This window comes from Spodoptera frugiperda, chromosome 11, assembly GCF_023101765.2.
Source record: "Spodoptera frugiperda isolate SF20-4 chromosome 11, AGI-APGP_CSIRO_Sfru_2.0, whole genome shotgun sequence".
Classification (NCBI taxonomy): domain Eukaryota; kingdom Metazoa; phylum Arthropoda; class Insecta; order Lepidoptera; family Noctuidae; genus Spodoptera; species Spodoptera frugiperda.
The window spans coordinates 9,778,971-9,991,195 of NC_064222.1; the positions used below are offsets into that span (position 1 = coordinate 9,778,971).

Genomic DNA, 212,225 nt, shown 5'->3' on the forward strand with positions numbered 1-212,225 from the left:
CAGGTGTCAACGTAGCTGATAATATGACGATGATGAAGTAAGTACCTATGTCAAATAGGACCTATTGTTAGGTAACCTTTTCAAACTCCGCACTTATGAAGACGCTACTCGTATAATTAGTGTATCTAAACGTAAAAACAAGGTACTAGAAAGTATTCTAGAATAGAATAGCCTCACCTCAAAGTTGTTGAGACACAAAATAGGTACCTACAACAGGTACTTTCGAAATACCAGTCACTATTAATGTTACCTACTGTCCATTCCTCGATCCTAAGGATACTTCTCTTTGTTCTACGCCCGAAAAACATCAAAGAATTACCTTATTTGCGTAGCTATATACATTTGTGAATTTTCTGAACCAATTCAATGACCAATGTACAAAATTATGCCTTTTTCGCTTCAATTGACTGATTGAAAATATACCTACAGATGTAATTTATTTTAGAAATGAGTATCCGGTTGACCCAACAGACATCAATAATATATATTTTTAACATTAAAGAAATAATATACATGTAGAATAGAATCCGGCGTTACTTTGCGGAAATCCATGCAACAATAAATGCCGTACTCGGAGTCATTTAATAGTTACTTAACCCAGTCCTTAACAATTGTTTTCGATACAAAATCGCTACTAAGGAATCGTTCAAGTAATCATTAAATTTAATGTCTCTGAATGCGACAGTAAGGATACAATATTTTTTAGTTTTTATTCCGCTTGCTAGATGTAGTTCCGTAGTTTCGAGCTGTGGGAAACGCCGCGCCGAGTCGACAACTCCTGAAGATGCTCCGTGGAGGAGCGAAGCATATGTCGAGTGTTTTGTTGCGTGTCGTGTGTGTTTTTGTGTTGCACCTCTACTGCGTGAGCATTTAATTGCGGGCGGGAAGATGGTGCTACCCACCCCACGCTGAAAATACAGACTGCCTCGTTGGTCGAGTGGTCGCAATTGCGATGGCTGGGCTAGGCGTCTAAGGTTCGATTCGCATGTCGAGCAAAGTGCTGGGCTTGTGGGCTTTTTTCGGTTATTCGAAAATTTCTCGAGTCTGAGATTGTGTCCAGTATATGGCAATAGGCTCACGTGGGATATTACATAGGATTTATAAACCAATTGGTGAAAAGTGGGTGTAAATTGTACATTGGAATTATGTGCCGTTATGTGCAGCTCTGCCTACCCTTCGAGAATAAAAGGCGTAACGTTGCATATTGTTAGTAATTAAAGAAATAAGTTAAGGTAGGTATAATTTATTGCCTTGGAGCCTTGCCAGGGACCAAATATTAAGTAGACAGATCTCTGACCATCCTTTCACCATCACACCATCTCTCCATCTTATTACATGCAAATAAAAAAGGTTAAAATAAAAATGTCTTAAAATAAAGTTACACAATTTTATTTTATAATGACGTACTCGTATTTTCTTACATTCCAATAATACTTTGTCCGATCCGGATATAAAACCTTGCCCGGAATAACCTAAATTTTTATCACTTGAATGAGAACAAGGAAGCTCTTATTTCTTACATATCTAACTATAAAAGCAAAATCATCCAATTTATTAAATGGATTTTCAACTTTTTTGGTTAATAACTATCGTTATAACAAATTAAATATGTTCTGTTAGGCGTTAAGAAGATGACCCGCTAACCGCGCGACTTTGTCGCGAACTTTAGGGTCCCGATGTGGCTCGAAAATAATTGAGCATCCACATAACAGAACACCCAAACCTTACGAACATTATTTAATTTATATTGTTTATGTTGTTTTTTCAGAAAGCTGAAAAACTATGGAAAGAGACAATATGTATGTACATAATAATATATGTACGAGGCAACAGGAACCTCATATCTTTCATCGATCCTAAACTAAGTTTATGAGAATAGTATAAAGCTGACTTAATACTAAGTACCGTATAATAGGGTTTCTTTGACCCTAAGGGGTAACTTCGACCCATTTTTTGACCAATGAAAAACTAATATTATAGCAGATATTAGTTATATTATATAATATAGTGTATATTAGTCTTTCATTGGTCTGTTGTTTGTTCTGGATTTCTATCAGTTAAAGAATTTCAAAGTTACCCCTTAGAGTCAAAGGCAACCGATCTTACCATTACTACAATCCTTAATCCTTAATATCTATTACTCTCTACATATGAGAGTTTGTGACTATCCAAAGAGAATAAAAAATACAGAATTAAGTTAAGTTAAACCTCCGGTAACCTCACTCACACAATGCAAACATTGTTTCACATCAATTCTCTCTGAGGCTGTGGTATCACTCCCGTCGGGCCAGCCCAGCCAACCCATTCATGCTGAAACATGGCTCTCCCATGCTTAAAATTTTACAAATTATGTAAATTATTGTCAGACAGAACTACAGGCAGAAGGATACAATTGTAAACCATTTTTAACTCTTTAATCCAAATAAAAAAGAAAAACATTTCATAGCCAAAATTTTTAATCTTAAATCCTATGTTATAAACTAATAACACATTTTATTGTATGGTTACCTAACTAATATGATCTCTTATTTAATAACACATACCGCCATACTCAGAGTCATTTAATGGTTACTTAACCCAGTCCTTAGCAATCTTTTCTATACAAAATCATTACTAAGGAATAGTTTCAGTAATCATTCAATGTCTCTGAGTGCCGCAGTTAGACTTTTTAGCCTTGAGTATCTTAACATAATTATCTTATACTTTAAAACATCAAGCATGATAAAGCATGAGTTTGCTACTCAGTCCACACAAACACCAAAAATACCATATGCAACTTGGCACAAACATAGATACACTAAAGTTCATAAAATCGTTGTTCTACAACCGTACACCCTCTCACAATGCTATATACCGAATTGGTAAATCCAAGCTCATATTCCTATAGAATAATCCGTTCATTCCTGTCCTTGGGGAGTAATATCTTCGCAGCACCTCCCTGACTTCCGCTACAGTTATAGCTGGAACTCCTTCGTACCCAGATTTGATATATACAGCATTACTCAAGCTGACCGGATTACAGAAGTAGCCACCTTCGAATTTGCTAAAAGGATCTCCGCTTCTCTTCTTCGCATCTTGGCGGACTAGGAAGACTCCGTCTACAATCTCTGCAACTGTTTCGTAAGCCACAAAGCCTAAAACTTCTAAAGCTGATTGTGTCAGCTTGAATTCTTTTACTGGATTCAACCAGCGCTCCAGTTTAACAAAACCTCTTCCGATTCCGTAACCAGAACGGAAAGACAAGCATCTAGCTTTATGGTAGGCCTCATACTTCTCGAAAGTCATAGACTCTGTGATTTTAGCAGCACGAACTTTTCGTATGTAATCTATGGAATCAAATTTAATCTGGCTTACTTCGTCAGCCTCATCAAATTCTCTGATGTAGTCTATGTGTGTCCTGCGTTTCTTCACAGTTGGGTCTTTTTCGTCATCCAGCAAGCCTGTGATTAGGGACTCAGCTTGGGTAGTGATGTTCAGGATACATTTTTTGTCAATTTGGTCCAATTTTAACTGATAGTCATGCAGGCGTTTTAGTTTTTTGATATTCTTTCTCATTAGGTAGATAATATCGTAGTTAGTAATTGCCTTACCGCAGCGCAGGTTGCAGTGCTGATGGGCTTCTTGAATCATAAACTTGAGTTGCTGTTGAACAATGCTTTCAACTAAGACAACGGTGGCTGCGTTAGGATTCGGATTGTCGCCAAACCCATGCATCATACCCGATATTTCCTTCTGGAAATTCGTGGAATCCGTCCCGTCCATCGTAAAGTAGTTCGTCATGATGATTGAAACTCTTTGTTCTTACAAAATTAACACAAAAAACCACACTCTAATATTTTCCCAGCAATGGAGAGTGTTTACTATACCAACTGTCACTTTGACAACTGACATTGATAATTTGAAGCTTGAGCTTTTCGTATAGCTTTTAAACGTTTTAGTTTTAACATATATTTGTTCACTCAAAAATATTGAATACACCAGTGTGTTAATTTCCAAAGTAAATTTATGATGTTTAACGAAAATTATGTTTATAAGTTGGCGAAATATCCTTTGAAATCCTTTCCTACAGTCAGTTTTTATAAATAACTAAACGTCAGCCAATCAGCTGCTTGTTATCAACATTATCACGTCACTGTCAAATGAAAGGTATTAAAACGTCAGTGAAACGATAGATTGACGACGTTATTATTGTAACTTGTCGGAAAATTAAGTCAAAACACTGATCGATCAGTTGTGAACATAACACTTTACGTAATTATCCAAACAAACTCAAGGTCCAATAAATTCGTGTAAAATAACATAACCTTAAAGTTATGAGTGTAAGAAGTTTTATTTTTAATACAACATTGAGACAAACCTCTTTGCTGAGGCAAATACGACTTTCATCATGTTGGTCTTGTGGCAAAGATGTTAAAAACGTACAGCCTAGTCTATTTTGTGGAAGTTGCAACGCATTACAACAGCCCCCCAAAGATGAAAACTATTTTAAAATCATGGGGGTTAAGGAATCCTATGACTTAGACGAATCAGAATTAGCAAAGAAATACAAGGAATTACAGAAGTATTTACATCCTGACAAATATGCTAACAGGTAATGGTTTATTTATCAATATTCTCAACGCAACACTATACATTTTTATCTTTCTATGCAACATTAATTTTATCTGGATTTTAAAGTAATCTTATTTTTTGCTATTAGAATAACTTATAAGAGAATTTAATTGAATTGGAAAATCATTATTTTTTTTATTAAACATAAGTGGTGAAGAACACTTAATTTTTGTACATATTTATCAAAAGAGAACTTTGCCCAACGGAGGATACTTAGTTACTTTTAATTTTTTTCATAAATTGTTATTTTTACTTTTTTCGTGTACATCATAACCTAGCCTTCAAAGCATGAAATAAGATCTTAAACTTATTTAATTATAAATATCTAATTCATGTTTCAGAAAAAAGGAAGAGCAAGAAATATCAGAGAAGTATTCATCATTAGTTAACGAAGCATACAAGACATTACTGGAGCCATTAAACAGAGGTGTGTAAACCAAGGCTCGGATACCGGTTAAATTTTCAAACCGTTATTATGTACTTGTACGCAAAACCTTTACATTGGGTTTCGACGGAAACCGGTTTTTTTAAACCGGTATTTGGAACAGTATTTTCATAAAGGTTTTTTCGGATTAACCGGTTTAGAGCAATAAAAACCGGTTAATACGACGCACATCAAAGAAACGCCGCGCGCTGTTCAGCTTATTTCAATAATAATATTTCAACGCGTGTACCGACATGCCCCTCGTCGAATAAACCAGTTAATTTAGGTTAAAATAAAGTTCTTTAATGTTCACGTTCTTAAGAAAAGTTCGTAGGAAAACCGATATAAACCGGTATTAACCAGTATTTTTTAAACCGGTTCCGAGCCTTGGTGTAAACATAGTTAGCCATTCTAATTATTATGATAAGAAAATAACAGACAAACCGTATTTAATGTGTATTCCAAACATAAATGAAGTTTAGGCTTTAATTGAATTTATATTTGGCTAATTATGTCACTTATTTAATATTTCTCTAGGATTCATATAAGTTTTCATCAATTCTCATAGCATTTAATTGAAAGGGGTAGGGTAAAATCTAGGCTATAATTTAAAGACCAGACCAGGGATCCAACTGATCAAGGTCCAAAAGAAATATTAAAGTTTTTAATAATATGAAAAAAAAACATCTTAATTATACTTCTGACATAATCCTCCATTTACATTTTTATAAAGTCTATTAAAATATAGTGTTAAATGAAAACATTCAAATAATCAATTGTTATAACTATTAAAAATGTTTGTTTCCAGGAATTTACATGTTACGCTTACAAGGCAAGGAGATACCAGAACAGACAGAAGTAGACCAAGCATTCCTAATGGAAATAATGGAAAAGAATGAAGAAGTGGAAAATGCGGAAACGGAAAAAGAAATAATGGAATTAAATGCAGAAAACAAAGCCAAAATAAATAGTTTACAGAAAGAGGTCTCTGCTGCATTTTTCCAAGGAGACATGCAGAAAGTTATCAAGTTACTAGGTCTTATGAAGTATTATACTAGCATAGACACTCAAATACAACTGTCGATACGTAATAAAGGAATTATACGGTAAAATACAGTCATGGTGCCCCATATTTTTGTATCAACCTGAGTCAGGCTGGCGCCACTTTCGCAAACATTTCTTGCGAAACGGATTTTTTTTGTGACCAATAAGCACCTATCACTTGAAATTAGTTTCATTAAATTTATTTTCCAATTTTATAGGGAACACGTGTGCAATTTATGAGTATAAAATACAAAATGTAAATAAATTAGTCTTCCTAATTGTTTGTTTTTGTATATTGTAATTTTATTATGTTTTTCGTTGTTACTTATTGAGAGTGTATTAAAGATGAGAATATACATTTAATTGTATTTTCTTTCATTTTTATTTCATAGTTTCACACTAGTTTTATGTCATCCTCAAAAAAATATTTTTGGAATATGGCAACTTTGGTTAATGGCGGTAATTTAACCGCCAAAATGAACAATAATGAAATTAATTATTTTGAATGATTGCATTTTACATTCAACCCAGTCAATTTATCTATTATTATCTCATTTGATATCTAATATTGAAGCATATTTAAGAAATCTTAATTATCTATCTCGTAGGTACAACAAGTGCAAGCATAACAGCCTATCAAGTTCGATTCACTCGAAACATGGCTCTCTCACGTGATATCCACTATTTTCCGCCTCAAAAGCGCACTAAACTATCAGTTATACAGCCTTAAACCATTATTAAAAGCACAGTTAAGCAAAAAAGCTAATTATCGGAGTATCCGTTAACTTTAATCGTGCTTACCAATTAAAAATCAATTACTTACATAGTGTACAAAATAATAACAAGTTTGTTTATGTTAGGAAAGTTTTTGTTACACATCGACTAATACAAACCAGTATAAACTGATCCTTGAATCTGCGGAAAGACCATACAAAACGAGACCATGGTGAACTGGTTGTGTGTAGGTTGATGTGTATCTAGCTTCGAGTAATGATCTACTTAGATATAATGATTTGTTTTCTTGTGTAGTTTCTACGGACTCTCTCAATGATTGATGTTCACTAATACACTGACACCGAGACACTATTTATTTTGCATTTCTCGTGTACTGCGAGTTGATCTTGATACTTGTAATTACAATTTTAAGTAACTTACTTATACATAGTCTCGAATCCCTTCGTAATCCCCGATTCCCCAACAACCCTTAAATTCGTAACCCCCAAAAGGCCGGCAATGCACTTGTAACGCCTCTGGTGTTTTGGGTATTCATGAGCGGCGGCGATTGCTTAACATCAGATGATCCGTCTGCTCGTTTACCGGCTTATACCATAAAAAACTCCCAAACTTTTGAATTACACAAGACTTTTTGGTGGATTCAACACAATAGAAGTCAAGTTTATTGTTGAATGCTGACTGATATTTAAACTTAAAATTCCAATACTTTGCACGAATGCTGGCCCTTATTTACACAAACAGTAAACAAAGAATTAAACAGTCTATATCGGTCCCCTGGTAGACTTCGAGCCTTCTCTACTTAAGAAGATCAAGATCCAGCAGATGAGTTGGAGTGTGCAGTAACCACACGGTATTATTTAGCGAATATACCTAAATGAAATATTCGTGCCATACACTCATTCATACAAATTAATAAATGTACTTAGGTAAATAGTTCAAAAACCTTACTTCTCCAGTATCAAGACATGAGATCCTAGTACACACTAAGCTCGCCATAATTCATGGCTCAAGAGAGCATCATATCACCTCCCGTTACCATCGGATCAGTATCAAAGAGTGCTTCTGAAGTGTATCAAGTGACACTGCGGGCATAAAGTAGATAAATATTTTGCTACAATGGATCTTCGAAGGTTTATTTTTATTTGTTTGTGTTTTTTACGGGGTAAGTGAAGTGTTTTGTTTTTTATTTATTTCAATTAAGTAAAACATTATTTAATTAACAAGATTTTCTTTCATGAAAATTTTATTGGAATCTGTGTGGGAGTAGTTGCAAGTGCGACTACCGAGCAAAAATTCGGAATCTCGTGTTTAAATCCCAGAAAATAGGGCTCCTCGATAAAATTGGTGGAATCATGCAGTCTATCCATTCAAATGAAAATCTCATTTTACATAGAGTCGCATTTGCGACCTATTGACCAACGAAGCAACCGTTGCCAGACAAGGAGTCTCTTGTTCGTTTCCCGGGTCGACCAAAGTATTACTGGGCTTTTTCCGGTTTTACGAAAATTTCTCAGTAGTACCAAGGTGTCTGGAATTGTGCCCAGTTGATGGCAATAGGCACATACCTATTACATGAGACTTATAACACAAATGGTGAAAAGTGGGTATACATTGTATTACGTGCCGTAACATACATCTCTGCCTACCACTTCGGGGGTAAAAGGCATGACGTTGCGTTGAAAATCTCATTATAATATTTATCTTTCAGCAAACGCCCAATTCTACCACTACAACATATTGACAAGAGTTATCCAAGGCGTCCCGACGAGTATAGCCCACTATCCGATCATGGCCCAACTGCTGCTGGACGCGTGGGGCACGCAGGATTACGTGCAGCATTGTGCTGGTGTCATACTGACGTCACGGCATGTGCTGTCTGCTGCTCACTGCTTCCAATACAACGCTAATACTGGAAGGAAGTAAGGACGCAATTTTTTTATCGTATAATCCGGTACACGAGCAGACGGATCACCTGATGGTAAGCAAGCGCCGTCGCCCATGGACACCCGAAACACCAGAGGCGTTACAAGTGCGTTGCCAGCCTTTTGGGGGTTAGGAATTTTAGGGTTGTTGGTTGTTTCGAATCGGGGATTGGGAAGATTGAATAATAATCTTTAACTTGTGTAAACTTTAAACTTTGTGGTTACGATAAAGACGAGTATGTTATCCTCATCACCATATTCTTCCCGATGTTCTAAGGGAAAACTAAGGGACTGCTTATTTGATAGACCGGGTAGTAGCCTCTCATCTTATGATGTATAGACGTAAGTCTGTGGTACTAGCAGAAGCACTCTCTAATAAACTCGAATATGTATTTCGAAATCTCTTCTGTAGCGAAGACCCTGTATAAAGATGTGTAGTGCTGAAAGTAGAAAAAATAAGTAATTTATAGATGCCTGTGTACCTCATCTGTTTCAGTTATACCATGCCGAAGTATTGGAAGATTCGAGTTGGTTCCACGTACCGCACTGGTGGAGGTGCGCTCCATAATATAAAAACTATAATACCACACAAAGATTTCGACAAATTCTTCTACACAAACGACGTCTCTGTCATTGTGGTGGCTAAACAATTTTCTTTTAACAGCAATGTGAAACAGGGCTCTATTATAAAGCAAGGAGTAGAGATCAAACCTGATTCCCTTTGCACCCTCGTCGGATGGGGAGTTTTAGAGGTAAGGCTTTTTTAATAGTAAGCAGTTAAGCTAAACTTTTTGTCAGAAGTTTTAAAGTTATTTTATCAATACCTCCAACAAGTCACTGTACCCTTAGTACGAGTTTGCTTTACGTTTAACGAGGTCGAAACGAGAGCGCGTTCGACGACGTACTAAGGCTCTGTTAATATGAGGTTTAATGATAAGGGTTCTAATTTATTTTTTATAATAATTAATGATAACGAGACTGTACTTATACCTACTATACCAGTCCAGTAAAGTATGAAACATTCAAAGACTTACCGCAATTTTGCTACTCTTTAGTTCTGTTCAGTTTTAAACAATATTTGAGCTTTATAATAATATTCTTTATTGGGCCGATAATTTTACTAAATCATTATTTTTAATAGTCGTCAGATCACAGCCAAGAAACTTATGGGAAACCACAGCGTCAGGTGTGTTCTGCAGGTTAACTATGCTTGCAAATTCGAGCTTCTGCTTAGTAGTTGAAGCATCAATGCAGAAATGAAGTACATACTTAGATGACAACGATACTTTGTTACGCTAAGCTACGCAAATTAAAAGCAATGCAGATTTTAGCTACAATTTTGTTTGTGTTCAAAATGAAGACAAAATGAAGTCGAAAGAAGTAGGAAGCGATGGTGCTTTTAGCATTAACATTTTTTGATAGAAGATAATCATGGCATATAACGCGCTTCTCGTGCCCCATTTAAATTCTACGTTAAAAGCATTAATATTTTCTTCCAGACCGACGGCCCTCAACCCGAACAATTGCAGCACACGAATCTCTACACAATCGACCAAAAAATTTGCGCAATGCGATATAACACAATCGGTGCGGTTATTCAAGACTCCATGATGTGTGCTGGCCGTGTAGATGCTGGGGGCCCAGATGGATGTTTTGGGGACTCTGGTGGACCTCTCCTATACAAAGGCTTGGTTGTAGGCATCGTGTCCTTCGGATATTCCTGTGGTCATCGATACTATCCTGGAGTTTATACAAAAGTATCTCATTACACTAACTGGATTTTGAGAACTGTTAATTCGAATAAATAACTTTATTTTGTTCTTTTGCATTTTTTTTTTCAAAATATCTTTCAGTTGTATTATTTTGTATACTGGGCGCACTGTCTCAGCATCATACTGGAATTTAAAATATTGCAACACTAGCTAATCTGTCAAAATACTTCATGTCAGATGTCACGTTGTTTCCCTCATCAAAAGTCAGCTTCCGTCACAGAGATTATTGATTTTTCTGTGTTTTAACTAAAATTAACGTAGCAACGTTACATTTCTTGAAACCACCAAGTATTTTTTAACGAATATAATGGGCAAAAAAGGTGTTGTCTCGTTTGTGAAAGATTTCTATTACGATCCTTTCAAGTGGTGAGTAAATATGAATATAACCTCTTTTGAAAATGTGGCGTTATTCTGTTTTTCTTTCAATATTATTCGAAATTAGGTAGCTTGTCATTATTTTCCAACAATATAATAATTGTCGGCATGTAAGCGACACACCAGAAAGTGATTTTCTTAATAACTATTTTTTTTAATTCAAATGAAAACATCGACGCATTATGACTATGTCAAAGTAAGATTTTGAGGTTTTGTATTGAATGTATCACTAAAACCTCTTTGGTTAGCACTTCAATGAGATGAAAAGTATGTAATGCTATACCCAATGCGCTGTAACAAGGTGCGGCTGACAGATTCAGTAACGTTTCGTACCACTCTTGAAAGTTGCTGCGATTTAAAAATTATGCCTTAGTATTTTAACTGTATCACATTCGTATTGTGTTATATCATTCGGAAGAGTAGTTAATTAAATTAAATCCAACCGGAATGTTCTAGTCTTTAAATAAAATCTAATGAAATCAAAAATAAAGTAAAGTGTTATGCGTATAACGTAAATCCATAATCGTGTTTAGTGATGGGATGTACTGCTACGATGGATAGGTAGTCGATGTTTTTTTAGAATATAAAACGAAAATCATGCGTCGTTCAATTATCACTCTTAAAAAACCTTTAATTATGTGGGTAAATCTACTGTAGACGCGGCTCTCTCTGCCCGAACCACAGTGACTTTATCAGAGCACAAATATATAGTAGACAGTTCCGGCGCCTTTGATAATGCGTGGTGGTACTTAATCTGAAAGATCGTGGTTGCTTTAGTAACATATACAAACTAATATACACTTATATTCTTCACGGTTCTGTAAAACTGAAACTCTGAAACACCTCAGAGCTCGGTCATAAAATATTTATTTTGACAAGTATATACACGTAGTTACACTGCACAACTAAATAACACACACATTTAATAAAAAAATTAAAGAGAATTAAATGTATGCTGCGAGTATCGATAGCGATAAAAAAAGATTTTTCTAATGTCCATCCCTAAAGAGAGACGTCAACGTCATACTGGCATCTGTCAGCCGCACCTTGTTATAGCGCAAAGGGTATAGTGTATAATTAGTATTGTGTATAGTACAGTGAAACTTGGTTAAGTGGGACCTGGATAAGTGAGAAACCTCCACAAATGGAACTCATACTGCGGTCCCTACCCATTGGCACTGAATTACCTCTATTAGTGGGACAAACAACCCTCTATATCTGGGATTCGTTCTTTCGATTTATCATCTTAGTTAACTCTATAACTGAGACAGCAAGTGAATTTTAATGCATAAACCTCAGTAACTGAGACAACATCGTTTTGTTTGTTGATTTACTTATTCTTATTCATTTATAATGTGCACATAACACATTGTTTTATTTAAGAATCACACCTCTTTATGTAAAATAAACCTTATGTTCACCTCCATTAATGGAACCCTCTGTAAATGAGACAAATGTTTATTTATACCTGGTTATCTGAGACACTGGGTTAGTGGAATACCTCTATAAGTGATACCAATTTGAAGGTCCCTTGATGTCTCACTTAACGAGGTTTCACTGTATTACATACAATCATTTGTTACGCAGGCTACACACCTTCCATTTTAACTGTATAGTCAGACTATACAGTTAAATCCTAACGTGTTTAGAGCAAACAGTTTAACTGTACTGCATATTATTAGGTATGTAGGCTGTATGTACCTACAATTTAACTGTGTGTGTGTGCATTATGTTCAGTACAGCATTTCCAAGAATTAGAAAGAAGCTCACATCTTCCTTTATATTTTATTTAGTTGAGACATTTATGAGATGGTATCCTCTAAGTTTGTGTACATGTTTGACTCAGAGTGGTCATTTAGGAAATTCCAAATAAAAATTGATTTTAGGCTGTAATTAACCTCACACTTAACTAATGAATGTGGAGAGCACCACCAATAATGATTAACATATAATTATTGTTTAGCCATCTAAAGAAGTGTGAAAGTAACATGATACAAGTCAAACATTTACACATAAGAGTTCCCATATGATAGCAGGAAGCTAAATCTGCAATATATAAATTAATTGTAGAATGTGTGTCTATATGCAAATCTTGAGAGCAGCTGAACCAATTTCCCAAATTATCTTTTTGTTTGGTTTGTAATTGTTAGAAAAGGGTTATTATGTAAGAAAAAAATAACTAAGATGTGCAGAACAATTTCTAACGCAAAACAAAGTTTGAGGTCCACTAGTATTCTATGTTCAAAAGAACCTTTCTGGTCTATTTGAAATCAATTATTTTGACTTTTGACTTTGACTATTGAATAATAATAGCTGCTATTATGTATGTAATATTATTTCATTACTACATTGACAATTACAATGCAGTAGTTATGTATTGTAGTTAAAATGAATGTTAATAATAAGTTGGTTTATTAGTTTATCAGTTATTGACATCCTTATCTCAGGATGTTATATAAACAAGAGGCATGTGTCAATTGATAACATAATATTTTTATAATTGGTCAGAAAGTTACATATTCCTCATATTTTTATTTAACTTTATATAGAGTCTGTAATTGTTCCTTGAATTTATCAAAGTCAAATCATTTATTCCAATTAAACCATAAATAGGTATTTTTGAAATGTCGACAAATAAAATAATAAATAATAGTCTGTCAGTCTGTCCATCACTGAAGCTAGGTGCTTATTCCAAAGTGTACACAGATTGCACCTTCATAATATAAGATGGGACTTAAACTTAAAGAAATAACTGATGTAAACTCGGTGTTACATATTTTGTGTACCTCTGCCTACATGTTATTCATGTTTTTTTCTTGTCTTAAAAATTCACTTTAGATACCATAACAAGTTGTTCATCAACATAAATGTGGCAGTTATCTACTCATGCCTCAAAGTCAATGTCGAATCAATTACAAAGTTATGATGCTACATAGTCACTCATATAATCCTACCAATTTAAGTATACCAGCAACTATGTCACTAGTTTCCAAGTAAAGTCATATCGTTTTACTACCTTACGTAGGTAATAATAATAATTTTACAACTCTAGCATTTTTCCGCATTATTTAATGATTTTGAACGAAACAAGTCCCATAGGTATTCAGTTCGGTAGTAATAAATGTTTGTTCTCATATTTATAGTCTGTGCTACTAAAATGTTTATGTTTTTTAATCTTTCAGGTCACTTGTAAAGAGCGTGGGCATATTCACAGTCGGCGTAGTGATCGCGAGCGAGTGCTCCGGGCTAGAGATAATGCCGGCAATGCCGCAATAAACACATCATAACACCAATCAATTCTATTCTCCTAAGTTTAAGAATTATACATTAAAAGATGTTAAATTATTTATTGTTGTTTTCGCTCCTTGGAGTTTGTGCGTGTCAAAAAAGGCCGAATATAGTTCTGGTGTTGACAGACGATCAGGATGTTGTGTTGGGTGGAATGGTTAGTACAGTGATATTGATGTGCAAATAAATAAATTAGGAATGAACTGTTGTTTTATTTAATTTGTTCATTTCAGACGCCCATGAAGAACGTGCAGCGGTTTATTGCTGACGAAGGCGTCACGTTTACTAATTCGGTAAGTTTAATTGTGCAGCTGTTAAAAAACAGTAGGTAATATGATTCTATTTATGGTATCAAATACTGAATGACGAGGAAAACTTAATACCTATTTCTGCAAATAACCGGGCTTGTTTAGTGGCTAATACTTACGTTTATCAATAGGGTAAACATGCAAATAAATAAATCGCTTAGGTTTTACCGCATCCAGAGTTTCTTACAGTTTTATGTATATGATAACGTTTTAAGATTAACTAAGAACTCTAGTAATTTCTTTTACAAAAACAATGCTTAGTGTGTCTGAAATAAAGAACTATAAGTATTTATCTCAATGAAGTTGTTGTATCTCATAATATAAATATATTATGAGATAAGTAGATATACTACATAATACAAATATGTATGTACACACCAACATACGGTGATCTTGCTATGTTTACAACATACTAGCGGAACTCGCAACTACCTAGGTAATGTGGTATATTTTAATGAGATTATTGTACTTATGCTAATCTCATTCATCGATATTATAGTAGTAACTGAAATATGTAGATACCTATTTAGAAGTCAAGAAACTGAAATAGTACATAGTTAGTAATATATTTACATTATAAAGACTAAATTGGTATTTATGATAGAGGGAGTTTTGTACCTTTTTTATGTTGGGTTTGTATCTAGATCTAAAATCGCGCTAAGTAAATAGTACCGACACTAGTGTAAAAGGCGGGAAGCTGATTTAAAATATTTTATGTAATAACTGTCGTGAGTCATACTAATGCTAATGATAAGAATGAAGAGCCCCTATGTGACTCGTAACTAGTGTAGTGCTTTTCTCCATTAATGTACGTGAGTAAACCTGATTTTTAGTTAACTGACTTAACTAAAAATTATAAAAATAATTGGAAAATCTCAATATTATACTTACATATTGACGAAAAGCTTGTATAAAATCGAGCTATAATTATTTTGATACCTATGCGATTATCTCTACCTACACCTATATGGTGGTATATACCCATATAACGAATGCGTTTATGTACACTATAGACATCGGACCGGTAAGATGTTCGTCTTTTCCAAAAAAATCTACCTATAGGTCCATAATTCCAGTACGTAACCTCCCCAATATGCTGTCCGAGCCGCGCCAGCCTACTATCAGGCCTGTACCAGCACAACCACAGGACGGTCACCAATAGCGAGCTCGGGGGCTGCAATGGAATGTTCTGGAGGGAAGCCGTGCAGAATGTCACCTTCGGGAACTTCCTCAAAGAGGCGGGGTACAAGACTTTCTATGCTGGCAAGTATTTGAATCAGGTGAGTCGGGTATTAGAACGCTGAATGAGCTTCTTTTAAATAGGTGATGTTGAGTAGTTTCTGTTGGGAGGGAGTAAAAAGATGTTGTATTATGTTAGTCCTGAGGAACCTAGGTTAAGGGTAGGGTAAGTACAAGATCGATCGTTCGATTTGTGGTTCGATTCCCACTAATTGAACACGTCTCTTCACATAGACCACAGTGAAATATCGTAGCTACACGGCAACATAAATACATGATTAATGAAAGAACAACTATTATTCATGCTCTGCCATGTGTGTATGTCTATTATTATAATGGTAAGACCTATTAAATATATTGTATGTCTTGCATAACTATAACTAGGTAGTACTCGACTGGTTTCAAGCCGCACTCGGGCCCCATAAAAGCAGCGAGCGTCACTCGGCATGTATTATTAAAGATCGTTCGAACGGTTTTTTTTATACTTAATAGGATGGCGCTTGGCCACCATCTCACCTAGTGGTAAGCAATGATGTGGCCGACGATGGAGCACGTCTACCTAAGAGCAACCTTATTGTTTGCGCAGTAATGACATATAAAATGATCAAGTATGCCTAATTGGGCAGTTTCCTAAGTCAAAAGCAAATTATTTCGACTTTTCAACACAATAAAATATAAAAAAATAATCACACTTGCATTCATAGATATGATGATATACATAGCTTTAGAATTTTTCAAGCTAATTTTATAGAATGTAAGTCTGCTATTTGACGTAAAAATCTGATGACGTCATAATGCACTATTTCATACAAAATTCATAGAAGATATCGTTTTTGACGTTTCGAAAAAAGTATTGAATTTGACTAGTAGGAATCTAGCCTATTGTCTAATAGAAATAACGTTTGTCCTTAGTACGGTACTAAAGAGACGGGTGGTCCAGAAGCAGTGCCGCCCGGCTGGACGGAGTGGCACGGCCTGGTCGGCAACTCGGTCTACTACAACTACACCATATCCAACAACGGAGTGCCCACCGTCTCCACTGACCAGTACCTCACTGATGTTATTGTGAGTATCTAGAGTTTTTGATAATGGACTGTGTGGTTGGCGCAGTGTTTGGGCAACTGGCTGCCGTGTAACGTGTAGCGGGTTCGATTCTCGCAAGGAGATGCTTTGTGTGATCCGATCCACAAATTGTTATTTCGGGTCTGGGTGCTATGTGCATGTAAAATTGTATGTTTGTAAACGCATCTACGATACAGGAGAAAATCTTACAGTGGGGCGATTCTTTAAAAAGAAAAAAATTAATGAAGTGCCAGGTGGTAGGGTGTCGCAGGTTCGATTCCCACACGGTACAGATCTGTTGTTCCGGGTCTAGGTTTGATGTAGATACAGCTCTTTTCTGCTCTTTTAAAAAACATTGCCCCACATTAGGTAGTACTGTATGAATGGACCTTCAATAATTTGTCTTATTTATTTTTTTAAAACAACGTTTCTTGATATCCGTCAGACTTAATACGTGTGTCTTCAATTATGTAGGTATGTGGATAAACATGAAACAAAAAATATTATCTGCCATGTTAGGTACATATTTTAACCTCTGTTTTTGGTTGAGGTCAACAAACCTGTTGCAAATGATTCTTTACTTTGTTTTGTGCGTAATAACATAATTGGTGTAGCTAGAAATAGTAAATTACTTTGTTTTTTCTCTGTTTTTGTACGTTTTACAACGGTTGGTATCTCCCGAACACTCTGCCTAGGTATATTGTTTAAATCTTTAAAATCAATAGGCTCACCCCCTATTACATGGGACTTGATGCGACATATAACACAAATGGTGAAAAGGTGGGTGTACATTGTATAGTGGCATTAGGTATTAATTATTTATTTATTTATTTAAAGTAAAATAGTATAACATTACAGTCATCAAACCAAAGCGTTATACATTATGTGCTGTAATGTGCACATCTGCCTACCCCTTCAGGGGTAAATGGCATGACGTTGTATATACTTTGAAATAAACCATAACCGGTAAAGCACAAACCGATATCCGACATTAAATAACTATTGGTAAGCCAATTTGTAATACCTAATATAGCGAAATAAATACAATAACATTAAGAACCTACTATCTACAACCACCCTTAAACGACAAAAGCGCCATCTACGCAACGCAAAAATGCTAAAACTCATGTTACATTTGCAGCGGGAGTTAGGAGTGAGCTACATAGAGAACCAGACGTATCAGGACTCCTTCCTCATGGTGTTGGCTCCACCAGCCCCCCACCAGCCCTTTACTCCAGCACCTCGACACGAAGGGAAGTTCTGCAATGTTACCGCTGTTCGACATCCAAACTTTAATGTTCCTGCTGAGGTAAGCTGAATGGATTTTTTTTACTGTTTTTAAGAAAGAAGGATGCTCAATTCTTTACAATATAGGTTTTAATGTTTTATTATTTGCGGTTTCGAAGTGTCTGTCTCAATTAAGTAACTGCAGGTAGGTATTCCTAAGTGCAACTACTGTGTAAGGATCTTCGGTTCGTTTCCCAATTGCAACAAAATATTACATAAATTAACTAAAAATCACGGTTTACTCATGTACATTAATGGAGAAAAGCTCATGATGAAGAGTCCCTCTGTGACTTGAAACTAATAGAGCTTTTCTCCATTAATGTACGTGAGTAAACTGTGATTTTTATTTAATTTAGTATGTCCCACGATAGTAGCACTGAGTCTAACATTGGAACGGGCTCATGTTCATACCATAAAAAGTGTGACACTTCATTTCCTTCTTGAGGAATCAAAAGAAGTGATGTTCTGTTATGTCATAATGTAAAATGTAATTATATTTTTCTTTTAACCACAGGACAAACACTGGCTAATGCGAATGCCTCCCTCTCCCCTCCCGGAGTCTATGCTACCGGAGTTGGACCGCGTCTACCGGTCTCGCTGGGAGAGTCTACTGGCGGTAGACGAAATGGTAGCCGACGTGGTGGGAGCGTTGGAAAAACAGGCGCTATTGAGTAATACCTACATCATCTACACGTCTGATAATGGATATCATGTTGGTAAGTAGTATGTTTGTTTATTTTTAACACATTAAACGCCGTGGTGGTCACCGGTGACCGACGTTAGCGGAGGATTTGCCTTCAACAGTTTTCTATTGGCAGTCAAAGACTTAAACCGTTTATTTTGCTTGCTCCGTGTATTTGTTTCTTTTGTTTTTTGAGACCCTTAAGGTTTTTATGGAATAAGCCGGTAAACGAGCAGACGAATCACCTAATGATAAGCAATCGCCGCCGCCCATGGACACTTGAAACACCAGAAGCGTTACAATTGACGGGTTTTTTGGGGAGTTAGGTATTTAAAGTTGTTGGGGAATCTGGTTTGGGAAGAGGGAATTGGGCCTTCGGTAACTACGCAATCATTGTTTTACGTCAGTTTCCTGTGAGGGCGCGGTATCCGGTCGAGCCACCCCATTCGTGCCGAAGTATAATTTATAAAAGTACTAACTTCTGCCAGCGGCTTCGCCCGCGGTTTCGTGGGATAAAAAGCCCCTAGGTCAGCTCAAACCCTGTCTGTAAACCAAATTTCATTAAAATCCATTTACGGCGCATTCCAATAAACTACGGATCGGTAGATTTGCTTACGAGCCGTAGAATTTTTACACATTTTGTATGGAGCTTATGTCAAAATTCTACGGCTCGTAAGCAAATTTACCGATCGGTAGTTTATTGGAATGCGCCGTTAGTAGTTTCAGCGTGACAGCTAAGCATTCAAACAAACAAACTTCACATTTATATTATTAGTATGATAAAAACTTATCCTAAAACACAAATATGTTATCGATCAAACATCCAAACAGACTTTTACATTTATAATATTAGTATGATAAAAACCTATTCTAAGACCCAAATATTTTACTCTTACCCAGGTCAATTCTCCCAAGTTTACGACAAGCGTCAGCCGTATGAATCAGACACGAAGGTGCCCCTCCTCATCAGAGGTCCAGGCATCACTCCCAACTCCTCAAACTCAGCCCCAGTCCTGAACGTGGACCTGGCTCCCACTATACTGCAGCTTGCTGGGATACAGCCTCCGGAGCATATGGATGGAAAACCTATTAACCTGGTTGGAGAAAGCGAGGTCCCAGTAGAAAGGTACGTTGTGTTTAATTTTGGACTCTATTGTTATTGCGGTTAGGTTGAAAATGTATGAAATTGTGGTGGTATATTAAGTTATTTAATGTTTATTAGATTTGTAACTTTATGGCTAAATAGTAAGGTTGAATGTCGAAACTATCTTCTAGGAATTTGAAACATACGCTCACCAATCTTGAGATTGATTTTGGACTTAATTACAAAAAGGTAAGGTTGAAAATGTATTAAATATATAAAATAATATCGTGTGTCTGCAGGTATTTGCTGGTGGAGTATCACGGCGAGGGTCGCGACGGCTCCGTGGCTGAGTCGTGTCCCTGGAAGTATGATGGCAACCGACTCGCGGTGAGTGGCAATATTCAATGTACCTGTTAAATACATATTTTTACTCATATATGTACTGTCGGCAAAGTTTACGGTGGTACACTTTTAAACAAAATCCTGTGGCATAAAGTCAGAGTCAAAGTCAAAAATAAATAAAATAAAATTATTTATTTCAAATAGACCAGGAAGGCAGTTTTGCACGTCAAAACAAATATAATAATATTAATAATGTCTGTCTGTCGGTCAGGCCTCTAGTGAAGCTATTTGCTCGTTCCAAATTGTATATTAGCCATCCCCCTCCGAGCCTTTTGCTTGGTGGTTGCGCTCGTTGAGTGCAGCGAATATCATCCAATGATGGTTGACCACTAACTTTGTCGATTGTACTCCTTTCTATTTTCAACTTTATTGCTTAGAACATAAAGTTGATAATCCAATGAAACAAATGACAGTTTGTATTTGGTTTCCCTACTGGCCTACAGTATATTAAATTTTTCGCTTTTAGAAAAGTCACGATATTGGCAGAGTGTCTGGATTTGTGATCGATTTATTTTATTATGGGATACCGGTAGACGAGGAGACAGATGACCTGTTGGTAAGTGATCAGCCACCCATGGGTATTAGGCAGTTGCAGCACGAGGGTTATAGGTGTTTTGTCGGCCTTTTGGGATTTGCAGGCTGGTTTTGACAATAGGTTCATCTCTTAAATTATATTTAGACAAAAACTGGAATAAGATTGAATCAATTCTTCAAATAATAACCTTAATAAATACATACACACATACATACATACATACCATTGTGGTAGTAGGCCGAGACATGCTTTATTATTCTCTCTTTTTAATCGGGAAAAAATCATGGATTGTCCAGACTTGGGTGAGGCGAAAGATAGTGTCAGACTGTTACTGACTAAAAACCCAAAACAGGATTAGCTTCTTAATTACTGTGTTTCCCGAAAGCTACAACCCTGGAATCTTTAAATCAAGACTGAATAGGTTACTTCTAGGTAAGCGCGCTCCATCGTCGATCGCATCGTCGCTTCCCATCAGGTGAGATAGTGGTCAAGCGTGAACCTATAGTTAATAAAAAAAAGCTACGGCTAATCCTGTTTTGAACCGGAGCCCCGGTAACCCCGGTAGTCCGCAGCTCCAGATCAAGCATCAGCCTTATTGGATCCCATCCGTTGTAGCCTGGCTCTTCCGTGGTGGTCTGACTCTTTGAAAATGCCACGGTTCTGGCATGGCTCTTTTACTTCATTCATCAATCTCATCACGCACGCTTTCGTTTGAGGGCGCTTTTGGTACAACACCTAAGGAGTTACAGTCTTTTGCCAGCTCTTTGGGGGGTAGAGATTTTGGGAATGGGGATGGGGGGACCCTTGGATCCACTCACACGTCAAAGCACGCATTTTCACCCCGGTTTTCGGTGAGGCATGGTGGCTTTCCCACTCTAAAGGTGCTCCTACACAGCAGTTATATAACATTAGAGACTGATTTAACATTTGTGTTTAAACAAATTAAACAGGAATTGTAGAGTATGTTACACGCTATTGCAAATGTTATATTGTTACACATTGTTGTATAACGTTATATAACTGCTGTGTGGGAGCACTTGGGTGCTTATTATCGCCTGTTTAGTTGGGGTACGTCCGTAAATGATTGAAATATGATAATGTTCCCAGGAGTGCTACCCCGAGTACCTGTGCAAGTGCCAGGACGCTCGCAACAACACGTACGCGTGTCTGCACCACTTCGCCAACAGAATCAACATGAAGTACTGCGAGTTTGCTGATCAAGAGGTAACATTTATTCTATATTATACCTATTTATTAATACGTAAGATAGAGGCCTTTTTTCAGGGGGAAAATCCAATGACTTCTCCCGCCTTGGGTGAGGCGGAAGGGAGCGTCAGACTCGTACTGACTGAAAACCACCCCGTTCCTTCTGCTGTTTAAAGCTGGAGCCTCGGTAATTTGTTACGTTGTCCGCAGCTAATAAGATATCAGCCTACTCTTTAAAAAAAGGCGTGATCTGGTGTATAATGTTTCATATTTAAGCAGTCGGCGCGTTTCAACCATAGACACCTACAACACACCTTAGCACACCGGTGCTATGTTTATTATATGGAAAAGATGTGTACTATGGATGCGTGCTATGGATCGCTTCCTTACTATCGATACATCGGATAGTCGAGCTGCGCATCTTCCTCGCACAGCTACATAGTATCAGTGGTCATGTAGTTCCACAGCTTAGATATTACATCTTCGCAGGACAGCTACATAGCTCATCTCTGGCGGAAAAGTAGGCTTCGCAATCGTTAGTTATTATAGTTTAAGTAATCATTAAATGTCTCTGAATATGACACTAAAATATTTATTAATTCGTTACATACATTCATACATGTATGTATTACATATACATATCGTCACGCCTTTTATCCCCGAAGGGGTAGACAGAGGTGCGCATTATGACACGTAATGCCACTGTACAATGTACACCCACTTTTCACAATTTATGTTGTAGGGTGATTCTTCAAAAAAAGTCACAAAAAGTTAACGGCGGCATTATCCTCACCCAAAAGTTAACAATTCTGGCGATTGAAACACAAAATTTGGTTCCAATAAATTAAGCTGTGACACTGCTCTCAACCAATCAAATATAAATAAGGATGACAATGAGCTACCATGATGCTTAATAACGCGGGAGAATAATGATTTGTTAAATAAAAGTTAAAGTTTTTTGAAGAATCACCCTGTAACTCCCATGTAATAGGTGGTGAGCCTATTGCCATATACCGGGCACATTTCCAGACTCCGTGCTACCACTGAGAAAATTTCGAAAAACCGAAAAAAGCCCAGTAATACTTCGCCCGACCCGGGAATCGAACCCGAGACCCCTTGCCCGGCAGTCGCACTTGCAACCACTCGGCCAGCGAGGCAGTCTTAGTCTTAATTCGTTCATTAGAATATATCCCATAATCCAACAATGCACAATCACGTGACTGTTCTAATTAAGATTTTAAGACTTCGCATTATATTTCCAGGAATTCGTAGAGATATACGACCTGAACCGCGACCCGTACGAGCTCCACAACTCAGTGAACCAAGTGTTCCCGGCGACGCGCCACTGGTACAGCTTCATACTGTCGCGCATGCAGGCCTGCGCCGGCGCACGCAGCTGCGACAACCCACTCAATGTCGTTTAGTGTGTAAATACATGCATTTTATTTAGTCAATTTTGTGTTTTATTCCGTTTGTAATACGGGTTTTTACAAGAAAAGTTTTTAACAAATACAACTAAGATATATCGATTTTAAATATCGCGTGACGTCACTTCTAGATACATTTTGTACGTAGAAATGAGGTATTTGCTCCCACTTCTAAATTTTGATTCGTTTTATAAAGTATTGTTATCTAATATGACAAAACGAGCGACCCGCCCCAGCTTAGCATGAGTGCAATGGTGATATATTATGCCACATGCATAATATACACAATTATTTTGCATATAAACCTTCCTCTTGAATCTTTCTATCTATTAAAAAAACCGCATCAAAATCCGTTGCGTAGTTTTACAGTTTAACCCTTTTGCATACAAAGGGACAGAGAAAGCGACTTTGTTTTATACTATGTAGTGAAAAAATACGTGTATTAATATTTTTTCATTACCTAACTGACGGACTAAATAGATTTTAATATTCATACCCCGTCATCCCCATTCAGATACTAAATGGAACAAAATGATAAAATCAAAGTGACCAAAAGACGATGTGTTGTATAAAAAATTAACTACAAAAAACAAACAATGTACACAAACAAAACGGTTATATTAAAAGTAATAAAGTAAAATAATTAAAAAGTAGCTTATTTGAATAATGTTTAATAGAAATCAATCAACTTTTTATAAATAGTAACCTAATATACAATAATATCATATCAAAAAATCACAGACTGGTGAAGTAGTGGCAGCTTAGCTAATATCATCCAGAACTCATCTGAAACAAAACACGTTACAATTACAATTTTGGCGCTGGTGTAGTTTTCGGTCCTGTTCGTCAATGAATGCTCTTAAAATGTATTATCAATGGCTTGATAATGTGTTAGCAAAACCTAATACCTACTTACTGTAAAAATCAATGATGTCGATTTTTTAATCTACATCGTAAATAATTTAGACTTGATTTTACAAGGAGATTGCGAAGTGTTATAAAATTTAAGAAAAATCGCATATGAAATTCGAGAACGAACGAAAAAATATGTGGTTGCGAGGTAAACTGTCCTACGAGAAATTAGATTCCAATTTCTTTCCCTCGATTTTTTCTCTAGCCAACATGCATTGAGCAAGCGAAAGAAGCCTTTGGTCAGCAGTGGCTGCCTTATAGGCTGTTGATGTGATGTGTGACGTGATTTTTTCCTCTACCTATAGTGATGTGATACGATGATATACCGTAAAACGGGGTGAATAGATACAGGAATGGGGTGAATAGATGTTAGAACATTTTCCCAACATTTATTCACCCCTCTTTTGTATCTATTCACCCCTCTTTTGTATCTATTCACATCGTTTTACTGTACGGTTGTTATCCTACCTTTGGTTCAGGTGACGGCCGGCACTTGTTGTTGGTTCTGTATGCTGAAGAAGTGTAAGGTTATTATGATTACCTTTGGTTCAGGTGACGGCCGGCACTTGTTGTTGGTTCTGTATGCTGAAGAAGTGTAAGGTTATTATAATTACCTTTGGTTCAGGTGACGGCCGGCACTTGTTGTTGGTTCTGTATGCTGAACAAGTGTAAGGTTATTATAATTACCTTTGGTTCAGGTGACGGCCGGCACTTGTTGTTGGTTCTGTATGCTGAACAAGTGTAAGGTTATTATAATTACCTTTGGTTCAGGTGACGGCCGGCACTTGTTGTTGGTTCTGTATGCTGAAGAAGTCCGTGACCTTGCTCTGGCACTGGAGCTCCTCCTTGTGCACCAGCGGGCAGGGGAAGTATTTCTGCAGTAACACATACAATAATATGAGATTTTAAACTGACGTTGTCACTAACACTACCATTAGAACTTGATTATTCGTTAGTTCATCCGTGATCATGGCGCTTGCAACAGTGCCGAAATATCGGAAACTCATAGACATAAATAAACATAGTAAATATCTCGTCAAGTTTATTCGTCAACTAAAAAAAAAACATCATTTGAGTTAATACAGCTGACAGTAGTACTGGGGCCGACAATAATTTCTTCATTGGATTTTTAATCTTGAAATGTGTTGTTCTCTTGTTTCGCTTGAATAAGTTTTAGGGGATACCCCCTGAAACTTATTCACTCTGACTTCCCTTCCTTTTCTATCCTGCGTTTCCCTCTCTTTCTCCCGCTCACCCGTTGGCGCCGATGGCGTAGTAACCCGTTAGGATGGTAAAAGACTTCTCTCGCCTTAGGCGAGGCGAGAGTGACTGTCAGACTCTTACTGACTAAAAACCACCCCGTTCCTACTCCTGCTTTTCGAGGCGGAGTCCCGCCTTGGGCGAGGCGAGAGGGAGTGTCAGACTCTTACTGACTAAAAACCACTTCCTACCAACTCCTGCTTATTGAGCCGGTAAACCCGCTAGGTAGTACGCAGCTCCAAATCAGTACTTGATATGGTAAAGTTATGTTTAATTCCGTAATTAATTATGGTATATGGTTGTGTACCTGTACAGCCCTGACTCCGCCGGAGATGTCGACAGTGGGCACCACCTGCTTCGGCTTCAGGAACTTCACGAACCGAATCAGCTCGGAGAAACTTGAATGTTCACTGTATGGGATACCTGCAATAGACAATGCACTTATTAAAAGGTCGGCCACGCACTGGTAACATCTCTGGTGCTGTGGGTGTTAATGGGCGACGTCTTGCCAACAAGTGATCCGTCAGATCGGTTGCCCCCTATATATCATGAATCATGACTAAATTCCTTTCATGTCATGCAAGTGAGCGCAAAAGTACGATTTCTCTACAACGTGTAACAAAATACCCATATACATCAAGAAGCCCTGATGACTACAGGTTGAATAGAGTCTCTACACAAAGTTTCAGCTTAAAATACGTTTAAAAAAATTTTGTACCAAATACTTGGTATCGCATGGTTCTTCATTTTAAATCATACAAACGTGTCACAACACTACAGGGATCACTCGCTAATATTACGAAACATTTATTCTGTCAATCTGATCGCCTAGTACCTGTCTACCTAATTTTGAAACACGCGGCGGCGCAATTTGAAAAATTCATAACTTGGTACCATGAAAAAATTAGTTTAAAAAACCCTCCCCGTATCGTTTGTTACGTTATCTAGAAGCCGTGTACTTGATATGTATACCCCCTTTTTGTTACACGTTGTATATTAACTACCTAACAAGGAACTTTAAGTTCGAATCCTAAATCCGTTAGACAAAATATTATTGAGATTCTGGATTTTCGACTTTTATAATCCCCGTAAGTATAATATGGCAACAGGATTAGTACGACAAAAAACATAAAGCAACGTCTTGCGTGAGCGATCTAGAAGCGAACGCGAAGCGGTGCGGTGACACGCGAATTCAACGCGATGCAGTGTGACCAAGCCAATTGGGTACTATCCTCGGTCAAAAATAAATTATTACAACTTTTCAATACAATAAAATATTAAAAAATAATCACACTCTCATTCATACATTTGATGAACTATTTAATTTTCGATTTTTTCTAGCTAAATTTCTAGAAATAAGTCTGCTATTTGACGTCAAAAACTTATGACGTCATAACGCACTATTTCATACAAAGTTCATAGAAAATATCGTTTTTGACGTTTCGAAAAAAGTATTGAATTTGACTAGTAGGAAACTAGCCTATTGATCGCTCACCGCATCCCCCACGAGCAGTTGATGGCGTAGGCGGTAGGCAGGCCACGTACAATACATAACATACAATACATTTTGACAGATAGATAGCCGCGCCACACCGCTTCGCATTCGCTTCTAGAGCGCTTACGCAGGATGTCGTATAATACTTCTTTCGAGCCTCGCCACAGTCGGGTAAAGAAGGTATGACGTACCATGTATGGTGACCATGTCCCTCTCGACACTGCTGGACTTGCCGTTCTCCCAGCCGCTGGGCTTGAACGCCACTATCTCGGAGAACGCGCCCTTCAAACTGTCCAAGTAGCTGCGTAGTTTCTGTCACAATACAGTAGCTACATGTTATAAACTGTTGCAAAATGTGAGCTTACATTCTCTTTAGGAACACGTTTTAAGGTATTTATGCAAGTTTTAACTATGATATTGTAAGTAAAGTATCCTTTGGCTTTAGTGCTCCATACCGGTTTTGGTATAGGTGCCGTTTTTTATATTTCTGGTATGTACCCTTATGTGAATAGCCATGCTGAATTAAACAAAGCAAAGTAAGGAACTAAGTAAAAAATCTTCGGAAGCCTGATTAGTCCGTATCTACACCATAGGCAAAACCTTATAGGAGGATATTACTTAGAGAACATTTTATGCTAGAATTAAACGATATAAGAAGAAACGGTAAAAGCAAAGACTCGAATATTATCGAAATAATAATCAAATAAGTATTATAAGTTTTTAAACTGACATGGTCGTTAACACTAGTATTAGAACTCAAAACGGGATATTTACCATGTTTTTTTTTATTCGATAAAAACTAATGCTTGACTACAAACCCACCTGATGGTAAGTTCACGGATAACCCCAACGGAATTCACGGATGAGTTCATCTCGCACTTGCAACAGTGCAGAAACATCTGAAACTCATAGAATTAGAAAAACATGGTAAATATCCCGTTCTAAGAGTTCTAATACAAATAAGTATTATACTGACTTCGTGCGTGAGGTCCCTCATGGGCACGACGTGCAGCTGGCAGGCGTGGGGGGGCGCGTGGCTGAAGGAGCGCCCCTCCACCGCCGCCAGCACGCGGTCCTTCTCCGGGCACGCCCACACCGAGCACCCCACGCGACGGGACATGCCCAGGAAGAACTTCTCCTTGCCTGCGCAAATGGGTAGCATCCTCGGTCAAAAATTAATTATTACAACTTTTCAATACAATAAAATATTAAAAAATAATCACACTCTCATTCATAAATTTGATGAACTATTTAATTTTCGATTTTTTCCAGCTAAATTTCTAGAAATAAGTCTGCTATTTGACGTCAAAAACTTATGACGTCATAATGCACTATTTCATACAAAGTTCATAGAAAATATCGTTTTTGACGTTTCGAAAAAAGTATTGAATTTGACTAGTAGGAAACTAGCCTAATGGAGCATAGGTAGTCTAGTTTATGTATGTGCTTGTTATAAATAAATGGCTAATGGATCATCGTCTTGATATTAACTGACAACGTGAAGTGTGGGAGAGCCATGCTTCGGCACGAATGGGCCGGCTCGACCAGAGTGATACCACGGCCTCACAGAAAACCGACGGGAAACAACGCTTGCGTTGTGTGAGTGAGGTTACTGGATGCCCAATTACTTCCCAATCTTCCTAATCCCCGATTCCCCAACCACCCTTAAATTCCTAACCCCCAAAAGGCCGGCAACGCACTTGTAACGCCTCTGGTGTTTCAGGTTTCCATTGGCGGTGGAGGTGATCCGTCTGCTCGTTTACCGGCTTATACTTTAAAAAGACTGCCTCGTTGGCCGAGTGGTTGCAAGTGCGACTGCCGGGCAAGGGGTCTCGGGTTCGATTCCCGGGTTGGGCGAAGTATAACTGGGCTTTTTTCGGTTTTTCGAAAATTTCTCAGTGGTAGCACGGAGTCTGGAAATGTGCCCGGTATATGGCAATAAAAGTAGGTGTACACAGTGGCATTACGTGTCATAATGTGCACCTCTGCCTACCCCTTCGGGGATTAAAGGCGTGACGATATGCATGTACTTTAAAAAAAAAACCCACTCACCGATAGTATAAGTGCCGCAGACAATGAGCACGGACGAGAACTTCTTGCCGACCTTCTCGAGCGCCACTTTCTTCTGCCGCAGTATGTACAGTGCCATCTCCAGACTCTGCTCTTGGGTGGGAAAGTCATAGCGCGGGTTGCAATACCTACGCACATACAGAAGAATATAACAACGATATTGTCAGGCTTTACCTTGTACTGTGAGAATGTAGTGGTAGAATATTCTAGAAAATTTTATGTGACATCTGTTTGGCTACCTGTCCACGTATACATGAGCGAGGAAGAGGAACAATATAAACAGGATTATAGTGTACGATTCCTGTGCATTTGTATCATCCATTATTGCCTTTTTCATTGTTTCCGTTTTCTTTTTATTTGGTAATGATTCAATAGTCAAATAACATAAATTCACACTCATGAAATATAGAGCTCTGTCGACGTCTAACTTGCTTGGATTTAAGTAAATTCAACGTCGTTTTTATCGTCAATAATAATCAATCATGTTGCCCGTTTAAGTGTAGGGGTGGCTACTTTAATGTGGTAAAAAGTATTGCAATAGTTATCGTGATAATAGGCATTGACGTTAACTGTTAGTGTGGCCCCATAGTTAGATACATAAAAATGAAAGTATGGCAAAAACTCACGTTGTATCCAAGTAGATGGTGTGTATGTCCTTATTCCAGAACACTGGGTAGGACTCCATGATGGGCGAGGCTCGGAAGTCGCCCGTGTGGAGCAACGTCTTACCGTTCGGCAGCGTGAACACCAACATCACTGCGCCCGGACAACTGGGAGTAGACACAGTTTGTGGGGTCAAGATAGAAGTTGCAATAATAAAGATTAATCATGAACATTTTTCTCATTGCTGCTTTTAAATTTATTCTTGTCAAAATTTTTCCATGAACCCCTTAGTACGAATTTGTTTTACGTTTAACGAAATCCAATCAAAGCGCCGAACGCGGTCTCGTTTGGATTTCGTTACAGAAAGACATACACCACGTAAAAAGTACTCCTGTAATAGGAAATACCTTGAAGTAAATACAAAAAGATGTCATAACTGGATTTCCCTTTAACATACTATTTACGAGTAGTGTTAGACGTTAAAAAACACGCCCTACTACTACCAAAACTTCTTTACATTTCAAATCCACTAATTCTCAATTAATTACCTTTTAATCTTCTTGATTGGTCGTTCTGCTCTAGAAGCAAGTAGGTATACTTACTGATTAGCTTCCACAGCCGTAACCTCGACGCCGTCGATGCGAATGGTCTCGTCGGTCTTAATCACGTGGATACACTTGGGACTCACGCCCAGCCGCGATATGCACAGATCAGCTACAAGCCAACAATGTGCTATTAGTACTTACTTACACTATTGAAAAATACAAGATACCCCGGCCTCACAGAAAACTGCCGTAAAACAACGCTTGCGTTGGGTTTCGTTGTATCAGTGAGATTACCGGAGACCAATTACCCCCTTCCCAATCGTCACCTTCCCCATTCCCGAACAACAACCCTTAAATTCCTAACTCCCAAAAAGCCGGTAACGCACTTGTAAAGCCTCTGGTGTTTCAAGTTTCCATGGGCGGCGGCGATTGCTTACCATCAGGTAATACGTCTGCTCGATTACATGGCATGTTTCATAAAAAAAAAAAAATCGTTGCCCCACACTAGGTTTTTCTCCTGGGTCACGGGTGCGTTAACAAACATACACAAGTTCACATGCACATGACACCCAGACCCGAAACAACAATTTGGAGATCACATAAAGAGTTGCTCCATGCGGTAATTGAACCCGCTAGACGTTGCACGGTAGCCACTTGCCCTGCCACCGCCCCAAAAGGGTAGTCAATATGAATTTGCTAGTTTCTCTCCATGGAATAACATTGAGTTTTTAGAGTCTAGACATAACATTGAACATTGAGGGCTCGGGGCGATGCAGGTCTAATGAGAGGACTCGGTGCCCTTTTATAGGTGCTGAGTGTGGCCACCAGGGTGGTTTTAGTGAAGTAAAAATCCCACACTCAGCTTGGTGCACTCGCCAAAGTTAGGCGCCTTTTGAAGGTAACGTCAAATAAGGGTATAACATTGAAACCAAAAATCATATTCATAGTATTGATGGCATTGAAATAAATTATGCTTTTTGATCATTTGTATAAAATACTCTAAAATGAGCAGTTGGGAGCTTAAGAAAGCATGTTATAGGACCTTAAAAGTTCAAGGGCGATCATTACGAACCAAACATCACGATACACAAGACACAAACAAACATTACAAAATACAAAATAAAACCAAAAGAAAACTCTCACCGGTAATTTTCGAACAAAACAATAATTTATTGAAGCCCTTCTTCAGGCCCGAATAGTGGTCCGAGTGGAAATGCGTGAGGAAGTAGTGCTTCACGTTCGGAATCTCCCCGTACGAGAACGCGTCCACCGCAAAGTGTGTGCCTGCAAGATATGGGGGTCATAGCACAAATTGCTGCAAGTGAAAATCACCCTACTAACTAATATGCCTATAGAGCTCATAGCACAAATTGCTGCAAGTGAAAATCACCCTACTAACTAATATGCCTATAGAGCTCATAGCACAAATTGCTGCAAGTGAAAATCACCCTACTAACTAATATGCCTATAGAGCTCATAGCACAAATTGCTGCAAGTGAAAATCACCCTACTAACTAATATGCCTATAGAGCTCATAGCACAAATTGCTGCAAGTGAAAATCACCCTACTAACTAATATGCCTATAGAGCTCATAGCACAAATTGCTGCAAGTGAAAATCACCCTACTAACCACCTAGTAAATCTTTTTACCGAGCTGCAGGATTCAAAATTGCACGTTAAAATTGAAAGACTAATGCCCGAATACTCAAACGCTACTCAATTTTAAGACGCTCTCAAATGTAGTTCTGTCACTATGAATTCTTTATAAAATGACAGAGATAGCAAGATATTTAAGTACAACTTAAAATTGAGTACCGTTTGAGTATTCGGGCGTAAAAGATAGACCTAAAAGAGAGTCTGATTAGTTAAGGTAAAGTTATATGGCATTGTACCATCAGAAACTTATAGACATACCTGCCACAATCTTATGGTGCGGTATATTCCTTGTAGACACAGATCTCTTCGTAGACACAGACTTGGGCGGCAAACTGAAGTGTATAGACTCTACGCCCTTCCGGGGACTGTGCGAGCTGGGGCTTTCCTTCCCGCGAGGGGACGAACATGAAGTCTTAATCTCCGGCCGAGGAGACACTTCCTTCCCTGGAGATAGAACTCTCGTCGTCCTAATCGACGCTTCATTTTCAATCCGAGACCCCTTGTAAGGCGATTTACGATTTCTATCGCTTTTAATGGCGTCAGCGACACCTGAATTCCTACTCATGACCTCCTCATCACCATGTTTATTCACTCGAGTCTTCTCGTCAGACACAGGCTCAGCTAGACTTCTCCCTTCCGATACTTTCAAGTTTAAAACATTCGTACGTTTAGGGAAAAAACTGTCAATAGATTTCTGCTTCAATCTATCACGCACATTTCCATAATTAACGTTAAATCCTAACACTGAGTTTTTCTTATTGCTGCTTTTAAATTTATTCTTGTCCAAAATTTTCCCCTTCACTAATTTGTAATTTGGTGGTTGAACGATGACATGGGATATCTTCTCGATGGCACTTGTGTTTAAAATTAGAACTTTGTTTTCTGCTGTCTGCGGGGATGACGGCTTTTTCTTTTTAATTTCTAGATTGACAGTGACGGCCGACCTCTTTAAAGAGTTGGGGGAAAGGAGTTCGTTCATGTTCTCGTCAGTATCACTTTCCGAGCTTGCCTGTGATCTTTCTACGATTTCGCAATCGACCAATGTGCTGTCGTTGTTGTGGGAGAATAGAATCCTCTTTATGGAGCTCTTTTTGGCTTTGACATCAACGCTTTGGCAGTTGTCGACGCCAAAGGATACCGAGATGGTGGGTTTAACATTGCGTACGACGGTGGAAGCAGTTTTGGAGTCGCCACAGTCGCCACATCGTTCTAGTTCTGTGTGGGAGGACACGGACACTAGAGGAGTGGTGATGCTGGTCAGTGCCGGTTTGGTGGGAGCATCCGCGAGGGAGAACGTACAGCTATCGAACTGATTGCCTTCACTCTGCAGATCTTCAATGGCTGAGAAGCCTAGACTGTGTCTGTCGGCGGTCTTTGGTATATTCTTGGTAACAGTACATTGTGAAAGCAAGTTTTGTACATTCTGCGAATTTTCTTTGTTTACGGTTGTATAAATCTGAAATGTATTAAAATGTCCCGTGAGTTTACCACTTGTAGTTTTACAGTTTTCATGTAATATATTTTTTTACGACAGCGTTAAGAAATCTATATTTTATGAATCATTTTATCGATGGATAGGTACTTTGATTTCCGATAGTAAGTCAGTGAGGTAGGTTAGAAGATTAGGTAAACAATCGCTAACAGAGTCTGTACCTACCTACTTAGCTACCCAACTAAAATCGAATGGCAAAATTGCTAATGAACGCAAAACTTGGGAACGACTGGACCTACCTATTCTAAATAATTATATCTCTAAGGTGATGAAGTCTGACTGACATTGTGATCTATCAACGCACAGCCCAAACCACTGGACGGATCGGGCTGAAATTTGGCTTGCAGGTAGATGTTATAACGTACGCATCTGCTAAGAAATTTTCATTAATTCTACACCAAAAGTGATAAAACAAGGGACGAAACTTTTTATAAAACTTTGTCAATTTTAAACCGATTGGGCTGAGACTTTGCATGCATAAAGCTTCTATGTTTGAGTAGTAAATACTTTGGCAAATATCGACAGAAGATGCAACATCTTGTATCGATCTTTGCGTCCATAGCAGAGCTGATCGTTTATACATTTCCCATCAGGTGATGCGCCTGCTCGTCAGCCTCCTATCCCATAAAAAAATTTTGATAGTTATTATTTAAAAACTCACCCGTTTCTTAGGCTTCAGTTTCAATCCATTGTTTCTTTTGAGTGATAGAGAGGAGCGGCTTACAATTGAATGCTGGAAAAAATAATATTAAATTAAGTTTTGAAAGCAAGCCTAACTAGGATCCTATGGAAAACACTTTCAAACTTTAGGAAAATTAACATCATCATATAAAGGGCTTCCAAACATGGGCTTGCTGATATAGCATTGTTAAGCTTTTGAGTCTTTGAGGATTGAGAGACAGGGCGGGAAAAGCTATTGGATGATTTTCCGCCGTCAAAAAGGGGGGCGCAAAAAAATTTATAGTTATAGGTCCACGCCAAGACACGCTACGCTACTAATTGAATGCAAATGGCTCTGAAACTAATATACAGATTCTCATTATCAAAATGGTTTTCGGATTTGATTATTTTTCTCTTTGCTATGAGTAGGCTGCGAAACTAATAAATTACTGACAAGTTGACTTACAAAACATTATACAGGGTACTTTTTATTAAGATATTCCTAAATGGTACATGCCTCATTTACTTGAAAAAAAAATACAAATTCTATCCACAAGTGCAAAGCTAGGTAAATAAAACCTTTGAAACTATGCTCCCATATTACAAAAACGAATCACCTAATCAGTGTGTATGGCAACTATGACCAAACTACTTACTGAAGACTTTTTATTGGACAACGCAGTGGACTCGGCATCACCCTGACCATGTAGTGGACCATACTTCGGAACGTGGGGAGCCATCCTATAAGAGGATGCTCATTATTCTAAAGAAACTGACTATCGATAGCCAGATATCGGTGTAGATGGTGGCCACCGGCGAAGTTTTAATGAGGGAAAACTCCCACACTCTAGATTTTCCCCAAAAAGGGCAAATAGGTACCTCTATCTATCCTACTTATTTAAGTAAATATAAAAGTAACTATGTATTTGTGATACATTCAAACATACTCAAGAGCTCATACCTTCTTACCATACACATAAAAAAATACTTTCTCCATGTGAGAAGAGGCCTTTTCTTAGTAACAGGGTATTTAAAAGCTGATAATGGGGATAAATACAGAGATATGATCGGAGTTTATGAATGTGATAGACATAATTGGACACATAAGAAGTAAACATTAATTCTATATGGTGGCTATCATTTTAGTCTATCACTATGGGACATGGGCATGACAACATTTATGTAGGTATATCAAAATATGGGCCCTTTCTTACTATAGTACGTGTCAGAAAAAGGTCAAGGTCTTGATTACATTTCTACCTTGGATCACGTAATGCGACCTAAATAATTCATACACATATTGCATGTTACGATATTCAAGTTCCAAAGCATATTTCCTACGTTTCATAACAAAATGGTGAAAGAAAGAAAAAAAGAAATATTTTTAAATTTCGAACTCGTGTTTCTCCATTTGAATTTACCCCAGGTACCACAAGATAAACATGCTCCTCACCTGTGTTAGTGATATATCACCATCAGCATCAAGTTTTCTTACTCCCCTAGGATTCAAAAGTGAGGGAACATAGTCAGTAATATCATCACCATTCATCTTCCATTTCAATAAAAAAATTAAGCGTGCTTTAATTCTGTTTTAAAACAAAGATGTTTGAATTTTCTTTTCGTGGCGCAAGATTTGTTTTATAGTGTTTATTTACTCTATGTACGAATCTGCGAAAATGCGAGGTGCGATTGTCACTTTTGTATTTGTCTCTGTCAATCTGACAGTGACACTTCGATTGTGGCTTCCATTCACAACCTCCTTGGTCATTCATAATAAATAGAGCTGTAACTTTATAAAAACAATTGATAAAACCCCATCCATCTATTAAATTATATTTATTTATTTTATTTTAATTTTAGTCGTGGTCGTTCCATTGCAGGGCAAATACCTTCCTACCCTAATTCCACTCCTCTCTGTGCAAATTAAATTCTCTCTCTGTAAAATATATTTGTAATAACATAATTATTTAGAACATTTTACATATACAAATCCATTATTTATCAACTTATCAATAATAACTTCACGCCATTGTGTAAAAAATAGGAAAATCGCCTTCAGCAGATATCCTTCAGAGCAGCACTATAATTGTCTATGACAAACACGTCAGTGTTTAGGTTTAGAGTTGCTATATGTATTATTTTACCCAGATGCAGGTAACTTTATGTTACGTATAACAAACATAATGGATTTTAGTAGGTAATAGGCCGTAAAAGTAACGTCATTTTTATATCAAATATTTCAAAAATATATACTTATATGGTTAAATAATTTTGGTTTCAAGAACTGCTTAGTCTTAGAGTACAGTATTTTTTTCAGTGGAGCGTTATTTGTAAAAACACGGGAGATTTTCTATAGTATTGGCAACAATTTTATATACTTCAACATTTTGCTTTTCACTGAAGGATACTGTGTGAAGAAAATATTGTTTTACTTGAAATAAATACAAATTGAATGAAATAAAGACTAAGAATCGTTAACCTAACCGTTCTTGAATAACTGCGAATGTGAGTATCTTTGGAATATATTTTTTTAATGTTATGTTAGGTTAGATGTTACCTATAATTTCCGCTGACTGTCCCTAAACATTTTTTCCGATATTTTCAAATTTACGCTTAATTTACTAGGGGCTGAAAGTGGCTTTTTTATTTTTAATCTGCTAGAAAATGCCCTCCACGTATGGAATCAATGTTTCTCATCATACGATTATGTTACGCTCGAGTGAACATAAATAATCAATAACATTATGACGAGGGTAATTTTCGTCGTTTCATGCAAATATTTACATGCAAACTTACCATTCATTTGATTTTAATTAACAACCCAGTGCGTTTTCACCGTTAAATCTTTTCTACATATATCTTTTTATTTATTTAAAACATATTTATTTACTTATCTTCAAATCATACATTTTTATTTATGTATTTAGGCAATATTTATTTTTTATTCATACATACATACATGTATCATTGTATTAAAAACATTTATTGGGACTGCACTTATCACAGTTCGAAGTCAGCATTAATATTTATTTCTCGTATACTATTTTATTTGTTATGATCTGTTTTATTAAATCTATTAATTATTACTTACTTATTTCTTTCCAAAATATCTTTAAAAAAGTTTACTTATTTACTTAAATACTCCTTATTACTTCTTATTATATATTATACTTGAATATTTAATACAGTGTAATTACTTATAATAATAATTGAGTGATCTATTATATATATTTACAATACAACATGTATTTATTACATCAACAATTTCTCCACAATCTGCAAGGCAAGAAGACACGGGATTACATTAAAGTGTAGAAGACACAGAACAAAATATAATTAAACGGGAATTAATTATAAATAGCAAATATGGTGGGCACAAGACGTGCTCGTAATAATGCCAATGCAGTGGTCATACCACGTCAGAACTCTGTGTCTGACAATGGAAGGGCACGTCAGAACCTTAGCCCTGAGGCATTAGCAGCTATGAATAAGGAACAGCTCCGGGCAGAATGCAGGAAACGGGGTCAGCGGGCCACAGGCAACAAAAATGAGCTGGTATAAAGCTGTTTGAGTTTGTGTCTGTGCTTCATTTTACTTTTTTTGCCGGTTGTACTGTGATGCTTCCAATTTTAAATTTTTATTTAGTAGATTAATAGTGATGTGATCAATGTTTTTTGCTATGATATTGTTTTTTTTTTTTTATAAATGTCATTGCACTTTATCTATGTTAGTTGTAAATATTGAATAATAAATTAGTAACAATTTTATGTTGTTGCATCATTAATTTTTGCTTTGCAGTTTATTTTTGCGTTTTATTTATGATTTTGTTGCATTTATTTTTATGCTAGATTTTTTTTCGTGAGTTTAGTTGTTAAGGTAGCACTTTCGTGTGATATTGAATTAATTGTCTTATTATCTATAAACGTCAAGTGTTTTGACTTAAACATTATAATATACGAACTGTTTACATCTCAACTACGAAAAAAATTGGACTATGACTTCCTAATTTAAATAGCAATTGTCGGTTGTTGCTAGGGGCGATGACACATGAGAAATTACGACACTCGTAAAGCGACGCGGGCGCCACCGCGTATTGCATAGTTCCGGTAGTAAATTATCTCCGAATATACAACTTATGAACTACATACATAGTACATAGTTACTTAGTATTCTATGTAAATTCTAATTCGATATTACACATAAGTAACAGGAAAATATAAGAGTTTCTCAAATGCGGTTATCGTCTGGGAAAGTCCTGATTAGTTTAACCTTCGGAAAATGAGCTAGTCATTTATATTTTTCAAAATACTTGTGTAATGAGTCTTCGTATACTATAGGTTTTTCACTTGTTCTAACAAGTTAGGTGTGGGGGAGCCATGCTTCGGCACGAATGGGCCGGCTCGACGTGAGTGATACCACGGCCTCACAGAAATCCGACGTGAAACAATGTTTACCTACGTTGTGTGAGTGAGGTTACCGGAGGCCAAAATACCACCCTTCTCTATCTTACCAATCCCCGATTCCCCAACAGTCCTTAAATTGCTCACCCCCAAAAGGCCGGCAACGCACTTGTAACGCCTCTGGTGTTCCGGGTGTCCATGGGCGGCGGCGATTGCTTACCATTAGGTGATCCGTCTAAAAACAAATTTCTCTTATGTATTTATCACTTGAATTGGACAACATTAAAGACGTTATTTACTTATATTACCCTGGCTTCCGAGATTCGAGTCTTACTACATAAGTACATACACAGATAATAACGTAATGAATTTAATGTACGTTTATTTTAAGAAATGTTTATCTCGATTGTGTTCATAAGCAACGTGTATTAATAATAAAATGTCGCAGTTATTATCGAAATACAGCGACAACAACAGCTGTCTATTTGGCTGTTAGTTCGCTGGCACCATGACCGCTCTCGTCAATATTCTTAGTCGAGTTATTTTAAACAATTAATTTCCTAGCACAAATGTAAATTACTTACTACGTACTTAACGTCATTTTATTATATTAGTTACTAGTCAGCTATTCGTATTACGCAAGAATTTATAAAATTACAATTAAAACACTTGTGTTTGCATATCAAAGTATGAAACATGTTTGGCATTCAAGTGTTACCTATACCAAGCTGTAATAAACTACTCAAAACTAAATAGGGCCCACCATGTTTTTTTGCTCTAACTTAAAATTGAACCGAAAAATTCAGTTTTTATGAATGTACAAGTTTCAAATGGGCTTTCAGGAATACTGTAAAACAGAAACAACAGAAACTTTGGTTTATTTTGTTTATTTAATCAATAAATTACACTTTTAAGGCAAATTTACAAAAAATAAGGGAAGAACATAATCTTGTAAAGCACTACTATTCTGGGGAAAAGTATGGAGTTTGTTATTTGTTTATAACGAGTGGGCCCTCCTCTGCGCCGTATGCACTCTCTGAGCCTATCTCGGACACTTTCAATCAAGTGCGTCACGGTTTCTTCCGGTATTTGTTCCCAACAGAGTTTCAGGGCGTTTATGAGTTCCTGCTGGCTTTTCACATTACTGTAATTTTCTTTGAGGCGTCTTTTGAGCTGATCCCATAAATGTTCAATAGGGTTGAGGTCGAGACTCATGGCCGGCCATGGTAAGATGGTGATATTGACTTCAGAGAATGCTCTTTGTGTTAGACGAGCTGTGTGTGCACGAGCATTGTCATGCATAAAGACAAAGTTATTGCCCAATCTTTGTGAAAATGGGATGACATGAGGCCGGACTACTTGCTCGATGTAACTGGAGGCGATTACGGTACCTTCATTTAGAGTTACAGGCTCTGTTTTGGCATATAAGCTAATTCCACCCCATACCATAACACTGGGACCCCCAAAACGGTCTGTTCCATGAATGCAGGGTTCAGAAAAACGTTCCCCTTCTCTTCTCCACACGCGTAGCCCTCTGTCGACACTGAAAAACTTCACTTTACACTCGTCAGTAAAAAGCACATTCTTCCAGTTGTCCATGGTCCATTCCAAATGCTCGCGAGCGTACCTTAAACGTGCCGCACGATGAGCCCTCGTCAGTTTCAGTCGAATAGCTCGTACTCTGAAGCATTGTCCATCTTCATGAAGCCGATTCCAAATGGTTTGATCGCTGACCCTCGGTCCTGTAGATTGCCGTAGTCGAGTTTGTAAGGTACGAGCGGTTACAGTACGCTCCCGGCGCGCAGTCAATCTTAGGTATCGATCTTCCTGGGCAGTTGTAGACCGAACTCTTCCTGTCCCAGGTCTCCTGGCTACACTTCCCGTCTCCTGAAACCGTTCCCAAACGTTTCGGATAGCTCCTCGTGATACACCGAGCTGCATAGCCACAGACCACTGAGACTGTCCCTCCTGAAGCAAAAATACCGCTCTTGCAGCGGTTTTCATGTCCATATGTCGGCGAAAACCAGGCATAGTGTTCACAATGAATACAGAAATCAATCAAAATCGTTAAAAACGCGAGTGATCCACAATAGCGTTTAGTATAGACTGAAAACATAAGTGACTGTGAATTTGTGCAATCGATGTTTTTTTCCAATACTTTAGTTTTTAACCACCCTCTAGAAAACAACATGAATGCTGTCGGAATAAACATTGATAAGGCACTCCTAAACATGTCAGCTTGACGGTTAAATGCATAACTTTGTTAAAAACTCCTTAAATAATTATATATTAACCGAAATTGTGACTAATTCGAAGTGGGCCCTATTTTGTTTTGAGTAGTTTAATATAAACGAGAACGAAAAATGAACTGTCAAAATAAATGTCTAGGTTCCGAGTCTGGCCGAAAATAAAAAGAGCGGGAAACGAGGCGTATAATAAAAAAAGAACGCGTACTCTATTTTATTGCTTGTCTCTGCCACTAAAGAGTAAACTAAACAGAATAAAAAAAGTAATGGCCTGTTTAACGATACTCGATAGTATCGTTTATTCCTCACTCGAATAACACTTAATATTTATACCCGCCGATTATAAGTACAAAAATATATCGTTTGATGTTTCGATTTTCGATACGTAAATTCGCGAAAGACGGGTAACAGATTTCAATTTCATCTGCCAAAGTATGTTTGTGTATGTCTTTGAAGTAGGCTGACTATTCACAAACAACTGTAATTACTTCGAAGTATAATGATTGATTGCCATGGATACCAAAGGCTTGTTTCAATGTCTAATTCATGGTCGAAATTGGGTAATAATAACCGATATTTATCCGAAGTTTTGGGTCGATATAGATTTTTGACCGAAACACAACTTATTTCAAAAACCAATCTTGATCCAAAGATGTTACATTTGCATCGGTTATTTATTTCTGTCGTAAATCGCAGCAATTAATCTAGACGGACATATAGCGATCAGATTGGCGATATATTAAAGAAGGGCCAAATTAAAACTACCCTTAACCGACGAGCATGCATGAAAAGACTGATGACTGTTGATAAAGCGAAAGAGGCATGTAAGATTCGTAGCAATTGGCGTTCTATTATCCCTGCCTACCTTTATCGACAGGCGTGAGGTTATGCATGTATGTTAATTTAGCTGATACGATAAACGGATAATTTGACGTATTTTACCTACATAGGTAGGTACATCATGCCAGCCTCATCATACCCTAAAAGGAAAACAGAGCAGGAAAGGAAACATTAGGTTCTCTTTAACTTACGGACAAATTGATATACTTTTACAGCATCTTTACTATGAGGCATAGATAATATAGTTTGAAATACTCCTAATTCACAAACATTAATATTCAGTTCAGCTGTTAATGTTTCCCTTTTTCTTCTGAAAAATTACAATTAAGAGAGTTAAACTACCAGCAACTTAATCAGACATGAAACAGGCCCCTAATCTAATATTATTACCTAAATCAATAAGATTACTAGCCATTTAGGTGGAACTTCATTTACTTGGAACTTTCATTAATAATTCTAAGAATTTAATCAAGCAGAATTTACTAAGAAAAGGATTTTAAACACCGACGCAAATACTCCCACTAATTAGATTTCAGCGTTCGGTACCTAATCCGTTAAAAGTTTCAATGAAACCATTTTTTGGGTGTTTAATGGACAAATATTTTTTGGCTTAACCTTTTCTTGTATGCCAGGTATATGAGACACAATAGAAAACGCATTGTGTCTTGCATAGATCCGCTCCTACTGCGGCATATAACGGGTTAAGTATCGTAAGACAGCGGTGTTTACTGATCTTCATCAGAAATCGGTTGTTTTTCGTTCATCGGAAACCGATTTAAGACTTCGATACATTTTCGCTCTTAATACTAAATGCATTTGCTTCCCTACAGTCAACCTTCCTACTCTGAATCGAATCCAAATGAAAACAAAACTGATCATCAGAAAACCAGTCATGACAGACTCCATCATCAGCAGCTTCTTACGAGATTCTACGGACTACCTAGCGGTTACCGGGGCTCCGGCTCGAAAATCAGGAGTAGGACCGGGCTGGTTTTTAGTCAGTAAGAGTCTAGCACTCCCTCTTGACTCGCCCAAGGAGAGATAAGTCATTGGATGACTTTATCCCCCTCAAAAAAAGTCTTCTAAATCGATCGATTGAAAGCGACCTACATCCAGCTAATATTTCTTATTTTTGTATTATTATAATTTTACCATTCAAGCATATCTATTACTATTTACCAACCTTCTAACTTATCATAGGTGTCTAAGGTCAGACGGCAGTCGTAATTGTGCATAATTCCAAGTGTTAGCTAGTTTTTACTCAAATCTATTCAGCCATTACCTATTCATAGACATACACTATGTTTTCTATGTCCGTATTGTTGCATACACGTAAAGATTCGGTCGACTCAGTATAAAGCTATGTTTACAACACTGACTGAAAATTATTGGTAAATAAAGTTTGAAACGATTGATCGTTTAGTTGTTTATACAACGTTGAAGTATTTGTGGATTTTTTGGATATCCTCCATGATGTTTATATTATAACTTTCGTGAGATATATATACTAAATAAATTATTATATTATTATGTTTTTTGGCTTACTCATGAATAAGCAGCATTCCGCGGTACATTCGACGTGGCGACGTTGAATATAAGCCTCTTGCATGTCTTTGAAACTAGTCGAGTTCCTCGTCAAATAATTATGTGAGTAAACCGGAAAATATAATAAGTAACCTCCATTACGTAAATGACTGTTAGATTTTGTATTTAGAACGCTTCCTGGCAAATAAGGTATGCGATGGCTGTCTCCAAAGGTTTTGGAGCCTGAGAGAAGTCCAAAGACCTGAATTCAATAAGTTTTTACCCCTTTATAGGATAGTGAGGAGCTAAGCTTATATTTTCTAGTACCTAATAATTTAATAAATAATCGTAGTCGTTTTTACTAATGCCCATATCGTTGTCTTTTAATGACCATCCATTTGTCCTTTCCGACTCTTTTGAGCATTGCTGGGCAGTTTAGTGGCACATGATGGCCATTTATTTTATTGAAATACTTTAGATACCATTTGGACATTAGTATATGGAGTTTCTTGCTCGTTCTTCTCCATTCGTAGCTACACTTTGGAACGAACACGTAGCTTTACTGACAGACAGACTGACGAACCATTCAACTTTTCGTTTCAAAAGTACTGAATTTAGGATTAATTAAATTAAATGCTTTGACTTTGAGTAATATCAAGTGTTTGTTTAAACTTCAAAATCCAATATGACTTAAGATTAAGTATTTCACCCGATTGCAACGGTCGAAATAATTTTGTCAAGTCATCATGATTATTGATAACATTGGTGTTAATCATTCGTCACTAAATTCGAAATGAATAAAATGCTCATATTTTTTATTAGTCATACCGGTTGTAAATATCTGTACTATCTAAATGTAAGGTATTTAACGGACTTTTTGTCTGCACACATCAATCTTTTGAACTAGCAGTACATTTTTTGCGATAAATGAGTTCATTGTCGGTCAGATTTTTTTTTGTATTTGGTCTCCTTACGCGTGGAACCATTCTTAGAGCTTGTTTAAATATTCAGCAGTGCCTAATAGAAACTTCTACCATATTTCAATCGTTATTTCGGATATTATTGATATGATTTTTTTGATATGTTAAATATATTATACGAAGACTTAAAGAGCGATCCTATTTGGACTACGCCTAACCGTCTGTTATTCAATTGATGCTTAAATTGACGACGGAAACAAAATATAAAGCAAATTGTTTGGTACAAATAGTACAGAGTGACGAAACTGACACATGGTTATGTAGCTGACTAGTTACTTTTTTTATTTAGATCAGATTTTAAAATTTCTTTGAAACAATTTAAGGTTAAATTTTTGCAGAATATATGCAATTTCAACGACGATTTGTAGTTTCGGAAAGTATTGTAAGTGTGGGAGAGCCATGCTTGGCACGAATGGACCGGCTCGACCGGAATGATACTACGGCCTCACAGAAAACCGACGTGAAACAACACTTGTGTTGTGGTCCGTTGTGTAAGTGATGTTAACGGAGGCCCAATTAAACCCCTTCTCATTCTTCCGAGTCCCCAATTCCCCACAACCCTTGAATTCCTAACTCTCAAAAGGGCGAACGCACTTGTAACGTCTATGGTGTTTCGGGTGTCCATGGGCGCCGCCCATTGCTTACCATCAGGTGATCCGTCTGCCTGTTTACCGGCCATTAAAACTACTTTATGATTAACATGGCAATTATTTACCTACTATACATTTAAACGTCATGCCGTGCTCTGAGATAGTCAGTGAATCATTGAACTGTTTATGAAATGCGGTATCTTGTTGTAAATATAAACACGTTCAAAGTCAAGCAAATATTCTCAGCTTCACAATATTATACTAATATTGATACGGTACTCCGTCACATTCCGGAGCTGCGGACTACCTAGCGGGTTTACCGGGGCTCCGGCTCGAAAAGCAGGAGTAGGAACGGGGTGGTTTTTAGTCAGTAAGAGTCTGGCACTCCCTATCGCCTCACCCAAGGCGGGATAACTAATTGAATGATTTTCGAAGATAATATATCGATTTGAAATGTCGTGTGACGTCACTTCTAGGTACATTTTATACGCAGAAATGACGTTTTGATCCCTAAACTTAGATTCGTTTTAGATAAGTATTATTACCTTATTTGACAAAATAAAAAAATACGTATCTAATATTAAATAATATTTATTCATTACCCAACTTGCGAACTAAATAGATTTTTAATTTTCATACCCCGTCATCATCCAATTAATTACCTGTTGCGGCAGTATAATTATCGTGTTGTGTGCTGTTGCTTAGCAAAATTAATAGCAATCAGACAATAATGACCATAAATCATTAACATTGCTGTAATTGCAAAAAAAAAATATGCATGTGAAAGTTTTTGCTGACATGCTATGATAGAAAATGAATAATGAATCAATCAGTAAAGGAACGTGGAGTCTGCAGTTTTTTTAATGCGGTTAATTAAACTCTATTAGTTAGACGTTTATTTTATATGGTTATATTGGTATATGGCAGTAGGTTCACCCCCTATTACACCGGACTTGTAACACAAATAGTGAAAAATGCCTGTACATTGTACAGTGGCATTGCGTGTCATAATAATATGCTCTGCCTTCCCCTTCGATCGAGGATAAAAGGCGTGACGGTACAAAGACAGTACGTTTCTTTTATTTGTATAAATAAAAAAGGTAATTAAAGAATAACATTGGGACACGTGTACTCGTGTAGTAGTATCGAAAAAACAAATTAAAATACGATGAGACTAAAATCAATAACAAAACAAATCTAAGTATAACAAATACGGGTCAGTGGACCTGCGCAAACGCACGCGATGATCACGCCACCGCTCGTTTATTTCCGGAAACATATTAACGCACTTAATTTAAACTCTAATTTCAAGGGTATACGGTTCATTATCAATGCTCTTTGTATTTATATTTCAATGTATGTCTTCGTTCTTTGTTGTTACAATTAAAAGTCAATATCAAAGTAAGTTTTTACCTACTGATTGTCAATTAAGAATGTTATGTCGTTGGATTAGAGTACATTTTTTGTTGGCTCTGATTTTCTGGAGGACAGCCATGAAAGCATAAAGACAGTCTGATGGCAACGTGGCGGACAGACGATTATTAATTACTTTTTTTATTTTAATTTTACATATTTATTTAAGAAAAATAAAACTCTTTGTAAGAAGTAGTTAAATACTGAGAAAAATCTCTTCGTTTTAATTAACGGCTAAAAATAAGTTATCTAGATAATTTATCACTGAGAGCTAATATTAAATCCATTGTTGCTATCAGTCTCTTTGGTGCTTTCGCGGCGATCGCACATCGCTATCGAACGAAAAAAAAATTACGCGTTCTTCATTTAAATTGTGTGGCGCGAAAACTATTTCTACTTTTAATTATTAAAAAAAAAACAGTGTTAAAGTAAGTTTTTTTTTAATTTAATTTGTGGTTTTAAATGTGTGAATGTGTATCTTTTTATTCTTTTTTTTTAAAATTGGTTACCTTGACTGTGATTTAATGGAACTGTTACATACTCAAACGATAGTGAAATGAGAGAGAGCGCTCATCGAAAGTGAAATTCGTTTCGACGGTCGCGTGATGTCAGACATTTCACTCTCGACTCCGTAATAAACCAGTTATCTTCACGGTTATACAATAAATATTTAAATAAGTGATTTTTATTGATAACTCTTTTTTATCGGACTATTTCGTGTTTGTGATAAAATCGTTCGCATGTGCGTTTGCCGAGTTTAAAATTGGAATACAAAGGAGAATAAACATGTGAGTGGTATTTGGATTCCGTGTTTAAATATTGGAACACGTGTTTTATCTAGTAGATAGCGAATAATGAAAAACGTTTTATCATTTTGTGATTGACTTGAAGGGCGCGCTGTTTCCGCGAACTCGCGCCAATATAATGCTCGTAAACTCGAAACTCAGTTATGAACTCTTTCCTCTATGAAAGTATTATTGTCGCTATGCTTTTTTGCGAGTTGTTCTATATTTAAATTCAAATTTTAAACGTTCTATTAGACGGCGGGAAGATTGCACAGATTAAAAGAAATTATCGCTCGTAATTCTTTTAGTGGGCGTAAGAATGGGAATTGCTTTTGAAAATTAAAATGAAATAATCGAGAAAGTTTACAAACATTGCCAATATTGAAAAATAGAGCTGTTAAAACTTAATAATGCAAAGAACATGCACTCGGGACTATGTTTTATTCGCGAGAAAAATTAATGTCATAATCGTGAATAAGTCAAAGAAAGAATTCCTAAAATATATTAATTTCGTGGTGATGTAAATCAATTATTTATTTAGTAGAAAAGCAAGCATAATTTTACACCTTAAGCCAATACATTATACAGTATTATTTATACTTTATCAATGCGAAACAAATGAACATGTGCAAGAGTAAATAAAACAATAAAACAACATCGAGCCAAAATTAAACCTCCTTTGTTTATCTCTACAGTTTCAAATTGTACCAAAGACAAAGACTTTCTTAAACGTTTTTTTTTTCCTGGTACGATTCATTCTTCACGAGTATGGCGGTGGACAGCCTTATACAGCCTGGCAAGGCCTTAGACCATAAGTGCAGAATACTACACTACCGTGCATATTTTAAAACTAGCTACATCCGCGCGGTTTCACCCGCTCTGCTTGGCTCCTATTGGTCACAGCGTGATGTTTTATAGCCTATGGCCTACCTCGATAAATGCACTATCCAACACAAAATTTATTCAATTTGGACCAGTAGTTTCGAAGATTAGTGCGTTCAAACAAGCAAACAGACTCTTCAGCTTTATAATGTTAGTATAGACAACTAAATAAGATATGTCGTCGAAATGGCAATTTCAAACTGTAAGGGTGCTTTTCCACCAGAGATGTGCTATGCTACGTCGCTGTGGATGCGTTTGGCTTCCACCAATCATATTCATTGGTACACATAACTTGCCCAAAGTGAATTCTATACCACGCTAGCAAATTTCAAATTACACTTCTCAGCAAATCGGTAAATGATAACCACGTATCACAACCCTAAACTGTTGACACACGTCATACAAATCGATTGATTCAGTTTACCCAGAAATGCATCGACGTAAAACACTCGATTCCTTACGTATCGAGTGCGAACACGCAGTAGATAGTGTAAACAGTTTAATATCTCGTTTCGTTATCTAATCACAAACGTGGTAGTAATGTATTTTTATATTAAATTAACTTGATAGTTGATAGTATTTGACCTCGTCCTCGTGGCGCCATCTAGTTTTGTAGAGTGGAAACTGTATTGTTCTTATTGCTCCAACATTTGAAAAATGGAATTATACGTCAAATTATTCACCAAGAAATCTTGTAAGACATTGGGGATATAGGGCCTTAGTTTTAGCTTAAAATCGTTGAATCAAAATCAGTATAAATAGTTCTATAGATACTATCAATCAGACCTTGATAAGTATTATCAACAATGAATGTTTATTAGGCTGTATTTGGCCTGATAACACACATTTGTAATGCAATCTCGAATTATCGTACTATCAGTTTCGAAAGTACAAGTTGCTTCACTGACCTACAGATAAGGAAAATTGTATATTTTTATATCTTCGAGGCTTGAAAAAATAATAATTAACTTAGAAGTAACGACTTTTGACCGCATTGATAAAGTGGACAGTGAAATATATGCCGTAATTTTGATATACAAAGGTTCAGTTTCAGAAACCATTTGTAGAATAGTCACAGACGACAAAAAACATTTTGAATTTTTAATGCATTGATGAAATTGGCAATGAAATATATGCCGTAATTTTGATATACAAAAGTTCAGTTTCAGAAACCATCTGTAGTCTGTAGAATAGTCACAGACAACAAAAAACATTTCGAAAGGATGTTTCAACTACATTTTCCTTATTTGCATATAAAGCAATGTATTATGTAATTTGGGAATTGAATGGAGATTGGGGGATCCCTCAATAAAAACATAGCAAGTAAGCAGTCACTCATTTGAGGAAAACAAGAGGTCGACCTCGTAATAACGTGTTACTTGTCATATTGCGTACTTTCCTATATGGAATGAAAAGGAATTACTCTATAACAATTTAAATACTTCAAGTATTTAAGAGAGATAACTTTGGGGATCACTGATCATGTGAATTAAATCACTACATAGTATAAAACAAAGTCGCTTCCCTGTCCCTATGTCCTAAGTTTGTACCTTTGTATGCTTAAATCTTTAAAACTACGCAACGGATTTTGATTCGGTTTTTTTTTAATAGATAGAGTTATTCAATAGGAATAATGTAACACCATTGCACCCGTGCGAAGCTGGGGCGGTATGCTAGTATAATTTTAAAAAGTAACTATAACAAGCAAATACCTTGATTGCCATTGGAAGAACACTATACACAATTGTAATGACTTTTTAATTATCACTTGCCATACAAATTCTATAGCATACTCATTATGATAACGAGTCTCTTTAGACCCGTTCAGTACATTTCAAAGTACCACGTTGTGTAACAGTGAAAGTGTGAAACTATTACTAAAAGCATATTATTACGTCATTACATTTTTCTTTTTTGGAAAGCCAGTATATACCACAATGACCATTTTTGTATAGAGGCTTAGCTATACAAAGCATTCTTATTATACATACATACACCAGTTTTTCTATTTGGTTAGTTTAAAAAGGTATGCGATTTTCTTGACTGATAGTAATCTTTGTTTAAGAGTCGTATTTTTAAGTGTCTCTATTCGCTACCTAACCACATCATAGCATTTACATTTCATAGCATGTTTTGCAAGTGTTATGAGAATTGAGAATTGCAGTTATTCCTCCCAAGGGAGAATGCTTACTTGAGGTAAGCGTCCACAGGCCCGCATCGTACGCATTGCACGCATCGTACGTATTCCGTATGACCTCATCAGTACGCATCGCATGTAGGCATTGCTGATGATGCGGTCCGTACGATGCGGATCAGTGGACGTAGTTGTATGAGTTTCTATACAAGACGAACTAAAATCCGTTGCGTGCGATGCGGGCCTGTGGACGCGTACCTTTACCGTCTATCGGTAGTCAGCTAGCTAGTCGCAGTTTTAGGACATACATACCTACCTACTTAATACTTAATGGAGTTCATTTATTGGCCTTTTGCGTAGTATTTTAGCAAAAGGCCAGGATGATAATTAATACAAGAATTATTACCTACTTGCTCTCTCATGAAGACCCAAAACAGGGATTGTGACATTTTATTTACTCTTTGAAGTTAATGACCGGTAACTTCTAATATCATGGTCTTCCATGTCTAATAGTTGTTCAAATGTTCCTACGATCAGTTTTATATCCTACATGTTGTCGTAATGCTCGACATTTCCTTTGCTAATAACTAAAAGAGATGATAAATCAGTACTCAACTACTGGGTCAAAAAGATTACTTTTTTAAGGGGGAAAATCATCCAATGTCTTCTCCCGCCTTGGGCCAGGTGAGATGTCAGACTCTTACTGACTAAAACGACCCTGCTTTTTAAGTCGGAGCCCCGGTAAACCCGCTATGTAATCCGTGGCTCCGGATCAGTCAAAAAGATTACTTAAATCGGTTTATATTGGAATAGTCTTACTGAAAATTGCAAATGATCGTGGTGGTATGCTTGTAACGATTCAAGGTTCTCAAATACGGTCATTAGGCTAAATCTAATCACCCAAACTGTTTGCACGATAATTGCTTGCTCCAAATGAAATCAGCTCGTCAAAAAAAGATTACAAGTCAATTTGAATTCTACGTTTAAGAAAATAGAGTTGGAAGAAGAATTTCCAAATAATGTTTTGGCATAGACTTGTATTATCAGACTCTTTGCCAGATTCATTCTAATAAACAAACAAAGCGAACTTACTGAAGCGGTTAACGTATCCACGGATATATGAAACATGGAACTGTCCCAAAAAACTACGTCATTGCGTACCAATTCTCAGAAGATTTAAGAAAAATATTTCCGAAAAATTGTTTGCAATTTCTCCTACTAACAATGATACAAAATTCTGGATTTAACTAGTTTTATTCGGATGAAGCCTTTTTTTAATTGTTTTTTTTTCTTTATCTTTACTTTTGCGTTATAATTTCTTTTATTATAATTTTGCATCATTTAGCTTTCATAGTGTGTGGCTTTTGCATGCGTTCTGCACTGTCTTTGCACGAAAACTTGTTCCCATCCTTTTCTATACATCCTACATCTACCGCAAAATGTGTACAAAATCATTCAAATATTTACGTTACAAATATACTGCAATCTAATTAATGACCTATGAAAATTCCTGTTGAAAGAGTCAATACTCTCATTAATGTCATATGAATTGAGTTTCTTCATCAATCAAAATCAACAGCCAAATTGAAAAAAATACTGATGGTTCAACATACAAAATATATTATCACGGTGTCAACATCTGCTAAAGTTCCTCTAACCAAAGTCAATATGGTAATATATTTATTGATTTTATACAATGGGTAATAAATATGGCTCTTTAATGAAATACTCGACTGTGGTATAACTCAGAAAATAACTCTACTTGGTATAATATAAAAATCATAACATGAATTTCTTCTAATACTCGTTTTATTTATGGATATTAATAGTTGATATACCATTTTAAATAAATTGTACAGAGCTATTAGATCAGCCATATTTTATTTGATTTAATTTTCTAATCATTATCGAATCTGTACCTTATTTGTTTTCAGTTCTAGTTCAATTACATCTTTGATTTTAACAAAGAATCACGATTTATTCCTTTGGCACGCAAATGCGAAAAATTTACAGTGCAATTATGCTCTATCGTAAAAAAAAACTTAACATTTCTATTTATTCAATTCTTTCTAAGCATTATCAATATTGTCGTTAGTCATACTATCATTCACGTAACCTAGATAATAATACATACCTACTTAGGTACTAACTTAGGTTGAACAGAGGTCAGGCACATTAACTAATAGATAGATTGTCTAGAAGTCTAAAACAAATACTGGAACTAGAACACATTGTTACATTAAGTAAAGACGCCTTGCTAATGGATATTGGAAATAAATTATAGTGCTTTCTTTGGAAATAATGCTCAATAAAAGAAATAAGAGTAGATACTTAAATGATGTGACTTGGATGTCGTGGTGTTTCGGAGATTTAAGTAAGACTTCTCATGCATGAGAGTGCGGGTTTGGAATCTACCAGGTTTCAATGTAACATTTTCCGAGTTGTATGTACTTTTTAAGATTATTGAAACACCACTGACAAACGGTGAAGGAATCGGGAGGAAACCTGAGCTTATAAGTTCTGATTATAAGTTTGAAATCGCCAACTCGCAGAGCAAACGCGGTGATAAATGCTCAAACCTTCTCTGTGAGAGAAGGCAAAGGCCTTCTACCACTACTGACCAAAGGGTCAGTAGTGGCCACTCATATAGGCTGTTGATGTTAATGATGTAACTTGAAGTAAATTGTGTTATACATACGTCATACCTTTGGCCTTTCCTCGAAACACGACCTGTACGGTTTATCTGTAGACACAATAACGACATTTCTCACATGATTGGTATTGGTATGTTGAAAGCAAAACAATATTATGTATCCGTTTGAACTTCTTTTAGTTCAAAGACGGGTTGATATGTTCTCTAGGTTAGTTTCACTTGAATATACTGTTTAAAATGTCTCAAATCCTGATACGCTGTAGTTTCGGTTTCACCTTAGCAGTGCCATAGCCGCCGTAAAGTATCTAACGGCAGGGTATATTAAATTTTTACACGCTGAAATCCTTGCATAAAGAGCAGTGGAAGGAATCTAGGGAGGCTTTTGCCCTGCAGAGGGATACACTCGTCTGATAATAAAAAAATATATATTTCTCTCGCGGGTGTTGGAAGGGACTACACATTAGATAGAAACCTGCCAACACAACAGCCAGTGATCTCTATAATCAATAAACCTGAACATTTTAAACTACGATCTGCAACCTACGTAGAGATAGAAAATACATCATACTTCACTATCAGGCAGCGTGATGTAAATTGATGAACAAAACTAATAACACCATCAATAAAATAACAATATACTTGCCCCAATTTTTCAAATTCCAACCTCATTTAATAAATCAATGCACATTATAATACACGTGTTGTCTGTTCAGTCGCGGCGGAGTTGCTTCCGTTCTGTATAATTGGTGGGACGGTGATAACGGGTTTAATACCATCCTGTATTACGATATTAGAGCTGCATTGTAGCAAGATAACTTGGACACGTTACGCAATAAAAATATGGGAATTAGGCATTGTCATTTTTATGTCTGACTGGAGTTATTCATACCAGCCATGAAAATCTTTGTTATCAAATAGGCAATATAATAAAACAATGTTTAGACAAATCAAGGTTTGGTGTAATTCAAGTCCAGTCTAACTAGACTGGACTTGAATTAAAAAATCTCAGATTTTTTCACAAGTTTGTTACAGGGTAGAGTTTATAAGTTGTCCCCAAATATTATTACCGAATACATATTATTATGAAATCCAAACAGATAATTTTATCTGGTCCAGAACCTTAAAAAAAGCAGTCCATTTCCTCTAAATACCCGAACGCCACTTAAACTTTACAATTTTATTGTTTAAAAATACAAAATGTCTTTCGCTAAACAATAGGTGACAAGAGCTGTAAACATTATCTGTAGCCATAAAAAAAAAGATTGAAATCAAAATGCTCGATTTTTCACGGGTCCCTTTCGACCCAGTAACTACCTGACTACAACTGAATGAAAAAGACAGCTAGACATGCAAAAAAAAAAAGGATGTTTGCGTCACCAGAGGCGCTGGTGTCGTATCAAGTCCATTGATATGATATTTTGCTGTTGTCAGTTAACTTTTGTGAACAAAGTTGATAAGACCTAGGAGGATCTAACGCCTCACTAGCGCCAATTGGTGTAGTGAAAATTGGAAACTTTTATTGCAAATGTGTGTTGTGTGAACTTGTGTGTGTGTAAAAGTAATTGTCGTTTTTATTCTACACCTGTGTGTGTTATTTTATTATTTCACCTTTAGATGAAGTCCTGTTTTTAATTATTTTTATATGATGTCTTGTCTCTATACCGTTTTTGTGTACTGTTAATAGTTTAATTTTAAAATACCTAATAGTTTTCAATTGTCAGACAAGTCTTGTGTCAAAACACAGCATTTAAAATACCGAAGCATGTCCTAAGAATTTGCAACTACCCCTAAGTTGCATGTCCCTAACTCTAAAAATCTTTTCGGAACTATAAATCAACGTCTCTATTGTTCAAATGACACAAAATGGCAGTATTTTTTACCTGAGCTTGACCAGAGAACGCACCCTCAATGTCAGACTTCAATTTTCAATTTTATTTCTATAGCAAGAAAGTTGAAAATCGCCAAAATCTACATATTGGGTGTCCCTGGCTGTACTGTTACACTAAGGGCCAGTTTGTTCAAACTGGCAGATAATATTCAAATTGTATTCCACGTTTAAAATTTGCTAGTTAATGGCTATTCATAGTTTTCAAACCAGCCATTGCTCATCTCACCTCAGTCTTGTTCTTCACAGAGCATATTCTTCAATGAAGAAATTATTTACTTAGGAATTAAATTATTAATTAGTTGTATTATTCTTCAGCTCGCCCGTCTCGGGTACTACAAGCTGGCGGCCGCAGTACAGGCGGACACTGAGCAGCGCCCGCGCAACGGACTACATCATCCACATCCTAAGGAGATCAGGTATGATTCTTGTTTTTTTGTTCTGTAATTCTATTGCTATCTTAATGCTAGTTTCAATAACCTATCTAGATTTACTTACTAGGGGTTCTTGCTATTAAAAAAATGCGTTTTAATACGTTCTGTATGAAATTTATAGCAAATCCATCTCTAGTGACCAAAAAATGTGCAGATTAAATTCTTTAACACATTGAACGCCGTGGTGGTCACCGGTGACCGACGTTAGCGGAGAATTTGAACAATTTTCTACACGAATTACTCCAAGTCAGCCAGTTTAAGTCTTTGACTTTATTGGTAGTGTGTCCTGTGTCAAAAATGTCGATAAAACTTACTCCTTATTGATTGATCTATTCTAGAACGTGCTTTCGTTTCGATTACTTTAAACGTAAAACTCATACTAAGGATAATACTTCCTCTATTTATAAATATTACAATAACAAACTCATTAATTCTTGAAAGCATTGACAAGTACCTTTCTGCAATGTTTTTCTCCACGTACAATTTGTACTGAGATGAGAAAAAAGTCTGTGAAATGGCCTATATCCGGCCCGGTGACCTAAATTAACAGGTCCACTGCCCGTAGCTCATAGCTGTCGTTTGCAATAGCCTTGTTGACAGCTACAGTTTGTCTGTTTTCCTTCAAATTGGTATTTAAAATGAATGCTTTAGAGTCGTGTTTGTAGGAACACGCATTATAGGATTTATAGGTACCTAATCAAGGATTCTCGGTTTTCTTTTTTTATAAGAATTGTTTTGTTACAGTAATTGGTTAAGAAATTTTAATTACAACCTCTCACTCAAAAGCTTTAAGTTATTGAAAACTAGGAATTAGATACATTCCTCAGTCAACAATAAATTATTTCGACTTTTCAATACAATAAAATATGGAAAAATAAATTATTCAAAATTCATTCACAGATTTGAAATGAGTCTGCTATTTGACTAACGCACTAGTTCATACAAAATTTATAGAAAATATAGTTTTTGACGTTTCGAAAAAAGTATTAGGTATATTTGACTAGTAGGAAACTAGCATATTTTCAATTGATACACTCAGTATTAATTTGTATGACTTGTGTAACTGACGAGTTCAATTTATTCAATCATCATGACGTCACATCATACATGTGATTAAATATGCACTTATTATAATTAAGTACCTATATTCTATGGTATTTGTTGGTAGGTATTCGTGTATTATGTCAGGGATGACCTCAGAAACAAGGGGTGTTTCATACTATTTATAGAAACCACTACTAGTAATAGTATGCATCGAGTACTTTTTGTAACACTCTGGTAAATTAGAATCTTGTATTACGATAACAAATAAAATTTATATTGGTGTTATTAATTCGTTTTATGCTCCACTTTTTTGTGGAAAATGTAGTATATTCTATTGACCATTATCGAGCCTCCCGAGTCATATAGGTACTCATAAATCATATAAATATGTGATAGACATAGATACTTTAGCATGTTTCACATTGGTAAATTAATATGTATTACATATTTTTTTATGGTATAAGCCGGTAAACGAGCGATCGGATCACCTGATGGTAAGCAATCGCCACCGCCCATGGACACCCGAAACACTAGAAGCGTTACAAGTGTGTTATTGGGAAGGGGTGTAATTGGACCTCCGGTAAACTCATACACACAACAAAACACAACGCAAGCGTTGTTTCTGTTCGGTTTTTTTGTGAGGCCGTGGTATCACTCCATTCGTGCCGAAGCATGGCTCTCTCACACTTAAATCATAATTATTAACGCAAAATCCCATCTTTAATGATGTTCTCCAAAGCAGTTTCAGCTCTCATTAACAGAATAGACAAACGCACGACCTATTTCCATTGTGAACAGTTTAAATGCTCCAAGCGGAGCCCTCCACTTATTTATCGCACTCATTAATATTGTTCCCTGACTTTGTAGTTTTCCAACTAATTAGTAAAAGTTTAATTTGTTTATTAACTAAGTCTTCTTTGCGGATATGGTTGCGTAATTATGCCACCTTATCTGGTCTTTCCGCGGATATTTTTAGAGCTTAAGGATGCTTTTTCACCAGATATGTGCTATGTAGGTATGCTCCGAAGATGTTATAAGCTATGTATGTACGAGTACACGAGTATGCGATGTATCGAAAGTAAGGCATCCATAGCATGCATCTTTCCATATAAAAAATATAGCTTAGCTGAGTCCATTTCCACTATTACTAAGCTATGTGTATACCGATGAATATGATTACTCGTACCTTTTAAATCAGAGTATTTTGTTATAAAACGAGTTTCTTTATAATGAAAAAGATGGCTCCGTTTCTTTGCTCCCAAGTTTCAAAATCCAGCCAAACTTAGTACTTACATACAATGCAAAGCAAAGATTTCTATTTTCTAATTCGTAACACAGTGTACGCAACCACCGACACAACCTAGTTACCAATTACTCGCGATTATAATAGTGAAAGTACTACATTTTGAGATTAGCAATGGCTGGCCACGGATAGGCCATCTTTACTTTATTGTATATTTTTTTCTTTTTGGCTTTCTTTCCTCTGTGAGTTGTGGAGAAAGGAGTTTATATATAGTAGTGATAATGATTATGAGGTGGAAAGAAATACATGTAATAATAGGCCGGTAGTTTTATTACAGTTCTTTTTTTTCTTATTGTTATAAAAAGTAAGAGATATCAAAAATATGACTACATGGTTACTGTGGTAGGGTAATTGACTGCACCGCAATGTCGCGAGCTCGGCATGCAACAATTTTTCAGGGTCTTGGTAGTTTAGGTAGGATTTTATGGTATAGCCGGTTAACGAGCGACGCATCGCCTGATGGTAAGCAATCGCCGTGGCCCATGGACATCCGAAACACCAAAGGTGTTACAATTGCGTTGCGGGCTTTGGGGGGACGGGGGTTAGGAATTTAAAGGTTGCCGGGAAATCGAGGATTGGGAAGATTTGGAAGGTGTTTGTAAACGCACCCACGACACACGAAAAATTCTAATGAAAGGCAACGTTTGACTTGAGCGCTACAATTGTTGTTTCTCAAAAACTCTGGACTTTATACTAAAGTATATGTTTGTTTGTTACAGTAGAAACAAGACCCCGACAATGGACAGTGACAGCCTGGTGCTATGGCGGCGGCCGCTCACCACGCTGGAGTACTTCTTCAAGGAACTCTTCATACTCATCTCCACGGGGTTACAGAGGTATGGCAACTTTACTATCGACCTGTTTTGTTAGCATGGTGACCATTGGACGACAGGTTCTCCATTGGCTAATAGTCTAGGGTAGTTTTCTTGTAGTTACAACTTTTAAGTGTAATTACCGAGCAGGGGGTCTCGGTTATATTATCATTGTTACTTATTACTATTTGCACCAGTGTCCACTCAGTCAGGGATTATCTCTGAAAATCAAGAGAATAACTAAAAACCAGGGTTTACTCGCATTCTTTAATGAAGAAAAGCTCTACTAGTTTCGAGTCACAGAGGGACTCTTCATCATGAGCAGCTCTAAACTAGTAGAGCTTTTCTCTATATACGTCAATAAACCGTGATTTCTTGTTACTTTAGCATGTCCCACGAAAGCTATTATAAAAAGAAAGAGAAGAAATCCTGACAAATAATTGATTATTTGTATTGTTCCAGGTTATTAGCGTACAAACTGTTGGCACTGACGATATTTGTAGCAATATTAGGAACAGTTGTATCTTATTATGTTAGCGGACCACACCAGCCTTATGTACAGGTAAACTACCTTTTCTACTGCTTATCTTTTAAATATCCAACTTGAAATGATATGGAGTCTGTACAATTTAATGATGTGTAGTCACTTTGTCTCATTCTTGACACTAGATTTTTTTTTATTTTACTTTATTAAACGAATTTATACAATCTAAAAGAATTGTTCTGTGAACAAATTAAACCTGTGACACGTACAGCTGGTTTTACAGCCAACAACCATGCAGTTTATTGCTTATAAATTTTGAATTTATCAACTTAAAAATCATAATAAAGTTTAAAGTTTATTTTACCTGACTAACTGCCGCACTCAGAGACATTTAATGATGACTTAACCCAGTCCATACTAATTGCTTTCGATACAAAATCGTTACTAACGAATAGTTTAAGTAATCATTAAAATTAAATGTCTCTTAGTGCGGCAGTTTTTTTTTTTTATTGTTAAATGGGCCGACGTTTGGCCGCTATCTCACCTGATGGTAGCAGTTCGCAGTTAGACGAGGTTACTCAATACGACCATCTATATGATTTTTGTAAGTTTGTTCTCTGGTCACTTAGTCATTTATTACCCGATTTTAATAATTACTTTTAAATTTCCAGGTGGTAGTAGCGACGCTGGCGTGGTGGGGTTGGTGGGTGGTGCTGGGCGTGTGCAGCTCGGTGGGGCTGGGCACGGGGCTGCACACGTTCCTGCTGTACCTGGGCCCGCACATCGCCAGGGTCACGCTGGCCGCCTACGAGTGTGGGGCGCTCAACTTCCCTGAACCGCCTTATCCTAATGAGTGAGTAGTTTTTTAACTTGAGAGAGAGTTTTTTATCCACTAGTTCCTCTGTTTTTTTATGGAATAGAGAGCAAATGAGTGTACAGGTCACCTGATTTATTTATTTATTTATTAAGGGACAAAAAACAGTTACATAATTAAACATAACAAATAAAGTACGTATTAAAACTAAGTAACAATCATGCAACCCATACCATTGTCCACAAGTTAACAAAAGAAATGACAATGGTAAGTGATCAGCGCCGTCCATCGACACCCACAACATCAGAGAAGTACCTATTCGTATTATACATTAAGCAGTGCATTGAAAGTTTCTATAATGACAAATAAGTTTCTAAGTTCGATTCCCGACAAGATTCTCGTTGTACAGAATGTTTGGTAAAGAAACATCCTCTTAAAAAAACTTCTTACTTCATGCAGATGTGTCGCCAAGTAATATTTCAACTTTGTTGTCTTATTTGTTGATCTATACTATATAATATTATAAAGCTGAAGAGTTTGTTTGTTTGTTTGAACGCGCTAATCTCCAGAACTACTGGTCCGATTTAAATAATTATTTTTGTGTTAAATAGTGCATTTATCGAGGAAGGCTATAAAACATCACGCTATGACCAATAGAAGCCAAGCAGAGCGGGTGAAACCGTGCGGAAGTAGCTAGTTATGTAATATGTAGATTATATATAGATTAGTTTAGACAATTACTTAATATCAATAATTCTCAATTCCAGCATAATATGTCCGGCGCAAATCGACCCGAACAACGCGGTGTCGATATGGAACATAATGTCGAAGGTGCGCATCGAGTCCATGATGTGGGGTATCGGCACGGCGCTGGGCGAGCTGCCGCCCTACTTCATGGCGCGCGCCGCCCGCCTCTCGGGTGGGGGCGTCGCTGAACTCGCTGCTAATGATGACTCCAGGACTGGCAGGTGAGATATACATGAGGAATAAAGGTTTCTGTTTTGGGGGCTTTTTTATGGAAAAAAACATACATTCAATGACTTCTCCTGCCTTGGACAAAGCGAGGAGTATCAGACTCTTATTGACTAAAAAGGCACTCCGTTCATACTCCTGCCCTTCGATCCAATGCCCCGATAAGCCCGCTAGGTAGTCCGCAGCTCTGGATAGGGTTGGTAAATGAAAAGCTGATTGCTTGCGATAAGTGATTAAAGCCGTCCATGGACACTAAAGAAGTCATAAATATGTTGCCAACCTCTTTTAAAAAGTAATTATTACGCTTTTCTTGAAGATTTCAGTGAACGTCTAAAGGATAGCCTTTTATCAAAGTTATATTTTGGAGAAGGAAAAAATTGTTACATTTTGGAGTGATAATTTTCATAGTTGCTTTAATAATGCAAAATATTAAATTTGTCGTTTTGACTGTTGTTTAATGTAGAGTTGGTTTATCCGGTTTTTAAGCTCTAATCTTTACTTATTGTCCTAACTTCAGGCTTAGACCAACAACCTAATAAATCTAAAATATATTACTAACTTAAATATCAAATCTAATCCGATATATTTAACAAATATCATCTTGAATAACCTAAAATATATTATCCTCAATTCCAGAGCAAAAATAATGGTGCAGAAACTAGTCCAGAAAGTAGGTTTCGCGGGTATCCTGGCGTGTGCGTCGGTGCCGAACCCACTGTTCGACCTGGCCGGGCTCACCTGTGGACACTTCCTCGTCCCCTTCTGGACCTTCTTCGGAGCCACCGTGCTGGGCAAGGCCGTCATCAAGATGCACATACAGAAGATGTTTGTTATCATCGCTTTTAACGAGACTTTGGTTGGGTGAGTGGGATTTTATTGTCATCTATTTTGAAAATGTGGATGGATATGATAATAGGGTTTGATGACGGGGTATGAAAATCAAAAACCATATAGTATGTCAGTTAAATATCTATATAGTACCTCAGAAAATTTAAAATGTATATAGTCCGTCAGTTAGTTAATGAAAGTTTTAATTACGGCGGAGGTTTGAGCATTAATCGCCACGTTTGCCCAAGGCGGTTAGGCGATTTGAAACTTATAATTGCAAATTATAAGCCCAGATTTCCTCATTATGTTTTCCTTCACCGTTTATCAGTGGTGTTTAAATATCTAATCTTAAAAAGTACATATAACTCGGAAAGTCGAAAGTCACAACTATAGCACATCTTAACAACCCATTTTTATATTCCAGCCAAGTCCTTTCCTGGGTAGAAAGGATACCATACATCGGGCCCAAGCTAGAAGCTCCGCTATTGGAGTTCCTTCGCAACCAGAAAGCAAGATTACATAAAAACGACTCCGCGGCGCCCATAGAGAACCAGGGCTCAGTTCTATCGAGCCTTCTAGAGAAGTTTGTGTTGGCTATGGTAGTGTACTTCGTGGTGTCTATAGTGAATGCGCTAGCGCAGAACTATAGCAAGCGAGTCGGCAAGAAGAAGGGCAAGAAACGGGAATAGGGACTGCGGACGCCGGGCGACGCGCTCTGTGCTATCGGTATGTATAATATTGTTGTTGTTGTTTTAATAAAAAAAAAAAAAAACAAAAAGAAACTACTTTGTATATGTATTCCTGTTTTAGTTGCTTAGTCAATAAGTCTTAAATATGTTTGAGATAACTGATTAAGCAGTGGAGTATTTGACTTAATTCCTAATAAATTAATGTTGATACTATGTACTTTAGACTGCCTCGTTAGTAGAGTGGTCGCAAGTACGACTGCCGGGCAAGAAGTCTCGGGCAAAGCATTACAGGGCTATTTTCTGCTTTTCGATAAAATCTCAGTAGTATCACGGAGTTTGGAATTGTGTCCAGTATAAGGCAATAGGCTCACCCCCTTTTACATGAAACTTAAAGCACAAGTGGTTTGATGTACATTGTACAATGGCTTAATGGCCGTAATGTGCACCTCTGCCTACCCCTTCAGGGATATAAAGCGTGACGTTGCATATAGAAAACTTTACTTCCAGAAAAAATATTAGACTAGCAGTCAGATTTCTTGTATTTTTCCCATTTGTTACAAAGATATTTTAGTATGGTACATGAAACTTTCTATTGCATCATATGATAACTAATTATTGTTATGTTCTCCCACAGCGCGGCGGCGGCCGTCGGATCGCATGCGCCGGCGCCGGTAGTAGAGACTCGCGCCTCACGTGGCCAACGTCACACTGCCACCTACCGTTCTCGTGGCGAACTAGTTGTATTCAAGTAAATATAAACATTAAACTAAGAATTATAGAGACTATACTGAAAATATTGGTAATATTTCATTAAGTGACGTCACTTTAAACATTAAACCTAATTCTTTAGGTAATATCTTCTTTCTCATAAAAATTGCCTCAAAATTGGTCCATCCGTTCAAGAGTTATGATGCTTACTTTTAACATCTTGAAGGGTGAAGACAATATCGTATTTATTACTCATATGAAAAGTAATAAAGTAAAGTCGTATTTGTTGATTCGTAACTCGAAAACGGCTGCATAGATTTTCATGAAACTTTATTTATTAAATTCAATTTCTCCCCAAAATGTAGAATAACTGAAACTAGACTAAAATTATGTCTAGAAATTACTTATTTTAAAACAATTTTCTGATTGAAGCGTCACCAAAGAGCGCTATGTTTATGTGAACGGTAGGTGTTTGCGCAATAACTAGTTAGTATAATTATATGTAATAGGTTATTGTATAAGGTGCGTTAATATAGTGTTCTACTCTCTCATACATAAATTGAAGTGTTGCTGCCATTATGGGCGAGTATGCAAACGTTGGTTTTATTCGTTTTACATTTGTGTCTTGTTTTAAAGCTGAAAATTATTTTTATTGTAATTATCGTAATGAGACATACTAAATTAACTAAAAATCACGGTTTACTTACGTCATATTAATTGAGAAAAGCTCTATTAGTTAGCTAGCCTACTGTAGGTTACGCAACGTCGCCGTATCTGCGCACGCTGCTCATGATGAAGAGTCCCTCTGTGACTTAAAACTAGTAGAGCTTTTCTCTATTAATAATAAGTGAGTAAACCGTGATTTTTAGTTAAGTTATAAATTGATTATAAATGTTTTCACTTCCTACTTGAGTAAAATAAGTAATTCTAGACAGTAATATTAGGTATTTCGTTTTACCTAAGAAACTGATTGTTTTATTACTGATTTTTTGCAAAAAACTTAATAAAATTGATATAACGTTTGCCTATTCGAATATAATGGCGGATTTTAGACAAATGGTTGCTTTAACAAGAGGCAGTTATATTTACTTCAGTTTCGTGTACGGTCAGGCAAAATAGTAGATGTTTTATGAGGGTACTCTTTATAAGTGGGAGAAGGGGGGAGGTAAAAAATCTGAAATGTAACGTATTTACAAAGATGTATTTATACCACTGTGTAAGAATATAGACCTGTCTCATATTGTCTAATAAAATTGGTCACGGTAATAAGAAACATTAAACTAGAGACCGGCCGTTAGACATTGTATAACAGTACACTTACTACGAGTTTACTTTACATTGAACGAAAACGAAACATGAGCGCGATTAGCACTCTGATTGGCCGTCACGAATGAACCAACCAATCAGAGTGCCGAACGCGATCTCGTTTCGATCGCGTTAAACGTAAAACAAACTCGTAGTAAGCCCTCAGGTCTTAAAAGTATAGATACCATTATATTTGTCATCAACCCCTCCTATTCTCATTTCAATAGTTTGTTTGTACCCCTCAATACAAGATAAAGACGTTATATTACACTTATGTAATAAATTGTAAGTAATAAATAACAGCTATCGCCCGACCAATAGCTCTTGCCTTTACGACAAATGTACATAAGTAGAGTATATATAATACTAAACGTATACAAAGTTTAACAAAATAAACATAAAACTACAAAAGTGTTGATTCCCAACAACTTTTGGAAATATAAGAATACTAGCTTTCACCAGCGGCTTCGCCCGCTTTCCTGGATGATATAAAGTCTTATGTGTTATTCGAGTTCATAATCTATCGCTGTTCCAAATTGCATGTCGATACTTTCAGCCGTTTTGATGTAAAGGTGCAACAAACACACAAATGATGCAAACTTTTGCTTTTATACTAGTTGGATTTAACATGTTAATCGCCGCAATTACTATAGGAAAGCAATATTCTTTATCTACTAACTACGCTCTCGTTTCAAACTAATAGCAAACTCGTATTAACATGAACAACAAAAGTTATCCAATTTCATGATCAGAATCAGCCCGTGCAACTTAGGTTTATTTTGTTACACTTTGTATATCTCATATAATTATTAAAATATAGATATAACACCAGCGTGAGTGACTAGTTTAGGTGCTCAAATAGTAGCCCAATACCAAATAGTTTGGGCTAAATGACATTTAAATGTAACCGGCGTTCGGCCATCTTTCATAGACAAGAATCAGCGACAAGCATTTGTTTTCATAGACAAATTTTAGTAAGACTTTTTAATTAACAGAGTGGTTTTAGTAAAAAAATATAAAAAAGTAAAATGTATTGATTTTGATTGGTTAAATTTTCCTAGTTTTTCAAAAAGACAATCTCAGTTTGTTTTTAAAGCTTAAAAGGTTAACAACAGTTAAAGAAATACCAAAATGTATATTTATTATGATTTTCATATTGTGATTATTATCGATTCCAAAAAAAATATATAATTTGGTGCTGTTCCTAATTTTAATGTGTTGTCTCCCGTTATTTTATTATTATTTAAAAATAAGTTTTATTTTTACCTAGTCCAAGGTAGATATTATGTTTTACGTTTTTATTATTATTTATTTCGCTACATTATTATAATAAACGGTTTTCGCTTTGTATTTCCGCGAACGGGGTTGAATTTCATATTTCTGAATACGTTAGTTATTTGTGATAGTTTAATGCTAATTTCGCATTAATAAAGACGCTTTTAAAGTCCTACAAAATGTCAAGTTTGTCAAACTATTGTCCGAATACTCAAACGCTACTCAATTTTAAGACGCTCTCAAATGTAGTTCTATTACTATCAATTCTTTATAAAATGACAGAGATAGCACGATATTTAAGTGCAACTTAAAATTGAGTAGCCTTTCAGTATTCGGGCGTATGAGGACTTTATGCGTTACCAACGCCATCTACGGATCGCAAAAATGCAAGCGTCAATATTCTAAGTTCTAATCTATCCTCCAAAACTTTAGATAAATTAATATTAAGATAATACGGATGAAAGACATTTTTGTATCTCGTGTATAAAAAATATGTTTATAATAATAATTAAGTAGATAAATGATGTCCAGTATTAAAAGTAAGGATTTGTTTTTAATTATAAATAGGAATGAATTCATCGTGTAAGTTTTCAGTGGTTGCATTCCTTCTATGTAGACGGTTTTTGAAAAATTAAAGTTTGATATTAATGTTTTGAATTTAAAATTATAGAGTTTTCCGTTTATGGAATGCTAGTTATTCATTAATCTGTCTTACAATGCAAAGGGCAAAAATTCTGAGTAAATAAATAACACTATAAAGCTTTAAGTAGACAACAGCGCCCTCTGTAGACAAGAAATAATTAGCATTTCATAAAGTCTTATTTAAAGAAACATGTGGGTAATTTTATGAAATAATAATAGATGTGTGCAAATCTATCTATTGTCTAATCTCTATTTGTAGTTTTTTGAATTAGGTAACTATAGGTATCAAATTCTGCTAAATGTTTTTTTAGTTTGGTTTATTTTCACGTAGTTTCACTATTAGAGTAGGTATTGGTTTGTGTGTCTCACTGCATATTAAAATGTTACCTATCTTTGAATTAAAATTACTTTGACTTAAAAATCTCTATAAATTCTTGAGTTGAAATCTGTCAATGACATTTTCAACCTTAATTGTACTCCAGTAAAGTTCAAAATTCATTAAAGAAAGATTAAACAGACTAAAAAGCTAATAGTTCTATTGGCAAATTATGGGCAAGGAACAAATATTTGTTTCAAATCTAGGTGTGATGTGTATGTGAAAATGTTTTAACAAAAATAATAGTTCCTGCAAAACGCACAATGTTACTAGATAGGTAAATTAATTCGCGTTGTTATAGTAGTTTAATGAAACTATCCAAACATGGTGCCAAATAACATAACTGTTTTATTAAAAGCTACATTTTATGTACTTTGATTGGCATTCTCACTCACATAGTTGTTAGCAGAATTTGAACCTAAACTAAACTCTAGTGACATTCATTTAAAGTTCATTATTGATTATTTTATACTCTACATTCTGTTCTAAGTATGCTTTATGCTACATTCCACGTTATTCTAGTTTCGTTTTAACTTTTTAAAGCAAAATTTGATTTTGTAAACTTCCTGGCTATTTCTTCTTTACATAAATTGGCTGCAAACAGGGTAGGCTTCATGCCGCTTTTCAATTATGTAAAATAACAAAATTATAAAGAAAATTAAATTCTATATAAAAAGTTATTAAACCTCTTTAGTGATACATATCACTGCCATAGACAAGTTTGCGGTGTTGCAAATGTAAAAAAAAATGTGTTTTTTTCTATCAGTTATTACCAAACAGGATTGTTTAATGAGTTTATTGTATGTTTTGTCCTAATATTGTATATAAAGAGAATGTATTCGTATATATCGTAGTTTGTACAGTCATGTGGAGTGGTACATTAGTACAAAATATTGCTTATTTTTTTGTAAGTTTGAGGTTTCATACTCACAAAGCAATAAATGAATGTTCACGATTTGATGTTTTATTTCTATGTTCCTTTTGTGTTATTGAAATACAAAATAAATGGGTTTATGACTGATTCATAGGTAAGTCGTTGCAAATTTAACTCTTGAGCAAGAGATCTTATAGGGTTCGATTCTCAGGTAAACCAATGAATTATGGAGTATTTATCCGTTCTTACAGAAATAATCTAGCTCAATAACTAATAAGACGGAATTTGAAATTGCATAGGAGTCGTAACCTTACACACGCTCTCACCTCCATTAATCAGAAAATATTTTAATTGGAGGTGGTAAATATTTGGTTATAATTTAGCTAAAACTAAGACAGAGATCGAAAAGATTAAAAAATATAGCTCGAAAATCATTGGTATACAAATGATGATGATTGTGATTTTGTAAATGCGCCCAAGTTTGTTTGCACCCTATCCATCAATCTGCAAATATCTTTTTACAGTTACACCACTGTAGTAGTGTATACTTAGATATACCCACGTATATCTAAGGAGCGATGAAAATGTCGTTATTTTTTGGCTTGGATCTCTTGATTTCGAGATATTGCTAGATTTTCAAACTTACCGATCCTAAGCTATGCTCTATCCTTATTCCTTAAAATACTAAAAACATCGAGGATGACTACAAAACGCATTTAAAAGTACAAACTGTCAACCGTTGTGATGACAACTGACAGTTGACAATTTCATAACTGTCATCTGTCATATACAGAAATTTTGAGGTTAGGTTAGGTTTCCACCAGCCTCTATTTATTTTTTCTGAATAAGAATTACGTAGACATTCAAATATATAGTCGCAATGTTACGGCAATTAGCCTGGACAATAGTCCAAACTAGAGGCATTAAACACAAGATTAATGTGAAATGGGTAAGGCCGGAGTATATGCCAGCTTACACACCTGAAAAATCTGGAGACTTGGAGGGTTTACCTCCTATTCCTGAGACTGCTCTTGGCAGAGATTATGCTCTGTCTGAGGAAATCAAAGAGTAAGTACATTAATACGTTAAGATCTCGCAAAACACGCATTAGTTTACAATTTTTTTCGTGTGGAGAAAAAGCGTGATGTTGCATGTATAATGTGTGTATCGAATTTCCAGTGCACCAGAGTCAGTAAAGAAGATATTCTCAGTGGGCCACCTCGGTCGCAAGGAGTACAACCTTCTGGTGAAGGAGGAGCTCATGAACAGAGTCCGGAGACATGAGTATGACTTCTCCACTGCTGAGACCAAGAGTAAGATAAATTCCGATGTTTACTATTGACTAGATAATAATGAACTTTGTATAGTCAAACTTAGTAGAATAATACATACCTGTTAACTAACATGTAAAAGTACAATTTTGTAGCCTAGGTGCAAAATAAAAAACTCTATATTGAAGATTTACATTAACTAAAAATCATGTTTTACTCATGTTTAATGGAGAAAAGTTTCGAGTCACAGAGGCTCTTCATTGTGACCAGCGTGCACTGATGTGGCGACATCGCGCAGCCTACTGTAGGTTCAGTCGTCGTAACTAGTAGAGCTTTTCACCATTAAGAAGTTAATTAACTTAAGTAAACCACAATTTTTAGTTAATTTAGTATGTCTCATTTTAGTTATTATAATAACCCTTCCTTGGCAGTCGGGTAAAAACAAAAACTTTATAACTGTATATTTTAGGTCTATAAGAGTGTTATAGATTTTATTTAAATCTTATATAATTTTCAAGTGTTTTCTCTTTTGCAGTTGCTCTAATGACAGGACAAATTCGCTATCTCCAAGACAATATGGATAAATTCCCTAGGAATGCCAAAATGAAGGTAAAAATAACATACATACATACATAACTTCACACCTGTCACCCAGAGGGGTAGGCAGAGACAATGGACTGCTAATTGCTCCGAATCGTACATACCTTTTTCTCTTCATCAACAGTCATCAGTCTTTTCATGCAAGCTTGTCGGTTTAGAGTACTTTTAAGTAAGCCCTTCTTTAAAATATTGATTGCTGTAATTTCTAAAACTTCTTGTGTTTTTCATTCAGTGTCCAATATATTGCTATTGCAAGATGATAATGTAAAGATGATTTAGATATCTCAATTTTGTTTTTCAGCAATTAGTTCAGGAGCGCATAGATAAGAGGAAGAAGTTGTTGAAGTTTTTGAGGCAATATGATTACAAGAAGTTTGAATGGCTTCTGGAGAAACTCAATATTGAATATAAGGGGCACCCAGAGTGAGTATACTTTTATTGTAGGGATTTTACTAAACTTACTCAAACTGGGTACTGAACTTGAACTAACTAGAAAACACTTACATCATCATCATCAGGCTATAAGTGGCCACTGCTGACCAAAAGGCCTATTCTCGCATGGAGAAGGTTTGAGCATTAATCACCACAATTGCTCACATTGGGTTGGCTAATGTCGGTTGGCTTGGACAACACTTACAATATTTATGAATTTTCATCATTTGTAAAGCTTACACTATTCTATGAAACAAAAGCTTCTTTTAAACCTGATTCCTTTAATTGGAGTCTGTCATCAGTTGTCTGCAATTAAAAAGACCGTTAATGTATGATATATCTTTCTCAAACAAACAATTTGGTATTAATTTCAGATCATTCCACAAGCTATCCCGTAAGGAATCACTCCGCAGACTCACAGAAATGCACTGCGAAGACATCCGCAACAATAAACTAGCTGACTACCGCAACTTACTGGAAAGTCAACAAGGACCGTTCTTGAAAGAGAAACTAGAGAGTCTGAAGTTCATACGGAGTGAACAGATGGAATTAAAGCTACCGATCACAGTCACTGAGCAGGATATCAAGAAGGTAGAACAGCAGTTAGAAGAATGGACGAAGAAGGATCAGGTCAAACAACAAGCTAAGAAGAAGAAGAGAAGTAGTATTCTAGAAGTTGATTGATTTTATTTTGTAATGTAATGTATGTAATAAAATAATTGTATTTTGTAGTTTATTTTTTGGTTTTATTTGCTTTTGTCAGTTTTACTAGGTATAAAAAGTTAATATATAAGATTTCAAATACAATATGGATGAAATATTCGAACAATATACAAAAAATATATGTGTCAAGCACAGTTTATTTCATTCAGCTCATTAACATATTATATTCTTTTTAAATAAAATTTTGACCCACTGCTAACAAACATATAAATCCACATACGCAGCACCCAGATCTGGATCAACAGTTTGTTTATTACTTAGAGTTGTTCCATAAATCCACAAATCCACTGATTAACAGTGAATGAAAACATCGTAAGGAAACCTAGGCTTATAATTTTGAAATCCTGCATTGAGCAAACGCGGTGATTGATGCTCAAACCTCCGTGCGAGAAAAGGTTAGCAGTAGCCACTTATAGGCTGTAGATGTGATATTTTTTATAAACCAAATGCATGGCACATTTCTCCACTGCACTGAATTTTGAAAATATAATAGTTTTGTGGAAATAAAACAAACCGCAAATAGTTTAAAACCATTTTATTAATAATAAGTAATTAATGTATAAATTACATACAAAACTTACAATTAAAAATATTCATATAAAAATATAAAGCGTATTCTGAACATCAGTCGAATTTGGACGGAGTATATTTTACAAAAAACACATTATTTTCGAGTATATAGAGCGATTTCATATTAAAATTATTGGAATGTACTTATATACTTAACATTAAAGGAAGACTTATGTACTATAATTTACATAGAATATGGCGTTAGGCTAAGGAATATAAGAATATAATGCAGGTAAAATATAGGATAAAATTCCATTTACCATTCTTTGATTACAATACCTACATTTCAAAGGAAATGGATTCTACCTAAAGAAACACGTTTTTATAGTTAGATTTCAAATTATAACTACTACTACCTTTTTATAGTAGAACTAAGTTATTTATGTAGATTGGCAAGACAGGCAAAATTCTTGGCTAATTAATTACTTGATTAGCTAGTTTCCTCAGTAAAAAAAAACTCAATCCACTTTTAAAAAGAAAGTTAATCACCCTGTTTGTGTTTATCAACTTTCGTATTTTTAGCTTAATAGAAATAAGTGCTATTTCCGTCTAATTTACTTTCCCATATTTTACCTGCATTATTATCGTCGCATTGAAGAATTGGAAATAGTTTTGAATTCATTAAAACAATTAAGTACAACATTGTCTAAAGTTAAAATAGAAGTAATCAGAAGTTTTTCAAACACTTGGCACATAACATCAATAGGTATTTTTACCGACTTCATATACTGCAGTAATCGATCATATCAAATGTGAACTGTTAATAAGTATAATCATAAAGCCTGGCAATCTTCCAACAGATAGACAGAAATGAACCCACATTCACACTGTGAAGTGTACCAGTTATGTTAAGAGTACCTTTAATAAAGGGGTAAAAACCCCGCTAATACTTTGCTTGAGTTAGGATTTAACTCTTGAATAATTTCCTGTTTTTCTCTTGAATTTTATTAGCTACAAACCTCATGGAGCCCGAGACCTTTCTCACGAATGGAATACCGTGAAAATTGGTTCGTACGTTCTGGAGTTATAGCGTCAGGAAGGAAAACCCGTCTTATTTTTATATTACACTAGCAAACCCAGCGAACTCCGTTTCGCCACCTGCTCTTTTCTTGTTTTTTTTTTTTTTTTTAGTTTTCTTTGCTTTAAACCTCACGGAGCCCGAGACCTTTCCAACGAATGCAATACCGTGGAAATCGGTTCGTGCATTCTGGAGTTATAGCGTCAGGAAGGAAAACCCGACTTATTTTTATATTATAGATTCACTATTGACTGTTTTTTGTCAGCACAGTCACAATTACATGATCAATTACTACAACACACAAATTACACCTTGATCTTGCATCAGAGTGAGGTGGTATGCGGCGCCCTGGCGTAGGCGGTGGGGATGAACCCGGAGCGGCGCGACTTGGGCGCGTGGGCCCACAGCCAGCCCTCCACCGTCTGCTGCGTCAGGTCCGCGTACACCCACTCGCCGCGCTTCACCGACAGGTCGTCCGGGGCCTGCGCCTGGGGAATTCAATATAAATAGATAAGACATGAAACTGGGGCTTTTTTTTTGAGGGGGAAAATCATCCAATGACTTCTCCCACTTTGGGCGAGGCGAGAGGGAGTGCCAGACTCTTACTGACTAAAAACCATCCCGTTCCTTCTCCTGCTTTTCGAGCCGGAGCACCGGTAAACCCGCTAGGTAGTCCGCAGCTCCATGAAACTGGGGCTAGCTTCATAATAAAATTTGAAAGAAATAAGGTTTAGAAAGATGCAAGTATTGAAAGTAATGTCATCTTTTTGCCATTTACGTGCTAAAGTGAAATAACGCTTGTGTTGTGTTCCGTCGTTTGACATGTGAGTGAGGTTACTGGAGTTACAACTTGATATAACATTTGTAACTCCTCTAGTGTTACAAATGTTAATGGGTGGCGCTAACTGCTTACCATTAGGTGATCCATGTTCTCATTTACTGACACTTCCATAAAAAATGCACGAATAAAACAATGAATAGCCCATTTAAAGATTTCGTTATTTGCGATTGTTTGGTAACAGTGCCAGTATTTTTCTTGTTGTTGAATAACAATTCAGTTATTTTAGTAAAAATATCACTTAGTACAGTACCTTATAATCGTATAGCATGACTAGTTCAGTGCCGTGGTACCGCCCGTCGCTGTCCTGCGCGGGCGCACTGAGCTTGGAGTTGTTGAGGACGGACTGCACCGACGTGTTGTTGTTGTTGGTCGCGGGGGACAGCACTGGCTGCGTCGTGTCTTGTGGACTTGCTGGAAGCAATGAAGATAATTATGTTCTATAGTTATTTAGATGTTGTATTTAGTTATTAGATCCTCATCTATTTATTTAAGAGAATGACGTGTAATATAGTTACATTGTAACCGATTTGCAATAATAAATATCTATATATATAAAACTCTTCCGTTACTGAGTGACTGACTGACTGACTGACAGACAACGCACAGTCGAAACTACTGGTCGTAGACAGCTGAAATTTGGAATGTAGGTTCCTTGGGATATGTAGGGGAGCACTAAGAAAGGATTTTTGGAAATTCAACCCCCAAGGGGGGAAAAGGGGTAAAAACGTTTCTATGAAAAATCTTATTCCTTGGGTTTATAAACTTGAAACTTGGCATGAACACGTACATAGGCAAGTAAATATGTTTGACATTATAAGTTTTTTCAAACTACCCTCCAATCGTGATTTAGGGGTGCGATTGGGTGACTGATTTATTAACGCACAGCCGAAACCGCTCGGTATAGGAGTCTGAGATTTTGAACAGAGGTTCCTTTAGTAACATAAGTGAGCACTAAGAAGGGATTTTTTAAATGTCAACCCCCAAGGGGGGAAACGGGATAAACTGAGCCGGGGCTGCGGGAAAGTTCTAACGAGATACCGTGGCCCGGAACGCAAAGGGCAACTGAAGGAACGAGGTGGGTTTTAGTCAGTAAAAGTCTGACACTCCCTTCCGTTCCACCCAGAGCGGGAGAGGTCATTTGATGATTTCCCATCCTTAAAAAAAAAGACTTTGTATGACAACTTTCAGTCGTCTCTTTAACATACATAATTATGTACATACATGCATAACATTAATAACATCACGCCTTTAAATCCCTGTTTTGTGTTAACACTACCCATACAAACAGCTAAAAGGAAACAAGTGAAGAGACGAAATTTGTCCGCATCCATTTTCACCTAAATTCTTAACGTTAATGAGATTTACTTTTTATTATCAGGTCAACCTAATAGCCTCACATGTACGTATAACTTCGTAAGAATTTTCTTTCAACTCCTAACCGTTGAGGAGTTGTACCTTCCATCATCAGCTCATTCACATGGGATGATGACTATCAGACGCAAATACTTAAACACGTTAACACGAATTACACGTGGGCGAAGCCGCGGGCGGAAAGCTAGTCATTTATAACATTAGGTGCCGTAATGTGCACCTCTGCCTACCCCTTCGGGGATAAAAGGCGTGACGTTGCGTTGCGTAAATAGGTATCATTTATCATTATACATAGACTGCATAGTTAGTGCGGTACGGCAACCGGCTACTTTGTAACGTGTAGGGGATTCAATTCTCGCACGGAAATACTCTAGATGAACTACAAATTGTTGTTTCGTGTGTGGATATCTTGTGTATGTGAACTTGTATGTTTGTAAACGACACAGGAGCAAATCTTAGTGTGGTATGATATTTAAAAAAAATGTCATTTATTAGTTGATTTTGAAGTCTAGAAGGCATAAGTAACTAGAGGTTCAGACATTGTGGTCTAATCTACAATAATTAATGCAACAGTCGGGACCCATATTGAATGATATTAGTCTAGTTTATTTAATGGGTCCCGACTGTTACACTCAATTATGTTTCGCATAAGATTATTATTTTTTGTGTATTGATTATGAAATTATTTAATTTTGTGGTAATAGCATTGCTATCTACACTTTTAGACTAAGCTTGTTTTTTACTTTTCAGTTTTTATTTAAAGTGTTTTTTATGCAGTCGGGTATTTTAATTTTTTAAATTTATTTATTTTTATTTAACACTTTTTAGTTAGTTATAATACGGCTATGTGTTTCTCAAGATTTCGCCCGCGACACGAGAGAACTACTTCCAATACCAAGATAATAAAAAAATAACACACGTCGATCCACTTATTTTAGATTGATTGCGTAACACAAAGAGAGTAAAGGAATTAGAAAAAGAAGAAGGATTAAGGGCAGTAAAATTTACTATTTACAAATTTCGTAAACGGTCTAATTCTTTAAAAGAATTTTCGTCGTGTGGACTATTTAATAATTTTTTTTTGGATCTTTTATTGTGAGGGGTTTTTGTCCGTAATAGTATTAATCCTTATCCTTTTAAATAGTCTATTAATTTTCTACATTAAATGAAGATAAAATTTGCTATTTACACTGTTTCAAAATTTCTACTAGTTTTAGACAAAAAAAGGTATTTACAGTTGACGCGTCGCATGGGCTATAGGTAAACGACTATGGAGATAGATTCCTTATTTAACGTTCAGCAAAGCGAGGGCGGGTCGCTAGTCCTTTATTTATAAATAAATTCATTGTAAATAATTTAGTTAAGACATACTTTTATTATCACTTTTCACTTTTAAGTTCAGACACCGCTAGTCAATCGCGTCGCGTAGTACCTATACGAGTATTTAGTTTGGATAATAAAGAACATAATTGCACATAGTATTTTTTTTTCTATATGTCAGTGATATACCATTTTGGAATCCTCATGATGAGCTCTTTAATTTGATACCCATATTGTAGCAAATAAAAAAAAATTTTTTTTTTTTACTCCTATCTAGGGCGCCTCACGGCCGCCATGTTGGTTTTTGTTTTACGTCACATATCTAAGAACACTTGGGTAATTTAGACGAATCCAACGATACCCTGATTGTCGAAATCCATCAAGCCGTTTCGAAGAAATGAGGTAATAAAGAATATTAGGCTCATACATACAAGATACGCGCGAAAAACATAACCCTTCCTTGGCAGTCGGGTAATAAAAAGGCCTCGATATATTATATATGGACATAAATGTTAACTTTTGAGAAGTAAGAGGCATTCTCTCAAACTTTGTACAATCTTACCTTGTACTACAGCTGGGTAGACGAAGCCGGAGGGTATGAATCCCTCCTGTCCGTCACTCCGCACTATCCAGTACCAGTCGGGGTCCTCTCTGTTTAGTACTGTGAACATAACATATCAGTCATTGTTAGCTAAGTATTACTATTACTGAGAAGTATTACTGGGTTTTTTCGGCTTTTCGCGTTAGGCGCTGATTGGTTGGTTCAATCGAGCCGGCCATTCAGTACTCGAAACTAGAAAGTAATCGGGATGGAGCGCGTTTGGAGCTCTGATTGGCCGGCTTGAATAAACCAACCAATCAGAGGGCCGAACGCGCTCTCTGTTCGATTGCGCTTAACGTAAAACAAACTCGTACTAAGGCAACAGAAATATTGTAAAATGAAATCGGAATCACATCAATAAATAATTGTTGATGTGTGACATAAACGTACAAATCTTACAACACTATATCAATGACTCACCGGTAACGAACTCCCCGCGTTCCACATCGACATCATTCTCGTCTCTCGCAGTGAACGTATAGAGCACCACGTATCGTCCGGAGGGATCCTTGCTGAACGGACAGGCTTCTCCCTCGCTGCCCAGCTCCGAGTGCCCGTCGTTCGTCACCCCGTCCGATACTGATAGTCTGTGGAGAGTTTGTGTACAATGTTGATTGGTAAAGTAGAAGGTTTGTGATTTCACTGTTTGCAGCATATAATAATATGTACGTCCGTTTGGCTTAAAACGCGCGTTGTGGTCAAAAATGTCGAAAGGGATATAAAAAAAGACAAAGACAGAAAGATAGAAAATTATGGTTTGATAAAGCTTTTCTGTATAGTAACAAAAAATGTTTTTTCCGCTTTTCGTACGGTTTTCAGGACACTTAGAGCCACCATACACGGATTGTTCGAGGAGTTACCCAGTGATTTACTTACACGGATCGCTCATGCAGTTAAGAGCTTGAGGCTGCCATTGACAACTCGTACGTATTTATCTACGTACAAGTCTATACATAGTTTACTACGCAGTCGTAGTTTGAAGCAGTTAATCCTGTCTACTTTAAGCAGTCCGTAAATAGCCCTTTCATAACACAAGCATTTAAGCACTACTTTAGTTGGCATTTTCTGTGACAGAGCTTTACAAATATGTAAACTTCTGTCAATAGATTACGTAGAAATTAGTGAAAAAGTTACATAAAGGACATCAATTTTAGTAACAATGCTAAGATTTGCATTTCTACCGAAATTTCGTCTTTGCTCGAGTCAGTTATTTAAATATTAACTGTATGTAACAAACAGATTTGAATATTTATATCGTCCAGTTTTAGGTACTCACTGTGAAACATCTCGATGCGCTAAATCAGTGGGTGAGCGACTCCTGGGCAATTTCTTCTTGAGGTCGTGTGGCTCGCAGGGGGCGCAGTACGAGTGTGGTATGAAGCCCTCGCGCCGGGACTCCGCCACTATCACGTACACCCAGTCGTTCTCCCGGTACAGCACGTTCACTATCTGACCGCGTTTCACCTGGAAATATGAAAGAGTTTAGTAAAATGTTGAAATGAGTTATTTTGTTATTTTTTTATTTTATACACTTTTTTTTTACTCTCTTTGGTCCTTTGAAACTCTTTATTTGATAAACTGTTAGCAGACTAGAGATCTTGAGTTTAATAATTGTGTTAGTGATTATTCATATTATTTTTCAACTTGCAGTAGTTTGGCATAGTCAAAATCGAAGTCAAAATCATTTATTCCAATTAAACAAACAATGCTTAGGTACTTTTAAAACATCAACTAAGAAAGAAATAAATAATAGTCTGTCAGTCTGTCCGTCAGTGAGGTTCCGAATGGAGAAGAACGAGCAAGAAACTCAATTTTTTGCTCTTTAAAAAAAAGTAGTATGTAAAGTATTTATAATCTGGAATAGCATGTCGCAGAAGGCTTACTTGCAACATGCAGTAATAAACTGTTTCATGCACAAGCATGCTGATAATATTTCTACATTTTATAAAATAAAACCTAAACCCTCACCTCCAACTCATCATCGACACAAGGCGTGAAGTCATGTAGCACCACCATCTTAGAGTCGGGACTAAGTCCATGCTCCTTCTCTATGCCGACCCTCACTAGAGTCTCTATACTAGCCGAGCCTGTGATACGGCCCATGCCTGGGCTCAGGCCGGAGCCAGGACGGGACAGGTCCTTGTCTGAGTCTCCACTGCTAGCTGGAATGAGGATAGATGTAGTTGTTGAAAAGTATTCCGTTCCATCTTTTACTAACTTATTTTGTACCTAGATTTATCTTTAGATACAAGGGTGCTTTTAATTGATGAATAATTTACATATGCATTATTTAAGCTGGGACTTTGGGATACTAGTAGACAAACCCAAATAAAACTAATCTGGATAGTCTATCGATGGTTACTTTTCTGGTTAGAAATTAATAATACAGTAAATAAAAAGACTGTCATTCTCTTTTAGAAGTTTTTAAACAGTTTTCAATGAAATGTAGTATAGTGGCTGTATCTATCCAAAAAATTATGTAAGAATTTCAAATTATTCTGTTATTAAGTAGTATTTTTTTTCTTTCTTTAAGAATGCCAACTGAGTTTCCAATACAGGATTGTCAACTATACTGCCAGTGTGTAATTTCGTATTAAACTAGCATCCCAAGGATTCTTCATGATAGATAATTGAAGTTATAAACTAAGCATGAATTAAAAGTTTGAACAAGTTATATTAACCTGTGAATCATAATACTTATATCAGCAACATTATTTTATCATAATTAATTCATAAAGTTTGATAAAATTAACATTTGCTTAAAAAAACGTAAGTTCTGAATCACCCAAAAGCTTTTTGCATCTATGGTTGATTAAGTTTTTTTTTTATTTGCCAATTACGAACAATACATATAATTGAGGTTCTCACGGTCAAGGGTATTGGTCATACATGTTGTCAGGTGAAACAGGATGAAATTACTAGTTTTATATATTTATAATTATATAGAAAGTCTGAGGTCATTGACTTGAAAAGTTCCCAATGAAAGCTCGATACTTACATTTCTTCTTCTTCCCCCTTCTAATTCTGACTGGACACAGAAACGCCATGTTGTAACAAACTCAAATTAACACATAACTAAGATAAAAACATTAAATTCAACAGGTTGTAGTCACTACTTTGAATAAAATACGATTTTCTCACGATTTCCTACATGTCAAAAAAGTTCACAAAACAACTTTTTTTAACGTTTCGTTACTGCGTCGTCGTAAGTTCTGGTAATGCGTTTCGTTACCTGCACATTATTAAATTTATTTAGAGAGAAATCTTAATAAATTATTATGAATGCCTTAATTTTTAAATAAGAAATTATTTTTAGCTGTACACAATTACTAATGGTATCTAATTTTCAGTACTTTTTCAAATAATTTAAGTTTTATGTGACAGATGTAATCGCGCCATTGTTTAGCTACATGACATGTTATGTGTTTTGTTTAATATGATAATATCTAGGAAGGTAAGTAGGTACTTAGGGTAGCAAAGTAGCATAGAAAATATGAAACGAATAGTGTGAACTTTGAAAAAGAATAAAAATATCAAGACAACGTTTATTTTCGAAAGTCTTTATTTCACAGTATATTTAGGTAGGTACATGAATATTATGATATAAAGGCAGTCGTCAGCTTAATCTAAATTTCAAAGATACATTTGGCACATGCAAACCGGAACAGCAAAGTACAAAAATACACAGAAATTACTTTCAACAACTTTTAATTTTAACACTAACTTTAAATATGGATATTCGATTTTATTCAAACTTAACTAAGTAGGTAAATACATCATCAATATTTTTAATCTATACATTCATTGATTAACAGTTTCTATCTACGCAACATGCAATAATTTATATATTTTGTAGTTTACCTGTATAGAAATGTATAGTACCCAAAAAGTTTTCTAAATATTAAGTAGATTTAACATTTTTTTATCTAAATATTTTATGTAGCAACACTTTCGAAAGTACCTAAAAGTTCGTTCGCACATTTAGACATTTTGAAACTGAGATTTATTCTATGAACAGATTTCTAATAAGTATGTATTTTTACGTAAATATTTATGTTTTTTAAATAATTTTATTTACAATACAATGTTCATCAAGCACCCTTTTGCTTCGAAGCTCTCAACTCTTCTTGTATTTAATTACAAAAACCATTTAAGAAAATATTTCATTCTTTCTTGTTTTGGTGCTTTCATTTCATACGAATTTAAAAATATTTGACGTTTATTTATATTCAGAAAAATATTATAATCACATTTAGCTATTGTCGATGATGATTGAACAACGATGCGGTATTAGAATGATATTGGCTGGCCATTTTTCATTGGAAACTACATACCTATAGTAAAATAACGGCCATAGCTATGTATAGGTAGAGTTTGCTACGTACTTTTGACACAGTTTTTTACATAATAATATTTAATAGCTTATAGATGTTGGGTATCTGTCAAGGAGTGCCAGGATTCGTGACGGTGATCAGGAAACTTTATACAATCCATCCAGTGTTTCAACCTCCTTCCTTTAGAACTCGCTCCTAAAACAAGACTGCCCAAAAAGTCATTGGGCTTACCATAGTCTTTGTCCCAAACTGTCAATGTCAAATTTTGGCGGGAAAGTTCCGTGGGACGAGTTTCGAAAAGAAATTCTTCATTCCAAACTGGATTTAAGTTTCGCCATTTAATCGATGTTTTGTGCTTCTTGTGATAAGGGTCGGGATCCAAATGCCTGGAAAAAGAAAAGGGTATATGAGAGATTATTGTTATAATTAATTAAGTTTAATAAAAAATGGCGGGTTGGTACTTGGTACGTATTTCACATTACATTACAAAATGAGTGAAGTTTCCAATTGAGTTGAGATTGTATTGACATAAAGTCCCACGCATAGACCGCATTTCTATGTATAAAGAGGGTGAGGGTCCTCGAGATAAGATAAATAAAATCTATTACATAGGGTTGATTGAGCAAAGTTGTCAGGTATTTTTAGATGAAAATATTGAAATAAAATTTCATTTCAGCCCATAGCGTCCTTTTCGGGGAAACTAAAGAAATGACATGTCAGTCCAGTAAGATGAATCAAATATTTTCTGTTGTGGAATACCTACTTATCCTACTTATCACATTTGCTTGGAATACCAACTGACTTGATGCTTATTGTATGTATGTTGCTGTGCCCTAACCAGGTTTCATGTTGAAACGAATCTGCTAATGTAATATCTTATATTATCTAGTACCTACACGTGAATGCAATAAATGATTTGAGTTTGAGTTACCTATAGGTATAATTAAACTTACAATTTAACAAATGGATCGGAATAGCCATTGCTGTCTTGCGGCGGAAGATCAGCACCACGGCAGATGGTCACCACCAGCGCCCTCCTCTTCGTGCTATAGCACAGAGCCAGCAGTATCCTGGGCCCAGTAGGCTCTGCACCTGATGATCCTGACAAGGCCAGGCGCAACTGAGCTGGAGACTTCGCGCATTCCCGCAGCGCTACTGTTGCAGATCCCATTTCATCGCAGCCGTATCTGAAATTAAAAAAAAGCAATGATGTTTTATACAAGGGTTCGCTGTCAGTCAGGAGTCAGGAGATCAAACTAAACGGCTAAACAAGAGGTTGACTTCATATTATTGCATGGAATAGGGGGCAAATGAGCAGATGGGTCACCTGATGGTAAGCGATCAGCCCCATGGACACCCGCAACACCGGAAGAGTCACAGACGCGTAATTTTCTCATCCGAGAATATTGGTCCAATTTTTAACATTTCGTAAGTTATGGCCAGTTTACCCCAATTAGATACATGAGAGTACTGTTAACCCGTCGTATGCTGAAACACTGATCAGTGCGAGACACAATGTGTATTCTATTGTTGTCTCATATACCCGCAGACGAAAGGTTAAACCTTATTGGCCCCCCATGAAGTACAAGAAAAGTCGGTAAAGATAGCAGAAGAAAGCCTTTTAACCAAAATTACTTTATAGGTAGCAATTTCCAATTTGCGAAAATAAAACAAAACTGCTTTGTTCTATATCACCCAATAGTTAAGTGTACTGTTTCCCGATTAGGTACCTACGCATGTCCGAAGTTTTCAGAGCGGGAAAATGGAGTGTGTTTAGTGTTTGACCCAGTTTCTCATGGATGAGCTGGCATTACATTCAATAAGTACCTTCGTTGGAGTATCAAGTGTCCTGCTCAATAGGAATAGGGCATTTGTAATCGTAAAGCATTTATAGAGATTCAATTATTTTTTATTTCACTTTTTTTTTGTTTTCATACAAAACGTTGCCACATACTAGGATTGTCTCCTGTTTTGTGGGTGCGTTTACAAACATACAAGTTGACATACACATGACACTCAGACCCGAAAAAACAATTTGTGGATCCAACCCGCTACACATTGTGTGGCAGCCGGTTGCCCAGCTATCGCGTCAACCGTGCGCCTATTTTGATACTAAAATCTGTCACTGTTCCATAAAATGCGGTTTTAAAACGAAATAAGTGAATACCTTTTTCATTTCAACTCTACCGAAAACACCTAGTAGTTTGATATAGTTTGCAGTGCTACTAAATTGATTTCGATTCAATTTATTTCCTTTACCTACATTTAATAATTTCTTTACCCCTCTCACGTTCGACGTTAGGTAATCATTACCTAAATAAGATTAGTAGATTTGAAACAAACTATCTTACAAGTATTTATTTCACTCGTATCACCGTCTAAAAGCATTGAACTCGCAAGGATGTTGGTTCTTACTCGTTTTTCTCTAAGCACTCACTTGATTACACGAAACACGTCGCACTAAGTTTACCGAACCCAACTTTACTTGATAAGCTACATGTCACCGGTACTAGAGCTGAAACTACCCACGCTTTATGTTCCAGATACTTCTAGTTTTATATATTTCTTTAATATGTGACTATACTGTATGTTTGGCCTTTATTTATAGGTATGTCTGAAAGCCTGATTAGTATTATGAGTCTATTTTCATTTCAAAGTGAATAACCAACCACTTTTTTGAAAGGGGGAACAGCATCCAATGACTTCTTCCGCCTTGGGAGAGGCCAGAAGGAGTGTCAGTCTCTTACTGAGTGCGGCGCGTTGCGATCCGCGCGGGCCTCAAAGAGCCATCAGACACAGAATAAAAATCACCCCGTTCCTACTCCTGCTTTTCGAGCCAGAGCCCCGGTAAACCCGCTATGTAGTCTGCAGCCTACCAATTTCCTACCACTGAACATGATTTAAGTCCTCTCACAAACTGCTTTAATAAGAGAGATACGTGTTTGAACTGCTTATTACCTTATCCTTTATGTAATTTTATTTATTGCAAGCCCTTAGATAGAATAGATAAAACTATTACGAAAATACTCTAAGACAAATTTAATTTTGAACAATGAGACGTATTCAGTGTGGGAGAGCCAAGTTTCGGCACGAATGTGCCGGAGTGATACCACGGACACACAGAAAACCGACGTGAAACAACTTGCGTTGTGTTTCGTTGTGTGAGTGAGGTAACCCCTTTCCTAATCTCCGATTCCCGAACAACCCTGAGATTCCTTAGGGGCAAGCAACCTTTTGGGCAACCTTTTGGGGCAACCTTTGGGGCCTTTTTTCACCACCGACTATGGTGTTTCGGGTGTCCATGGGCGGCGGTGATTGGTTAATATAAGATCCTTATGTTCGTTTACTGGTTTATACCATATCGCAGTGTTCGTCCTTCGCATATACCAACCTACTTATAATTCAGTATCGCAAAAATTATTATGATTATCAAGTTTGCTTAGTCCCTCACCTGTCATCATCAAACAGCACGATCTCCAGCGATTTGACAGCGAGGTCCGACTCAGTGATGCCGAAGAAATGCAGCGTCTCGTTGAACTCCGGGTTCTTCGTTTTGTGAACTGTTTTAGTTCGTAGTCTGTTGGAGTAGGATCCTTCTGGAAGAAGAAAATGATATTTTTAATCTTATTTGAGTTAAATATATTATCTATTACAATAATATTCAACATGAAATGTTCAAAGAATTAATTATCATGGAAGACGTAATAATAATGCCACTTTTCTTTACCTTCGTGTCAAAAGTTATACAGAATTATCAGGACTAAGACTTTAATACCAATTAAATCCAGGATTTAATCTTTCACTGGGTAATTAAAACCCCAAAACAGTTAATATACAGACACTTTTCCAACTCACCTCTAGGCAAAACCTCCAATCTGCAAAACGGATCAGACAATCCAGTCATATCCATCCCGATCAGACCCCTAGCTCTTAACACAGTAACAGCCAATGACGAGGTCGCATTCTCATACGCCAATTTAATTTCTAGGGTCCCAAATCCAGCGTCAGGTATCGTAGGGGGTCTCTCAATTTGGGTGGTCGGTTTAGGCATCTCTTTTCTCATGCTTCGAAGGCTGTAGGCACTGCCTTTACTGCCTGTCCTTTTTAGGGATGCTAGCGGTCTTTGTGTTAGGCTGTCCTGTCGATGCAGACTGAGTCCACTGAAGCCGTGTGATAGGATGTCTGTTTCGCTCCATTCGTAGTGGGTGTCCTGGAATTAAGAAAGTAGCATTAATTTGGTTTTAGCTTTGCTGGCTAGCTTTTTTTAAGGGGGGAAAATCATCCAACGACTTCTCCCGACTTGGGTGGGGCGAGATGGAGTGACTCTTACTGACTAAAAACCACCCCGTTCCTACTCCTGCTTTTCCGGCCGGAGCCCCGGTAAACCCGCTAGGTAGTCCGCAGCTCCGGATCAGGTGTGGTTTGCTAGCTAGCTAGCATTGTGTTTCTTCTGTACGTTGGTATTTAACTTGGGCAATAATAAGTGAGTCTTATAAAATATATCCTATAAAAGGTCCACGCCTTTGTTCTAAAGGCGTTCTTTAATCAAAATTCAAATCATCTCTTCTCGTTTATAAATAACGGTCTTTGAAAGTATTAAATACTTTGCTATTCTGTTGACGAAATAATTACGTTTCAACCATTATAACTAGATCTCTCTGAAGTTTGACATTAACAACGAGAGCAAGACGTCATTATACACGAATGCCGATGAACGACAGAGATAGCTACACTTGTAGCGTACTTCAGACAGGTCAACTTAAGATGGTTTTATGAAAATTCCTGAATATTGCTATTCATTGCAACATGTTGTAATTAGGTTAGGTTTAATGAACCATTATTAAGTAAACAAAGAAAATGTCACTATGTAACAAAGGTCATTAACCCCATGAATAATGGAATTTCTTAAAGTGAAGTTAGCGTATGCGGCCTGGATACATTTTCGCTTGGCTGCATAACCTGATTTGCATATAAAATGTCCTGCGTTACTTTACGGCTGGCTTGTACTAGGTTAAGCGATTTTAGCTCTTATTTGCATATGCTAATAATAGGGGGAGATGTAGGGGTGTTTGTGCTATGAAGGTATGAAATACAAGGCTGTTACATGTAACAACCATTCATGAATCTAATGGCAAACATACTACTCAAATATAGGAAGATATTATTTTGTCCCATCACTGCAGCTATCAAATATTGAATGTCCAATGGTGTGACAGTACCTAATTAGGATTTAACATGTGTCGTGGGTGCGTTTACAAAAATACAATTTGATATATGTACACATCACTAATAATTATGGAACAATAATTTATGAATCAAATAAAGAGTTTTTCTGTGCGAGAATTGAAGTCATGATACGATTCTTAATAGCGAGTCACGCAGCCCTTGAGCGTAACTTGTCGTTAGATATTTTTTTTTATAAGTAGCGCTTTTCCTAAGAGAAAAACGTCAACCTTGTAAATCCACTCTAATCTGTAAAACTACAATGAAGAACTTAACTGTTAAAAGGTTAAGTTTGCCCTTAAACTTACAGATTAATTATGCTATAATAAGTTTGTGACATTTAATTTATTTTTTGTACAATTTTACACACTGAGCACTCTAATCCTAAAGATTTCATAAAAAGTAGATAATCATTTGTTCAGAACCTATAGAAATTTATCCTAAAGCTGCAATAAATGGACATTTAACGAGATGACGCCAGTAACTTTATTGCAACAATGAAAAGGTGGAGTGGCAATTAAGAGAATGGAGAATAATAGATCATATATCCATCAATTGATTGATTTATTACACCATCATATTATTACGGTGTATTATATGTTACGTTATACAGTATGGAGATCACTCATATGACTTAAATGAAACTACAAGTAGTACTCGTTCACAGTAGCATTATGCTTCATAATTTTTTTATTGTATTATGATTAGTTTTACCAATATATTTCAACGAAAACGGAAATTTAAAAAATAAATATTGATCAGAAGGCTTAAGTAGTACGAGTTTGTTTTATTTTTAACTGTACAAATAAACCAAACAATCAGAACGTTAAACTCGCTCTCGTTTCGTTTTTTTAACGTAATAATAAGTTAAGCACCCACGAGACAGGAGAAAATCCTAGTAGTGCAACGTTTTAAAAAATCTTATTGTAGACACCTTTTTCTTTTTTTGAGGGGGGAAAATTCATCCAATTACTTCTCCCGCCATGGCTGAGGCGGGGAGGGAGTGTCATACTCTTACTGACTAAAAACCACCTCGTTTCTACTCCTGCTTTTGAAGCCGGAACCCTGGTATACCCGTTAGGTAGTCCGCAGCTCCGGATTGTAGAGACCTAAAATTAACATTAAATTCCCTCCTAATTCACGACGAACCGACTTCATTTCCATCTGACTCAGACTTCTAATAGCTTAGAATAGCTTGAAGTCATAAGTTTACCGGCTTCAATAGATGAAGTCGGCCGTTAGTCGTGTGCCGTTGACATTCATGTAATTGTTAATTAAGATCACAAAGGGGACCGCTGGACTATTGTTAAAGGTGGTAGAATCGTGCTTATTATAACTTTATATTAGAAATATCTAATCATAGTGGCCCAGAGGTCTAAGATACCTGTTTCTCATGTATGAGGGTGCGGGCTTAAAACCTACCAAAGGCAAGTACCAATTAGACTTTTTCCGAGGTATAAGTATTTTCTTTGATTATTTAGACACCACTGACGAACGGTGAAGGAAAACATTGTGAGGAAACCTGGGCTTATAATTTCCAATTATAAGTTTGAAATTGCCAACCCGTATCAAGCAAACGTAGTGATTAATGCTCAAACCTTTTCTGTGTGAGAAGAGGCCTTTGGTCAGCAGTGGCCACTTATAGGCTGTTGGTGTGATATTAGACAGTGATTATATTTTAATGCTAAAATATTTAGGTACACGTAAACAGCACCAACAACACACCCGACTGTCTGGCTTTTGAATCCCGGAGCGGGAAAATGAAAAAAAAAAATCATAGCAATTTCGGTTTCCCAAAACTTTCTCATTAGTAGCACGGAGTCTGAGATTATGCCCGGTGCATAGCAGTAGGTTCACATATTCACGCCTAAAATAAGGGTGCCATAAGATTGAAACAAGGTGGGTCCTATATTTTATATACACCTCTGCTTACCTATTCGCTTCGGTATACGCTTCGGTGAATAAAAGACGTATACACTATTATAACCATAAGCAACAAAAGCCTCACTTATTTCCAGCCATCAAATCTCTGGCTATGAGATAGCAGTGAATTAAAATTGGCAGCGCGTCGCGTCTGAGCGGTTGCTATGGTAACCAGTTATTATTGTCCAACCTTGTCGTGTCGCTAACTCCTAGATTAGTTTCCCGTTACCAAGTTAGGTATTTGGTAAATATACTGAAACATAATAATTTTGTATGTAGTGGTAGATTGTTTGTATATCAAGTACTTGGTAGGACCGTTTTTAAGTATGGGAGAGCCTGAATGGGCCGGCTTGACCGGGGTGATACCACAGCCTCATAGAAAACCGACGTGAAACAACACTTGCGTTATGTGAATGAGGTTACAGCAGGCTTAATTACTCCCCTTCTCAATCCCCGATTCCCTAACAACCCTTAAATTCCTAACCCCCTAATGGCAACGCACTTGTAACGCCCCTGGTGTTTCGTGTATCCATGGGCGGCGGCGATTGCTTACCATCAGGTGATCCGAAATCACTGAAACAATTTGCAAAATGTCGTAAAACTATTACGTGTTTATGATACATCATTAAAAAAATATATAAACTCCACGCAGACGAAGCTATTGACAAAACCTAGAGACATCATCACAAACAAAATAATATTTCCAACATCGAACTGTCGCTGTCAGAACAATTAATTCTAATCGTTATAAACCCATTTATCCTGAATCAATCAAGTCCCGCGCATTATCGGCCCCCGACAAATTGACGACGACCTCAATTAATAGGGAATCAATAAAAACGTGGGACTGTCCCACCCCCCACTGGGGTATGACGCGGGAGTGACGTGGCTTGCGTCAGAGACTGGGACTGGGGATTAGGGATGGTTTCCTTGAGCAGATATTTGAGTTGTTCCGAGTTTGGATTTGTACCCGTTGTAAGGAAAGGCAATGCAACACTTAAGCAAATGTGCTCAAGATTGAGTTTACATCGTGATCAGGTAAACAAACGAGGCGGAAATTGTTTTTATGCAAAAATTATCGGTATCTGATTTACATAAAACTCGAAAAACAAATAATGTTTAGTTTATCAGTTGGCTTCCTAATTATAGGCCTCCGGTGTAGCTTGAAATTAGTTGAGTAACATCATCAAACGTAAGTAAGCCTTACAACATAATGACACAACCAAGACGTCGATTAATACAACCTATTTAATCACATAATTCTCTAGTTTTATATTTAAAAGTTCTAGTTTTGTCTGGGTATCTTATTTGCTACCAGCCTACAGATAATTTGACGTGGAAATGACGCAAAGACGCGCCGCGCCGTCGGACGCTCTGATTCAATTATTGTAGAATATAACCTCATTACTTCTTTCCTTTTCTCATACTTTTACGACCATAGGCGATGGGGAGATACATGGGTATATGATCAGCCACACACATTTTAAAATACATTAGCAGAAATTTTATTGAAACAGTGAAACAATGAATTTATTTTTGTAAATAGGCTACAAAACAGCACCTTTACACGTCAAAATTATTATAAAAAAATCTAGATCTATTATAGATTGATTCTAAATAAAATAAAAAACTTTTGTCTTTAAAATATGATTTGCTAATAATGTCTTGTAGAGTGTCAGACTCTTACTGACTAAAAACCACCCCGTTCCTACTTCTGCTTTTCTAGCCGGAGCCCTGGTAAACCCGCTAAAACTAGGTAGTCCGCAGCACCGGAGAGAATAAGCCTTAACTTATTATTAAAACTCAATACTACATTTACCTGACAAGAAAATTAATCACGGAAGTTTCTTAGTAAGCAAGTCGTCGCTTCTCACTTTACAATGTAACTTTGATCATATTATACTTAATTCGAATTATGTATACATCTGTTTGTAGCAAGCGAAGTGTGGCAGATTTAGATCACTTCATGAATACTAATAACTCGGGATTAAAGTTAATACGATAGAGTGGGCGGTTCGACATCCAATTTAGGAATATTTGGGTGGAAGTCTATAAGCTGGTATGGTATATGGTGGCGACAGAGACATTTGGCATTGAGTTCACTTTATTTTATTATTACCACTATTTTATTGTATTGTGCATATTACAGATTAAATAAATAAATACAATAAAGGAGGTTCATAATCTCACAGTGACCAGTCGCGGGTTTTTAAATAGAAAATGAGTTTCTCAGCTTGACTTGTGTGTAAGTTTTTTTTTTTATTTTTTTTTCCTTTTTTTTTCTACAGCCGGCCCTCGTGCGCGATTATCTTACGTTAGGGTGAACCGACTTTTGTGCGGTTTCCAGCAGAGTATTTTTCACTAAGCAGAAAGTTTTAAGGATAACGATAAACGTAATTAAAAAGATTGAGGTGTTAAAGGAAATTAAAGGCGTTTCCCTTTAAATAAAACCTTTTTTATTATGAGATGTATTTCGATGGATAAAAACCGATGTGGCGAAAAATCTATCAAACGTACCTTTCCTTTATAATACTCATAAAATAATTATATAACATTAAAGTTATTTATAACCGTCCTAGACTGAAGCAGATATCATGAACAATATAACTGGGCAATATAAACTCCTTATAAATGGATTGCGTCAGTTGCAGGCACAGCTACACCGTGGCTAGCCGGCAGGAGGCCGCTATTACTAAGAGGTATATATTCATCAGTAGCGTAGCGTGCCTTGGCGGGGAGCCCTGTATATTCTTTACTAGCTACTTCCGCGCGGTTTCACCCGCTCTGCTCGGTTCCTATTGGTCATAGCGTGATGTTTAATTACCTATAGCCTTCTTTGATAAATGCACTATCCAACACAAAAAGATTTTTTCAAATAGGACCAGTAGTTCCGGAGATTAGCGCGTTCAAACAAACAAATAAACAAACAAACTCTTCAGCTTTATAATATTAGTATAGATTTTGAGATAAATCATCCTAAGACTTTTCTTACCCTGTCTCTCAAGTCTTGAGCTCCGTACTCACATACGCGATGGAGCTAAGCCGAGTAAAACCCATGGCATGGGCTTTCGTCCATACATTCAGCATTGATCTATCAAGTGAGGTCCGCCGTTCAGTATTCACCGAACAATTTGAGCCAAAGGATGTCTGTGCTTCGAGTAGGCTCGAAGGAAATTACTTTCATTTAATTCCATCGAGCTGGCTCGGTGCGAGCCTTCGAGCTGTGAGTTTAGCTGTCCACACGTTGATTTTTACTCGATTTCGAGTAAAACTATCGAGTAATACCGTATGTAAGTACGGACCATCAGAGAGGGGACTTTCCGATGTTATAACAGCGAACCCATGTTTGGGGGCCTTTATGATGACGTTAATTTTCGTAAAGTTGTTCTCATGTAGTCGTTACTGACACATTTGTAATTTTTGAAATGAAATAATAAATTAGGAAGTTTATATTTTTTGCTTACGCACATTGGGGCCCCCGTAGCCCGGAGCCCCGTATAATTGATAAATGATAAATGATATAAGTATGTGCTTATTGTGTAATGAGCTCGGGTTTTTGTGTTATAAAAGTTTATATGGCGGTGGAGTTACGCAAGTAATATTGTATGCAGTTTTCTTTGTAGTAGACATATGAGGTTTTTTTTTATAACGTCACGCCTTTAATCCCCGATGGGGTTGGCAGAGGTGCATATTATGGGACATATTGCGAATGTACACCTACATTTCACAATTTATGTTGTAAGTCCCATGTAATAGGTGGTGACCCTATTGTCATATACCGGGCCCATTTCCAGACTCCGTGCTACCACTGAGAAATTTTTGAAAAACCGAAAAAAGCTTGGTCCGGGAAACCCGAGACCAACTAGGCAGTCAATATACATATAAGGTGTTCTAAAATAATCTGCCACAGGAATAGGAATGCCGCTTTAATAGGAAGTAGTTTTGTGTTTGCATATTACAATAGTGAAGATACCTCGTAACCCGGACCAGTTAACAATTTGAGAACAAAAAGAAGTTAAATATACATTGACGCTACTCTTCATAACGTGGGCCACAAATACTCACTATGCGTAGAAACAGTGAAAGAGATAGCTCTTTCATAACAAGCTTGTACCTACGTAAATTTTTTAAAAACTTAAAATCAATAATTTATATATTTGATGGGTCGACGTTTGACCGCTACCTCGCCTGGTGGCAAGTGATGATGCGGCCTACGATGGACGTCTGCCCATGAGCAACCTATTCACTCGGGCCTTGGTTCACCCAGGTTAATATTGTTATTTACTATTGTAATCTTCACAAACCGAACGCTAACTCCCATTAAAGTCTTGGCATATACATTTAAAGTTCCTTATATATTATTACTTTATATATAAGGTATGTATTCAACCAATCGTCTTGTAATTTCATACACTTAGAAATACGGAGAAGGACATAGACTAATTCCCACAAAGCCACAGGTAACTAGTAAAGTTACGTGAACAATACGTCTCTATGAACCCATTCTAACAAGTAACAAGAGGACTAATGAATATTAACAATAGATATTTCGAATACTTGGACGAAATCCGTGAGGTTTGTGAAGTAGTCACCAGCAGATCAACCTACACCTCTTTTATCTTACAATTTTCAACTTTATACAATTTGAAATAAAGTTGAAAATACAATGACCAAAATTGCAGGTTGGGGTAGGTTTATCTGCTTACGAATGTACCTCAGTCTGCCCCGGGGACCGCTTGCGGGTCACGGGACAATTTGGCAAATTTTCCTTTAGATAATTCACGACTGAACAGTAGCGTTCTTTTCATCATTTCGGTATTTGCTTATGGTGTACAGTTAGGAAATGTTAGATGAGGCACTGAATTAAAATAAATCTACGTATAAAACGTTTGCCATAAAAATTTGCTTTAAAATGCGCAGAGCTCTCAAAAGGCTGCACGATTGCACATGATTGAAAAAATAATGTGTTGGTTGTGGTTTAATTTCTTGTTTGCTGGTATATAAGAGACTATAGAAAATAAGTTGTGTCCCGCGTGGATCCACGTTTCGACATACGACGGGTTAAAATAAAAAAAAATACACAGTGTACGGAAAAATCAGGAAATAAGACCCGAGTTTTCGAACTTAAGATCCTATATTCGGTATCAACTGTTACTTTAGAAAGAACGTGATATGATTTATTATTGCTACCTATACCCTACCCTTCTAACATTTTAATTACTCTATGGTTAACACAAATTACCATAATGTTGTTCTCGGAAAAAAATATAAAATATAACTTTTTCCATTAACAAAGTACCTATATTACATCTTTTTTTTTGAAGGGGGATAATCATCCAATGACTTCTCCCGCCTTGAGTAAGACGAGATCCCTCTCGTCCTCCCGTTCCTACTCCTGCTTTGAGCCGGAGCCCCGGTAACCTGTTACGTTGTCCGTAACTCCGGATATTACATGGGTTGGGATAAAAAAGTCGAAGAAATTGTATTAATACTTCGTTGGCTTGTAACAAAAAGTTTTAAATACTTTGGAAGCTTTTCAACAAATGAAAAGATGAGTACGGGAACATTTTTTCATTTTTATTTGAACAGGTATTTTTGATAGACGGCCTCTTTGGTCAGAAATGGTAGGTTTTAATTTTGGTTTTAGAAGCACTGTTTCATAATGTTTGATTTATTTGGTGTTAATACTTAACTGACGAATACTCTGTTTTAGACTCTAATTAAATCTAGGACTTGTTTCACAATGTCTGATAGCCGCTGGATATGGAAGATAACTTTGAATTAAGAACGTAATTTGTATGCACTATCTGTCACATAGCTTCAATCAGGTTTTAATCAGGCGCTCAGGCGCCTACAAAAACTTATTTAGATTCTTTGAGATAGGACTATAAAAATATATACTTATAGTCCTATTTCAAAGAGTATTTATAAAAAAATATGGAAGACTTAAAAATATGACAATAATAATTAATAATAAACGTTAGCATGTTACGACAGTAATGACAAACGATCTGAAAATTTCGAAAGAAAAAGAGGCATCATATTTTACGTTTTAATCAATTTTTTTCTTTTTTCGAAATTAGTAATTTTAGCAATCGTTTAAAAATGTGTCTGTATTGCCATCTTTATCTTTAGTGGAACTATAAATAAAAACTTTTTTAAGAAGCACAACACATAGCCATAAGTAGCAAGTACGTATGACGGTGACAAGAAACCAAGGAGGTTACATATCTACTTTTTTTATCCTAATGTACAAGACGACCCTTGTAAGTAGTCGTAAATAGGTCAGTAGGCATGTCCCCGCTAATCCCTCAGAGGGCCACTGCCGGGAGTATTTACGGGAGTGTAATTATTGTGCCAACTGATTGCTGGCTCATTTCCTAAGAGTATACTCGCTAAATGGCCTTGGCTTGTCATTGATGTAAGTTTGAATCTGAGTTGTTATAGTATTAAGTACTTAATCAGCTTTTTGATTTTTGCGAATATCAAAGTCAATATCAATAAATTTATTCCAGCCGTTGAAGCTAGGTGCTCGTTCCAAAGTCTAGTTTCGAATGGAGGAGAATGAGCAAGAAAGTACATTTGTTACTTATTTTTTTAAAGAGTTACTCTTTAAATGAGTTACTCTTATTTTAAAAGTGTATCAAATGGATCTGTAATGATACGGAGTTTTAAATTTCGTGTGAGTAGTGTGTTCCATATTTGGAAGTAGCCTGTTGGCCCTCGTTTAATTGCAAAGGGACTATTCGTTAGTATTAAATAATCTTAAATTAAATAACGGTGTATTACTTAATATATTTAATTTATCAGATGATGATTAAAATCTATACAGTTTATAGTATTTTTATTAATATGAGTTCATTTATAATATTACACAAAACAACATCTTAATAAAAATATGATACAAAATAAAAACGAAAAAAATATCCTTTTATATCAGTCTCCTTTTCAAAGATTTTCCTTCTGGAAATTTCGTTGTAAACAAAATAACGGTTCCCCTTGAACCAACCTACGTTGTTGCTATTTTAAGTAACACGGGTAGCGCTGATACAATTTGAATTAATTAGGCCTTCGCCATCCGATGTTTACTGCTTCCTTGACACCTCGATTTAATGAGACTCGATAAGTGATCGGAGATATCGTGAATGTACGGCTTTAGTCGTATATGGGCGGTTTAAGTCTATGGTTTGTTTGAAAACTAGGTAAGAATTTGGCGGGAATTTTGACAGATGTCATAATATTTTTTTTTAATATTAAGTTTTTGTTTTTTTACTTGCAAATGCAAGGAATCTGGACTATCGGAGGTGTTGACTACCTAGCAGGTTTACCGGGACTCCAGCTTGAAAAGCAGGAGTAGGTATGGGGTGGTTTTTAATCAGTAAGAGTCTGACACTCCTTCTCGCCTCACCTAAGACGAGAGAAGTCATTGGATGATTTTCCCCCTTAAAAAAAGGAACCTGGACCAAGGAATTGATCTTGACTATGATTAATAGGTTTAGTATTAATAATTATAATCATTTTTGAAAATGTATCAACATCATTTTTAATATAATAAACATCTACTTACTCATCCGTTAAGACTCAGAGTCGACCTCAAAACTAATTAGCAAAAAGGTCAGGAGAAAGCAGATTTATCTTAGATAGGAACTTAGCTTATATTTTATTCTTTCATTGCAGGACAAGCGTCCCTAATTGGGCGCCTTTTAACTTAAGTGCGGCGACTCGTGCTCAGCCCATTAAAATACAAAAACGTGTACTTATTTCGTAGGCACTTTAAAACAGTAAAGTGGTCAAATAAAATATGCTCTTAGTAATGTATAATTAAACATAAATAAAACATTTCTCACCACTCATATTCTTTCCGTGGGTGTCTCATAACAGCTAAGCAGTGAAACTATGTGACCATTTCCCCTGATACTAAGTTTTGTAGTTGTATGAGTAAGATGTGCTATGAAGATGCGCCAACGGAAAGTAGCTTCTGTAGGTAATCTACTCTGCACATAGCTACAGCACCCGCGACGGTCGCACACATCCATAGCACGCACCCATAGCACGCAGCCATAGCACGCAGCTATAGCAAGCATCCATAACACATATCCATAGCACAAATCCGTAGCACGTATCTTTCTAGATAAAAAAGATGTGTGCCAGTGCTAAGCTATGTGTACCAAAGCGCTGGAAATTCATGCTTCGGCACGAATGGGCCGACTCACCCGGAGTTATACCACTACCTCACAGAAAACCAACGTGAAACAACGAGTCGTACGGATACAAATTCAATTACTTAGAAATGCCTGTAAGTTCAGAATAAAAAAATAATACTGTTTCCTTTCCTTTACCCACTCTAATTAGAAAGCTAAGCGGCTTATGCACTTCACTCAGACTTAGTTCTCAAAGAAATACCTAGGTACCATTTCATTTCATTTCACATCTATCGCAATGGTCATTGATAGGATGTTTAGTTATATAAATAAAAATAAGATAGTAATAGTATAGTCATATAGATGAATAGATATTAAGTATAATTAAGCAGAATAATATTGTAGCCATTTTGTGAAAGGGGTATGATGGGGTTGTCATATCTTGATAAAAAACCTCTAAAGAAAATAAGATAAAAAAATCTATCGAAACTAAATTAATATCAATTTATCTAACTAAGTACATAGATGTATATTATCTGTGGCGTTTGATTTCCCGCTTTTTATAATTAAATGATTGGCTGTATGACGTGACGGCCTTTGTCTGTTCAATCAAATCATAAATAAGCCACAGTTTGTTCGATATTTAAATGATATTGACAGATGCGGTTTGAAGCGTGCGTGGTTTTGGCGCGTTTTAATATAGTTATAAATTGTAATTAAATTTCAGGTATCATAAAACACAATTTTCTTTAGATATATAGGATAGGTACGATATTTAATCGTGGATTGTAAAGTAGGTATAATTTTAGGGGTGGTTGACGTTTAAATAAAAATATTACTTCTACATCATGTTTTCTTTTTTGTTAAAATTATTACTTAAATGTATTAAAAATTAAAAGATTAATTAGTACTAATTATCTTGTCACTGTTTTACGATATATTCGCGTATTCTAAAGAGACTTTTTATAAGAGAAAAAAAGGAATAACTACAGATTATTTATTACATATTTTTATTTCACCAACGTGGAAGGCCACATAAACCAAATCGACTTTTTCGATTACACTGATCCCACGTAACTGTTAATTCATGCGTTAAAATTGTTTCCTGGAGAGAACTAAGTAATTTATACAGCAAATGTTAGCCAGCTCTCCAATCAAATTGAAACAACAGATTAAATAGAGGTTAAGAGGATTATAAATATACAGATATAAAACAAATAATTCGAGGAAAACCTCCTTGAATGGTAATTATAAATGATTTCTGGGTAACAACTAATCCACTACATAATATAATAATATTGTATTTGTATTCATTTACATTTTACCGGATTTGCTGCTATTAATAGATACTTATGAGGTTTTATGTTATAAGCCGATAAACGAGCAGACGGATCACCTGATGGTAAGCAATCGCCGCTGTCCATGGACACCCGAAACATCAGAGTCGTTACATAAGTGCGCTGCCGCTAATTTATTTTAACAGTTAGTCAGTCTGCCACGGAAGTCAATCAACGTCACCATTTCAAAACATGGATTCTTATAGAGAAGAAAGGGTAAATAAGTCAATGATTTCGACTTTATATTGAAGTAGTCCAAACTATTTAGGGGTAGGAAAGTCATTTTATGATGATGAGGGAAAGCTTTACAATGCGTTTAGCTATAGTTTTATTATAACTTTCATGAGACATACTAAATAAATTATGATGTTATCGGCTTACTCACATAACAGTATAACGAGGAACTCGAGAAGTTTTAAGGCATGCTAGAGGCCACTGTCGCCGAGTCTGAACACTCGTTTAACAAGTCCGTCAAATGAAAAACACAGGATCTTTGCACATATATTTTTAAGTGGGGGAAAGTCATCGTTTGACTTCTCACGCCTTATGTAAGGCGAGAGAGAGTGTCAGACTCTTACTGACTAAAAACCACCCCGTTCCTACTCCTGCTTTTCGAGCCGGAGCCCCGGTAAACCCGCTAGGTAGTCCGCAGACCTTTATACATTTTATATTAAAGGTTGCTCAAAAATAATTAAGTAAATACATAACGATGTCCCTTCCAGCTTAAAATAAAACATTACATCATTTTCAGCCCTAAAACGGAATATTATAACCAGAAATAGCCTGAAGCAAACCCTTTGTGCTTCAAAAAGATAGCTGAAATTCACCAGAACCCATGTAAATATATTTTTCAGACATTTCAAACGTTTGATTGCGATTTATTTCAATTTAACTAGAAGTATAAAGGTTATTTCTAAAAATACTTTTGTTTTAAAAGGTATTTAATTAATTGCCGAATTCGACTGCCTTGATGGTCGAATGGTCGCAAGTGCGCCAGGGGTCTCGGGTTCGATTTCCGGGTCGGGCAAAGTATTGCTTGCCTTATTTTGGTTTTTGAAAATTTCTTAGTAGTAGCACGGAGTCTAGGAATCAATCAAAGGCTCACCCCCTATTACATGGGACTAACAGCATAAATAGTGAAAAGTAGGTGTACATTGTACAGTGCCATAATGTGATAGAAGGCGTGATGATATATAATATTAGATATAAAGGTTTATATCTAATAATACTTTTGTTTTAAAATGTATTTTAATTAAACATTTAATTAATTATTGTAAACGGGTTGAGATATTTTAAGGTCGAGCTTCGTAATTATATAATTATGTTTTCTTACATCCCAAAGGGGTTACCAAAGGGGTAATTATCCATGTGTAAAGTGAGATAGGTGATACAACACCGTTATTCCCTTTGGGGTAGGCTGTGGTATATAGGGGTCGCAGTTGTAATAATAATCTAGTTGTTTATTTATTTATGAGATCGCCCGGTCTCTCTTAAATGTGTATAAAATAGTTGGGGCTTATGACACCCGCGGGAAGAGGAGATGTGGTGCCAAATGCATTGTACCTAATCTTCACCATACAATAATTAGCTAAATTACCTAAATCCTATCGGAAGATTAGTTACTTCCTCCATCTCTCATATATTTTTTCCTCTAATGCAATGCTACGCCGTAGTAGCATAGCGCACGTAGCATCACCGTAGCATTGTCTACGACAGTTGTTTCGGAGTTATACGCGGCCATACATAGATTTTTTTCAGCGACAAATGCATTTTTTTTAAAGCGTAAAGAAATACAAACAAACAACGTTCAAAAACAAAATAAACAAATCAATTAAAGAGACAAGAACTCAATCCAAAATACAAACAATTGTTTTGTAAAAGAATCCATTAGTTACGTATTGAACTGTTTATTTGTAAACTACGTTAGCTACCGGTCGCTATCGGGTTACTAAACCGTTAAGCTCACAGTTAACGATCGCCGTGACGTCACTAATAGCTTAGGATGGATTACTGGACGCTTGCAATACGATCGATGGGTTTATTGTTCTGTTTTTTTCTTTCTTTCTTTAGAGATTTTGTTTAAAAGTGTAGCGAGGGTGATGTTTCGGGGTTAAACTTAGTATCCTCGAATGGGTGGTTTTTTTAAGGGAGAAAAATCATCCAATGATTTCTCTCGCCTTGAGCGAGGCGAGAGCGAGTGTCAGACTCTTACTGACTAAAAACCACCCCGTTCCTACTTCTGTTTTCCAAGCTAGAGACCCGAGAGAGATGCTTGCTGCCACACTCAGAGACATTTAATGATTACTTTAACTAATCCTTAGTAACGATTTTGTATCGAAAACAATTGCTAAGAATTGGGTTAAGTAACCATTAAATGATTCTGAGTACGGCGGTTATTTTACAAACGCAAATACAGTATGGTGTATTTTTCATTTAATTTTGATTTAAAGAATACTCGTATTACTTCATCAAAGTAAATAAAACCGTTTCACATTATTATATTGTGGGTACTTATTGGAATGTAATTCGATTTGACGTTATTGTTAAACATTAAAACCACGTATTCGAAATATTCGAATGAAATTCTTCATTTATACGAAGGAATGTGAACCTCAGTATTATACAGAAACTTATTTCCAATATGAGTTAAGCCAATGTTTATTGGTTAACCAAAATAAATATTGGATACATTACGTTTTCCAACTGTTTAATTTGTTTAAATTTAAATACAATCTGTAGCGATTAAAAGGTTATTATTAAGCATCGCGGTTTGTTTGTTTGAAAAACAAGCTTTATTTAATTGTTCTCAAAGGATTAGCAATGGCAGTGGGCCGGTCACATTTGTCGAAGGACCGATGACCGTTGGGGTAAACGTGTTCTAGAGTGGAGACCGCAAGCAAGCGTAGTGTAGGGCACCCTCTAGGTAGGTGAAGTGACGATATCAGCAAGGTGGCTGGTAGTAGTTGGATGCGTAGAGCTGAAGATCGAGCTCAGTGGCGTGCTATTGGAGAGGCCTATGTTCAGCAGTGGACGAGAACAGGCTTTTTTTTGGACAAGTCCGCCACAACCTCCCTCACTGCTGCAACTCCTGTAAGCCAGGATCTACAGTAGATACAACCATGAAAACACCGGAACATTGAAGTCCGGCGCGTCCCAGGGACATGAATGATTGTCTTGGATCCCGCAACGAAATTAATCAGAAGATATTATTAGAGGAGAAGAAAAAGAAAACGAGAGAGAGAATAGGCTGATGATGATGATATAAAAATGTAACTTTAGAGGATTTTAAATAAATACAAACAATGTAAATAACATTAATAACTGTCCTATTTGTCCCATTCAAAACAGAGAACAAATGAACATTAATCACCTTGCTACCTCTAGGAAGCGGGCTCTAACCCCCGGCTATACGGTTACAAAGCAAATACGACGTAATAATACATCGTATTGATATTCCGTGATTAAATTATGTTCCGTGAAGTCGAGACGGAGTAATGAGGTATGTATTATGTTGTATTGTTTCATGTTTAAGTTGTGGAGTGGTTGTTATAATGTCAAAGCTTGTATTTGTGGAAAAGAAAAAGTGGTAATATAAACTTATTTGTATACATGTAATTTGTTTTTCTGTTTCTATTAGAAATTGCTGGATAATTATTGTAAAGTAAAAGTTGCCAGGATAGTTATTTAATATTACAAGAGTAATAATATACTTTTCTTTTTTTTAATATTTCAGAGCTGTAACTAGTCTAATTTAAATATACATGGGCAAGTCACTAATCCGGAGCTGCGGACAACCTAGCGGGTTTACCGGGGCTCCGGCTCGAAAGGCAGGAGAAGGAACGGGGTGGTTTTTAGTCAGTAAGAGTCTGACACTCCCTCTCGCCTCGCCCAAGGCGAGAAAAGTCATTGGATGATTTTCCCCCTCAAAAAAAAATAAAAAAAAATGGGCAAGTCACATTCATCACAAAAGCCAAGTTTGTTTAATCTCTATATATAAAACTCAATTACTGTTCGTTAGTCTTGCTAAAAACTCGAGAACGACTGGACCGATTTGGCAAACTTAAGTCTTAAGTTATTTGTGGAAGTTCAGGCAAAGTTTAAAAGGTGAGAAAAAATGTTTGAGGCGGTACGAAGTTTGCCGGGTCAGCTAGTTTATAAAAAAAAAAAAGATCTCGTAGCTTCCTTTGGATACCATACGCAAGACGCCAGGACGCCGCTGGTGAGGCGTGGTGAAGCCCCTTCAGGTATGAAGCCCATACATATGTCATCTATACTAATATTATAAACCTGAAGAGTTTGTTTGTATGATTGTTTGTTTGTTTGTTTGAACCCGCTAATCTCAGTAACTACTGATTATGATTATGATACTGATTTGAATAATTCTTTTTGAGTTGGATAGCGCATTTATCAAGAGAGGTTATAGGCTATAAATCATCACGCTACGATCAATAGGAACCGAGCAGTGCGGGTGAAACCGCGCGGAAATAGCTAGTTGTTAATTATTTAATCCAACTCTTTACACACGTCACTCACATCTAGTTTCAAAGACAAGTGGTACTTACATGTGGCGATGTGATGGACTTCCTGCTGTCAGTGTTGCTGGCCTGCCTGGAGAAGGAAGGCGCGTGCACGCTCATCGGAGACCCTGGCTCCGAGTCCGTCTTCCCTTCGTTGCTGCTGTTCCCTGCTTCCTGGGGGAGAAAAGAGGTTTATGGTTTTATTTTTGTAATAATGAGAATAGGCTGCGCGACGTCGCCGTTTCTGCGCACGCTGCTCATGAGGAAGAGTATATCTGTTACTCAAAACAAGTAGCTTTACTCCATTAATTTACGCGAGTAAACTATGATTATATGTTAATTTATGGTTTGAAACAATTGCAGTATTTAATGCAAGTCTGTAAAATAAGTGTGTACTGAAAATAATAATTTGGTATTCTTCTTTTTTTTATTAACTGCGTGGAAACAGTGTCGCTTGTCGCACATGCTCGTAACTATAGGCCCCTGCATGGCTTGAAACTAGTCGAGTAACACTATTAAACTATTATGTCACTTTGCTTAACTTACATCAACAGCCTTTATGCTACTGTTAATCAAACCCTCTGCTCTGATAGAGCAAAAGTTTTGAGCATTAATCACCGTTTGCTTAATGTGGGTTGGCGATTTCAAACTTATAATTAGAAATTAGTTTGTCAGTCGTGTCCAAATAATCTTAGAAAGTAACTAACTGGGATAAAGTCACATTCGTATTTGCCATTGGTAGGTTTCGAACCCTCACTCTTATGCGCGAGAAGCGGGTATTCTAATTTTAACTTAATTGCTCACATAACGCTTACGTAAATAAAACCGTATTCAAATAACTTGATTAAGATAACTATGAAATAAGTTTTTGCGAACAAACCTGCAGTAAACACAAAGCATATTATACTTAAGTTATAAAACAAGCTGAGCTACTTAATTGCACCTCCAAGTAATATATTGTTGTAACACTATATACCTAGGTCCTAGGTAGTCTACGTACTAGCCTTATGTCCTAGTTTCCAAGTCGTGTGGCTCACAAGCAGGCTATTAAGTCTTTGTAACTTTGCAACAACAGATGTCTTAGTGTTTAGTAATTATGTGGACTTAAGACCAATTAATGTAATTATATCTCGGACTGTATTCTTTTACAAATTGCTATATACCGGGTACAATTCCAGACTCTGTGCTAATACTGAGAATTGTGAAAAACCTCATTATTATTCCTTCCGATTCCGAACCGGGAAATCCCTTTGTTCCATAGTCGGGGACATGCCTGCCTGAGGTAACTGGCCGTTTTCATAAACCACCCCCCCCATATTTGTCATGGGGGAAACCTTCAAATAGCGATTAGCTTTTTGGAGAGAAAGACTAGGGAGTGTGGGATTTTTATCTAACTAAAACCACCCCGGTGCTCCGAAGCACCGTGGTGCAGCGCGTGACCACCGTGCTACCATCTTCCCTGAGGCCGCTGGATGGGCACCTAGAGTCTCCACTCTATGCATCTGCGGCCACAAAGGACGGCTTGCAGATGATGTAAGCGGGATTTCAACGAGGCCACTTCCCTAAACCATCTTTATTGTCATTTATACGTTCGTGAAAACTAAAATGTCATTAAATGTCACCTGTTTTAGCATAGGGGTGCCTTAAAATTTAGGAGAGTTTGCTGAAAACATAAGTCTTTATATGTATGCATAGTTAAACAAACAGGTATCGAGTTAAAATATAGGCCCTTAAGTTTGTAACACATATTACGTTGGACCCTCATCCTGCGGCGACGGATATTGCTTTCTGATCCGGATGTGTGTCTATGTGATCCGTGTGGACCGAGTATTTGTGTCGCATTCTATTCTGTTCTATTTATAGAAATGTCGACGATAGTTTCGTATTGAAATGTGTAAGATAAAAGGATGTTTTGTTTGTCAATAAAAAATGATATGAAGTTGTGCATAATATATTATAATAATAAAAGTAAAGATATATTTCTGAACATTCCGATTGTCCGGATTGGGCAAATTTGTTGTGCATTATTTATTATGCTTTTTAGTTCGGCTATATTCGCCCTTGGAATGATTATGAGTCCCTGGAGTGGCTAGAAGATCGAGTTCTTCGTCAAACAGTTACATGAGTAAGCCAAAAATCATAATCCTAGTTACGGTACGGTACTATATGATAGTTCGTTAAAAGTCACATTGGTACTTGTCGTTGGCAGGATTCGTACCCACGCCCTCATGCATTAAAAGCAAACGTTTTAAACCTCCGGGCCACCACGAGTAATACATAAGCTTGGCAGAAGCTAGTCATTAATATATATTTCATATACCACACGAAAGTTACATAATACAATTTCTTGTGTATGACAATAGACTGATCTCTCATTATACAGGACTTATTACATAGCTTATAAAAAGATACATAGGCTCCTTTGTCCGCGCAAATTTGAGCAAACAGCTAAAAACTTTTTGCTCCACGTTTAGTATAATGTATGGAGAATTATATGAGGATCTACAGTCCCTAGCCGGAGCGTTCAAGGGTCCGAGCAGTCTATTTATAGAGGCAGGCAATTTATTATAATTACGTATGTAAATTTGTTCTCTGAGACTGCCTCGTTGGCCGAGCTCGTTGCAAGTGCGACTCGGCAAGGGGTCTCGGGTTCGATTCCCGGGTCGGGCGAAGTATTACTGGGCTTTTTTTGGTTTTTCGAAAATTTCTCAGTAGTAGCACGGAGTCTGGAAATGTGTCCGGTATATGGCAATAGGCTCACCACCTATTACATGGGACTTACAACATAAATTGTGAAAAGTGGGTGTACATAGTGGCATTACGTGCCATAATGTGCACCTCTGCCTACCCCTTCGGGGATTAAAGGCGTGGCGATATGTATGTATGTATGTATGTAAATTAGGCTCTCTTGTGTAGCAGCCATCCTTTGCGACTGGACTTGTAATTAGCATACTATTACAGCTTTTGATCTTTGGAGTGTCGTGTGTGGCGTCCAATTGTTATCTTGAATGCGTTTAATGAGTTGCGGTTTCGTGGGTTGTAGGAGTGGGGAAGACTAAGAGTGAGGGTTGAAATTTGACCACTGATAATGGGCTAACGATGGACTATGTTTTATTTAAGTGTAGTTGTGTGTTGTGTGGAGTGGAGTTCGCTAGATTTTTGGTGATGTCGTCAGAGTCCATTTGTCAGCACCTTTATTCCAGTCGCGGGTATCGTACGAGCCGACTGACAGACTACACATTTTGACAGAGAGTGGGTAGTAGTGCTTTTTTTTTAATTGACTTAAAAAATAGAGGCTGTAAAGAAAATTTTGTAAAAGTGAAGAAAGACAAACTCCTCTTTTGTCGTGGAGACAAGTCAGCAAATCCACTGGTAGTCACAGGCTCGCTTTAAAAAGACGTAGTAAAATTAAGGGTATCTGGTGACAAACATAAAATCACTCTACTTTGTAGAGAACAAACAATCCAATAATACTTTGCTTAACACAGAGACCTAACTCATTCCCACTATCCTATGTAAACGCAGCAAAACAAACAATTTTAAATTAAAACTAAAACTAAAATAGAATAGTTCCAGTCCATTTGCTCGATTAGTTTGTATTGAATCCTCTCGCGGTTCGCACTCAATGTAACTTTGCCAATGAATGGATTGGTTTCAGGGCTTTGCACAAACGGGCGTGATTGCATTACGTAATACCTCTGAAGGGATTATTTCATGCTGAGAGGATTGTAATGGAAATCCATTATACCTATACTAGTTTTGTAATAGGGTACATGTAACGTCACGTCTTTTATCCCCGAAGGGGTTGGCAGAGGTGTACATTACGGCACGTAATGCTGCTATACAATGTACAGCCACTTTTCAGCATTTGTGTTATGAATTCCATGTTATAGAAGGTGAGCCTACTGCAATATACCGGGCACAATTCCAAGAGAAACGGAAAAAAGTCCCGTAATACTTTGCCGGACTCGGGAATTGTATCCGAGATCCCTTGTCCGGCAGTCGCACTTGCAATCACTCAACTAACGAGGCAGTCAAGGGTAGATGACTAAATTTTTATTCTTATGCCCGTCTTGTAGATTATTTCAAAACATTAGACACGTATTTTTTATTTTCTTACGGAAACAAATACTTTCGATGATATTATATCGATTTCAAATATCACATGGCGACACTTCTGGATACGTTTAATGCGTAGAAATGACGTATTTGTTCTCAGTTCTTTGATTCGTTTTATTGAAGTATATCTTATATGACAAATTAAAAATACGTGTATAATATGTTTTCATTACTTAACTGACGGACTAATAGATTTTTAATTTGCATATCTCCTTATTATCCCTATTATGGTTTTTAGTAAATTGATTTTTTATTTGTCGTTCTGTTTCACTATTATTCAGGCCCAGGATTTTGCTTTATAAATATACAACTTAGAAAGAAAACAAAGTCTGTTATTGTGTTCAATATAATTAGCGAATTTTGAACAACGCTAAACAACAGTATTTACATAATTATTAAACTATAACTCCAGAACAAACGAACCGATTTTCACGGTTTGTGCGTTCAGGAAAATTCAAGAAAAATTAGTAAACAGGGAAAATCATTATCATAAATCATTAGTGGCGAAATGGAGGTCGCTGGGCTTGCTATATAATTATAATATGGTAGTAAATATATAAATAAAATTATTTCTATTAAAAAACTATACCTGTAAAGACCTCGCGAGCTCAGAGTCCAGATACCGTCCGGTAGTTCTCCTGTCGGGCAGTATGTACTTGGGGACCGACTTGAAGAACCAGGCTCCTGACTTCTTCCACATCTCCCTCGTCTCCGCACACAGGTTGCACATGTACGCCTCTCTGGAGTATATCGGAGATCTGAGGACAAAATGTGAGATTGGACGTTAGGCTGAAAAGTATACCACAGATGGGGCCCAGTATGGCTGATGCCCGATCTGGAGCTGCGGACAACGTAACAGGTTACCGGGGCTCCGGCTCAAAGCAGGAGAAGGAACGGGGTGGACTTACACTCTCTCCTGCCTCACTTAGGCCGAAGAAATCGAATCAATGTAAGTGTGGGAGAGCCATGCTTCGGCACGAATGGGCCGGCTCGACCGGATTGATACTACGGCTTCACAGAAAACCGACGTGAAACAACGCTTGCGTTGTGTTTCGTTGTGTGAGTGAGGTTACCGGAGGCCCAATTAACCCCCTTCCCAATCTTCCCAATCCCCGATTCCCGAACTTAACTCCCAAAAAGCCGGCAACGCACTTGTAACGCCTCTGGTGTTTCAAGTGTCCATGGGCGGCGGCGATTGCTTACCATCAGGATTACCTGATGGTAAGCAATCGCCGCGCAATACGCCGCAGACGTATTAACGACTGCTCGATTACCGGCGTGTTTCATAAAAAAATATATATATATATCATTGGAAGATTTGCCCACTCGACAAAAGGCTGAAAAGTCTGTAGAAACTACAACTAAATGGCTGTTTAATTACATCAGTGATGCAGTGATGTGACATCACACATCATCAGCCTATAAGTGGCCACTGCTGACCAAAGGCCTCTTCTCGTACGGAGAAGTTTTGAGCATTAATCACCATGCTTGCTCAATGCGGTTTGGCGATTTCAAACTTCTAAAAAAATTGAAATTATGAGCGCAGTTTTCCTCACGATGTTTTTTTTACTGTTTGATACAACTTTCTTACTAAGTCTTAAACGAAGTAGTTTCAACTGTCATTGTTCGTTGCAAACTTACTTCGAACTTTAGTTCAACAACTTAAAGTTGAGAATTCATTGCGGTCACACTTTGAAGTCACCTGTTCAACGTTTCTGCTCACTTCGTTTTCTTTAAAAGGGATTATGATAGCGGTTTGAAGACCAAGTTTTTTGTTTTGCAGCGAACTAAGAGACAGAGAATTTTCAACTTTATGCTTTGTGCAATGAAGTATACATTTCAACGCTCTTAAACTTAGATAATGGCATAGTGGTTTTGTTGCAAAGGAATTTGAGCTTTTTGTTGTGTGTATTGAGGTGGAAAGTTACATAGCTGTGGTGCAGTGGAAATTTTCTTTTATTTGAGTACAAAGCCAGCATCTTATGTTTTAAGGTATAATAACAATGCACTTCACTTTTTAAAGTGTACATTGAAAAGTGTCAAGTGCGAATCGTAATTAAAATCGTTGAATACTTTTTACATCCTATCGAATGTTCAGACAGATGTGCATATATTATAGTTTATATGTTTCATAATTATATTATGAACCCGTGTAATGGATATCTAGAAAAAAATTTGACAGCTTAACCTCAAAATGGATCCTTGCACGGCGATCTTACAATACGATCACATTTTGGAGATCACAGTTGAAAGTAAGTTTGGGGACCCAATTCCCTAGGACATCTTCACAGTCTTTTCAATCCTCGATTCAGGTATCCATTGGCGGCGGCGATTGCTTACCATCAGCTGACCCGTCTGCTAGTTATATATGGATATTTTTTTGTGGTATAAGCCGGTACTTATACCACAAAAAAATATCCATATCGTCGAAACCTTTTTAAACCCTCAAAAAGTCCCTATAAAATATTGTAAGACAGAAGAATTCCATATATATGCTAGGAACTCGAGCGAAGCCGAGGAAAGTCGCTAGTTTTAAAATATTTTCTACTTACGGTACGATAAAATTAACGCGCGCTCTTTTGTGTTCACATTCGATGGTATTTCATTCAGGAATGCTTTTGTTGAAATTAAGCTGTTTCTACACTCTCATGAATTCTATCTTTAGCTAAGTAATTGTGTGTATGGTTGTTGATCATGAGGTCCGGTTTTGCGAGTCTAAACTCAACTTAAAACAGATGAATGGATGTAAAAATACAGTGGTCTAAAACTGAATTAAACTTTACACATTTTGTATGGACGTTATATCAGAATTGTATTTCTAGTAAGCAAATCTACAGATAGGTTATTGAAATTTAATAAAACGCTATAAATGGTTTGCAATCAACTGACGTTTTATAATAAACAATATACAAAGAGTTTACTTATCACATAAGGAGTTTAACAATTGATAGGTCTACATACATAATTAGTTTAGAACTAATACACCAGATGACTCTATTGTTAATACATATTATTTTGTTACATATATTTAACACCCTGACCTAACAAAATAATCTAAATTCTCTTTAAAACAATATTATAATCTGTTTTAAAAAACATAATATTATTTAACAAAACCCTGGTAAAACTGGTGAAAAAATTCTCATCAACTGGGTTAATCCCTTAGCCACAAGCCTGGCTCTATAATGCATTTCACCTTTACTGTTAACTTTCTTTTCCCGCACAATTTAATATATCACTTTCAGCAATTAGTTCACCTGTCATTTCCGCACACATGTTCGCATAACCTTTGTAGTCTGTTTTGCATCTCACACGTTTTCTGGCGTAGATGATTCACGCTACATGAAGACAAGATCCGTCTCCTCTGGTGATAAGGTATCTGAGTAGCTGGTATCAGTGTTGCTCGATGAATTCCCTGGTATAAAAATCTCATCCTTCTGGCTTACACTGGTATCTTGCTCTTCTCTCTTCTTCAGGTGGCCTATCTTCATTGTTGCTGAACTGTCATCTATGTTTTCCATGACAACAACATACCTGGCTATAATGATATTTCGTGCTACTGGATCATACAAAAGATAGCCCTTGATATTTTCACAATATCCAACTAGGAACTTCTTCTTTGCTTTTTTATCCCATTTTTTATTTTTCTTTTTTACGTGGACCATAACTGGACTGCCAAATATTTGCAACTTTGGCTTTCTGCCCGTCTATAATTCATAAAGAGTTGTATTCTCTTTAATACCTGCTGTTGACTGTGTTTACAGGCTCTGCCCATAGACATTTCTCAAACTGAGCATCGAATAGGAAACAACGAGTTTTCTCAACTCAATCTGTTGTACCTTTCACTTACTCCATATTGCTCTGGTGTATAACTGTTTCTTTCTGATGAACTATACCACATTTCCTTAAATAATTTTCCATCTCAGAAAATAAGCTGTGTACATCCTGCTAAAGTCATCTATAAACAATAGGTAATATCTGGCTTTACCTAGTGACATATTCTCCATTGGTTCACATGACAATGTGAATCAGTTCTAGGACTTCATGACTTTGGTTTACACTTTGAAGGAATGGTAACCTAGTTTGTTTCCTTTCGCAACAAACTGTACAACTGGCTTTGTTAGAGCCGCACTTCTCATCAAAACTTACACCGAAACATCTATGCCAAGTATTATTCAATACTTTTACTGCAGCTGTCAACACTTGCTCACCAAACATTCTGACAAAAAATTCTTGTTGGAAACCATATGAGTACTTGCGCCGGAATTGTTGTTGTATCACTATGGCTACTACCAGCGCTACCAACACCACCACTGACAGTGCTCGTCAACGAATTTTCGGTTTCCGTTTCCGCTGCTACCGCCGTACTGTGATTGTTGAATTCTGTAACCGCCGCCATATATATGATGCTTTTTTCAGCGATGAATGCACCTTCCGACTTAACTGCAAAACTCATATCCAACACTTTTGTCTTTATAGCGTCCTGAACCACGGATGCCTCACAAACTTCTCCAGTAATCCAACTAACATGAGCGATCCCATCCATTGGTCGTTAATTTCAAAACCAGTTCCTTTCAGTTTCTGTGCCGTTTCAAATAGCTGGTCAGTTTAAAATGTCGACTAATTACTTAGTAAACATACCGAAGTTAAAAGTTCGTGAAAATATAATTTTATTTCGTATCTGGGCCCATAACCTAATAAAACGCTATAAATGGTTTGCAATCAACTGACGTTTTATAATAAACAATATACAAAGAGTTTACTTATCACATAAGGAGTTTAACAATTGATAGGTCTACATACATAATTAGTTTAGAACTAATACACCAGATGACGCTATTGTTAGTACATATTATTTTGTTACATATATTCAACGAAATTGACTGGTAATAAATGTTGTTTTTCGCCGGGCTACCACACCGTGGCAAAGGTAGGAGTAAATAGGAACGGGGTGGTTTTTAGTCATTAAGAATTTGACACTGTTGGAAATTAACGTGGTAAATGAAAAATATTGTGGATATTTCAGCGGATTTAATTGTTCTTCAACCGATCATAGAAACTTTCATTCGAGAGATACGAGAGCAAAACAAAGGAAAAGTCCCGGCTGTCAAAAATGACAGTTAACTTTTTTTTTTTTTTTTTATAGCGACCAGTTCTACTTTATAATAAATATAGGTTGTGTTTACAAACCAGAAAAACAATCTTTCCAACACTGGCCCTTAAACACAAGCTGAACTATATTTCACAATATAAAAGAAAAACAACAAAGGCATATTTCCTACCTATGGTTCACATCTCACCAATTAACATACATCTAACATCAGTATTACATATAAGTTACACAGTTAAGACTTGCATAAAACATAACACTCGGACTGAGATACATTCTCATATGTTACAGTTTTATCAATTAAAACAAACTCAAAAGAAAATATATTCAGTTATAAAACCAACAAAAGGAACTTAAATTACAGTTAGCATCTGGCTTACAAACTTGTTATGTTTCTCTTTACAAAGTGCTTTGGTTAGTACATCCGCTAACATAACTATAGTTGACAAGTATTTAATTTCAACAATACCTTTAGTTACAATCTCCTTAATAAAATGATGACGTATGTCAATGTGCTTTGTTCTAGAATGAAATATAAAGTTTTTACACAGTTTTATAGCTGATTGATTATCATTATAAATCGTGATTTTAGGCTTGGTACCAAATATTTCGAATATGAACTGTCTAATGAAAAGAGCTTCCTTACATGTGTCTGACAACGCCATGTACTCTGCCTCGGTACTAGATAGAGCAACAGTGCCTTGCTTACGACTCTCCCAAGCGACGACAGACTCACCAACAGTGAAAACAAAGCCTGTGTAGGACTTACGGTCTATGTTGTCTGACGCCCAGTCCGCATCAGCATAAGCTGAAATGTTCATGCCTGTTTTAGAAAAAACAAGATTAAAGTTAATTGTACCTTTCAAATATCGTAGGATTCTTTTGGCAGCCTTCCAGTGACTTTCGCCGAAGCAATCGTTGAATTGGCTGAGATAGCCGACTGCATGACTTATATCAGGCCTTGTGCAAACTGCCACATACATTAGCGAACCTATCAAACCTCTGTAGTCGTAGGTTCCTTCTTGTTTAGGTTCCTTGGCAAGTTTCAATCCTGTCTCCATGGGTGTCGCAATAGCGTTACAATCCTCCATTCGAAACTTCTTCAATATCTTCTGTATGTAGTTTGATTGATTGAGGTAAATTTTATCATCTTTCCTCATCAACTTCATTCCAATTATAAGCTTAGCTGGCCCAAGATCAGTGATGTCAAACTCATCCTGCAATTCTTTCTTTATATTATCTTTCCCTGGGAAATTCGGGGAGGAAAATATAATCAGATCGTCTACATACAATGCTATGATCATCATCAATCCATTTTCACTCTTAGAGTAAACACAGGGCTCAGAAGTCAAGCGTTTAAACTTCAACTTGTTACATAGAACCTTGGTAATCTTGTCATACCATGATTTGGATGCCTGTTTAAGGCCATAAACAGCCTTATTCAGCTTATATACCATTTCTTCACTCCCTTTGACCTTGAAACATTCTGGCTGCTCCATGTATACTGTTTCTTCCAGGTCTCCATTTAGGAAAGCTGTTTTTACATCCAGGTGTTCTATGTCTAAGTTATACTCTGCCGCCATTGCAAGCAGCATCCTGATTGTTGAGTATCGCACAACCGGTGAAAAAGTATCTTGGTAATCTATCCCATATTTTTGTGTATACCCTTTTGCAACCAAACGAGCTTTAAATTTCAATAGCTCACCATCAGCACCATACTTCTTTTTAAAATCCATTTGCATTGAACGGGCTTATGACTTGGGTCACGTTTTGTCAGAGTCCAACATTTATTTTTAATAAATGAGTCATACTCATCAGTCATTGCCCTGCGCCAGCTGTCTGAATCTGGTCCATTCAGCGCCTCGGTTGCAGTCTGAGGTTCATCAGGGTTACTGTCGACCGGTCCCACAAAATTAGCCTGCAGGGGAGACTCAGGAGCTGCTTCATAGGAGGTGTCTGACTGCTCCGCCTCAGCTATTGAGTCTTCACCTGGAATATAAGTTTCATCCGAACAATTCTCTGTTTCATCACTTAGGTCTTCGCTCTCAGAGTCATTTATTGTGTATGTGCTGACTCTTTGCTCATTCTGTGATAATCTCATGTCATCAGAAACATCAGAACTCACACTGGATGACTCTGATTGCTGAATTTCATCTGAATTCAGATTGTTGAAGTCAACAATTGTATGCTGATCAACATTTTCATCATGTGACATTTTTTTGTTACAGAATTTATTTTCTAAAAATACGACATTACGAGAATTGACACATTTTATGGGATTATCAGGATCAATTAATCGGTATCCCTTGGACTCTTCATTGTAACCCACAAATATGTATGGTTTACTTTTAGAATCAAGTTTTCTTCTATTCTTCACAATAGAATATGCAACACAACCAAAAATTCTTAAATGGTTTAGATTTACCTTTTTACTAGTCCATTTCTCTTCAGGGGTTACTCCAGCAACAGCTTTCGTAGGACTTCTGTTCTTTAGGTAAACTGCTGTGTTGACCGCCTCAGCCCAGAATTTCATTCCGAGTCCAGCATCTCGCAGAAGACATCTAGCCTTCTCCATAACGGTCCTGTTGGCGCGTTCTGCAACGCCATTCTGTTGTGGACAGTCTGGTATCGTTTTCTGATGCTTGATTCCACATGTCTTGACGTATTCCTGAAACTTAGAACTCATATATTCTCCGCCTCTATCACTTCTGAGTACTTTTAATTTCTTTCCTGTTTCATTTTCGACAAGGGCTTTAAATTGTTTGAAATATTCAAAAGTCTCATCTTTCGATTTCAAAAAATAAATAAACTGCTTCCTTGTGTAATCATCAATGAAACTGAGAAAATATTTAGCACCACCTAGAGATGACTGTTGCATGGGACCACAAAGGTCTGTATGAACCAAACCAAGTACCTCTGTAGCTCTACTACACGACCTTTTGGGAAAAGGAAGCTTACTCTGCTTCCCTTCTACACATGCAACACACTGCTGAAAATTAGAAGTGTTAAAAGAAATGCCATTTGCCATACCTTTTTGAAGTAGTTGCATATTTCTGGAATTCAGGTGGCCGAGACGTCTGTGCCACAACTCCTGGGATGATAAATCCACTGCTGCTGATGCCATCATAGAACACTCCTGTTCCACAGAACAGCCGCTGTCTGACACGGTATCAAGCTGATACATACCATTGACTTGCGTACCAGTAGCTAAAATTTCATCATTGTCGCAAATAGTACATGAATTACTATTAAAAGTGACAACATATCCCTTTTTGGTCATAGCACTGACAGACAACAGGTTAGTACTTAAATTAGGTACATAATAAGTATCACTTATTGTCCTTACGCAGTCTTTCAATTTAATCTGCACTTCCCCTAAGCCCGCTGTTGTTAACCTTTCACCGTTTGCTATGCTTACATCTACGGATTTACTACGGTTGCACTTCATCACTTTTTCACTATTACACATATGATTTGTCGCTCCAGAGTCTATGTACCACACATCACTATTCACTTTCACCGAGAGAGCCGTCAGAAGGGTCTTTTTGTTCCTCGCTGACTTCTTCACTGGATTTCTCTGGGTCGGTGGGTCATTCTCTTGGTTTTGTACTTTGGCTGGTCCTTTTTTCTTCGGACAGTTCCTTATCATATGTCCCTTGGCACCGCAACCGTAACACTTAGGTTGCTTCTGTGTGATGAGTGCTGTTTCTTCAGATTTTTCTTCCCGTCTTTGGGTTTCCTGAAGTAATTTTTGTGAGATGATTTCCGTAGACAGTTTGGAAGTTGAATGCTCAATCGCCATGATCAGTGGGTCGTAGTCATCTGTGAGCCCACTCAGCATGATGACTGCAACGAATTCGTCGTCCAGTGGCGATTCAATTTCATGGAGTTGATGTGAAATTTCTTTTATTTTGTTCAAGTAGACTTCCATTGAACTATTCTCCGACAGCTTAGTACTGAAGAGGCTACGCAGTAAACCTAGCCTTCTGCTCAGGCCACGTCCCTCGTAGGCCTTTTGCAGTATTTTCCACGCTTCATGTGCACTCTTCGCTGTACGAATATATGGAATTACAGCCGGTGTCACGGAAAGCGCAATGCGCGCCAACGCTTTGTCAACTTTTTCTTGTCGCCATCTTCGCTGGGTTCTGCTTCCACGCAATTCCATAATTCCTCGTGGATAAGCAACATGCGCATTGTAAACTTCCACGTGGAATAGTTTTCTGCACCTTTCAGTTTCTCAATGCCGGTTTGCCCGAACGCAATCGCCGTTGAAGCCATCTTTTCTTGAATGCCGGGACACGTTGCGTTGTGCCGGTAATTATTCCAAGTATGATGAATCTTACCAAAATATGAGTATTTTTCACTTTTGGGTGAATTTCCCAAATGACTTTTTTTTTGTCTTTAGTGAAATTCGTATTTGAAAAAAGAAATATTGTTCTGGATTATTTTTTTTGTATTCAATAGGCAGTTATTGGGTTGTGGCAAAAATATAATTTGCCTAGGACTATATATAAGGGTAGAAAAAAATACATAAACCTCAATTTTTCTCATATCGGTGGCTGTCCCTCTACTTTTTTTACTGACAAAAATGCTTATACACTTGTAAAAATAAGTAAGTTAAGTATATAACTAATTTTATTTAATAGACTATTAGTTTTATTATTAACATAGAGCATATTTTAATACATAACCGACGTTTATAATTACTGAGAGGCACAAACATACTTGTCTCGAAAAATGCTCTCATATCGGTGGCCAAAAGTAATTTAAACCTAACTTTACATCGGCGGGTCCGACAGCGTCCCCACCCCAATATTATTTCCCTCGTTAGTGTGCGCTAGCGCGCAGTGAAGACGGACGCGTGTCAAGTCGCTGCATTTTCCCACCAATAACGTAAGTATGCCATTTCAGTTGCTCCCGGACAATTATTTTATGTTATCGGTGGTTCCATTTTTTCAGTGTAATGAGTAGTTTTATTATTATTGTTTGGTTCTAACAGCATCAGCAAGTGAATTAACTACATTGGCTGTTACTCAATTTATCCTAAATATAATACATTTTCTTTAATCTTCTAAAACGTGTGTTTTTTCTCACGTCGGTGTTCTCATATCGGTGTAATCGGTGGCATTTTTTACCACCGATATGATAATTTACACCGAAATGATAAGAAAATTCAATCGGTGTCCTAGGTTATCATATCGGTGTTATGGACGTACAGTTTCTTTCACATCGGTGTATGCTTTATCATATCGGTGGATTGTTTTATCATGTCGGTGGATTGCTTTATCATAACGGTGGATTGTTTTATCATCTCGGTGTCTTTTTATCATATCGGTAGATCCTGTGTAATTTCGTGCGGTGCGGTCGCGGCGCCAGCGCCGGAGCGATGTTGATGTGGCTGCGGTTATTATAAAAACTTACTATATAATACTAATAATGATTTATTAGTATTGGGTTATTGGTAAAACACTAACAACCTCTCAGGACTATATTAGTGACACCATAAACAACAACTTTTGTTTTATGACTTTTTACAAAACGTTAATACTTACATAATAATATAACAAAAAGTAAATTTGAAGTTTTCGTTGTTCTATCTAACACATTTTAAATTTGTTTTGTCGTACCTACAACTCCCGTTCACTGTCACTCGGTATGTATTCTTAGTGTACTGTATAAAAGTTTGATGAATTAAAATCTGATAAATGATTAAAAGTCGTAAAACAAAAGTTGATGTTTATGGTTTCAGTAATATAGTCCTGAGAGGTTGTTAGTTTTTTACTAATAACCCTGTATATATATATATATATATATATATATATATATATATATATATATATATATATATTATGATTAATTAGGTATTTAGACTTACAGTTATTTTTATTGTTATTATTGTAAAACAATTAGCTGGATCGTCCACAGTAATAAATGTGTATTTTGCAATTTTATCCCTTAAGAGATTTTTTATTTATCTTTGTGCTTCATTTTAATAAAGACATTGGTAATGTAAATGTATATTCTTTATTAAAACTCTAAGAACCTATAGTAAAATAATTAAAAAGAAAAAGTAGAAAGTAAATATAATAAAATAGGTATAATTTATTTTTAAATCAATTCTCGTTGGATGTATTCTTCTTTCATGAGACCAGACAGTTCAGGTCTTCAGTTCGTTCACCCTTGTAAAAATATATAGGCACCTATACTAACTATATTTCAAAGATAGATAGATTATCATATCGCTGGATATGTTATCATTTCGGTGGATAAGTTTATCATTTCGGTGGATAAATTTATCATATCGGTGGATAACCTTTTCATATCGGTGTACATAAAAAAAATCGGTGACGGTTTATCATATCGGTGGAAACCAGAATTCAAACTGATTTTTCTTCTAAGTTTTACATGATATGTTGATGATGTTAAATTTGGGAATATATACTATCCTAAAGATTACATAAAACCTAAAAAATAAGCAAAATATGTACATAAACAAAAAAAGCACCGATATGATAAAAAAAATGGCATTTGTTGAAATTCACCCTTTTACCAACCACGCTCTGCTACCATGTTAGAAATTAACGTGGTAAATGAAAAATATTGTGGATATTTCAGCAGATTTAATTGTTCTTCAACCGATCATAGAAACTTTCATTCGAGAGATACGAGAGCAAAACAAAGGAAAAGTCCCGGCTGTCAAAAATGACAGTTAACTTTTTTTTTTTTTTTTTTATAGCGACCAGTTCTACTTTATAATAAATATAGGTTGTGTTTACAAACTAGAAAAAACAATCTTTCCAACAGACACTCCCTCTCGCCACGCCCAAGGCTTCAACCAAGCCGATGGATGATTTAACCCCCTTAAAAAAACTTCTCTGGTGTTACGGGTGTCCTTGGTACCGTTGCTTACCATCAAGTATCATCAGTGCGATCACGAATCTATACTAATATACTAATATATACTAATACTAATACTAATTACTAATTACTAATAATATTATAAAGCTGAAGAGTTTGTTTGTTTGTTTGAACGCGCTAATCTCCAGAACTACTGGTTCGATTTGAATAATTATTTTTGTGTTGAATAGTGCATTTATCGAGGAAGGCTATAGGCTATAAAACATCACGCTATGACCAATAGGAGCCAAGCAGAGCGGGTGAAACCGCGCGGAAGTAGCTAGTCAGTGATAATGATGATACCTCATCATCATCAACACTGATGTTGATGAATGATGAATCAGTCACTGATTCGTTTGCTTGTTTCCTGCCCTATCCTATAAAAAAAGAAAACCTATTCACCCCTATTTTAAAATGTTGAATCTTTTTCTTCAGATCACATCACGATTCCAGTAAGTTTCCAGCAATAGCAGTTTAATGCAAAGACATTCGATACTTCGAGGGAAATGTTTGATATCGCTCTTTTAATATCGCCGCCATATTGATTCTGATTCGCATTCGAACAGCCTTATTGAGAGCCTTTTATGGATTCCGTTTTATTTTTTAAAATAAAATTGTAAAGAGGTTCGCCTCTTTGTGTTAGTAACAATTTCTTGTTGAAGTACTTAGGTACTGGAAAGGTAAAGATTTTTGTTTTATTTCGGGAATATTTACTTTGTGAAGTATTTCTAGTTATTCTTGTTTTTTACTGAAGACGTATTTGTGTTAAAAATGTGTTTTCTTTTTGTTATGTTACGTCTTGCTAATGGATAGATATGCTTGTGGTATTTTTCAAATGAGTAAGCATTTGTAACTACGAAGAAAGTACAAAGAGGAGACGCCCCCTTCCCAATCTCTGATTCCCTAACAACCCTTAAATTCCTAACCCCCAAAAGGCCGGCAACGCACTTGTAACGCTTCTGGTGTTTCAAGTGTCCATGGGCGTCGGCGATTGCTTACCATCAGGTGATCCGTCTGCTCGTTTACCGGCTTATTTCATAAAACAAATGAAAAGACTGATGATGAAGCGAAAGAGGTATGTAAGATTCGTAGCAATTGGTGTTCCCTAGTCTCTGCCTACACCCATTGGAGACTGGCGTGAAGTTATGTAAGTATGTACATAATTCAGTACAAAATAAAACACTAAGAAGCACCTTAATCCACATCAACGTCTGCAAGCAACTGCAAGAGAACGCAAACTAAACCTAACCGCCTGCACTTAGGGCTTAATTTGGCATAACAAAGGGCATTACGAGGATGGATTATGATATTAGAGGATGAACGATGCATGTGTCTATATAATCTGCGCTGAGTGGCTTTGTGTGCGCTGTTTAATCTGTGGTCGCTTTGTGAACGAATCTTTGTGCTGGGAGTAGAGCGGGCGCTTGGTTAATTACTTTTTAGATGAATGCAAAAAGAATGAGGTTTGGAGTTTAGTAGTTAAGGGTTTTTTGTGGTATAAGGTAGTAAACGAGCAGACGGATCATCTGATGGTAAGCTATCACCGCCGCCTATGGACACCCGAAACACGAGAGGTGTTATAAGTGCGTTCCCGGTCTTATGGGAGTTAGGAAATTGAGGATCGTTGGGGATTGGCCAAATTAAGAAGGTAATTGGGCCTCTGGTAACCTCACTCACCCAACACAAGTGTTGATCCATGTCGGTTTTCTATGAGGCCGTGGTATTACTCCGGTCGAGCTGACCCAATCAATCCAACGAATCGATAAGCTACTTACCTATGCGGTAGATTTTCAATGACACACTTGGAGCATGCTGTGTGTCTGCAGATGGAGCAGGTCCTCAACGGAGCGAGGAGTCGAGCAGTCTCGCCGCACAGCAGGCAGGTCCGGGGAGCGGGGCCTTGGGCTGAGCGGCGCATACCTGGGGGCAGAGAGCTTTTTGTAGGACAAACATTAAGATATCATAATATCCCATGACAATCTACAGCTGGATTTTATGATCCAGCTTGTCTTCTAAAGATGGGTTGCCCCAATCTGTATGCGTCATGTAAATCCTGTGATTGTACGATGGCTGGGCGACAGGTTGCCGCACATAGTGTAGCGGGCTCGATACCAGCACGGAGTAACTCTTTCTTGTTATCTACTAATTGTTGTTTCAGCCCTGGGTCTCATGTGTATGTGAAAACACCCACGACATAGCGTGAAAATCATAGTGAAGAGTAACGTTTAAAAAAAAAGAAATAGGAAACGACCAAACCAAACAGCAGTCTTTATTTAAATGAGCACAAGACACTCAAAGGAATAATATCTTTCAATTAAAGGCGACGTCTCGAGGCATTAAGGCTAAACGATTAATTAATCATAAATGCGTTTTATAATAGAGTCAGTTCATTAATCACCAGCGAATGAATTTGCAGGAAAATGTAATAAAACTAAATGTACTGGGAATTATTTATTGGATTCAGGGGATAGTCTAATCTAATGTTACGGAACAAGGTTTTGGTTTTAGAAAATTAATGTTAGTGGTAAATTGACTGTGCAGATTTGAATTTAAATGTTGTAGTGGCTTGGAGGTTCAAAACTTACCAATGGTAGATACTACTGTGACTGAATATTTCTTCGCGTAACAATTCTTTGTATTATCTATACTATATACATCGCTGATTTGAATGTTTTGTAAAAATTATGATAGGTGGGAAAATCATCCAAAAACTTCTCCCGCCTTGGGAGAGGTGAGAGGGGGTGTCAGACTCTTACTGACTAAAAACCACCCCGATCCTTCTCCTGCTTTTCGAGCCGGAGTCCCGGTAAATCCGCTAGACAGTCCGTAGCAAATCCACGACTCAAAATTTGTAGTCGAGAAAAATCTAAATTCAGACGGTACTGTAGGCAATAGGTAGCTAATAAATAAAGATTTCATTCTCAGCCTATCTCCTCAATGTACTAGAACCAATCTCATTTCGTGGTACGTTCAATTTTCTAGATTAGGAGCGAACACATAGGTTTCGAAGTTCTAGATTTCTAGCACTATTTGTGTGCTAGATTAGGTATGCGATTCGATTTCCTTCATCCCGTTCAATGTATCTACAAATAGTTGTTGGGGCCAGGGCTGGACTTCAAGTTATTGGGCCCCTGGGTCCATTCACTTAATGACATAAGTTAATAATTTAACGTAGCAAAGAGGTAGACGATGAGGAGATGTACTTACAATAACAATGTATGACACATTTTTTATTAGTTATATTATAAATCTTAGGTAGTAGGGAATGAATCCACTCGTGTATGTACACCTAATAAGTGTCCGGAGCTAGGAGCGGATTACCTAGCGAGTTTACCGGGTTTTTCTACTCCTGCCTTTCGAGCAGGCGAGGATAGAGGGAATGTCAGAACATTCCCTCTCTCTTCGCCCAAGGCGGTCAAGACGCTCAAGTCATTGAATGATTTTCCCCCCTTAAAAACACCTAATAAGTTCTTGTAATGGATTCTCGTATAATGTATTTACAGTTGGAGCCCAAAAAAGACCAAATGCGTCCCTGTACTAGAATGCTTCTATTCCTATCGTCTTGAATATTTGTGACTGTACAGTGTACACCCTTCATGGTTTGATGACTATGCAAAGCTATATCATGCATACATATATGTATATGTATGTATGTATGTACGATCGTTACGGGTAGTTAGGAACTTATGATACTGATAACGTATCTACAAGGGAACATATATCATTCTTGGTAACGAGATATTGTAGTTATTACGTCATAAAGTCACGCATTTTAGGCACAAGTGCATATATAAAATGTTACCTCTGAGTTTGTTTCAGCATTTCTTCTCAGAGTAGTCCATTAGCAAATTTTGACTGCATCTAGATTTTTTTAAATAATAATAATTTTGCCGTGTAAAGTTAAGCGGCCACAGGCCCGCATCATACGCTTTCCGTATGACGTCATCAGTACGCATCGCATGTGCATATTGCTGATGATGCGGTCCGTACGATGCGGATCAGTGGATGCAGTTGTATGAGTTTCTATACAAGACAAACTAAAATCCGTTGCGTACGGTGCGTTTAACATGCTCTTCTGTAGCCTATTTACAAAAATAAATTCATTGTTTCATTGAACACCCATGTTTTTCACTTATCTTGTCAATTCTATGTAATAGGGGGCGAAGGCATTGTCTCGTCATACACTGGGTGTAATTTCAGACTCTGTTTACTATTATTGAGAAAAACCAAAAAGTCTCTATTAACTACTCGTTCTAGGAACCGAACTCGAGACCTCTTGCTCTTCAGTCAAACTTGAATCCTTTTCTCAGAAAATGTAGGCAGAGGATTAAATACAACACGTATTTTTATTAGCTAATAATTATATATATAACACCTTTGTAACCGTGTTTTCTAGCAAATAAATGATTTTCATTTTCAATTAATAATATGTAGCATGAATTAGATTAAATATGAGACGAGCGTATTTCAACATACATTCCTCGACATAGTATTTGGATTATATTATATATAAGAATTTAAGTATATAATATTTGGCAGTCACGAATACGAACACTTGATAAACGAGGCCGAGACGTTCATGATGTCACTAGAATGTCGTTCTGCAGATAATAATTCATATTCGTACATACATATATAATTATGTTTAGAGATTAGTAGTCCAGTGTTCTCATATAAAAAATACGTAGACTCTTTAATAAGAAAGGAGAGAAAAAGAGACAGAAACGCATGGAATACAGAAACTAGTTATGAGTATACTGGCTACGGGCTACGGCTACGGAGCCTACGCCGTAGCAAGGACTTACTACGCTGTACGTAGCACCCAAATTATGGGCTTTATTTTATAGGGTAGGTGATTATTGAGTCGTAAGAGCGATTACCAAACTTTTCAAATAGAATATCTAAATAGGACGAAAACAACTATATGCGGTCCATTCATTCAAAGACAAAGTATTTTATCTAATAATATAGGTACTTTTGATTGCAATATCACGCCTTTTAACCCCTTTCGGGTTAGGAGGGTAGGCAGAGGAACATCTATGTATACAATGTACATTGTATAGAAGCATGCCGTAATGTGTGTAGTTTTCACCTTTTGTGTTATAAGTCCCTTGTAATAAAGGTTGTGTAGGTAATTTGAAGTATCAGCAAATAAAGGAATGAATAATAGTTTGTCAGTCTATCCGTCCAATGATGAACTGATCCATATTTATAATATGTTTAACCTTACTTTCAAGCCTGGCCACCAGTCTGCCGACTCTCTTGGCCTCGACTTCATCAATTTTCTCCGCTCGTTTGACGACGGCAGCGATGGCCTCTCTCTCGCTCGCGGTGAGCGGCGGCTCGCTGCGGGCCGCACTCCATCCTGTGCGTAATCTGTGGAAGAAGGAAAGAACTTGCTATTAATTTACGTAAGAGTACGTATTAATGTATGTATGTATAGAAGAGAATAGAATACATCTGGGATCACCTCTACTATTGTCGTGGGTGTAAGAGGCAACCAAGGAGACAAGGAATTATACGTTTGACAGAGAAAGAATGTGAACCTTCTATTAATTCTAACTAGCTTGACAAGTGTGAAGATTATTAGCATAATCATCTTATATACAGAAGGCCAAAAGTCCAGTTACAACCAGTCCATGGCTGCACGGTTGCTGGGCCACGAGCAACTCCTTGTATGATTCACATATTGTTGTTTAGGGTCTAGGTATCATGTGCATGAGAACTTATACATATAATAGGTTTGTAAATGCACTCACGACACAGGAGAAAATGCTAGGGCGGGGCAACGTTCATAAAAAAGAAATGTTAGGTTGATGATAATGATTATGTATGTGTGTGTGTGTCTGTAATATACATTTTATTTAATAATAGACTTAATATTACATTGTGAGACTAGAATAATACAACATGATACCTATTATATTATTATGACGGCTCGTTTATCTATGACGAACTAGATACTAGAATGACACCTATTATTAAATAGATAAGGGTTAAAGTTCTATCTCTATCATAGGTCAATAACCTTCGTAGCAAAACAACATATGATACAAGTATATGTATGTGTAGTCTTTCTTTCAACAAAATATCGCGCACGAAAATTGTGGAAAAGGACTCACAACATCATTGACAAAAGCACGGCTCTGACTGCACGATTGGCGCGGTGGCTGGGTAACTGGCTGCTGTGCAACGTGTGGCGGGTTCGATTCCAGCATGGAGCAATTCTTTGTGTGGTTCACAAAATTGTTTTTTCGGGTCTTGGTGTCATGTGTATGTGAACTTGTATGTTTGTAAATGCACCCAAGATACAGGAGAATATCCTAGTGTGGGGCAACGTTTTTTTTATAAAAAAGGTATATTTTACTCTGTCAAACCTTTTACGGAAGAAATGCTAGATGTATATATGTGCCTACATTGTATATGTTATGTACGTTACATGATGATATAACCTGTACGAGTGCTGACTCATACACCGGTGCAAGTTATCAGCCAGTGGATTACTGTATCTTTGATCAATAATATGACATAAATAGCGGGGAAACACGCAGTCATGTGTTGTGGATGTTTTTGTAATGGTTTTTATGTTTTTACTGTTTATTAGATGATGCCCGTGGCTTCACTCGCGTAGGTTATGGACTTGGTGCCTTTTTTTTTCAGGGGGTAAATCATCCAATGACTTCTCTCGCCAAGGCAAAGCGAGAGGGAGTGTCAGACTCTTACTGACTAAAAACCACAACGTTCATTTCGAGCCGGAGCCCCGGTTAACCCGCTAGGTAGTCCGCAGCTCCGGATTAAGCATCAGCCCTACTGGGCCCCATCTATGGTGTTCTGATGGCGGACTTGGTGCCTAAGTTACGCCCTAGCCAAATTTATTTTTTTATATTTCAAAATCGTTCAGTTGTTTTCAGTGATTAGCCACAATAAATATACATACCTGTGTGTTTGTAGACAAACGAAAATTGAAAAAATATTTTGGTGTATGTATCGTATACATGTAGTAAAAAACGGTTATTTCAATACTACACAGATATTTCTATTTTATTTACCTACTACAGTTTAGATGTTGATGGGAAATTTATTATAGGTAGCTAGCACCGTATGTTACTCTGAGTTTTTTAAATTAGATTTCCATTTTTGAGTCCAATGTAATGGGTGATTCTATTGCCGTACTCTAGACACAATTTTTATAATATTTAAGTTTTTTCTGGAAATGAATTAGTAACCTCTTGCTCGGCAGTCGCACTGGAAACCACTCAACCAACGAGGCAGTCACATAATTACATACATTATTGAATTTATTAAAACAAATATTCAAGATTTTTAATATCCAGATAATAAAAAAATATATCAACCCCAAATTCCATTAGAAAAATTCAAATAATTTCGAACATTTAACCCGCCACCCGCGGTGTCTAAATATTTCCTCGCCCAATAATCCGCGGGGTACTTTCGACCTATTTCTCTAACATCGTGTACGTGTAAAGAGAGTGACCAAGGCGTTTAGCGGACCATTCAAGGTCGTGGGGTATGGGCGACCAACTGACGTCACTCACATACCTAACAAGCCGAGAGAAGTGGTAGGGTTGATTGGATATATGTATATCCTATTCTGTTATTATTTACATGGCTATTTATGTACACTTTTGACATTGTCGTTTTTCGAAATTCAATCTTGTGCTCTCTAATTTTAAGGTTGTTTTTGGAATGTTTCGATTTCTTACTTCTAAGAGATGGATCTTTGAATTGGTTTGTACACTCACATTTGCAACTGTTGAGTATGAGGTCTCTAATTCGAAACCGGGTCGTTTAAAATACTAAAGGTATTTTCAATACCTGAATTTTCAGTAATAAACGTAATCTATGTAATTAGTATTCATTCTTCGTAAACTCAATACTAAGTTGGTTTAATAATAGTGGCGTTGCCATGACAACCGACGACATCCAGCTACCTAAATCATGACAGAAATCGACACGGGTGTGGGTGTCAATACGGCCATTCAATATCAGTCACTATACCATTATAATGATAAGGTTTACTTTTAGACGCACCCAGTTATTTTGTCAATGTGTTTACGAATAGATAAAAAGGATTGAAAAACATATTTATACAAAAGGAGGGTGTCAGAAATGTTCCACTTTAGCGTTGAAGGGTTAAGGGGATATTTATAAAAACTATTTTTGAAACTACTTAAATAAAAACATAGTGTAACTTTTCATTTCCAAAGGAGTCACCACCACCAGAGGTATTAAGTATTTCGTGTAGTAGGGAGTCGAAAAGTCTCTCTGAATCTGGGCATTTTCTGTAATATATTATTCTGTATGAAAATTAAAAAAAAAACTATTTAGTCCGTCAGTTAGGTAATGAGAAAATATAAGACATGTATTTTTTGTCATAAAATTTATTATATCTAGAAGTGACGTTACATCTTCGAAAGTACCTGTTTCCTTAAGAAAATCTATATTTTTTTTAAATATCCTACAAGACGGACATTAAAATAAAAATTGGTCATCATAACATTAACTGGCGAAAAGTAGATGACAACATAAAAGAAATGTCGTTCAGCCTATCTTTCTTAAAAAAAGGAAAAGTGAAGTTACGTAGCTCAACAATGTCTCACAAACTAGGAAAAAGTAATAGAGATAAAAGAAAATACCTATATACTATTTGTTTGATTGATTGATTGTACAGGCTGTCATCTCACCCCGTTACCGCGAAAAGCAATTTCAGGTAAACCTTTCAGTGCGTCTTAACTTTCAGGATAAAAGGGGCTGAAGTTTGACAAAACTTCAACAAGGAAATCCCTAGTCCCTAAAAGGCCGGCAACATACTAGTAATTCCTCTGGTGTTTCGGGTGTCGATACGCGGTACCAATTGCTTACCATCAGATGATCCGTCCACTCGTTTACCGCTCTATGCCATTAAAATCAGATATTCCTAATTATACATACATAACCTCACTCCTGTCTCCCAAAAGGGTAGGCAATGGAACGCCAATATTCCTAATTATAATATTTAGGTAAGTTATTTTGATATTTAAAGCCTTTATTAAAATGCGGAGAGAATTTTAGGGCATCCCTTTTTAAGGATTTGGGTTATTGACGTTTAGGAATTTTGTTAATTTCATTATTCTGTGGTTAATGAAGAATACGTTATTAGGTATGGATGGTATGGAAAAAAGGGTTGAGTAGTATAAAGTGTAATGGCTGAGTAGATAGTCACGGGTTCTATGCCCGGGCTAAATAACATACATAATTACTTACAACTTGAAAATCTAACTTAACTTAGAATTTTGTGTTCGGTGTATAAAAATCTATAAGCTGAAAAGTTTGTTTGTTTGAATGCGCTAATATTCAGAACTACTGTCCATGTTTTGAGGAAGATTATAGACTTTATAACTATAACGTCACGCTACGATCAATAGGAGCCAAGCAGAACGGTGCGGAAGTAGCTAGTAATCATATAATCGCCTTATTTATTACATGAAAATCAAAATAACATTATGTATAAATTCAAAAACAAATGTCGTGATATTACAGTAATAGCCACAAGGGTAATACACAAGCGTCCCGTCCCATTCGAATAAAAAGCTGAAAGCACTGAAATGAAATCGCTTCAATTTAAATTCAATTGTGCGATTGAATGGAAACTTCAGGCAGCCGTTTAGGCCTTTACAATGGTAAGGCTTTAAGAGGTCCTACAGGTAGAGTGTAACCGCTTTGTTAGTATGAACTGTTCTTGTATACCACTTAGCTTAGTCAATTTATAAAAAAAAATACATAAAATTACTATGAGACGCCATAATGTCTTGCCTTTTAATCGTCATCGTCATGTAGATTATCCCCGAAGCGGTATAAGGAAGGCACATTATAGCATTTCATGCTACTATACAATGTACATCCACTTTTCACCATTTGTGTTATTAGTCTCAGGTAATAGGGGGTGAGTGAGCCTATTGCCATAATTATACTGGCCACGATTCCTAACTCCGTGCTCAACTGAGAAAATTTCGAAAACCCGAAAAAAGCCCAACGAGACAGTCTATTAAACAATTTTCTCAATTTTAAAGGTCACCGGAAAAATTACAAGAAGCGTGAATTATAAATTTCCTAGGAAAATGTGGACGTCAAATAATACTAATTAATTCTCATTTAGAATCCTACGGGAGTTTATAATTTTCTAACGGTTCTTGTTATTTTCCCGTGGAACATACATGGTTGTATCTCAGTCAGCCTCTCTGAATAAATGTGCCTATATAATAAAACTGTGTGATGTTAATTAAAGTAGAGAGTCAATATATTGCTTGGTAAATGTATTTAAAGTGGCGAGCCCATGCTTCGGAACGTACAGGCCGCTTCCACCTGAGTGATACCACGATCGAAGTAAAACAAGGCTTGTTTTGTTTGTCGCTGTGGCAGCAAAGGCCAGCAACGTAAATCTTTAGAATTAGATATGGATTAGCTTTTTTTGAGGGGGTTTAGCGAATTTGAATGACTTCTCTCGCCTCAGGCGAGGCGAGGGAGTGTGATATTTTAGTCTCTCCGTTCCTACAACTGTTTCGAGAGCGCTGGCAGTTGTCCCCAGTCGGGCATCAGCCCTAGTTGACAAAAAAAACTGTTTCCATCTTCGGACGAAACAAAATGGTGATAAAAAAAGTGTATTGCAATTTTCCGACACAATGCACATGTTGAGTTGAGCAGGCCGATGTAAGCAGGGGTTGTCGGGTAACTCATTATGTAAATAGGAAAGTAAGGTACACTTCATTGGGCTTCACGAGGTTAAGGCATGTATACCTTCCATGAATATTGGTACACTATTTGTTGAGTAAGGGGTGTAGGATTCCTGTGTTAAAATTGTATTTAAGGCAATAAGTCTCATGAAGTTATAAGTCTATCTGTGTAAGCAGAGTCATTTTATGGTTACTTAGTCCAACCAAGGAAAACACGTTATAACCGCCACGTCGGCACTGGTGACCGACGTTTAGCGGAGGATTTGTCTTTAACAGTTTTCTTTCGGCAGTTAAAGCTTTAAGTAAAGGGCAGTGGTATAATTATATTTATAAATACCCCTAATTTAACATAAAGTGGTATAGTTAAGTCTATTTCTCATTATTTAATGTATCATTTATAATAAAATATAATATGTACGTAAATATCGCGAATGTCTAATTACTCTGATTATAATAACAAAAATCTGATTTTGTTACCCTCCATAAAACCAATGGCGATATTGACTATTATGGTTTACGCCTACATAAACCAAACCTCATGGGATCTTTACCCTTTATAGGGGAAGAGTGGGTGTCAATATACAGCATTACACTACAGTGTTCCATCATAAAATAACATCACACCTGCTGCTTCCCCAGGGAGTAAGTAGAGCATATACATCAGTTATGGCATTAGTTGCGATAGGGTGAATTTTCATAAAAATTAAACGTTACTTGAGGTCCAAACTTTACAAAATTGTTTGTTTACTACTACAATTCTGAATAAGATTTAGATTTCAGCCACGATCATACGACAAGCAAGGCAAAGGCCTGAATACCTTAGTAAAATAGATTAAAATTTCTGTAATATTTGTATAGCCAGCTTGTAAAGATACCCCAATCTAACAAATTATTTAAATAAATTTTCAATCTTACACTTATTTAACATTAGAGTTGAAAATCCATTATATTGCTTGAAGTTACTCAAATATAGGTATTTCTATCTATCAAACCAAGGCCAAAATATCGTATTGAGCAGCTCAAATAACACGAAAATGTATAGTAATAAATAAATCCACGTAATTCTCCCGGGTGTCGGGTATCTGACGGGATAGTTACCCTCAACCTGATCTGTTCATCTGTATTGTTTATTACACCTCGGTAACGTGAACCGTACTTTATATACTGATCTCTATATATATTGTACCTATTTATGTATTATGTGGTAGTTTTTGCTGGGCAATTTGTTTGAGTTAGTTTTTTTTTGCACGTAAAAGAGCAGACCTGTCACCTGATGGTAAGCATATCGCGTATCGACACCCGAAACACAAGAGGACTTACTAGTATGTTCCTGGCCTTTTGGAGATTTCCTTGTAAAAGTTTTTTGGTAATGGTAAGCAATCGCCACCGCCCATGGACACTTGAAACACCGGAGGCGTTACAAGTGCGTTGCTGGCATTTTGGGGGTTAGGAATTTAAGGGTTGTTGGGGAATCGGGGATTGAGTAGATTGGGAAGGGGGCCTCCGGTAATCTCACTCACTCAACGAAACACAACGCAAGCGTATTGTTTCACGTCGGTTTTCGGTGAGGCCGTGGTATCACTCCGGTCGAGGTGGCCCATACTTGAAAATGTTAAAGAAGAAGAAAAGTTAGTATTAAAGAAATGTGGTCTTTGTGGAGTAAAATCCGTTTGACTCCAGTTCACTATCCTGAGGATTTTTGCGGGAGATGGAGATATTTTTATCACTATCGAAATCCTTATGGACTTTCCACGTCGTGGAGGCATGCCGGACTCTTACCGGTTAAAACCAGCGCGTAAGAGGACCTGAGAGGGTCTGAAACTCCCTCTTGCCTCACCCAATTATATATTGGGGGCCCAATTCCCCCTTCCCAATCTTCCCCATCCCCGATTCCCGAACAGCGGCCCTTAAATTCCTGACTCCCAGAAGGCCCACAACGCACTTGTGGCGCCTCTGGTGTTTCGGGTGTCCATGGGCGGCGGTGATTGCTTGCCATCAGGTAACCGGCGTGTTTCATAAAAAAAAACCCAAGGCGGGAGAAGTCATTGGATGATTTTTCCCTCTCAAAAAAAAAGCAATGAACTATCACAATTTGTTGATTTAGAAAAGGTATAAAGCGACATATTATAACAAGACACAGATCACATATACAACATTCAATTCGTCTGAACGATAAATATTCAATAAATATCGTTCGCGACTTAGTATCGGAGTTGGCGAGATAATTTATTTCTCCATAAATCTTGTTTCCTTTGAAGCAAGGTATTAGGTGTCGGTTACTGCAGATTCTTTTACTTGGAATTATTTTTATTTTATTGATATTGCGATGTTCTTGTCTATAATGCGGCTTTTCTTTTCATTTAATAAATGTGCTCTCTCTTTTGATGACTGCCTCGTTGGTCGAGTGGACGCAAGTGCGACTGCCGGACAAGGGGTCTCGGGTTTAATCCCCGTGTCGGGCCAAGGATAACTGGGCTTTTTTCAGTTTTTCGATTAACCCGTAGTATGTCGGAACACTGATCTAAAGGAGACACATTGTGTTTTCTATTGTGTCTCATATACCGACAGATTAGACGCTAAATCTCGGTAGTAGCACGGATTCTGGAATTGTGCCCAGTATATGAAAATATCGGGTCACCCTTAATGCTTATAACTTCACTTTTTTAAACGGGTGCGTTTACAAACAAACTATTTCAATCCACCTCTTCTATTACTATTTCACATACACATGACACCCAGACCCGAGACAATAATATGTGGATCACACAAACAGTTGCTCCGTGCGGGAATTGAATCCAGTACAAGTTTGCATGGCAGTGACTTTGATTATTACTTTGATACTTGACAGTACACTAGGTAACATACAGCTCTTTGTGATACACCTATACTGAACTGATTGTTATACGTAGTACATAATTTCTAGAATTTATCGTACCTACTGACGCCGTGGTATGGCGTTGTATGTCAATCGAGTTTATGTTTCTCTTTGTAGTTCTAAACAATCATGACCAATTTCAAAGGAAGTAAATACATCTGTTATGTATTTACTAGAGATTTCGAAATTATGTTTAGAATGTGATTTTGATAGGTTTTTTGATGTGTGCCAAAATAAAGCAACATCACGCGTTTTAACCCCGAAGCGGTAGGCAGAGGTGCACATTATGACACGTAGCCGCTATACAATGTACACCTTTTTTCACCATTTGTGTTATAAGTCCCATGTAATAGGATGAGCCTATTGCCATATACTGGGCACAATTCCAGACTCCGTGCTACTACTGAGAAAATTTACAAAAATATTGAAAAATAGTATCTAAAGAAGGTAAATAAGAGTTCAGTACAGTATAATTTAATACTCTTACCAGCAAATCTTAGGAAGCCGTTTAAGATCACCTTGTACCTCGGAATGGTGATCAGGTTTGACAGCAGTAATCCTAGGATTTAACAGCATTCACCGTAAATATTCCGGGCTCTTTGAAGTTCAGACTTTATGCCAGTAAACATAGGGTTTAAGAAGGAATTTAAGTTAAATCACATTATTAATTATTAATGAATTTTAGAAATGAGAAAGTTTGTTTGTTTTGATGTTTGGATATTTGTTCATCAATCACGCTGAAACTACTGAACAGATTTTGATGAAAGTTGGTATACAGACAGGGTATGAGCTGACTTGGGTGATAGAATATGACTTCTTCCGCCTTGGGTGAGACGAGAGGCAGTGTCAGACTCTTGCTGACTAAAAACCACTTCGTTCCTACTTCTGCTCTTTGAGCCGGAGCCCCAGTAAGGCCACTGGACTTGGAACTACGGACTACCTAGCGGGTTACCATTCTACAGTCTAGCAATAGAATATTGCGGACTGACAATACATCTGAATTCGATACACAAAAATCATCACATTTTATCTCCAATTAACGTGCAAATCTTTTAATGACCCTCATATGAAAAATCCTCATTGACTTCCCTCGTCTAGGGAGGACAAAGGGGACTGTCAGTACCCCGTACAAATAACTGCCCCAATATGAACATAAATCAAAACACTCACACAACAACACAAAGAGAAATTGACACACACACACATACACATTCAGATGCGTACATGAAACAAATACATTCACATATATTACGTTTCCTAATCTGTGGAATCGGTGTAAACAAAGGAATCTATAAATAAATTAGCATGTGTCGAACGGGAAGCGGATATGACGAAAGATAGCGCGGCAAGGACGCGCGCGCCGCCATCATGAATTCATTTAGTGTCATATTTGACGGGTGTTATACGGTTAGTTACATGTTCTGTGCTGTAGGTACCTCTACCATGAGTTTGAAGCAATAGTATTTGTGGATAGTCGCTTAAGGGGTAAAATCATCCAATGACTTCTCCCGCCTTGGGCGAGGCGAGAGAGAGTATCAGACTCTTACTGACTAAAAACCACTCCGTTCCTTCTCCTGCTTTTCGACCCGGAGCCCCGGTAAACCCGCTAGGTAGTCCGCAGCTCCGTATCAGGCATCTGCTCTACTGGGCCCCATCTGTGGTGGTCTGATGGCTGTCGATAGTCGCTAGCGATCACGTAAATTTTGGATGGGGGTTGCACATGTGACCGGTAGAGGCGCTGTAAAATTGGACATACAAAAAATTTACGTCGTCGCTACTGGTAGAAATCCTGTAGGGTTAGATAGTCAGATGAATGTATGTTACAAGAGAATAAAACGTGTGACGCTTTGGTATAGGGTCTCAGGTTTTTTATGCGCTAAATGAGCAGATAGATGGGCCACCTAAGACCACATATAACAAGGAGTTACAAGAGCGTTGCTGACCTTAATTGTTTACTGAAGAGTGATAATGTAGGCAATACTGTTCCCATATGCGATTTGTTAGATACGAATCTTTACTTATTTGTAAGACTGGCCAAGTGGTCACAAGTGCGAATGCCGGGCAAAGGGTCTCGGTTTTGATTCCCGGGTCCGATTTTTCGAAAATTTCGGAGTCTGAAAACATGCGACTTATGACGAAATGGCGAAAAGTGGCTGCTATTGCTGGCTACATTGCATAGCGGCACTACGTGCCATAATCTACACTTGTGCCTACGCCTTTGGGAATAAAAGGCGCGACGACAACGATATACCTATTAAGTTAGAAATCGGTTGAAATAACGCTCAGCAGAAATATCCCGACAATAATTGCGAAAAATTCCAGAAAATTTCATCACAGGGACCGCCAAAAACTTTTATCGTTTGAGTTTGAGACCGACTGTCCGCTCGACCATCGAAAAAGTGCCTAAAATTGACGAAAGTATTAAAAAAAAAGTATTCGAAAACTTCGCATAAAACCTTCCCCCAGTCGACAAATCTGTGTACCGACTGACAAATTGGACGGATTCTTTGAGGATTTACCATTGAAACCTTTTGCTAGGAATTTTCTCATATAACGTATGTGCATTTATACTAATATTGAAGATATAGATAGGTAGATATATATAGTAAAACAGTTTTACATTTCCTAGTACTAAGTAGTATTGATAAAATAATAGAGAAAGAAAGAAAAACAGTTTATTTGCACCGATTACAAAAAAAAAAATGTAACTTTCGTGAGACATACTAAATTAATTATTATGTTATCGGCTTACTCATGTAATTGTTTGACGAGGAACTCGACTAGTTTCAAGCCATGCTTGAGGCTCATATTTATGAGCAGCATTCCGCGACACACGACGCGGCGATTGTCACGCTGCTACAATCGAGTTCCTCGTCAAACAATTACGTGAGTAAGCCGATAACATAATAATTAATTGATTACAAAAATAATAAACATAAATAATTGATAAAATAAAAATAAATGTATACACGACGCAAAAAGAGTATGTTCTAATAATGTTAAGGTAGGTCTGCCTCACTTAACTCACTTGGCTGACTGTACATCAATGTTCGAACAAGAGATAAAACAACTTAGTAATGTTCAACTTAGATAGAACTTAACTCATTACAAACACCTCAATAACTTACTTTAATCTATACTTAATATTATAAAGCTGAAGAATTTGTTTGATTGTTTGTTTGTTTGAACGCGCTAATCTCCAGAACTACTGGTCCGATTTGAATAAGTCTTTTTGTGTCGAATAGTGCATTTATCGAGGAAGGCTATAGGCTATAAAACATCACGCTATGATAATAGGAGCCAAGCAGAGCGGGTGAAACCGCGCGGAAGTAGATATTTGCAAGAAGTAAACTTAATGGCCTTATTCTTTTGTAACACTTAACAAATTCAACACGAATTTAAAAGTAAAATATTAACTAATTAGGTATTCTTGTTTGTCTTTCAATAAGATTGGGATTAGGAAGGAAATCCTTCACCTTTCCCAACGCCCACACTCAACAGTGGGTGGCCAATTATTTGGTGAAACTACCCACTGGATTCATTGGAATTTTTATTTTATTCTTTGCATAATTCCTTGTTTCCGCCGGGGTTGCCACGTAATTGGCATTTATCCTTAACTGTTGGGAAATAGTTTTGTTCGGTTAAATAGGGTTGATACTGATATTAGCTTTTTATAGAATAGGAGGCAAACGACACCTGATGGTAAGTGATCAGCACCGCCCATGGACATCCGCAGCACTAGAGGAGTCATAGGTGCGTTGTCGGCCTTTTAATATTATTATTAGCTAAGGTTATTTTTGTCATTAGTTTAGGCATTTATGACCGCGGCCGAAGCCGCTAACAGAAGCAAGTTTAATCTAAAAGTAACTTAACTTTCAGTCCACCAAAAATATATCTAATTTTTTAGCGGCCCACCTGGAATCGATAATACAACCCCTTTGCAAGCTTGGTGGCTTGCAATTGCAGCCGGTATTCAAATATCGAACGTTTTGTGTTTACTGTCAAGCTGTTCAGCTGATTGTTTGCAAACCAAACATTTACTAAGTAATGGCTGCTTTTATCAATTCGAATTTAGAATAAACTGCGAGATTTGATTACATTTTATAACTCAAAGGTCCCTAATGTCACCGTAAAAGGTTGCCGGGGCTCCGTCTTAAAGTAAGAAAAGTTACGGGGTGGTTTTAGTTAGTAAGTGACACTCCCTTTCCCTCATCCAAATCCATCATTCCACAGTTTTGCTGTGTGAGGCAGAAAGTTTCGTGAGAAGCACACAGTTGTGGCCTGTCAACCATTTATATGATGGGGATGGAAGTGCTATTGTGTAGGTCGATGATGTAAAGACGCGGCAGGTATCAGACCAAACAATTCCTCAGAGCCTCCACAATACCTACCTAAAATAGCTCGACCAAGAAACCCTCCTATCTTTTTTTTTGTGAGGAAAATCATTTAATGACTTCTCCCGCCTGAAGTGAGGCGAGATATCAGACTCTTACTGACTAATAACCACCCCGTTCCTTCTCCAGCTTTGAGCCGGAGCCCCGTAACCTGTTACGTTGTTCGCAACTCTGGAAATCCGCTTATGAATACTCGACTGGCGGCGACAGACAGTGGTTCCTTTATAAACACAAATAGAAGCAAGATTCAAAGTCAACATTATTTTTATTTCAAATAGACCAGGAAGGCACTTTTGAACGTCAAAGCAAATATAATAATATTAATAACATCTGTCTGTCGGTCAGTCCTCTAGTGAAGCTATTTGCGTTCCAAAGTGTAGATTCCTATGGAGAAAAACGAGCAAGAAACTTCATAGGTTACTCTTTTTCAATCAGATTCACAATACAATTCTTGGTTACATTGTTTCGATTCATAAAAAGAAACAATGTAAAGACGGTCTGCCTAGAAAGATACCTGTATGTGTATACCTATGTATGTATATGTATCTATTGTCTCTCCAGCCTTCCACGTCTCACATGAAATGACAGAACGATCGGTATTCAGTTACCGGTCACAGATTACTGCAAGCCTCGGCTCAGGGAACGATTTGTTGTCAGTAGAGAACCCTCTATCTATACTGCCTCTATGACGTAAAAATAGCATTACTTATCGATAAAACTACCATGTTTTATAAAGAGAAACACTGAACGGACTAAGATTTGGAACTTGGCGCCATAGTAACTTTTATTCAGCTCAAAATTAGCTATCCAATGATGTAACACACATAGCTATTGGAAGGTGGGACCAGGGGGGTCTACTCTAATTCAACGAAAAACGAAGTTTCGTCCGAAACTTCGCAAATTTCGTACTACAATTCCATTTATTGCGAACCTTTGTGAACAAAAATGAACGAATGAAATGAAGATAAATAAATAGGTTTTGATTTGAATTTAAAAATAAAACGTTATTTCAAATAATTCTATTAGTAAAGCAATAAAACCTACGGCGATAAAATTAAATGAAACTTCTGATTCGAGAACCGGAGTAGGTCCCCAGATTTTATATAAACTCTGGCATCACCCTTTGCCAAATCGGTCCAGCCGTTCTCGAGTTATAGTGCCACTAACGAACAGCAATCGATTTGGGTCTACCTTTATTAGTAGAATATTTTTGGTCATAATTTTGTTTTGCATAACATGGCACAAACTTCATTTCGCAGAAAATCATTTGGTATACCATCATTTACAATACATTAAAAACGCATAATTTTGTAAGTCAGAATCATCTTTAGGCATAAATTGATACGCATAATAATTGAAAGGTAGAACCATCATATTGCAGAAAGTTCACTGTCAGAGTCGTCTTTTGGCATAAATTTCATAACCATAATAATTAAAAAGTAGAACCATCATATCTCAGAATGTTCACAGTTAGAATCGTCTTTTGGCATACTTTTAATATCCATAATAATTGAAAGACTCATCTATCACGCATGCATAAAGCATGCAAGCAAGCATGCAGCATGCAAGCAAGCATGCAGCATGCAAGCAAGCATGCAGCATGCAAGCAAGCATGGTTTCCGCCTCGCCCCTCCGCGCCTACGCGATTTTAAATTGCACTCTAGGGGTAGGGCAGACAAGACTACGTGCAGTCGGTTTTGCAGCGATTCGGTTTTGTCACTTCACAAACTTTTATTCTACCATCTTTTTAATATGCCAAGTGAAATTATGCCAAACAATCGTCGCTCTAAATAAACGTTATGTGAAACAAAATTATGCAAAATTAAGCTTTGCCAAACGTAATTATGCCAAATAAAATTATACCATCTTAAAAGTATGCCTTTATAAATTCGGACATATAAACATTCGGCAAAACAATAATTATATTAAACAATTTTTATGCCATATGTATATTCGTTTAAAGAAGATTCTGCCAGGTGTGTTATGCCAAACAAATTTCGGAGCATTAAAATTCTGCCAGATAGAGGGAACCCAATCGATTTTTATAAATTTAGATAAATAAAGTTCAATAAAAATGTACATTATTACTATTACACACACAAACGAAGCCACGAGTAGGTACAGCTAGTTCGCAATAAATATATGTTTTTTATTTTCATTAGATCTCCGATGAAAATCCCAGCGTCAGAATCTGTGACAGTTGACATGAACGAAATGTGCGCGAATTTTCTTTTTATTTCTACAGATAATATTTTCGCGATATTTTAGATGTTTTAGCTTTATTTGGTACTCTTATCTTATTCAGAAATATATTTCTGACTTTGTTTTATTGCGTTACAATAATAGAATTCATGATATTTATCACAAGGTCTATAATTGTCTACCTCGATGATTGAGCGGTCCCAAGAAGTTCAGGAGGAGTGGGGCACAGTATTATTAGAGCTTTTTGGGTTCGCAGTGATAGCACGGAGTCTTAAGAATTAAGACTATCTAGTTATTAGGTAGTAGACTCATCTATTAAATGGACCTCATGACTTATAGGTAATCGGAGAACACCTCAGCGAAGTTTGCAGTCCAACTAGGCTATTCTGTGCCTGTCAATTTGAAAGATCTAAATTAACTCGATCGCGGTCGCCATGACATTGGTTATGAGAATAATATCCACTTCGATCATTAATGAATGAGAATTAATGAATAGTAAGGATGCTTTTTCACTGATATTACGCTATGTAGCTGTGCGAGGAAGATGCGCAGTTGGAATATGCAATTTATCGATAGTAGAGAAGCCACAGCACACATCCATAGCACGCATCTATCCATATAAAAAAAAAAACATAGCTTAGCTGAGTTCCTTTCCACCAGTGCTAAGTTATGATTGGTGGTAGCCAAACGCATTCACAGCAACTGGATGAAACACCCTTACAGAATAGGCAACTGCCCTCAAGTTTCAAATGAAATATCCCTACAGAATAGGCTAAAAGCTGCCTTCAGTTTCAAATAAAATATACCTATCTACGAGTAAATGTTAAAAGACAAGGAGATAAGAAAAAGCCTGCAATTACAAACTGATATCACATTTATTATTATGACCATTGATTAACAAAGTTTGTCCGCAACCGCCTCGGTCAAAGTTGCTTGAGTCGGGTCACCCAAGGCATGTAATTAAAACACGCTACTTCTACTTGGGAATGAGTTTTTTAATCATTTTTTTTTTTATTATTATGACGTTGTTTTTAGAGATGAATAGATAGAATGGTGGGGTATCTTTAATCTGTAGTAAAAATAATAAATAGGATGAGTATTTCATTTCATTCTGTGTAAAATGTGCATGAATGCATGAGGGTTAGAAACCTACCAACAGTACTAATGTGAATTTTTCCGAGTTATATGTTCTTTCTAAGAGATTGTATTTTGAACACCACTGACTAACGGTGAAGGAAAACATCGTGCGGCTGGACTTATAATTTCTAATTATAGCTACTTAAGTTTGAAATCGTCAACCTGCATTGAGCAAGCGTGTTGATTAATGCTTAAACCTTCTCTGTGCCTGACCTGAGTAAAGCGAGAGGGAGTGTCAGACTCTTACTGACTAAAAATCACCCCGTTCCTACTCCTGCTTTTCGAGCCGGAGCCCCGGTAAACCCGCTAGGTAGCCAGCAGCTCCGGATATTACAAACAACTAAATCCATGGATTAAGTGCTTGTAGTTTATCTAAGAGTAGGCAGTGTCGGTTTATAAATATTAACGCTTATCTATGACATATGGAACTGTTTGACCCGAAGTTGTGGACTGCCTACCGGGTTTACCGGGGTTCCGGCTCGAAAAGCTGGAGTAGGAACGGGGTGGTTTTTAGTTAGTAAGAGTCGGACACTCCTTTCACCTCGTCTAAGGTGGGAGAAGACATTAGATGACTTTTAGGAGCTAAAAAAACCTAACTACTCTGTTTCAGCTTCCGTCCTACCTATGTAGGTACTTACTATTATTATAAGCATATAACTTCTATTGTTAACACTTAATTTGGGTATTTATAAATAAAATTGATAATATATTGAATGAGACAAAAATATTGATAAAATAATCATAATTACGAGACATTTAATAAATATCGAATAAGTAAGTAAGCACAGTTTTATGACTTCGCAACAAAATTGCAATGTTTATTATTAACGTTTTAATTTCGTTATCAGGTAACAAAAACAAGAATAAAAGTCCTCGAAGAGATAACGGGAAAACATTTACGGCCGTAATTTCCCACCGAAATAAATGTAGACAGTAAAACTTATCAACTACACAACTTTCAATCAAGGAAAACCGAACATTTTTAGCATCAAGGCAAAAACAAATACGTATTTATACATACAGCCTATATTTATTACGCCCGAAAAAATAACCATTATCAAAATTCATTACGCGTATCCCAATATTAATTAAAGATCAAAAGGACGCTAGAAGTCCAAAATATAAACAAAACATTACCAGCTGTGTTGAAAAACTTTTAATATTACTTACTTGGCTCTCAAAGACAGCTGCCGGTCATTAGGACACACATATTTGTTGGCTTTACTTTGAAAATTCATTGCACTGTTCGAAAAAAATTAACTAAAAAAAAATAATTTGAAAATATTCGCGGAGCGCGGGACAGTGGCGCCGCGCGTTCGCGCCTGTTGATAACGTACAACTGTTGCTTCGCGCGTGGCCGCTCATAATAATCGATATTTTAACATCGCTCTTGAAAACTAACAATATGTTGCGATCAGCGACATCCTTTTATCAGCATGATAAACATGACCATGTAAATATAATGCTTACATGATTGTGACTTCGGAGTTTTGCACACTGAGTATCACGGTAAAGTTTCAGGCTTTTAGCGTATATTTTAGGTAATGTTAGGGCTAGAATTTAGTTCTTTTGATTTGATACTGACGAATAATGTTTTAAAGTAGTGTATTACTGTGCACAAATCCATTTAATTAAGTCTTAAAACGTGTTAAAATAAAGTGGATAGTGCAATTTGCATTAAAATGTTCAAACAATTTAAATTTCGAATTGTGTTTAGGATATGACGTCATTGTAAAGGTAAGAACACAATATAAGTGTCATGTCAACTTGCAAACTGTCAAATTTGTAAATATATTTTTACATTATATGAATCTGCAAAATATTTATCACAATATTTATTCTTTACGTCTTCGCTTTTAATAAAATTATAGGATCCAAGAAAGTTAACATTTTTGTTCATAATTTTAATCGCTGGTGAGTGTATCCGAACGTAAAGAGAATAGTCAATATATTTCTATCTCTTTCGCTTTTTGACACTAGTGATGTGCATTTGAAATCTAATCGATATGAGTTCGAGCTCTTATTCGATTTTCTGTAACATAAACAATAATTTCTATTAAGTATGTGAAAACTTACTTCAATTTAATTATCTGCTAAACAGTTTTGACAGTACAAATTATAATTGATTTAGGAACATTAAAATGATAATAAGTTTAAAGTAAACGGTAAAAAAGCAATTAATATAATCGTATGATTGTTGTTTGTTTATTATACATTGCTAGATTTTACAAATATTAGCAACGACCAAGGCCAAAGAATGACAACGACTAATAGTTTGAGTACAACGAAATAAAAACTACGAATAAAAATAATTTCTTAGTGTATGCGTTTATTTGAATATTTCTAAAACTGAAACATTAAATACATATTATGATTGCATAAAATAGTTTTAACATTGTTTTTACTTATTCAAGACACTTATTATCATTTTTTAGTAAATTAATTAAGTTTTAAATCGAATAATATATTTCAAGTCGATTGCTAACAACGATATCGATAAAATCAGCTGCTCATCGAATCGTTACTTGTGTTGCCCATCTCTACGTTAGTCAGTTTGACATTTCACTTTTTCAGTAATGATGGCGCACTTGCGAAAGGTGTTTAGTTTACTGTAACTTTTATTTTTATGTAGTGCCGTGAAGTGAAAACCAAGTGATTTTAATGCCGTACCGCAGGCGCTTCTCAGCCAAGATGCCAGATTTCGACGACGAAGTGACTGTCGTCGATGTTTACGACCTGGCATCGGACATTGGCAAGGAATGCGAGATAATTATTGAAAAATACGGCCCTGACGCCGTTACAGCGCTGCTGCCGAAGGTGATTAATGCGCTGGAGTTGCTGGAGAACTTGGCGGTGCGCAACGAGAAGGAGAATCAAGCGCTGCAGGAGTTGACGGCTAAGATTTCACAGTTGGAGAATGATAAAATTGAGAAGGCTGAATACAGGCAGCGCTTCGAGAAGGTAGGTGTAGAGGTCATTGTTAGGTAAATAAGTGTTATTAGTTGGTTTAGAGTGCGTGTTGTGCACGGAATACACGAAACATTGAGTGTTTCGTCATCTGTGAATGCATCGGTTGCATTGCAACAGAGCTGAGCGGGCGATGATATTGCGCGACAGTGTCCACTCCGCCGACGTCGCCGTTCACGTCTAAACAATAATTGGCCTCTATTATACCCATTTTTTGTGAGTACATACTGTTTTAAATTTCTATTAAAACCTTATTTGCTGTTAGACTTATCAGATAAGCTTTTTTACTCTATGTTATTGTCTATTATTGAATTTAAATTTACCAGCCAGCATGTTTGTGTTGTTGATTGAATACTTTTTTTAAAGACCTACTCATTTAAAATGGAATTTGGCTATGATACAAGTGATGTAATAGTCTTTCTATTTGAATTGGTAATTACTTTCATTATGTAAGGAATTAATGCTAATTTATTCTGCCACTGGTCCATGAGAATAATGTCCAGCCATTGTAATTGTTAGAAACTCCACAGAATATAAGAAATAAATATTTCAAAGGGCTACAGATTCAGTATATTTGTGTTTAACTTGTGATATCTCAGTACGCTTAAATTACTACACAGTATTGCATACTGGATGGCTCCTATTGACTGTAGCGTTATGCTCAACATAACAATAAGAATGCATCCGATCAAACGGACAAGCTCTTCAGGTTTAGGTATTTGAGATACTATTACTCATAGTGGCAAATGAAACAATAAGAAATAAATTGTTGAGTGATAAAGTTGCGGACTGCCTGGCGAGTTACCGGGGCTTGCCCGTAGGAGTAGGAACGGGGTAGTTTTTGTCTGTAAGAGTCTGACACTCCCTCTCACCTCGCCCCGGACGGGAGAAGTCACGGGACAAATTCCCCACTCAGTGAACTAAAAAAAGTATTTAACCTGTGGTGTGCAGGAATAAAAATCTTTACGAGGCAATGTTCACATACAGTCACAAACAAGTTCACATATTAGGCTTCGGATAATTGAGATTTCACCTGGCCAAAGCCAAACAATTTAATAGTTATTGTTCGACACAAGAAAAATTACTAATTTCGGTATTCGCTAAAGAAAACTAATGTACTGCTTAAAAACTAATGATGAGATCAAACAATGTTTGTTAAATTAACTATCTATTAGCTAATTGCGGCAAGCCAACATGCTAATCCTTACGTTATCTATTACAAGATGCAAAATCATGTCCCCTTAAGGTAGAAAGACATGCATGCTTTCATGTAAGCATGAATGCATAAAAAACCATGAATGCACATTTGTACAGATTTCACTAATATATTGATTCGTAAATAACAATTTGCTATAGCTTGAACTTTGTGTGTAGATGTAATTGAAAAACCTTGTCAATAATAATGATTAAGATTATGAGGTATTAAGATGATTATGAGTTCACTTTTGTTTATATTAGTTAATTAATTAATGCAAGTTTTTTTTCTGAATGAAGCTTTGCATTCAGAATCATTCATTCAGATAGTTAATATGATAAACAAAATATTAACATAATTTGAATAACAATGAAATGAAAATTCACATAATATATAACAAAAAAATACCAACAAAAATTACTCTTTTAATAACTTCCTCTATTTGAGATTCCAATCAAGATTAAATCATAATTTTATTACATAAGGTGTATATTGGATTGGTAGACGGTATAATAAATAATTGTTCAAAATAGTGAAAGTTAACCAGTAAGTTTAGTACTGAGGAGCGAAAGCTTTACTATTAGAATGTAGTAAAAGTATTCCAAGTCGTCTTCGAAGTACGCAGCACGTCAAGCTATCCTCTGTCAAATTACTTCGAAAGATTTCCGACCTTATTGTTTTCTTGTTAAAGTTGAAAATCTGTTGGTAAAAGATGGTGTGCTTTTACATCTTTCTGTTGAGTTTACGGTGTTGATTTGATTGGTTTATTCGAGCCGGCGAATCAGAGCGCCGAAAGCGTTCTCGTTTCGATTACTTTAAATATAAAGCAAACTCATACTAAGGGTAGTGTAGGTAAGATTTGTAGCGGTTGCCGTGTTGGAGTGTCTGTCACATGTGTGTTGCCACACCTAATTTTCACGCCGTTGTCGTAAGAAGTTTAATAACTAACTAGTTAACTAATATTAAGAAACTACACATTCCACAGAGACCGAAAGGCAGTACTCTCTGTAAACCTGACCACATAACTGCGACCTGTTCTATAAGCCGGCCTTTTGGAGGTTAGGAATTTAAGTGTAGTTGGGCAATCGGAGATTGGGAAGATGGGGAAGGGCGTTAATTGGGCGATCTCGCAAATTGTGGCAAATCTATGTTGAGGAGACATTCGGTCAAACAGACACGTGCGGTCAAATTCTCAACCGTTACTCAATACAAGACGCTCTGAAGAATAGTTCAGTCACGACAAATTCTTTGTAAAAGGCAGAGATAGAAAGATATTTAAGTTCAACTTAAAATGAGTAGCGTTTCAGTATTCAGGCGATAGTCTGGCATATCACGGGCTTTTGATCAAAGTGAAATCAATAATTCCAATTACACCATAAATAGGTACTTTTAAAACGTCAACAAATATAGAGATAATAGTCGTTCTAAAGGGTAGCTTCGAATGGAGAAGACCGATCAAGAAACTCCAAGATAATTATAAACGCGGTTTCAATTTCATCTAACAACCCATAAAGAAATGACATGACCTCGGTTACTAATAAACATACGCATCATCACTTACCATTAGACAAGATAGTTAGTGGTCCATCGCCAACCTATCAGATATAAAAAACAATCTATCGATATCGGTTTTATAACTAACTAACTATCAATTTGTTCCGGTAACCAACCAACCGAATGCTCGATACTCGCAATCAACACTGCTGATCTCCCCCAGGATTGTATTTCCGCCATTATTTTATTATACCGCCTGTAGTAAAACTGATCTCTCCTAAAAGGTGATAATGAGGTGATTAGCGAGAATATTAAGTGATAAAAGATTAAGGACCTGTTTCATAATGGTTAATTAAATTTCTGTTTATTTAACCGACACATTTTGTATGAAAAATACGTCAAATAATTATGTTATCCGTCAGAAAAATTAAACTAATGGTTACTTAACCTTGTTCTTAGTATTAAATTAGTAACTAGTCATTAAATTCCCTGTACCGGAGTTAATCAGATTTTGTCAAACATGCCCCTTAAAGATTTGGCTAATAAAGAATCTATCACACATAACTAGTCCTGTTCAAATAAACGAATATCTATTTAATACGAGTCATTTTATTTACTAGTTGCAATAAACCGCCATGATCGAAACAAATCGAAAAGGAAATTGGATTCCATATTACGGAAATCTTGAAGGAATCCAAAATATGCCTTAGACGGATATTGAACACGCTTAACCGCAATAAATACTCTAAAAATTGCCAAAGTAATACGCGAATCTTAGCACAACTTCCATTTACCAAGATGTAACCCACTTCAAAAATAATTTGTATGATTAATTAGATCTTGTTGAGAGCTCTCTCCCTAAGGCAATACTTAGAAATGTAAGCAATTCCATTAGTGCTCGTCTGAGTATCAAGTTGGGGCTCCCAACTTTTGCGGGCACTTTTTTGGGACCAAACCGCCACACTTAATCCTGACAGCTACTCGTGGAAGTCGTTCTAAGACCACTTTTTAAGTTAAGTACGTTTGAAGCAACGAGTTAATAACTGGTAGGGTCTTGTCCCTTTTTTGAGGCTGTTGTTGAGTAATTACTTTCTTTGATCATGGAAAAAGCGTGTAACTTTACGGTTGGGAAAGGGGGTTGGGACAAAATTAGCTTACATGGTTCTAGAAGCCTAGATAGTGACTTGGGAGATCGATCTCGTTAGCGAATTCCTTAAGAAAGAACTGATAATTTCTGGATATCTTGAAGGATTTGGTCGATTTGGTTACTAACTTTCAGTCAGTTGTTCAGGGTTCTGAACGCCACAAACAAGGTTGCAGCTGTTACGTCATAAATCATTGATAAAATTATAAATTATCGGCTTTCTAATCTAGCAATCATTACCTACCTAAATACCTTTTACTTTGTTTTGTTTCTTCGTGAGAATGATGATTAACTATTATGCATGCGGTTCCTACACAAGTACTTCATGTGAGTACATCTAGGTACTCACATTACAAAATGAAGTACCTGTCTATATGTTCATAACATTTTTCTAGAAATTTCCACTAGTTATCGTGAGATATAAAAGAGTAAAAATTAATAATTAAAAAACACCTGCTTAGTTTTTAGAGCCGATTACCAGTAAACGATTTTTCATCAGATCTCTGGATTACAACCGAATGATGCAAAAGTCAAAGTTAGTAAATAACTTAAAGAATTTAATTAAGTAAGATGCACAATACGAAACGCCCATATTTTACCACGGCCATATGTTAATCGTCTGCTTAGTGAGATGTGTGAAGTATGCAAGCACGCGGTCTATGTAATCTATGTAATTTGTTCAAGGATGCACATTACATGTCTATGTGTTACAGTAACATTGTGTTTTTTACTTTATTATTATGCGTTTGGTAATATTTCAGAGTTGGTGGTGGTGTGGGTCTTTGAAATACCTCGAGAGATATTTGAGTTTTAAGTCTGAATTGCTTTCGGTATGAGCGCGGTTACCGTTTCGGTGAAAACTTCTATTCTCCTCTTCCTATTCATGTACGCAATTGTTTATTACGGTTTCATCTTATCATTGCCCTTGTTTGTAATATTATTGCAATTTTTTTCGCATAATTCATCCGAATTGGTAAGTTGCAATTGTTTAAGTTTGTATTAAAACAAGCCTTTTTCTGTTTCGTAACCTTGAATATCACAAAAAAATGCAGTAAGCGCATTAATTTTCATAACTACTTTGATAAAAAAAGTGAATTCGTCATGACCGAAGCATTTAAATTAACTGGTTTTTACTTTATCTGGTTATTTTTGTATTCGGAAGTCCAAATGACCCGGTGTCTTTTAATAAAGGGTGTGGTCCTTTTAAACGGTTTGATTTATTTGTGATTGCATTGTCAAGATTTCAAATCGTATAAAGATATGGGCTCTATTTGTTGGTTTTGGCATCATTTTATTTATTGTTTTATTTTATTGGCGAAGTGCTGATATATCTGAACTGATAGCGTTTATCATTGATATTAACTGATAGCTGTTATGTTAAATCTGCAAACAGTGATTTAACAATATAATCTGGATACTTCCACAAGTGCTACCGCTTTTACTTAATGCCAATTTGCCATTCTCTAACAGTTAACCTTAGGGTGATACAGAGAGATAACAGTACGTGTAAAAGTTTGAGCTTTTGTGGCTAAGCATTCAGAACAACAGTTACTAATGTCGATGAATTTGGTTAAAGGAGATTTAACTTAAAATGCTCTAACTGCCTTAAAAAGGGCAATTACAATCAGTTAATTGTTTTATTCATCCTTACCATACAGTAGACCATAACTACCATAAGTTCTTTATTAGTAATAGTTAAACGTAAGTATCACGATTTCATTAGACAACATATTCTATTTAACCGTCGATAAATACTTTAAACAGTTAAACAACAATGCGAAACCGATTTATGAAGCAGGTGTATGATTGTATGGAACACAATGATTAGTTTCCGGCCTGTATGCATGACTGGCCTGATTGCGTTTAATATTGCACTTTAAAGGCAAAGATGACGATTTGTTTGCTACAAATAATTCTTCGCTCTGCTGCCTCATTGTGTCATCGATATTGATGGGTTGGTCCGAATCTTTCTCATAATACAATAGCGTGTTAGTCACACCGTTTAAATGTTAAGAACGGCTGAACTGATTTTAATGTTTCTTGAATTGTTTCCGCTAAAAAGAAACAACGAATTGTTACTATTTACGAAGTTGGTTCTTATCTAATAATTGTAATGAAATGGAATAAAAGAGAGTAATTTTTTATTAACTATTACCTTCTTTATGTTTTATAGATTTTGTTTAAAAATAACTCCGGTATGTAAAGGGATGATAGTTTTATTTATAAACTTGATTGAAGAGGCTTGTCGGTAGGCGGTTATTTTTAGACGAAGGTCCCAGCTATCTTTCGATCATCCGATAGCTTGAGACTGAGTGAAGAGAAGTTGAAAACTATGTATAACTAATATTGTCTAACCGTTAATAGTTTGTCTTTCCAATCTGTTTGTGTAAACCAGCTTGAGTCTAATTAAATTCTGATTTCCAACTGAGATTAACTGACCCAATTTTGAAGACCGTGTTTTTTGGTACAAAACACGATAGAAAAAAGTTTTGGACACCTTATTGTTCTATAGATGAATGGTGCCCCTTTATGAGTAGAATTTATTACACCTCCTATGTTTGATACTCCAACATGACCAACCTGCATTGTACAAACATGGTGATTAATGCTCAAACCTTCTCCGTATAAGTAGAGGTCAGCAGTGTCCATTTATAGGCTGTTGATTTGTGTGTGTGATGTTGATACTCCAAAATTGCACAGAATAGAATAGAATAGAATGAATTTATTGTGAAAAAATGAGTTACTATACAACAAATATTTTATCCTAAAATAATTAAAGATAATATACATAAAATAGATCAGCATGTTTTGCCAATCACGTCGTACAATAGCATTTTACAAGATCACAACAGAGAGAGACAAGACATAAAAATACATTATTTCGATTAATTTAGGGTCATCTTTAGTTTTTGCACGACTGGTCAGAAATTGAGTGTAATGTGTTCAGTTGGAAAATTACTTCTGGAAGTCAGTTAAAGAGTTTTGGTTGTTTTTGGATAGCTCTGGTCAGGCCAGACTGGTCAGGAGTATTGGCACACTAGGTACCTTAGTCCACCTACCTAAGGTGTTCAGCAGCGTGACGGTGCATTATGTAAAGAATTGCCTAACATGATATTGTACTTACAATAATGAAATGAAAAGCAAAATGGTGACCTTCAATACTCGCTAGTTGGAATGTGTAACGGAGTAGTTTTTTATTACGCGGTATAGGTAATATGATGCCGTTTACAGTAACCGGCCCTTTGGTAAATGTTTTTGGGTAACGTAATAGGTTGGGCGTTGTCAGTTTTTGAAGTAGAGTGTTTTTACACGTGTAAGAAATTCGGAATGATAAATATTTCGGAATGATGGACATATTTTTTGGTTAGGAGTTCTAAGAATACGTTTTTTGACATGTGCGGTTAATATCCGGTGTTATTTGGAGTTCGGATAGAAATAACATTGTACTGGAACTAAATACCGAAATTCCGCAAATAATAATCTTACCTAGTCATCTGAAACTCCATATATTGACTAAAAATACTTTTTCAGCCGTACTCAGAGTCATTTAGTGGTTACTTAACTCAGTCCTTAATCATTATTTTCTATACAAAATCGTTACTAAGGAATAATTTAAGTAAACATTAAATGTCTCTGAGTGCGGTAGTTTATTGGTTTTCTCTCCAATAGGCAGATATCAATAAAAAATCCTTTTTATTATGTTTCCAAACAATATGAGTAATGTTGCACCAAATATATTTCACTTTTGATTACTCACTGCATGCAGTGTCCTTGTACAATTCATTTGTAAGCTACTAGGTGTCCGCCATTTTGGCTTGCTACAATAACAAAACAGATGTTTATATGTAGATAGTGCTGTATCAAATGCTTATTTCCTTATTGATTATACGATATCAGATACTGGAACGTTTTAAATATTTATCGCATGATCTACATTTTAGGGCCAACTTATCATTGAGGTGATATCTTGAAAAATCGAATTCTGGACGTGACAGAAACTATTTTTCCATTGTGTTTCGGTATTTGGTGTGTGACAATATCAACATCATCAACCGAAGAATGACCAAAATGTATTAAATTGCGTTTTATGTTAAAGCCTTAAATCAATAGACATGCTTTCAATTCAGACGAGACCAAGGCGTAACTGCAAAAAAGTGGATTTTTAAATAATTTCTCTGTGTATTTCCAGGAATAGCAGCTCTTTGCCCTAAGTCCCGTAATTCAAATTTCCATCTAGACGTAATTTGAGAATATAATTACACGGAGTAGGCCCTAACTAGATGAAATTAACAGTAGACTGATCTCATCTAATTAGTCCGTAGCGCCCGCGCCCTAATTGCTCCCAAAACGGCCTAGTGCTACCTAACTAGCTGGTTTTCGATCGATACTAACTGAATTATAATTAAGTGGCTAAAATATAGATGAGATAGAGCTAGAATTTGTTGAATTGGTCGTGGTTTGTATTATTAGGCTTGTTTGTTGAATATTTTTTCCAGTTCTATTTAAAATTGCTGTAGTCGAATAAATACTTAAGTTATTAGAATAAATACTCAAGTTATTTTGTAAAGTTGTTAATTTTCCTTGTTATTAATCTTGAAATAAATTCGTCGCCATTAATATGGTGTCTCTAAGGGATGTTTTATTTTACTTACAAAGGAAGTAGGCTATCGTATTTTACTTTTTTTTTTTGAGTGGGGAAAATTACCTAATGACTTTTCCCGCCTTGGGCGAAGCGAGAGGGAGTGTGAGACTGTTACTGACTAAAAACCACCCCGGTCCTACTTTTGCTTTTCGAGCTGGAGCCCCGGTAAACCCGTCAGGTAGTCCGCAGCTCCGGAGGTAGACCGCAGTTTATTTTATTTAGTTCTGCATTTTTGTGACCGTTTGGTGAAATAAAGGCTAGTTAGTTTGAGACGAACATACCCTCAAGGATCCCATCTTAAGATGACAAACACAAACACATGATTAGGCAACGTGTTTTCAATGAAAAAAATCAATTTAAACAAACATTTTCGTACATTCAAGAGAAATAATCTGATTTGATCGAATCAATACAGGGAGTACGTGGTACCGCGGTGGAATCCACGAACGTACGCCGTCCGATGTAATGATTGATGTGCACAGCTGAAATGCGATTAAAATTGATCACTTGGATGCCTACCCAACTTATTTGCTTAGGGAGAAAATGTTTACAATTTGTTTTGGTATTCAGATGGGAGTTAGAATGAAACGATAGCTCTTTGTAGGGTGGTTTTTGAACAAAAGCCTATGAGATAATTTGGCATTGCAATTTTGTGTTCTGTTAATAAAGTAATAAGGCTAATGAGAAATTTCTATTGCTTAAGTTCCTCTTTAGGAGATTTTTTTGTTTTTGATTTGAAATTGTCGGTAACTAATTGCAGAATTGCTCTAAAGAGTGCCAATAAGTACCTATCTACGGACCGCGGAAGACCTGACGAGTAAGAACGTGGTGATTTTTATTCAGTTAGAGTTTTCCTCTCGCCTCACGCAAGGCAGAAGTTAATGATTTTCACCCCTCATAAAAGTACCTATATTTAGACAGCTTTTAATTTGCAGACTTGCCCTGTCAATAACTATGCCATTTGTATGTTATATTAAAAGCACAGAGATATAAATAATTTATGCTCCATGTTTGGCAAAAGGCACGCCCCCTATTACATGACGCTGATAACATAACTGGCGAAAAGTATTATACGCCTCTGTACTTTGGATAATTGGATAAAAACTAGTGAAGTAATGATGTAATATTACCAACTGTGAAGGTTGAACTTATAGCACTTTGTATAGACACCAGCACGTCAAGCTACACCAAATAACATTCCATAGATTTTAGACTTAATTCCCAAGTGACAAAGTCAAAAGTCCATTAAAGAAATTGGACCGATGAGGAAAGCTTAATAATGTTGGTAAGGTCTATTAAAATATCTTTCGAAGAAATTTCGTCGCCCCTCTATTTGTTGTTAATGAGAGCAGATCATTGCGATACATTAATATACAGGCGCGTTGCGATAATACGACAGTTTAGTACGGTATTATTATGTACTATTATTGCTTGTAGTTTGTACAATTTCATGTATTTTACGTAATGCCCGATTGCGGGCCGTTTGCGGTAATTGTTAAGAACGATATTTAAGAAATGAATAGCGCAGTTATTGGGCTTTTTGTGAGATATTTGGTGATGTATGGATAGACTCGGACTGTTATTGGCCGGCTATGAAGTGGAACAATTTAGTATTTACTATTCATTGGTCTGGTGATCACAAGCAGAAGTACTGAGTATGAGATCTTTGTATTTAAATAACTGAAACATACAATCAAAAGTTGAATATAGCTTTCTTACAATTTGGTCAATGTAAATTGGAAAACATGGCATAATTGGTATACAGAAGATAGGACAAGATGGTACACCACAATTTATGAAAAAGTGGGACAAACTATATAAGACGGAGGAGGATAGATTAACTTAACAACTAACTAACTAAGTATAATAATTTATTTGCACTGCATTTACAAACACGAAACAACAATCTCATAACCTTGAACAAATGCAGAACAGTTTCGTACATACATATTAAATGCCCTTAGACCTAAATGTACTATTAAATCTCCGATATTAATGTAACATCCATAAGGAAACCATATTAGTTGGTGAATGCTGTTCAGTACCTTCAGTTCTGAGTGCTCCAATAGTTAATATTTGCTGAGCAAACATGACTCCATTGTCGAGAAACTTGAACCGATGTTTAAGAGCTAGTGGAGGGCTAATGTAAGAGTTTGAGTAGTAAAATGGTAGTAAATAATGGTGACGGTGACTTTGTTTTTATAGGCGAAAGTATGTATGAGAGAAAACTGCGAACCATTTTAAAAATGAGAACCGATAATTTGTTTGAGATGTCCTCAAAAACTCACCCCCTATTACATGGGATTTATAACACAAATGGTGAAATGTGGGTGTATATTGTATAGCGGCATTACGTGCCGTAATGTGCACTTCTGCCTACCTCTTCGGGGATGAAAGGCGTGACGTTGCATATCCTCAAAATGGATTGTTGATTTGCTACACATAGTTATGTCAATTGCCGGCTAAATAAGTTAACACAAAGATATAAACGGTAAAAGTTGTAATGACTAAAATACGACTACCACGAACTGGCTTGGTAACTAAAAAAACATACCGTAAGCTTCTATCCCTTTTTATCTGAAAGCAGAAAATCGAAAATAGTGAAAACTCGGCACGTGCCGACGCATATTCACGTGAGCTCAAATCCGCACTCCCGAACGGATTGAATATGGATATCTGACGAATATTGGACAAAGGGATACTCTGAAATATCGCACGCGTTCCATATACTATGCTGATTTATTCAGATTGATCCCTCAGTATGGTCGACTATGAATAGTCCCCCTATCCCTAACCGGTACTAAGAATCGGCTAAATGGTTTTATGAAGATGGACGGGTTCTGACTTGGTAATAGTGTTTGTAATTGTTTCTTGGTCAAAGGGGATTTACGTTATTGTTATATTTTAAGCTATTGAATATTTAGGAAAGCGAAAACTTTTGTTCCATTTTGCCACGTTTTGCAAAAATCAAAGGTCGTCATACCACAAAATATCTTTTTAGTTATTTCTTTTGTATGCTGTGTGAAAATAAAGAATGTAAAGTCATTACCAAACGTTTATGTAGTCTTAAAATATGATGCACTTGGGTGAATTCTCTCTGAATATGATTAGTTACGGAGTATGAATTTGCTTATGACGTAAATCTGATAAGTGGTTATGACGTCGGAAGCACATTGCCGGCTAGACAGCTGAGAGGCGTTGTCTGTGACAGTCATAAAGAAAATTCCAACTTCAGACGCAGATAATAAAATACATTCCGGTTTTGTTGGAAAAGTCATATTTTTCCTGCTTCAAGCGGCTGTAGAATATGGGGCTGTTAAACGCACTGAACCTATTGTTAGTTATTCATCTGGAAAGAGGGCTGGAAGTAATTTGCTATGCCTAAAATTTTTGCACCAAAGCCAACCGAATAGGCCAAGCCATCCGAATAGTTTTCGGTGCTGCCCTTGGAAAATTTTACCTGTACCTAATGAGAAGTGACGTAATTTGAAATGCCCTTAGAGGCTAGATTTGTCTGGCACTACATAACTATGTTCTCTAGCCTTAATCTTTATTAGAACTGACGTTCGGTTCATATTTTATGTTATTTACGAGAATTCGTGTTGGTTAAGCCAAACGTACTGGGAATTTATAGTTCGGCTCCGTTTGGTTTATTATGATCCTGAATCCGATGTTGGTTATTTATATTCCATGTCGCTCATACATTTTCTTCCTGGAAGTAACTTGTGTGGAATGTACTGGGCCAAGTTTTTTGATATGTTAATGTTTTTCCATTAACCATCCCATTTCGTAGTAGTCTCTATTTCGGTCTTTATGTATTTATACATATAAAGTTCAACTTTGTATGTCGTCAATGAGAATTTGGTTTTTGTATAGTTGTCGTTACTGAGGCATAACATAAGTGCTTGGTAGTTCAATGACTGTTGGTATTGTTTACTGACAAATGATAATTGGCATTATTAGCAAATAGTCGATTGATGAGACTTTTAGCGATACAATAATCGTAATTATTTCTTTGAGCATAATCGTGATTTTCCACCAAAGATGTGCTATACTACGTCACTGTGGATGCAGCTACTTTGCGGTGACACATCTTTATCATCGTATCAATGAATCAATTGTAACATAGTTTCATAGCTTAGCTTTTACATCCTTGCAGCATATACCTACATAACCCATCTCAAGTGGAAAAGCTCCTAAGAACCCCAACCCTTCTTTTCTTTTATAAAAAACCTCCTGTTTATTAAGTCTCATCTCAAGCTATATCGTGTTTACAATATGTCTCTTGTGTCTTATCTTAATTCTCCCGTACCAGACGTCATTTTGTCACCAATTCCTTACTCTTTCATGTCCATTTATTTATTGTATGTATCAACGGCGGGACATAGCTGAACTTATTTTAATTATTTTAGATCTGTATTTATGATCCATACCTATAGGTATTGATATTCACACAATAAAGATGATTTGATTTGATTTGTCCATTTGGTTGTCCGTATGCATACATTATAAGTCCTACTATTATAATGCAAATTATACGCCACGTAGTTGTGCAGTTTCCGCCACACTGTATTCATACAAGCTGAAGAATCAACTAACGGTGTATGGGAACTACTGGTCAGTAGACTGTTATGTATCTGATTATGCGCCCATTCGTCAAGCACGGCTTACTGAATCCCGTCTAATTAACCGTAGCATTGTATTTGTCGCAAAAACTGGTCGTGTGTCACGATAGCATGTTTGTACAGTATCTGAGAAGTAAGCGTAAAAAATCAGTTGCAGATCATTTGATGATTTGTTGAGGCGTAACTGTAGCTCAATGAATGATTGTTTAGTTGTTCTTACTTTTAATTAGTGTTGATTGCTTTTTGTCTTTGTTATGTCGTCTGCTTCTTTTGATGAAGAGTGTGGTTGTTGATTGATTGGTCTTTTCTATATAGAGATGTGTTTTCTTATGAGATGTATGAAAGATCAATGGTGAAAGGTCGTTGCCAAAATATGTATATGGATCTGGTCGTATAGCTTTATATCTGAAGTGCGATTTTAGACATGTATGAAAATAACCTTTTTTTTTTGAGGGGGGAAATTCTACCAATGACTTCTCCCGCCTCTCCCGAGGCGTGAGGAGTGTAAGACTTTTTGCTGACTAAAAACCACCCCGTCTCTGTAATGATCTGTTACATTGTCCGCAGCTCCGTAGTACGAAAACACCCAGAAAGTCTATTTATAAACATTTCCTTTGATTCCTATAAAGTGCTTCATATTGTCCGGAAGAAGTTTGTTTTCAATTGTTCCTTCATCAATTCATAAATTAATTGTAAGTCAATTGATTGTTGATTGACTTTGACATTGAATGTAACAGAACGACATTGACCAATTGGAAGGGGTATCAGGGTTTTCTCTTATCACATAATGATTGGGAAAATCTGAATTCTCATCAAGGCTAATATCAGGCTTCAAAAGTGATACTAAAAGTGTATGAATTTGCGAAAATCCTTACTAATCCAATCCTGGGGAACTCGGTCACCGAAACTATTGGTTTTATGACTAAAAACTAAGGACTTATGGACAACACACCGCAAAGGGGTGAACCTCATACAATTTCTTGTTTGTTGAGGTCCCTTTGCGGTTTTATCGACGAATTGTAGGAAATATGAGAAAAAGTCATGCTTTTGTGAGATCTGGAAAAAGAAACCTTTAAGTTACCAAAGGAAATCTCATTGCAGAACTCCATCTGTACCCAATACCACTCAATCAGGCTCTATACAAACACACCCGTATTGCAGTTCCAATAAAATGTAATTGAAATTGTTTCCTTTTACAATGTTTGTTAAGCCAACAAATAGCACGGTTTATTTTTACGGAAAATACAGAGGGAACTAGTACGAGTTTTGCGTTAAACGCGATGGAACCGGGCCCTCTGATTGGTTGTTTCATTAGAGCCGTCCAATCAGAGGGTTTAGTGCATGTTTGTTTTACGTTTAACGAGATTAAAATGAGACCGCGTTTGGCGCTCTGATTGGATGGTTCATTGGCGCAGGCTGCAGAGCGCCGAACGTCATAAACGTGTCCATCGCGTACTAAGCCCTCAGTTCGCTCCGATTTTGTCATTTTAACTGTAGGTATGTTGTTCGGTCTCGTATTAACTTTGTAATACCGAGTTTCGGACGGTCTATGAATTTTGTATGCTGTTGAAGTAATTACGCTTTTTATGGGTTATTGTTTGGGCCGGAAAATTGGGTTTTAAATTCATAATAGCTGTTGTGTCTCTCGATGGGTTGATTAATTAATGGATTGATTGCTGTTGTGTATTTTTTTTTATATAATATGAAATGTGGAATTTTAACACATTGAACTCGATGGGGATCAAAAGTGACCGGCGCTAACGGCGGATTTTCCTTCAATAGATTTATAATGGCAGTAAAAATCTTAATGCAGTTTTTCTGCCCCTGTTTTCTCAGTTACTATTAAACGTAGACTAGCTTTTCGCCCTTGTAAAAATAATAACAACATTTTCTTACAAGTATTACTCCCCTATATCGTATAGCAATACCTTTTTAACTATTTTCTTTGGAACCAAAAACTGACTCCAATTTTTCTTTATCAGGAAATAGAAGCAATCGAAGAACAATGGCGGACGGAATCAGCAGAGTTGGTGACCGCTGTGGCGAGGCTGCAGGACGAGAACAAACGTCTACGGCGGACCATCAATGCTCCTGCAGATGGTAAGGATCTGGTTCTTTTTCTCCCCCAGCGAGGTGACAGGGAGTGTCAGACTCTTACTGCCTAAAAACCACCCCGTTCCTACTCCTGCTTTTCGAGCCAGAGCCCTCAGTAAACCCGCTAGGTAGTCCGCAGCTCCGTTTATCTTGTAGTCCAGTCAAATAAGGTTAAATTAGGTAAGAATCTCGGAATGCGAGATACCCAGCTGTAATTTTGTATATACTTGTATATTGACCCCCTAAAACTTGTCTCAAAACCTACATATGGTAGGATGTAAGCAACCCTTAAAATTCAGGGTCAAAGGGCCCAAAAATCGTTTTTTTGCGGTTTTTTCGAAATATCTCATTTCCTATGGGTTTTTGGTAGTTGTATTCAATAGCAATATTGTAGCATACAAAATTCTCTACAACTTTTGTATAAACTTTTTTTATACGGTGAACCGTTTTCGAGATAGAGGGCGGAGAGCGTGCGGTCACTGCATCTCTTCAAAAAATTTTTTTTTCGTCTCACCTATCCGTGATGGTTGTCTATGGATAGGACATTAAAAAATACGTCATGGTTCCTAAAACCATTTTTCGTCAAAATCAATCGTTTGAAAGATAGACGCTTCCAAAGTGGAAAAATGAGGTCTATAGAATGTGTCCTGCCCTCTAACTTTTAAAATAAGTAAGTAAGAAAACTAAAAAAAATATATGCTGTAGATTTTAATGGAAACTTTCAACGAAAATTGGTTTGAACGAGATATCATAATTAGTTTTTAAGAATTGATTAAAAGAATTGAGAAAGTGGAAAATTAAGTGTGTTTTTATTAAAAATGTATCAATTCTTAAAAACTAATTATGATATCTCGTTCAAACCAATTTTCGTTGAAAGTTTTCATTAAAATCTACAGCACATATTTTTTTTATTTTTCTTACCAACTTATTTTAAAAGTTAGGGGGCAGGACACATTCGATAGACCACATTTTTCCACTTTGGAAGCGTCTATCTTTCAAACGATTGATTTTGACGAAAAATGGTTTTAGGAACCATGACGTATTTTTTTATGTCCTATCCATAGACAACCATCACGGATAGGTTAGACGAAAAAAATTTTTTTGAAGAGATGCAGTGACCGCGCGCTCTCCGCCCTCTATCTCGAAAACGATTCACCGTATAAAAAAAAGTTTATACAAAAGTTGTAGAGAATTTTGTATGCTACAATATTGCTATTGAATACAATTACCAAAAACCCATAGGAAATGAGATATTTCGAAAAAACCGCAAAAAAACGATTTTTGGGCCCTTTGTCCCTGAATTTTAAGGGTTGCTTACACCCTACCATATGTAGGTTTTGAGACAAGTTTTAGGGGTCAAAATACAAGTATATACAAAATTACAGCTGGGTATCTCGAATTCCGAGGTGAATTCCTAAATTGACTGGACTATTGGGGTTAATTTGCATTTTGTTTAGAGAGAAATGAGCCGAAAACATTTTAGGAATTCTTCTACGTTAAATCTGAATATTTTAAACCATGATCTTCAACCCGCCTGTTAAGGGCGTAAAATGTTTCACACCTCATGAACTAAGGCCCTATAGTTCGTCAGTGGACTGTCAGACTGTCTGTTGATATGGAGATGTTCATTTTGTAGTATTTGTTTTGGTTTTCTTTTAAGAAAGTACTTTTAGCAGCAGTCTCAAGACGCAAAAGATGTAACAATACTTACTCCTATCGAAATAAACAAGCCTTTATAGCACCTGAGAGCTCTTGGTCGATAGTTTTATTAGAGGCAGTCAATCACAGAAACCTGTCTTCCAAGTTTATCCCTTACAAGTTTCTAACACGTTTCAAGTCGGTAAAAGTAAAGTTGTGTATTGATAGAAAGTTCTAGACGTTATTGCGACGTTCCTTCACAAAAGTAATTAAGGTCACTACTCTAACATTGCAGTTATATGTCAAAATAATGTACTGATATCATTTCAGCAAAGTAATTTAGTTGCTTGTGTTGTGACAGTTTTGATAATGTCTCATTCAAAGCTAATGACGTCATTATGACTGTCCATTGACCAATATTATCAGTTTAATATTTTTATCGTTTAAGTAGTAGTAGTCACCTAATTTGTTTAAGCACTAGTGGGAACTAAACTATGTTATCGATTACATAGCTTGTTATTGTTACTTTTTTGACTGATATGAGTGATATGATTACACAAACAGGCCCTAACGCTATACTGGCGCCATCTAGGTAACGCAAAAATGATAGTATAAACTATCCTAACTGTCATTCGTTTCTAAAAATAAATAAAAGCAAACAGTTATTTGTTATATCATTTTCCCAGTGCCCACATTGTTTCTGATTAGCATCTGGTTTTGGGTTCTCGCCTTTTTTCCCTAGAGAACACTAGACTTCATAGATCGCACTTACAGCGACCCAACCCGTACGATAAATGTGCTAGAGATTTGTGAAATCTCTCCAATAAAAAAGGATCAGCTTCCAAATCTTTGAACATTGTTCAAACATTCATTTTATTCTTTTTCTCTTCTAAGAGAAACTACAAATTGTTACCTGTTATACCATTATTGTACTTTACGTTCTTATATTATGTAGGCATACTTTCGGGTGTACATATCTATTTCGGATTTCGCATAAAATCTGTGTAGGCATAGGTGAGGCAGACTGGTCTCAAGACGGGAGTCTTATGGTCTTCATTTTTATAACTGTCGAGGACGAGTACTAGGTACATCCTCGTCACCTCGACGCCGATGGAAATCTCACCTGCCATTATGTGGGACCCTCCCGAAGGTGGCGCGTTCAGCGGCTTTTAAAACACATGGCCTCGGACATTTTCCTTAAACTAGCAATCCTAAAATGGTATCCCGTGACCGGCAGTAGATTTAATGCAAATTAATTCTGTCGTACTGTAAATATTCTTCAGCAATTGCAATACCCACCCCTTTTTTGTTACGGCATGCCATAACAATTCGTTATTAGGGAGTAAAGCCTTCCCTCTCAACAACCCTGTTTTCCAAAATATATGGTAACTCGCGTTCCGTCAGTCCTTTTTTCGCGTGACAAATACGTGACAATTTCTGTGTCGAGTATAACTCGATCGATTGGTGTCGAATTCTACGCATTATGTCGAATGTGTTATCCGATATATTTAGAGCTCGGTCTCTTTATTTATTTGGGTGATAGCGTGGTGACTGATCTGTGTTTTGTACTTGATCCCTGATAAGGAAAAGGTTGTCTATTAATCTTCTTTGGCTTTTCGATTGTATAGATCTTTATGTCCGATGTCCGATAAATAGGATGAAATAGATAACTATTTCATTACCGATGAATAATATGCGGTTTACTCCTTTGGAGGGTGATTTTGAGTTACATTAATAAGAGTAACGATGGAGTTTCTTGCTTGTTCTTCTCCATTCGAAGCAATACTTTGGAACGAGCACCTAGCTTCACTGACGGACAATTCAATTTGACGTTTCAAAGTGCCTAATTTAGGATTAATTGAAATAAATGCTTTGACTTTGACTTTGACATGGACAATGAAAAATAGTACCTCATTTGAATTACTATGTCGTAAGTAGTACGTGGGTGTTTTTCCAAAAGAGATGTGCTATCCACCAATCATATATTCTATTGGAACACATAGCTTAGCACTGATGGAAACGGGCTCAGCTAAGCTGTTTTTATTTGGAAAGATGCGTGCCATGGATGCGAAGAGCGTGCGATATAAGTAGGGATACTTATATCGCACACTCTTCGCACAGCTACTTTGCGGCGGCACATCTTCATCTTCATAGCACATGATACTCGCACAGCTACATAGTTTAGTATCAGTGGAAACAGTCACATAGTTTCACAGCTCAGCTATTACATCTTCGTAGCATAGCTTCGTAAAAAGGCACCCTTAAACTTGAACAAGGCAATATGTGTGTATATCCTTGTGTTTGTGATTATGTTGTCCGGTCCCGGGTCAAGTATTTCCCTTGAGGTTCCCAAGCTTCATATCGGAGTCAAAATGAAACTCGTAACACGACAAACCTACTCTGGTTTAATTTTAATAAAGAACTAACTCCATATGTCTTGATTTCAACGTAGTCCTTGTCTAGTTTTCCGGTGAACCTTTTTTTATGGTTTAAGCCGGTAAACAAATAGACGGATCACCTGATGGTGAGCAATCGCCGCCGCCCATGGACACTTGAAATACCAGAGGCTTGAAGTGCGTATCCGGCTTTTTGGGGGTTAGGAATTTGAGGGGTGTTGGGGAATAGAGGATTTGGAAGATTGGGAAGGGGGATATTAGGCCGCCGGTAACCTTACTTACTCAATGAAACACAACGCTAGTCATTGTTTCATGTCGGTTTTCTGTGAGGCCGTGGTATCAGCCGGTCGAAGGCCCATTCGTGCTGAAGCATGGATCTCCCATTATTATTATTATTTATATTCTCACACCTTTCTTGCATATCTATTAGTGTCAGATTAAATAATAATATCTAGTTCACAACTTTGTACATATTTTCAGAAACAATATCTATCTACATTACAATTTCCTTTTACAATGAAAGCGTTTTCTTCATTCTCAGAATTTCTAACACGAGCGAGGAACATCTTATTCTTTTAAAATGAAACTAAGAATGTGTTTGAACATTCTTGCTGACGATCCTCAATGGAATTTCAACGTTAAAGGCAAACGGTTCAATTGAAATATTTTCTACAGAATTTCTTATTTCGCTAAAGTTGCAATTTCTTTGTCGTAACGTTTTATTTGAGGGTTTTTGTGGTGTCTGCCTTGCTTGATTAAACCCATCCTTTAAATTCTTGAGTTACACGTGGCTTAAGGATATTTCCCGTAGTATGTTTTGTGGTATTCGTTGTGGTTTGAGGATTGGATTGGGACAGGGACAGACTTGGATAACCTCATTTTTTAAGGGGGTAAATCATCCAGTGCCTTCTCCCGCCTTGGGCGAGGCTAGAGGGAGTGTCAGACTCTTACTGACTAAAAACCACCCCGTTCCTACTCCTGCTTTTCCAGCCGGAGCCCCTGTAAACCCGCTAGGTAGTCCGCAGCTCCGGATGGATAACCACAATTGCCTACGCAAACTTATTTTGTAAAGGGTGATTTTAATATGTCAAGGTTAATCAGTGTCTCCTCAGTCTTGATTGCCTAAAATGTCTAACCAAAAATGCTATCCTACGCCCCTACGTTGGTTGCTTGTTCACTGATATTCAGACACCCAGTATCAACCACAACTTCATTACCGAAATACTAAGAAGTGTTAAGAGAAATTATAATGTATCACTCAAAACATAACGCCCATAATTCCTTAACACGTAACCAAGAGGAATGTACTACCACATTGCATGTGATACACCCACTAATCCTCAATTGTTTTCATGTGAAATAGCTCTTATTACTATGTTATCGTTAGTCGCATAACAATGTAAAATGAACCTTCTTACTTCAAAACAAGTAATATGAAGATGACGTATATTACAAAACACTTAAGTCACAGTTTTGTAAACAGTTTCCAAACTCGATGTTATCGCGTTTAAACTGAGGATAACAATGGTTCTTTTAGACTTACACCATTTTTTTTGAGGGGGAGATCATTTACTGACTTCTTTCGCTTTGGCCGACGCGAGATGGAGTGTCAGACTTACTGACTAAAATCCACTCCATTCCTACTCCTGCTTTTTGGTGGGAGCCCCGGTAAACCCGCTAGGTAGTCCGCAGCTCCGGAAGCTAACGCACGCGGTATTCCCAAGTGGTCACCCATCCAAGTACTAACCGCGCCCGATGTTGCTTAACTTCGGTGATCGGACGAGAACCGGTGCTTTCAACATGGTATGGATGTTGGCAGACTTACACCATACAGTTTTTACTCAAGATTCTTCCGTATATAGCATCATATATTTAAAAAGTTGCCTTGCCTGAAGACATGAAATTTACATATGCCTGTTGCTTCCTGAAAAGATAGGGAGGGCGCTGGAGAAGCAATTTTGGAAATGAGTCTATTTACATTGAAATTGAGGTTGAAATGTTTTGTAGCCTTTTATTATTTCTTGAGAAGGCGAAAATGTGAAACTCTGTATGACTTGGAATCTGAATATGGGCGTTTTACTTCTAGACCATTAAAGTTTAACTTTTTTTTTGAAATTACCAATAGAAGCCTGCATCTTTATCTTCTAGTATAGGATTTGAATTTCATTTCCCATTCATTAATTTCATTGACAATAGGGATGATGACGGGGTATGACAATTAAAAATCTATTTAGTCCGTCAGGAAGGTAATGAAAAAATATTACACATGTATTCTTTTATTTTGTCATATAAGAAAACGATACTTGGATAAAACGATTCAGAGTTTTGTAGCAAATGCGTCATTTCTACGTATAAAACGTATCTAGAAGTGATATCACGTTATATTTCAAATCAATATATCTTCGAAAGTATTTATTTCCGTAAGAAAATAAAAAATACGTGACTAATATTTTAAAATAATCTACAAGGTGGATATTAAAACAAAAATAAGCCATCTAGCCTATTCTAGGTATTCGATTCTTATATACAATTTTTGCCGGTTTCCTCAATTAATGGTCAGTGGTTTTGATTTTCCCATCCACTTGTGTGACATCATCCACTCTCATACTTTTTCTTTTATATCATTCCATATACTATACAAACTAGTCTTGTTTTGATGACGCACTAAGTAAAGCACACGTCAATAAGTATTTTTTATAATATTCTATAAGTCACCTCTCCAATTGAGTAAATGACATCATTCATGTAGTGTCTTATTCATTAAAATTACTTATGGTCATTAGGGTGTCCCAGCCAAGTAGGGCGAAAAAAAATTTTTCGATTTTAAGTACGCATACCCTCTATATTTTTTCTATTTGACCATAATAACTAAAATAAAAAATATCATTGGTATCGGATAACGGGAACCCGTGCCGACTTGATGTCAAAGTTTCAAGAAAAAAATTGTATGGAGATTGGAAGGAAAATCACTTTAAGTTAGCTTTAATGTTATAAATTAATATTTTTATGATTGTAAATATTTATTCATTATTAAAATAATATTATATATAAAATTTCCTCTGTAATGGCATTATTCTACAGTCAGGATATTTCAGTCTGTGTTCCTGTGCGCAATGTAGTAACAACTGTTTTTGTTCCTTTTCAAGTGTGATTTTTTTCGTGGAAATCTTGCATTCATTTCACTGCTCTCTCATTGGCTGTATCATTAACGGCTTTCAGTATTAACCTTTCGGCCTTTACTTGTAGAAAAATAGCATTCCTTGACCATCAACAGGACATGAGTGTAGGAAACTGTCATCAATTCTAAAATGCTCGAACAAGGCCTTGCTTTTGGAGGAGATACTTATGGAATAACCGTCAATGTTGAATCCAAGTGCCTCATTAGTGACCGCCTGAAGGACACGTTGGAACAAATTGGTGTTCAGGTGGCCGTATGCCCTGTATGGGCTGAACACCGCCGTGTCCTCAGGGATGTGCTCAGCGACGGCGACCTCTCGCGGCCGACATTGGTTCAATCCATGGTGCGGAGCGAGGGAGACTGGGATGCGATCTCCTCCTTCTGCGAAGCAGTCATGCTAGCTAAGGAAGAAGCGGGAACCGTAAGGAAACGAACCTTCTCAAGATCCAGCCGTCACGAGAGGCACTCCGGGCGTCAGGGATCGCGCAACGATCTCTGACCAACGTAAGTGCGGGTTTGCGGACGGCGAGCAAAAGGTAGCTCGTCGCTCAATCAGAACCAGACCCGTGCGGTACAAAGAGCCATCAGACCACCATAGATGGGCCCAGTAGGGCTGATACCTGATCCGGAGCTGCGACCTACCTAGCGAGTTTACCAAGGCTCCGGTTTTTGTCCACTCCAGCTAAGTGACCAGGCTTGCCAGACTCTTTCTGTCTCTGCAAGAAGATCCTATCTTCATCTATCTTTATTGAGCGTCGAATCTGATATGCAATGTCGAATAATTGTCCAAATTAGAAATAAACTTGAGGAGGCCGTGTAAATAAGTTTTGGGTTTTGTTCGCATTTTTTTGTAGATCTCTCCAAGCTTGGTATAAGGTTACTAGCTTTTTAATACAGTTGGGTAATGCTTTAGTTGATATACGGGCTTTTTCCCAATAAATAATGCACTCACGAATAGTTAGGTTTGGACTTTCATTGATTATATTGTCTTCGCGAATGTTTGTAAAACAAAACTGCCAATACTTGGCAATTGGAGGGCAATTTCGAACCGCTAATTTGATGTTTTACATCACCTATGAAAAATATGCACTTTTTAGAACTGCGTAATACCCCTGACATCTTGACTAAACGAAAACAATATGTTCCCTAATAAATCAAACAAGTAGGTAATGACTAGCACTCCGATACGATAACTCCGACGCGTCAAAATTTGCAAGTTACTGACATGTATCAAGGCAAGTCGGCACGGGTTGCTGTGCTTCTAGGTAAATGAAATTTTATTTACGTGTATGTAGACACTATTCGAAAATAATTAGAGGGTATGCGTTCAAAAATACCGACTTTTATTTTTTTGGGACACCCTAATGGTCATGTTGAGTTTAAGTGATTCATCACACTCATTATAAACTGCTTTGTGAAATACTTGTATATAACGTGTAAGAACTTTGTATATCTTTCAACATTAGCAGTCCGCGACAGTCTACTAGGTACTGGACTTTGGACCTCCTCTACATAAGATGATTTGCCATAATTTCCACGCTTGGCAGTGGGGGTTGGGAATTGTAATTTAAAAGGTTCAGGTTTATCAACCGCTGATGCCCTTTCTCTATCAAAATTTGTAGTCCCTTATCGGCTCTTACCACCCTCTTAGGAAGAGTAGGATTAATGATAAATGTACTGCTGTCACCAATGTAATAGCTAAGCTGTGAAACTATGTGATCGTTTCCATTGATGCTAACCTATGTAGCTGTGCGAGGAAGATGCAGATCACTGGTGTAAAACTAACTGCTTATTTTTGCCAATTATGAATTTCTATGTAGGTAACAGAAAGTGATAGCATTTTGCACGTCAATTTTAGTTCATTTATGTGCCTGCACCTACCTATTACCTTCCAACCCATTCGCATTTCGACCGCAAGATCAATGAGGCCATTTCCAAAATGATACAAACAACACAAACTCTAACAAAGGAAAGTCAATGTTATAACATATTGGTAAAGTTCATTTTCTATTGCTAGATTACAATGCTGTTCCGTTTGAGTGGCTAGTGTAATTACCAATACGTCATTGTCTTCAGTTGCCAATGTGCGGGTATTTGAGGCCTATCATTGAAAGTGGGTCGTATATTTGATTACGACTGTTCTAGGTAAAAACTATCATTGGTATTTGATTATTGAGCATTGCGTCTGGTTAGGTCCTTGGGTAGGGCCAACAATTTTTGGTGTTTCGTTTTGTCGTAGGCATCATCATAGGTAGTATGCCATTTTTTCCTTTTTTGGTACCATTTCAAAAATTTGATTAGATTTAGATTTCAGCCATGATCGTTTCACTGCAGGGCAAAGGCCTCCCTGCCCTCTTTCTACTCCTCTCTGTTTAAAGTTTTTTGCGGCCAATCCTTATCATAGATTTCATTTCAAAAATAGGTGAAAATTAAAGTGCATCTCCTCCTATCTGTCTGTTTGTAACTACATCCATTTGTTATCAGTTATAAGGTAACTGTAAAGTTCAATTATCTAATTTCCAATATATGTGGACTGATTTTTTTCGGTCAAATAATACTCGTTCTTTTTTTAATCAAATTCTAAACTGGTACTATATTATTTTGTACGCCATTATCGTTTTATTGAGCATTTTGCATCGTATAGAGCCTTTATAAAAATAAAAATACATATTTGCACCAAGCCTAAGTAACAAAACAACGCTAAGTCACTGTGCAGTCTAAACAATCAATTGAGAGCAACTCAAGATAGCAGTGACATGTTGCGTCTGCAAATAGACAAAACAATTGTTTTGTTGCTTTGTTTTATGTATATCTTAACAAATATGCTGTAGGTTTTCTATAGAAGTAGCAACAATGTGACTGAGGACATGTTTAAGCACGTCTTTTCTTTTCTACATGTATTTTCAAAGGTCACAAAAGCATTTATTTCAATTAAACCCTTATCAGGTTCTTTTGAAACGTCAACAAATAAATAGTCTGTCCGTCAGTGAAGCTAGATGCTCGTTCCAACTTGTAGTTATAGAAGAAGGATGAGCAAGAAACTCCTTTCGTTACGACGAGCAAGAAACTTCGTCGCGCGTTCACAGGGTTTTGTGCTGTATATCAATGACGTCAATTACACTTAAGGCTTAAACTGCAAAGCAGTTGTTCGGTTGTTTTGAAGGTGTTTTTCTGACCCAGCGCTGTAGCCTCGGTCAATATTTTTTACGTTTCTTGTCAAAAAGCTGTCAATGAATTCTTTTACACAATGAAAGCGATGTCCCATCCTTATAACGACCAGCTATTTTGTAATCTTTTTTTCATTAAGAAGATTTATTATCCTGCCTCTAGCTCTGTATTAAAGGATTCTGCTCATCCTCAGGTTCAAGCGCACCGCCATCCCCAGCTCGGGAACACGACCAGGAAGTCCTGTCTCGGCTGAGCAGCACTGCGGAGAAGCAGCGAGCGACGTTACGTCATCAGGAGTTACAACTGCAAGAGAAGCAGCAGCTGATTGACAGTGTGAGTACCTAGTGTTGAGATGAAGATATATTTTTACTATAATGATATACCTGATTTACTGTGAAGTGTGGGTCAGTTTTGTCTGATGGGTTATAAAACATAGTTCTCATTTCTTCCATCGAAGAAAGGTTATGGGCGATTCGGAAATTATTTGATTTAAAGATTAAGTAGACAAATAAAAACAGTTTCTCATGGTGAGCTTTTACATGTGAAGCTTCTTGCTAAGCTAACTGAACATTCTATTAGTACCGACTTAGTAGACCAATTATTATTACAAAAAAAAATCCAATGTCGAATAAATTTGAGTGCGTCCTAAAACTGCGACCAGCCACCGAGGAATGGGTAGCAGCATTCCTTAAAATATATCAGTGACGTAACTGCGATCCCCAAGCCGCCTGCCAAGCGTGGGGATTATGGCAACCCCATCACCACCCGAAGAGAATTTTCTTCAGCAGTTCAGGCTTTTCTTTCAGCTGATGATAATGAAATCGATTAAAATCCATGCCTAAAAACAATTGTATCAGTAATACATTTCCAAATCACCAAATATGTAATTGCCGGTTGAGTTGACATATTCAGTATTTATTATACATTCCTTATGTTCGATTTCCTGAAATAATAACATTTGTAGCAAAAAAAAAACAACTTACATTAGATGTATAACTTCGCCTCGTACCTTCAGGGACTACCCCGCATATTATGTTCGGTTTTTATGACATCTACAAAAGAAATAGAACAGCTTGGTATGTGGGCATTAAACCCTTCATAAAATGATGCTTATCTCTTCCCATATGACTATCGAGGGCCTAGTGCGAAAAGTTTTACGTTTAACCCGATCAAAAATGGACCGAGTTTGTCGTTCTAATACAAGTCGTCTTAATACAAGTTGGTTTTACGTTTATCGAGATCGAAACGGCACCGGCGTTCGGCGTTCTGATTGGTTGGTTCATTCTAGCCGGCCAATCAGAGCGTCGAGCGCATTCTTGTTTCGATCTCGTTCAACGTAATACTAAGCCCTCAGAACTCCAATATGATAATATCTTCGACGACAGTCTCGGGAAGAATGAATTCTTTATCAAAGAAAATAAAAAGTAATAAGCTTTTGAAATGTCCCGAAGGATGGTGCCTTGTAATGAATTCGCGTTGCTAGGCAACTAAGACTTGAAACTGTTTGAGTCTCAGGTTTGAGAAATGAGATAAAATGAATGAGGAATGTTTGTAATACATTTTCATTATTTTGTACGATTGTTGGTCTCAAAAATCCTCATTATAAAGTACGATTGCTTGTTGGTTATAATGCGATGCGTATGTGGAATTGTATGTTTGTGAACGCAACCACGACACTATAGAAAATCTAGGATTTTCTGTGGGACAACGTAGAAGAAGTACATCACTGAATAGGAATGTATTTTTTAAAAAAAACATTGCCCCACTCTAAGATTTTCTCCTAGATCGTGGGTGCGTTAACAAACAGACAAGCTTAGAAAGAAACATACAAGAAACAACAAATTATGGACCACGCAGTCATAAAGTCATGTGTTTGTCTATTTCTGGGCAAATAATTATTTATAAAAATAACATATAGAATAGAATCAGGCGTTACTTTGCGGAAAGCCAAAGCGGAATTAAAACTAAAAATCTATTATATTGTTAGTATAAAAATAACGCCATTTTCGTCCTAATTTCTTTGCGTATGACACCTCAAACCCGTGTAATACCACGGTATGACATACCTCGGCTTGTGGCATCGCTGGGGGAAGAATAATGGACAGTTGGATCAGGGTATTACAGTCTAAACGTCTTTTAAGCTTCAGTTGACACGAGCAAGGGTCGGGGAGGGACATTTACGGGGTGGTTCTGACAAATCTTGGCGGTTGTGAAGACTGTAGCGGTTTTTGGCGAATAATAATGTGTTTAATAGGACTATTGTTCAATTAAAAAGAAAAGAAAGCAAGAATATTGTGAGGTGAATTTATCATAGGAATGTAATAGAATGGTCCAAGCGTTTAAAATGTAGCTTGTTTAGTACCTTGATTAGCAATATTTAGATTTATTTTGAAGCTATACAAAATGACATTTTCAACCATATACTTGTACAATTTTACTTCAAACAAAGTGTTGAGGCCTGTGTCCTTAGTATGAGTTTGCTTTACGTTTAAAGTAATAGAAACGACTTATATTTTGTGCGTTCTGTACTTTGATTGGCCGGCTCAAATAAACGAATAAACCAACCAATCAAAGCGCCGAACATGCTCTCGTTTCGATTACTTTAAACGTAAAGCAAACTACGTTATCTCGAAGAAAGTGTCGCGTCTTTAAGTTTATTCTAATAAATAGTTAGAAGTTCCAAAGGTACCTTTGTTCTTTGGTGTTTCGTGAACATTTTGTTTAACACGCAATTTAAAACAACTCGTGAAGTTGTTTAACTGTTTAAAGTTTTTAGTTTAGCTTTAGCTTTAAACTGTTGTTGTTTGACTCCCATCTTTGTGTAGTTTCATGTTTCTTGTTCTTGTTAATTGTTTGTTTTAAATGTGTTATTAAGAGTTATCTTGTTGTAGGTTGTAGCACCTAATTAAGCCATTTGATATTTATTTTAATATTGTATAAACATCGCACCTGTGACTTCTTTGGTGTAGCGAGTGTCCATGGGGGCGCTGATCGCTTACCATCATGTCAAAAGTCTGTTCGTTTGCCTCGTATTCCATAAAAAATAAGCATCCCGAAATCTAATTAGTTCTTTTTCTGACTCCTCGAAAGCTACGTGAATCTTATTTTGATTACTATGGACATAAAGCTAATATTACTTTGTTTATTATTTTCTGATATCTCATAAAATAGGTCACAATTCTCGAGATCATCCAATTTCTAATTTGAACAAGAAATTGTATTCTCTGATTTGTTTGCGTCCCCGTCGTCTTAAGAAACGTATTCTATTCCATTCGTTTCATTAAGTCGTGCCTTGTCAAGGAAAGCCTTAGAAACACCACATCTTGTAACTTAATCAAGTACAGGGGATTCAATCTATTACGGACGCTAAATTTAGCTCCCAGACCTTTTCATCAGTACTTTGCCTTTAGCGTAGACATAAATCGCGCGAGCCCCCATAAACCTCGAACGAGGCATAGTAAACATTATCTCGTGTTAACAACCTAGCCTTTATGTGTTGGCTGATAAGGTCGAATGTCGCAGTTAAAGTGAATCTTGGCAGTTAAGTCATGTTCTTTATGGGTATGACAACAAAAAGTCTATTGCGTTCCGTATTTTAGGGCTTAGGAACGTTTTAAATGGGTGTTCGTGTGAGGAGATGGAAGTATGACGTCATATGGAATGGGGATAAAAAGGAAGATACAAATTGATGTGTTAAGAGCGAGATAACGCGAAAGTAATTGGAAGTACGTTCTGAAGACGACGTAAAGTAATTTTTTCTGCGAGTATTTTGTACCTAATTCAGAAGTCGTTCAAGCATGGTCTTATGATCATAACTAAATGATTTTGGTAGCGATTTTCGCTTCTGAATTGACTCTGAGTTAAGCACATTATAATTAAGTTTTCAAAACGACCTCACGGTGCCTCTTTTGACCCACAACTACGAATTCCAACCAGTCTATAGTTCTTTTGGTCACTATTTTTGGTATCATTGTAAACCCCAATTTCCACCTTACCTAAACCATTCCAACCAAACTGATATTGGCAAATTCAACCCAAATCTTCACCCATCTTTTTGTCTTTCTCCACAATCTTCACCCAGTTTCTCATGAAGCAGCATTTCTGGAAGATAGCAACCGACTGTCAGTAATAGATTGGTCCAATAACCTCTGTCAGCCGCATCGCTGCGCATATCCTTCCTACTTTATTGAAACGTCCGTTTTATTAAAATCTCTGGAATATTTTCATCTTTTAAATTGTTTTCTCTACCTCGATGACAGTCTTTATTGAGATAGAATGTTTTGTTTAGCAAATGTTGGTCCTTTTTGCTTCGTTTGTTTGTTTGTTTGAGAGTTGTTACATTTGTTTTGGGTTTAATATGAGCATTTTTGGGGATGTTGTCACGTAGATTCCTTGGAAGTTTATGCTTATGTTTGCCCATTTCGGCGTACTTTGAGTATTGCAATTGAAACTAATTGAAATGTCGTCTGAGTAATGACCAATAGGATTTCGTATCATTGTTGTATGTTTGTTGAAGTCGTTTATCCACTTGTGTTGCGCTCTGTGTAGTTATTTTGATTGCTACTCATATACACACAGCTGACTGCACGGTTGACGCGGTGGCTGGCTTACTATAACCATTCCCGCACGGAGCAACTCTTTGCGTTATCCACAAATTGTTGTTTCGGGTCTGGTTGTCATGTATACGTGAACTTCTATTATTGTAAACGTCTTCACGATACAGGAGAAAGTCCTTGGGCGGGGCAATAGGATAAGGTTATTTTTTGAAACTATTTTGCACGTTCTTTGTGGTCATCCAAACAATAAATGTTCAGAAATTTTTCCTTATTCAGTAGACCAACACAGTCTAAGAAAAATAACAAGATAATCAATAAACAACATTACATAAATGTGTACGTAGTTTCTTCGTTAATACGAATCAATGAAAATCACAGTGTTGTGTAAGGCGCCGGTAACAACGGACGGGAGGAACTGGATCATTATGGCGGCGCTGGCATTGCCTCTGACGCGCATGCCGCACTGAAACGTCACAGCCATTCAGATTGGCCTTTATTTGTTGTTTACAGTGCATTCGAGATGTTACTTTAAATTGGTTTTCTTGTTGTTCGTCACAAGGATTGATAAAGGGTTTTTTTTTTTTTTTTTTTACGGTGGAAAATCATCCAATGACTTCTCCCACCTTGGGCGAGGCGAGAGGGAGTGTCAGACTCTTACTGACTAAAAACCACCCCGTTCCTTCTCCTGCTTTTCGAGCCGGAGCCTCGGTAAACCCGCTAGGTAGTCCGCAGCTCCGGTGATAAAGGGTTTAGGATGGCTTTTTGTCGTTGATGTTAGCAGTCTCAAGTAATAAGACGGAATCAGGCGCCAGCTTGTGGTTCTTCGGAGCTGCGGACAACGTTACAGGTTACCCAAGATCCGGCTCAAAGCAGGAGACACTCTTTCTCGCAGTCTCGCCTCACCCAAAGCCAGAGAAGTAATTGGAAAAATTTTCCCACTCAAAAAAAGCTTATAGTTTTTCCTAAAAACGTCTGTAATTTTTTCTCTACTGATTTTCAAGTCTAAATTTCTTTTTCGTTATACATATTCGGTTAAAAACTACAGTTTAACCAAGAAAATTCTAATGCCTGACCCTCAGTTTCCCCAAAGCCCCTATATTGTCCTGTCCAATAATTTCTCCGAAACAAACATTGACCTTACACTAACACCATAAATTCCGGTGTTTGTACCAATTTCATTGTCGGTACCGTGCTGTGCAAGGTTAAGCGGGTAACCAAGGCCACGCCTATGGTGTCCACTTGACTTTATCTCATATAGATAAGTGTTACCTTGTGGCAACACGATCGGAGGACTTATCTCTTCAATTTTGGTGATAATGGTTACTGAATGTTTATGTGTTTTCGATGATTGGTCTTGTGTTTTTGTTTTTATTGAGAAAAACTATAGAGCTGTATGGGAGAGCCATGCTTCGATGCACGAATGGTTCGACCGAAGTGATACCACGGCCTCACAGAAAACTGACGTGAAACAACGCTTGCGTTGTGTTTTGTTGTGTAAGTGAGGTTACCGGAGGCCCAATTACTCCCTCTTTCCGATTTTCCCACTCCCCGATCCCCCAACAACCTTAAAATACTAACCCTAGAAAGGCCGGCAACGCACTTGTAACGCCTCTGGTGTTTCGGATGTCCATGGGCGACGGCGATTGCTTACCATCAGGTATCAGGTAGGATCCTGATGTATGCTCGTTTACCAGCGTATACCATAAAAAAGAAAACTAAAAATCTTCAAATGAAGTCAAGAATTCTTCTATTAAATAACATCAGGGTAAAAAACACTTCTTTTCTATTTTTATACGGTAATAAGTTGACGAAGTCGCGAGCTAAGTGTTAGTATAAGAATAAATTAAATCTAAATACAGTAGATGATTGAATTACATTTCTATTTATGGAAGCGTCAGAACTTCTTTCCGAGAAATAATCTCTTGGAAGCTTTAATTTACTTGAATGTGAAGTTTTATTTGATCGTTTAAATAGACTGGTAGATGAAACAACTGACGCCCGAATACTGAAATGCTACTCAATTTTAAGTTGTACTTAAATATCGTGCTATCTCTGTCATTTTATAAAGAATTGATAGGGACAGAACTACTTTTGAGAGCGTCTTAAAATTGAGAAGCGTTTGAGTATTCGGACATGAGAGATCCCTATTTCAAATAGCAATTACTTTGTGCCCTAAAACATGATCGGACATTTACCTGGCTATACGACCAGTAACACAACCCCCAATCAAACTCAACTGCCACATTTCACTTTGCCCTTTAAGATAAAATGGCGTCACATAAAACACGCCTAAAGGTCATAAACGCAAAGGTTACAGTGTATATAGGGTTGTGATGAAAAAATTTAATATAACATCATGAAAATCTCGTTATCTGACCTCCAGCTTATTTGCACCTTGAATTATTACGCCTCCACTTCGTTACCTGATGAGATATGAGATGATTGCCATCCGAGTTGAACATTTTTTTGCGCTTTACAAATTTGTTTTTTTTTTCTTTTTGGTGCTAGTTAAGTAAATGTTTTTGTGGCTAGATCTGATATTTTTTATGGTTTAAGCTGGTAAACGAGCAGACTTATCACCTGATGGTAAGATGGTAAGAAATCGCCGCCGCCCATGGACACCCAAAACCATTAGAAATTGGGAAATTGGGGATACGGAAGATTGGGAATTGGTAATTGGGTTTTCGATAACCTCATTTGCACAACGTAAGCGTTGTTTCACATCTGTTTTTGTGAGGCCGTGGTATAACTTTAGGCCGGCCGCCCCTACAAAAGGTTAGAAATTTAAGGGATGTTGGAGAATCGGGGATAGGAAATGACGGTAATTGATAATATGGTTGCTTTTTGGTAGTAAAAGTACAAATTGCAATTAATTTGGCCACAAAGTCCCGTGCAAGGGGTTTCGGGAGCGCTTGTTATTCAAAAACCAATTCCGAGTTCATATTTTATTAAATCTTCAATTACGAGTGTCTCCTTGTTTGCAGTGTCAGTTGTTTGTGCCTGAATAACAAGATAATTAATTGGGTTTTAGAGACCTGAATACCTCTTTGTTGGCGATTTGTATCAAAGTTCTCAATAGCAGAAAATAATCTGACGTTTCCTTTCCTATTAGGTACTGATGTAAACCGTTTTAAGCTTTTTCTATGGTATAAGCCGGAAATCGAGCAGAGTGGATTTGTTTTGGAATCGGGGATTCGGAATATTGTTAAGAGGAGTAATTAGGCCTCCGGTAACAAGCAAGCGTTGTTTCACGTCGGTTTTCTGTGAGGCCGTGGTATCACTCCGGTCAAGGCGGCCCATTCGTGCTAAAGCATGGCTCTCCTACATTTATGGATGATAATGAGCTGATTTCATGACCGCCATTTTTGTCTGACGACTTAAGCCGACTTTGTTCTGGAAATTCTGTATTTTTTTTTCTTAAATTTACTTGTTATTCTATCAATTTTTAAGTGCCTTATATTTTCTTTGTCAAAATATTCCACGTCGTGCCTTCAATTTCCGCCCGTTCAAAATAAAATGGATGATTTTTTCGCGTGTTTTGCGCGACACGCACTCTTTTAGGCAATTTCCATAATTGTAATTAGATTTTAGAAATTAAATTATATTTTGATTTTGCCTTTAAAATGTGAACGTTGTACGGGAATTTGCTAAAATGTCGACCAAGGGATTACATAGGATACATACATACATACATAGAATAGGTGTAATATGTATCTATAATGTAGGTGTAATCTGTTTGTAACGCGGTACCCTTTGTGGTAATTAAGTATAGCACCCATTCTCTTATATTTCAAATTAATTCTCTACGTATTTTTCTATGTACGTGGGCGTAATTACGGTGTTTCTTCCTAAGTGCGTGGGTGGAAGTTTTAGGGCGATTTTTCCTGCTTAAGAATTTTATTCGTCGCATTTAATCTTGGCGGTTTAGGGAAACTTCGTACAGTCAGAAATGATGTCGGTTAACCCGAAACTTGTGGGTTGTCGGGGATAAATGAAATGATATAAAAATCTAAACAAATGAACAGAAAAATAGATTGAAATTAGTCTTAAAGTAATGTATTTTTTTTTTGAAGGAGGATAGTCACTCATTAACTCTCTCACCTTGGACGAGGCAAGAGGGAGTGTCACACTAAAGTCTGTCTTAAGCCGGCTACTCCTGCTTTAAGCCGGAGCTCCGGTAAACACGCTAGATAACTTTCTGATAAACCTGAACATTTTAAACCGCAATCTCCAAACCGAAATATAAAAGTCTTGGCTTCGTGCAATTTCCGACTCTGGCTCGGATTTTCCAAACATTTTCTTTGATAAAAACTTTGTTTAAACACAAAATGAAATGTCAGGCAAATCTTTCGAGTTCTTTTTGAGTTTTTGTTCTTTCATACTTGTGGCATTTGGAGTATTATAATTTTTGTAGATACATTTTTAACAATTTCATCGTGTAACTCCTCAGTCAAAGTCAAAGTCAAATTCAACCAAGTATAGGTTAGGTAGGTACTTTTGAAATGTCAAGAAATAAATAATATTGTGAAGCTAGGTGCTCGTTCCAAAGTGTAGCTTCGAATGGAGAAGAACGAGCAAAAAACTCCATTCGTTACTCTTTTAAAAAATATGATTGGCTCTTTTAATACAATATTAAAATATCTGTTGTCACGGTTGGATTGATTATATTGTTTTAGGATGGGAAAGGGTTGAAACCGTAAACAAAGATTAGGAGGAATTTGTAGGGAATTATTATGCTACATTTGTTTTGGGCTGTGGTCGATAGGCTGCGGAGGCGTGTGTGGCATACACATTGGGCTTTTGGTCGTTTTTATTGTTGTCCTGTAATTTCAAGGTCAATATTTTCAGTAACACTCTCAATACGTGTTATAATTCTAAAGGTTTGTATTGTGAATCTGATTGAAAAAGACTACCCTATGAAGTTTCTTGCTCGTTCTTATCCGTAGGAATCTACACTTTGGAACGAGCAAATAGCTTCACTAGAGGACTAACCGACAGGCAAACACTGTTAATATTTTTATCTTGCTTTGACGTTCAAAAGTACCTTCCTAGTTAATTTGAAATAAATAATTTTGACTTTGACTTTGAATCAATAACCTCAGTATACATACAGAATACGAGTAATTATTACTCTTCTAATTATTTAAAATGTAGCTTCGAAAAAAATAATGCTCTTTCAAACAAAAGTGGCGCTGTTGATTTGGGCGCACATCATCAATTGTGTAATAAGCCGTATAATGATATCAAGTATAAGGATTAAGAACTGGAAAATATAACACAATCCATATCGGATTATATCATGCCGATAAAGTCGATACCAGATTTAGCACGTTATAAATTCGTAATCAATGTATGTAGGTCAGATTTTGTTTGTTTTGGTTTAATATATTCGATTCTGATTTGAGTTTTGTTGTTACCGAGTAGGTTTTTGTGGCCGATCCGGTAGTTGGGTGGAGGGATATTGCGTTAGGTTATCTCAATTTTCAATTACTATTTTAGGGATTTAAAGTCGCCTCCAGCTCACATTATGTTCCTTTTTTTAAGGTCGGAATATCTTTCAACATCTTCTCCCGCCTTGGGCGCGGCGAGAGTGAGTCAGTCTCTTACTGACTAAAAACCACCCCGTTCTTCCTCCTGCTTTAAGCCCCGGAATTACCACGTTCCTAGCTAGATTTTGGAACTGATAAAAAGTGGTCTGTTAACGAAGTCGGTCTAGTTTTATTCTCAATGCACAGAAGTAATCCAAAAATGTTATATTGTTACTGTCATAAAAAGTACTTAACATTCTAGTATTGTCTGCCCCAAAAAACTTCATACAGTATTAAGAGCCCTCTTCAAAAGTCCAGCTTTGAACAACTGTCCTATGACATCTACCTAAAGACTGACCGCCGGGAGCGTACCGAAATTTTAACAAAAGAAAATTTTGTCGAAGTTTTTCCAACGAAACCCTCATTATGATACTTTTTCACGTGTCACGCGTAATAATCGTGAATGAAGAACCTTTGGAGGGATCGCGGAGTTTGTTTTTTGTTGAAACAAAGCCCTTATGTCCTTTTGTTAGCTTTGATGTCATTGTGGAGATTATAGCAACAGCTCGAGACAGTCTATTGCTTGACTATGGACTTCCTCTACATAAGGGGGTTTGCCATAATTTCCACACTTGCAGATAGCTAGTTAAATGATTCAGGTTCAGCGAGTGACTGAATACCAATTGCTTGGTTGGCGCGGTGGCTGGACAACCGACTGCCGTGTAACCTTTAGCGGTTTCGATACCCGCACGGAGTAACTCTTTGTGCGATCCACAAATTGTTGTTTCGGGTCTGGGTGTCATGTGTATGTGAACTTGTATGTTTGTAAACGCACCGACGACACAGGAGAAAATCTTGTGCGGGGTAACGTTTTAAAAAAATTGCCTTCATGCGTTCTAAGTTCGGATAGAATATTGTGATACTTTATTTACTTATTTTTGAGATTCCAATTAAAACCGCACTGCTGTAAGTTATTTCATCGTATCAGACCAATCTTCTTTCATAACAAAACTGAATTTAAACTATAACACGGCAACATTAAAGTAGATTTTAGAACGTCTACAATTATAATGTTAAATAAGTATCCCGCTTCAGTTTTGGGGTCAGGAAGGTTGAAATAGGTTAATGCAGTACTTGTTTGCAACGAACCGTCGGCTTGCAGCCGTTGCATAAATTAAAGGCTTGTTGTGGAACATTCTAGATGGTCAGCGTTTTTACTAAGTAGCGGATTTTTGTACTGCTTTAAAAATGGGAGGTAGAGATTCCTTTGTGGTTGGGGTTAAACTTCACTATGATTTTTAATTAAGATTTAGCTAAGTAAATGGTATTTGGTGGACCAAAAGTATTAACTTTGAAGAGCTTCATAAACAGTACCCTTAGTACGAGTTTGCTTTACGTTTAAAGTAATCGAAACGAGAGCGCGATCGGCGCTCTAATTAGCTGGTTCAAATAAATCAACCAATCAGAACCTATACCATTTATGTTAATAGTACGTTTTGCGGATAGGTCTATTTATTCAGAAATTGAGGGTATTTAGTTGTTGTGTCCAACAACGTTCAAGTTTCTAAAGTTATTTTCACTACCATGCGATACCACCAGGCCTCCACTAAAACTTCGCGAGATTTTCTCAAACGGATCTTACTTTAATTCACTTAAAGCAAATGGCGTGAAAATAATGTTTATTCCAATGCCCTAAATGTATTTGAAACGACCTCGTAAACCTTTATTAGGTTTGTGTAAGCAATCTCTTGTTAATAGCTTGTAGGCGTATTTTCGAAATCGCGGTGATCTGTATTTATATGGTCTAGTTGTAGAATGTAATTAGATTTAATCAAGTCCACAACCACACAACCTCTTGCTCGATTGTTAAAGTTAGTAATGTCATAACTCGTCTAGTGTTCCGAGTGTCCATTGGTAGTATCGATTGCTTACCATCAGGTGATCCGTCTGCTTCTTTACCGCCCTCAATGCCATTCATGTCTAAAATTGCATTATCATCATCATCATCGGCTGGTTTTTGACCACTACTGGACATAGACTTCTCCAATAGTTCGCCAGTTGAATACTCTTTTCATATAATCCCAATTACGTAAGATATTCTTGTAGGTACTCAAAATGATTAAAGTGTCAGTAAATTATCCCATTTCCAATTTCAAAGATACCTTAATAAACCCACCATTAATAAGTAAATTGAGATGCGAAGTTCGCTTAAGCGCCTCATATTTTTAAGTAATTCATCTTCCTAATAAATACGTCTACGGCTTCATCAATTATAATCAATTACTTAGCACAAATCTTCGACGGGAGCGGGGGCGTGTTGGACCGAAATTAGGCGTGTCTATTATCCGGCTTCCCTCCCGACCGAACATAGGCATTCTTCTGTACCTACTATAACGTCTCTGAGTCATGCTTGGGGGAGACGTCGTAGACTATGATTAACATAAATCCATACTGAAGGAATGAGTCAACTTGGTATTTCGGTAGTTTAAAGGTCCCATTTATGTGGAAGTTTTCTAACATAGGTAATAAAATTTGGTTAGTTGGACTGTCTTATTGGGTCGATCGTAATATGATTGTCTTCTGACAAAGTTTAGTTGTTTTGAGTTTAACCCTCGAAGTCGTGACAGCACCTGATACCATTTTCTCTCCCCTTTTTCGTAACTTTCAATAAATACACCATTTAATGCTGCTCATGTTTATTTACGTCTTTAACAATCTTCTCTGCAAGTTTCAATGCTAGAGCATTTCAAGGCATGATTTAATTATATGAGAACTTCATTAGTTGTATTGCTTTCCCTCTCTCTCACTTTGTGTGACATAACAGTAACTTGCGAAGTCTATACATCAAGTCTAAAATAATTCCTCACTGCCATTTCTATCGGGGCATCTAAGAGCAGGTGTTATATTATGTAAACAAATAGTTTTAACATGGTTTCTACTTGGTGAATGGCCATAGAAACAAAATACTGAGTAGACAATAATCGTTTATTTTTGCAAGTGGAACGAATCGGTTTAAGTTTTACGTGATTCTTCACGGTGTGTTAATAGAGATGGTTGTGGTGGAAAAGTGAATTGCTACTAGGATTTGTTGATAATTATTCAGCAGCTTAATGTTGTTATAGTTTTTGTGCAGTCGTTGCTATGTGTATCACGTCGATGGTATTATTGTATTTAGGGCTTCAAATGTCCGACTGTCAGAGTAGCAAACCAATCATGCATCCTTTTTATCTACCGAACAAAGGCATTCCTCTAAAGAGAGCGTTTGCAATAATACCCATGCTTCTCCTGTCCTGGGCGAGGTGAGAGGGAGTGTAAGACTCTTACTGACTAAAAAACCGCTTCGTTCCTACTCCTGCTTGTCGAGCCGGAGCCCCGGTAATCAGGAGCTGCGGACTCCCGCTAGCTAGTAGGATCAGGCATCAGCCCTACTGGGCCTCATCTGATAATCCCCATGCTTAGAAGGCGGTTTGTGTCATCGAAAATTTAAACGATACCCTGAAGGCCCACACTGTTTTCAGTCTCTCACTGGCTTGTCACAGTCTTTAGTCGAATAACTATCACTGAACTAAATATTATTTTTTCTTTCCTTAATCACTTATCGTATAAGGAAAACCAAAGACACACTTACGTATATTAAGCACTACTAAAGCATTTACTGCAAAACGATGTCTGTATCTAACGACCCACGACCCACGTCTAGCCGTGACGCAGAGTCGCCTGGTGAAGACATTTTGTCTCGCTAGCCACAAGCTGAACTTTGAACACGTACACACTGCGCATAAGTTTTTATTACTGCCATTTTTGTTTGGAGATTATTTTACTGTTATTTTGGAATGGAAGATAGGATTAAATTGACCGTGATTGTTGGTTTCATTTTTGTCACAGAATTATTGTTATGTTGAAAATGAGCGAGTGTTCTAAATTGATCATTAGGCTCAATTTTCTGGAGCTGTGGACTATCTAGCGGATTTACCGGGGCCTCGGCTCGAAAAGCAGGAGTAGGAACGGGGTGGTTTTAAGTCAGTAAGTCTGACACTACTTTTCGCCTCACCCAAGGCGGAATTTAAAAAAAAATATGGCTCAATGGTAATTTCCAAAATGGCAAAATACTTACGAATGCTATTCTTTTCCGTGGTCTGTATTATCAGTAGAGTACAACCTGGGTGTCTTCAAGTCCTGAGTGAATGGGGTATACCTTCATATTGCCAGTTGGGCTGCATCGTTGGCCACATCACCGCTATCTGAAACGAAAATCCTTAACCAAGGATAAAAATCTCATAAAATGACAAACAGATTTTACTTACACTAGGGCAGTCTGCCAAAGGACCTATATACTTCCAAAACGTACTAGTAAGCCTATAGCTCTGCAGACTTGGCTCGCTTCGGCGGCCATTTTACCCGTCTCCTCCAATACAATTAGATTATACAAGACCGACTGCTGTATTCCGATCCTATTTATATTGCTGCACAGACAACGCTTCGCTTTTAAAATTCATTCCGAATTCTATATTTTTTTCGAGATACAATTTTTCCTGTCCATTTATAAGATTGGATCTTTTTGGGGTCTGATAGATTGTGCATTGTTTTACTTCTGTGTTTTGGAGATTTTTTTTATAGCGTGTCATGTATTTTAAAGTCAAAACCCGGTTTTCTAAATAGGACCAAATCGAATATGAATCGAATCTAATTCCAATGATACTAAGTTACGTAGCTGTGCTACGAAGATGCGCCACCGCAAAATAGCTGTGCGTGCACGATCCGCAGCTCGAGTATGCGATGTATTGATAGAAGGGAAGCCATTCTCTTTCCATATAAAAAAAACATAGCATAGCTGAGTCCGGTTCCACCATTGCTTAGCTATGTGTACCAATGAATAAAATTGGTGGGAACCAAACGCATCCACAGCACCGTAACATAGCACATCTCTGGTGGAAAAGCAGTTCACTTGTTTACTTCAAAACCAAACACAATGACGTAACCACAGGCAAAACAGATGATTGATTTACAACATCAAACCACCAACAGACTAACATCGTTACACCCTTGTAATAAGGTTGAATATCGCAATATGTTGACATAGGTGCGATTGACCGTATCTCAATTAGTTTTAGCTGAGCTGAACTACACATTAAGGTATACACAACCAGTATAAGCTGGCCTTCGAGTGTGCTGAAAGATTATAGAACGTGAGACTATGATATAGTGGTTATGTATAAGTGTTTGAGTAAACTCGATTTGTCACTGTCTCCTTCAATCTGCGACCAACAGTTCTATAGACGATGGTAGTGGATGTTGTTTGTGTGTTTGTCTGCCTGCTGGGAAATTATGGTGTCTATTTTTGTTAGGAGATTAAAAGTGGTCAAAATGTAAAGACAAGGAATGTGTAAATGGCATAGTTTGTCCAAAAACTGGACACAATAGGGATGATGACGGGGTATGATAATTAAAAATCTATTTAGTCCGTCAGTTAGGTAATGAAAAAATATTGGATACGTATTTTTTTATTTGTCATATAAGATAACAATACTTAAATAAAACGAATCAAAGTTTAGTAGCGAGAGCTGTGAAATGTACCTAGAAGTAACATCATGCGATATATCAAATCAATATATCTTTGAAAGTATTTGTTTCCGCAAGAAAAAATAAATACGTGTCTAATATTTTAAAATAATCTACAAGACGGACATTCAAATAAATTAGTCAGCTACCCTTTCTAGACTATTGAGAAGTTTAACAATAAGAAGCCTCGAAAGACATCTCTTTCATAGGAAAACATTTGTAACTCTACCTATTCTTGGTATAATTTAAAGATTTTCGTAAAACGTTTTCATTTTAAAACCCGTAAAAAGATAACAGCCATTAACTAAAGAATAAACTCATTTACAACGTTATTCTCACAGAGAAAGTAAAGTTAAACAAAAAAAGGTTTTAATTAAAAGCGTCCAGATGAAATAACAAAGTTGGACGCTCAAACGCGCTGTGAGCTTTAACTTTAATATAATTAAGATCAAAGTTGCTCCTCTCGACTATGAATATATCTAGGATAACTATTATACCTAGCATAACTGTTTGAGTTGAGGGATAGATGCTGTAGACTTTGTATATAGAAACTACTGCGATGTAGTTTCATCATATCTTCTATTTTTTATGGTATAAGCCGGTAAACGAGTAGAAGGATCACCTATGGCCGAAGCCGAATCACCTACAGGCGTTATACAAGCGTTGTCGGCCTTTGGGAAGTTAGGAATTTAATGGTTGTTGGGGAATCGGGGATTGGGAATATTGGGAAGGGACCTCCAGTAACCTCACTCACATAACGAAACACAACGCTAGCGTTGTTTCACGTCGGTTTTCTGTGAGGCCGTGGTATTAATCTGGTCGAGCCGGCCCATTCGTGCCGAAGCATGGCTCTCCTACACTTAATCCTACTGTTCAGACACAAAAAGCATACCATCAAATCGCTCATAACTTCGTTGCGACCTGTAGATAAAAACACTTTCGCATTTATAACTTAAGGGTATCTATACAACAGTGTCCCTCAAATTTCTCAACACTAAACAACACAGCAAACAACGAAATATAGTTATAGGGTACTCTAGACCCCTGAAAGGTCGTCTTTGTAATTTGGTACGTAGGTGTCAGCCCTTTGTCATCAGTCCGATGGGTGTCTGCCCAAACAATCTACAAGATGACAAGACGCTTTCAAAGCAAATCAATAAGATGTTCTTTTTTTACTTATAAATGAAAATTCTATCTTTCTATTTATCTTTTTGCAGACGTTGTTTTTATTCGAGAAAATGATTCAACTACTTACTGGTGCTTAAAGCAAGAATAATATTGTTTTACCTTTCAAAGGTCGTTTTTAATTTGTTTTACTGGGAATTTATTTGATCTGAGTGTCGTCTGTTGAATGGTTTCAAGGAGATCTGTTTTTCTATCTCCGGTTAGGGCAAGGTTCTTAAGGGTTTACCAGCGTAAGTCCGATTTTCTGAACGATATTTGACAATAGGCTCCCTCCTTTTGTAATCTGACCTCTACTCTACGGGAAATAAAACATGTTTGAAATGTTCAAATTTGGAATCTTACAGCTACTACAAATCTCAGGGTGCTTTTCCACCAAAGATGTGCTATGCTACGTTGCTGTGAATGTTTTTTTTATATGAAAAGATAAAGAAGTTGCGTGCTATATTTCTCGCACAGCTACATAGCTTAGTATTAGTGATAACGGTTCACATTGTTTCATAACTTAGCTATTACATCTTCAGCATAATTACATAGCACATTTCTGGTGGAAAAGAACCGTAAAGCACAAAAATGGTTAAATTTCCATTAGAGCCACTAGTTCACAATGCTCAAGAAAAACTCCAAAACTTTTACGATACACCAACATAAATATGTTTGTGTATCTTCGATTTTTATCTTATATAAATAACCTCGTCAACCGAACAACATAAACCCCCCGAATCTCACAATGACAGTATCTAATCTTCACACAGAAATCAATTATTTTTGACAACACAACCTTATCTTTGTGTGGGTGTCAATAGATAAACCCTACCCACACTTCACGGTTTACTATACATAGTATATCACGTGTTTATAAATTATATTCTTCTTTAAAAGTACAATTTTGTATTTGCTGGTGATTAAAAATGGCAATTTTGGACACTTTGCAGTTGACGAATCAAGTGGAGAAATTGGCACAAGTCAGCCGGGATCTACGGCGGAAGCATAAGCAAATACAGAATCAGGTATGTATTGGTTTTCTATGTTTTTAAGGACTAATTTTGCTTGAACAGTTTGAAGGTTACTGAAATGCAAAGGGAAAGTGAGAGATTTGACGTTTGACGTCATATGTCATGTTGACATTTCATTTATCGTTTTTTTTCGCGCGATCCAAGTTAGCTAGTAATGTCGGTGGCCAGTATTACACGATAAACATTTTTATGTGTATGTAATTAAAAGTAAGAGTCCACAGGCTCGCATCGTACGCAACGCACGCATTCCGTATGACGTCATCAGTACGCATCGCATGTAGGCATTGCTGATGATGCGGTCCGTACGGTGCGGATCAGCGGACGCAGTTGTATGAGTTTCTATACAAGACAAACTAAAATCCGTTGCGTGCGATGCGTACGATGCGGGCCTGTGGACACTTACCTTAAGTCTCCGTTTGGTTTTTTATTATCCGAAGATGTTACCACGTTTTAGTCCTTGTAGTGATGGCTGATACAAAGATCAAGACCTCAAACTGCCAACCGATTATAGACTTTATTACAAGCCTATAGCGTTAATAATATAGTTAACTCGTACATTTTGTACGAAAACTGAAGATGCATAGTATACCGTACTTAACTATCTCAGGTGCATGCTTTCCTTGGTGGTGGAATATTTAACAACAGTTTAGCTTCTAAGCACCTACGTATCTTAGCGAAGTATACGATGCTGAAACTGGAATTTCTGTACAAAATTGATGAGTTAACTCTTATACATACTAAGATGTTACTCTTAAAGTGGTATATTTAAGGATCTGTACTCTTAGTACGAGTTTGTTTTACGTTTTACGAGATCGAAACGTGGGCGCGTTCGGCGCTCTGATTGGTTAGTTCATTGGAGCTGGCCAATCACAGCGCCTTTCGTTTCGTTTTCGTTCAACGTAAAGCAAATTCGTACTAAGGCATCTGAACCTGTAGCCGATTGTTATTTAGCGTTTGTCTACTTTTAGAGTAGAATACTAAATTGTATGAGATTGATGTAAATTTTGACGCTTATTAGAGTCTCTTAGGGTAAAGAGTTTTCTACTCTCTCGGTAGACAACCGCTAAAGTGGAATTTGGTTAGAGGCTCTTATAGTACCTGGAGCAAGATATCACGGTTTACATACTAAAATTAAATATAATGTTTGTGTTGACAATAGGCTCACCCCCTATTACACGGGACGTATAACACAAATGGTGAAAAGTGGGTGTACATTGTATAGCGGCATTACGTGTCGTAATGAGCACCACTGCCTACCCCTTCGGGGATAAAAGGCATGACCATACGTTATCTGTGTTTTCTCTGCTTGAAAAATATACCAGCTAACATTGTCTACCTATAAAGGTAAATAAATTCGAATAGAAATGAAGGCATGTGGACTAATCCAGTTAGCGCTCGATGAACTATCGATACTTAGACCTACTCGTATTTGTTTCTGACATACATTTGAAATTAGTCAACTGTATTGATTGTGGCCGCTTTGTGAGTTCGAAATGAAATGAAATCAATTTATTTTTGTAAATAGACTATAATCCAATATCCATTTACCATCCACATCACTAATTAGTTTTATTTATGGCAATCAAGAAGATGAACGGCCAAATTGAAAGGAAATACCCTTAACCGACGAGCATGCATGAAAAGATGAGTGTGATGAAATGAAAGAGGTGTGTAAGAATCGTAGCAATTGGTGTTCCTATGTCACTGCCTATCCCCATGGTAGTCAGGCGTGGGGTTATGTATGTATGTATTACTAGCTACTTCCACGCGGTTTCACCCGCTCTGCTCGGCTCCTATTGGTCATAGCGTGATGTTTTATAGCCTATAGCCTTCCTCGATAAATGCACTATGCAACATAAAAAGAATTATTCAAATTGGACCAGTAGTTCCGGAGATTAGTGCGTTCAAACAAACAATCAAACAAACTCTTCAGTTTTATAACATTATTAGTATTAGTATAGATGTCATTCACTCGATACCTATTAAACGTTCATCCACATCTAACATCCACGAATTATTACCATCCATATTGAATGTGTATGTTAAACGTTCCAGATGCGCCTAGTCTGCGAGGAGCGATCGGAGCTGACGGCAATAGTGCAGTCACAACAGAGGGACATCGCCGCGCTGCAGCAGGATAGTGCACAGAACAAGGTTTGTAGCCTTTTTTTTGAGGGGGGAAAATCATCCTATGACTTCTCCCGCCTTGAGTGAGGCGGGAGTGAGTGTCAGACTCTTACAGACTAAAAACCACCCCGTTCCTTCTCCTGCTTTGAGCCGGAGCCCCGGTAACCTTTTACGTTGTCCGCAGCTCCGGATAAGGTTTGTAGCCTGGGTGATTTAGTTTTGAAATGTCCCGTCATGTGGGAGAGCCATACTTCGGACATAATCGGTGTGAATTTGTGAATCAACGCCGCTTGCCTTATGTTCCGCCCTGTGTGTGATGTTACCGGAGGCCGTTGAGCTTCTGAGGAGTTGTCGATGTCCTTAGAGGAGTTTTTTTCTTTTTTTATGTTATGAACCGGTAAACGAGCAGACGGATCACCTGATGGTAAGCAATCACCACTGCCCATGGACTCCCGAAACACCAGAAATAGTATAAGTGCATTGTCGGCCTTTTGGGGGTTTGGAATTTAAGGATTGTTGGGGAAACGGAGATTGGGAAGGGGGTAATTGTCAGTGCCTTGACAGATTTGGAACTAAAACTGGCAATTCTTTAGGTGGTGTCTATGGGCGGCGCTGACTACTTATAATCATGATCCGTCTACCTATTTGCCTCCTATCCGACAAAAAACTCTTGTGCAGTAACTCTTTTTGTAAGACCAAACGCAAGGTTTAATTAACTCAACTCCAAACAAGTAATATTACATTCTAACCTCGAAACGACTTTCCTCTTACATTCACCCTTTCAAAATTCTTCAAAGGCAGCTCTACACTTGTACCCTAATTATGAATTCATCCATGTTCTACATATAGTAACAAAAACCATATTATTTTACCCACACAAGTCCAGTTCGTATGAAAAGTTATGTAATTAAATTTTCAAACCGCATCGCTTCTGTGCCGTACATTCGGCTCCGGGAATAATTTTATTAATTAGCCCTTTTGCTACATTTAACTTCGTTAATTTTAAATTTTAATATGCTTTTTGTGTGCGGTTTGGTGGTTCGTAGTATCTGTATTATGTTATTGATTTTTTGTAATCATACTACATACATACATAACCTGGCTGGATGTCTCCCTTGGGGTAAATAGATAATGAAACGTCAATTGATATGAATCTTACATACCTCTTTCGCTTCACACTAATATTATAAATATGAAAGTTTATATGATTAAATGTTTCTCCGTCAATCACGCTGAAACTATTGAAGGGATTTTCATGAAATTTGGTCTAACCATCCAATGACTTCTACCGCCTTGGCCGAGGCGAGAGAGAGTGTCGGCTTCTTACATCAAAATCTGAAAGCTATAGAGAAATATGGATATTTATGGGTGCTACGCTTATCAACGAAAAAAAACATTTAAAAATGAAGCCAATATCCTCTATCTTTATTGTAACTTTCGTGAGAACTCGTTTTAACAAAATGAATTATTATGTTATCGGCTTACTCACGTAATATGGCCTTATGAATATGAGCTTCTAGCATGGCTTGAAACTAGTCGAGTTCCTCGTCAAAACAATACGTGAGTAAGCCGATAACATAATAATTAATATCCTCTTGATATAACAATCCCACATGATGATATAACAATCCCACATGACGAGAATCTTGTGAAAGCTGAAAAAGATAAAGCCAGTAAATATCTTGATTTAGCTCATGAGGTTGTCGACATGTGGGATGTAGATTCAGCAATCATTGTGCCGATAGTCGTATCTGCCAATGGCCTTATAGCCAAAAGCCTCGACCAACACCTGAGTAGGCTAACGTTAGATGGTTGGATCAAGAGCCTGATGCAGAAGGCAGTACTTCTGGACACGGCGCGTATTGTCCGGAAATTCCTCTCTCTTGAGCCCTGACCACCGGTAGCTTGGATTTATCCCGTTACTGGTGGGCTACTGCTTTTTATATTTTTAAATGTTTTATTTTTTTTTTTCTTTTTAATTTAATATTTAAAAATGTAACAACCAAGTAAAAGAAATAAATGAATGATCGAAATATCCACTAACAACAATATTTAACGATGTATGTATTCCTTCTTCAACAGAAGTGCCCAACATGCGGCGTGGCGACCCCAGACGGCGGCGACGACGACGACCAGTCCTCGAAGCCCACGTTCAGCGTGCGCGAGCTGCGCGCCATCCTGCACGAGCGCAACGAGCTCAAGCTGAAGCTCAGCCGCGCCGAGGAACAGCTCAGCGCTCTACAGGCTGACCAGCAACATGATAGGTGAGCAGACCAAATAAATGTTATATAGTTGCTAGAAGAACTATTCTTCTCTGTCGTTTCGCTCTTGGCAGAGCGGTCGTGTATTGTATTGGAGGTGAATGTTGCTATCTTCACAATCTCCCGAACCGACCCGAAGATAACTATTACAGTGATCTTTTTTTGTTGTGCACTTATTTATTACTCTGATTAGTGTCTTTGTCGGAACGAAACAGTGGTAGGTCATAGGGTTAATAAAAGAGCACGTATTTAACTAACAATACCCTTAGTACGAGTTTGCATTACGTTGAACGAAAACGAAACGAGAGTGCGTTCGGCGATCTGATTGGTTGATTCATTCGAGCCGGCCAATAAGAGCACCGAATACACCGAATAGTATAAGACGACATCACTGTTGTAAGAGTATAATGTAAGAGCAATAGATATTGTAAGCTAATTTGAGCAAATTGTCTAAAAGAAGCATTGGTTTCAAAGAAACTTTTGGTTTCTCCTTAATATGTAGGAGTAGAATATAATAGTAATGAATGAAAGCCGCTTAAGTAGACTTTTAAATAAATTTCGATGTGATAATTACTTCTTGTACAATAATAAACATCCTTCATTATCCTTTCAGTGGATCAGACACATCACCATCAGTGAGCACGGCGCACCCTGAAGAGGAAGAGCCTCCAGTCCAAGGTCCGCTGCCGGCAGAACCTGACGACGCGCCATGGAAGAGGAACAGCGGCATCAGGAAGTTGTGAGTACAACCCTTCCTAATCTTTATAGGACTAGATAATTTAAGGAATGCATGTTATGAACACTGTTTTAGAGTTCGCCCTCTAAAAAATACACTTAACCCGTCGTATGCTGAAGCACTGATCTGGGGCCTTAGTCCAGACTAACATCGACCATTCTGACACAATTGTAATAGCAGTATTACAATTGTGTTAGAATGGTCGATCATTGAGCTGTGCAAGAGGGATGGAGTTATACAACCTACATAGCTCCGTCCCTCTTGCACTGCTCAGTGATCGACCATTCTGACACAATTGTAATAGCAGACTAAGGCCCCTGTGCGAGACACAATGTGTATTCTATTGTTGTCTCTGTCTCATGTATATGCAGACGAAAGGTTAATACGGGTTTGCTTTACGTTTAAAGTAATCTAAATGAGAGCGCGTTTGGCTCTCTGTACCTTTAGTATGAGTTTGTTTTACGTTGAACGAAAATGAAACGAGACCGCGTTCGGCGCTCTGATTGGTGGTTCATTCGCACCGGCCAATCAGAGCGTCGAACGCGCTCTCGTTTCGTTTTTGTGCAACGTAAAGCAAACTTGTACTAAGACCTCTGATTGGTTGGTTTATTCGAGTCGGCCAATCAGAGCGTAGCTATAACTTTAAACGTAAAGCAAACTCATACTATGGGTAAAGGGATAAGGTTGCTTTATTATGGGTATTTGTTATTTTCTGGTGTAAATTGTGGATTTAATGGTTTGATAGTTCAATAAAATAAAATCATTGACAATGTGTTTCAAAAGGATGGTGGTAAACACTTTGTATTGTTCTTCTACATACTTTAATTTCTTACTAACTTTCGAGTGTAGTACTAAGAGCTCCGTTCGAATTCGAAACTAATCGGACGTGCTCGTAAATGGTAGTTGTTCAAATGTAAATATTTATTAAGTTGCATGTTGATTGTTGTCTCTGTAATGTAATGAATTGTTTAATTTTTCTATTGCATGGTACTAAAATAATATTAAATATAATACTATGGAGAATTAAAAATCTTGTGTTGTTATGTTTATATAAGTACTTATATTATTATATGGTTTGGGTCGGTGATGGATATGATATCAACTAACTGCCTCGTTGGTCAAGTCGTCGTAAGCTCTACTATCAAGCAACAAGTCACGGGTTCGATTCCTAGGTCACATTTTAATTGGCACATTTTGATCTTGTAAATTTTCATATCTACACCAAAATTATAGAGTAAATAGTATTAAAACACTCGTATAATTGCACTTATATAAACACATATTAGTATTGTATCATACTAACACTTAGGCTGCATACATTTTCAACCGTATTCCTTTGTGATAAAGTTGAAAATCAATCGTTGAGACTTCTAACCTCACCTTTGCTATGAAATAAAAATAAAATCACTACCACGCGATCATGATCACATTTTGTAAATACACCATCATAGTGGGTACTTGTAAGTCTAGGATCCTGTATGTATGTCTGTGGTACCTCTCACCCCTAAACGGAACTGTATGTATGTATGGTAGCGTCCAACCTCCTAACCTCACTCCAGCTTTTATTTGGTTCTGGTACATTTTTCTCCATATTTTGTCCTTCAAAAGCATGGAAAACTAGACTTAAGAACCTTTCGGTAATTTTCATTCAAAATTTCTCTGTTTTTAGGTGTTTTGTGTGTATTTTAAATGTAATGGAAAATGCAACCAGGGCCGAAAGAGATTGCGCGCACGATACGACAGTTGACGCACGGTGTTGCATGTAAACTTACGACAAATACGACACGACACATACGACACTTGTTATGAAACGCTTCACGCTTGACCACTTTCCTATCCCCCTTCCCCCGTCCCCCTTTTTTGTTTAACCCCTACTCACATATATTTTTATGTCCAGCACCTTAATTTTTCATTTTGTTTTTGTGTAAAAATAATTTTTCATTTGAAACATTTTTTGCTAATTTGTACCAAGGTCATTGAGTTCATTTTTGCACATTTTTTCCGGATATTAATCTTATTAATTTATAACAGGTTTTTAATAAGAAATAGATTTTTTATTCAGTCACTTCTCTGTGCTGTAGATTATTGCTAATGAATAAATTAAATTAGATTTTTTATAAGAACTTAAAGTAGATATATTTTTTCTTATTATAAAATCAGAGCTCCTATTTTTAGAGCACTTTATATTTACTGTAGCAATATAGTATTTAAAATAATTAACCCCTAGTATGCCGTAGGGGTGATTATACAAAAACGAGACACAATACATTTTCTATTATGTCTCATAAACCGGCAATCAAGAAGTTTAATGAAATATAAACCTTAATTACATATAAAATAGGACACAGTTTTAATGACCGTACTTATATTTTTTTATTCCCATCCCCCTTTTTTATTTTATCCCCTATTTTGTTTGACGTTTGTTTGTTCCCCCGCGGGCCTAGGTTCCGTCTGGCTCTTTCATCGCGCAGTGAAGGCCGCCGCTCCCCGCCGCCGAGAATCTCTTTCGGCCCTTGGTATTGAAGAAATCTGCGGTACGTTTACATGTAGGGGGCGCTTTGAACGTTTATGGCATGTGGGGGTTTAGCAGTCTGAAAATATATTGATTGAAGCTTTGTTCTAGTTTTTAGTTGAAAGGTATGTAATTCTGTGTTTAATTATTTAGTTAGTGGTAATGATAACTCTTTGTCTTATTTAACACAAGGCTTAGTGCGAGTTTTTTTACGTTACCGTGTTTAGCCCTCTGATTGGTTGGTTCATTGAAGCTGACCAATTAGCGCCGTCATAAACATGTCGATCGCGGTAACGTGAAACGTACGCGCACTAGGCCCTTTGAATAAATGATATTACAATTTACGAGAAATGTTGAAAGATTTCAACCAAAAATCCAATTTATCTGCAGCCTTGACTAAGATTGAAGACCGTGTATTTAAATTCACGGTGTAATATAGTTTTAGTCAGTGACAAGTTTCAGAGCGCCCTCTACCCACATATGAAGACAGTTGATTTTGATTGGCTAACACCAAGACACAGCTTACACACAAAACACAGTAGATAGTATAACTTACGTTTAGTTTCATTCTGTATAAAACTATTCATATTATGTAAAGAAAAACTTTCAAGAGATACTCTTACAGATACTTTATAATGAATTTGTTGGTAACTCAAGAGCTACGTAAGATAAGGGGATGCCTGAGTTTGAGGCAAAGATAGTTAAGCTACTTGGGTGCATGTTCGCAGATTCTTAATTCGTGATTATAGGCTCGAAACTAGTCGGACTTGTTAGTAGTATAAGTAAGCAAAACGTAAAAATATTATTAATATTAGAAACATTAATTATGTGTTTATTTTTACTTCACAAGACTAATTTGTTTGTTTATGTGTTCACAGTTTTCGCAAGCTCTTTGTTGAGTCTGATCTCACCGTGGGCGGATTCCAGCGTCGCTCGCTATCCACGCTGCGGGGCGGGGCAGGGGGCCCGTCCCCCGCGCCCCCCGCGCACCCCGCAGGTGCCTCCGCCCCCGCGTAGACACTCCATCCCCCCCGCACGGCCGCACGCCTCGCCCGCCGCACCCCTCCACACCCCCCCGCACCGCCGCTACTCTGACGTAAGGAACCCTCCCGTCTCTAAACTCGACCTTCGACAAGAACTACTCAACCTCAACCTCGGCACCCAGGAGTTCCACAGCTGGATCGGAGACAAATTTGATGAAACTGAAGAATACGAAAATGTGTTCTATGATGATCGGTTTGAGCACGATATTCCCTTGCAGAGGTCTATCTCGCTAGATCGAGGGATCGACATCTTCAATCACTTGCAAGCTATTGGCTCTGACAGCTCGGGCAGCGACGGGTCGTTATGGTCGGTGGACTCAGAAGGAAGGGACAGCGTGACCGACAGGTACAGGAGTTTCGAAGATATCCCCACTTCTCCGTACAGGGCGAGAAGCAGGCGTGCATCTTTTGGTGTGGAAACGTTCTCTGAACGTGACCTAGCGCTGGCCGTGCTGAGTGAGAGCTACAAGAATATAGGAGCCACGAGTGGCAGTGTGTCCCCGCAGATACGGAAACTGCAAAGATGTTTCACATTCTCCGGGACTTTTGACAGTATTAAAGATAGAACTTCAGTAGAAAATCTTCCAGAGGCAAGTGAAAGACCGAAATTAAAACTGCTGATCCCCAAGAGAGAAGACAGCACAAGCTGTCCAGTGTCTCCAGAGATTAGCAGGCTGAAGAACTTCTTCAACAAATCCGCTGACGATGTAGAAACGAAGATGTCTGATGACGAGGACCAAGAGTTTGAAGCACGGAAACCGGTTTACAGGAGCATTTCTGTAGAGTTTAACCAGGGAGAGGGTAGCGCGGTGCGGCAGAGGAGGTCTGGTCTCCAAGATATCATGATGAGGGACTTGAGGAGACAAGTACTGGTGAAGCAAGAGTTTAGAAGCAGCGAGAACCTCAGGAATCAATCGCCACAGCTCGGAGGGCCTTCCAAAAATCCTCACAAAATCACAGACCAGAACTCCAACACAAAATCAAATTTCCTTTCATTACCGGGCAACACTGACGGATACGTCACCGTGCCCACTATAGTCATATCCGACGCGGATTCCCACGGTGTTGCCAAAATATCAGATACTTCCAATTATGTAGGGATAAGTAGAAATTGTGATTGTCGAATATGTACCGAGGGTGAGGGGAAATATTTCGTACGAAGTGTTTTAAGTAAGTTGTTCGTTAAAATTGTTTCTTGTAACGTTAGGAAATTGTATTGGGACGAGAATAATAATCTGAATGAGAATGAAATGTACAAGTGTATAATGCATGTGCTGAAATTGATGCTAGGACTATGGCTGCGTCATCTCGACCATAATCAATAGGTTTAATAGGTAAATGCCATCCAATTGAATCCACACAGCATTTTCAACTTTATGTCTTTAGTTTTATGGTCGTTTATTGAATGTACATCAAGAAATTTAAAAATAGTGTCCGCTGAAGTACTACTGTTAAGCATTTGAAAGTTGTTTTATAAGAGTTGGATGAATATTAACCTAAAATGTCACACCTTACAATTCAATGCAGGGTTTTGCGCTCACCTAATCACTGCTGATTTACATAAGCAAATCAAAGTGTCCAATGCTGAGCAAAGGCATCTTCTCACACAGATAAGGTTTGAGCATTAATTACCACGCTTGTCAAACCTTCAAGAAAAGAGTGTACTCCTTTTTAAAAGGCCGGCAACGTACCTGTGACTTTGGTGTTGATCGCTGGCCGTCGAGTGATCGTTTGCTCGTTTACCCCTATTCCATAAAAAAATATTGGTCAAAATTCCCCTTTCATACATTCTTGCATAGTTCCTAGTATCAGTATGAGTGTCACAGCTTGTTTCTATTAAATGTTTAATCTATGACTGCTATGTTAGCGTAAAGAGGTAATATATAAGGTGTTCTAAAAGTATCTGCCACGGCTTTAATGGGAGGTAGTGTTGATTATGAGTAAATTTGTTGTATTTATAAACCTATATTTGAGTATGTTATGAAAGAGCTATCTCCTTCACTGTGTCTGTCGCTTCGTTCGTATTTTGTGAACCGCGTTATACATTTTTTTTTGAGGGGGATCTAATCGCTTGTTCCGCCTTAGGGGATGCGAGAGGTAGTGTCAGACTTTTACTGACTAAAGACACCTCCGTTCCTACTCCTGCTTATCAATCTGGAGCCCCGGTAAACCCGCTAGGCAGTCCGCAAGTGTAGAGTCAATGTTTATTTAACTTCTTTATGTTCTCAAATTTAATTAACTGGTCCGGGGTACGAAATTTCTTCACTATTGTAAGCTTCAAACACAACACTACCTCCCATTAAAGCCGTGGCAGATAATTTTAGAACATCTTATAATATCTTTTTTAGTAATTAGTTTGGCTTTATTTTAGGTATATGTGTGTCTCTGTGATTATTATTTATTTTTTTCTTAAATCTTTTGTTGGGAAGAATTCGTTTTTTTTAATATTATTTTTTTAATTGTTTTGTTGCCCAATCTCACTTTGCGGTTTATATTCGTGTGTTAAACTAAAATACTATTATGAGTTTCTTGGGTGAAGCAAAGAAAATCTAACTGATTTACTTCTGTGTCGTGGGTGCGTTTACAAACATACAATTTCACATACATTTCACTCCTAGAAACAACAATTTGTGGATGACACACAGAATTGTTTGATGACACTGCAGTGCCAATTACCCAGCCACTGGGCCAAACGCGCAGTTAAATTACAATTTACTTAAAAAAAAGGAAAAATTTGAACTACTCAGTTAAAAAATACTCTAGTTTTACAAATCAGGACAAAAAAATTAACACATATTTAAAACATTCCATTTATATCGCTTCGTGAGATTGGGCGTCGTTTTCATAAAAAAAAATAATTGATTTCGAATTGTATTATATAATAGTAAGCCTATTCCATGGGACTTATAACATAACTGGCGAAAAGTGAGTGTTACATTTAAACACCTCTGCCTAACCTTAAGGTGTTATAAAACGCATGATGTTATGTTATTTTAATGTAATGTTAGTTCTTAATACCTATCCTTTATTATCGATATTATTACATCTATATTCTTGTCAATTTTAAACGAATTCCTTGTATTTTACGGGAATTTTTGTGTTATGTATAAATTCCCATTTACACTTTGGGCCACAAAAAGTAGCAACGACTTTTGTATAATTGTTTTTCTTAATGCGTGATTTGAATTAAAAAATATTCTTTATGAAGCTATTTTAAAGTATTAAATGTCTAATTTTATATAGAATAGAAACAGGCGTTTGCGGAAATCCATGGGACACTAACAATACATTCGATTTTTAATTCCATCTACAGATGTATTTTTTAACATGCGGTGTGCAGCACTGCCCTCCCGCCCGCAATTAAATGCTCATGCAGCAGAGGTGCAACATAAAACACACACATAACATGCAATATACCACTCGACATATGTTTCGCTCCTCCACGGAGCATCCTCAGGAGGTGTAGACTCGAATTAGAGCTAAAAATCTAATGTATTGTTAGTGTCTAATTGTAGCATGGAGTGCGGAGTTGTCTATATCAAAAATTGTTTCTAAGTACGTGTAATGGAGCCACTTTTATAGTCGTTATACTTTAGATATGTGTATAAATACGTACTGTACTTGTTTGTGATATGGCAGCGAATGTTTCTATATGTATGTAACTCGTTTATACGTAGGTACTGTTGTTCTAGTGTTAAAGTTTAAAGTGAATTTTCACATTTTAAAATCTTATTTCCATCATTAGGAAGACGTCAACTGCTGAACAAAGGACAGTGTGACTTTATTATAGTTTCATTTATAATTTAGACAAGCTATTGTTTATTAATTTTGACATAAAACAAGTAATGTAAAAAATAATTTCTTGAAGTTTTGTATTTTTTTTTTTTTGCTAAGCACATTACTAATCTTAGACAAAGGTTTTTTTAATGAGTATATTAGAATTTTGATTTGTTTATTAATATATTACACAGATCAATGCTAGAACAACAGTACCAAAACATATGTTAAATGTACCATTTAACAATGGTCGCTTTCTCTATACAACTTGTTCGTGTAAGAGTGCCATCAAAGTTGGTTTAGGGCCAAACAACATATCTACATGTCTCGATATTGGTAGGCGGACATTTTGTATTATCGCTTCATTGCACTATCTAAATAAACGAATAAAAAATATATTTTGTAGTCCGTTAGTAATATTGGACACGTATTTTTATTTAAAAAAAAAAAGAAATATCCACAATTAGTAGTCATATAAGTTTTTAAACTGACATGGTCACTAATACTATCATCAAAACTTAAAAGGGGATATTGTTGTTTGTTCTTGCGAGTTTCCGATATTTCGGCACTGTTGCAAGCGCCATGATCACGGATGAACTGGAGTATATCCTGGCTCGTGATTTGATCATGGCGCTTGCAACAGCGCCGAAATATTGGAAACTCGCAAAAATAAATAAACATGGTAAATATCCCGCTTTAAGTTCTAACGATAGTGTCAGTAGTCATGTTTTAGTTTTTTGTTTACGTCGAGTAAACAGTGACGTCATAGGTCACTCATTTCCCTAAGACAATTCGTTTTATTTCGTCTACAGTTCTAACTGCCTAAATCAGAGACATTCAATGATTACTTAAACTATTTCTTAGTAACGATTTTATTTCGAAAACAGTTGCTAAGGACGTTATTAAGTAACAATTAAATGTCTCCGAGTACGGCATTAAATGATAAATATATAGTTTTATTAATAATTATTTACCCAACATTTTTATTAAGTCAGTAGGTCACAATTTTCTTATGAATCGTTTACTTAAAAATACGTGTCAAATGTTTTTTTCATTATCTTACTAACGGCCTACCTAGAATATTTTTTTCGTGCCCTATCATCATTTCTAATTACATCCACAGCTATCATGCACGCGGCCGGTAATTATGACATTTCCATAATTTTCCAAGTAACATGTAACAAATAAACCTAATTTCGAAAGTAACAAACTAAAATGAAACGTGACTCTAATGGATAAAGTTGCATTTCGTATAAATCTATTTGAGTTACAAGTTTTCCATAAGACCATCAGTATTTTCCACTTATGGCCTAAAAACCTTATTATAAAAAATGATATTAATTATTAATTTATAGTTCTAAACTCCCTCTTTAAAGTATTAAGTTACCAAATAAAAAATAAAAATAAAATAAATAGCCTAAAATTCCAATGTATTTTTCGATTTTCGAGTGTTTGGTAAAAAAAAAAAAACGAAAAATGGTGCTTTGAAAATGCGTTTAAAAACTGCCATCTTAATCATTTGCAGCCATAGCTTTTACGGTGCTAAAATAGCGTTGCTTTATTAAGAGAATACAAGTGGAAATATGTCCCTTAAAATTTCGTCACAAAATACGATTCACTCGAAAATCGCGAAAGGTATTTATTTCACTAGATAATACAAGTAGCACATTGACAATAAGACACGTTTTTAAAAGTACATTTGTGAAACTTTTTAGATGGACTACGACTAGATTAGGTATTAGTTTTGACATAAAAGATGCAGATTGTTATAGAAATAGAGTTGGAACCTTCTACTGTACGAAACGAAATTTCGTTATCAAACGAAATCTAAACGAATTTTCGTTTTTTGAACCCAGTCTACTACTGTTACTGTCGCACTCAGAGACATTTAATGATTACTTAAACTAGTCCTTAGTTATGATTTTTTACCGATCTAAGGATTGAGTTAAGTAATCATTAACTCTGAGTATCGCGGTTAATGTCATATCTTCAAATCTTACTAATTTAAAAAATGGGAATGGTGAAATATGTATACTGTTTAGCATAAATTATTATCAGTTTCATAACGAAATTTCGTTTCGTTAAATTGTAGTAGGTCTCTTGAATACGGGAGGTGTTTTTTCGGATTTACACAAATAGGGATGTTTCTCTGTAGATTTGTTTCGTCTGTATTGTGTTTAGGTAATCGAAACGTTTAGATTTTGTGAAGTACAATTTTGATTTTAATGTTGTATTGTAACATAGCTCAATTTCCTTTGTTTAAACTCGATAAAAGTACTTGTATCTAAAAATCACGGTTTACTCACGTATATTAATGGGGTCTACTAGTTAGATGCAGACGCGGCGACGTGCTTATGATGAAGAGTCCTTCTGTGACTCGAAACTAGTAGAGCTTTTCTCTATTAATATACGTGAGTAAACCGTGATTTTTATTTAATTTAGTATGTCTCACTATAGTTATTATAAAAAAAAAAAAATAGTACTTGTATCAAAAATAAAAATACATAAGACTTTTCCCCTATAAAATAAAGTCCTTTATACAATCGATATAACTTTTCTGAATAGAGTAACTAATTGACTAGTAATACACAATTTTATTTTTCTTGACATTTCTCAAACACAATATAGACTTAACAACAAAAAACATTAAAACGCGATACGTTGATTGGTCAGTTTTAAACATGCATTAATGTCATTGGTGGATTATGTATTTAAACGTCCAATGAACGCATCGGGTTTTAATGCTGTTTCTATGATGTGAAGTGCCTACAGCTCATCACAATTTTTCACATCTATATTATATTTATGACTATAGCAGTTTCTTAGTAGTTTTTAATGGTAATTTATAAATAAATATTATTATCTTATTGTGCTATCTATCTGTATTGTGGGCAAGTTTTTATGCCCGCCAGTGTAGTTTAGATGATCATTCCGTAATTTGTAAGCTGACATTTTTTTTCTTATATATTTTTTTTAAATTCTAGTCACAGTGCAGCTGGGTACTAGATGTTAGGGGTTGAATACTGTGATCGTTAGACGTTTTTGGCGGGAATCGCTTTAAAAAAAGAACACTGTTAAGTTCGAAATTTAAAATTGTATGTGACATTCGATTTTTTTTGTTGTAATTTGAAATTTTTTATTTTATTTTTTATTTTTATTAGGATGGTATAATTATTTGTTTGCGGTTTTCGCCAAAAAGGTCTTTAAATATTGAAAATTTCACTTTTCCACGGGTTATCGGGAACACAGGCACCTTCGTTATCATTTGCCTCGAAATCGTCTAATTTCTTGAATTAATGTTATCACGTAGTGATTTAATATGTTGTAAAGACATTGGTACCTACCTAATGTATAATGTAATATTTATAAGTTGACAGTGTCAAAATAATTATATCATCTGTTTATATTGTATTGGATTCGTTTTATTTTATAACCTTTTTAGAGTGACTTATAAAAAATGGTTCCGTCCTAAGCATTGAGCTCCTCCTAATAGGTTTTTTTACACCACGACGTTGGCAAGAAATTACACAGCCCACCTAATGGTAAATGGCCTATAGACGCTTGCAACACTTGGGGCATTACATTTACTTTGCCGACCCTTAACCTTTTGAACGCCAATGGCATGTATAGATGTCATGCGCAAGCGTGCCCTGTGCGCCACCGACATCTATAGATGCCAAGAAACAGATCACAGAGAAAAACAAAATAAACACATTAAATCATTACTTTCACGTGTTTTATTGATGTATCTTAAGAACTGAATACCCAGTTATTACATAATTGTACACAGTGAACAAAATTGCAATATAGTTATTCTAATATTTGATTGATAAAAACAACTTAAATATCGGCTAAAAAAGCATGTTCTCTCGCGCCAATGGCATGTATACATGCCTACTAGTGATGTAGTGTAATTCAAGTAATATTAAAACTTGAGCTAAATGACTCGCTTATTTTTTGTAATAACTATTAAAAAGTATATATATAACCTTAGTCTCTGAGAAAAAAGGTAAACTCGTGACGTCGTAAGCGCGTGCCGTGTTTTTAAATGCGGGGAAGTTGCAAAAAATATTTTATCTAGTACCTACATTTTAATTGCAAAAATGGCGAGTGAAGAGGTTTATAGTACAGAAGAACTATTGCGCATTCTAGATAATTATAAAATATTTTTGTAGGTTACTATCAACATCAGAATTTTTTGTTATTGATAATAATTATAGATAATATACAATTTAGTTTTAAATTTTACAATTCCAAGACTGTTAGTGAGCATAATGTTTTATAGGTACAATTGTTGATTTTTATATATTTTTAAGTTTCACGTAACCTTTTTCAATTACAAGGCTGTTAATGAGCATAATAAATAAATACGATTGTTGATTTTTTATATTTTTAAGTTTCATGTGACATTTTACAAATACAAGGCAACTATTTTAAGAATATGAAAGTGTATAAATAATATCACTAAAATCTACAGATTTTTTATATACCTATATAGATATTATAGATACCTATTTAGCAGTTTTCAAATTTGATTACCTAATACATAAATGAACTCGATAAGTTACATTATTCAGCTAACTACATCCCTAATCATAAACGAGAGATTAAAAAAAAATGGATAGTTGCCCGCGCCATTGGCATGTATACATGCCAATGGCGCGTAACTGATAGATAATAGTGCTGTAACTTGCTGCAATTTTATATGTATTTTTGTGTCTCAAAAGGTTGATATTTCATTGATAGTTGCTATTAATGTGGTCTTAAGTTTATTACAGTGGGAGATTAGGTTAAATAAATATTCTTTTTATGTTATAAGCAGTTTATTCAAAAAAAAAATCAGACGAAAATTATTACTCACTTTGGTTTATCGATAACATTTTGGAATCCCTAATATTTTCAAGGTTATTTCGTTGAATTTGTGTCTCGGCGTGGAGGGCACGGCGAAGCGTTTATGCTCTGGCGGTCAAAAGGTTAAGGAACCTATTTACTCCCTTCTTGAAGTACCCTGTATCATGTATTGGTTTTATAGTCCCTTTAGTTTTGATGCTGTATTATCGTTGCATTGTTCCTACATATATATAGGTACAACTAGCGGACCCGACAGACGTTGTCCTGTCTACACGTCTTTAATTTGAAAATTTTAAACTTTTTTTAATAAGCTAAAACATTCTGGACCATTTTGATGAAAATTACCTATTATTCAAATGTTATGACAATATCTAACGTCATTAATATTTGACACTGCGATGGTAGCGCCGTCAGTCGGATCCATTGTAAAACATTCCAAAATCAACAACTGCTAATAAATTAAAAATTAATCAATAAAACATTGTCTAGCGGACAAAATTGTGAATCTAAACCATTCTCAGATCCCCTTGAACACACACAAAAAATTTCATCAAAATCGGTCGAGTCGTTTAAGAGAAGTTCAGTGACATACACACGTACAGAAGAATTATATAAAGAATAGCGGACCCGACAGACGTTGTCCTGTCTACACGTCTTTAATTTGAAAATTTTAAATTTTATTAATAAGCTAAAACATTCTGAACCATTTTGATGAAAATTATTATTCAAATGTTATGACAATATCTAACGTCATTAATATTTGACACTGCGATGGTAGCGCCGTCTGTCGTATCCAATGTAAAACATTCCAAAATCAACAACTACTAATTAATTAAAAATGAATTAAAAAAACATTGTCCAGCGGACAAAATTGTGAATCTAAACCATTCTCAGATCCCCTTGAACACACACAAAAAAATTAATCAAAATCGGTCCAGTCGTTTAAGAGAAGTTCAGTGACATACACACGTACAGAAGAATTATATATATAAAGATAGGTAAAAGATCATATAATGTATCAGAGATATTGTAAAAATCATAACGATGCAGTTTCTTGCTCGTTCTTCTCCATTCGAAGCAACACTTTGGAACGAGCGCCTAGCTTCACTGACGGACATAAATGCTATGACGACTTGACTTGATGTATACTCATTCCACAATCAGAGGATCCGTCGGAGAAAATTCCTCTATAAACGCACTTTACAGGACTATTTGGGCTCCAATGTGTGAGCGTATTAAATGGATCCGATGATTTCACAAAATTACTTATTGACTCTAATGTCGGTCACGATTATGTAATGGTACTAACAGGACTACCAAAATCGTGAGTGGCGCCATCTGCTAATAGCAAAAACAATAAAGGAGATTGTCCAAATCTGGCTATTTTTGAACAGGCTGCTCAACAAAAATGTAATTTACCAATAATTTTATTTATATTTTAGTAAATGTCTGATGCTAATAACTTTGTAGGAATTAGCCCTATAAAAAATTCGATTTTTATTGGTATTTGTTATGATAAGACCAAGTCTTTGTAGTAGTTGGCTTTGAATTTGACTTTAGTGCTGCCAATCTGCTGTCAATCTGTTGTGTTTTTCGTCAAAATGACAGATATTATTCGCTTTGTTCTTTTGCATTGTGAGTGTTCTAACTGCAGTTTATTGCGTGGGAAAATACTGAGTAGACACATTAGTAGGAAAACATATTTTATATGAAATATATTATATGAAAATAACACTAAAGGCAGGACAGCCATAAAACATTATTGCTGCAACTGCGTGGTGGGTCATAGAACAGTAGGTTGATGTGCACATATAATAACTATTATTTGGTTTTTGAGCTGGGCAAGGTACCAGAAAATTATTAATCCACCTGCCGAGTTCCTTGACCATATTTTAGTTACATATGAATCGGATTAATAATGCATTTTAATAGAAAAAAATGTTTTATTTCATGCATAACCAGTTTCAATAAAATGTAAAAAAATATCTAAATATAAATCTTGATACAAAACTAAGTTTATGTCTTCATTCTTACTGATATGAACTAATAAATCAAACATATATTATTAGCTGAAGTGCTTGTTCAAAAATAGCCAAAGTCCCATACAAATTGGTCAATCCCCTTTCAACTTAAGTACCTATACCAGATTTTTGTTAATGATTGATTCCTCTGTAAAATAAACACTAGTAAAATATAACTCTCACTTAAAAGACAGTCAAATGCCTACTGTCATGTACATATAACTAAATCAATACATCAATACAACCTGCCTATCACGTCATGTCAATTTCCAAAACTGGCTTGCAACGCACTGACAGCACATCAAGTTACACCTAAACTATTAAACTTTAATAGAATCTCAACCTTATAACAATGATAATAAAGCTGAAATCCCATTGAAGAAATTTAGAAATGAAATAAGGAAAAAGTGTGGTTAAAATTATAACATACATACATCGCCTCGGGGGTATGCCCGTTAACTTTCAAGACAGGTAGAATGTGCGTAAGACAGTTATAGAAATGTATCCATCAATTCTAATTAGACGTCGTAATTGGAGCAGCAATTAGTTATGTTAAATGAGAGATGGAAAGGTAAGGCGCAAAGAAAGGAAAGGAAAGGAGTTGGTAATTTAATGATATCTGATAGAGGAGAAAATGTGCCAATCCTAGATGGTTTGGGATGATACGAAGGTGCGGACTACCTAGTGGGTTACCGGGGATCCGGCTCGAAAAGCGGAAAAAAGCGAAAAAAAAAAAAATGAGACTTAGTTGTTATCTGTCGTGTTTTTCTAATAATATCTTCAAGTTTATTTCGTTGTGGGGTTCACAATCATCTTTTTTACCCCTCAAAGACATTTTTTTTTTTGGGAAGAGAAAATCGTCCAATGACGTCACCCGCCCGCGTGAAACAAGAGTGAGTGTCAGACTCTTACTGACTGAAAACCACGAAGTCACAAAAAAACCTCAAAGACCTTGAGAGGCCATACAGACTTACTTTACTTTGGTAAAAAAAGCTCCGAAACAATGAAGTCTAAAAATGTTTTTTGGACACTACTGTATTCTGGTTTTTAGGTAGTTGCAGTTGTTTAATATGAGTGTTGAACGTAATCAAAATGGATAGGATAGCAATTTAATTTAATATATATTTATTTTTCCACCACATTAGTTTAGATCTAGGTACAGAATTAGGTCTTAAACTAAGCTTATATTAAACAAATAAAGAAACTAGACCTGTGTCATGATAACATTAGCATATAACAGAATATATAATAACGTAATGAATCGCGACTCACGAGCAGACTGAAACGAATCGATTGTTAAACGATTAAGTATAATCGGTTCAGTAGTGCAACTGTATTGGGGCTTTCACATCATTTGGTGGTAGGTAGATAGGTACTTATGTATTTATTGACTGGAATTTGGAATACCTCATTGGTGGAGTGCGCGAGAACCTACGCGCATGTTTAAATAAAAAATAAGTATTTGGTGCTAGTCGACTGGGCTTCTCACAGTTGTGCAGTCTCTTTTTAGGCTTAAGTCATTCTCATGTCAGGCTTCAGTAAGAGTCTGACACTCCCTCTCGCCTCACTCAAGCGGCACAAGTTATTGGATCATTTTACCCCCTCAAAAAAAGGCTTAAGTCATTTTGCTTTAAATTCACCGTGGGAAGTGGAAATTATTGTTTTTTTTCTTCCCTGATTACAAGACAGTTATTCATGTCCCTGAGACTTGCCGGACTTGATTGTCCTGGTTTTATCATGGTTGTATCTACTGTAGATTCTGGTACACAGGAGTTGCAGCGGTCTCGAGAGATTGTGGCGGGCTTGTCCCATAAAAAATGGCACGGAAAGAGAGGTTGTGGCTCCGTCTGTCTCTACGTCGTATCGCCACCAGACACCGTCATAACACATCACAAATGAACCTACGACATCCTAAAAAAAACCTTGGACACCAGACAATAAACAAAAAATAACACCAAATAATTTGGAAAGGCATACGACGTACAATACTTTTCATATTAGTCTCCAGCACTATTGTATGCAAAGTTACAAGTAACCATTTGTCAAGTAAAGTAGGTGTAATGTTATTTAGTTTTTTGTGATTGACGACGCAACGGTAACTTGTTGCAGCCGGTAACTATTTGAGTATTTGGACGCGTTAAATGGGCGCTGTTTTGTGTTATTATGGGTGATACCTTAAGTGTCTTTGGTAATTTTCAATTTATAGGATCTTGAATTTGATTACTGGATGGGGTTGTATACTTTTGAGGTTGTCTGGGCTTTTTGATATCAGATTCTTAATAGACTGTTGGTGAAGCGAAAGAGGTATGTAAGATTCGTAGCAATTGGCGTTCAATTGTCTCTGCCTACCCCCATGGGAGACAGGCGTAAGGTTGTGCATGTATTCTCAATACATTTCTCAGGTTCTGTCGCCTTGTGGTAAAGTAATAAGGGTAAGTATAGCTACTGCTTAAGAACATCGCAAATGTACCTAAGTACCAAATTGCATATAACTGAAAGCATACCTCTTGTTAAGATTTTTGAATCGTATGTTTTTAAGGGGGAAAGTCGTCCAATGCAGAAGGCATTGGGCGACTCGCCTAGGGTGAGGCGAGAGGGAGTGTCAGACTCTTATTAAAAACCACCCCGCTCCTACTCCTATTCTTTGAGGCGAAACCCCGGTAACCCGCGAAGTAGGTTTGGTAACTATGAAAAATTATCTTTTTAAAATACTCAGTTGATGAATATTAAATTGTCGATGTCTTCGATATTACGTAAATGCACTTACAGGTATGCCTTCCAAAAATCGCTTGATATGTTATATAAAAGTATACCATATATTACCTACTTACACACTAATAAATAGGTAACTACACACATAAATACCTGCTTAAAATAATTTCTAATCCGGTAACATTATAGGCTACGATAGACACGTACGGAGTAAATTACATGCCATGCCATACAACAGTCGATATTCATAGCTTCGATATTATAGTGTAGTTCCTACATGTTTGTATCGATAATAAGAGCAGCTCTATCGAGATTATAGAGTCGGAACTATGTCGATAGGACACGAAGAGATTTGTATCTCAGTGTAACTCCGTTATTATTTTTGAATGTCTATTTTATTGATTTTGATCCGGTGTTTTTAAGCCCAAGTCACATAGGGCTTAAACAATTGTGGGACTGCTGTGCAAAGGGTCTCGGGTTCGGTTTCTGGATCAGAACAAAGTATGGGAATAGAGTCTATTTCTTATTTCCAAGCGAGTGCTTGGTCAACGAGACACCTGAATATGTTATAATCACAATGACGAAAAATGGCTGTACCTATGTAAAAACACGTGCAAACATAACAGCTTCAAAGAAAAAGAAACAACTGTGTTTTTTAGTATTTACCAATGTTATCTTTTAAACACGATATCAATTAAAAACACAACGACATTACATCTTATCAAACAAATCAAAATAAAAAGAAAATCACCAAATCGATAAAACTGAAGCGACGTAAAGTATCGATTTAACATTAAACGCATCGATTAGTAAAATCTTGATAGCCTGTGCCAATAAACTGATAATTTGTCAGCCGTTTTACCGTCTCCGGTTGTCCGGTTACCGGGACGATCCGGACCGGTTTTTGGGCAGGTTGTGACATACATTTCAACTTTCTTTGGTTCACAAAAATCGGCCCACGCGTGTGACAACTGCCTTATACGATTGTGCGTTCTATATTTTTTTGTTGCTGATAATATCAAACTTGGACAGCAAGTTAAAAAGGCTGCTGACCTGTAGGAGAAGTCTGTTGTTCAAGAAAGAAGTCGATGACCGGCTGGACCGATTTGGCTAATTTAGGTATTGAATTATTTATGGAAGTCCAGGGCAGGGCAGTCCGACGTGAAACAACGCTGGCGTTGTGTTTCGTTGTGTGAGTGAGGTTACCGGAGGCCCAATTCCCCTCTTCCCAATCCCCGATTCCCGAACAACAACCCTTAAATTCCTAACCCCCAAAAAGCCGGCAACGCACTTGTAACGCCTCTGGTGTTTCACGTGTCCATGGGCGGCGGCGATTGCTTAACATCGTACGTACGGTGATACGTCTGCTCGTTTACGTGTTTCATAAAAAAAGTGACAAAAACATGTTTAAGGCGGTACGAAGTTTGCCGGGTCAGCTAGTAGCTAATAAAAAATAGGTCTTACATTTAACATGGTACACTTCTGCCTAACCTTACAGGGAATAAAAATACGTCACAAAACTACATTATTTGTATAACTTTCTAACAAAAAATACAAGAAAAGCAATAAGATTAGACCTTTTAAATGCCCTTTGGCTTATTTAACACCTTCAAAATGAATCTCTTTTGTACGTCCACACTCACTTGCAAGTCATACATTTAGGAGGTTGCGTAATGACAGACGGACATACAATTATGCAGCGAGTATGTGTCAGGTTATTGATGGATTCCGCCTTTGTGATGTAATAAAATAAGTAGTATGGCACAAGATATATGATCGTTTTTAATTGAAATATTTCGTGTTAATTGGTTAGGAATTTTCGTTGATACAATGATGCAATGTCGTTTAAAATTATTCGTAGGTTTTCAGTACATAATAATTTGTAGGCTACGCTAAATTATCCTAGCTGCGGACTACCTAGCGGGTTTACAGGGGCTCCGGCTCGAAAAGCAGGAGTAGGGACGGGGTGGTTTTTAGTCATTTAGAGTCTGAATCTCCTTCACTCCTCGCCGAAGGCGGAGAAGTCAGTCGATGATAAAAAAGGCTACGCTAAATTAGTAGAATCCTAGCTCCTGCCAGCGACTTTTTACGCATAAATAGGGTGATTCCCGTTTTACCCGTATTCCCGCAGGAATTCCTCTCTTAGTGCTCCCTTACACTCCTTCAGCTGAATAGAATTTTAAAATGGTCAGCCGTATCTGTCCCCCACGGTACATAGGTAACGGTTTCATCATTATTCCTAATTGCCTTACAGAATATTTAAAACCGACATCACGTTTAATTGACTAATTGATGAATTAACAAACTATAAACACTCTACGTCCATAGACAGTTAAATCACAGATAATAAAAATAAAACCATAGAGAAATCTTTAATAGTCTCAATAAAAATAGTTTCGTAGTGGAAAAATGTCGTTTAAGTTAAAATATTCGATTTGTAACAAGTTTGTGAAGAGGCCAGACAGGTTGGGGCTTCGGTATTTTTACTATGGAGTCCAATTAATAGTGGGTCGTTGCTATAGTGGTTACAGGTAATAGGCGAGATTTAGATACGATTCTAGGTCTGGTTATGAATGGTTTTTGAACCTAAACAGAACCTGATTTAAAGTATTTATATTGAAGTTTGTTAAATTTTTAAATCTTTAAAAAAATACTATGCTAAAAACCGCATCCAAATCGGTTCAGTCAAACGTAAGATTATCGCGCACAAACAAACATATATACATACATGTCAAACTGGGAACTTCCTTTGTTGAAGTCTAACTAATTAAACTATTGAAGTAGAGTCGAACTTCAAACCTGACTAACATCAAGTTATTCCCGGAGCTGCGGATTGCGGCTCCTGCTTAAAAAGCAGTTGTAGGAACGGGGTAGTTTTTAGTCAGTAAGAGTCTGATACTCCCCCTCACCTCGCCCAAGGTAGGCATTGGATGATTTTTAAAAAAAAAGACAATAAGTTATTCATAGATACCACACACATAACATATAACATACATATACACGAAAAAGTAAGCAAAGCACAGGTGAACAGTGAACTTATAATAAGTTAGCTTGTCTCATTGTAACAAATAGCCTATTGCCAAACACCATAATACACATTTCCGAACCAATACCCAACAATTTATAAATCATAAATACCAAATAAATAACATAATAATAAATCGTAATAACCAGGACAATCAAAGCACTCAACTTACATTATTACATAAAAACACCTCTACCTATGCTTACCTCACATCTCGTTAGATACATTTCGGTTAGTTTGCCAAACTCTTGGCACGCATGAATGTGGAATAGTTAGGTGGAGCGTAGAGAGGTGTTCTTACAAGTATCGGGGACGCGAGATGTCGTGTACGGTGGGCGAGTGGTCTTGATACTTGCATGGTTTGAAAAATTAAGGTTTTTTTTCACTAGTTGGGTATGGTTGAAAGAGATTATTGTTATATACCGGGCATGATTCTATTCTATAAATTACAATTATGTTTAGTCCGAAAAGCCACTACATTTTATATTATGATAATCCTAATAATATGAATAGGGGATTCGCTAAGACGTGTTCTGTATCCTTAATACGAGTCGGCTTTACGTTGGACGAAAACGAAACAAGAGCGCGATTCGCACTCTGAATGGCCGGCGCGAATGAACCAACTAATCGGGACGCGAAGTTTAGTAAAGGTATTTAGATACCTCTTTGATAAATTTAGAGCTAATACAGCGCTTACATGCTATAAAGTCGATAAATGATATATTTTCAAGTAACTGTCACTTTTAATGAAATTATGACTTTAGTTACTTGTTGCAATCAGTTAAATTGGTTTAGGCTTTGAAGCGTACAAAGAGAACATGTTTGTTATCACGATTATTACTTGCAAGATACAAGACTTTACACTCTAATTATTTTGCTTTTAGTAAAATTGACATATTTGTTACAAACTTTTTTTTAAATTACTACTTAATCAGATCAACGGGCCATGGACGGATATGTTTATCCGTCCGTTGAAACTACTGAACGGATTTTGATGAAATTTGGTATACAGACAGGGTATGAGCTGACTTGGGTGATAGGATACTTTTTATCCCAGGGAGACGTGGGCATAGCTGCTGGTAGAAACTATTATTACAAACGCGCCAGCAATCCTTGGTAATCTCCATATACGGCATATACCTTATTGATTATAGTCTACTCTAATCTAATTACTATTATTTTTCTGTGTTAGATAGGTTAATCATTATTGAACTATGAATCAGCCTCAAAAACGACTAACCTTTTAACCAAACCATAATATTATATAACATGGTTACAGCTAAAATCTGTGCCCGACCTTGTAAGATTTCTTAATGTAATTATTGTTTAAGCATTTAAACATGATTACTAATTAAAGAAGCCAAATATTTTAGGTTCAAGGACAAATTCTAATAATACATATAACCATTTCGACTGTCTCCTTTTGTCGAGTGCTTGATTAAACGAACAATAGTTCTTAGTTGGATAAAGTATTGTTGGCATGTCCATATATTCTGGAATTGTACCTGCTGTTGGTCTATCTTTTGTTGGGTATACTTATTGTTGGATACCATAACACAAATAGCAAATGGAACACCTATTTGCTATTATATCGGTCTTTTATGAGTAATGCTACATCTTAAATGCCAAAGTGTGTTCTTCTTTCTGTCTCGTTGCAAGTTGTGGTATGAATTTTGTGTCTGAAGATGTAGAAAGCTGAAGAGTTAGCGAGTCCCTAATCTCTCTAATCCTCAAATCCCTAACAATCTTTAAATTCCTTAACCCAAAACGGCCGGTAACGCACTTATAATACCTCTGGGGTTTCGGGTGACCATAGGCGGTGACTATTGCCAAAATAAATGACAAATCTCAATTAAAAATCTGTAAATTAACGCCATGCCTGTCGGTATATAAGACACTATATAAAACACCTTGTGTCTCGCGTAGATCTACGATCACACCAAGGATTGTGATCAATATTTGACATTAGCTGTAAGGAATTTCTGTCAACAACAAAGATTGACAATAAATTAAGAAGGTGATAGGCACTTGAGGCCGTGTATAGAAGAAAGTTAGTAGATAATTACTACAATACATGCACTAATGCTGCCTCTTTCGGGAAAT

The 212,225-nt window shown here is 36.8% G+C and overlaps 10 protein-coding genes and 1 non-coding gene across 17 annotated transcripts; 6 read left to right on the forward strand and 5 right to left on the reverse strand.

Annotated features, from left to right (window-relative positions):
- Positions 1-1,373: 1,373 nt before the first annotated feature.
- On the reverse strand, positions 1,374-3,866 carry LOC118274932 (transcription initiation protein SPT3 homolog). Its single transcript, XM_035592729.2, has one exon. It carries the CDS (start codon positions 3,778-3,780, stop codon positions 2,839-2,841), a length of 942 nt encoding a protein of 313 aa, XP_035448622.2. The 5' UTR covers positions 3,781-3,866; the 3' UTR covers positions 1,374-2,838.
- Positions 3,867-4,131: 265 nt separating this feature from the next.
- LOC118274933 (iron-sulfur cluster co-chaperone protein HscB) lies at positions 4,132-6,442 on the forward strand. The gene is made up of 3 exons (XM_035592730.2): positions 4,132-4,591; positions 4,953-5,038; positions 5,844-6,442. Exons 1-3 carry the CDS (start codon positions 4,314-4,316, stop codon positions 6,143-6,145), a joined length of 666 nt encoding a protein of 221 aa, XP_035448623.2. The 5' UTR covers positions 4,132-4,313; the 3' UTR covers positions 6,146-6,442.
- A 1,387-nt stretch (positions 6,443-7,829) lies between these two features.
- On the forward strand, positions 7,830-10,544 carry LOC118274934 (trypsin, alkaline A-like). The gene is made up of 4 exons (XM_050696773.1): positions 7,830-7,976; positions 8,523-8,733; positions 9,233-9,488; positions 10,236-10,544. The coding sequence occupies exons 1-4, from the start codon at positions 7,931-7,933 to the stop codon at positions 10,542-10,544; spliced, it is 822 nt and encodes a 273-aa protein (XP_050552730.1). The 5' UTR covers positions 7,830-7,930.
- Positions 10,545-10,672: 128 nt separating this feature from the next.
- LOC118274981 (N-acetylglucosamine-6-sulfatase) lies at positions 10,673-23,430 on the forward strand. Of its 2 annotated transcripts, XM_050696776.1 has the most exons (12): positions 10,673-10,874; positions 14,066-14,328; positions 14,405-14,464; positions 15,556-15,759; positions 16,631-16,783; positions 17,922-18,089; positions 18,582-18,783; positions 19,650-19,875; positions 20,133-20,220; positions 20,702-20,791; positions 21,878-21,994; positions 23,239-23,430. In XM_050696776.1, the coding sequence occupies exons 2-12, from the start codon at positions 14,218-14,220 to the stop codon at positions 23,398-23,400; spliced, it is 1,581 nt and encodes a 526-aa protein (XP_050552733.1). In that variant the 5' UTR covers positions 10,673-10,874; positions 14,066-14,217; the 3' UTR covers positions 23,401-23,430. The 2 variants fall into 2 exon arrangements, with proteins under 2 accessions (XP_050552733.1, XP_035448698.2); XM_035592805.2 differs by lacking the exon at positions 20,702-20,791.
- Positions 23,431-24,058: 628 nt separating this feature from the next.
- LOC118274955 (DNA cross-link repair 1A protein) lies at positions 24,059-35,799 on the reverse strand. Of its 2 annotated transcripts, XM_050696805.1 has the most exons (13): positions 35,551-35,793; positions 34,754-34,838; positions 34,099-34,170; positions 32,204-33,401; positions 31,432-31,572; positions 30,346-30,457; positions 29,767-29,910; positions 29,123-29,268; positions 28,047-28,213; positions 27,262-27,382; positions 25,883-25,998; positions 25,076-25,190; positions 24,059-24,189 (listed from the first exon to the last, which is right to left on the reverse strand). In XM_050696805.1, the coding sequence occupies exons 2-12, from the start codon at positions 34,835-34,837 to the stop codon at positions 25,083-25,085; spliced, it is 2,409 nt and encodes an 802-aa protein (XP_050552762.1). In that variant the 5' UTR covers position 34,838; positions 35,551-35,793; the 3' UTR covers positions 24,059-24,189; positions 25,076-25,082. The 2 variants fall into 2 exon arrangements, with proteins under 2 accessions (XP_050552762.1, XP_050552761.1); XM_050696804.1 differs by lacking the exon at positions 34,754-34,838 and having other exon boundaries at positions 35,551-35,799.
- Positions 35,800-36,444: 645 nt separating this feature from the next.
- Positions 36,445-67,070, forward strand: LOC118274954 (vacuole membrane protein 1). 2 transcript variants are annotated; one of them, XM_050697054.1, is made up of 10 exons: positions 36,445-36,602; positions 37,381-37,652; positions 54,748-54,848; positions 57,933-58,046; positions 58,485-58,584; positions 59,178-59,359; positions 60,088-60,288; positions 60,929-61,153; positions 61,545-61,846; positions 62,444-67,070. In XM_050697054.1, the coding sequence occupies exons 2-9, from the start codon at positions 37,464-37,466 to the stop codon at positions 61,807-61,809; spliced, it is 1,377 nt and encodes a 458-aa protein (XP_050553011.1). In that variant the 5' UTR covers positions 36,445-36,602; positions 37,381-37,463; the 3' UTR covers positions 61,810-61,846; positions 62,444-67,070. The 2 variants fall into 2 exon arrangements, with proteins under 2 accessions (XP_050553011.1, XP_050553010.1); XM_050697053.1 differs by having other exon boundaries at positions 36,446-36,602; positions 57,930-58,046.
- Positions 67,071-67,759: 689 nt separating this feature from the next.
- Positions 67,760-70,028, forward strand: LOC118274562 (28S ribosomal protein S15, mitochondrial). Its single transcript, XM_035592127.2, has 5 exons — positions 67,760-68,057; positions 68,169-68,302; positions 68,796-68,869; positions 69,162-69,283; positions 69,667-70,028. The coding sequence occupies exons 1-5, from the start codon at positions 67,870-67,872 to the stop codon at positions 69,974-69,976; spliced, it is 828 nt and encodes a 275-aa protein (XP_035448020.1). The 5' UTR covers positions 67,760-67,869; the 3' UTR covers positions 69,977-70,028.
- Positions 70,029-70,535: 507 nt separating this feature from the next.
- LOC118274563 (SH3 domain-containing protein Dlish) lies at positions 70,536-78,923 on the reverse strand. Its single transcript, XM_035592128.2, has 7 exons — positions 78,735-78,923; positions 77,705-77,898; positions 77,013-77,200; positions 76,157-76,323; positions 75,698-75,796; positions 72,695-72,855; positions 70,536-72,091 (listed from the first exon to the last, which is right to left on the reverse strand). The coding sequence occupies exons 1-7, from the start codon at positions 78,781-78,783 to the stop codon at positions 71,927-71,929; spliced, it is 1,023 nt and encodes a 340-aa protein (XP_035448021.1). The 5' UTR covers positions 78,784-78,923; the 3' UTR covers positions 70,536-71,926.
- A 357-nt stretch (positions 78,924-79,280) lies between these two features.
- On the reverse strand, positions 79,281-140,074 carry LOC118274564 (double C2-like domain-containing protein beta). Of its 2 annotated transcripts, none has more exons than XM_050697073.1 (9): positions 139,846-140,074; positions 122,568-122,713; positions 119,113-119,257; positions 105,920-106,088; positions 101,257-101,385; positions 83,926-84,280; positions 83,522-83,663; positions 81,024-81,257; positions 79,281-80,456 (listed from the first exon to the last, which is right to left on the reverse strand). In XM_050697073.1, exons 1-9 carry the CDS (start codon positions 139,911-139,913, stop codon positions 80,159-80,161), a joined length of 1,686 nt encoding a protein of 561 aa, XP_050553030.1. In that variant the 5' UTR covers positions 139,914-140,074; the 3' UTR covers positions 79,281-80,158. The 2 variants fall into 2 exon arrangements, with proteins under 2 accessions (XP_050553030.1, XP_035448022.1); XM_035592129.2 differs by having other exon boundaries at positions 83,522-83,666; positions 139,846-140,066.
- Positions 140,075-141,229: 1,155 nt separating this feature from the next.
- LOC118274839 (RILP-like protein homolog) lies at positions 141,230-193,856 on the forward strand. Of its 3 annotated transcripts, none has more exons than XR_007705759.1 (9): positions 141,230-141,636; positions 156,725-156,842; positions 167,410-167,549; positions 184,977-185,051; positions 187,113-187,211; positions 189,267-189,448; positions 190,059-190,184; positions 192,626-192,818; positions 193,572-193,719. XR_007705759.1 is itself a non-coding variant. In XM_035592573.2 (9 exons), the coding sequence occupies exons 1-8, from the start codon at positions 141,337-141,339 to the stop codon at positions 192,702-192,704; spliced, it is 1,119 nt and encodes a 372-aa protein (XP_035448466.1). In that variant the 5' UTR covers positions 141,230-141,336; the 3' UTR covers positions 192,705-192,715; positions 193,572-193,721. The 3 variants fall into 3 exon arrangements, 2 of the variants coding, with proteins under 2 accessions (XP_035448466.1, XP_035448465.1); XM_035592573.2 differs by having other exon boundaries at positions 192,626-192,715; positions 193,572-193,721; XM_035592572.2 differs by lacking the exon at positions 192,626-192,818 and having other exon boundaries at positions 193,572-193,856.
- On the reverse strand, positions 162,570-162,687 carry LOC118275238 (5S ribosomal RNA). The gene has a single exon (XR_007705763.1). It is a non-coding gene; the product is annotated as a 5S ribosomal RNA (ribosomal RNA).
- Positions 193,857-212,225: the final 18,369 nt, after the last annotated feature.

What these genes read in the sequence shown, in the direction of transcription:
- LOC118274564 (XM_035592129.2), bottom strand. Translation starts at nt 139,913, where the DNA reads ATGAATTTTCAAAGTAAAGCCAACAAATATGTGTGTCCTAATGACCGG. An exon ending in CAGCTGTCTTTGAGAGCCAA is followed by an intron (nt 122,714 to 139,845) that starts GTAAGTAATATT and finishes CTTCTTCCACAG; the next exon opens with ATTACGCACAGGATGGAGTG. An exon ending in ACTGGTGGCCAGGCTTGAAA is followed by an intron (nt 119,258 to 122,567) that starts GTAAGGTTAAAC and finishes CTCTGCCCCCAG; the next exon opens with GTATGCGCCGCTCAGCCCAA.
- LOC118274839 (XM_035592572.2), top strand. Translation starts at nt 141,337, where the DNA reads ATGCCGTACCGCAGGCGCTTCTCAGCCAAGATGCCAGATTTCGACGAC. An exon ending in CATCAATGCTCCTGCAGATG is followed by an intron (nt 156,843 to 167,409) that starts GTAAGGATCTGG and finishes GCTCATCCTCAG; the next exon opens with GTTCAAGCGCACCGCCATCC. An exon ending in GCTGACCAGCAACATGATAG is followed by an intron (nt 189,449 to 190,058) that starts GTGAGCAGACCA and finishes TTATCCTTTCAG; the next exon opens with TGGATCAGACACATCACCAT.
- LOC118274563 (XM_035592128.2), bottom strand. Translation starts at nt 78,783, where the DNA reads ATGGCGTTTCTGTGTCCAGTCAGAATTAGAAGGGGGAAGAAGAAGAAA. An exon ending in GTGTCGATGATGAGTTGGAG is followed by an intron (nt 77,201 to 77,704) that starts GTGAGGGTTTAG and finishes TCATATTTCCAG; the next exon opens with GTGAAACGCGGTCAGATAGT. An exon ending in ACGCGGGGAGTTCGTTACCG is followed by an intron (nt 75,797 to 76,156) that starts GTGAGTCATTGA and finishes TTATGTTCACAG; the next exon opens with TACTAAACAGAGAGGACCCC.
- LOC118274954 (XM_050697053.1), top strand. Translation starts at nt 37,464, where the DNA reads ATGGTGGGCACAAGACGTGCTCGTAATAATGCCAATGCAGTGGTCATA. An exon ending in CCACATCCTAAGGAGATCAG is followed by an intron (nt 54,849 to 57,929) that starts GTATGATTCTTG and finishes TGTTTGTTACAG; the next exon opens with TAGAAACAAGACCCCGACAA. An exon ending in ATCTCCACGGGGTTACAGAG is followed by an intron (nt 58,047 to 58,484) that starts GTATGGCAACTT and finishes GTATTGTTCCAG; the next exon opens with GTTATTAGCGTACAAACTGT.
- LOC118274955 (XM_050696804.1), bottom strand. Translation starts at nt 35,646, where the DNA reads ATGAATGGTGATGATATTACTGACTATGTTCCCTCACTTTTGAATCCT. An exon ending in AACTGAAGCCTAAGAAACGG is followed by an intron (nt 33,402 to 34,098) that starts GTGAGTTTTTAA and finishes AATACATTTCAG; the next exon opens with ATTTATACAACCGTAAACAA. An exon ending in GGACATGGTCACCATACATG is followed by an intron (nt 25,999 to 27,261) that starts GTACGTCATACC and finishes TGTCTATTGCAG; the next exon opens with GTATCCCATACAGTGAACAT.
- LOC118274932 (XM_035592729.2), bottom strand. Translation starts at nt 3,780, where the DNA reads ATGACGAACTACTTTACGATGGACGGGACGGATTCCACGAATTTCCAG.
- LOC118274562 (XM_035592127.2), top strand. Translation starts at nt 67,870, where the DNA reads ATGTTACGGCAATTAGCCTGGACAATAGTCCAAACTAGAGGCATTAAA. An exon ending in CTGTCTGAGGAAATCAAAGA is followed by an intron (nt 68,058 to 68,168) that starts GTAAGTACATTA and finishes TCGAATTTCCAG; the next exon opens with TGCACCAGAGTCAGTAAAGA. An exon ending in GAATATAAGGGGCACCCAGA is followed by an intron (nt 69,284 to 69,666) that starts GTGAGTATACTT and finishes TATTAATTTCAG; the next exon opens with ATCATTCCACAAGCTATCCC.
- LOC118274934 (XM_050696773.1), top strand. Translation starts at nt 7,931, where the DNA reads ATGGATCTTCGAAGGTTTATTTTTATTTGTTTGTGTTTTTTACGGG. An exon ending in TTGTTTGTGTTTTTTACGGG is followed by an intron (nt 7,977 to 8,522) that starts GTAAGTGAAGTG and finishes TTTATCTTTCAG; the next exon opens with CAAACGCCCAATTCTACCAC. An exon ending in TCGGATGGGGAGTTTTAGAG is followed by an intron (nt 9,489 to 10,235) that starts GTAAGGCTTTTT and finishes ATTTTCTTCCAG; the next exon opens with ACCGACGGCCCTCAACCCGA.
- LOC118274981 (XM_050696776.1), top strand. Translation starts at nt 14,218, where the DNA reads ATGTTAAATTATTTATTGTTGTTTTCGCTCCTTGGAGTTTGTGCGTGT. An exon ending in ATGTTGTGTTGGGTGGAATG is followed by an intron (nt 14,329 to 14,404) that starts GTTAGTACAGTG and finishes TGTTCATTTCAG; the next exon opens with ACGCCCATGAAGAACGTGCA. An exon ending in AGTACCTCACTGATGTTATT is followed by an intron (nt 16,784 to 17,921) that starts GTGAGTATCTAG and finishes TTACATTTGCAG; the next exon opens with CGGGAGTTAGGAGTGAGCTA.
- LOC118274933 (XM_035592730.2), top strand. Translation starts at nt 4,314, where the DNA reads ATGAGTGTAAGAAGTTTTATTTTTAATACAACATTGAGACAAACCTCT. An exon ending in CCTGACAAATATGCTAACAG is followed by an intron (nt 4,592 to 4,952) that starts GTAATGGTTTAT and finishes TTCATGTTTCAG; the next exon opens with AAAAAAGGAAGAGCAAGAAA. An exon ending in ACTGGAGCCATTAAACAGAG is followed by an intron (nt 5,039 to 5,843) that starts GTGTGTAAACCA and finishes GTTTGTTTCCAG; the next exon opens with GAATTTACATGTTACGCTTA.